Source organism: Trematomus bernacchii, unplaced genomic scaffold, assembly GCF_902827165.1.
Source record: "Trematomus bernacchii unplaced genomic scaffold, fTreBer1.1, whole genome shotgun sequence".
Lineage (NCBI taxonomy): Eukaryota > Metazoa > Chordata > Actinopteri > Perciformes > Nototheniidae > Trematomus > Trematomus bernacchii.
In genome coordinates, this window is record NW_022987429.1 from 1,394 (window position 1) to 285,057 (window position 283,664).

Genomic DNA, 283,664 nt, shown 5'->3' on the forward strand with positions numbered 1-283,664 from the left:
CTCAACGTCATCATGCCAAACACGAGTGAGCCTTGAGTAAAGCGGTGGTGACGCCCAGCCATGTGAATGTAATGTAGTTCGTCTATCACCTATTGTAAGCTTTTTACTTCTGCTCATTGCATTTATGCCTCAAAAATAATAGAAAAAATGATATACATGATGTAAAGATTATCTTGCTGAACAGAACCTTCAAGTATCATAAACAGATCCTATTTTCAAAAATACTCCAAAATCAAATGGAAAAATACAATATATTTTAGTCGAGGGATCCCTTGCCCTGCTACCTTCTGGGTCGGCCCACAAAACTGACATCTCTGCACCACTCTATTCTCCTTTGTATTGAATTCATGTTTCCATCAGTGTAATAATTCTACTTGTGGTAGTTTCCATGGATTTATTATAAAACAGAGCCCTTGCTAGGTTAAACTAGGAGTGTTCATCCAAGTGTATATGGCTTGGCCGAGGCCATAGCTCCTCTTTCTGTTTCATTATCAATGTTAAGCCGTAATGACATCAGCATTGAAAAACAGCTTTTGCTTCTACCTTTTCTCTCTTTCAAATGTCTCTATAAAAAAAGACCCAGATGGCTCAAAGCATAACCTTTTAAAAAATAAAAACATATGTTGAACTTTGATGAAACATTAAACACTTTTGACTTATTTATATGATGTGGTGTTCACCGGAGTAACAGCAATAGCTGCTGGCCTCGCAACGTCTGAAGTAGCCCGATATGGATTAGTGTGAGATGTGTCCACAGTTCAACAGTGTTATGAGTGCAACATTCAGGTACGCATAGCACATACACTTTGGGACGCTATTATGCACTCAAACTGAAAATGCAACTACAGAAGTACGCAAATTGAGATACATCACTTGATTGGGTCATTATTCTGTTATGAAGTATTGGCTCTTCTGCACTCTGCTTGTAGTGGAGCTGTTTACGCTGACTCTCAAAATTAAGCGTAGCACAGGTGAAGGTCGCAGATTACCAAATTCAACTGTGGTCACAGGAACCTATCTGAAAAAAAAGTCTTAATCCATATTGACATCACCATGGAAAAACAGTTTTTATGCAAGCCTTCTGGATTATTGGGTATTTTGTGTGTTACACTTATGTAGGCTATATGATGTTAAAAAAATATGTACACATTTAATGAACTTGTACCTGAGTTTGGCTGACCTCTGTGAGCAAAAGTATAATGCCGAGCTTGTTTAGGTAATAACTAAGGGGGGGGGGGGGGTTAAACATGTGCAGTATGTTCATACATCTGAGCTGTATCTGTATGTGTGAGCAGAGCAGCAGGTTCAATTGCTTATCAGTTTGGTATCTCTTGTGAAAATTCAATTATTTATTAGGAAAAAAGCAACACATTAACAAATTATCTTTGCATAGCATTGACACAGACAGTACACAGATTTGGTAAATGTACATTTAAAGACTTGAAACTTTATGATGCAAGTTGTTGCACACAAGCTTACACTAGCTTTTATATTATTTTTGTGTCATGAAGATTACTTATGTTTGCAAAACATATACATACAGTGCAATCCAATATATTAATTGGATTAATGAAACTATTAGCAAATCCAGTATTTACACCATCAAGCCAACCCAAGAGCCCGGGCATCAGTGTAGATACACTCTTCTTTCATTGCTTTTGCACCCCCAGTCCCTTTGCTTGATATCCTACGGATGAAGGTTGGTGCAGAATAAATCAACGAGTCATCATCTGTCTGTGAAAATATAGAGAGAAATGTTATGAGACAACATTTTTTGAGGAAAAACTATGCTAACAACTTTACAGGCTTGTCTTTTACCCTACCTGCTGACCTCGCTGATTTTTACCCGCTGTTGTTTCATTTGTATGCAGAGTAACAGCAGCTGTATTATATAAAAATAAAAGATTCATGTGAAGCTATTTTTGCCAAATATGATAGATATATTTGTATCAGTGAATGTACTTACTGTTGCAAACACCACAGGATTTCCCCTTCAGTTTCTTGATTGCATAAATGAGAGAGGCATTAACAATCACACATATAGCCAAAGCAGCACCTAACAGAGAGATGATGGTATTGTTCTTCTGCTGATTCAACATGAAGTCTGCTGACACAATGTGGGGAAAAAAGAAGATAATGAACATTAACATTTGTGAAATTAGGAGCAATTTCGAAGTGATTATGTTATGGACCATTACTTGACCTTAATCAATCTCATATGCTACATTACTAATTCAAGTTAAATATGATGCAGTTACCTGTAGTGTTGAGTTCTGATCTATTTCCAGAAATGATGTCCTCACATGTGGCCACATCGCAGTCACATGTCTTGTATAAGCTGTAGACACATTTCTTCTTTGAGGGTCCACCTGGTTCCTTTTCATGTACTTCAACAACGTTTCCTCGAGTATTATTCAAACTTTGATTAAAAGCCTTGAAACAGCACAAATGTTGTTCTTCTGGTCGTGTTTTGTTCCCGGAGTCGGAGAGTATTGAACACTGCAGAGTCACAGAGCCTCCAGGACGGACTGGATCAGTTGGAGAAACTGCAGTGCTTTCAGGTTCTGGGAAATGTAGTTTCAGTTATACAGAAATACGATCATGATTTTTAAAACAAAGCTGCAATCAGTGTTAGGTAAATAAATTGGCATTCAAGTATATGTATTATTACTTCATAATTATACTGACTCAAATAATATTCCTTGAGTGAGATTACAAGTATCTCATTAAAGATACTTCCTTAGTTGCAAAATATTGTTTCACCGGCTCTTATTTATTGCTGTCATTCAATCATTGTCGTCAATTTGAGCTCGAGTTCACATAAAGATTAATTATAGTTAGATAAGTAATAGTAGTTCAAAATGTGTGTCCCAATGTTGCAGTATAGAAGTGCATACATTTATTTGCAAATCTACTTAAGAGTACAAATGATACTGACAAGAAAACGTTACATTCTAGTTGTTTATATGGAAAAAGAAACTCAAGTACATGAAACAGGAATTGTAATGCGTTACTAACTAACTGGCTGTAATGAAATAAGAAGTGTATTTACCTTTAACTCTTAGGTCAGTTTGTGTCAGGAATCTGAGGAACTGTTGGCTTATTTGAATACAGTAGTAGACCGCAGCATCACTTAGCTTTGCTTCTTGAATATGTAGAACAAATAGTTCACGCTCTTCTGTAGCTGTGATGCGATCATTACTCTTAGGGCTAAATGTCTTTCCTAAGACTTCAGGAAAGTCTCCAGAATCAATCCTGATCCAAAACAAGCTTTCCGAAGACTTGCGGGGACATGTCAGCTCCACATAACCTCCAACACCAACAGTCTTTGTCTCAAAGTTGTTGTTTTTTGTGCATCCTGAAAATACATTTTACATTAACCACAGAGAAAAAATGAGCTCTCTCAATTATTGTAAACATGAACACACATATCTGAAAATCAATAGGACATGTTACATGTACTTACGTCCCACTGCTAGCATCAGCAGTAAATAAAATACAATCCTCATTTTCTGTTTATTCCACTTGAGACTGGTGCAATTTTGACACGCATTAAAAAATGATTCACTATAATGTCATCATATCAAGTGGGAGGTTACAGTTCAGAGCAATCTCATTGGTCTCCTAAGTCGCCTTTTAGCACCACAGCGGAAATATAATGAACCATCAACTGCCTTGTGCAGCCTGAACACATGAAACAAAACCAACAGCCCACTTTTCATGTTGGGTTTCTATTGCTGACACAGAGTTAAAACAGTAAATGATCTGATGTTATTGTGAAATACTATTATAAACAAACAGAAAAACCAAAGAGACAATATCACACAATACATTTTCTGTTCCATATATTTAGTTTGTATTTGTTGCGTGGCCTTATCACCAGAAATCCTCAACTAGATAGCAAGCAGTAATATGTTTGTAATTCATGGGCTGTAACATTTTTTAATGCGATATTTTAAGATTTTGCAAATGTTTCCACACACAAATTGAAAAATGTGCATAATAAACAGGTTGACTGAAAGGCACATAGTCCTCAGATACACAGCTGATATTAAAAATGGAATCATAACAATAGGACTTAAATTGATCAGTTTGATTAATCTACATTTAGAAAGTATTTGTTACACTATTACACCAAAAATAGAGAAGCTGTCTTATGCAGAATATAATGGACTCCTAGTGATAACCTGCCCACTCTGCCTGTCAGTCACCTGTAGCAAACATAGCAGACAGAGGAGATCTCTTACCACATTGTATTACCTTTATACAAGGGTGTAACTTTGGTTTGAGAAGTGGGGGTGACACAAAACAGGGGGTCCTCCGCAATGAAACATTTTCTCAATTTAATTCCATTTCCTGCCTTTCTACAAATATATTAGGGACTATAGTGTTAACAAATCCAAGAAAAATGTGTAGTGTATATAATGAGTGTGCACACGTATCTAGTATCCTATCCATGTGAACCTGTTTTATTTGAGATAACCTTACCTCCTGTTGGGGGGTCCGGGGGCATGCACCCCCGGGAAGATTTTTGTCTTTAAATTGAAGTTGAATGCATCAATCTGGTGCACTTTGAGGGCAACATTAAGAGATTTATGGATACAGCTCTCAACAATCAAATGAAACAGAACTGTATATATTTCAATAATCAAAAAACCATTATAATATGCTCACAAGCAATAACACATATTTGATAAACTCCTCTCTATATCTTTATCTTACCTAGTCTGCATTCTTTCTTTTTATTTATGCATATTTGACTAATCACTCCCCTTTCAAACTGTGTTTTTTATTTTTGTACTGACCTATAGTACACATTGGAAGGATTTCTTAACTTATTTTATATACAACTAATATTACATAGATGGAAATATTTGTTTACATAGATGACCAAACCGTTTGAGACCCACTGAGATAACTTAGACCAGGGGTTCCCAACCCCCGGTCCGCGGACCGGTACCGGGCCGCGGAGGTGTTTACTGCCGGGCCGCGAAATAGCTGTGAGTTTATCGTAATATTTGCAGAATTATAAATATATAAAAATATTTTATCATATTTTTTTTTCAAAAGTGTTTAATTTTCGCACCTATGCCACCAGTCATATTATTTTATCCAGTAGCTAGTTAAACTTTCACCAGAAAACAGTTGAAAATGGCCTTTATGGTGTTCCGAGGGATTCGGCGGCTCAGCAGGTCTCAGCCTCTCGTGCGCACAAGAAAGTTACCGGTGCGCCAAGTAGGAAGAGGAGCGCACAGGAGACAACCGTTTCATTGCAGACTGTTATGTTTATGTGGGGGAATGGTGGTGCATACATTATTTGAGATATATTTCAAACTCGGACTTCATTTTAAGGACATGTCGGCCAGGGGTGTAGAGCTATTTGTTTAAGCTGTGCCTTTTTACGCACCGCCTTCGCTGTGTTTAACTTCATCAGAACAGCTTAAGAGTGACTGCAGGCTGCTACGTGTTAACCACACACACCTCTACACACATCTCTACACACATCGAACTGCCCGATTACTCCCCCTTTTATTAGTTTTATGAAGGAGATGTCCAGTCAGTCACCAAGGCGCATGATGTGTGTGTGTATGTGCTCTGCTCAGCTCTGCTCTGTGTGTTCGGTGTGTTTGTGTCTGTCCGACACCGGCATTTGTTTTCAAATGTTTATGAAAAGTAATTTACACACATATGGCTAACTCCATATATGCGGCTGTTCCCAAAATAAATTAGTTTAAACTTAATCTCGATGTAGTGCTAAATGCTGTCGGAGTGCACCGGAACAAACGACACTATCATAATATCTTCTGAAAACAAATGCCAGTGACACACACACACACACACGCACGCACGCACGCACGCACGCACACACACACACACACACACACACACACACACACACACACACACACACACACACACACACACACACACCCTGGCGACCGGACATCTCCTTCATAATGCGCCTTCTCCTCGTTTCCCCAGCATTCACTGGATTATCCGTAAATCATACAAACAAAACTAAAACGTTGATTTATCTGTTTTCCCGTTTTGGTTTAAAAACTGAATAACGTCGGTTTTTTGGTTTTCCGAAAAACCAAAAAACAACACCGGTTCTTTTTTAAACTTTGTTAATATGTTTTGGATGCATATTGTTCTAGTATTTGTTCAGGCTGTTACATACAATTAGCCTCTGTTGCTACCTGCTGGTGGTGAGTAAATATTAAAATCAGTTAAAATTGACAACCGGTCCGCAATTTTTTTTTAATGTATCTGCCGGTCCTTGGCACAATAAAGGTTGGGAACCCCTGATTTAGACTACAGTTTACAACCTAATCCCTCAGAGTCCTTTACCTCACTGAGCGGACGTGATCTCTCTCATGCCCCTTTCACACCGGTGCTTTTCCAGCTCCTGCTGGGAGCTAGAGCCTGAAAAGCGCCGGTTTTTCCTGTTCACACCGCAGCGGCGGCGCGTCATAGCTCCGGAATGCGGTTCACTTCCAGCTCCAAAAAGTTGTCGGTCCAGAGGCAAGAGCTTTGGAGCTATGACGCGGCGTCGTCTCAGTCCCCCAGGAGAGAGCTCTCCCTCTACTCCTCTCCTTACTGTTGAAACAGCTTCTAATCTCCGTTAGCTCCGAGCTAGCACCAGATGCTAACAACAACCCACGTAACTCTCTCAGTCTCTCTCTCTGTCCCTCTGTCTCTCTCTCTATTTCTCTCTCTCAGTCTCTCAAAGTCCGACAGGAAAGAGCTCTCCCTCTCCTTATTGTTGAAACAGCTTCTAATCTCCGTTAGCTCCGAGCTAGCACCAGATGCTAACAACAACCCACGTAACTCTCTCAGTCTCTCTCTCTGTCCCTCTGTCTCTCTCTCTATTTCTCTCTCTCAGTCTCTCAAAGTCCGACAGGAAAGAGCTCTCCCTCTCCTTATTGTTGAAACAGCTTCTAATCTCCGTTAGCTCCGAGCTAGCACCAGATGCTAACAACAACCCACGTAACTCTCTCAGTCTCTCTCTCTGTCCCTCTCTCTATTTCTCTCTCTCAGTCTCTCAAAGTCCGACAGGAAAGAGCTCTCCCTCTCCTTACTGTTGAAACAGCTTCTAATCTCCGTTAGCTCCGAGCTAGCACCAGATGCTAACAACAACCCACGTAACTCTCTCTCTCTCTGTCCCTCTGTCTCTCTCTCTCTCTCTATTTCTCTCTCTCTCTCAGTCTCTCAAAGTCCGACAGGAAAGAGCTCTCCCTCTCCTTATTGTTGAAACAGCTACTAATCTCCGTTAGCTCCGAGCTAGCACCAAATGCTAACAACAACCCCCGTAACTCTCTGTCTCTCTCTCTCTCTGTCTCTCTTTCTATCTCTCTCTCACAAAATGCGCTCGTGCCACACACACACAGACGCTCCTCCGTGACGAGGACCGCTTGCGTAAAAAATAAACACATTTGAAAAGTGGGGGGGACACAAACGGGATTTTGAAAAGTGGGGGGGACATGTCCCCCCTGTCCCCAGTGGAAATTACGCCCATGCCTTTATACATAGTGGCAGTGGCGGCCGGTCCATAGGGGCGCTAGGGGCGCCGCCCCACCTCTTCCCATATTGAAAAAAAAAAAAAAAAAAAAAAAAAAAAAAAAAAAAAATATGTTTAAAAAAATATATATATTTTTATTTTTATTTTTAATGAACAAGGTAAATATTATATAATTGGTATCAGTAAAATGTATAATCTACAATAAAATCTCGTTTAAAATTGTGTTACGATGTCTAAAGTTACTGATAAGTCACATGTTTCCTGCCTGGCCTTGCCCATGCACCTTCTCTCGTCTGGGCGCTAAGAGAGGAGCCTTCAACCAGTGCAGCAGCAGCCACTAGCAGCTGACTGTTGCTATCTGTAACGTGTAAACTATGCCGCGAAAATATAATTTCAGCCAATCAGCGTCGTCAAAGATGACGGTCACCGGGCGCCAATGTCAGCGCCCAGTGCAGTCTGTGAGTAGTTTGGACAGTGACTCGTATCCGGTTGACGCAGTAGTTGATGAGGATGGCTTCGTGTGCAGGTGGAGTCTCCGGACCTCGGTCCCCGCCTAATTCTGTTCAAGAGCTAATCTCCAATCCTTTCGAAAGGAGAAGTTTGGCAGATAAATTGTTGCTTAAAGACCTTGGACCAACCCGATTTGAATATATCGCAGCAATCTCGTGAAAAAGACAAAACGTATACACGAGGCTTCGCAAGTAGCTGGTACACAAAAAAGGCTTGGCTAGCTGGATGCAAACAGGTAAATGCTGTCTTTTGTTTCCCATGCTTGGATATCACTTTATATGTAGAGAGGAGGTTTCCCATGGTTGTTAGAAGTTTATTAATAAGTGGGCATTTATCACAGAAGTGATTGTTCTGTCTCCACGTTTGTTGCATTGTCTGTGATGTATTTTCCAACGGTTATAGCTCCTGTCCTGTCCCAGCAACACTACACGGTTTGCAGCTCCACCACATTTTTGGTTTATCTTCGGTGTCGCTTAAAATCTGCTTCCCATCGGACTAAAACCTCCACGTAATCTGAAGACAGATACTTGAAGTTATTTAAACCTTTTGCAAACTTTATGTTCTTTCTTGCTCTAGCCTTGCCAGTTACATTGTACATAACACATATATTATCATTATGCTAAGTGGTTGTTCGTGTTAGACGATGTAGCTTTTTCATTTCTGAGTTATTGCTATATGTAAATAAGCCTGTTTGTAAATAATCCTCAGAGAAACAAAGAAAAAACACAATTTATGACATTTTGTGCTGTGGTTATTTTTTTTAAATTGCATTTATTCACAGTTCAGTTTGAAATGCTGTAGTGACTTGTATTGAACCACTTAAATATTTATAATTAATGCTACTGAAAAGATGCTATTAATTTTATATCTCACATGCAGTTCACTGTAAAGCTACTTGGTGAAGGTGTTGGTTCATAAAACATGAACAGTTTTAAGAAAGAAAAAAACAGACCAGTTCTGAGAACACAAATTCCTGGTAAAGTAGTAGATGTTCAGGTTGATAAATAATATTTTCCACACTGAAGATTATGGAGGTATTGATCAGTCTTCTCATATTTTTAAGCCTCGATTTCTCCTTTCCCCCCCCCCTCTAACATCACCAGAAGTCATCATTTAAGGGGTCATTTCTCGAAAAAAATTTGCGGGGGGAAACCCCCCGGACCCCCCGGGTAGGTCACTTACGGTACGTCAAGAGCCCCACCAAAAAAAAAGACCACCGGCCGCCACTGCATAGTGGAGAGAAAGGCAAGAACAGCGCACCACTTTATTAAAGATTCTTAAGTGTTTTTAAATGAATAACAGGAACACCGATTTCAGTCAAACTCTGGCATTAAAAGTATTAATAAAACTGAGACCCCCATCATCCCAGCCACAAACTCTTCTGTCTGCTGCCGTCTGACAGGCGGTGACGCAGCATCAGGTCTAATACCCACAGGCCATAAGACTGCTTAATGCCTGAGCTCTGTTAAGTGCCTCCATAACCTAAAGCATGCATCTCTCTGCATCTTACAATTGATTTATCTTAATGTTAATCACAATAAACAGTATTTTATTTTTTCACTATTTAATTGTACATGTTTATAGACTCCTGCATTTACTTGGTCACTTACAACATTCTCTGCACTAGTTTATTGTTTTATTTATTTCTGACATGTTTATAGTTTACGTCAAAAGCATTACTTGCCCATTGGTCTTGCAACATAATCTGCACTATTCTACTGTTTCTTCTTGCACTTCATTCGTTTTTATCGTTTGATGTCCTATATATATATATCTATATATATATATATCTATATATATATATATATATATATATATATATATATATATATTATGTTGCATTGTTGGAGGAGCTTGGGATTTAAGTTTGTCATTGCCATATCTGGAGCATTGTAGGCCTCAAACAACAACAACAAGCCTCAAAGCATACCTTAACTTGGGGTCCTCAGCCTTTTTTTAAGTATTCTAATTTGACAGAGCAATGCTGTTGCTTCTAACAAGTGAAATCATATGCTTTGTACCATCTACATTTTTCTTTGTGTGCACAGCACTGCCTGCATTTGGCAAGCTGACAGAAACAGATTGACATGCATTCACAGTCACTACTGACAGACAAATGATGCATGGAAACTTAGGGACTGTTGTGGTTTGGCTTCAAACTAAGGTATCAAAAGAGAGGGGCTTCTGCCTTTCTCACTCTCTGTTTTAGCCTCAGGAAACTCGGCATGCACTGCTGATTTTAAAAGTGAAAGTGGAATAATAAAACATTTCAGTAAAGGGTAAAGTCATGACATGACCGTCTTTTTGACCGACTTAAGTTTGCCGGATAATCAACATAAATCTGTCTGAAAGCTTTACAAAAATCTGCTCCACTGCGCAATTAATGCTGCACTTATAGCAGAGTACTCAGATGCATAAGAGTAGATGGTTGCCTCTTTCTCTTGGTACTTTTACTGAGCACATTGAAAACTAATTAGCAGTTTCTTTCAACTTCCCCCTCACTACATATCGCTTTGAACCCAATAGTCAGGTCAGGTGTGCTCTGAGTAAACAGTGTTGGGCCTGTCTGTCAGCGTAGCTGTTGCATGTGGCTTTGCTTGTTCTCACACCAGACATGAAAGGCCTTTACAAAGTGATGAGAGGCTAGAAGGACGGATGTTTTCAGTTGGCCCCCACCATTTCTTCATGCTGTACATTTTTAGACATGTTTTAAAGTTGTGGTGGCTAAAACACAGACATGAAATGGGTAAGTTGCAGTTCCTGTTCAGTATATTAGCAGTTGAGCCACTGCCCCTGCCATATATTTCTTTTGTCACCATTTCTTATGTACCACATTTCACTGCTATCCCTCGTGTAGTGATTTCACACAACACAAACATCTTCGACGTACCGATGCACTAGATAAACATTGGGGTATCAAAAAAACTGACTAGGATACATCCTATGGAAACATTTGTCCTTGCCACTATTGTGGCTGAAATACACGTTTCATATATACATAACTAACAGCATGGGTTAATGTTGATGGTCAAATGAGTGACATGTTGTGTATTTTAGGAATGATTTGCGAATAGCTTTACCGTATTTACGCCTCAGACTTTGCGCAAAATCTAATCCAACAGTTACACACATATTTAGGTGTAGAATATCACCATTAAAGCTATAACAATTTGCGTCATGTAACCAATGTACTTTTATTTATAAAAAAAAAAGGTTATACAATGATTTTAAGCAGATTGGACATCATTTCAAAATGATATATATTTTTTGTTTCCAGGTTATAACATTTCTCCAATTTCTGCAAGTGAAGCAACATATTTACAACATTGTAAGTGTGATGGAAACTTCTGAAGCAATGGAGACGAAACTCAGAGAGACACTGGGTGAGCTGGAACTTTGATGGCAAACACTGATGATTTATTATGGAGTTACGGCCGGAGAACTGTCAAGAGTAGACATGTGCTGCCGCCACGAGGTGACACAGCGGTTGCCAAACCAACTCTGAAGATCTCTACCCCAGACCCATGTATTTAGCTGGTTCTGAGAGAATAATCAATATTGTGCATAATAAGATAAAACAGGCAAAGCACTAAAACACCTCTATCAGCTGACGCCTACAGGAAGGAATAGGGAGACAAAACACTGAGAGCAAAGCAGCCCAAGGTTGCAGGCCTGTGCTCAGTGAGGGCAGTACAAACTGACTGGGTCAAAGGTATGGGCCTAGGAACATATTTCCCCAACATTAAGCTTTAATCAGAAAGTCCAGTATATTGTTAGTCCATCACTAAAGACCTGACATCGGTGTAGATCGTCTCTCCCTCTGCTGATTTTTTATTCTTCCTGTCTGCTCTGCCAGTTTTCCTCTTGGTGAAGGTTGATGCTGAATAAGTTATTGAGTCCTCCTCTCCCTGCAAAAATGTATGGAAAAATGTTTGAGGTGGCAAAAGTTGTGATTTACATGTAGAAAATAAAATGAGTCAACCACTTTTTTCAGTCACATCTTCTCTTTTTTACCGTACCTGCTGCCTCTGCTGATCACCGCTGGCTGGTACTGGATTTGTTTGCAGAGAAAGAGAAGCTGTATTATGAAATAAAATTAATTTGATGACATATGATGTAGGTACAATTACACAAATTTGTAATGTAAATCTAACGTAAAAAAGTGAGCTTTTCCCAATAACTGTCTGATTGATTGAGGTATGAGAAACATTATTTACCGTTGCAACTATCACAAGTTTTCATCTTGATAGTATAAAGCAGAAAGGCGATAACAATCAAACTTATAGCCAAAGCAGCAGCTAACAGAAGCAGAACTACGATGGCCTTCTGCTGATCCCCCGTCTTAGGTGCTAAAATCATGGAGAAAAGGAGCAAAAGTGAAAAATCTAACATTTTAGATGCATGTAAATTGGATTTTGGTTTATAAGGGTATCTACCAGATCAAAATTGAATGATTATTAAAGATGTATAAATGCTCTGCAGTTACCTTTAATGTCCAGTTTTGTTCCATGTCCAAATAATATCTCCCCACATGTGGCCACAGCACAGTAATAAGTCCCAGCATCAGAGGAGCTGATGTTTTTAGAGAAGTTGTAGATACATTTCCGTGGAGAGCTAGCCTCAGGACTATTCTCACAATCATCTCCACTGTTTTTATGGCTGTAAATGACACTGGAATGAGATTCATCTGATCCGGCTCTGAACCAGTACACTCTGGTTTCTCCTGGACAAGTTTTGCTCTGAGATTCAGAGAGGACTGTACACTGCAGAGTCACCGAGTCTCCTGGAAGGACTGGATCAGACTGATGGCCTTGAATAATGGCAGTGATATCTGGTTCAGGGCCTGGAAATATAAATATATAGATAAAGGATACATTTTTAAAGAAAGGTGAAATCTACGTTTGCTGTATTTCATTTCAGAAATCAGAAATCATTCATGCATTTACAATTCAAAACCTTTATTGATCCAGGTGCAATCCCATTGAGATCAATGATCTCTTTTTCAAGGTGTTATGTTGCCCCGCAAAGGGTCAGTAAAGATAAAAGACAAAAATAGTAAGCTGTCATATCAAACAAAAGGGGTTTAGTAGATAACACATTAATAAAGTAGTAAAATACAATTATGTTATGTAGCAGAGAGTAATAACAAAGATAAACAGTATAAATGATTTACCTTTAACTCTCAGAAATGTCCCATTCAGAAATGTCATGGCAAGTTTGTTTACTTTTAGGCAGTAGTAAACTCCAGTATCGCTTGGCTCTGTTTTACTTATTTGCAGGAGAAAGGTTCCAGGTCCTTGTTTTGCTGTAATGCGAGGAGTCTTGTCAACACCATTATAATCAAAAGAATATGTTCCTCCCAAGACTTCAGGGACGTTTCCAGGTCCATGCCTGATCCAGAACATGTTTGTTGGATCCAAGGATTGCTGGCGTGAACAAGTCAAAGTCACATCTTTCCCAACACCAACAGTGTTTGTCTCAAAGATCTGATCGTGTGTGCATCCTGAAAAATATAATAAACACAGATGATTGCTTTGTGATACATTAAGAATAATTAGCACCCTGCTGAATCATTATCAGAACATGGCAATTCATATAATGTATCTCAAGTCTAGATACTTACGCCCCACTCCAAGCATCAGCAGTAAATAAACTATGATCAGCATTTTCTGGTCAATCCACTTGTGGCTGCCGGTAAATTAGATCGTATTGGATTAGATTCGCCTTAATGTAATCATATGAAGTGGGAGGTTACAATTTTAGAGCAACCTGATTGGCCTTTCCTTATCTCATTGTACCACCACAGTGGAAATGATATCACCCTTTGTTCCAACCTAAACACATGAAACAAGACCAAAAGCAAGCTTCTGTTTTTATGTTTCATGTTTGTTTTCCTTTAACTGCACAGAGCGTAAACACACACAACAGAACAATCGAAAAGCAATCTTGATTTTCTTTTCATGTCCAGATGGAATTTTTTGATGGGGTGCAATATTGCCACTGTCCAGTATGATATACACATGAGTGACAAACATAGGCTGTCTGAGGAGCTAAGCAAACAAATACTTTTTCAAGCCACTTAAATGTGTGTTTACCTATGCCATAGTGTTTACTTTTGACCATCGAGCAATTGTGTTACCAGGATTAATTTAAGAAGAGAACAACATTAACATAATTATAATAATGTGTGCATAATTCCGCCAATTATAAAAAAGAAAGCTGTTTAAAATATGATTAGCATTTTCTGGTTCATTACATTACATTATTACATGTCACTCTTTTACCCAAAGCAACTTACATACACTCAATACTGTGGGCAATCCCCATTACACATTACAGCACCAGCAGTTAGGTTTTGACATGATTCATTGCTAAAATGAACACGCTTAAAGCCAATTTCCTGGTCACAGAAATGTGAAAGCAATGTTTTGTATGCTGGCTAATAAAGGAAGATACATTTGCAGGTAAAGGTTGCTCCATTCTTTTGTATTATAGTACCAAACAGTTTTGGGAGTTACGGATTTTTTAAAAGAATGTTCAAAGTTTAAGCAACTTCAAAAACACTCCTACATCTCCTACTGTATAACGCAACATTTATTAAATAAGTTTCCTGATATAATATGCCTAGGTCTTTTAAACTTGATCCCTCCCGTTTGTAATGGCTGCTCCTGTAACAAATGTGGATTAGTGAAACAATGCAGAAAAGTCCATTGTGAATGTATCCAAAGTAGACCAGTTTAAGAACTGCCACTTATTTGATAAATGTGTAAGCATACACACTAAAGGAATTGAAACGGAAACTTCCTGTGATCCTGCGCTCTGTAACAAATGATTAACTCATACACTTTCAGAATTGGGATTAGATTAGATTCCAAGGATGTAGCAAAATGTTTAAAGTTTGTCTGGATTCCTGAAAGGGATTCTTGGAAGTGATCAAAACCGTTCTCATTTGCTAACTGCCATATTTTAGTGATAGTAAAATGATTAATCAAAAACATATATTTTTTTTAGAATAGCTGAATACTCATTATAAAAAAAGGTACCAATACCATTAACATTTCAATATAAATGCATAATTTGTAATGCATCCAAAAATGTGTAGGCCTGTGTCTCTAGGTCTTATCCTACCACATTGTTGTTATTTAAACATGCATGTATCTTTTTGATTTGTGTAGACATAGAAAATATAAGCTGCCGTTTGCCACATTGACAAGAACAGAGGAACCATATTAAATACTGTGCAAATCAGCCAATTGGATGCTCCACGTCATAAATGATGAACACCCCCTCTGCCTGTCAGTCACTTCAGCAGGAAGAGCACAGCACAGAGTTGGGCTGTTAAAACATCCGTCCTCTGCAATACACTTCATTTCAGAGAGCTTTAGAGAGCAAGAAGCAGAGCGACACTCTCAGAGTATCAAAGGAACACATTTGTCATGAGACGATTTACAGTTTCTCTCCTGTATATTTTTTCCCCGGGAAGAGAAGACCAATGTCCACCAAGGAAACAAAACAGATAAATTAAACCGACTATTTACAAGGCGCTTAACATAAAACAAATCCTGTGCCGCTATAGTGTCTGTGCACTCTTACACTTTTGACACTTATTAAAGGAACACCTATCAAGATAATGCAGTTCAGTAAAACTCCCCACACTCTGGCAGCATTTTTTTTATTTATTAAGGTTTAGGGTTTCTTGACAACTCAAAAGGTGTATAGAGAATATAATAAGAAATATAAATAGCTTATCTATCTATGGCCAACATTTCCAGAACATTTGTCAGAGCTGCAGGTTGTGGTTTGTGGCTTTCTTCAGGGTCAACAGTTGTTGACATTGACAACAAGCCATAACATGCCATGTACTTTCACACAAACAGTCAGATATAAATGCATTCACACTGACAACCAGATGACGCATGGAAACTTCAGCGCGGCTGTGGTTGGTTGAGGTGTGAATACAAAGGGGCGCTTGTACCTTTCTCATTTTATAAACCTCAGGAAGCTGGGCTTGCACTGCTGATTTACTTATTTTTGTTTCAAATGGCAAGTGGAATACCACTAGTCACACTATGTGATGATCCTTTTTCATTTAACCTTACTGCAAGTTATTGCCTTGTATCTGTAGTTGCAGTTAGTCAGGGGAGGTGCCCATCATTTCCTGGTTCGACCCCCGTCTTTCAGTCGAATTTTAGCCGTGATCTAATTTGGTGATCTAATGGCAGCCTGTCTATTTGAATGTTTAATTAATAAATACAGTTAGATTATAAATTAGATGCTTTTGCATCTTTAGAAATAATCTTGAGATAGACATGTTTTACTTTAAATGAGCATGTGTAAAACTAAAACAATGATGAAGCCTGCTGAAGTCTCATGTAGCTCTCACTTCACATCCTGTTGAAGCCCATAGTTCTGAGTAACAGCCTTGATGCTTGGTCAAAGGGTAGAGAGATGGCCCACCACAACGCATGACTCTCAGTGTAGCTGCTGCATGTGGCTTTGCTCCTTGTTCTGAAGCACAAGGTCTTTACAAAGGATGTGAGATCTGAAAGGTGGAGTGCTTGATTCTATTAACCTGTTAAGCACCAAGCCTATTTTTCATGTTTCAGGCTCGAAAATGACATGCCCAAAACAAATGACTACAACTTAAATTCTAAAAGGGTTATATGAATATTTTTTTTTATCAAAGCAAGGTTACATCTGTGAGTTGGATGTAGAAGTGTCAGAATCAATATAGATGTTTTTTATTTTAAAGAAAATTCAGATTTTACATAGTAAAAAACTGTAAATTATAGTGTCCGTCCAAAAATTCTTTTTTACAGATAGTGAAAACTACCCTTGGATGATGGGTTAGTAGACTAAAAGCTTTAGGAATCCAAAGTACAACATATAATAAGTACCATGTATCAAGATTGATACAAAACAAGTGACATTTGACCTTTTTAGAGAGGTTTAGCCAAAACCACCCCACCTCTGAGGTGATTTGGGTGAAAATGTTTTTTTTTCCATATCTCTGGCCCCCCTTGGTCGATTTTGATGGTTGACACCTCTTTCTGACCGTTAGAGCCAATATAATTGAAGGGGGAGGCCCCCACACACACACGTTGTGAAGAGAAAAGGTGGGGGCTGCGTGCATGTACATTTTCAGCAGAGTGGAAGAATCTCTCCTTCTGGAATTTGGAAACTAAAAAGCAGTTTTATTGCTTATGGATTATCAGAAATAATTTCAAAGAAGGCACAGATACATAGGATGAACCTATGGATTAACTGCAGCATCGTCTTTTTATCGTTTTAATGCCATTGAAGACCAGTTTTGACCAAGGTAAGCCATGTTAGCGTTTCTAGCTACTTAGCTCCACATGTTATGATGTACGCTTTCATTTATAGCGTCGCAAATGTTTATCACTGAGTGTTGAGGAGGGCACCACTAGATTCAGTGTCTCCAGGACACCAAAAACGAGTGGTTGGCTGTGCATCTAGGATAAGTAATAAGGGAGTTATGAGTGAGTTTAAGTGCCGTTTTAGGTTAAATCTTTTCGCTCGTGGCTAATTCAGAGGCTGAGTGCTAGCATTGTGGGTTTTTTTTGGAAAAAAATATTAAAAAGATCAGTTAGCTGAGTTTCTTCCCGTTACATGGATATAAAACATTCATAGTTTTATTCAATATTAAGATTCCTTAGATGTTGTTTCCTGTAAATGACGCGTTTTTCCGCCCGGTACCGGGCGGGCCGTGCGTAACAGGTTAAAACGATAAAAAAACTGTTACGGTTTTGTATTTATGTTTTCATTTTCCACCTTTGTTTTGAAATGTTTTCCTCCTTGTGTCTTCTCTGTTCCTTCTTCCTGTGTTTGCCTTCCTGTCGTTAGTTTCCCTGGGCCCGTTCTCATGTCATCAAATGTCCTTCCTCGACTCCTCGACTCCTCGGTCCTCCGGTAGTGACCCGGAAATGAATTTTAGCGCGCCATGTTGAAGGACATCTCATTTCTCGAAATGCACATCGAGGACCGAGCATCGAGCGTCGAGGAGGCTCTCTGGAGGAGCTATAACCGAGGATACACTGATGGGTCCTCCACGGTCCTCCACGGCTCCTCCGTGGATGCATTTCCGGGAACAGAGATGTTTCAAAGAGTCGTGACGCACGGCCGGACTTATCTCAGCCAATGACAGCTCTGCATGCATCCCCTGGATATTATTTTATTAACTGCTTTCATCGCGACGCGATGTTTACAGAGAGAACAGCTGTGAGGTCCGTGCAGAAAGCAGAGCAGTGTGTATAATATATATCACTCAGTATAACAGGCCTACTCTCTTTATTTGCTTTAGTTTAGTAGATATCTACAAACAAAGAGTCGATATTTTAGTGCTTCACATAATAAAATACACAACGGCTGTAGCCTGATTATTATGCTTTAGGAGCTGTAGGTGCGTGTGTGTGGTGTAGGTGTGTGTGGTACAGTGTGTGCGTAGATGCAGCGGACAGACAGGTCTCAGTTGGTTTGGTGTCCTCTGCTTACTTTTAATACTTGTAAATAAAACTTTTGGCCCGTAATTTATTTTCCTCATTGTAGCGACCAGAGAGGGGAGAGGGGGGGGGGGGGGGGGGGGGGGGGGGGGGGGGGATATATCCAGTCTCTGATAGTGTTACGTTATTATGAGAGTGCTCTGTTTGATTCTGAAATTGTATTCATTTATATAAATATATATATAAATATATATATATGTGTGTGTGTGTGTGTGTGTGTGTGTGTGTGTGTATGTGTGTGTGTGTGTCCGCATCTGTAGCCTGTTATTGTCTCATTATACCGCACTGTGAATGAATGAAAGTAAATATATAAGTCGTCATGAACACATCTGTCCATCAGACAGAGGGCTGCTGTGCCTCCTGTCATCATTAATGGACGTCTCTTTAAAATGACCACTCAGAGGAGAGGAGTTCTCATTTCTCTAACCGCCTGCTGCTTCCCCTCCTCTCTCCTCGGTTCCCCTCCTCGACTCCTCCGCTTGCATCTCCTGTGGGCGGGACTAAGTCTCGAGGATAGGAGTCGAGGAGGGGAGTCGAGGAGGGACATTTGATGACATGAGAACGGGCCATAGTGTGTCTGATTGTCTGATTGTGTTCACCTGTTGCCCTTGTGTTTCTGCCTCCCTTACCCCAGCTGTGTCTTGTCTTGTGATTACCCCTCTCTGTATTTAGTCTTGTCTTCCCCTGTGTGCCTGGTCGGTTCATTGTTTGTTTTTCCTGTCTCCCTCCATGTTGGTCACGATCGTTTTTGGTATTGTATCTTCCTCGTGTTACCTATGTGTTTCATGCCATGTTATTTACGTTCATCAGCTTTTTTATTAAAGCTCACTTTTGTTTTGAAACCCGCTTCCCTTTTAATCTGCATTTGGGTCCTACCTTTTGCCGAACCCTAACAGAATGAACCGACCCAGCGGATTATGATTTTGATTTTGATTTGCTTTCTCTGGATTACTCCCTTCGATGTCTTTATGCTGAGTGGAGTAGAACCTCGACTAGAAGGGAGAAAGAGGCTGTCCTCAAAAAAGCACAAATGGAGGTGGATAACGTGCCATGGCTGAGGAGCTCGTTGCCTGAATTTCTCAGAGTTTTTTTTGGGTAGCCCTGAGTGCCAGTCTCCATTCTCTGACCCTTTTTTGGGATCCCGCCTGGCGTTTGGAGGTCCACGGAGCCTCCAAAAGACCTCAAAGAAACGCAAGGTCAGGAAGCCAGCTCGTAATCCAGTCCCGGCCCACACAGCCATGGATCCGTGCACCAGTACCGGCCCACACAGCCATGCTTCCGTGCTCTATTACCTGGCTCACACAGCCAGGGTCCAGGCTTCTGTTCCGAGCCCAGCAGCCATGGTCACTGCTCCAGAACCGGACCTTACAGTCATGTTTCCGTGCTCCAGTGCCGGCCCACACAGTCATGGTACCGTGCTCCAGTACCATCCCACACAGCCATGGTTCCGTGTTCCGGTTCCGTGCCCAGCAGCCATGGTGCCTGCTCCAGTACCGGCCCACATAGTCATGGTTCCGGCTCCAGAACCGGCCCACACAGCCATGGTTCCGGCCCCAGTTCTGGCCCCAGCAGCCATGGTTCCGGCCCCAGTTCTGGCCCCAGCAGCCATAGTTCCGGCCCCAGTTCCGGCCCCAGCAGCCATGGTTCCGGCTTCAGTTTCGGCTCCAGTACTGGCTCCCCGGCCGACGCCAGCCCCCCGTGTTTTGTCAGTGGTTCGGCCCACTCCAGCCCCTCGTGTCCTGTTGGCTCTCCGGCCGACGCCAGCCCCCCGTGTCCTGTTGGCTCTACGGCCGACGCCTACCCCATGTCCTGTACCGTTGGAGGTCCCCCCGACTACTCTTCTGCCGGGGGTCCTGCCAACCCTATGTCCTGTGCCGTTGGAGGTCCCACCGACTACTCTTCTGCCGGGGTTCTTGCCAACCCTATGTCCTGTCCCGTTGGAGGTCCCGCCGACTACTCTTCTGCCGGGGGTCCTGCCAACCCTATGTCCTGTGCCGTTGGAGGTCCCGCCGACTACTCTCCTGCCGGGGGTCTTGCCAACTCCATGTCCTGTCCCGTTGGGGGTCCCGCCGACTACTCTTCTGCCGGGGGTCCTGCCAACCCTATGTCCTGTGCTGTTGGAGGTCCCGCCGACTACTCTCTTGCCGGGGGTCTTGCCATCTCCATGTCCTGTCCCATTGGGGGTTCCGCCGACTACTCTTCTGCCGGGGGTCTTGCCAATCCTATGTCCTGTCCCGTTGGGGGTCCCGCCGACTACTCTTCTGCCGGGGGTCCTGCCAACCCTATGTCCTGTGCTGTTGGAGGTCCCGCCGACTACTCTCCTGCCGGGGGTCTTGCCAACTCCATGTCCTGTCCCATTGGGGGTCCCGCCGACTACTCTTCTGCCGGGGGTCTTGCCAACCCTATGTCCTGTGCCGTTGGGGGTTCCGCTGAGGGTCCTGCCAACTCCACGTCCAGTATCGTTGGGGGTCCTGCCGACACCTGTTCCGCTGTGGGTCCTGCCAACCCCATGTCCTGTCCCGTTGGGGGTCCCGCCGACTACTGCTCCGCCGGGTTTCCTGCCAACACCAGATCCTGTCCTGTTGGGGGTCCCGCCGACACCTGCTCCGCCAGATTTCCTGCCTACACCATATCCTGTCCTGTTGGGGGTCCCGCCGACACCTGTCCCGCCGGGGGTCCTGCCAGCTCCATGTTCTGTTCTGTTGGGGGTCCCGCCGACACCTGTCCCGCCGGGGGTCCTGCCAACTCTGTGTCCTGTCCTGTTGGAGGTCCCGCCGACACCTGTTCCACCGGGGGTCCTGCCAACTGTGTGTCCTGTTCCGTTGGAGGTCCAGTCGACACCAGCCCTTGCTCCATCCGGGGTCCCATTGGCACCGGCCCATGTCATGTTCGGGGTCCCGTCTGCGCCTGTCCCGTCGGCTCCGGTTCCTGTCCGGCCGATGCTGGCTCCTGCCCGTCCTCCGGAGTTGTCCCGTCAGCGCCTTCCTGCCCGGCCTCCGGAGCTGTCCCGTCGGCGCCTTCCTGCCCGTCCTCCGGGGCTGTCCCGTCGGCGCCTTCCTACCCGGCCTCCGGAGCTGTCCCGTCGGCGCCTTCCTGCCCGTCCTCCGGAGTTGTCCCGTCGGCGCCTTCCTGCCCGGTCTCCGGAGCTGTCCCGTCGGCGCCTTCCTGTCCGTCCTCCGGAGCTGTCCCGTCGCCGCCTTCTTGTTCGCCCTCGAGCCCGGCCCCCTGAGTGCCGCGGTCTTCGCCCTCGAGCCCGGCCTCCTGAGTTCCCCAGCCGCGGTCTTCGCCCTCGAGCCCAGCCCCCTGACTCTTCCAGCCGCTGCCTTCGCCCTCGAGCCCGGCCCCTTGAGTTCCCCAGCTGTGGTCTTCGCCCTCGAGCCCGGCCTCTGGACTCTTCCAGCCGCTGCCTTCGCTCTCATGCCCGGGCCCATGAGTTCGCCCGCTGTGGCCTTCGCCCCTTTTTGGACTCTGCCTTGCCCCCGGGCCGTCCGCCCGGGACCCCTTCCGGGCCCGTCCTCCCGGGACCCCTTCCGGGCCCGTCCTCCCGGGACCCCTTCCGGGCCCGTCCTCCGGACCCCCTCCACCCACCCTTTTGGCCCTGGGTGAAAACATTTTCACCCAAATCACCTCAGAGGTGGGGTGGTTTTGGCTAAACCTCTAGAAAGGTCAAATGTCACTTGTCACTTTGCATCAATCTTGATACAGGGTACTTATTATATGTTGTACTTTGGATTCCTAAAGCTTTTAGTCTACTAACCCATCATCCAAGGGTAGTTTTAACTATCTGTAAAAAATAATCTTTGGACGGACACTATAATTTACAGTTTTTTACTATTTAAAATCTGAATTTTCTTTAAAATAAAAAACATTTATATTGATTCTGACACTTCTACATCCAACTCACAGATGTAACCTTGCTTTGATAAAATAAATTATTCATATAACCCTTTTAGAAGTTAGGTTGTAGTCATTTGTTTTGGGCATGTCATTTTCGAGCCTGAAACATGAAAAACAGGCTTGGTGCTTAACAGGTTAAATGTTCTTGTTTATTTGTGAGATGCAGTGGCACAAAGAAAATGCCTGCTTTGTTTGGTAGTACTAGTTCTTGTTCCAGTCTGTTACTGTCACTTTGTTTTTGACACTTTAAAATACTACTATCCTACAAAAATGCTGTACAAATCAGATTTATTATTTAATAAAGAACATTTTTTCAAGTAAAAAATGGTTAAATTTCAAAATCATTTAAAAAAAAAAATAATCTTTACATCTTTTTTTCAATATCGATATTATCGTACCGTGAGTTTTTGGTATCGTTACATCCCTAGTAAGTACTTAACCACTTCCGGTTCTCTCGTCTTAAAGTCAGTGGTCAATGGCTTTTAGTGAGAGGCCTTAATTAATTAAATAAAATATGTCAGTAAATGCAGCACTTGAGAACGACTGCAATGATAACTGACTAAATGAGACTACTCAACGTCATCATGCCAAACACGAGTGAGCCTTGAGTAAAGCGGTGGTGACGCCCAGCCATGCGAATGTAGTGCAGTTAGTTTATCACCTAATATAAGCTTTTTACTTCTGCTCATTGCATTTATGCCTCAAAAATAATAGAAAAAATGATATACATGATGTAAAGATTATCTTGCTGAACAGAACTTTCAATTATCATAAACAGATCCTATTTTCAAAAATACTCCAAAATCAAATGGAAAAATACAATTATTTTTTTTGTTGAGGGATCCCTTGCCCTGCTACCTTCTGGGTCGGCCCACAAAACTGACATCTCTGCACCACTCTATTCTCCTTTGTAAGAGGGGTTAAACATGTGCAGTATGTTCATAAATCTGAGCTGTATCTGTATGTGTGAGCAGAGCAGCAGGTTCAATTGCTTATCAGTTTGGTATCTCTTGTGAAAATTCAATTATTTATTAGGAAAAAAGCAACACACAATTATCTTTACATAGCATTGACACAGACAGTACACAGATTTGGAAAATGTAAATGTACAGACTTGAAACTGTATGATGCAAGTTGTTGTTCACAACTTTGATAACTCACAATGAAACAAATATGTATCCCTACAGTGTACAGTATGTCTATCTACACAAGCTTACAGTAGCTTTTATATTACTTTTGTGTCATGAAGATTACTTATGTGTGCAAAACATATACATACAGTACAATCCATTATATTAATTGAATTCATGACATTAGGGGCTAGTACCTTTCTTGAACAGAATGAAAATAAATATTGCATCTGCAAAGATTAGCAAATCCAGTATTACACCATCAAGCCAACCCAAGAGCCCGGGCATCAGTGTAGATACATTCTTCTTTCATTGCTTTTGCACCCCCAGTCCCTTTGCTAGATTTCCTTCTGATGAAGGTTGGTGCAGAATAAATCAACGAGTCATCTGTCTGTGAAAATATAGAGAGAAATGTTATGAGACAACATTTTTAGAAGAAAAACTATGCTAACAACTTTACAGGCTTGTCTTTTACTCTACCCGCTGACCTCGCTGATTTTGACCCGCTGTTGTTTCATTTGTATGCAGAGTAACAGCAGCTGTATTATAATGACACATTCAAAAAATCCATTCATGTAGGGCAGCTCTTGCCAAATATGTTTGATATATATTTGTATCAGTGAATGTACTTACTGTTGCAAACACCACAATATTTCCCCTGGAGTTTCTTGATTGCATAAATGAGAAAGCCATTAACAATCACACATATTGCCAAAGCAGCACCTAACAGAGATATGATGGTATTCTTCTGCTGCTGATTCAACATGAAGTCTGCTGACACAATGTGGGGAAAAAAGCAGATAATGAACATTAACATTTGGCGTGATTATGTTCTGGACCATTACTTGACCTTAATCAATCTCATATGCTACATTACTAATTACAGTTAAACATGATGCAGTTACCTGTAGTGTTGAGTTCTGATCCATTTCCAGAAATGATGTCCTCACATGTGGCCACATCGCAGTGACATGTCAAAGCCTTTTATTTTTATTGTCATTGTACACAGAGTACAACGACAATAAATCTTATAGAAGCTGTAGAGACATTTCTTTTTTGAGGGTCCACCTGGTTCCTTTTCATGTACTTCAACAACGTTTCCTTGAGTATTATTAAAACTTTGATTAAAAGCCTTGAAACAGCACATATTTTGTTCTTCTGGTCGTGTTTCGTTCTTTGAGTTGGAGAGTATTGAACACTGCAGAGTCACAGAGTCTCCAGGACGGACTGGATCAGTTGGAGAAACTGCAGCGCTTTCAGGTTCTGGGAAATGTAGTTTCAGTTAGATAGAAATACGATCATGATTTTTAAAATAAAGCTGCAATCAGTATTAGGTAAATAAATTAGCATTCAAGTAAATGTATTATTACTTCATATTTATACTGACTCAAATACAAATTCCTTGAGTGAGATTACAAGTATCTCATTAAAGATACTTCCTTAGATGCAATTTATTGTTTCACTGGCTCTCTTATTTCTTGCTGTCATTCAATCAGTGTCGTCAATTTGAGCTCAAGTTCACATAAAGATTAATTATAGTTAAATAAGTAATAGTAGTTCAAAATGTGTCCCCCAATGTTGCAGAATAGAAGTGCATACATTTCTTTGCAAATCTACTTAAGAGTAAAAATGATACTGACAATAAACAATTTTTACATTTTAGTTGTTTATATGGAAAAAGAAACTAAAGTACATGAAACAGGAATTGTAATGCGTTACTAACTAACTGGCTGTAATGAAATAAGAAGTGTATTTACCTTTAACTCTTAGGTCAGTTTGTGTCAAGAATATGATGTTCTGTTTGCTTATTTGAATACGGTAGTAGACCGCAGCATCACTTAGCTTTGCTTCTTGAATATGTAGAACAAATAGTTCACGCTCTTCTGTAGCTGTGATGCGATCATTACTCTTAAGGCTAAATGTCTTTCCTAAGACTTCAGGAAAGTCTCCAGAATCAATCCTGATCCAAAACAAGCTTCCCGAAGACTTGCGGGGACATGTCAGCTCCACAGAAACTCCAACACCAACAGTCTTTGTCTCAAAGTTGTTGTTTTTTGTGCATCCTGAAAAGACATTTTACATTAACCACAGAGAAAAAATGAGCTCTCTCAATTATTGTAAACATGGACACACATATCTGAAAATCAATAGGACATTTTACATGTACTTACGTCCCACTGCCAGCATCAGCAGTAAATAAAATACGATCCTCATTTTCTGTTTATTCCACTTGAGACTGGTGCAATTTTGACACGCATTAAAAAAAATTCACTATAATGTCATCATATCAAGTGGGAGGTAACAGTTCAGAGCAATCTCATTGGTCTCCTAAGTCGCCTTTTAGCACCACAGCGGAAATATAATGAACCATCAACTGCCTTGTGCAGCCTGAACACATGAAACAAAACCAACAGCCCACTTTTCATGTTGGGTTTCTATTGCTGACACAGAGTTAAAACAGTAAATGATCTGATGTTATTGTGAAATACAATTATAAACAAACAGAAAAACCAAAGAGACAATATCACACAATACATTTTCTGTTCCATATATTTTGTATTTATGTGTTGCGTGGCCTTATTACCAGAAATCCTCAACTAGATAGCAAGCAGTAATATGTTTGTAATTCATGGCCTGTTGTATTTTCTGAACATTGTTTTAAAGTATTCGAGATTTTAAGATTTTGCAAATGTTTCTACACACTAATCGAAAAATGTGCATAATAAACAGGTTGACTGAAAGGCACATAGTCCTCAGATACGCAGTTCATTTAAAAATATGAATCATAACAATAGGACTTAAATTGATCAGTTTGATTAATCTACATTTAGAAAGTATTTGTTAGACTATTACACAAAAATGGAGAAGCTGTCTTATGCAGAATATAATGGACTCCTAGTGATAACCTGCCCACTCTGCCTGTCAGTCACCTGTTGCAAACATAGCAGACAGAGGAGAGCTCTTACCACATGGTATCACCTTTATACATAGTGGAGAGAAAGGCAAGAACAGCGCACCACTTTATTAAAGATCCTTAAGTGTTTTTAAATGAATAACAGGAACACCGATTTCAGTCAAACTCTGGCATTAGAAGTATTAATAAAACTGAGACCCCCATCATCCCAGCCACAAACTGTTCTGTCTGCTGCCGTCTGACAGGCGGTGACGCAGCATCAAGTCTAAAACCAGACTAAGAGACAGTTTCATCCCACAGGCCATAAGACTGCTTAATGCCTGAGCTCTGTTAAGTGCCTCCATAACCTAAAGCATGCATCTCTCTGCATCTTACAATTGATTTATCTTAATGTTAATCACAATAAACAGTATTTTATCTTTTCACTAAAATATTATATCTTACATGTGTATAGACTCCTGCATTTACTTTGTCACTTATAACATTCTCTGCATTATTCATTTATTCATTGTTTATTGCTTTATTTAATTCTGACATGTATATAGTTTACGTCATATGCATTACTTGCCCATTGGTCTTGCAACATAATCTGCACTATTCTACTGTTTCTTGTTGCACTTACTTAGTTTTTATCGTTTAATGTTCTATATATATATATTATGTTGCATTGTTGGTTGAGCTTGGGATTTAAGTTTTTCATTGCCATATCTACAATGGAGCATTGTAGATATGGCAATGAAAAACGTACACTATATCTGTTTTCTTGTCTTTTTTATTACTGCCGATTTTTTATTCATATTTTATTCCTTTTTTCATTCCATTCCATTGCAATAATGACAATGTAAATACTGTTATATTTTACTGTATTTTTATTATATTATTTATTATTTTTAATATTTTTTCTAGTTCCCTACCTGTGTTTTAATTCATGTTTTATTTTTATTTGTATGTACGCACCATGACGTCAAGTCAAATTCCTCGTATCTGTAAACCTACCTGGTAATAAACCTGATTCTGTTTAGAAGAAGCCTCAAAGCATACCTTACCTTGGGATCCTCAGCCTTTTTTGAAATATTCAAATTTTACAGAGCAATGCTGTTGCTTCTAACAAGTGAACTCATATGCTTTGTACCATCTACATTTTTCTTTGTGTGCACAGCACTGCATTTGGCAAGCTGACAGAAACAGATTGACATGCTTTCACAGTCACTACTGACAGACAAATGATGCATGGAAACTTAGGGACTGTTGTGGTTTGGCTTCAAACTAAAGCGTCAACAGAGAGGGGCTTCTGCCTTTCTCACTCTCTGTTTTAGCCTCAGGAAACTCGGCATGCACTTCTGATTTTAAAAGTGAAAGTGGAATAATAAAACCTTTCAGTAAAGGGTAAAGTCATGACATGACCGTCTTTTTGACCGACTTAAGTTTGCCAAATAATCAACAAAAATCTGTCTGAAAGCTTTACAAAAATCTGCTCCACTGCGCAATTAATGCTGCACTTATAGCAGAGTACTCAGATGCATAAGAGTAGATGGTAGCCTCTTTCTCTTGGTACTTTTACTGAACACAGAAAACGAATTAGCATTTCCTTGCAACTTCCCCCTCGCTACATATAGTTTTGAACCCAATAGTCTTGTGTGTTCTGAGTAAACAGCGTTGGGCCTGTCTGTCAGTGTAGCTGTTGCATGTGGCTTTGCTTGTTCTCACACCAGACATGAAAGGGCTTTACAAAGTGATGAGAGGCTAGAAGGACGGGGGTTTTCAGTTGCCTCCCACAATTTCTTCATGCTGTACATTTTTAGACATGTTTTATAAAGTTGTGGTGGCTAAAACACGGACATGCAATGGCTAAGTTGCAGTTCATGTTCAGTATATTAGCAGCTGAACCACTGCCCCTGCCATGTATTTCTTTTATTATCATTTCCTATGTACCACATTTCACTGCAATCCCTAGTGTAGTGATTTCACACAACACAAACATCTTCGACGTACCGATGCACTAGATAAACATTGGGGTATTAAAAAGACTGACTAGGATACATCCTATGGAAACATTTGTCCAGATATTTCACTCTGGATCAATGTGTGGTCTGACCGGCAGACCCTTGCCCAAATTGTGGCTGAAATACACGTTTCATATATACATAACTAACAGCATGGGTTAATGTTGATGGTCAAATGAGTGACATGTTGTGTATTTTAAGAATGATTTGCGAATAGCTTTACCGTATTTATGCCTCAGACTTTGCGCAAAATCTAATCCAACAGTTACACACATATTTAGGTGTAGAATATCACCATTAAAGCTATAACAATTTGTGTCATGTAACCAATGTACTTTTATTTTTAAGAAAAAGGTTATACAATGATTTTAAGCAGATTGGACATCATTTCAAAATGATATATATATACTTTTTCCAAGTTATAACATTTCTCCAATTTCTGAAAGTGAAGCAAGATATTTACAATTGTAAGTGTGATGGAAACTTCTGAAGCAATGGAGACGAAACTCAGAGAGACACTGGGTGAGCTGGATCTTTGATGGCAAACACTGATGGTTTATTATGGAGTTACGGCCGGAGAACTGACAAGACATGTGCTGCCGCCACGAGGTGAAACAGCGGTTGCCAAACCAATTCTGAAGATCTCTACCCCAGACCCATGTATTTAGCTGGTTCTGAGAGAATAATCAATATTGTGCATAATAAGATAAAACAGGCAAAGCACTAAAACACCTCCATCAGCTGACGCCAACAGGCAGGAATAGGGAGACAAAACACTGAGATCACAGCAGCCCAAGGTTGCAGGCCTGTGCTCAGTGAGGGCAGTACAAACTGACTGGGTGAAAGGTATGGGCCTAGGAACATATTTCCCCAACAGTAAGCTTTAATCAGAAAGTCCAGTATATTGTTAGTCCATCACTGAATACATGACATTGGTGTAGATCATCTCTCCCTCTGCTGATTTTTTATTCTTCCTGTCTGCTCTGCCAGTTTTCCTCTTGGTGAAGGTTGGTGCAGAATAAGTTATTGAGTCCTCATCTATCTGCAAAAATATATGGAAAAATGTTTGAGATGGCAATGTGATTTACATGTAGAAAATAAAATGAGTAAATTAATTTTTTCAGTCACATCTTCTCTTTTTTACCGTACCTGCTGCCTCTGCTGATCACCGCTGGCTGGTACGGGATTTGTTTGCAGAGAAAGAGAAGCTGTATTATGAAATAAAATTAATTTTATGACATATGATGTAGGTACAATTACACACATTTGTAATGTAAATCTAACGTAAAAAAGTGAGCTTTTCCCAATAACTGTCTGATTGATTGAGGTATGAGAAACATTATTTACCGTTGCAACTATCACAAGTTTTCATCTTGATAGTATAAAACAGAAAGGCGATAACAATCAAATTTATAGCCAAAGCAGCAGCTAACAGAAGCAGAACTACGATGGCCTTCTGCTGATCCCACAACTTAGGTGCTAAAATCATGGAGAAAAAGGGGCAAATGTGAAAGATGTAACGTTTTTTTGACAGTATTACAATGCATGACAATTGGATTTTGGTTTGTAAGGGTTTCTACCATATTCAAAATGAATGATTATTAAAGATTTGTAAACGCTCTGCAGTTACCTTCAATGTCCAGTTTTGTTCCATGTCCAAATAATATCTCCCCACATGTGGCCACAGCACAGTAATAAGTCCCAGCATCAGAGGAGCTGATGTTTTTAGAGAAGTTGTAGATACATTTCCGTGGAGAGCTAGCCTCAGGACTATTCTCACAATCATCTCCACTGTTTCTATGGGTGTAAATGACACTGGGATGAGATTCATCTGATCCGGCTCTGAACCAGTACACTCTGGTTTCTCCTGGACAAGTTTTGCTCTGAGATTCAGAGAGGACTGTACACTGCAGAGTCACCGAGTCTCCTGGAAGGACTGGATCAGACTGATGGCCTTGAATAATGGCAGTGATATCTGGTTCAGGGCCTGGAAAATATAAATATATAGATAAAGGATACATTTTTAAAGAAAGGTGAAATCTACGTTTGCTGTATTTCATTTCAGAATTCAGAAATCATTCATGCATTTACAATTCAAAACCTTTATTGATCCAGGTGCAATCCCATTGAGATCAATGATCTCTTTTTCAAGGTGTTATGTTGCCCCGCAAAGGGTCAGTAAAGATAAAAGACAAAAATAGTAAGCTATCATATCAAACAAAAGGGGTTTAGTAGATAACACATTAATAAAGTAGTAAAATACAATTATGTTATGTAGCAGAGAGTAATAACAAAGATAAACAGTATAAATGATTTACCTTTAACTCTCAGAAATGTCCCATTCAGAAATGTCATGGCAAGTTTGTTTACTTTTAGGCAGTAGTAAACTCCAGTATCGCTTGGCTCTGTTTTACTTATTTGCAGGAGAAAGGTTCCAGGCCCTTGTTTTGCTGTAATGCGAGTAGTCTTGTTATCACCATTATAATCAAAAGAAAATGTTCCTCCCAAGACTTCAGGGACGTTTCCAGGTCCATGCCTGATCCAGAACATGTGTGTTGGATCCAAGGATTGCTGGCGTGAACAAGTCAAAGTCACATCATCCCCAAGACTAACAGTCTTTTTCTCCAAGATCTGATCGTGTGTGCATCCTGAAAAATATAATAAACACACAGATGATTGCTTTGTGATACATTAAGAATAATTAGCACACAGCTGAATCATTATCAGAACATGGCAATTCATATAATGTATCTCAAGTCTAGATACTTACGCCCCACTCCAAGCATCAGCAGTAAATAAACTATGATCAGCATTTTCTGGTCAATCCACTTGTGGCTGCCGGTAAATTAGATCGTATTGGATTAGATTCGCCTTAATGTAATCATATGAAGTGGGAGGCTACAATTTTAGAGAAACCTGATTGGCCTTTCCTTATTTCATTGTACCACCACAGTGGAAATGATATCACCCTTTGTTCCAACCTAAACACATGAAACAAGACCAAAAGCAAGCTTCTGTTTTTATGTTTCATGTTTGTTTTCCTTTAACTGCACAGAGCGTAAACACACACAACAGAACAATCGAAAAGCAATCTTGATTTTCTTTTCATGTCCAGATGGAATTTTTTGATGGGGTGCAATATTGCCACTGTCCAGTATGATATACACATGAGTGACAAACATAGGCTGTCTGAGGAGCTAAGCAAACAAATACCTTTTCAAGCCACTTAAATGTGTGTTTATCTATACCATAGTGTTTACTTTTGACCATCGAGCAATTGTGTTACCAGGATTAATTTAAGAAGAGAACAACATTAACATAATTATAATAATGTGTGCATAATTCCGCCAATTATAAAAAAGAAAGCTGTTTAAAATATGATTAGCATTTTCTGGTTCATTACATTACATTATTACATGTCACGCTCTTACCCAAAGCAACTTACATACACTCAATACTGTGGGCAATCCCCATTACACATTACAGCACCAGCAGTTAGGTTTTGACATGATTCATTGCTAAAAAGAACACGCTTAAAGCCAATTTCCTGGTCACAGAAATGTGAAAGCAATGTTTTGTATGCTGGCTAATAAAGGAAGATACATTTGCAGGTAAATGTTGCTCCATTATTTTGTATTATAGTACCAAACAGTTTGGGGAGTTACGGATTTTTAAAAAGGATGTTCAAAGTTTAAGCAACTTTGAAAAACACTCCTACATCTCCTACTACGCAACATTTTTTAAATAAGTTTCCTGATATAATATGCCTAGGTATTTTAAACTTGATCTCTCCAGTTTGTAATGGTTGCTCCTGTAACAAATGTGGATTAGTGAAACAATGCAGAAAAGTCCATTATGAATGTATCCAAAGTAGACCAGTTTAAGAACTGCCACTTATTTGATGAATGTGTAAGCATACACACTAAAGGAATGTAAACTGAAACTTCCTGTGATCCTGCGCTCTGTAACAAATGATTAACTCTTACACTTTCAGAATTGGGATTAGATTAGATTCCAAGGACGTAGCAACATGTTTAAAGTGTGTCTGGATTCCTGAAAGGGATTCTTGGAAGTGATCAAAACCGTTCTCATTTGCTAACTGCCATATTTTAGTGATAGTAAAATGATTAATCAAAAACATATATTTTTTTAGAATAGCTGAATACTCATTATAAAAAAAGGTACTAATACCATTAACATTTCAATATAAATGCATAATTTGTAATGCATCCAAAAATGTATAGGCCTGTGTCTCTAGGATTTATCCACCACATTGTTGTTGCCATTTATTTAAACATGCATTTATCTTTTTGATTTGTGTAGACATAGAAAATATAAGCTGCCATTTGCCACATTGAGAAGGACAGAGGAACCATCTTAAATACTGTGCACACCAGCCAATTGGATGCTCCACGTCATAAATGATGAACACCCCCTCTGCCTGTCAGTCACTTCAGCAGGAAGAGCACAGCACAGAGTTGGGCTGTTAAAACATCCGTCCTCTACAATACACTTCCTTTCAGAGAGCTTTAGAGAGCAAGAAGCAGAGCGATACTCTCAGATAACACATTTGTCCTGAGACGATTTAAAGTTTCTCTCCTGTATATTTTTCCCCGGGAAGAGAAAACCAATGTACACCAAGGAAACAAAACAGATAAATTAAACCGACTATTTACAAGGCGCTTAACATAAAACATTCCTGTACCGCTATAGTGTCTGTGCACTCTTACACTTTTTACAGTTATTAAAGGAACACCTATCAAGATAATGCAGTCCAGTAAAACTCCCCACACTCTGGCAGCATTTTTTTTATTTATTAAGATTTAGGGTTTCTTGACAACTCAAAAGGTGTATAGAGAATATAATAAGAAATATAAATAGCTTATCTATCTATATGGCCAACATTTCCAGAACATTTGTCAGAGCAGCAGGTTGTGGTTTGTGGCTTTCTTTAGGGTCAACAGTTGTTGACATTGACAACAAGCCATAACATGCCTTGTACTTTCACACAAACAGTCAGATATAAATGCATTCACACTGACAACCAGATGACGCATGGAAACTTCAGCGTGGCTGTGGTTGGGCTTCACACTGAGGTGTGAATACAAAGGGGCGCTTGTACCTTTCTCTTTCTATAAACCTCAGGAAGCTGGGCTTGCACTGCTGATATACTTATTTTTGTTTCAAATGGCAAGTGGAATACCACTAGTCACACTATATGAGGATCCTTTTTAATTTAACCTTACTGCAAGTTATTGCCTTTTATCTGTAGTTGCAGTTAGTCAGGGGAGGTGCCCATCATTTCCTGGTTCGACCCCCGTCTTTCAGTCAGAGCTGGAATTTGAACCGTGATCTCATTTGGTGATCTAATGGCAGCCTGTCTATTTGAATGTTTAATTAATAAATACAGTTAGATTATAAATTAGATGCTTTTGCATCTTTAGAAATAATCTTGAGATAGACATGTTTTTACTTTAAATGAGCATGTATAAAACTAAAACAATGATGAAGCCTGCTGGAGTCTCATGTAGCTCTCACTTCACTTCACATCCTGTTGAAGCCCATAGTTCTGAGTAACAGCCTTGATGCTTGGTCAAAGGGTAGAGAGATGGCCCACCACAACGCATGACTCTCAGTGTAGCTGTTGCATGTGGCTTTGCTTCTTGTTCTCAAGCAGAAGGTCTTTACAAAGGATGTGAGATCTGAAAGGTGGAGTGCTCAATTCTATTAAGTAGTTGACTTCTGACTTTCTATTTTGTATTTAGAACAACAAACATTGTCTTTTGCAAATACATATCAATTGAGTGTGAATCACAAAATATTCCCCATGTGTTTTGTCAGCCATGTTTCGGTCTCTCCCTCTTAAAAGCACTTTGCAAAAATGAAACATAACATGTATGCTGTGTAAAATATTATACACCACTTCTTTCTCAGTGGAAATGTTCCACAGGTGTAACGATAACATGGTTATTTGCAATAAAAAATGGCATGGCCTAGTTCCTTATGTTACTGGTTTTGCTTGTGCTCATCCTGCTCTAATGGATTGAAATGTCTCTTATTAAAAAGTAATTGTTAGGGTTAAAACCTGATCTATTTGGGAACATTAGAGAATCACAAATGGTCAAGACTGGTTGTAGGACTATAAAGTTTACAGAAATACAGGATGCACAAAATCATATAAGGGCAAAAAAGGAAAAACGTTGAGTACTTAGTCAAATCTAAAATACATGAAGGCATGCTTTGGAGTTCACTGCCAATAAAGCAAGGGAGTTTTTGGTGTTTAAAAACAAAAAATCAGTGATACTCTACAATATTGTTCAACTTGAGAAAATGACAATGCTCTACCTTAGAGAGAGCACTATCTCAACACATACTTTAACCTGTAAGTTCTTCACATCTCTTGGTTTTGGTGATATTTCCTCTCACCTCTCCCCTACAGCTTTCTACCACCTACACTGTGGCTATTGTAATGTTATGGAACAAAACAGCTAGCCCACATAGAGTGAACAATACAGCATTCAGCAACTCCAACAATGTATTTGGTGTGTGGAGCCATCCAACTCACTGCTTTTGCTCAGTAAGTATATCCAGTATGTAAACCAAACATCTTATTAAGCTACAGAATTAGTTTTCTGTGATCATATGGAATCTGCAATGTACTTGATAAAAACAGATGTATTTGCTAGCTAGCAGTCGTCATGTTCCCACGTTGCTTTCCTGGTGTGTTAAACTATTAACCACAGCCATCGGTCTATTGAATAGAGTGACACTGAAGTAATGTCTCTGTGTGTGTTTTTTGGTTCTCATGATGGTATGATTAAAACCACATTCGTAAAATGTGTCAACAGGGTTTTGCTTTTTAAATAGGTCCTGTACTTCTTAGCCAAGCACCAAAAACGGAAACAATATTTTATTGTTTAAATAAAGGGGCTTCTTTGAGAAAAGAAAATCTCAGAACATAGAGATTTCTGATCGAAAGAAAATGGTCCACAGGTTTTAAATGTAGGGGGGAGGTCATTTTATACATTTCAGCCAATCACAACAATTGTTACTTTGTAGACGTTGATCTTCTTGTGAACAAACCTTCATTTGGTTGGAAAGACATCAGTCGTGTGAGACGATTCTGCTTTGATTCTTCTTTGTACGATGTGTAAGTGCAATTCTTTACTCCTGTATGAAAGACAATACCATTTGATGATCTTAAAGATGATCTCCTCCAATAAACCTTTTCTTTGTATTTTTTCTTTAGCTCTGATTGAATCGGCAGAGGATCCTCACCTGATCTCTTTGGCTGTGGTAGAAGTTGGTGGAAATTTTACTTTTCAATGTCCAGTTCTTGTCCAGGCAGGCAAACTACTTTCTCTGTACAAGCAGTCTCTTGGACAAATGGCCCAGCCAGTATTTAACTTGATTCTTGGCAAACTAACAGTTACTGAACCTTTTTTAGACACACGGTTAAAAGCACCAAAAGAGGATACTCATTATCTTTTCACAATCAGAAATGTCAGAAAAGAGGACGAAGCAACATATTCCTGTCTCACTGGATCAACGTATTCACAGAGTTTTGGCATTGGCATCTTCTTGGCTGTGAAAGGTAAATATCTATTACTTTCAGTTTTTGTGTCAAGCCTCATGTCATACAAATAATTTATATTAAATGTTATGTTTTCTTTTACTGAATCACGCAGATCAGCGGAAATCTGTCTACGTGAAGCAAAGTCCAAAGACCAAGTCAGTCCAGCCCGGCCACACAGTGACTCTGGAGTGTTCACTTATCTCCAAAAACAACGAAAGCGCAGATCAGTGTCCAGGTGAACACAATGTTTCCTGGTTCAGATCTGGATCAGGAGAATCCCATCCAAGCATCATTTACACTCACAGTGAGGAACAAAAGGAACGCAGTTGTGTCTTCAGTCTGTCCAAAACTATACACAACTCCTCTGATAACGGGACGTATTACTGTGCTGTGGCTACATGTGGACAGATCCTGTTTGGAGAAGGAACTACAGTGGAGACAAGTACGTTTTAAAGTCTATTTAAATTACATTTGAAATTTGTATTTATATGTATATAAATATTAAGTGGATAAGTTAGAGTGGATAAAGTCATTAACAACAACTACACTTAGCAATTATTTTATTGAGACATGAATTATAACTGATGAACGAACCTCCTTTGAAACTCATCCCTTCGTAAGAATGACTTTTCTCAGATTTCAAATAAAAAATATACTGATATTTTGTTGCAGTGTATGTCTAAAAAGTACAAATTCCTTTGTTTCCTTATTTAGGAGATTCAGAAACAGAACTGAACCCAGTTGTCCTTGTGCTTGGAGTGCTGTTGGCCTGCTGTGTGACTGTGATTGCCTTTCTTATTTCCTATGGATACCAAAGGAAGTCTTGCAAAAATTGCAAAGGTAGGCTCAGCATATTATACTTTAGTTTCAGTTATAATTTTTTAGGTGGAACCATAACGATCTAATAATCTTGAAAAAATTGCTTGGCTGTGAAAACAGACAATGATTGTAAGGATGGGAGTTTTCACAAGACGTTAAATTGGCTCTAATAAATGATGAAATTATGGAAAATCCATCAATATCCAATTTTTGGCTCAACATAGTGTACATGTGTGTTTCTATTCAATAAATGAGATGACGGTTCTAATAGTGAAATACCTTTACTTGTGTAAAACCACCATGGCCACTACTACTGAGTCAATAATATACACTCCAGAGCTCTTTGTTGTTTTTTTGTGTCATAGTGTAACATAATTGTAAACCTGAGGTCACTTCATCTATTGTGTTGAATGCAAAAGGATATATTATTATATTTTATTGTGTGTAATACAGAATATACTATTGCAACATGAATTATTGAACATCTGATCCCAGAAGTACATATTATCCAGGTAGCCTCGAACAAATAACTTTATCCCTTACTGCTTAAATATCTGAAGGAGTTAATCAGATTAATCACAACAACACTGACGGTTAATTGAGCACATTACAAAAAGTCAGTGTGCATAACTATAGAGGAAACAACTGAAAATATGAATATGTTTGTTCCTCAGTTTCCTCCAATGTGAGGGTGACAATAATCATGTGTGTATACTCTGAAACCCTGTTTTACATTCAAACAGGAGCAGTGAGCGCTTCCCATCATCTTGGACCTGACATGTCAACTGGGGGTCAATCAAATGACATGGTAAATATGTGGTGGTGTGCTTTTTATTTGATCAAGACACAGATTATAATCAAAACAACAGTATAATAAACCAACTGATAAGTAGCTAAATGTAATGTAGCCTGATAAAGAGTGACAAAGTTAGGTATAAGGTATAAGGTATAAATATAATTAATGATGGCTGAAAATTAGACAAAAGAAAGTGTGTAAAGATCACTGGAAAGCAGTCTATACTCTAGATATGGTCTATATGTTAATGTCACCTAATCGACAAAAGGTTTGTCATTGACGCACATTTTGTTTTTAATTTTGCAGGATGAAGAAGCGAAGGCAGTGACTTATGCATCAGTGGATTTCTCAACAAGGAAAGTGAAAAGAGGAAGGAGAAAGGAGAGAGAAATGCCAAAAGATTGTATGTACTCTGTTGTTAGATCAGATCACTACAACCAGCCACACCCCTCTCTATAGTCAGAGATTCGTGTTGCTTTCTGAATGTGTTGATACAGGAAGTGTGCCAGCATTACTGTAAGGTGTCATCTAGGTCGACATGTCTGTGGAACTGTTTGCTTCTGTTTTTTTGTTGACATAATAAAACTTGATATTTATAGTGTCCCCTAATATTGATTGACTGTATCTTCACTCAACTACTACAACATACACAGTATGCCTGTGAATTACGGGTTAGCCTCCTTAGATAAACAATGCATGGATTTTGTGCTTCATCCAAGTCTGCGGTGAGGGACTCAGGGCAACAAATCTGTCATCCAGTTGAAGGATAGTTATCTTTTAACTGATGATTGATATATATTTATGGTTAGAATACAAATAAAGATTTGTGTTAAAATCATAACGTGGCAATATAACATAACAGCCAAAACAACGTAATTCGCGCAACTAGCATTAATCAACAGCAACAGCCCGTAGCGGACTTCCTTTTGTAACATTCATAAAGTGAATGTTGGGTTTTGGTTTCACTTAGGAAACAAAAAGAGGTCTCCTACGTCAAAGTCCTGTGCTTATTTTGAGCGATCCAACAACCGTCCCACCCTTATTGGACTTTCTCGTTTGATGTATTTTATATTAAACCACGTAACTTTCAGTAACGATTGCAAGAGACAATCTGCTCTGCGCTTCGTTCATAGCAGGGTTTCCGCTAGGATTTTTTCTCGCCGGTCAAATGTCCGGACAGAATTTATTTTGAATTTGAAACTTACCGGTCATGTTTCAATAATAATAATAAGAATTGTGTAGCAGAGTTTCCGTTAGCAGGTAATTACCAGACTATGACCGGATATGCTGATGTTTAAAACTCAGTTAATGGGATTCATTTTTATATTGCTTCAGTTTATAATCTTAACCAGTGGCGTCGCCTGGCCTGGGCATCCGGGGCTTTCGCCCCGAATCTTTTTTCTGTAGCCCCGGACAATTCTCCCTCAATAATATAATACATTAACCGTGCTTTACGTGAACCTCATCATGACACGAGAGGACGGCAGCACTGTAATTTCCCGTGTTCAGTGAATGCAACCGAGGCATGACACCAGACCAATCAGAGAGTTGCATGGAAATAAACGTGTGCTTGTGTCATTCAAGCTCGGCTCTGTGTGTGTGTGGCAATAGCGCATTTAGTGTGATAGAGAGAGGGGGAGGGAGGGAGGGACCGGTGCCAGCAGGGACCGTGTTGTTAGCATCTGGTTAGCTAGCTGCACTAACGGACATAAGGAGCTGTTTGTTCCACAACAAGCTGGAGGAGAGTCCTCTCCTCTCAGACTGAGAGACTCAGGTGAGCTAAAGGACTCTCTGAGTGTTTAGATAGTTAACTTTAGTCTAAGTTATCTCAGTGGGTCTCAAACGGTTTGGTCACAAATTATTCAAAAGATTATTTCCGCGGCACACCTTCATATGATCATTATAGTTATAAAACAAATAAGAGAATAAAGGAAAAACAGTTATGAAATACTATATGGCAGTAAAACAAGAATAGAGTTTAAAAGGGGAGTGATTAGTAAAATATCCATAAAGAAAAAGTACATCTGTTTACAGTTCCGCTTCATATGGGTGTTGAGAGAGGTATCCATACATCTCTTAATTTTGCTCTCAAAGTGCACCAGATTGATGCATTTAACTTCAATATTAAAAAAAAAATCTTCCCGGGGGAGCATCCCCCCGGACCCCCCTAGAGGAGGTGAGGTCCGCCCCCCACTCATAAAAAAACCACTTTACCCCTGCCTATATGCCGTGAGCTGATTATCGAGCCTTCATTGTAACAGTCGCGGGTGTATTGTGTGTGTGCGTGTGGGGAGTGTTGCAGTAAAAAATGCCACCGTAGTGCCGCCGCCACTGTGGGCTAAGCCCCGAATGTTTTCAGGTCCAGGCGACGCCCCTGATCTTAACAGATCGAAAAGTTCATTTTTCAATAAATGATTCCACAAACAACAAACAACATCATTATTACATTCAAACAAACTACTGTAGTAGATGAAGTACATTATTCAAAAGTTACATTCACTTTTAATAATAACACGGGAGAAACGGATCCTCTCTTTTCCTCTCTCCCTCTCTCTCCTGACACGCTAAACAGTGGGCGGGGCTTCAGGTGATTATGCAGCAGCTGATCTGATCTCTCTCTCGCGTCCGGTTACACTTCACTCGCGTTTATGTCCATATCGATCAGATCCAGCTCTCCTGATCGGCCTTTATAGAGAGCACAGATCAAACTATTAAGAGTGAATATCGGCCGATAATGATCGGCGGCCAATCGATAGGAGCATCCCTAATTATTACCGGACATTTTGACCGGCAGGTTTTGAATTTACCGGTTTTTATTACATTTTACCAGCTAAAAACCGGTAATTACCGGCTAACAGAAACCCTGGTTCATAGTACTAAGTCTCTTACGAGAACATTGAAATTCAATGTTTCCATTGATTACAGACACATACTGTACAATTCAAGTTCTAAATGGCCTTTGATACTGTTAATAACCAAGACAAAGTCATAACAGAAGAGGTTTTCTTCTCCTTTTCATTCACAGACATTTGTTTAAGTCATTAGACCAAAAACCTTTTGTCCGCTGCTTTCCCTACTGCTGCACGGGAGTAGTTTCTTACTCTGTGATAAGAGCAGGTCAAATACATTACAAGTTGCATGAGACATGATCTGGTCCTATACATTCATTGAGTGCTGTTGTGGTTCAAATTCTTTAGTTTTATGAAGTTACTACCCTTAAGTGGCCCTTGTGTGTTTGTTTATAGTCTTTCACATGTACTTTATGTCGATGCCTTTTAGCAATGGACGGGGCCACCAAACAACTTTAACGTCTGCCTTTTGGGAATAAAACATTAACCTGATAAAAAGGCTTTCTGAATGGAGGAGAAAGTCAAAACTCCACAAATGATGAAACTTTGGACTTCATGTTGTAAGGCAACATGTTATTTAATATAAGACTATTGCAAAAGCTTTTAGATGTAGGGTTGGCAAAAAAATACATGTCTGACATTGGATATATATGATATGTATTCCAGAGTCGAATATGAGCACTTCAAACTACTGTACTGTTAAATATGCCGGAGGTGAACATGGGGAAACACATTTCTGTTAAAGGTCCCATGTCATGCTTTTCCGGTTATTACCCGTTCCCCGTAGATTTTTATGCATGTAAACGGTCTGCAAAGCACACACCCTCAAAGTACACCCTGTAGTGAGTAAAACTCTAACACAGAAAAGACGTGTCTATGCTGCCCCAGAACGCCTCGTTGGAGATTTTCTTTTTCCATTTTTTTCTTCCGGGAACCAATTGACGTAACGACGATCCAAATGGACCAATTGGTCCGCGGAGCTCCTCACACACACACACTCAGCCAGCCTTATTTTTCTCAGCTGCAGCTCTGCGGATTTCTCAGCCTGGACTCAGCCTGAGATAGCGGGACACGGCGAGGCCCGACACGGCGAGGCCCGACCCGGGCCCGATCCGAGCACACACACAGACCCACAGCCAGGCTGCGGGTGTGTGTGTGTGCTCCGGCCGAGCTCGAACAATTCAACCCCATCTAACATTATTTAACTTTTTCTGCAGTAGCAACGTGTACCATCCGTAATCCTAAAACCAACGAGGTGGCAGTGGATGAATCAACTGACCTGGTAAATATGTTTGTAACTTTGAAAATAAGCACCGAATATGGAGGCAAAAAGCATCCTTGTACATTTTTCTGACTTTAGACTAAAACATTCAAACACTAGACTTGGTTTGGATGAAGTGTTTTTCATTTTACAGGCCTAATATTTAAGGAATGTATGTTTAATAGACTATATGATTTGCAGGATGGAGACGAAGAGGCGGTAAACTATGCAGCACTGAATTACTCCACAAGAAAAGTGAAAAAAGTGAAGCAAAAGCAAGAGTTACCACAGGAGTGTGTGTACTCCGCTGTGAGAGCAAACCACACACAGCACCACGCGCCCGTATGAGCTTTGGCTTAGCTCAGCTTTGCATGTTTTTAACAAATGTTGTGCTGTTAATTACTTTGCTTTATATTTTGCTTTCAAAGAGCTAGTTGTTGATGTGAAAAGCACGAAAGAACACTGCTTGTTGCAGAGGCATGAGGAGGCGACTGAGAATGGCTCAAGTTGATAGAGCCTTGGTGTTCGGATCAGGGGGTCACAGGTTCAAACCCCACTGCAGTCAGCATGTCGTTGTGTCCCTGGGCAAGACACTTCACTCCAAATTGCTCCTGTGGGGATTGTCCACAGTATTGAGTATGTAAGTCGCTTTGGATAAAAGCGTCTAACAAGTAACAAGTAACATGTAATGTAATAAACTTTTCAAACACCCGGAGAGAATATGTGGGTAACCAATGTTCATCAAAAAACCAAGGCTGCATCTAAGATAAGCCATTAATTGTATTACTGTGCATTGTTCTTGTAGATGGAAATGATTGAAAATGTGTACCCTGAATAATCATCACCCAGCAGCAAATGCAGTGACTGGGAACAGTTTGGAACATTACTGTGTAGAATATATGAAAGTAAAAAGGTTTGCTAATATTGATTTATTGACAAAAATGACTGGTTACTTTTAGTTCTTTGACGGATAAAACGGGTTGAACTTTGCATGAACTACATATCATTTTCAAAAAATGATTGTTGTATGTACATTTAGATATATGGCACACATATTTTAAGAAAAATAAATATGTTTGCTGTAATTGTACTAGTTTTGTAATAACAGAAGAAGAAGAAACATGAAAACAGAAAACAATCCAAATGACTGCTTTTCACCAAAAAAACAGTAATGAAGCTAAATTTGCTTTAAAAGACAAAAAAACAAGACCTTTTAATGCCCCCTGGTGTATGGTACGGAGATGAGCAGAAAATAGATTATAAATAGAGGAAATAGAGTCTTCCTGCTTTGTTCTACCAAGTTGATAAAGCCAAAGGGTGTATGGCGGCATAGAATCAGTGTGACGACAGTATACAGTAGATGGCAAAAAAGTTCAACATACAGAAATGGAACTAAATGTATTTTTTATTTAAACTCATTCAATATCACTTAAGCATAATAAGAAAAAAAAACATCAAACTAACATTGTATGAATAATGCAAGCTAATCCCAACATGTTATAACAGCTTTAAACTTAAACACATTAACATTATATCACATTTGGTACAAAGACATCTAATACAGTTCAGTTAAAAGGTGCCGTCTAAGATTTAAATCCAATATACTACTAGCAAATATCTACTTACACTCCGCTAGCTGACTGCAATATGTGTCTATGCTAAAAGGAGAGCTGGTTTGATCCAGCCAATCAGCATCAGGGCGTTTATGTCTCTGCAGAGGACAGGGGAAAGGAGGGCCATGGATGTGTAAAGAGAAAGGCAGTGGGAGCAAGAGGCAGGGTAAATACGAAGGGGGTATTTGTTTTAAGATCAAATATCAACAATCTTTCTTGAGAATCGCTGACTCCACATTTGACTCAGATCAAAAAGCCTTGGCAGCCGTGTAGCCCCCGGGGCCAGTTTCCATCACGGTAAAGACGACAGCAGAATAAATCCACGGGTCTTCATTTCTCTAAGGAAATATATTACAAATTATTTGTGATGACAAACCTGATCGAGTTGCATCATAAGCCTTTTGCAATGTTGATCTTACCTTTACATTCCTTTTTGCAACATTTTCATGCAGGGACACAGCAGCTACAATATGTAAACAAGATAAAAACAAATAAGGAAGACCTAGTTTGTAAAAACAATGATATTAGTATCATCTAAATAATCTGTTATTCAGTGAGGTAACGTCTATTACCTTTATTATGGCAATAATCACACTTGTTTCTCTTGATGGCGTGAATAAGGATGGCTATAACAATCACACTAATGGCCGAGACCACAGACGGCAGAAGCAGAAATACATCGCCAGTCTGTAAATCACCAAAAGACCGTAAGCCGGTTCCTGAAACATGAAAAGGAAAATGCAGTAACATTTAGTTAGAGTAAAATAAAATGTACCACCACCAAAGAAGATTTTAATTTACTGTCATTATTTTCCTTACAATCGCTCTAGATTTGATTTAAATGTAATTTGAATTTGACGTCTAATCAACACGTTATATGCAAACGTCCCTATCAAACACTGAAACAAACGTGCGTTAAACCACTTGGATTGCTCATAACCTAACCTATGATATATACAGCAATCGATGTTTGAACCCGCACATGTTCATTTTATTCCTACAATCAAATATCAACAGATATTGACTAGAATAATTTTAAAAGATGGGATGGTACATTGACAAAAACAGTCTTGTATCTAATAATTACTCTGTCACTGTTAATTTATTTTTTCCTGACCTCAAAAGCAGCCATAAAAGGGAGAAAACTGGTTAAAACAGATAACGATACTTTCACCTTAAATGTTCATTTTTGTTTCATTTTCAATTAACATTTCTCCACATGTGACCACAGCACAGTAGTAAGCCACAGTAACAGGCAGGAAATAAAACATTCTGAAGTAATTATTATGATTGAATAACTTTCAATGTCACAAACGAGCTGAGGACCAAAATGCAAAACACGGGGAAACCAGGGATAGTCTGTAACCAGCTTTATTGAAGGCAATAACTGGTAGGAGACGAAAAGGCAGGTAGTAGGCAAAGGGCTGGTCGGGGACAGGCGAGGGTTCCAGGAGAAGGCAAGACGGGAGTCGCAGGTACAGACCGGGTCAGGGAGCAGGCGTGGCAGAATAGTCCGGGTACAGGCAGGGTCAGGAATCAGGCGAGGCAGGCAGGTCAGGGACAGGCAGGGTCGGAACCGGGAGAGCAATCTGGGAAGTAATGCTGGAAAGACTGGCATGCTGCAAAGTACGATCTGGCACTGAGGTGAGAGTGAAGTGGGCCTATATCCTACTGGAGCTGATGGGTGTAACAGAGTGAAAGAGAGACAGGGTGTGGCTACCAGGTGACTAAGGAATGTTAATGCAGAAAATAGGTGAGTGAGAAAGCAGACTGTGACAGAACCCCCCCCTTAATGGACGGCTCCCGACGTCCAAGACAAACCTACGGGGAAAAAAACAAATAAATAAAAAATCAACAAAAAACCTACAGACACCGGGTGGAAGGTGGGGGTATGGGAAAGGTTAATACTCATCTGAGAATGCTCTCTCGGCCTCCCCCTCCTGGAAATCCTCGTCCTCCTCGACTGAAGACGCCTCCCCCTCCTCCTCGATGAAGCCCCCGGTCCGTAACCGACGAGTACCCCCCGGCTTAACGCCTGGCTGAGCGTGGGTCCTAGAAGGCTGCTCCGGGTAGCGCAGGTGGAAGTCCCGGATGAGTTGAGGGTTGAGGATGTGACGAGCAGGAATCCACTGCCTCTCCTCAGGACCATAGCCCTCCCAGTCCACCAAATACTGAACCCCTCTTCCTCTGCGTCGGGAACGAAGTATACGACGAAGGGTATAGGTCGGACCCCCATCGATCATCCTAGGGGGTGGTGGTGGGGGAGCGGCGGGAATCATAGGACTCTCCCGGACAGGTTTAATCCTAGACACGTGGAAGGTGGGATGGATCTTCATGTTCCGGGGCAAACTCAGTCGAACTGCTGCAGGGTTAATGACCTTGACGATCTCAAAGGGTCCAATAAATCTGGGCGCTAACTTTTTAGACTCCACCCGAAGGGGAATGTTTTGAGTGGAAAGCCACACCCTCTGGCCTAGCTGGTACACAGGTGCCTTGGTGCGTCGGCGGTTCGCTGATGTGGCGTACCGGTTAGCAGACTGAAGCAGAGTAGTTCGAGCCCGCCTCCAAGTCCTCCGACAACGTCTGATGAAGGCCTGGACAGACGGACAGTCTTTCTCCAATGCAGAGAACAAAGGGGGTTGAAACCCGTATGCACACTGAAAAGGGGAAAGACCAGTAGCGGAACTGATGAGTGTGTTGTGGGCATACTCCACCCACAGGAGTTGTTTAGACCAGGTCGTAGGATGATCGGAAGCCATGCAGCGGAGAGTGGTCTCCATCTCCTGATTCTTCCTTTCAGTCTGACCATTGGCCTGTGGATGGAAACCGGAGGTGAGACTGACCGTCGCCCCGATCAGTTCACAAAACTCCCTCCAAAACACAGAGGTGAACTGGGGCCCCCGGTCGGAAACCACATCAGTCGCCAGTCCGTGAAGGCGAAAAACGTGGAGAAGCATAAGTTCAGCCGTCTCCTTAGCTGACGGGATCTTAGGCAGGGGTACGAAGTGAGCCATTTTACTGAACCGATCCACCACCGTCAAGAAGGCAGTATGTCCGTGGGACGGTGGAAGACCAGTCACAAAGTCCAACGAAATATGTGACCATGGGCGACGTGGAACCGGTAATGGATGAAGGAGGCCAGCTGGCGCTTGGTGAGAGGGTTTGTGCCGATTGCACACAGGACAGGCGTTCACAAACTCCCGGGTGTCAGCCTCCAGCGTAGCCCACCAGAACCGCTGCAAGACCATCCCTCTGGTACGTTGAATCCCAGGGTGGCAGGAAAGTCTGGAGCTGTGAGCCCACTGAAGCACCTCAGCCCTCAAAACCTGAGGCACAAACAAACGGTTAAGAGGACAAGAACTAGGACCGGGTTGGTCCACCAACGCAGTCTTAACCCTCTCCTCAATCTCCCAAGCGAGAACACCGATCACTCGAGGAGCAGGAAGAATAGTGTCCGGGATACCGCAGGTGTCTCCCTCCCTCCCGAACTGCCGGGACAAAGCGTCGGCCTTCACGTTGCGGGAGCCCGGGCGGTAGGAGAGGAAAAAATTAAACCGGGTGAAAAATAACGACCACCTGGCTTGCCGGGAATTCAGTCTTTGTGCCGACCTGATGTATTCCAGGTTCTTATGAAATGGCAGTTCTGTCCCCTCAAGCCAGTGTCGCCACTCCTCCAACGCCAACTTGACTGCTAGAAGCTCCCGGTTCCCCACGTCGTAGTTTCTCTCCGCCGGACTCAATCTCCTCGAAAAGAAAGCACAGGGGTGGAGCTTCTGATTCTCACCAGAGCGTTGTGACAGGATGGCCCCCACCCCTACGTCAGAAGCATCCACCTCCACCACCAACTGACCAGCAGGGTCTGGTACCTGTAGGATAGGAGCCGACGTAAACCGGCGCTTGAGGTCCTGAAAAGCCTCCTCTGCTGCATGGGACCATCTAAACGTTACCTTAGACGAGGTCAGGGCGGTGAGCGGGGCGGCCACGGTACTGTAGCCACGGATGAACCGTCTGTAAAAGTTAGCGAATCCTAGGAAACGCTGCAGCTCCTTCCGGGAATCAGGAACCCGCCACGAGGTAACCGCTGAAACTTTGGAGGGATCCATCTCCACACTTCCTTGACCCACGATGTAGCCAAGAAAGGCGACCGAAGAAGTGTGAAACTCGCACTTCTCCGTCTTGACAAACAGCGAGTTCTCCAGAAGTCTCTGGAGGACTGTCTGGACGTGATGGATGTGTTCCTTGAGGGTCTTTGAAAAAATCAAAATGTCGTCCAAATAAACAAAAACATAACGATCCAACATGTCCCGGAGTACGTCGTTCACCAACGCTTGGAAAACTGCAGGGGCGTTGGTAAGTCCAAATGGCATCACCAGGTACTCGTAGTGTCCTGAAGAGGTGTTGAAGGCGGTCTTCCATTCATCCCCCTCACGGATTCGTACCAGGTGATATGCGTTTCGTAAATCCAGCTTGGTAAAGATTGTTGCTCCCTGTAGTAACTCGAATGCTGACGAGATGAGTGGCAGGGGATAACGATTCTTTACCGTGACGTCATTCAGACCCCGATAGTCAATGCAGGGTCTCAGGGTCTTATCCTTCTTCGCCACAAAAAAAAAAACCCTGCTCCTGCGGGTGACGTGGAAGGACGAATAATTCCCGCAGCCAGAGAGTCATTGACGTACGTCTCCATGGACTTCCTCTCCGGTGCCGAAAGTGAGTACAACCGCCCCTTGGGTGGGACTGCGCCCGGATGTAGCTCAATAGCACAGTCATAGGGCCGATGAGGTGGGAGAGATGTTGCCTTAGTCTTGCTAAAAACCTCCTTAAAGTCCAAATACTCCGCCGGAACCCCTGTGACATCCGGAACCAGGTTAATATCCACAGATAGTTGAGGTGCAGCGGCCTGCTTGAGGCAAACCTGATGACAGGAAGAACTCCACCCTAGGATGGACCCAGTTGACCAGTCAATGTTCGGGTTGTGGCGGAGGAGCCATGGATAACCCAAAATCAGAGGAATCTTGGGGGACCGTAGCACATGAAACTGGATTGTCTCATGGTGGTTCCCCGACATGAGCATATGGACCGGTGTCGTCTGGTGAGTCACCGTTCCCAGCAGGTGACCGTCCAAAGCATTAGCCGGTACCGGCTGGGGCAACTGAATCTGTTGAATGCCCAGCTGTAGTGCGAGCTCCTCATCAATGATGCTGACATCTGATCCGGAGTCGATAAACACAGCCAGAGCCTGAGATGTGCCTCTCAGGAGAAGTCGAGCATGGCACAAAGGTCTTCCATTGGGGATCAGCTCAGAGGTTCGGCCCACCAGTATACTCCCCATTACTGATGGGCTCTGCCTTTTCCCGGACAACGGGAAACAAAATGTCCAGCCTGACCACAGTAAAGGCATAAATTCCCTCTTCGACGTAACTCCCTCTCCTCAGAGCTAAGACTGGTACGACCCACTTGCATGGGCTCGACCTCCCCGTACCGTGAGTCAGAGTAGGGATGGGAATTCTCCGCCGAAACCGGAAGTTGAAATCTCCCGGAAACCGGAAGTTGTTGTCGCGAGCGGCGGCCCGCCGCTCGTGTCTGTTGCTCTTCTCTTCGTGTCTGAATTCGTCTGTCGATCCGAGAGGTGAGCTCGATCAACCCATCCAAGGAAGCAGGGAGATCATAGGAAACCAGCTCATCTCTCATATAATCCGCTAAGCCTCTCAGATATGCGTCACTTTGCGCCGGCTCGTTCCAGCTACTACGGCGGCTGCTGGTGCGGAAGTCAATAGCGTAATTCACCACCGTGCCGGAACCCTGGCTCAAGCTCAGCAGACCTCCGGCAGCATCGGGACCCAGACGAACGGAACCGAACACCTTCCGCATCTCCGCGGAAAAAACAGCAAAAGAGGCGCAGGCTGGAGTCTGCTGCTCCCACTCTGCAGTACCCCATAAGCGGGCTTTCCCCGTCAAATGATTAACGGTGAAAGCTACGCGAGCCGCCTCGGAGGCAAAGGTGTGTGGCTGCAGTGAAAACAATATGGAACAGTTTGTGAGAAAAGGACTGCATCCCTCAGGCTCACCAGCGTAGCGTTCCGGAGTTCCCACACGAGGCTCCGGAGCGTATCCAGTCGATCCAGAGGCTGGAGTGAACATCGGAGCTGCAGGCGGAGGGACGGTAGCAGCCATGCTAGCGGCTAGCTGTTGTACGGTGGCGGCCATCTGTTGCATCTGGGAGGCCAGGTAAGCCAGCGCTTGTTCCTGGGTTGAGGTTGCCTGGTGGGTCTCGGTAGCTAAGGTAGCTATCGTGACCTCCTGTCTTTGGATGGCTTCCTCAACCCTCTCAAAGCGGTCTCTAGGAGACCCGGTGTTTGCTTGGTCCATTTCTGGCCAGATCGTTCTGTCACAAACGAGCTGAGGACCAAAATGCAAAACACGGGGAAACCAGGGATAGTCTGTAACCAGCTTTATTGAAGGCAATAACTGGTAGGAGACGAAAAGGCAGGTAGTAGGCAAAGGGCTGGTCGGGGACAGGCGAGGGTTCCAGGAGAAGGCAAGACGGGAGTCGCAGGTACAGACCGGGTCAGGGAGCAGGCGTGGCAGAATAGTCCGGGTACAGGCAGGGTCAGGAATCAGGCGAGGCAGGCAGGTCAGGGACAGGCAGGGTCGGAACCGGGAGAGCAATCTGGGAAGTAATGCTGGAAAGACTGGCATGCTGCAAAGTACGATCTGGCACTGAGGTGAGAGTGAAGTGGGCCTATATCCTACTGGAGCTGATGGGTGTAACAGAGTGAAAGAGAGACAGGGTGTGGCTACCAGGTGACTAAGGAATGTTAATGCAGAAAATAGGTGAGTGAGAAAGCAGACTGTGACATTCAATATGTTTACATTATACGTTGAAAGGAGTTCGAATCAATGTCTCAATTAAATAATTGTTAAATGTAGTTGTAGCTCCCACTCTTGGTCACCCCCCTGAACAAACAAATGTAAAGACTTAATATTAATATACATTAACATATAAATATAATTGAAACAACACTTCAAAACGTACTTGTCTCCACTGTAGTTCCTTCTCCAAACAGGATCTGTCCACATGTAGCCACAGCACAGTAATACGTCCCGGTATCAGAGGAGTTGTGTATAGTTTTGGACAGACTGAAGACACAACTGCGTTCCTTTTGTTCCTCACTGGGAGTGTAAATGATGCTTGGATGGGATTCTCCTGATCCAGACCTGAACCAGTACACATTGTGTTCGCCTTGACACTGATCCGCGTTTTCTTTGTTTTTGGAGAGGAGTGAACACTGGAGAGTCACTGAGTCGCCGGGCTGGACTGACTCAGTCTCCGGACTTTGCTTCACGTAGATAGATTTCTTCAGGTCTTTATGATCTGTGTGATGGAAAAAATTAAGAATAAAGTAATCGCTTTTAAGGATTTTACAATGTAGCAAATTAAGTCATTGAAATGAATATACTTTACCATTTATCTGAAAACAAATAGAATAATTTAATCTTAATTGTATGTCTAACTGAATTTGTATTTAAATTTGTATTAATATCCAACAGATAATTTAAATGATACTTTACTTAAACATGACCAAAGTGCAGCTTTGGATCCGACATGAAGCATTTAAAAAACGAATTCTAATGAAGTAGATCAAATTTACCTTTTAGTAACAAATATTTCCCACTCCATTCAGGATTGCTATAACGCACTGTGATTAAGCAGTGATACATTCCTTCATCTTCTGGGATTGTCCTCCGAATCGTCAGGGTGCTTAAATTGTTATAGCTTTTTACCTCCAATCTTGAGTAAGAAAACTCTGGTGCAAACTCAGGTTTTGTAGATCCGAGCAGTGTCACAATTAATGTCAGAGTCTCTCCAGCATTTTGCTTGAACCAGTAGATCTGTCTATTGATAAACACAGTATAAGGCAGAGCACACTTGAAGGTCACAGATTCACCAAGAGGAACTGTAGTCACTGGAACCAGCGTATCTGAAATAAATGACAGAATACAACACGTGAAACAGTACATACATCATGCAAGAACACAAAAGTTAACCCCTATAGTGGGCATGCACATTTTTACTGAATACTTGCTCTTACATCCTTGATGAAGAAAAAGCAGTGTTACCCATAACAGCAACATCTTGATATTGTCTCTTGTTAGGAAACTTTGGGGTATTTCAGTGAGTACAAATGTTGAAGTCACATGATCATGATTGTGTGTGTCAGAGTGTACCATGCATCTGATTGGCTGTCATAGAATCAAGATTGAAAAGTGCACTTCCTGTCTCACTTATTGTGAAGCATATGATCTAATTTTTCTCAATTTACTGAGAAAGCTGTTAACAGGATTACATTGTGCTGCCAGAGACAAAGTAAAATAGTAAAGAGTAAAATAGATAAGGTAATTCAAAGTTTCTCTTGAGTGTTGTTTTAGCAAGAGACAGCTTGCTACTATTATTGCTAGCGTGTTTAGCAACAAACTGTAAATCTCACTATTGTAATAGGAAATGGAATTCTCTTACAGTAGATACTTCGCTTTGGTAGCTTTTCTTTTGTCACTGTTTTTTAATCTAAATGTATAAAGGATGTGTAAAGAGACATTTTAGATAGAGGCAAATGGGGCAATATATGGAAATATAATTTAGGTAAGTGCACTTCCTGTCTTGGTGGTCCCATTCTGATCTGTTTGAAGCATATCACTTCATTCTTCTCAAGTTATTTAAGCAAATCTTCCAATAAAAGTTTTCTTTGTAAACTGTAAAGACAGCTTTGGACGACAAAATCAATGACGGTGAGTATGAATGAGTAAATGATGAGGCTCCATAAACAAGTGCTAGACTAGTCTTAGTTATAAGGAAAATGGATTAACAAAAGCCTAGGCTAGCTGTCAAATTAGCTAAACTGTGCTTCCAGTGAAGACACCAGACACAAGTATCACCAGTAAAAGATGTTATAATGGCGCAGTTCCACTGCAGTGCGGAGCTCGCTTTAAGCGTGCCGTCCCCTTTTTTGGTTGTGCTTCCACTAGGCCAATTACCGGCGCGGCACGGCGCGGGGCCACTTTTTCACCTCTTTTCTGGCCCTAGAAAATTGTGGTTCTATCGGGGCCAACAAACAGGGCTGAGTCGGGCTGAGTATGCTAAACTAGAGAGAGGAGCGCTGGCAAGAGGGCTAGAACTACAACAAGATGGACATATTTGACCGTGATTTAATTGTAATACACGTTTCAAAATGATGCCGAAGTAACAACATACTGATACCGGTTAGTAAAAACCATGAATTAATGCTTTGTCAAGTCTGCAGACAGACGGCAGGCGAAAAACCTTTTAAAATTCGTGTTTTTCTAGATGGAGATTGGCTAAGCTAACGCAGTATATGCCCCGACCGTCCACACTCACAACAACGGCCTATACAGACATAAATAAAGCAGCGACTGTATTCACCATGACACAGGCAGTCTGTGGTTTGTACTTGTTTAACTTTTGTCGAGTTTCTGAACATATATAAGGAGCTGTGAGCTCTGAGTGCTAACAGCTAACTGCTGTGTTGTGTTTCTGGATTTCTCATTGAAGATGACGTCACGGCTCCGCCTACACTGCGTTACTATAGTAACTACCCCAGTTCCTAAACTGTAATGGAAGCGCAGCATGAAGTGAGTCGGCCCTGTTAAGGCCCAACGCGGCCAAGCCGTACCGAGCCGTACCGAGTGTGGCCGAGGCCGACCGTGTAGTGGAAATGCGCCATAAGAGTCATTAAAAACTAATCTCATAATGACGCACTCAAGTAAGAAAAGTTTACAGATAATTCTGTTTACTTGAAATGTTGTTTAGGCAAAAGCTAGCTTAGTCCAGATGGGAATCTGGAGCATCCTGGGGCGGAGCAGCCTTTTTTTCCAGAGAACCATACGTGGCTATAGCAGCTCTTTTCATCCGTCATTCCTCATCATAAATGTAAAAGGTTTGTGGAATAATAAATAAATGCAAATGTATAGAGAAGCTAGGGCGGCAAAGGGCGATATATTGCAAACGTTTAAGTGGTATCGATCCTTACGCATTAGAAGGGCTTCTAGCTAATAAATCATTGGCTCACCGTGCAAAACTACTCGTTATTGAAAATGGGAGTGAGGGGTGAAGGGGGATGTCCGGTGCCTTGCTCAAGGGCACCACGGCAGGGCCCAGGAGGTGGACTGGGACCTCTCCAAGTAACAGTCCACACTCCATATTTAGGTCTGATCGGGGACTTGAACCGGCGACCCTACAGCTCCCAGTCCTACTGACTGAGCCATTGCCGGACGTAGCAAAAAAGTTGCCTGTCAATAGAGTGATCCATGGATGATGTGTCTTTGACGGCCAAACCTTGAAGTTAGCATTGTAGTAGTTCCCTTGACCAAAACCAAATGGGATTTTGGATTATAGCAGAAAAAACATCTTTGTGGTAAATAGCAGAAGTTAGATGCTTACATGAGGCCATAAATAGGGCGGCTCAGGATTGTCCACCAATCAGATGATGGTGGTTATAAGCCCAGTGGTCAACATGTCAAAGTGTCAACATTTCTTTAGTCGAGACACTTCTTTGCAAGCTCTTGCGGGCCACATAAAATGAGGTCGCAGGCCGGATTCTAGCCTTGAGTTTGACACCCCAGATCTAGGTTTACCAAATAATCTCCTATTTTGCTCATTTCTTTTGAACATCATAGGTGTAGCAAAGTTGACTAAAACACAAACAACTCAATGAAAGTGGTGATCAGCAAATGTTATATGTTCAAATGTCCACTGTGGAGTATATCATTAGGCTTTGAAGCAATACAATCTAAAACACAATATTTATGAAAGATAAAAGTAGTAAATCGGTCAGATTTTACCCGAACACGACGGGGGGATTAAAATGAAAGGTGACTTCTCTACAACACCATTAAAGTGGTAGGTTTATTTAATAGTTGGGGTAAAAATCATGCATAACTTATATGTGTAGTGCTGTGTTCACCAGAGCAATTACAGCCAAGATGGTGATCAGTGAGGGGGAGTGTTTTACACTTAACTTTATGACCTTCATGAGTGCACCATTTGTGTACTTTATACTGCATCTTGCCATTTTTGGCATTTGGACACTCAAGCACTCAAAATAGCAGATTTAATTACAGAAGTACGCAAATAAAGACATAGCACTTAAGTACTCTCTGCTATTAAATTCTGATCAATGTAGTTTTGAAACTCCAAAAATCACATCATTAACAAGTCCCTTGGTATGAGGTAAAACAGTTATGAAATGTTGAAATGTCGAAATGGGTTAAATATGCCAAAAGAAAGACAAAGACGGATTAGGTTTCTTCAGCTTAGTATTATAAAAAAATCATTTAAAAAAGGAAGCAAGAAATCAACACAACTCCCAATTGCGGTTAGATGTTTTTACAGAGCATTGGCCGAGACAGTAAGTAGATGACGGTCATGGAAGAAGTAAACAGATTTGAACATTCATAATGTATACAAAATGGCAGAGGAGAACATCTTGAAACGGTTATGTCTGATGGCCCTAAATAAATCATAACAAAATCATTCCCCCCATGATTTTTAACATTTTCTTTAATGAAAAACACACTTAGTTAGTATTTTAAGATAAAAGACGACACATACAAACACATGGAATCAAATATTGGTGGAACATCGAATAAAAGAGAATATCTGTTTGCTGCTATTTTGGCTTTTAGCATTAATCCTAATTTAGTGTAAATCTTTGTCAGAGGTCAGTATTATCAACCAATTTACATTTTTAATAGACTCACATTCACATTCAGCATTTAACTTGAGAGTACACACTTTCTTCAGTCTCCATCTCTCTCTTCTTCCCTCCTCTTGTAGCCTTCCTTCCAGAGAAATGCAACGCAGAATAGTTCAGATCATGTCCACCTTCAGTCTGTGCAGCAAATACAATCTCCATTATTAAAAGACAGCTTTGTTGATAATGATTGTTTGATTACAGAATTATAATGGTCTATTATTTATTTGTAGCGGACTGCTGCTAAGAGTAAAAATCTGTTGCCATAGACACAGTCCTGATATCCAAACACAGCAAGTTGACTAGCTTTTTAAAATGATGTTAAACCAATATTAATTGTCAAAGGATTTACCTCTTTAGTAAGAAGCCATGTATGATGAGAATTATGTTAATCAAAATAACCAAAAAAGAAAGAATGTCGTATGATTACTTACAATATCATGCACAGGTTGGCTTGAGTTGTCATGTCTCGAATGCAAAGCGACGTTTTCATTTCCTAAATATGAAAAGAAAACATTAATATTATGAATTTAAACTGAGTTTTCAATAAAGATCCCCATCAAATGGCATAACTTCATATTATCTACATTGCATTATGGGGGTTAAGCATATTTAACATAAATGGAGCAACCAATATGGAGAATCGTGCTGCAGATGTTTGCTGATAAATTCATATAATAATAAAATAATCGGCGTATTAAATTACATTTTTGACTAAATCAACAAAACGTACCTTTACATCGTGAACAACCTGCTCTTGAAGTCCAGCGGCAGAATAAAGTAATGTTTCCAATGATAGAAACGGCCAAGCAGAGTATTGCTATCGCCAGCGCTATAACTTCAGAGCTTGCATTTCGCTCTAGACAGCAAAAACATTAAACACATTAATGATGTGGTTCATTGGTTCATAGACATTAACGTCCATATTAAACAAAATACATCGGAATAACATACCAATTTTCAGTTTTGTTACATCTCCAAATAATATCTCTCCACATGTGGCCACAGCACAGTAGTAAGTCCCGGCATCAGAGGAGCTGAAGTTCTTTGAGAAGCAACTCTTCTGAGTGTCCGGTAACTTCTCACATTCTTCTTGTCCCCTTCCATCAGTGTAGATGATGCTAGGACGAGATTTATCTGAACCAGCTCTGAACCAGAACACACTGAGGTCTCCTGGACATGTTTTATTCTCAGATTTAGAGAGGACCGAACACTGAAGGGTCATCGAGTTTCCTGGAGGAGCTGGATCAGATAATGTCGGCCACTGAACAGAATAGTTTGAAGTCCTCCGAGTGTTTCCTGAAAAATACAAAACTGTTTAAAAAAATGGATCCCATTTCATCTGACATTTGTAAAAGTATTAACATGAATCTGCTGATATTTAGCAAATGTGGAGCTGCTTTATTAGTAGAGATTTCCTCAAAGTGAAATTAGATTGTTTAAATATCGATTAGAGCTTCAATAAAGATAAAGCAGAGCATATAACGTAATTACCAAGTTTTAACCATATATTTAAAGATATAGTGCATGGCAGAATTGGCAGCACTTTTAGTGTTGAGTGGTTAACACTGCAATGTTCTCAAAGATATATAACATAGCTGGTAAATAAATCAACATCCAAAGTAAATACAAATATCTGAAAATAAATAAAATAATTTCATCTTAATTGTATGTCTAACTGAATTTGTATTTAAATGTGTGTTAAAATGCAACAGATCATTGAAATGTTACTTTACTTAAACATTACCAAAGTGTAGCTTTGGATCCGACCTGAAGCATTTACAAAACTCATTCTAATGAAGTAGATCACATTTACCTTTTAGTAACAAATATGTTCCACTCCATTCAGGATTTCCAAAAGACTCTGTGATTAAGCAGTGATACATTCCTTCATCTTCTGGGTTTGTCCTCCGAATTGTCAGGTTGCTTAAATTGTTATCGCTTTTTACCTCCAATCTTGAGTCATTAAACTTTGTTGCAAACTCAGGTTTTGTAGATCCGAGCAGTGTCACAATTAATGTCAGAGTCTCTCCAGCATTTTGCTTGAACCAGTAGAGCTTTCTACTGCTAAACTCAATAGTAGGCAGAGCACACGTGAAGGTCACAGATTCACCAAGAGGAACTGTAGTCACTGGAACCAGCGTATCTGAAATAAATGACAGAATACAACACGTGAAACAGTACATACATCATGCAAGAACACAAAAGTTAACCCCAATAGTAGGCATGCACATTTTTACTGAATACTTGCTCTTACATCCTTGATGAAGAAAAAGCAGTGTTATCCATAACAGCAACATCTTGATATTGTCTCTTGTTAGGAGACTTTTGGGTATTTCAGTGAGTACAAATGTTGAAGTCACATGACCATGATTGTGTGTGTCAGAGTGTACCATGTATCTGATTGGCTATCAGAGAATCAAGATTCAAAAGTGCACTTCCTGTCTCACTTGTGAAGCATATCATCTCATTCTTCTCAACTTACCAAAGTCATTTTAGCACATTTTCCAAACCAGGTTAGCTGTTAACAGGGTTACATTGTGCTGCCAGAGACAAAGTATATCCAGTTAAAGAACATTATGTTCTCAGAGTAAGAAAAACGAACTAATGAATGTAGGATATATGTGTGTACACAACAGTACAAATAGTAAAAAGTAAAATAGATAAGCAACAAACTGTAAATCTCACATTTGTAATAGGAAATGGAATTATCTTAGCCACTTCGCTTTGGTAGCTTTTCTTTTGTCACTGTTATTTTAATCTAAATGTATAAAGGATGTGTAAAGAGACATTTTAGGCAATATATAGAAATGTAACTTAGGTAAGACATTGATCCTTACAAATTACAGGGGCTTTTTGCTATTGTTAAGGTAACTGAATGTTAACATTTTACATTTTCTAAGCATGCATAATTAATCTACCTGTGTCTTGAACAATAAAAAACGTGCAGTAACGTTATCCTACGTTAGTACATTTAAAAAATGTTTTATTAATTGTGAAGAATGTTATGTTACTCAGCAGTTTCTTTGGTCACTTTAATTAAACAGCCAGTGGATGTCACTCTAACCCTTACCCCTCGATTCCACCGGGTCGGTCTGCGTCGCGTCACGGCTGCGCCGCGGTTTTGGTCCGGCGTCCTCCGGCGTCATACCCTACCGGGCTTGTTTCAGAAGCATTTCAGAAGCGGAGCGTCTTGCGTGCCGACATGAATCAAAGATGTGTTGCTGTATTTTAGTGGTAAAAAAATGCATTCATCATCATAATTATTCTATATATATAATTTACACAGTGCCTGTAAACCGGAGGAGAACGCTGGCATTTCTCCTCCTACTTGAAAGACAACGGAGGGATAGGGTCTGCAAAATTAGTTTAATTGGGGGATGGGCCGGATGCTCTGACCGTTCCACTTCCTGCCCGGCACCTCTGCAACGCCTCGTGTCGCGTCGAAAATAGACTTGCATCCTATTTTGAGATACTGCTCCCACTAAGGTACTAGTGAGTACATAAAAGTAGCCCAGCAATTGAATGATTCAGATATGTGTCTTTGTGCGCTGGAAGATAGCAATAGTTGCCTCTACCAGAATCAAATGGGATTTTGAACTATGGCAGAGAAAAAGTTCTCTGGCAAAAAAAAGTATGGAACTTAAGAATTTTGTTCAGCAAGAAAATCTTCAAAAATAATCATAACTTTAAAAATGTATACATATAATAGTCAGCAGTTAAGCGCTAACGCTATAAAGAGGCGGCTGTGGCTCAGGAGGTAGAGTGGTCGTCCTCTGACCAGAGGTTGGTGGTTTTCGTGCCCAGCAGTCAACATGTCTAGAAAGACTAGAAAACCACTATTTACATCTTTACACAAAATACACCAAGCTCATGTAACTGCTAAAGGCAGACTTCAGCATGCTGCCGTTTAATGAGTCTCAGTTAGCGCTTTGTTAGCGACTACCTTTTTTAAGATACGTAACTTCTTAAAAGTTCAGAAGACTTGTATTTACTGATGTATTTTATGCTGTAGACTTTAATAATCATTTAAGCCCTGAGCCTGTTTTTCAGGTCTCAGGCTCGAAAATGACATTCCCAGAACAAATGACCATATCTTCCCTTCTAAAAGGGTTAAATTAATAATCTTTTTTCTCAAAGTAATGATAAACCTGTGAGTTGGATGTAGAAAAGTCAGAATCAATATAAATGTTTTTTATTTTAAAGAAAATTCAGATTTTACATAGTAAAAAACAGTAAATTATAGTGTCCGTCCAAAAATTCTTTTTTACTTATAGTGAAAACCACCCTTGGATGATGGGTTAGTAGACTAAAAGCTTTAGGAATCCAAAGTACAACATATAATAAGTACCCTGCATCAAGATTGATGCAAAACAAGTGACATTTTACCTTTTTAGAGAGATTTAGCAAAAAGAAACCACTTCTGGGGTCATTTGGGTGGATTTTCCATATCTCTGGCCCCCATTGCTCGATTTTGATGGTTGACACCTCTTTCTGACCGTTAGAGCCAATAGAATCGAAGGGGGAGTCCCGCACACACACACGTTGTGAAGAGAAAGGGTGGGGGCTTCGCGCATGTAATTTTGCATCAGAGTGAACCTATAGCTAGCTTTGACATCTGGAAACGGAAAAGCAGTTTTAACCTGTTCCACTCTGAGCCTGTTTTTCAGGTCTCAGACTCGAAAATGACATTCCCAGAACAAATGACCATATCTTCCCTTCTAAAAGGGTTAAATTAATAATCTTTTCTCAAAGTAATGATAAACCTGTGAGTTGGATGTAGAAGTGTCAGAATCAATATAAATGTTTTTTATTTTAAAGAAAATTCAGATTTTACATAGTAAAAAACTGTAAATTATAGTGTCCGTCCAAAAATTATTTTTTACAGATAGTGAAAACTACCCTTGGATGATGGGTTAGTAGACTAAAAGCTTTAGGAATCCAAAGTACAACATATAATAAGTACCCTGTATCAAGATTGATGCAAAACAAGTGAAATTTGACCTTTTTAGAGAGATTTAGCCAAAAACTGGGCCATCTGGGGTCATTTGGGTGGATTTGACCTATCTCTGGCCCCCCTTGCTCGATCTGGTTGGTTGACATACCCTTGTGACCGTTAGAGCCAATAGAATCGAAGGAGGAGACTTACATAGACACACATTGTAAAGAAAAAATGTTGCCGCTTCGCGTGTGGAAAGCGAAACTAAACTGGAGGAATGTCTCCTTCTGGAGTTTGGAAACTAAAACGCAGTTGTATTGCTTATGGATTATCAGAAATAATTTCAAAGAAGGCACAGACACATAGGATGAACCTATGGATTAACTGCAGCATCGTTTTTTTATCGTTTTAATGCCATTGAAGACCACTTTTGACCAAGGTAAGTCATATTTACATGTTTAGCTTCTTGGCTCCACATGTGATGATGTACGCTTTCGTTGATAGCGTCGCGAATGTTTATCACTGAGTGTTGAGGTGGGCACCGTTAGATTCAGTGTCTCCAGGACACCAAAAAATAGTGTTTGGTTGTGCATCTAGGATAAGTAATAAGGGAGTTCTGAGTGAGTTTATGTGCCTTTGTCGGTCCCGTTTTTTCGATCGAGGCTAATTCAGAGGCTGAGTGCTAGCATTGTGGGTTTTTTTTGAAAAAAAAAATTAAAAAGATCAGTTAGCTGAGTTTCTTCCCGTTACATGGATATAACACATTCATAGTTTTATTCAATATTAAGATTCCTTAGACGTTGTTTCCTGCAAATGACGCGTTTATCCGCCCGGTACCGGGGGGAAGGCGTGAAACAGGTTAATGCTTATGGATTATCAGAAATCATTTCAAAGGGACACAGACACATTAGATTTGTGGTGGCTCTACTCTTCAGCCACCTCCCTTGTGAGTGTGTGTTCCCTTTCCCTGTCTGTGTGGGCGTGGTGGCTGTCACTCCTGGCTCCCGGCTCAATCTCCACCTGCTGCAAATCTCCACCTGGTGCAATCAGCTTTACACACCTGATTCCCATTCAGCCATTTACTAATGGTATATCAGCGGAGGCTCCACAACATGTCAGCGCCAGATCGTTGTTTAAACCCCAGTGGTAACTCTCAGCCTTCTTAGCCGATTTAAAACTATTTCTCTGTACACGGAATACTTTTCTCATCTGTTTCTCTTATGCTCCAGGATCACTATCCAGCCGCCTTGTTACCATCACCTGCCGCCACCAGTCATCATTCCAACCGGATTACTCTCCACGCTCCTCCACCTCACAATAAACCTTTTTCCAACACTCTGCCGTGTCCTGCGTTTGGGTCCTATCGGATATCGTAACAGAACGATCTGGCCAGTATGGACTCAGCGGACACAGGCCACCAGTCCAAGACTGCGGACGAACTCAGCCAAGCCCTGGCCAATCAAGGTGCTCTCGTGGGGCATCACGACGTGGTTCTCCGTGAGGTTGTGGAGACTCTCCGGAACCTCTCCACTAACGTGCAAAGGATCGGCACACAAGTGGAACTGCTCACCTCCCAGTTTTCTCCCCCGCAGCCCGCTGCACAGCCGACAGCTCCTCCCCCCGCTCCTGCCGCACCTCTCCATCAGCTACGAGAGGCTGTTATTCCTACACCGGAGCGATACGCTGGAGATTTGGGTATTTGTAGAGCCTTTTTGTTCCAGTGTTCGTTAGTCTTTGAGCAGCAGCCTAGTACTTATCACACAGATGGGGCTAGGGTAGCATATGTAATGAGTCTGTTGAGGGGGAGTGCTCTAGATTGGGCTACAGCCGTTAGGGAGAGCCAGCCACACATTTGCTCATCATTTGATACTTTCATTTCCGAAATGAAAAAAGTTTTTGATCACCCGGTACGGGGGAGGGACGCTTCTAGGCGCCTTCTTTCTCTCCGGCAGGGCTCCCGTAGTGTAGCCGAATTTTCAGTTGAGTTTAGAACAGTTGCTGCTGACTCAGGCTGGAATAACGAGTCATTGCAAGATGTTTTTCTTCAAGGGCTGAACGAAGCAATTAAAGACGAGCTAGCTGCTAGGGATGATCCAGTTAGCTTGGATAATTTAATTGCCACAGCTATCAAGATTGATAATCGCCTCAGAGAGAGACGCAGGGATAGGAATAGCCGTCACCCCAATCCCAGCTACTCCTCACTTGATCCCCGAATTGGCACTGCCACTGCCCCAATCTCCAGATCCTTTCCGACTCCTTTCTCGGTTTCACCCCCCGAAGATGAGCCCATGCAAGTGGGAAGGGCCCACCTCTCACCATCTGAGCGGGCTAGAAGGATCCAGGCTGGGGAATGTGTTTATTGCAGCCAAACCAGTCATCTAGTTTCCTCCTGTCCTAATCTGCCAAAAGGTCAGGCTCGTCAGTAGCTGTGGGGATTCTGGCGAGCCCTTCCTCCTCTCTCAACCCCCGACCCAGAACGCAGCTAGAAGCCGTTCTTTGCTGCAACCAACAGTCACTACCCCTGCTCGCCTTAGTGGACTCGGGGGCAGACGAGAATTTTTTGGACATTGACATCGCAGCTCAGGCAGGAATTCCCTGCGAAGTGTTGGATTCACCTCTTAATGCCAATGCTCTTAATGGACAATTCCTGGCCCAAGTCACTCACCGCACCAAGCCAGTAAACCTCATTCTGTCTGGAAACCATCGTGAGTTTATTCAGTTTCACCTTATTTCCTCACCTCATGCTCCCATAGTGTTGGGTCATCCCTGGTTAAGAACACACAACCCCCAGATTGATTGGATAACTGGCAAAATCATTAGTTGGAGTTGTTTTTGTTTATCCTCATGCCTGCAGTCTGCCCTACCGCCAGCAGAGGCCGCCGCTCCACCACCCAAGATCGAGCCGCCTGACCTGTTATCTGTCCCCATGGAATATCATAGCCTAGGAGAGGTGTTCAGTAAACAGCGAGCTCTTTCTCTTCCTCCTCATCGACCCTACGACTGTCCCATTGACCTCCTTCCCGGGGCCCCTCTGCCTTCCTCACGTCTGTTCAACCTGTCTCGCCCTGAGAGAAAATCCATGGAGAGTTACATCCATGACTCCCTGGCTGCTGGTGTCATCCGCCCATCCTCCTCCCCGGTCGGTGCTGGGTTCTTCTTCGTGTCCAAGAAGGACCGCTCACTGAGGCCCTGCATTGATTACAGGGGTCTCAATGCCATCACTATAAAAAACAAATATCCATTACCCCTCATTAACTCCGCCTTTGAACCCCTCCAGGAAGCCACCATCTTTTCCAAACTGGACCTCCGCAATGCCTACCACCTCGTCAGAATCCGTGAAGGGGACGAGTGCAAGACTGCCTTTAACACACCACTCGGTCACTTTGAGTATCTGGTGATGCCTTTTGGACTGACGAATGCCCCAGCAGTTTTTCAGTCAATGGTGAACGATGTACTCCGTGACCTCCTCAACCGGTCAGTCTTTGTCTACTTGGATGACATTCTCATTTTCTCCCGTAACAAGGAGGAGCACATTATCCATGTCAGGCAGGTGCTGCAGAGACTCCTTGAAAACAGACTCTTTGTGAAGGCGGAGAAATGCGAATTCCATGTCAACACAGTCTCATTCCTGGGCTACATCGTTGAGGAAGGAAAGATTAGGACCGACCCTGAGAAGATCCAAGCGGTGGCGGGGTGGCCCAAACCAACCTCAGTTAAACTGCTTCAACAGTTTCTTGGTTTCGCCAATTTTTATCGGCGCTTCATCAGAGACTACAGCAGAGTGGCGGGCCCTTTAACCAGACTCACTTCCCCTACAACTGGTTTTTTCTGGACTCCAGAGTGCGATGCAGCCTTCTCGGAGCTAAAGAGACTTTTCACCACTGCCCCTGTGCTCATCCACCCTGATTCCTCTCGCCAGTTTGTGGTGGAGGTCGATGCCTCCAACACCGGGGTAGGGGCAGTTCTTTCCCAGCGCTCGGAACGAGACCAAAAATTACATCCATGTGCATTTTTCTCTCGCCGCCTCACTCCAGCTGAGAAGAACTATGACGTGGGTAACAGAGAGCTGCTGGCTGTCAAACTTGCCCTAGAGGAGTGGAGGCACTGGCTGGAGGGAGCCGAGCTCCCTTTTATTGTATGGACAGACCACAAAAACTTGGCGTACATCCAATCTGCCAAGCGCCTTAACTCTCGTCAGGCTCGATGGGCCCTGTATTTCGGCCGCTTCTCATTCACCCTTACCTACCGTCCAGGGTCACGGAACCTCAAGCCGGACGCTCTCTCTCGCCAGTTCGCTTCCGAAGGACCAGCTGCCAATCCAGACACTATCCTGCCTGCCTCCTGCGTGGTGGCGGCTGTTACCTGGGAGATTGAGTCATTGGTTAAGGAGGCTCAGCGGGCGCAACCTAACCCAGGTAACTGCCCAGCTAATAGTCTTTTTGTGCCTACCCCTGTTCGCTCCAAGGTCCTGCAGTGGGCACACGCCTCCCGTCTCTCCTGTCATCCTGGTGTCCATCGCACACTGTTTATTCTAAAACAACGGTTCTGGTGGCCTTCCATGGCTCAAGACACCAGGGCCTTTGTTGCTGCCTGTACAGTATGTGCCCGCGCCAAGTCCTCCCACCAATCTCCCTCTGGCCTGCTTCGGCCGCTGCCGGTACCTAGGCGTCCTTGGTCGCATGTGGCCTTGGATTTTGTCACTGGACTTCCACTGTCACAAGGAAATACCATCATCCTAACTATTGTGGACAGATTTTCCAAGATGGTACACTTTGTTGCTCTTCCCAAGCTTCCCACAGCCCGAGAGACTGCAGATCTTCTGGTCAATCATGTTGTTCGACTCCATGGGATTCCCACCGACATCGTCTCTGACCGGGGTCCCCAGTTCATTTCCCACGTTTGGAAAGCCTTCTGTCAGGCTCTGGGAGCATCAGTGAGCCTGTCATCTGGATATCATCCTCAGACGAACGGGCAAACGGAACGGGCCAACCAGGATCTGGGGGCGGCTCTTCGCTGTGTGGCTTTCAGGAACCCTTCGTCATGGTGCCCACATCTGCCATGGATCGAATATGCCCACAACTCCCTGCCAAATGCAGCCACAGGTATTTCACCCTTTCATTGTGCCATGGGTTTCCAACCACCCCTGTTTCCATCCCAGGAAGAGGAGGTTGCTGTTCCTTCCGTTCAGACCCACCTTCGTCGCTGTCATAAGGTGTGGAGGGATACCCGAGCCGCCCTGCTCCGCTCCGCTGCCCGCAACTGCCTCATCGCAGACCGCCACAGGACCCCGGCTCCCAACTACTTACCAGGTCAGAGTGTTTGGCTTTCCTCCAAAGATCTCCCACTCAAGACAGAGTCGAAGAAACTCACGCCACGTTATGTCGGCCCCTTCATCATCGACTCAGTTATCAACCCATCTGCAGTAAAACTCAAGCTTCCCCCACACATGAAGGTTCATCCGACATTTCATGTTTCTCTGTTAAAACCTGTTGCCAGCAGCCCCTTGTCTCCTCCAGTGAGTGTTCCCCCACCCCCCCGCATCATCAATGATCACCCAACCTACACCGTCAGGCGATTGTTGGACGTTCGTCGCCGTGGAAGGGGATTCCAATATTTTGTGGATTGGGAGGGCTATGGTCCAGAGGAGAGGTCTTGGGTTCCCCGGCGAAACATCGTGGGCGCGTCCCTGGTTCGGGACTTCCACCGGGATAACCCTGGTAGACCTGGTAGACCTGGTAGACCGCCTGGAGGCGTCCCTTAAGAGGGGGGTACTGTGGTGGCTCTACTCTTCAGCCACCTCCCTTGTGAGTGTGTGTTCCCTTTCCCTGTCTGTGTGGGCGTGGTGGCTGTCACTCCTGGCTCCCGGCTCAATCTCCACCTGCTGCAAATCTCCACCTGGTGCAATCAGCTTTACACACCTGATTCCCATTCAGCCATTTACTAATGGTATATCAGCGGAGGCTCCACAACATGTCAGCGCCAGATCGTTGTTTAAACCCCAGTGGTAACTCTCAGCCTTCTTAGCCGATTTAAAACTATTTCTCTGTACACGGAATACTTTTCTCATCTGTTTCTCTTATGCTCCAGGATCACTATCCAGCCGCCTTGTTACCATCACCTGCCGCCACCAGTCATCATTCCAACCGGATTACTCTCCACGCTCCTCCACCTCACAATAAACCTTTTTCCAACACTCTGCCGTGTCCTGCGTTTGGGTCCTATCGGATATCGTAACAAGATTAACCTATGGATTAACTTCAGCAGCGTTTTTATCGTTTTAATGCCATTGAAAACCACTTTGGAGAGACTACAGAGCCAAGGTAAAAATGTTAGCATTTTTAGCTACCTAGCGTCACCTATTTTGATGTCCGTTTTTGCTTATAACGTCGCAAATACGTATAATTCAGTGGTACTGTTGGTGTCGTTAGATTCTGTGTCACCTCACGATGTGAACATTTTATTGCCCTATATTGTGGGTTCATCTATACAGAAGTAATACAAAAATAAACGTCTCAATACCGTCGTGAGACTGACAAAATCTACCGCGATTTTTCATTTTTTTTTTTTAATCTTTTTTTTTTTAACCTTTATTTAACCAGGTGATCCCATTGAGATCATCAATCTCTTTTTCAAGGGAGACCTGTGAGGTGGCGTTAGACTTTTTCCGCTGTCAGTCATTTTTGACAGACAGGATCGTAACATTTCCGTCATAATCCATTATTACCGGTCGGGTCTGAACTGGCCACTAACGTGTCGCGCTGACACGGGGGGGGGGGGAGAGAGAGAGCACGCTCGTGAACTGTCAACGGGGGGGGCGGTGTTATTCCGTGTTATGCATGCCCACCGAGACATGCATGCACCTCGCGGGAGCGCGCACAGCGTAAAGCAAAAACTCCCAGACATTTCAATGATCTGTACGGCAAAGTACAGTTTGGAAACTATATAATTTCCTTTTGGAGGGCATGCATAACAAGGCAAACACCAGAGCCTCGCTGCGGGGAAACTTTGGCGCTGTTCCGAGTTTGTTCTAATCTGTCAAAATGACAGACTGCTTTCAGATCTTTCTGTCATTGTTAAAAAAAAATATTCGGTTAACGCGACCACTGCTGTCCCAGCAACATCAGTACCAAGCGAGAGAGTTTTTTCCACAGCAGGGGATATTGTAAATGCCCAAACATCCCAGCTTCTACCTGGAAATGTGGACATGCTCATATTCCTAAAAAAAAAAAACCTGTCTGATGATGCTGAGTGAGTGAGTTTGAGTTTGAGTTACTTGAAAAACTAAAGTGAAACTTGATTTATTTTATTGCAGGGTCTGATTATTAAATGGTCTTGTTTATTTGTGAGATGCAGTGGCACAAAGAAAATGCCTGCTTTGTTTGGTAGTACTAGTTCTTGTTCCAGTCTGTTACTGTCACTTTGTTTTTGACACTTTAAAATACTACTATCCTACAAAAATGCTGTACAAATCTGATTTATTATTTAATAAAGAAAAAAATGTCAGATAAAAATAGTTTAAATTTAAAAATCATTAAAAAAAATAAAAATCTTTAAATCTTTTTTTTAAAATTTATTTTTCAATATCGATATTATCGCACCGTGAGTTTTTGGTATCGTTACATCCCTAGTAAGTACTTAACCACTTCCGGTTCTCTCGTCTTAAAGTCAGTGGCTTTTAGTGAGAGGCCTTAATTAATTAAATAAAATATGTCAGTAAATGCAGCACTTGAGAACGACTGCAGCTTCTACGTGTCATAAAACCGGCTTTAATGATAACTGACTAAATGAGACTACTCAACGTCATCATGCCAAACACGAGTGAGCCTTGAGTAAAGCGGTGGTGACGCCCAGCCATGTGAATGTAATGTAGTTCGTTTATCACCTATTGTAAGCTTTTTACTTCTGCTCATTGCATTTATGCCTCAAAAATAATAGAAAAAATGATAAACATTATGTAAAGATTATCTTGCTGAACGGAACTTTCAATTGTCATAAACAGATCCTATTTTCAAAAATACTCCAAAATCAAATGGAAAAATACAATTTATTTTTGTCGAGGGATCCCTTGCCCTGCTACCTTCTGGGTCGGCCCACAAAACTGACATCTCTGCACCACTCTATTCTCCTTTCTATTGAATTAATGTTTCCAGCTCAAAGCATAACCTTTTAAAAAATAAAAACATATGTTGAACTTTGATGAAACATTAAAAACTTTTAACTTATTTATATGATGTGGTGTTCACCGGAGCAACAGCAATAGCGTCTGAAGTAAGCCGATAGGGATTAGTTTGTTTGTAGCCTTTATTTAACCAGGTGAAAAATCCCATTGAGATCAACGATCTCTTTTTCAAGGGAGACCTGCGGTACATTGGTTACACATAAAAACAACAGAAAACAAAAAGGACATCACAACATAATTACAGGGGTATAAATTAGCAACCTATTCACAATGACAGGTATCTAATAACATTTCATCCAGCCGTGTTTTAAAATGATGCAAGGGAATCAAAATGCTCAGTTTCAATTTTTTTGGCATAGTGTTCCAGTGAGAGATGTGTCCACAGTTCAACAGTGTTATGAGTGCAAGATTCAGGTACGCATAGCACATACACTTTGGGACGCTGTTATGCACTCAAACTGAAAATTCAACTACAGAAGTACGCAAATTGAGATACATCACTTGATTGGGTCATTATTCTGTTATGAAGTATTGGCTCTTCTGCACTCTGCTTGTAGTGGAGCTGTTTACGCTGACTCTCAAAATTAAGCGTAGCACAGGTGACGGTCGCAGATTACCAAGTTCAACTGTGGTCACTGGAACCAGCGTATCTGAAAAAGAATTACTGCATACAATTTGTAAAGCAGTAAATAGGTATATAAATATATATAATTTACTTTTTAGTCTTAACCCATATTGACATCACTATGGAAAAACAGTTTTTATGCAAGCCTTCTGGATTATTGGGTATTTTGTGTGTTCAATGGATGTAGGCTATATGATGTTAAAAAGATATGTACACATTTAATGAACTTTGACCTGAGTTTGGTTGACCTATGTGAGCAAAAGTATAATGCCGAGCTTGTTTAGGTAATAACTAAGGGGGGGTGGGGGGTGGTTAAACATGTGCAGTATGTTCATAAATCTGAGCTGTATCTGTATGTGTGAGCAGAGCAGCAGGTTCAATTGCTTATCAGTTTGGTATCTCTTGTGAAAATTCAATTATTTATTAGGAAAAAAGCAACACACAATTATCTTTACATAGCATTGACACAGACAGTACACAGATTTGGAAAATGTAAATGTATGACTTGAAACTGTATGATGCAAGTTGTTGTTCACAACTTTGATAACTCACAATGAAACAAATATGTATCCCTACAGTGTACAGTATGTCTATCTACACAAGCTTACAGTAGCTTTTATATTACTTTTGTGTCATGAAGATTACTCATGTGTGCAAAACATATACATACAGTACAATCCAATATATTAATTGGATTAATGACATTAGGGGCTAGTACCTTTCTTGAACAGAATGAAAATAAATATTGCATCTGCAAAGATTAGCAAATCCAGTATTACACCATCAAGCCAACCTAAGAGCCCGGGCATCAGTGTAGATACACTCTTCTTTCATTGCTTTTGCACCCCCAGTCCCTTTGCTAGATTTCCTTCTGATGAAGGTTGGTGCAGAATAAATCAACGAGTCATCATCTGTCTGTGAAAATATATAGGGAAATGTTATGAGACAACATTTTTAGAGGAAAAACTATGCTAACAACTTTACAGGCTTGTCTTTTACTCTACCTGCTGACCTCGCTGATTTTGACCCGCTGTTGTTTCATTTGTATGCAGAGTAACAGCAGCTGTATTATATAAAAATAAAAGATTCATGTGAAGCTACTTTTGCCAAATATGTTTGATATATATTTGTATCAGTGAATGTACTTACTGTTGCAAACACCACAGGATTTCCCCTTCAGTTTCTTGATTGCATAAATGAGAAAGGCATTAACAATCACACATATAGCCAAAGCAGCACCTAACAGAGAGATGATGGTATTGTTCTTCTGCTGCTGATTCAACATGAAGTCTGCTGACACAATGTGGGGAAAAAAGAAGATAATGAACATTAACATTTGTGAAATTAAGAGCAATTTCTAAGTGATTATGTTATGGACCATTACTTGACCTTAAAGGTGGGGTAGGTAAGTTTGAGAAACCGGCTCGAGATACACTTTTTGTTATATTCCATGGAATGCTCTTAACATCCCGATAGCAATGAATATCTTAAGTGCTTTGACAAAAAATCCATAAAAAAATGTCATCTGTGGAAGCCGTAATACTGTAAAAAGTACGACCAATCATTTTCTCCGGTTGTGTATTTTCAAATTCTAGCGATCTCGAGCCGGTTTCTCAAACTTACTCAAACCTACCCCACCTTTAATCAATCTCATATGCTACATTACTAATTCAAGTTAAATATGATGCAGTTACCTGTAGTGTTGAGTTCTGATCTATTTCCAGAAATGATGTCCTCACATGTGGCCACATCGCAGTCACATGTCTTGTATAAGCTGTAGACACATTTCTTCTTTGAGGGTCCACCTGATTCCTTTTCATGTACTTCAACAACGTTTCCTCGAGTATTATTCAAACTTTGATTAAAAGCCTTGAAACAGCACAGATGTTGTTCCTCTGGTCGTGTTTTGTTCCCGGAGTTGGAGAGTATTGAACACTGCAGAGTCACAGAGTCTCCAGGACGGACTGGATCAGTTGGAGAAACTGCAGTGCTTTCAGGTTCTGGGAAATGTCGTTTCAGTTAGATAGAAATACGATCATTTTTAAAACAAAGCTGCAATCAGTATTAGGTAAATAAATTGGCATTCAAGTATATGTATTATTACTTCATAATTATACTGACTCAAATACAAATTCCTTGAGTGAGATTACAAGTATCTCATTAAAGATACTTCCTTAGTTGCAATTTATTGTTTCACTGGCTCTCTTATTTCTTGCTGTCATTCAATCAGTGTCGTCAATTTGAGCTCAAGTTCACATAAAGATTAATTATAGTTAACTAAGTAATAGTAGTTCAAAAAGTGTGTCCCAATGTTGCAGAATAGAAGTGCATACATTTCTTTGCAAATCTACTTAAGAGTAAAAATGATACTGACAATGAACAATTTTTACATTCTTGTTGTTTATATGGAAAAAGAAACTCAAGTACATGAAACAGGAATTGTAATGCGTTACTAACTAACTGGCTGTAATGAAATAAGAAGTGTATTTACCTTTAACTCTTAGGTCAGTTTGTGTGAGGAATTCGAAGTTCTGTTGGCTTATTTGAATACAGTAGTAGACCGCAGCATCACTTAGCTTTGCTTCTTTAATATGTAGAACAAATAGTTCACGCTCTTCTCTAGCTGTGATGCGATCATTACTCTTAAGGCTAAATGTCTTTCTTAAGACTTCAGGAAAGTCTCTAGAATCAATCTTGATCCAAAACAAGCTTCCCGAAGACTTGCGGGGACAAGTCAGCTCCACAGAAACTCCAACACCAACAGTCTTTGTCTCAAAGTTTTTTTTTTTTGTGCATCCTGAAAATACATTTTACATTAACCACAGAGAAAAAATGAGCTCTCTCAATTATTGTAAAAACATGGACACACACATCTGAAAATCAATAGGACATTTTACATGTACTTACGTCCCACTGTTAGCATCAGCAGTAAATAAAATACGATCCTCATTTTCTGTTTATTCCACTTGAGACTGGTGCAATTTTGACACGCATTAAAAATGATTCACTATAATGTCATCATATCAAGTGGGAGGTTACAGTTCAGAGCAATCTCATTGGCCTCCTAAGTCGCCTTTTAGCACCACAGCGGAAATATAATGAACCATCAACTGCCTTGTGCAGCCTGAACACATGAAACAAAACCAACAGCCCACTTTTCATGTTGGGTTTCTATTGCTGACACAGAGTTAAAACAGTAAATGATCTGATGTTATTGTGAAATACTATTATAAACAAACAGAAAAACCAAAGAGACAATATCACACAATACATTTTCTGTTCCATATATTTACATTAGTTTGTATTTGTTGCGTGGCGTTATCACCAGAAATCCTCAACTAGATAGCAAGCAGTAATATGTTTGTGATTCATGGCCTGTTGTATTTTCTTAACATTGTTTTATGCAATATTTTAAGATTTTTCAAATGTTTCCACACACAAATCGAAAGATGTGCATAATAAACAGGTTGACTGAAAGGCACATAGTCCTCAGATACACAGCTGATATTAAAAATTGAATCATAACAATAGGACTTAAATTGATAAGTTTGATTAATCTACATTTAGAAAGTATTTGTTACACTATTACACTAAAATAGAGAAGCTGTCTTATGCAGAATATAATGGACTCCTAGTGATAACCTGCCCACTCTGCCTGTCAGTCACCAGTAGCAAACATAGCAGACAGAGGAGAGCTCTTACCACATTGTATCACCTTTATACATAGTGGAGAGAAAGGCAAGAACAGCGCACCACTTTATTAAAGATCCTTAAGTGTTTTTTAATGAATAATAGGAACACCGATTTCAGTCAAACTCTGGCATTAGAAGTATTACTAAAACTGAGACCCCCATCATCCCAGCCACAAAGTGTTCTGTCTGCTGCCGTCTGACAGGCGGTGACGCAGCATCAGGTCTAAAACCAGACTAAGGGACAGTTTCATCCCACAGGCCATAAGACCGCTTAATGCCTGAGCTCTGTTAAGTGCCTCCATAACCTAAAGCATGCTTCTCTCTGCATCTTACAATTGATTTATCTTAATGTTAATCACAATAAACAGTATTTTATTTTTTCACTATTTAATTTTACATGTTTATAGACTCCTGCATTTACTTGGTCACTTACAACATTCTTTGCACTAGTTTATTGTTTTATTTATTTCTGACATGTTTATAGTTTACGTCAAAAGCATTACTTGCCCATTGGTCTTGCAACATAATCTGCACTATTCTAATGTTTCTTCTTGCACTTCATTAGTTTTTATCGTTTGATGTCCTATATATATATATTATGTTGCATTGTTGGAGGAGCTTGGGATTTAAGTTTGTCATTGCCATATCTGGAGCATTGTAGGCTTAGAAGAAGCCTCAAAGCATACCTTAACTTGGGATCCTCAGCCTTTTTTGAAGTATTCTAATTTGACAGAGCAATGCTGTTGCTTCTAACAAGTGAAATCATATGCTTTGTACCATCTACATTTTTCTTTGTGTGCACAGCACTGCCTGCATTTGGCAAGCTGACAGAAACAGATTGACATGCATTCACAGTCTCTACTGACAGACAAATGATGCATGGAAACTTAGGGACTGTTGTGGTTTGGCTTCAAACTAACGCGTCAACAGAGAGGGGCTTCTGCCTTTCTCACTCTCTGTTTTAGCCTCAGGAAACTCGGCATGCACTGCTGATTTTAAAAGTGAAAGTGGAATAATAAAACATTTCAGTAAAGGGTAAAGTCATGACATGACTGTCTTTTTGACCGACTTAAGTTTGCCGGATAATCAACAAAAATCTGTCTGAAAGATTTACAAAAATCTGCTCCACTGCGCAATGAATGCAGCACTTATAGCAGAGTACTCAGATGCATAAGAGTAGATGGTAGCCTCTTTCTCTTGGTACTTTTATTGAGCACATTGAAAACTAATTAGCATTTCTTTCAACTTCCCCCTCACTACATATAGTTTTGAACCCAATAGTCAGGTGTGTTCTGAGTAAACAGCGTTGGGCCTGTCTGTCAGTGTAGCTGTTGCATGTGGCTTTGCTTGTTCTCACACCAGACATGAAAGGCCTTTACAAAGTGATGAGAGGCTAGAAGGACGGAGGTTTTCAGTTGGCCCCCACCATTTCTTCATGCTGTACATTTTTAGACATGTTTTATAAAGTTGTGGTGGCTAAAACACAGACATGCAATGGGTAAGTTGCGGTTCCTGTTCATTATATTAGCAGCTGAGCCACTGCCCCTGCCATATATTTATTTTGTCACCATTTCCTATGTACCACATTTCACTGCAATCCCTAGTGTAGTGATTTCACACAACACAAACATCTTCGACGTATCGATGCACTAGATAAACATTGGGGTATCAAAAAAACTGACTAGGATACATCCTATGGAAACATTGGTCCAGATATTTCACTCTGGATCAATGTGTGGTCTAACCGGCAGACCCTTGCCACTATTGTGGCTGAAATACACGTTTCATATATACATAACTAACAGCATGGGTTAATGTTGATGGTCAAATGAGTGACATGTTGTGTATTTTAGGAATGATTTGCGAATAGCTTTACCATATTTATGCCTCAGAGTTTGCGCACAATCTAATCCAACAGATACACACATATTTAGGTGTTGAATATCACCATTAAAGCTATAACAATTTGCGTCATGTAACCAATGTACTTTTATTTATAAAAAAAAAAGGTTATACAATGATTTTAAGCAGATTGGACATCATTTCAAAATGATATATATTTTTTGTTTTCAGGTTATAACATTTCTCCAATTTCTGAAAGTGAAGGAACATATTTACAACATTGTAAGTGTGATGGAAACTTCTGAAGCAATGGAGACGAAACTCAGAGAGACACTGGGTGAGCTGGAACTTTGATGGCAAACACTGATGGTTTATTATGGAGTTACGGCCGGAGAACTGACAAGACATGTGCCGCCGCCACGAGGTGACACAGCGGTTGCCAAACCAACTCTGAAGATCTCTACCCCAGACCCATGTATTTAGCTGGTTCTGAGAGAGTAATCAATATTGTGCATAACAAGATAAAACAGGCAAAGCACTAAAACACCTCTATCAGCTGACGCCAACAGGCAGGAATAGGGAGACAAAACACTGATAGCACAGCAGCCCAAGGTTGCAGGCCTGTGCTCAGTGAGGGCAGTACAAACTTACTGGGTCAAAGGTATGGGCCTTGGAACATATTTCCCCAACAGTAAGCTTTAATCAGAAAGTCGGGTATATTGTTAGTCCATCACTGAATACATGACATTGGTGTAGATCATCTCTCCCTCTGCTGCTTTTTTATTCTTCCTGTCTGCTCTGCCAGTTTTCCTCTTCGTGAAGCTGGATGCAGAATACATTATTGAGTCCTCATCTCTCTGGAAAAATGTTTGATATGGCAAAAGTTATGATTTACATGTAGAAAATAAAATGAGTCAACATTTTTTTTAAGTCACATCTTCTTTTTTTGACCGTACCTGCTGCCTCTGCTGATCACCGCTGGCTGGTACGGGATTTGTTTGGATAGAAACAGAAGCTGTATTATGAAATAAAATACTTTTGATGCCACATGATGTAGGTACAATTATACAAATTTGTAATGTAAATCTAACGTAAAAAAGTGAGCTTTTCCCAATAACTGTCTGATTGATTGAGGTATGAGAAACTTTCTTTACCGTTGCAACTATCACAAGTTTTCATCTTGATAGTATAAATCAGGAAGGCGATAACAATCAAACTTATAGCCAAAGCAGCAGCTAACAGAAGCAGAACTACAATGGCCTTCTGCTGATCCCCCATCTTAGGTGCTAAAATCATGGAGAAAAGGAGCAAATGTGAAAAATGTAAAGTTTTTTTGACAGTATTACAATGCATGACAATTGGATTTTGGTTTATAAGATACAAAATGAATGATTATTAAAGATGTATAAACGCTCTGCAGTTACCTTCAATGTCCAGTTTTGTTCCATGTCCAAATAATATCTCCCCACATGTGGCCACAGCACAGTAATAAGTCCCAGCATCAGAGGAGTTGATGTTTTTAGAGAAGTTGTAGATACATTTCCGTGGAGAGCTAGCCTCAGGACTATTCTCACAATCATCTCCACTGTTTTTATGGGTGTAAATGACACTGGGATGAGATTCATCTGATCCGGCTCTGAACCAGTACACTCTGGTTTCTCCTGGACACGTTTTGCTCTGAGATTCAGAGAGGACTGTACACTGCAGAGTCACCGAGTCTCCTGGAAGGACTGGATCAGACTGATGGCCTTGAATAATGGCAGTGATATCTGGTTCAGGGCCTGGAAAATATAAATATATAGATAAAGGATACATTTTTAAAGAAAGGTGAAATCTACGTTTGCTGTATTTCATTTCAGAAATCATAAATCATTCACACATTTCCCTCTGAGGTAATTTATAATGTGTGGGTAAATATAAAAGACAAAAATAGTAAGCTGTCATATCAAACAAAAGGGCTTTAGTACATAACACATTAAGAAAGTAGTCAAATACAATTAAGTTATGTAGCAGACAGTAATAACAAAGATAAACAGTATAAATGATTTACCTTTAACTCTCAGAAATGTCACATTCAGAAATGTCATGTCACGTTTGTTTACTTTTAGGCAGTAGTAAACTCCAGTATCGCTTGGCTCTGTTTTACTTATTTGCAGGAGAAAGGTTCCAGGTCCTTGTTTTGCTGTAATGCGAGGAGTCTTGTCAACACCATTATAATCAAAAGAATATGTTCCTCCCAAGACTTCAGGGACGTTTCCAGGTCCATGCCTGATCCAGAACATGTTTGTTGGATCCAAGGATTGCTGGCGTGAACAAGTCAAAGTCACATCATCCCCAAGACTAACAGTGTTTGTCTCCAAGATCTGATCGTGTGTGCATCCTGAAAAATATAATAAACACACAGATGATTGATTTGTGATACATTAAGAATAATTAGCACACAGCTGAATCATTATCAGAACATGACAATTCATATAATGTATCTCAAGTCTAGATACTTACGCCCCACTCCAAGCATCAGCAGTAAATAAACTATGATCAGCATTTTCTGGTCAATCCACTTGTGGCTGCCGGTAAATTAAATCGTATTTGAGTAGATTCGCCTTAATGTAATCATATGAAGTGGGAGGTTACAATTTTAGAGCAACCTGATTGGCTTCTCCTTATTTCATTGTACCACCACAGTGGAAATGATATCACCCTTTGTTCCAACCTAAACACATGAAACAAGACCAAAAGCAAGCTTCTGTTTTTATGTTTCATGTTTGTTTTCCTTTAACTGGCACAGAGCGTAAACACACAAAACAGAACAATCGAAAAGCAATCTTGATTTTCTTTTCATGCTCAGATGGACTTTTTTGATGTGGTGCAATATTGCCACTGTCCAGTATGATGTACACATGAGTGGCAAACATAGGCTGTCTGAGGAGCTAAGCAAACAAACACCTTTTGAAGGTGATTAAATGTGTTTTACCTACCATAGGGTTTACTTTTGACCATCGAGCAATTGTGTTACAGGATTAATTTAAGAAGAGAACAACATTAACATAATTATAATAATATGTGCATAATTCCGCCAATTGTAAAAAAGAAAGCTGTTTAAAATATGATCAGCATTTTCTGGTTCATTACATTACATTATTACATGTCACGCTTTTACCCAAAGCAACTTACATACACTCAATACTGTGGGCAATCCCCATTACACATTACAGCACCAGCAGTTAGGTTTTGACATGATTCATTGCTAAAAAGAACACGCTTAAAGCCAATTTCCTGGTCACAGAAATGTGAAAGCAATGATTTGTATGCTGGCTAATAAAGGAAGATACATTTGCAGGTAAAGGTTGCTCCATTATTTTGTATTATAGTACCAAACAGTTTGGGGAGTTACGGATTTTTAAAAAGGATGTTCAAAGTTTAAGCAACTTTGAAAAACACTCCTACATCTCCTATAATGCAACATTTATTAAATAAGTTTCCTGATATAATATGCCTAGGTCTTTTAAACTTGATCTCTCCAGTTTGTAATGGTTGCTCCTGTAAAAAATGTGTTTGATGGATGTAGTGAAACAATGCAGAAAAGTCCATTATGAATGTATCCAAAGTAAACCAGTTTAAGAACTGCCACTTATTTAATAAATGTGTAAGCATACACACTAAAGGAATTGAAACTGAAACTTCCTGTGATCCTGCACTCTGTAGCAAATTATTAACTCTTACACTTTCAGAATTGGGATTAGATTAGATTCCAAGGACGTAGCAAATATATTTAAAGTTTGTCTGGATTCCTGAAAGGGATTCTTGGAAGTGATCAAAACCGTTCTCATTTGCTAACTGCCATATTTTAGTGATAGTAAAATGATTAATCAAATACATGTTTTTTTTTAGAATAGCTGAATACTCATTATAAAAAAAGGTACTAATACCATTAACATTTCAATATAAATGCATAATTTGTAATGCATCCAAAAATGTATAGGCCTGTGTCTCTAGGATTTATCCTACCACATTGTTGTTGCCATTTATTTAAACATGCATTTATCTTTTTGATTTGTGTAGACATAGAAAATATAAGCTGCCATTTGCCACATTGAGAAGGACAGAGGAACCATCTTAAATACTGTGCACACCAGCCAATTGGATGCTCCACGTCATAAATGATGAACACCCCCTCTGCCTGTCAGTCACTTCAGCAGGAAGAGCACAGCACAGAGTTGGGCTGTTAAAACATCCGTCCTCTACAATACACTTCATTTCAGAGAGCTTTAGAGAGGAAGAAGCAGAGCGACACTCTCAGAGTATCAAAGGAACACATTTGTCCTGAGACGATTTACAGTTTCTCTCCTGTATATTTTTCCCCGGGAAGAGAAGACCAATGTAAACCAAGGAAACAAAACAGATAAATTAAACCGACTATTTACAAGGCGCTTAACATAAAACAATCCTGTACCGCTATAGTGTCTGTGCACTCTTACACTACTGACACTTATTAAAGGAACACCTATCAAGATAATGCAGTCCAGTAAAACTCCCCACACTCTGGCAGCATTTTTTTTATTTATTAAGATTTAGGGTTTCTTGACAACTCAAAAGGTGTATAGAGAATATAATTAGAAATTTAAATAGCTTATCTATATGGCCAACATTTCCAGAACATTTGTCAGAGCTGCAGGTTGTGGTTTGTGGCTTTCTTTAGGGTCAACAGTTGTTGACATTGACAACAAGCCATAACATGCCTTGTACTTTCACACAAACAGTCAGATATAAATGCTTCACACTGACAACCAGATGACGCATGGAAACTTCAGCGTGGCTGTGGTTGGGCTTCACACTGAGGTGTGAATACAAAGGGGCGCTTGTACCTTTCTCATTCTATAAACCTCAGGAAGCTGGGCTTGCACTGCTGATATTTTTCTATGTTTCAAGTGGAATACCACTAGTCGCACTATGTGATGATCCTTTTTCATTTAACCTTACTGCAAGTTATTGCCTTTTATCTGTAGTTGCAGTTAGTCAGGGGAGGTGCCCATCATTTCCTGGTTCGACCCCCGTCTTTCAGTCGAATTTTAGCCGTGATCTAATTTGGTGATATAATGGCAGCCTGTCTATTTGAATGTTTAATTAATAAATACAGTTAGATTATAAATTAGATGCTTTTGCATCTTTAGAAATAATCTTGAGATAGACATGTTTTTACTTTAAATGAGCATGTGTAAAACTAAAACAATGATGAAGCATGCTGAAGTCTCATGTATCTCTCACTTCACTACACATCCTGTTGAAGCCCATAGTTCTGAGTAACAGCCTTGATGCTTGGTCAAAGGGCGGAGAGATGGCCCACCACAACGCATGACTCTCAGTGTAGCTGTTGCATGTGGCTTTGCTCCTTGTTCTGAAGCCCAAGGTCTTTACAAAGGATGTGAGATCTGAAAGGTGGAGTGCTCAATTCTATTAAGTACTTGACTTCTGACTTTCTATTTTGTATTTAGAACAACAATCATTGTCTTTTGCAAATAAATATCAATTGTGTGTGAATCACAAAATATTCCCCATGTGTTTTGTCGCCATGCTTCGGTCTCTCCCTCTTAAAAGCACTTTGCAAAAATGAAACATTACATGTATGCTGTGTAAAATATTATACACCACTTCTTTCTCAGCGGAAATTGTCCACAGGTGTAACCATAACATGGTTATTTGCAATAAAAAATTGCATGGCCTAGTCCCTTATGTTTCTGGTTTTACTTTATAATGCTATAATGGATTGAAATGTCTCTTGTTAAAAAGTAATTTTTAGGGTTAAAACCTGATCTATTTGGGAACATTAGAGAATCACAAATGGTCAAGACTGGTTGTAGGATTATAAAGTTTACAGAAATACAGGATGCACAAAATCATATAAGGGCAAAAAAGAAAAAACGTTCAGTACTCAAATCTAAAATACATGAAGGCATGCTTTGGAGTTCACTGCCCATAAAGCAAGGGAGTTTTTGGTGTTTAAAAACAAAAAATCAGTGATACTCTACAATATTGTTCAACTTGAGAACATGACAATGATCTAGAGAGCACTATCTCAACACATACTTTAACCTGTAAGTTCTTCACATCTCTTGGTTTTGGTGATATTTCCTCTCACCTCTCCCCTACAGCTTTCTACCACCTACACTGTGGCCATTGTAATGTTATGGAACAAAACAGCTAGCCTACATAGAGTGAACAATACAGCATTCAGCAACTCCAACAATGTCTTTGGTGTGTGGAGCCATCCAACTCACTGCTGTTGCTCAGTAAGTATATCCAGTATGTAAACCAAACATTTTATTAAGCTACAGAATTAGTTTTCTGTGACCATATGGAATCTGCAATGTACTTGATAAAGACAAATGTGTTTGCTAGCTAGCAGTCGTCATGTTCCCACATTGCTTTCCTGGTGTGTTACACTATTAACCACAGCCATCGGTCTGTTGAATAGAGTGACACTGAAGTAATGTGTCTGTGTCTGTTTTTTGGTTCTCATGATGGTATAATTAAAACCCAGTGGCGAGCCGTCAGGGCCCTCTAGGCCCTCTGTGAGGGCCTAAGATATTCTAAAAAATAATATTTAAAAACATTTAAAAAATATATATTTTTTTTAAATATATATTTTTTTAATATTATTTTTGTTATATTTTTCATTAGTTTTACCGAAAAAAAACTTGATTTAATTGTATTTAAAATAACATTTCCAAAGAAATAAATCCTTCGAATCTGCCTGTTCAGTCTCTGTTGAATGTGAAGGGTTACATGAAAGAAGCTCGTCTGGCCCTCTCTGCGATTCACAGAGGGCCCGCTATAGTAACTGAACGAGAGAGTAATGTCAAATGACAGTACAATTGACCAATCATATCTTCCCTCTAAATGGGTGGGTTTTATTATCGCAGACTTAATGACAAGTTCCGCCCGCTGTGAAACTTTTCTTGTTTCCATAGCAACAACAACTTCCTGTCAACAGCGTGAACTCGCCTTCAAAATAAAAGCATGCCAAATTACACTTAGGACATACAACTGCAACGAAAGTAACAAACACAATGCAATATCATTTTCAATGTCAAAGAACACAAATTGGCTTCACAGGTGTTGTTTTGTGTGGTAGAGGGTCGCTGTCATTGATGCGTTTTGCACCCTGGGCCGTTGTTTTGATATTCCGCTGAAGTATACGCTGTGACGTAATAACTCTTTTTTTTTCTTTTTTTCGAGGGAATTGGTGGGGGTCAGAGGGCCTAGGTATAAAGCTCACGGCTCGCCACTGTTAAAACCACATTCGTAAAATGTGTCAATAGGGTTTCGCTGTTTAAATAGGTCCTCTACTTCTTAGCTAAGCACCCAAAACTGAAACAATATTTTATTGTCTAAATAAAGGGGCTTCTTTGAAAAAAGAAAATCTCAGAATATAGAGATTTCTGATCGAAAGAAAATTGTTTTAAATGTAGGGGGGAGGTAATTGTATACATTTCAGCCAATCACTACAATTGCTACTTTGTAGACGTTGATCTTCTTGTGAACAAACCTTCATTTGGATGGAAAGACATCAGTCGTGCGAGACGACAGAGCTGCACCACAATGATCGGTCAACTGGCTGCTTTGATTCTTCTTTGTACGACGTGTAAGTGCAATTATTTACTCCTGTATGAAAGACAATATCATTTGATGATCTTAAAGATGATCTCCTCCAATAAACCTTTTCTTTGTCTTTTTTCTTTAGCTCTGATTGAATCGGCAGAGGATCCTCACCTTATCTCTTTGGCTGTGGTAGAAGTTGGTGGAAATTTTACTTTTCAATGTCCAGTTTACACAGGCAACCTACGTTCTCTGTTCAAGCAGTCTATTGGACAAATGGCCCAGCCAGTCTTTAACTTGATTTTTGGCAAACTAACAGTTACTGAACCTTTTTTAGATACACGGTTCAAAGCAACAAAAGAGGATACTCATTATCTTTTCACAATCAGAAATGCCAGAAAAGAGGACGAAGCTTTCTGTCTCACTGGATCGACGTATTCACAGAGTTTTGGCATTGGCATCTTCTTGGCTGTGAATGGTAAATATATATTACTTTCAGTTATTATGTCAAGTCTCATGTCATACAAATAATTGATATAAAATGTTATGTTTTCTTTTACTGAATCATGGAGATCAGAGGAGATCTGTCTACGTGAAGCAAAGTCCGAAGACCAAGTCAGTCCAGCCCGGCGACACAGTGACTCTGGAGTGTTCACTTATCTCCAAAAACAAAGAAAGCGCAGATTAGTGTCCAGGTGAACACAATGTTTCCTGGTTCAGATCTGGATCAGGAAAATCCCATCCAAGCATCCTTTACACTCACAGTGAGGAACAAAAGGAACGCAGTTGTGTCTTCAGTCTGTCCAAAACTATACACAAGTCCTCTGATACCGGGACGTATTACTGTGCTGTGGCTACATGTGGACAGATCCTGTTTGGAGAAGGAACTACAGTGGAGACAAGTACGTTTTTAAATTCTTATTTAAATTTCATTTGAATGTTTATTAATATTAAGTCTATAAGTGTGTTTATATAGGGGGATGAAGTATGAGCTACAACTACACTGATCAGCCATAACATTATTACCACCTGCCTAATATTGTGTAAGACCCCCTTTTGCGGCCAAAACCGCCCTGACCCGTCGAAGCATGGAGTCCACCAGACCTCTGAAGGTGTGCTGTGGTGTCTGGCACCAAGACGTAGCAGCAGATCCTTTAAGTCCTGTAAGTTGTGAGATTTGGGCCTCCATGGATCGGACTTGTTTATCCAGCACATCCCACAGATGCTCAATCGGATTGAGATCGGGGAAATGTGGAGGCCAAGTTAACACCTTGAACTTGTTGTTGTGTTCCTCAAACCATTCCTGAACCATTTTATTGTTTGTGTGGCAGCTTGTATTATCCTGCTGAAAGAGCCCACTGCCAACAGGGAATGTTCAGTATATTCCCTATTGGCTATATTAGTTACAAAACGTTTTTTGCCAATGTACCATCCCATCTTATAAAATTATTATAGACGTCCAAGTCAATATCTGTTGTTATTTAATTATAGGAAGGAAATGAAGGCGTGCAGGTTCAAACATCGATTGCTGTATATATCATAGGTTAGCTTATGATCAATCCAAGTGGTTTAAGTCACTGTTGTTTAAGTGTTTGATAGGGACGTTTGCATTTTAAGTGTTGATTAGATGTCAAATTCAAATCAAATCTAGAGTGATTGTAAGGAAAATAATGACAGTAAATTCAAATCTTCTTTGGTGGTGGTACATTTTCTTTTATTCTAACTAATTGTTATTATATTTTCCTTTTCATGTTTCAGGAACCGTCTCACAGACAAGCGATGTATTTCTGCTTCTGCCGTCTGTGGTCTCGGATATTAGTGTGATTGTTATAGCCATCCTTATTCACGCCATCAAGAAAAACAAGTGTGATTATTGCCATAATAAAGGTAAAATAAGTTACCTCACTGAATAACACATTATTTAGATGATGCTAATATCATTGTTTTTACAAACTAGGTCATTCTTATCTGTTTTTATCTTGTTTACATATTGTAGCTGCTGTATCCCTGCAAGAAAATGTTGCAAAAAGGAATGTAAAGGTAAGATCAACATTGCAAAAGGCTTATGATGCAACTCGATCAGGTTTGTCATCACAAATAATTTGTAATATATTTTATTAGAGAAATGAAGACCCGTGGATTTATTCTACTGTCGTCTTCACCGTGATGGAAACTGGCCCCGGGGTCTACACGGCTGCCAAGGCTTTTTGATCTGAGTAAAATGTGGAGTCAGCGATTCTCAAGAAAGATTGTTGATATTTGATCTTAAAACAAATACCCCCTTCGTAATAAGAAAATGCATTTTGTTCCATTTTTGTATGTTGAACTTTTTTGTCAAACACACAGATATTAATGAATGCCTGTCAAACATCTATACTTTGTCTTTATCAACTTGGTAGAGGAAAGCAGGAAGAGTCTATTTTCTCTCTCTTTTCTGCTCATCTCCGTACCCTACACCAGGGGGCATTAAAAGGTCTTGTTTTTTTTTCTTTTAAACCCACATTTGCTGCTGGGTGATGATTATTAAGGGGACACATTTTCAATCATTTGCATCCACAAGAACAATGCACAGTAATAAAATGAATAGCTTATCTTAGATGCAGCATCGTTTTTTTTGCTGAACATTGATTACCCGCATATTCTCTCCGGGTGTTTGAAAAGTGTATTATTTTCAACTTGAGCCATTCTCAGTCACATCAACAACTAGCTATTTAAAAGCAAAATATAAAGCAAAGTAATTAACAGCACAACATTTGTTAAAAACATGCAAAGCTGAGCTAAGCCAAAGCTCATACGGGCGCGTGGTGCTGTGTGTGGTTTGCTCTCACAGCAGAGTACACACACTCCTGTGGTAAGTCTTGCTTTTGCTTCACTGTTTTCACTTTTCTTGTGGAGTAATTCAGTGCTGCATAGTTTACCGCCTCTTCGTCTCCATCCTGCAAATCATATAGTCTATTGAACATACATTCCTTAAATATTAGGCCTGTAAAATGAAAAACACTTCATCCAAACCAAGTCTAGTGTTTGAATGTTTTAGTCTAAAGTCAGAAAAAGGATGCTTTTTGCCTCCATATTTGGTGCTTAGTTTCAAAGTTACAAACATATTTACCAGGTCAGTTGATTCATCCACTGCCGCCTCGTTGGTTTTAGGATTACGGATGGTACATGTTGCTACTGCAGAAAAAGTTAAATAATGTTAGATGGGGTTGAATTGTTCAATTGTCAATTGAGTTTTACCCTTTTGTGGGACTTTTACTTTTGAATTTAGTTTAGAAATATAACTACAGGAAACTGTAGTTATGAGTTCACAGAATATGTTTAGTACATGTATGGTGACATGTTCTGGACATAGATAAGTTGCTAAGTTTCTAATTATATTCTCTATACACCTTGTTGTCAAGAAACCCTAACTCTTTCTTTTTGGTAAATGATGATGCCAGAGTGCGGGGAGTTTTACTCGACTGAATTATATTGTTAGGTGATCCTACTAAGTGTCAATAGTGTAAGAATGCACAGTATAATGACCGAGGATTGTTTTATGTTAATCGCTTTGTAAATAGCCATCAGTTTGTTTTTGTTTTTTTTCTTTCCTTGGTTTCTTCCCTCAGATAAAAATATGCAGGTCAGAAATTGTGTCAGGATGAATGTGTTCCTGTGATAATCTGAGGCTGTTGATCTGCTGCTTCCTCTAACAAGCTCTCTGCAAAGTGTGTATGTGTCGAGGATGGGTGGTTTGACAGCCCTCCTTTGCACGCTGTGTTCTTCCTGCTGAAGTGACAGGCAGAGGGGGCGGGTCATCAGAAATTACGTGAAGGTTAGATTCGCTGGCTTGCACAGTATTTAACATGGCTGCTCTGTGTTTTCACTATGGCAAATGGCAGGTTATATGTTCTGTGTACACTAATCAAAAAAGATAAATAAATGCATTTCTAATTCAGCCGCAACAACAATGTGGTAGGATTAAACCTAAGAGACCGATATAGGCTGTTGTTTGTTGTTTGCTTGTTGCATTACAAGCAATGCAGTTATATTGAAATGTTAATGGTGCCAGATTTTCAAGGTAATATTTATTTAATGTAAATTAATTGAAAATCTTCAGTTTATTGAACCATTTGCCTTTTACAAAAGATGGCAGAAAGCACACTTTTTAATCATACATACAGGAATACATTTAAAGCAGAAAAGGGTTGGAAATATTGTTGATGGCGTGAAGAACAAATAAATAAGCTTTGATCGATAAAAATCGTCAGCTTAATGAGATGTAATGTTATGACGTTTACAAATTGGATCGTGTTTCTTAAAATACACAATATGTCTCTTATTTGACCATCAACATTTACTACTGGTATGTTGAAAGGTTTGGTGTTTTGTAAAATGTCAACTAATGGTACATGGGACATGATAAATGATATAAACAAATATGCAGTGCATTCGCTTAGCCTTCAATATGCCGACAAGGAGCGCCAACATTCATTGTTCATGTGAGTAAACTGCTCTGTTTTTGTCAAACACAACTTCCTACACAATCATTTTTTTAATATATAGCATCAGAAAACCTCTTTGTAAATCTTTAGGTCGTTTTTCATTCACAAGCAGAGCAAAAATAAAGCAGCTTCAGTGACAGACAGGGTCATTTCTCCACGCTTTGGCCATCAAGGCTGTCTACTCAGAACTAACCATAGGATTCAAAATGATATGCAGTGAAGGGATAGTTGCAAGGAAATACATTTTGTATTGTTTTTCAACCTGCTTAGTGAATGTAAAAATACTATATGTATGCGCAATCTTAAAATATTGCAGATGAACATGTAGGCAATATCATTAATGTGGAGAGGCTGCCAATCCAATAGTGCTCTAAGTCTAAGTGATGTGAATTGGAGCAGATTTTAGAAAGGTTGTCAGACTGGTCTAGACAGTTTAGAACTGTATTATGGTATCTTGTAATTTCCTCAGTTGTATTTATTATCATTTAATGTGTTGTCCAATACTGTCAGCAAAGGTTTACGATATATTCAAGTATAACTGCATAGGCAATATGCTACCTCTAATCTTTATTGAAAGTGCTCAAATGCCTTTGGTGAATTGAGAAGAATAATGCTTCAAAAAGACTAGGGAGGGACCAGCGTTACAGGAAGGGCAACTTTGAACCTTTATTCCGTGAAAACCAATCAGATGCATTTGACAGTTTGACATACATACTCGTGACCATGTGACTTCTACTTTAAAACCACTCAAATACCAAAGAGTTCTCTAACAAAATACAATATCAAGATGCTGCTTTTATGGGTAACACTGCTTGTTCTTCACCAAGGCTGTAAGTGCAAGTATCCTGTTAAGAATGTCCATGCACACAAGATACATAATGTAACTAAACTTTGTTTGTGCATGATAAATATTGTACACTAATTGTTATTTAATGTTTCACGGTTTGTATTCTGTCATTTATTTCAGATACGCTGGTTCCAGTGACTACAGTTCCTCTTGGTGAATCTGTGACCTTCACATGTGCTCTCCCTACTATTGAGTATGGCATTAAACAGCTCTACTGGTTCAAGCAAAATGCTGGAGAGAATCTGACATTAATTGTGAAACTGATCAAATTTACAAAACCTGAGTTTGCACCAGAGTTTTCTGACACAAGATTGGAGGTAAAAAGCGATAACAATTTAAGCAACCTGACGATTCTGAGGACAATCCCAGAAGATGAAGGAATGTATCACTGCTTAATCACAGAACGTTTTAGCAATCCTGAATGGAGTGGGACATATTTGTTACTAAAAGGTAAATGTGATCTAGTTCATTAGAATGAGTTTTGTAAATGCTTCAGGTCGGATCCAAAGCTGCACTTTGGTAATGTTTAAGTAAAGTAACATTTAAATGATCTGTTGCATTTTAACACAAATAAAAATAAAAATTCAGTTTGACATACAATTAAGATTAAATTATTCTATTTGTTTTCAGATATTTGTATTTACTTTGGATGTTGATTTATTTACCAACAACTATGTTGTATATCTTTGAGAAAGTTACAGTGTTAACCACTCAACACTAAAAGTGTTGCCAATTCTGCCATGCACCATATCTTTAAATATATGGTTAAAACTTGGTAATTACGTTCTATGCTCTGCTTTATCTTTATTGAAGCTCTAATCAATATTTAAATAATCTAATTTCACTTTGAGGGAATCTCTACTAATAAAGCAGCTCCACATTTGCTAAATATCAGCAGATTCATGTTAATACTTTTACAAATGTCATTTTTTAAAACAGTTTTGTATTTTTCAGGAAACACTCAGAGGACTTCAAAATATTCTGTTCAGTGGCCGACATTATCTGATCCAGCTCCTCCAGGAAACTCGATGACCCTTCAGTGTTCGGTCCTCTCTAAATCTGAGAATAAAACATGTCCAGGAGACATCCGTGTGTTCTGGTTCAGAGCCGGTTCAGATAAATCTCGTCCTAGCTTCATCTACACTGATGGAAGGGGACAAGAGGAATGTGAGAAGTTACCGGACACTCAGAAGAGTTGCTTTTCAAAGAACTTCAACTCCGCTGATGCCGGGACTTACTACTGTGCTGTGGCCTCATGTGGAGAGATATTATTTGGAGATGTAACAAAACTGAAAACTGAAGGTAAAAGTATTGCTATATGTTTTAACCTTTTCTCTCACTTTTACTGCTGGGTTAGGTGCTTTTAAGTTTGAAAAATATTTATATTCAAAATTGTTTGATATACAATATATTCCCCAGAAGTTTCCACCTTTATGGTCTCACCTATCATTAAATATAATTATTCAAGATGTTCTGGGCAATATTTTACATTATATTTGGCATCTTCATATCCTACTAATAGGCAGGAAAGGAAATACAATTCTCTAAGGGTTACAGTATTTATGTTTTGCTGTACATCATAAGATAGTCATAAGAAACCCAAGTAAGTGTCATTTTATTAGGACATCTGCATATTTACAAGTTTATAAAAAGTCAAATAAAATCCAGAATGATTGTAAGGAAATATTTGTGGTATTGTAAAGTAAATTCCTCTCGTTTTTTCTTCAGATTCCCTCTGTAATTTACAGACTTACAACATATATCTGCTGTGTGGGATCTCGGCTATAAGTCTGATTGTTATATCCGTCCTTATTCACGCCATCAAGAGAAGCAAGTGTGAATGTGACCATAATAAGGGTAATTAAATGTACCTTATATAACATGATGATAATATCAGTTATTTTATAAACAAGTGCATGCTTATCTATTTTCTAATTATTTTTCCTTTTGAAGATGCTGTGTCCCTGCAAGACTATGTTGCAAACATGAATGCAAAGGTAAGATCAACATACACACAAAATGGACAATTCATCTATTTCAGTTTTTCACATAATCTGCTATATATTTTCGCAGAAAAATGACCAATGGATTTATTCTACTGTCATCTACACCGTGATGAAAACCAGCATTGGTGGAACGAGAGACAAAAAAGCATCAAAGAGAGAGAGGATCTACGCTGCCGCCAAGGCATTCTGAAATGTTAGCTTTTTAAAAGTGGAGTCAGAGATTCCTTTCCCTGTCCTGTGCACATGCATGAGTGCCAGTTGGTGATTTGTTGGACCAGCGTTGTACGGCTAGCCCAGGGCAGTATACCAGATTATTTCTCAGCACACACATAGAGCGGACAGCTAGAGCACCGTAAGGAGATATTAGCTGATATTTGAAATAGAGTATTGTATTAATTTAACGTAATTGAAGTGCAAGTTTTATAGCATGTTGTAATTAGCTTGTGTTTTGCATATCAAGTATATATTGATTTACTTTTTATCTTCTTTTGATGCTTACATGTATAACCTGTTGATTGAATACAAAAAAATGCATTTTGTTCCATTGTTGTATGTGGCTGCAAATAATAAAAATGTGTCCCCTTAATAAATGGGACCCAGCAGCTTGAGTGGCAAATCAGAGGTACAGTAAAGGGTCTTTTTTTCTTGTGAGGCCGGGTTCATATATATCTCCATTAAATCATTAAACACTGTTCTAATTGTCATTTTGAACACATCTCATAAAGAAATCAAAGTTACAAGAGGAACTAAAATAAACAACACAACAGCAAGAGGAAAGCTGAACCTCATATTTAAAAATGCTCCAGGCAGCTTTTCTTTCAGACATAAATGGGGCGAAGCCTGCGAGCTAGTTCAGGCAGTCAACTCGAGCACCAATGATACATTAACACGTGACGCACCTCGTCCCTCTTACAACCAACCAAACACATTCTCCTAAACATGCCGCTCTATTTAAGCTGCCAGGTCTTCCTGTCTCTGCCTCGCTATGCTGCTGCTGCTGCTGCTGCTGTGTTCACTTGCTAATGCTGCGTTCATGTTCCTGCTGCTGTGTTTCATGTTCCTGCTGCTTACCTGACCCACCACCACCCCAGCTTCCACCCCAGCTTCCACCTGTAGGCTCGGGGGATAGTTATCTAATCATCACTCAATGTTCTATGTACATCTGTGGAGTGATGAGGCCCGAGCCTAGACGCCAAACTCAAACTATATGCTGCTTCTAATAAACATATTAAGAAACACGTGAGTTGTCTGACATAAATGTGAGAAAACAGCCAGTGTCCTCTATATGCTGTGACTCAGAAGCAGAGAAGAAAAGTAAATTTTGATCATGTTTAATACCAGCTAGGCAGGTTGTTTGTTAATGTGTTGTAGTTCACAGTATGACAGCAGTGTAGAATAGGGCTGTGTTGAATACTGTTTTAGTTAGTATTCATTTAACAATACCTGTGTTTGCTGATGTGATTCCTTGACAAAAAAAGCTGCTGTCTTTCATCCTTTGAGGGTGGAACTGTGCATGAAATATATCATCTGCATTAAAAATATTAGTGTATGGAAATGTGGTTATATTGTACACATATAAGTGAATAAGCAGAATAAATACATTTGAGGTTATTTTATTAGTTTCCTCTAGCTAACGTTTTATCCTTACTCTTACAAATAAATCAAAATCTACGGCTTTTCACCTTTCAGTGCCCCCTGGTGTTTGGTGTTCATACAGGAGACCACCTGTGTTTCATGCACCAACATGGCTTGCTTAAATTATGAATCATTCTCACAACAAACACCCAAAGTTAAAGTTGTCAAACCTAAAGAGGCTTCTTGCGTAATGATTTCAAAGAGCAATGATTTAATTATGACTGCAGTAACATTTCCTGTCATGCTTCCTGTGAACTAGAAGCATTATTCTGCCTTTCACTGTCAATGAAGAAAACAATTAAAGTCTTCTCTGGAGAGACAATTGACACACTTGCATTCAAATCATATTTAGTATTTCTTATCACATTTGGTGGAATTTTTATGTAGGAAATATTCATATTTGAGTAGGTTTTTTAGGCAATGGACTTAAAAAGACCAAGATGATAAAAACCAAGGGGTGCATGATGGTGAAGAAGCAGTGTACCTGCGGCCTAGATGCACAACAGGCCTTCGCTAATATCGGTTTGTATCACTATTTCACAACATTTGAAATCCAACATACACCAACAAAATGCCCTTTTATTTTTAATCAAGTATTTTTACATGTAAGCATATGAACAACATCATATTCCAGATAAACATCATAGTCTCAATGCAAGCTAAATCACACATGGTATAACAGCTTTTAGCTTTAAAACTCAAACAGGCAAGCTGCAGTCTGCTTATTTAATGCAATACAATTGTCAAATTCAGGATAAATCTCATTATCCGCTTGCTGTCCGATCTGTGAGCAAAAATAATATGTGTCAGCCCTAGCGGAGTCCACTTCTGACAAGCTAATACGTTCATAAAGCTTTGGCAGCAGCGTAGATCCTCTCTCTCTTTGCTGCTCTTCCCTCCCTCGTTACACCAATGCTGGTTTCCATGACGGTAAAGACGACAGTAGAATACATCCATGGGTCTTCATTTCTCTGAGGAAATGTAATACAGACAAGAACGAACTTGGTCAAAACGGATCAAAATGCATGATACATTTTTTGCAATAGTGAACTAACCTTTACATTTATTTTTGCAACATTTTCTTGCAGGGACACGGCAGCTACAATATGAACAAAAGGAATTTAGAAATCGATAAGGATAACCTAGTTTTTATAAATACTGATATTAGCATCAGCTAATGTGAGATATAGAGAGGGACTATACTTACCCTTGTCATGGCAATAATCACACTTGTTTTTCTTGATGGCGTGAATAAGGATGGCTATAACAATCACACTAATAACCGGGACCACAGACGGCAGAAGCAGAAATACATCGTCAGTCTGTAAATCACCAAAAGACCGTAAGCCGGTTCCTGAAACATGAAAGGAAAACACAAAAACATTTAGTTAGAATAAAAAAAATGTACTTTCACCCAAGAATATTTTACTTTGTAGTGCCGAGAGAAGGGAGTCGGAGGCGGTGCATCGGAGGTACAAATCTGGCTTTATTGAGGAGCAGAAATCGACATGCTGTCGGGTCGAGCCGAGAAGAGTAAGAGAAAGTGAAAGGGACACACACACTGTAGGTACCCCGGAGGTACCGTCAACATATATGTCCGGGCGGAAACAATACCCCCAACCTGTAGTTCCATGCGTGAATTATGTACCCTAGTTAAATAGTGGTCACTACAGAAGCCCCCCCAGAATTCAACCATGGACACAATCCTCGCGTCCGGGAGGAAGCACCACAGGGGCCGAGGAGGGCGGGGCCGCAGGCGAGGGCCGGGCCATGGAAAGGGCCGTCGGAAGGGGGCCGCAGGAGAGAGCAGGGGCCCCAACGAGGGCGAGGGCATCCCCACCGGAGGGCGGGCCGGAACGGGCCATCGTCGGGGGGCCGCAGGAGAGGGCAGGGGCCCCAACGAGGGCGAGGGCATCCCCACCGGAGGGTGGGGGGCGGGCCGGAACGGGCCGTCTTCAGGGGGCCGCAGAAGAGGGTAGGGGCCCCAACGAGGGTGAGGGCATCCCCACCGGATGGTGGGGGGCGGGCCGGAACGGGCCGGAACGGGCCGACGTCAGGGGGCCGCAGAAAGCAGGGTCGCCGTGTAGCGACGAGGGGACAGGCGAGAAAAACCCGGTGGTCCCCAGCAGGGAGGAGCGCTGCCCGGCCGCAGGCGAAGGCACAGCGGCGGCGGGCACGAAGTCCTCGGGAGGAAGGAGCCGTGTCCCCGGGACGAAGGAGCCGTGGACAGGGGAGAGGCCAGATGGGGCGCCGTCGAGGCGAACCGTGAGCCGCGGTTAGAGGTGAGGCCAGGCAGGGTCCCGAAGCGCGCCACCCACGGGCCGATGAAGGCATGGGCGACGTCCGGAACCGCCGAGGCGAGGGAAGAGGCGAGACGGGGTCCAGAAGCGCGCCACCCACGGGCCGAAGAAGGCGTGTGTGACGTCCGAAACCGCCGTCGAGGTGGTGAAACAGCGAGAGGGTCCACACGAGGCTGACCAGACATGGTCGAACCTCCTCCCAGGCACCAGAAAAAAACTCAAAAGGTCGTCCTGTCCACGATCAAACAGGTGGGCGAAATTGTGAGAGGATCCACACGAGGCCGACCAGACGTGATCGAACCTCCTCTCCGGCACCACAAAAAACAAAGACAAAAAAAAAGACAGACGGATGTTGATAGCCGCTGGTAGCTGCTAGACATCGTCAGCTGTTGCTAGCAGTCGTCGCTAGCCGTTGGTAGCAGCTAGCCGTCAGCTGTCGTGGCTAGCTGTCGTGGCTAGCTGCCGTTAGCCGTCGAGGCCAGCCGGTCTCGACGGCCGGTAGTCGCTGACGTCGTCGGCGGCCCCGGAGCCTCTGCTAGGCGGCGTGCCCTTACCAGGGAAGGTGCTGCAGCATGCAGTGGCAAGCACCTCAGGGGTAAATCGCCGGGCGGCCAGGAGGAACCGGCCAGCATCTCCGGCCAAAGCGCGGGGCTCAACACTAGCCGAGTCAGCTAGCGCAGCCCGGACATGCAGCATGTCCCGAAGAACCAGCTCCACGAGGCAGAAGACGGGTCCCTCCATACCTAGCAGGTCGTGCATCGTCCCCTCGTAGTAGGAAGGCTTGCTGCCCTCCAGCGCCGAGACGAAGCGGGAATGGTGAGCGACGTTCCCAGCCATTCCGTGGGGCGCACCGAGCCTCAGTCCGAGCGCACGAGGCAGCCACGGACGTCTCCAAGAATCTCCGGCATTTCGAGAAAAGCTGCGCTTTTTGCCGTGTTCGAGGCAGTCTCGGATCCTTCGCGAGACTTATGTCAGGGTCACCAATGTAGTGCCGAGAGAAGGGAGTCGGAGGCGGTGCATCGGAGGTACAAATCTGGCTTTATTGAGGAGCAGAAATCGACATGCTGTCGGGTCGAGCCGAGAAGAGTAAGAGAAAGTGAAAGGGACACACACACTGTAGGTACCCCGGAGGTACCGTCAACATATATGTCCGGGCGGAAACAATACCCCCAACCTGTAGTTCCATGCGTGAATTATGTACCCTAGTTAAATAGTGGTCACTACAACTTAATATATAATATATAAATAAATATTTCTTCACAATCAATATGGATTTTATTTGACTTTGATTTAAATGTAACCTCTTATCAATGCAAATGCAAATGCCCCTATCAAACACTTAAACTCTGGAGGTTAACACTGTCACTTTCTCTATCTAGCTCAAAGGTTTCCGCCTACCACTCTGTCAAGAATAAATGATGCAAGTGTTGTTTTCATTCAGGCGCTGCTACCTAGCAAATGCCTCTAGAAGCACTGGGGGGAGGCAGAGGAACATAATTATATTCATCAGGTGATCTATCTCATGCATGACTTTCAGGATATAGTGACCGTTTCAGCAAATGTGATACCAAGTTAATTCTAGATAGATTTACTAGCTGCAGCTTCCACAGAAGTTATCACCAGCCATATATGAATTGTATTATTCACAAAAATTGCTTTGTATGAATGTAGGCCCCCTCCCCCTCAAACAGCCTCTATACATGACTCATTTGTCGTTTACGTTTAAACAACATTAGCTCCTGTTGATAAGATGGTAAATTACTAAGGACACTTATACTTCAACAAAATATTAAGATTGTTTAGTTAAAAAAGAAACAACTTTAAAGAAATGAATGGGTGTACTAGGAACGTGACACAAGATGTTGCAAGCTTGGCTGATACTTAATGCATCACATCCACACTCTTGGACTTCCTGTCTCTCTGTAATGGATGTTAAAAAGAAAGAAAGGAATTTAACATATATTACAGAATCATATATCTATTGTGTACTGATCTGTACAGTTATATCTCTCACAGGCTCCGCCCTCTACTGGACTCTATGGGTACTACCTTATCCCGGGTGCATTCTTCCACTGAGACTTCTATAGACGTAGCCGGCCCAGGGCGGGCCTACCTGAATGCGCGCGCATCACACCGTATAAAAGGAGGCCTCGCCTCCTGACTATCATCCTATACCTCTCTTCAGCGAGCGGAATAGAACAGACAGTGCCCTGAGTAGAGGGCTCCGCCTGTGTTTATATAACTAGGGTTACAATACGTAACCCCCCGTTTTTGCCAAGGTTAAAATAAATAGGCAATTTACAAGAGAGTCTTTGGTTGATGCTTACACGCATACAACAAAAAGAAAAGATGATAGATGGAAACTTCAGAAAAGTTTGGTCAGAATGGGTTTGAAACCACAGAGGCTATCTTTGTCTTTAGTTTCAGAGGAGTCAACACACACACACACACACACACACCCACACACACACACACGCACACACACACACACACACACACACACACACACACACACACACACACACACACACACACAGACACACACACACACAATGTGGTTTCAAATCTTCGTGCTAACTACTGATCTTAGTTTTCACAGCTTGCAGTCGACATAAAAAAAAGGTTTTTTCCAGAGAAATATACTTATTTCTTGCAGAGTTCAATGTAAAGACTGCTATCAGCCTCATGTGCGTACTGCTAATATGAAGCTACAGTCAGCAGCTTAGCTTAGCACAATGACTAGAAACAGGGGGAAACAGCTATCTCCACTCAGGGAAGTATTGGACTCTAAATCTAGTCATGAAAGGGGGGATATCTTAAGTTTCTTATGATGACCTGGATTAAATGTTGGGCTACGCAACTCACACACGTTTACTTGTGACATTCATCATGGTCATCAAGGTCAGTCAAACCTAATGTCTGGTTTGTTTGGTTTGTAGATTCGTTTTTTAGGGCCCTTCACCCACCACTAGCGGTGAGCAAACCTGATACCGAGTACGATAGTGAATATCATTGTTTGAACAGTAACAGAAATCGAATTGATTTATTTTGAATAGTAACCACAACATAACTTTATCATTTTATAACAAAGGATGTAAATACAACTCAACAATTGTGCTTGCATGGGATTGAGTTGTGTTGTTTACTAGACATTGATTGAACTAAATGAGTGCACATCCAAGAAGGCAAAACCAAAATCTATCACATTAACTGCTTTTGCTAAATTTAGCCTGCGGAGGCTTCTTGTACGCTAGTGACATATCCTGTTGATGCCCAAAGTCATGAGCATTCTGAGTAAACATGCTTTGCGGTCTGTCAAAGCAGAGAAATGGCCAGCCACAGCCTACATCTCACAGATCCGCTCCTGCATGTGGCTTTGCTTGTTGTTTCTTATACATGCAAACACCTCAGTGCAGTGAAATTAAAAGAACCAAACTATGTTTTTTAGAAATAACACATAAAATATCTATTGTTAGCATTTCAGAAACTATTTCGGAAGCTCTATTTTCCTGTCCAAAAATAGATTCTCTCTGCAGTACTTATACGCATCTATAGGAAGCCACTTATCTATCTTGAGCAATAACAATGAATAAGTCACATTTTAGACACAATTACAAACAAGGAAGAACAGGATGAAATGAGCTAAGTTTTACATTTGTACTATTACATTACATTCTTTTTTTGTTAATTTAAATATCTTTCAAATGTACTGTTTTGCTATTTGGTTTGACTTTTAGCACTTGTGGAAAGTTTCTAATATATCTCTCTAGCAGAAATGCTTTGGTACAACTGGATGACATTAATCTAGGCCTAGGTAAGCATTTCATGGATTACTAAAAAATCTCTCCATTATTATTGATCCAGCTAGTCTCATTATTACAGGGTTGTTGAAAATATCAGATAAAACGTTAAATTGTGTTGTATTTGTATCTTAAGAGCAAAGTCAGATTCAACTCGGTTTCTTCAGCCTGGCTGTAGTTATGTCAACTGCAGGCAGTGTCTTTCATCTAGTTCCTGAGATGAGAAGATGATCTGCTCTGAAGTGGTAAAGCCCATCAACAGACACATAAACAGTGAGCGCTATCATCAAAGCACAATGTTCGCTACCTGATGTGCTTTTAGGTGTGAGGAGAAACTTGTATCCTTGTTCTTTGTACATTGCCTGCTGTATTTCAAAAGGAAGCTTTAACAGAAACATGATTTACTGTCGTTGACTGGGGGAATGTGATTGAGACTTTTAAGGTTATATATATATATAGATTTGATTTAACCCAGTGCAGCAGCACTTGAGTTAGTATTAGTAACATACTACCTAACACAGAAAATATTTTAGCAACAGGCATCAAGATAATGGCATAAGCTAAAAAACATATTGAGGTTGCTCAGACCGTGAGAGAAAAAAGCAATTTCCCACTAAAACAGTGACTGTTTTCTGCTGGTAGTGCATGACATTAAGACATTTTTGTGGGTGGGAAGACAGTGAGGGGTTATGTTTTTGTCATTGAAGCTTTAAGGTTGGCAAAAGCAGGCCTGCATGGAGGTCCTTGTGTGTTATGTCAAATGATATCCTTCTAGAGAAGTGACGGATTATGTAGTTAATAGAAAGACAAAGAATGTACAGCCTAGTGGTTACAGTGGTGGTTTGAGCTAAAGGCTATTATACTCACAGTGGCCATGATAACATGCTGATGTTTGGGAGGTATCATTTTACCCATCTTGGTTTGGAATTCAAGCTTTTGAAAAAAATGTGTTAGCAAAGACACAAAATGAAATGATTTGACTCTGGGAACCTTGAATGTCCATACAAAGTTTCCTCTGCAATGTATCCAGTAAATGTTGAGATATTTCCTTTAGGTGAAAACTTGGACATGCAGGTAGAGGAAAAATCCAAAGATGACCAAAGTTGGAAGGGTTCATCCTGCTGGGACCATCAATGTCTGTCCAAAATGTCATAACAATCTGTCAAAAAGTTAATAATAATAATGCCATCCCCAGAGTCTATCCAAGCTAGAAAATACCTGCCTGTTGCCCTTCTGAATAAACACTTTTATTTCAGATCATTTTGACAAATGTTACAAAAATGAATCCTGCCACTGCTACAGTTGTTAACTGGACATTGAGATTTTGAGGACACTTTTTACATGATCTGTAGACTATGAAAAATGACAGCTGTAGATGAGGCAATTAAGGATTTGACATGTATTGCACACTTTTCCGTGGCAGTATGAATCAACACTGCTACGGTAAGTTGCATAATGCTCATGTCTGCAGCTGAAAGCCTCTTTTAAGAAAATCTCTGCATTTGTTGCCTATTTTTTCTCCCCTACCCCTGACCTTTCTCACCTCTCAAAAAGTTGCTTGTGGCTTCTGATTGATGAAAGGTACAGTAAATAAAGTAAATAATCTTAGACAAAACTAGGACTGTTGCACAGACTTTTTGGAAATCTAACTAATAAGGTGTTTTTTAATTGTGTTGGCTTTAGAGATCAGTGTTTCAGATTTCTGCGAAGTTCAAAGAAGGGTGGCGGAAGTTCAAGGTTGCTCAATTTTCCTTGAACTAAGGCTTGAATGTCGTTTGACTTATATGAGCGCCGTCACCTTTACTGGAAGATGGTGGGTGAGAAAATAAGACTCCTTCTTCTTCTACATATAAGCAGTGTGAGAGATTTAGTATCACATCATTGGCGAATTCACACTAGTTTGCTTTTAAAAGGAGTGAAAGATGCATTATCATTAAATGATCACTACAAATCAAATTAAAATAAATACTCCGTTACAAGTAATAGTCCTGCATTAAAAAGTATAATTTACATGTAGTTGCAAAAGTAAAAGGTTGTGTTATACCTATTGGAACAATATTATAGATAAACTAGAGAATGCAATTCCTGAAGAAATTGCTAGTGGGAATGCTTTATGCTGAAAAGCTGACGCTAAACTGCTATGCTGAAATGTAATGTGTAAGAAGAAAGTGAAGAATTTAGATTGAAATGATACATGAACACTGAAAAGAAAGTAAAAAGGCTTGGAAAAGCAGCAGAATATTTGAACTGCAAACTTTTGAACTAACTTGATGGTGAATAATCTGTCGCCATGCCAACGGCATTTGATGACATCCCATAATACGCTTAGATGTGTGGATGGCTGCATCGTTACCAAACCTGTGAAGTTTTGGGCCGTTTGGAGCATTTTCACTGAAGTTATGAGAAAACCGTGTTTCATGGCGAGCCTTGTGTTACCATGGCAATGGCATTTGAAGAAACCCCATCATTGACGTAGAGCTGTACCGGTGATATACAAGCGAAGTTTGGAGGATGATCGGACCGTGTCCATTGGACTTACAGCAACATCGTGCTTCATGGCGAGTGGTGTCGCCATGGCAACGGCATTTGATGACACCCCATAATACGGTTAGGTGCGTTGATGGCTGCATCGTTACCAAACCTGTGAAGTTTTGGGCCGTTTGGAGCATTTTCACTGAAGTTATGAGAAAACCGTGTTTCATGGCGAGCATTGTGTTACCATGGCAACGGCATTTGAAGAAATCTCAAAACTGTCTCGGAGATGTCTTCACGGCTGGACTGTTAGCACACATGTGCATTTTGAGCACTTTTTGAACATTTTCATAGGAGTTAAAGGGACATCGTGTTTTATGGCGAGGGATGCGTTTCCATGGAAACGGCATATGGTGAGATTTCAGATTTGGCGTAGAGCTGTTGAGGCATGGACCGGTGATATATAAGTGAAGATTGGGGGACGATTGGACCATGTCCATTGGACTTACAGCGACATCGTGTTTCATGGCGAGTGGTCTGTCGCCATGGCAACGGCATTTGATGACACCCCATAATATGCTCAGATGCGTTGATGGCTGCATCGTTACCAAACCTGTGAAGTTTTGGGCCATTTGGAGCATTTTCACTGAAGTTATGAGAAAACCGTGTTTCATGGCGTGCATTGTGTTGCCATGGCAACGGCATGTCCCGTAGATGTCTTCACGGCTGGACTGTTAGCACACATGTGAAGTTTGAGCAGTTTTTGAACATTTTCATAGGAGTTATAGCGACATCGTCTTTTATGGCGAGGGATGCGTTTCCATGGAAACGGCATATGGTGAGATCTCAGATATGGCGTAGAGCTGTTGAGGCATGGACCGGTGATATACAAGTGAAGATTGGGGGACGATTGGACTGTGTCCATTGGACTTACAGCGACATTGTGTTTCATGGCGAGTGGTCTGTCACCATGGCAACGGCATTTGATGACACCCCATAATACGCTTAGATGCGTTGATGGCTGCATCGTTACCAAACCTGTGAAGTTTTGGGCCGTTTGGAGCATTTTCACTGAAGTTATGAGAAAACCGTGTTTCATGGCGAGCATTGTGTTGCCATGGCAACGGCATTTGAAGAAACCCCATAATTGACGTAGAGCTGTTGAGGGCTGGACCGGTGATATACAAGCAAAGTTTGGGGGATGATCGGACCGTGTCCATTGGACTTACAGCGACATCATGCTTCATGGCGAGTGGTCTGTCGCAATGGCAACGGCATTTGATGACACCCCATAATACGCTTAGATGCGTTGATGGCTGCATCGTTACCAAACCTGTGAAGTTTTGGGCCGTTTGGAGCATTTTCACTGAAGTTATGAGAAAACCGTGTTTCATGGCGAGCATTGTGTTGCCATGGCAACGGCATTTGAAGAAACCCCATAATTGACGTAGAGCTGTTGAGGGCTGGACCGGTGATATACAAGCGAAGTTTGGGGGATGATCGGACCGTGTCCATTGGACTTACAGCGACATCGTGCTTCATGGCGAGTGGTCTGTCGCCATGGCAACGACATTTGATGACACCCCATAATACGCTTAGATGCGTTGATGGCTGCATCGTTACCAAACCTGTCAATGTGACATCATCGTGTTCCATGACACAGGTGTTTATATTTGAGCTAACGACGACAGCTGTGTGTCACCAATAATGTATAAAATAGGTGGAACATGTTGAAGTCAGTATGAAGTCTCCATCAGACAGAAAAGAATAGGCTCAGACAGTCTGTTAAACTCCAGTGACCACGTCGTTAGCTCAAACACGAACACCTGTGTGTTATGACATCATCGTGTTCCATGACACAGGTGTTTATATTTGAACTAACGAGGTGTGCAGAGATCAAAGGTTTCCATTGTTCTGAATGAGAGATGAACCTCTTACATGTGAACGTTTTGTGGAAGAACGATAACAGATATCTGTGAAATTTCAAAACGAGAAGCATGTCAAGGAAGTTGAGTATCTGAAGTGTAATTTTGTACTTTCGGGTTAATAATGTGTCCTTTTTGGCAGTTTAACTAAAGGTGTGCGGCTGCTGCTGTGAGGAAATATCTGCCTGAAATTACAATGGGCGTTTTTGTCACTTCATGCCCTCAAGAGGCATTTTGTTTAATTATTTTGCTTAATTATTTGTCATTTTTCAAGCTACGAGATGTTTTCCTACGTTTGTCATGACAAATTATATCTCAGGAAGGTAGGGTTTGGGAATTATGGCAGTTTTAAAAAAATATATGAAGGCAAATTTCAAGATTTCCTACCCTCTAGCTGTGACATCACACACTCTGCCTTAATGAGCTGCGCAATGTTAAAGTTCAAATGTTAAAAATGTGATGAATTATGGGATGTATCTCTGGAATTATGAAAATTATGAATGATAAAAGTAATAGCCTGCGATTCCCGACCGAGCTGAACGTTTTGATGTTTGAACGGAGTTTCTGCGATGTTGAATGTGGGAGGAGAAGAGCTCCAAAATAAGTCGGCGGAATAATAAACTTTTTGTCCGTGGAACAACATATAATTGGAATGCTGTATCAGCATTCCCACTAAATAACATGAACAATTATCATGGGTCACTGAGAAGGATTTCATTTGAACTGCTTCATAAAATTATTGATAGTTAAATATAAATCAGTGCACCAGCATTTTTTTGTCATGTAGTCGGATAAATGTATTGGAGTAAAGGTACAACATAATTTAATGACCTCAAAAATAAGTACAGTACTTGAATAAATGCACTACTATAGCCTTTAGTTCTTCCATGATCCTGCATTTCCCAATGATTTAGTGGCATTTGGAGGAAGAGCATAGTGTTTCTCTTATTATCAAACATGCACTCAAAAACACTCAAAGCTAAACTTTAACATTTGAAGAATGTGCAGATGTTCCCAAATTATTATTTATTATACACTATAAATAACCTTTCGTCGACTTTAAATGTACACCTTAGCTGCATTTGCTTTGATACAGTGAAAAAAGCATTCGTTACTTTATTTACCAAAAATGGGTCATAGGTTTGCAAAATGTTACAGGAAGTACATTATGTCTCAGCCAATCGGTTTGATTTCCACTTTGTAAGCCTTGAAAACCATGACATAAAATCTTCCATTTGAGTGTGAAGACATCAGTGGTGCACGAGCAGGGCTCTGTGTCACAATGATTGGAGGACTGGCTGCTTTGATTTTTCTAAGTGCATTGTGTGAGTGCAACTTCCCTTTTCTACTTTAAGATGAATACAACTGTAATATATAGTTTTGTATAAATATAACACAAAACATGTTAGGAATTATTGTATCTAACTGTCTTCTGTTGAGCTTGTAACAGTTTTTGAGACTGTATTTATCTCTTTTCTTCAGCCCTGATTCAAACTGCAGAGGATTCTCACCAGATCTCTTTGACTGTGGTGGAACTTGGCGATGATTTGGGTTTGGCATGTTCAACTGTTGAAAATGTAGCCGGGTTATTTTACTGGTATAAGCTGAAGTTTGGATATATGGTCGAAACAGTTGCAGCAGGAACTTTGGCGAACATAACACTTCAAGGAGAATTTAAAAACTCAAGACTAGCTGTTAAAAAACTGAATGGTCAGTTTGTTCTGAACATCAGAAATGTAACTAAAGAAGATGAAGCAACGTACTTCTGTCAAGCAGGAACAGCATACACCATGGAATTGGTTAATAGCACACTTTTGGTTGTTAATGGTAAAGTATGTTCATTTATTGTTTGCTGCTTTGTCAATTTCTCTCTCCCCTCCCTCCCTCCTCCTCTCTCCCCTTCCCCCACTGGACTATAACTCCCCACACACACTCAGACACTCAAATCCAGCACAAGACCCTTTTTTTTTGCGCTGCTATGGACAATCTGCAATAAATGCACATTCTATGGACAATCTTGCACCAAATATATTGATATTGAAGTGACTGTTATTTAGTATATATTATTTAATATATATTGATTGTTGTGTTTATTATCTTAATCTGTGCATAATGTGTAAATGTGTCTGTTGATTGTGTATATAGGATATACATATTTTATACATATCTGTATATTGTAACATTTCATATTCAGGATTGTTGGAAACGTCATTTCGATCTCTGTCTGTAAACACAAACTGAGTAAGATTGACATTAAAGTTGACTTTTGACTTTGACTACTATCCATTAGTTAAATCCTGCCTTTTTGTCCATCACACAGATCATAAAAACCTGAAGAAATCTATCTACGTGAAACAAAGTCTGAAGACCAAGTCAGTCCAGCCCGGCGACTCAGTGACTCTCCAGTGTTCACTCCTCTCCAAACACAAAGAAAAGGCAGATCAGTGTCCAGGCGAACACAATGTGTACTGGTTCAGGTCTGGATCAGGAGAATCCCATCCAAGCATAATTTACACTCACAGTGAGGAACAAAAGGAAAGCAGTTGTGTCTTCAGTCTGTTCAAAACTATACACAACTCCTCTGATACCGGGACGTATTACTGTGCTGTGGCTACATGTGGACAGATCCTGTTTGGAGAAGGAACTACAGTAGAGACAAGTACGTTACATCTTATTTAATTCACAATGCATCTATGTTGATTATTCTCTTGCTTCCTTAATAGGCTTTAGTGTTAGCTGCCTCCGCTACACTTTCCCTATCTGTTTTTTCAGTGTGTGTGTTTCCTACATTTCCTGCGGTACTCTTTTGTCCATCAAGGCTTTTTTTGCTGTCCATGTACTAGTGCAGCTTATAACATATAGCTCTAAAATTGCACATTAGAGCAATACTACAAAAAGCATTTTTAAAGTACAAGTCACTGCTGCTGTGAAACAATTAGTTTGTTTTCCTTTCAGTTTTTACTGTTATGGAAGGCCAACAAGCCCTCCTACTGACACACAAATTATGTACAGTAGTGGATCATCACTCAAAATTCAGAGCTTTTAGTGATTATACAACTATAATTAATTATAATTATTTACTAATGTAAAAGCAATTAAATTACATTAGAGCTAATAGTTAATTTTCTCTGTAATTGTTTTTCTCATTACAGGACAACAACTGGACCTATTTGTCCCTGTGCTCGGGACGCTGCTGGCCTGCTGTTTGATTGTGATTGCTGTTCTTATAATCTTCAGAAATCAAAAGTCAGTTTGTGAACATTGCAAAGGTAGATTCATGGAGTTTGTGTAAAGTCTTTGAAACATTAACCAAGTTAGGATTCAGCAGTTCAGCATATTTTTACCTAGGTTTTGCAGTAATTGTAATGGTTTGATAATGGTTATCATAACGTCTGTATTGGTACATTAATAGCTTCAGCTTTCAGCTCTTCTACGTGCACTAATGTAAATGAAATGCCGGTAAAGATTCAAATGTGGGGTTGTGCCAGCAGTAAAGTAATTATTCCTGGATCACAAACTTTGATGTGAAATGACAACAATAGCTTAATTGTTTGCCTTTCATTTTTTTCTTTTTTACAGGAGAATCTTCCAACCATGCTCTTGATGAAAGATTGGCTGAGGATGAATCAATTAATGTGGTAAAGATCATTTATATATCATCTTATGCATGACGGCAGTAACTGCTGTTACAATTGGGTTAGAAAAAGACCCAGAAATCTTTGGGTGCTTAACTGCACATTTGACATATAATTTTGATGTTTAATTTGATATTCACTTGGTTGTGGTTTAAATGCTCTAAAAGGTCACCTATTATGCAAAATCCATAAACATGTGTCCTCTGTGTAAAGAGATTCTGAAAGTTTCAGGAAAAAAGATTCGCTCACTTTTTGTCCTGATCCATTTATATAAAAACCTGTCTGAAAATGAGCTGATCAGATTTTTGCCACTTTATTATGTCATAACAATGTTTTGGCTTGTGTGACCATTAGCCAATAACTAACCAAGGTAACCCCCCCCCCCCCACCTTATCACCTGAATCTCCTCCTAGAGCACCATTGTGTTCATTTTAACCAAATATCTCTGAGGGGCGTTGGGAGTGGCTCCTTATTTTTCATCTAAAGCAGGGGTGTCAAACTCAAGGCCCGGGGGCCAAATCCGGCCCGTGACTTCATTTACTGTGGCCCCACAAGACCTTGCAAAGAATATAATATGTTTATTATACGGTTACATGATGATTTACAGAAGCACGTTGCCCATAAACTACATGTCCCACAATGCATCTCAAATTAGACTTTTTTTTCTCAGAATTTGACTTTTTTTCTTCTAAATATGCCTTTTTTCTTAGAATGTGCCCTTTTCTCAGAATTTGACTCTTTTTTTTAAATGTCACTTCCTTTTTTTTTTTTTTAAATGTCACTTCCGATTTTGACTTCTTTTCCAGCTTTTCTTTTTAAATCATTTTGGGACATTCTCACTGAAGATACTTGCAATTATTTGCCCCAGACTTCTGCTTTCAGACATAGTTAATTATGAAGTTATTACCCTATCAGATACATTAATCCAATGCAGAGGCAATAATGTAATATGATACATTATTTTATATATATATTTATATATAAGTTACAACTGGCCCTTTGAGTGCAGCCATAATGCTGATGTGGCCCGCGATTCAATTGAGTTTGACACCCCTGATCTAAAGTAACAGACAGAGAATCAGCACTTTTGAAACAGGGCTGAAACAGAGGGGATTATGGGATGCTACAATGATCTGTTTGGTATTTGGAGCCAAACACTTCAGAGACATGTTTTGTATATAACTGGGAACTATAATATATTGATGAAAAACAGTATAATAGGGGACCTTTAAAGCTCACAATCCTATTTATTTTCTTTTGCAGGGCGGTGGAGCAGCACTGAACTATGTAGCGCTGGATTTCCCCTCAAGAAAAGCCAAAAGATGGAAAAACAGTGAGTTACAGCAGGACTGTCTATACTCTGGCATGACAGATCATCAGTGAACTATACGACAAAATAAGGTCAATTGTGTTTCATGTTAGATTCATCTTGAATAAACACTGAATAATTGACTGATTCATTATTGAAGACTTCTGCCAGAAAATCCATCTTTGTTATTTTTATTCAGAAAATGTCGTGACATGTTTTGTTATAAAGTCACCAGTACAATTCTTGTTTAATTGTTGTTGTTTTAATTAATGTTTGGCTTGAACTTTGAAACACATTTGAGTTTTTATCTAAACACAAGACTGTTTAGGCTTTGTGTTGGGTTAATATGCAAAGACAGTATATTCAGAACAGGCTACAATACAGGAATAGTGAGTGCACAATGAGTCCAGTTTTTACGTGTGATAGGTAATATTAAACACAAAGTAAAGTATCTTATAAAAAGACAAAACTAAGATAAGATAAGATAAAATGACAACACATTCAAACACAGAATGAGCAGATCAAATAATGGACAAACAAGGAATATAAAAAGCATCTGTGTGATATGATTTCAGATTTTAGCATGGAAAAACCTCACTCCAAACAAAAGGGAAGCTAACATATTTACATTATAAGTCATTGTCAGAGGTCAGTATGATCAACCAACCTACAGGTTTTTTTAGACACACATTCACAATTAGCATTTAACATGAGTACACACTTTCTTCAGTCGTCAAATCACTCCTCTTTCTTCCTCTTGTAGCCTTCCTTCCAGAGAAATGAAGGGCAGCATAGTTCAGATCATTTCCCCCTTCAATCTGTGCAGCAAATAAAAAGCTCATGATACATTTACTTTTACACAGTTTTGTTTGAATTTATAAACAGATTAGTTAATTTATTTGGTAAGTAGACATGTAATTAGAAGGACATTGTACAGCTAGTCGGTCATTCTGGACAAAATGAATCCACCAGAGGATTTAAGATTCCTGCTCACCCTGTCAGGGCTCACATCGCACTAATGACCAGCCTGATGTACATCCTCCCTTACATGTTTACTGTTAGTGGCGCTGTTTGATTTCATGTTATTAAAAAAGATGACAACAAATATTGTGTCATTACTTACCATATCATGCACTGGTTGGCTTGAGTTGTCATATCTTGCTTGCCCAGTGGGGTTTTCTATTCCTAAAAATGAAAAACAAAAACCCAAATGTTATTGGTTTAAGCTTCATTTTATATAAGGATCGTAACCTCAATTCATTAATTTTTTTCTTAGTAGCTTAATAAGACAGACATTTGACCTAACAGAAAATTGGACACATTGCTGCCAGTGTTTGCTGATACATTTATTTTATATAATATCTTAAATAAAATATTTCTGTTAAGACCCAACTCCTGCTGTTATTTATTATGTTATCTTAAAGCATGAGGTTGAGGTTCATCCTGTCCTTTATGATGTTACACCTCTTGCACAATATGTAATACAATCAGTATATACCATTTTCAAAATAATTCAACAACACTTACCTTTACATTTTGAAGTTCGGCAACAGAAGAAAACAATGTTTCCAATCACAGAAATGACCAAGCAGACGATCGCTATCACCAGCGCAACAACTTCAGGACTTGCAGTTTTCTCTGGAAAGCAAAGCAAAAACACAAAGCAATCATAATGTTATGAACATTTTTCAAATATCACCTCTAATATTCAACATTATATAACCATACCTAATTGCGGATGTGTAACATCTCCAAATAATATCTCTCCACATGTGGCCACAGCACAGTAGTAAGTCCCGGCATCAGATGAGCTGAAGTTCTTTGAGGAGCGATAAACACAACTCTTCTGAGTGTCCGGTAACTTCTCACATTCCTTTGGTCTTCTTCCATCAGTGTAGATGATGTTTGGACGAAATGTATCTGATCCAGCTCCAAACCAGAACACACTGATGTCTCCTGGACATGTTTTATTTTTAGATTTAGAGAGGACCGAACACTGAAGGGTCATCGAGTTTTCTTGAGGAGCCGGATCAGATAATGTCGGCCACTGAACAACAGAATAGTCTAAAGTCCTCTGAGTGTTTCCTGAAAAATAAAAAAGTGTTAAAAAGCACATTCAACAGCCTAAAATGTGTTTACATCTATCTTAAATGTGGTACATTTTTTATCAAAGAAAAAACACATTGTTGAACATTGATTAGTGCTTCATCAAAAAACCTAAGAAAAACCGGAAAATGTAGTTAATTTGTGGTTTTAACTTAATTTTAAGATTCAGGACATGGTGAAATCAGATTTCTTTTTATCAAGAGCCCAAATCATCACAAATATTTGGAAATAAATTCTTCAAACCATTTTGTAGATGTTAAAATCAGGGTTCGGATACTTAAAGCTATTTTGAAGCTTTTAATCAGATCTACAACATTTGAAAATCTTGTAAAAAATTAGATCACATGTTTACCTTTTAATAACAAATATATCCCACTCCATACACGAATCCTAAGCAAATCCTCGATTAAGCAGTGATACATTCCTTCATCTTCTGGGATTGTCCTCCGAATGGTCAGGGTGCTTAAATTGTTACCAATATGTACCTCCAATTTTGAGTCAGAAAACCCTGGTGCAAGTGTAGGTTTTGAGGATTCGGGCAGTGTCACAATTAATGTCAGAGTCTCTCCAGCACACTGCTTGTACCAGCGGAGTTCTCTGCGCCTTATCTCAGTATTAGGCAGAGCACACGTTAAGGTCGCAGATTCACCAAGTTGAACTGTAGTCACTGGAGCCAGCGCATCTGAAATAATTGACAGAAAACAAACCGTGAAACAGTAAAAAACAATTAGTGTACAAAATGAGTATTCATCATGCAAAAACAAGGTATCGGAACCTTCATATATCTAAATGTAAATATTTAACTTAATACTTGCACCTACATCCTTGATGAAGAAGAAGCAGTGTTACCGATAGCAGTAACATCTTGACAATGTCTCTTGTTTTTTGTTTTCAATGTGTACAAAAGGTCTCATGGCCGCCCATATGCGTGTCACTCTGCATCTGGTTTTCACAGAATAAAGATTTGAAAAAGTGCACTTCCTGTGTCAGTGGTCCCATTCTGATCTTTTTGAAGCATAGCACTTCATTCTTCTCAAGTTATTTAAGCAAATCTTCCAATAAAGGTCTCTTTTTTTTTACTTAATAAAAAAAGTAAAACTGTTAAGACAGCTTTGGACGACAAAATCAATGACAGTGAGTATGAATGAGTAAATTACGAGGCTTAGTTACCAGTCTTAGTTATAAGGAAACTGGATTCACAAAAGCCTAGACTGTAAAATTAGCTACACTGTGTTTCCAGTGAAGTTACCAGACACAAGTATCACCAGTAAAATATGTTATAAGAGTCATTAAATACTAATCTCATAATGACGCACTCAAGTAAGAAAAGTTTACAGATAATTCTGTTTACTTGAAATGTTGTTTATCCACAAGAAATCTAGTTGCAATAATGGCTAGCTTAGTCCAGATGGGAATCTGGAGCATCCTGGGGCGGAGCGGCCTTTTTTTTTTTTCTTCGATAGAACCATACGTGGCTATAGCAGCTCTTTTCATCCGTCATTCCTCATCATAAATGTAAAAGGTTTGTGGAGTAATAAATAAATGCAAATGTAAAGAGAAGCTAGGGCGGAAAAGGGCGATATATTGCAAACGTTTAAGTGGTATCGATCCTTACGAACTAGAAGGGCTTCTAGCTAACATTATGCTAACTAAATGCTAACAAATCATTGGCTCACCATGCAAAACTACTCGTTATTGAAAAATGAACACTAAGTATGAACCTTTTTTGTGTCCCAATGTTAACTCGAGATAGGCTTACATTTTAAATGGTGTATTCACTATTCACAGTTTTTTTCTGATAATTCAGCAATTATTTGTAACACTTACAGTAAACAGCCAGCGGATGTCACTCTTACACGTATTCCCATTACCTGTAAAGGCGTACTTGGATGATAATGCTTGAACTGAGGTATTTGGAGAGTAGGCTACAAAATAGAATAGAATAGAATAGAACCGGAGGGATGAAACCCTCTTTAATGATCACACATGCAGAGCACACAGCACACACAGTGAAATGTGTTCTCTGCTTTTAACCCATCCTAGTACCAGGAGTCTAGTACTAGGAGCAGTGGGCAGCTATTGTACAGCGCCCGGGGAGCAATGGGAGTGAGGGGGGAAGGGGGATGTCCGGTGCCTTGCTCAAGGGCACCATGGCAGGGCCCAGGAGGTGGACTGGGACCTCTCCAAGTAACAGTCCACACTCCATATTTAGGTCTGGTCGGGGACTTGAACCGGCGACCCTACGGCTCCCAGTCCGACTGACTGAGCCACTGCCGGACGTAGCAAAAAAGTTGCCTGTTAATAGAGTGATCCATGGATGATGTGTCTTTGACGGCCAAACCTTGAAGTTAGCATTGTAGTAGTTACATGGGATTTTGGATTATAGCAGAAAAACATCTTTGTGGTAAACAGCAGAAGTTAGACGCTAACATGAGGCCATACATAGGGTGGCTCAGGATTGTCCACCAATCAGATGATGGTGGTTATAAACCCAGTGGTAAACATGTCAACGTGTCAACATGTCTTTAGTCGAGACACTTAGCTAGGTAGCAACATTTTCCTTTGTGGTTGCAAATCATTCGACTGCTCAAATAACCCAATCATTATTAACCCCCCTCTAGTATTTGTGTCTCCCCCCTTACTTCGGTGTTCCTGATTACATTTTATCGGTCTGTTTTAACTCTACTTACATTAACACTAAAATAAACAACCATCACCAAATGTTATTAAACACCATTTTAAGCTGTAAACAATATATCAGACTGCTGGATTACATGAATAAATGCAATGAATATAAACAAATATAGACACTGAAAATGTTTTCCAAAATTAACATGGTTGTCGATTTGTGGGTGTGTACTATCTGATGGATGAACATAATCTAGGTCAGGGGTGTCAAACTCAATTTCATCTTGGGCTACATTAGCATTATGGTTGCACTCAAAGGGCCGGTTGTAACTTTAAGACTATATAAATATACATATATAAATATATAAGTTATATATTCCATAATGTATTATATTACATTATTGGCTCTGCATTGGATTATTGTCAGGTTAAATATGCCAAAAGAAAGACAAAGACTGATTAGGTTTCTTCAGCTTAGTATTATAAAAAAATCATTTAAAAGAGGTAGCAATAAATTAACACAACTCCCAATTGCGGTTAGATGTTTTTACAGAGCATTGACCGAGACAGTAAGTAGATGACGGTCATGGAAGAAGTAAACAGATTTGAACATTCATAATGTATACAAAAGGGCAGAGGAGAACATCTTGAAACGGTTATGTCTGATGGCCCTAAAAAAATAATAACAAAATCATTCCCCCGATGATTTTTTACATTTTCTTTAATGAAAAACACACTTTGGTTAGTATTTTAAGATAAAAGACGACACATACAAACACATGCAATCAAATATTGGTGAAACATCGAACATAAAGAGAATATCTGTTTGCTGCTATTTTGGCTTTTAGCATTAATCCAAATGTAAATCTTTGTCAGAGGTCAGTATGATCAACCAATTTACATTTGTAATAGACTCAAATTCACATTCAGCATTTAACTTGAGAGTACACACTTTCTTCAGTCTCCACCTCTCTCTTCTTCCCTCCTCTTGTAGCCTTCCTTCCAGAGAAATGCACCGCAGCATAGTTCAGATCATGTCCACCTTCAGTCTGTGCAGCAAATACAATCTCCATTATTAAGAGACAGCTTTGTTGATAATGATTGTTTGATTACAGAATTATAATGGTCTATTATTTATTTGTAGCGGACTGCTGCTAAGAGTAACAATCTGTTGCCATAGACACAGTCCTGATATCCAAACACATGAATGATGTTAAACCAATATTAAATGTCAAAGGATTTACCTCTTTAGTAAGAAGCCATGTAATTAACTGGATGATGAGAATTATGTTAATCAAAATAACCAAAAAAGAAAGAATGTCGTATGATTACTTACAATATCCTGCACAGGTTGGCTTGAGTTGTCATGTCTCGAATGCAAAGCGACGTTTTCATTTCCTAAATATGAAAAGAAAACATTAATATTATGAATTTAAACTGAGTTTTCAATAAAGATCCCCGGCAAATGGCATAAGTTCATATTATCTACATTGCATTATGGGGGTTAAGTGTATTTAAAGTGGACCTATCATGCTATATTTGAATAATATAGTGTAGGACCATACCTATATAAGGCATATTTATACTTTTTTTTTTTCAAAATACCAAACAGATCATGCATCTTAGCCATGCCTCATTTCGCTCAATTTGCACTTTTTTAGCTCTGTTTTTGCAAGGGCTTATTCTGTGAGAACAGCACCACCTACAGGCCTGGCATATGTACTACAGCGTCTCCAGCGCTTTCGAACGGCAATGGCCGTGGCTGTCTCCTCCTGATTGGTGGAGTTGGCCCAATAGCCGTAGCGTCACTGTCCTGACGTCAGGACAGTGTTCAAATCTGGATCAGTTTTTATCAGATCCGTTGCAGCCCCTTTTTTAGAGATTTGGGTATGGAGGAAAATAGAGAGGGTTGGGTTTTCTGACACTTGGTGAGTTCCCTGGAACACCGGGGACACATATTCATGTATAAAAGACGTACAAAAGTGCATTTTGCATGATAGGTCCCCTTTAACATAAATGGAGCAACCAATATGGAGAATCATGCTGCAGATGTTTGCTGATAAATTAATATAATAATATTCAGAATAACAGATATCCATGTATAAAAAAATGCATTTGTTATGTATAATAGTATCCAAGAACATGAGGTTAAGGTTAATGGTGTCTCTCATGATGTCATGCTTCTAAAACTATTTAAAGTAAAATAATCGGCGTATTCAACTTTTTGACTAAATCAACAAAACGTACCTTTACATCGTGAACAACCTGCTCTTGAAGTTTGGAGGCAGAATAAAATAATGTTTCCAATGATAGAAACGACCAAGCAGAGTATTGCTATCGCCAGCGCTATAACTTCAGAGCTTGCATTTTGCTCTAGAAAGCAAAGACATTAAACACATTAATGATGTGGTTCATTGGTTCGTAGACATTAACGTCCATATTAAACAAAATACATCGGTATACATACCAATTTTCAGTTTAGTTACATCTCCAAATAATATCTCTCCACATGTGGCCACAGCACAGTAGTAAGTCCCGGCATCAGAGGAGCTGAAGTTCTTTGAGAAGTGATGGAGACAACTCTTCTGAGTGTCCGGCAACTTCTCACATTCATCTTGTCTTCTTCCATCAGTGTAGATGATGCTAGGACGAGATTTATCTGAACCAGCTCTGAACCAGAACACACTGATGTCTCCTTGACATATTTTATTCTCAGATTTAGAGAGGACTGAACACTGAAGGGTCATCAAGTTTCCTGGAGGAGCTGGAACAACAGAATAGTTTGAAGTCCTCTGAGTGTTTCCTACAAAATAAAAATCTGTTTTAAATGTATCCCATTTTATCTGACATTTCTAAAAGTATTAACATGAATCTGCTGATATTTAGCAAATGTGGAGCTGCTTTATTAGTACAGATTTCCTCAAAGTGAAATTAGATTGTTTAAATATCGATTAGAGCTTTAATAAAGATAAAGCAGAGCATATAACGTAATTACCAAGTTTTAACCATATGTTTAAAGATATGGTGCATGGCAGAATTGGCATCACTTTTAGGGTTGAGTGTGTACACTGTAACTTTCTCAAATATATACAACATAGCTGTTGGTAAATAAATCAACATCCAAAGTAAATACAAATATATGAAAACAAATAGAATAATTTAATCTTAATTGTATGTCTAACTGAATTTGTATTTTAATTTGTGTTAAAATAAGCATTTACAAAACTCATTCTAATGAAGTAGATCACATTTACCTTTTAGTAACAAATGTGTCCCACTCCATACAGGATTGCTATAACGCACTGTGATTAAGCAGTAATACATTCCTTCATCTTCTGGGATTGTCCTCTGAATCGTCAGGTTGCTTAAATTGCTATCGCATTTTACCTCCAATCTTGAGTCAGAAAACTCTGGTGCAAAGTCAGGTGTTGTAGATCCGAGCAGTGTCACAATTAATGTCAGAGTCTCTCCAGCATTTTGCTTGAACCAGTAGAACTGTTTACTGCCATACTCAATATTAGAAAGAGCACACGTGAAGGTCACAGATTCACCAAGAGGAACTGTAGTCACTGGAACCAGCGTATCTGAAATAAATGACAGAATACAACACGTGAAACAGTACATGCATAATGCAAGAACACAAAAATGAACCCCAATAGTAGGCATGCACATTTTTACTGAATACTTGCTCTTACATCCTTGATGAAGAAAAAGCAGTGTTATCCATAACAGCAACATCTTGATATTGTCTCTTGTTAGGAACCTTTGGGGTATTTCAGTGAGTACAAATGTTGAAGTCACATGATCATGATTGTGTGTGTCAGAGTGTACCATGCATCTGATTGGCTCTCATAGAATCAAGATTCAAAAGTGCACTTCCTGTCTCACTTGTTGTGAAGCATATCATCTCATTCTTCTCAATTTACCAAAGTCATTTTAGCACATTTTCCAAACCAGGTTAGCTGTTAACCGGGTTACATTGTGCTGCCAGAGACAAAGTATATCCAGTTAAAGAACATTATGTTCTCAGAGTAAGAAAAACGAACTAATGAATGTAGGATATATGTGTGTACACAACAGTACAAATAGTAAAAAGTAAAATAGATAAGCAACAAACTGTAAATCTCACATTTGTAATAGGAAATGGAATTCTCTTAGCTACTTCGCTTTGGTAGCTTTTCTTTTGTCACTGTTATTTTAATCTAAATGTATAAAGGATTTGTAAAGAGACATTGTAGGCAATATATAGAAATGTAACTTAGGTAAGACATTGATCCTTACAAATTACAGGGGCTTTTTGCTAATGTTAACCTGTTTCACGCCTTCCCCCCGGTACCGGGCGGATAAACGCGTCATTTGCAGGAAACAACGTCTAAGGAATCTTAATATTGAATAAAACTATGAATGTGTTATATCCATGTAACGGGAAGAAACTCAGCTAACTGATCTTTTTAATTTTTTTTTTCAAAAAAAACCCACAATGCTAGCACTCAGCCTCTGAATTAGCCTCGATCGAAAAAACGGGACCGACAAAGGCACATAAACTCACTCAGAACTCCCTTATTACTTATCCTAGATGCACAACCAAACACTATTTTTTGGTGTCCTGGAGACACTGAATCTAACGGTGCCCACCTCAACACTCAGTGATAAACATTCGCGACGCTATCAACGAAAGCGTACATCATCACATGTGGAGCCAAGAAGCTAAACATGTAAATATGGCTTACCTTGGTCAAAAGTGGTCTTCAATGGCATTAAAACGATAAAAAAAACGATGCTGCAGTTAATCCATAGGTTCATCCTATGTGTCTGTGCCTTCTTTGAAATTATTTCTGATAATCCATAAGCAATACAACTGCGTTTTAGTTTCCAAACTCCAGAAGGAGACATTCCTCCAGTTTAGTTTCACTTTCCACACGCGAAGCGGCAACATTTTTTCTTTAAAATGTGTGTCTATGTGAGTATCCTCCTTCGATTCTATTGGCTCTAACGGTCACAAGGGTATGTCAACCAACCAGATCGAGCAAGGGGGGCCAGAGATAGGTCAAATCCACCCAAATGACCCCAGATGGCCCAGTTTTTGGCTAAATCTCTCTAAAAAGGTCAAATTTCACTTGTTTTGCATCAATCTTGATACAGGGTACTTATTATATGTTGTACTTTGGATTCCTAAAGCTTTTAGTCTACTAACCCATCATCCAAGGGTAGTTTTCACTATCTGTAAAAAATAATTTTTGGACGGACACTATAATTTACAGTTTTTTACTATGTAAAATCTGAATTTTCTTTAAAATAAAAAACATTTATATTGATTCTGACACTTCTACATCCAACTCACAGGTTTATCATTACTTTGAGAAAAGATTATTAATTTAACCCTTTTAGAAGGGAAGATATGGTCATTTGTTCTGGGAATGTCATTTTCGAGCCTGAGACCTGAAAAACAGGCTCAGAGTGGAACAGGTTAAGGTAACTGAATGTTAACATTTTACGTTTTCTAAGCATGCATAATTAATCTACCTGTTGCGCCGCGGTTTTGGTCCGGCGTCCTCCGGCATCATACCCGACCGGGCGCGTTTCAGAAGAATTTCAGAAGCGGAGCGTCTTGCGTGTCGGCTCGCAGTTTTTGTTGACTTGGGCATATTTCCTTGACAGGCTACTTTGTAAAGACAAAGTTAATAATAATTGTAATATTCCAGTTATAAACGACATGAATCAAAGATGTGTTGCTGTATTTTAGTGGTGAAATGGACCCGGTGGAATCTAGGGGTTAGCCTAAAAAATGGCAGATTTGTTGTTGATGACACATTTATAGTGTCCGTCCAAAAATTCTTTTTTACAGATAGTGAAAACTACCCTTGGATGATGGGTTAGTAGACTAAAAGCTTTAGGAATCCAAAGTACAACATATAATAAGTACCATGTATCAAGATTGATACAAAACAAGTGACATTTGACCTTTTTAGAGAGGTTTAGCCAAAACCACCCCACCTCTGAGGTGATTTGGGTGAAAATGTTTTTTTTTCCATATCTCTGGCCCCCCTTGGTCGATTTTGATGGTTGACACCTCTTTCTGACCGTTAGAGCCAATAGAATTGAAGGGGGAGGCCCCCACACACACACGTTGTGAAGAGAAAAGGTGGGGGCTGCGTGCATGTACATTTGCAGCAGAGTGGAAGAATCTCTCCTTCTGGAATTTGGAAACTAAAAAGCAGTTTTATTGCTTATGGATTATCAGAAATAATTTCAAAGAAGGCACAGATACATAGGATGAACCTATGGATTAACTGCAGCATCGTCTTTTTATCGTTTTAATGCCATTGAAGACCAGTTTTGACCAAGGTAAGCCATGTTAGCGTTTCTAGCTACTTAGCTCCACATGTTATGATGTACGCTTTCATTTATAGCGTCGCAAATGTTTATCACTGAGTGTTGAGGAGGGCACCACTAGATTCAGTGTCTCCAGGACACCAAAAACGAGTGGTTGGCTGTGCATCTAGGATAAGTAATAAGGGAGTTATGAGTGAGTTTAAGTGCCGTTTTAGGTTAAATCTTTTCGCTCGTGGCTAATTCAGAGGCTGAGTGCTAGCATTGTGGGGTTTTTTTGGAAAAAAAAATTAAAAAGATCAGTTAGCTGAGTTTCTTCCCGTTACATGGATATAAAACATTCATAGTTTTATTCAATATTAAGATTCCTTAGACGTTGTTTCCTGTAAATGACGCGTTTTTCCGCCCGGTACCGGGCGGGCCGTGCGTAACAGGTTAAAACGATAAAAAAACTGTTACGGTTTTGTATTTATGTTTTCATTTTCCACCTTTGTTTTGAAATGTTTTCCTCCTTGTGTCTTCTCTGTTCCTTCTTCCTGTGTTTGCCTTCCTGTCGTTAGTTTCCCTGGGCCCGTTCTCATGTCATCAAATGTCCTTCCTCGACTCCTCGACTCCTCGGTCCTCCGGTAGTGACCCGGAAATGAATTTTAGCGCGCCATGTTGAAGGACATCTCATTTCTCGAAATGCACATCGAGGACCGAGCATCGAGCGTCGAGGAGGCTCTCTGGAGGAGCTATAACCGAGGATACACTGATGGGTCCTCCACGGTCCTCCACGGCTCCTCCGTGGATGCATTTCCGGGAACAGAGATGTTTCAAAGAGTCGTGACGCACGGCCGGACTTATCTCAGCCAATGACAGCTCTGCATGCATCCCCTGGATATTATTTTATTAACTGCTTTCATCGCGACGCGATGTTTACAGAGAGAACAGCTGTGAGGTCCGTGCAGAAAGCAGAGCAGTGTGTATAATATATATCACTCAGTATAACAGGCCTACTCTCTTTATTTGCTTTAGTTTAGTAGATATCTACAAACAAAGAGTCGATATTTTTCTAAAACCATTTAGTGCTTCACATAATAAAATACACAACGGCTGTAGCCTGATTATTATGCTTTAGGAGCTGTAGGTGCGTGTGTGTGGTGTAGGTGTGTGTGGTACAGTGTGTGCGTAGATGCAGCGGACAGACAGGTCTCAGTTGGTTTGGTGTCCTCTGTTTACTTTTAATACTTGTAAATAAAACTTTTGGCCCGTAATTTATTTTCCTCATTGTAGCGACCAGAGAGGGGAGAGGGGGGGGGGGGGGGGGGGGGGATATATCCAGTCTCTGATAGTGTTACGTTATTATGAGAGTGCTCTGTTTGATTCTGAAATTGTATTCATTTATATAAATATATATATAAATATATATATATGTGTGTGTGTGTGTGTGTGTGTGTGTGTGTGTATGTGTGTGTGTGTGTCCGCATCTGTAGCCTGTTATTGTCTCATTATACCGCACTGTGAATGAATGAAAGTAAATATATAAGTCGTCATGAACACATCTGTCCATCAGACAGAGGGCTGCTGTGCCTCCTGTCATCATTAATGGACGTCTCTTTAAAATGACCACTCAGAGGAGAGGAGTTCTCATTTCTCTAACCGCCTGCTGCTTCCCCTCCTCTCTCCTCGGTTCCCCTCCTCGACTCCTCCGCTTGCATCTCCTGTGGGCGGGACTAAGTCTCGAGGATAGGAGTCGAGGAGGGGAGTCGAGGAGGGACATTTGATGACATGAGAACGGGCCATAGTGTGTCTGATTGTCTGATTGTGTTCACCTGTTGCCCTTGTGTTTCTGCCTCCCTTACCCCAGCTGTGTCTTGTCTTGTGATTACCCCTCTCTGTATTTAGTCTTGTCTTCCCCTGTGTGCCTGGTCGGTTCATTGTTTGTTTTTCCTGTCTCCCTCCATGTTGGTCACGATCGTTTTTGGTATTGTATCTTCCTCGTGTTACCTATGTGTTTCATGCCATGTTATTTACGTTCATCAGCTTTTTTATTAAAGCTCACTTTTGTTTTGAAACCCGCTTCCCTTTTAATCTGCATTTGGGTCCTACCTTTTGCCGAACCCTAACAGAATGAACCGACCCAGCGGATTATGATTTTGATTTTGATTTGCTTTCTCTGGATTACTCCGTTCGATGTCTTTATGCTGAGTGGAGTAGAACCTCGACTAGAAGGGAGAAAGAGGCTGTCCTCAAAAAAGCACAAATGGAGGTGGATAACGTGCCATGGCTGAGGAGCTCGTTGCCTGAATTTCTCAGAGTTTTTTTGCGTAGCCCTGAGTGCCAGTCTCCATTCTCTGACCCTTTTTTGGGATCCCGCCTGGCGTTTGGAGGTCCACGGAGCCTCCAAAAGACCTCAAAGAAACGCAAGGTCAGGAAGCCAGCTCGTAATCCAGTCCCGGCCCACACAGCCATGGATCCGTGCACCAGTACCGGCCCACACAGCCATGCTTCCGTGCTCTATTACCTGGCTCACACAGCCAGGGTCCAGGCTTCTGTTCCGAGCCCAGCAGCCATGGTCACTGCTCCAGAACCGGACCTTACAGTCATGTTTCCGTGCTCCAGTGCCGGCCCACACAGTCATGGTACCGTGCTCCAGTACCATCCCACACAGCCATGGTTCCGTGTTCCGGTTCCGTGCCCAGCAGCCATGGTGCCTGCTCCAGTACCGGCCCACATAGTCATGGTTCCGGCTCCAGAACCGGCCCACACAGCCATGGTTCCGGCCCCAGTTCTGGCCCCAGCAGCCATGGTTCCGGCCCCAGTTCTGGCCCCAGCAGCCATAGTTCCGGCCCCAGTTCCGGCCCCAGCAGCCATGGTTCCGGCTTCAGTTTCGGCTCCAGTACTGGCTCCCCGGCCGACGCCAGCCCCCCGTGTTTTGTCAGTGGTTCGGCCCACTCCAGCCCCTCGTGTCCTGTTGGCTCTCCGGCCGACGCCAGCCCCCCGTGTCCTGTTGGCTCTACGGCCGACGCCTACCCCATGTCCTGTACCGTTGGAGGTCCCCCCGACTACTCTTCTGCCGGGGGTCCTGCCAACCCTATGTCCTGTGCCGTTGGAGGTCCCACCGACTACTCTTCTGCCGGGGTTCTTGCCAACCCTATGTCCTGTCCCGTTGGAGGTCCCGCCGACTACTCTTCTGCCGGGGGTCCTGCCAACCCTATGTCCTGTGCCGTTGGAGGTCCCGCCGACTACTCTCCTGCCGGGGGTCTTGCCAACTCCATGTCCTGTCCCGTTGGGGGTCCCGCCGACTACTCTTCTGCCGGGGGTCCTGCCAACCCTATGTCCTGTGCTGTTGGAGGTCCCGCCGACTACTCTCTTGCCGGGGGTCTTGCCATCTCCATGTCCTGTCCCATTGGGGGTTCCGCCGACTACTCTTCTGCCGGGGGTCTTGCCAATCCTATGTCCTGTCCCGTTGGGGGTCCCGCCGACTACTCTTCTGCCGGGGGTCCTGCCAACCCTATGTCTTGTGCTGTTGGAGGTCCCGCCGACTACTCTCCTGCCGGGGGTCTTGCCAACTCCATGTCCTGTCCCATTGGGGGTCCCGCCGACTACTCTTCTGCCGGGGGTCTTGCCAATCCTATGTCCTGTGCCGTTGGGGGTTCCGCTGAGGGTCCTGCCAACTCCACGTCCAGTATCGTTGGGGGTCCTGCCGACACCTGTTCCGCTGTGGGTCCTGCCAACCCCATGTCCTGTCCCGTTGGGGGTCCCGCCGACTACTGCTCCGCCGGGTTTCCTGCCAACACCAGATCCTGTCCTGTTGGGGGTCCCGCCGACACCTGCTCCGCCAGATTTCCTGCCTACACCATATCCTGTCCTGTTGGGGGTCCCGCCGACACCTGTCCCGCCGGGGGTCCTGCCAGCTCCATGTTCTGTTCTGTTGGGGGTCCCGCCGACACCTGTCCCGCCGGGGGTCCTGCCAACTCTGTGTCCTGTCCTGTTGGAGGTCCCGCCGACACCTGTTCCACCGGGGGTCCTGCCAACTCTGTGTCCTGTTCCGTTGGAGGTCCAGTCGACACCAGCCCTTGCTCCATCCGGGGTCCCATTGGCACCGGCCCATGTCATGTTCGGGGTCCCGTCTGCGCCTGTCCCGTCGGCTCCGGTTCCTGTCCGGCCGATGCTGGCTCCTGCCCGTCCTCCGGAGTTGTCCCGTCAGCGCCTTCCTGCCCGGCCTCCGGAGCTGTCCCGTCAGCGCCTTCCTGCCCGGCCTCCGGAGCTGTCCCGTCGGCGCCTTCCTACCCGGCCTCCGGAGCTGTCCCGTCGGCGCCTTCCTGCCCGTCCTCCGGAGTTGTCCCGTCGGCGCCTTCCTGCCCGGTCTCCGGAGCTGTCCCGTCGGCGCCTTCCTGTCCGTCCTCCGGAGCTGTCCCGTCGCCGCCTTCTTGTTCGCCCTCGAGCCCGGCCCCCTGAGTGCCGCGGTCTTTGCCCTCGAGCCCGGCCTCCTGAGTTCCCCAGCCGCGGTCTTCGCCCTCGAGCCCGGCCTCTGGACTCTTCCAGCCGCTGCCTTCGCTCTCATGCCCGGGCCCATGAGTTCGCCCGCTGTGGCCTTCGCCCCTTTTTGGACTCTGCCTTGCCCCCGGGCCGTCCGCCCGGGACCCCTTCCGGGCCCGTCCTCCCGGGACCCCTTCCGGGCCCGTCCTCCGGACCCCCTCCACCCACCCTTTTGGCCCTGGGTGAAAACATTTTCACCCAAATCACCTCAGAGGTGGGGTGGTTTTGGCTAAACCTCTCTAGAAAGGTCAAATGTCACTTGTCACTTTGCATCAATCTTGATACAGGGTACTTATTATATGTTGTACTTTGGATTCCTAAAGCTTTTAGTCTACTAACCCATCATCCAAGGGTAGTTTTAACTATCTGTAAAAAATAATCTTTGGACGGACACTATAATTTACAGTTTTTTACTATTTAAAATCTGAATTTTCTTTAAAATAAAAAACATGTATATTGATTCTGACACTTCTACATCCAACTCACAGATGTAACCTTGCTTTGATAAAATAAATTATTCATATAACCCTTTTAGAAGTTAGGTTGTAGTCATTTGTTTTGGGCATGTCATTTTCGAGCCTGAAACATGAAAAACAGGCTTGGTGCTTAACAGGTTAAATGTTCTTGTTTATTTGTGAGATGCAGTGGCACAAAGAAAATGCCTGCTTTGTTTGGTAGTACTAGTTCTTGTTCCAGTCTGTTACTGTCACTTTGTTTTTGACACTTTAAAATACTACTATCCTACAAAAATGCTGTACAAATCAGATTTATTATTTAATAAAGAACATTTTTTCAAGTAAAAAATGGTTAAATTTCAAAATCATTTAAAAAAATAAATAATCTTTACATCTTTTTTTCAATATCGATATTATCGTACCGTGAGTTTTTGGTATCGTTACATCCCTAGTAAGTACTTAACCACTTCCGGTTCTCTCGTCTTAAAGTCAGTGGTCAATGGCTTTTAGTGAGAGGCCTTAATTAATTAAATAAAATATGTCAGTAAATGCAGCACTTGAGAACGACTGCAATGATAACTGACTAAATGAGACTACTCAACGTCATCATGCCAAACACGAGTGAGCCTTGAGTAAAGCGGTGGTGACGCCCAGCCATGCGAATGTAGTGCAGTTAGTTTATCACCTAATATAAGCTTTTTACTTCTGCTCATTGCATTTATGCCTCAAAAATAATAGAAAAAATGATATACATGATGTAAAGATTATCTTGCTGAACAGAACTTTCAATTATCATAAACAGATCCTATTTTCAAAAATACTCCAAAATCAAATGGAAAAATACAATTATTTTTTTTGTTGAGGGATCCCTTGCCCTGCTACCTTCTGGGTCGGCCCACAAAACTGACATCTCTGCACCACTCTATTCTCCTTTGTAAGAGGGGTTAAACATGTGCAGTATGTTCATAAATCTGAGCTGTATCTGTATGTGTGAGCAGAGCAGCAGGTTCAATTGCTTATCAGTTTGGTATCTCTTGTGAAAATTCAATTATTTATTAGGAAAAAAGCAACACACAATTATCTTTACATAGCATTGACACAGACAGTACACAGATTTGGAAAATGTAAATGTACAGACTTGAAACTGTATGATGCAAGTTGTTGTTCACAACTTTGATAACTCACAATGAAACAAATATGTATCCCTACAGTGTACAGTATGTCTATCTACACAAGCTTACAGTAGCTTTTATATTACTTTTGTGTCATGAAGATTACTTATGTGTGCAAAACATATACATACAGTACAATCCATTATATTAATTGAATTCATGACATTAGGGGCTAGTACCTTTCTTGAACAGAATGAAAATAAATATTGCATCTGCAAAGATTAGCAAATCCAGTATTACACCATCAAGCCAACCCAAGAGCCCGGGCATTAGTGTAGATACATTCTTCTTTCATTGCTTTTGCACCCCCAGTCCCTTTGCTAGATTTCCTTCTGATGAAGGTTGGTGCAGAATAAATCAACGAGTCATCTGTCTGTGAAAATATAGAGAGAAATGTTATGAGACAACATTTTTAGAGGAAAAACTATGCTAACAACTTTACAGGCTTGTCTTTTACTCTACCCGCTGACCTCGCTGATTTTGACCCGCTGTTGTTTCATTTGTATGCAGAGTAACAGCAGCTGTATTATAATGACACATTAAAAAAATCCATTCATGTAGGGCAGCTCTTGCCAAATATGTTTGATATATATTTGTATCAGTGAATGTACTTACTGTTGCAAACACCACAATATTTCCCCTGGAGTTTCTTGATTGCATAAATGAGAAAGCCATTAACAATCACACATATTGCCAAAGCAGCACCTAACAGAGATATGATGGTATTCTTCTGCTGCTGATTCAACATGAAGTCTGCTGACACAATGTGGGGAAAAAAGCAGATAATGAACATTAACATTTGGCGTGATTATGTTCTGGACCATTACTTGACCTTAATCAATCTCATATGCTACATTACTAATTACAGTTAAACATGATGCAGTTACCTGTAGTGTTGAGTTCTGATCCATTTCCAGAAATGATGTCCTCACATGTGGCCACATCGCAGTGACATGTGTTAGAAATTAAAATCAATGTTAAACAGCATAATTCAGTCTAAAACATATCGTCAGTTTAAAGCTGTTTTATTGTGGAAAAGCCCGGAAGTTCTCAGGAAATCAATGCCAAGCTTTTATTTTGAAAAATCCTTTATCCGGTTAGCTTGTGACTAATGTTGCGTTTTCTGAATGTAAAGTGAAAATGACTTGGAGTGTTACACACAAACGTACGGACTTTAACACTACATCGATAGACGTTAAGATATTATTACTGCTGAATATTAAATGAAGGTCTAGTTGATCGTAGTGTTTACAGATACGTGAGAAGCTATGACGTCAGAGGGAATTTCCGTAAAATAAGAACTGTGCCGGAGCGGAACCACTAGGACTTCTAAACTAAGTATTACAGCTGTTTATAAGGTATTAAATAGAAAGTCATGACAGAGATAATGAGGAGAAAATGCTTAAGGAAGTAGGCAGAGAATATCAATGTCGAAATCATCTGTGCTCTCGCGATATCGAACCGGCAAATGAGTAGGGGGCCACCCACTATTTGCACAGCGGGGGACAACGAGACGTGGATAAAAAGGCAGGACGAAAGATAACTCACTCTCTTCCCTTCGCTGCAGCCTCCCTCAAGACAACACCGGCTTTGTCTCTCCATTCACCATGCTTGTTCTTTAACCACGTTACTTAATTAAACTACCCATTTGAACCTTTTCAGAGACTCCATTAGTCTCGTTATTTTAAGTTTCTTTCCTGGGAGCGAGAAGATCACAAATTATCAACACATGTCAAAGCCTTTTATTTTTATTGTCATTGTACACAGAGTACAACGACAATAAATCTTATAGAAGCTGTAGAGACATTTCTTTTTTGAGGGTCCACCTGGTTCCTTTTCATGTACTTCAACAACGTTTCCTTGAGTATTATTAAAACTTTGATTAAAAGCCTTGAAACAGCACATATTTTGTTCTTCTGGTCGTGTTTCGTTCTTTGAGTTGGAGAGTATTGAACACTGCAGAGTCACAGAGTCTCCAGGACGGACTGGATCAGTTGGAGAAACTGCAGCGCTTTCAGGTTCTGGGAAATGTAGTTTCAGTTAGATAGAAATACAATCATGATTTTTAAAATAAAGCTGCAATCAGTATTAGGTAAATAAATTAGCATTCAAGTAAATGTATTATTACTTCATATTTATACTGACTCAAATACAAATTCCTTGAGTGAGATTACAAGTATCTCATTAAAGATACTTCCTTAGATGCAATTTATTGTTTCACTGGCTCTCTTATTTCTTGCTGTCATTCAATCAGTGTCGTCAATTTGAGCTCAAGTTCACATAAAGATTAATTATAGTTAAATAAGTAATAGTAGTTCAAAATGTGTCCCCCAATGTTGCAGAATAGAAGTGCATACATTTCTTTGCAAATCTACTTAAGAGTAAAAATGATACTGACAATAAACAATTTTTACATTTTAGTTGTTTATATGGAAAAATAAACTAAAGTACATGAAACAGGAATTGTAATGCGTTACTAACTAACTGGCTGTAATGAAATAAGAAGTGTATTTACCTTTAACTCTTAGGTCAGTTTGTGTCAAGAATATGATGTTCTGTTTGCTTATTTGAATACGGTAGTAGACCGCAGCATCACTTAGCTTTGCTTCTTGAATATGTAGAACAAATAGTTCACGCTCTTCTGTAGCTGTGATGCGATCATTACTCTTAAGGCTAAATGTCTTTCCTAAGACTTCAGGAAAGTTTCCAGAATCAATCCTGATCCAAAACAAGCTTCCCGAAGACTTGCGGGGACATGTCAGCTCCACAGAAACTCCAACACCAACCGTCTTTGTCTCAAAGTTTGGTTTTTTTGTGCATCCTGAAAAGACATTTTACATTAACCACAGAGAAAAAATGAGCTCTCTCAATTATTGTAAACATGAACACACACACCTGAAAATCAATAGGACATTTTACATGTACTTACGTCCCACTGCTAGCATCAGCAGTAAATAAAATACGATCCTCATTTTCTGTTTATTCCACTTGAGACTGGTGCAATTTTGACACGCATTAAAAAAAATTCACTATAATGTCATCATATCAAGTGGGAGGTTACAGTTCAGAGCAATCTCATTGGCCTCCTAAGTCGCCTTTTAGCACCACAGCGGAAATATAATGAACCATCAACTGCCTTGTGCAGCCTAAACACATGAAACAAAACCAACAGCCCACTTTTCATGTTGGGTTTCTATTGCTGACACAGAGTTAAAACAGTAAATGATCTGATGTTATTGTGAAATACTATTATAAACAAACAGAAAAACCAAAGAGACAATATCACACAATACATTTTCTGTTCCATATATTTTGTATTTATGTGTTGCGTGGCCTTATTACCAGAAATCCTCAACTAGATAGCAAGCAGTAATATGTTTGTAATTCATGGCCTGTTGTATTTTCTGAACATTGTTTTAAAGTATTCGAGATTTTAAGATTTTGCAAATGTTTCTACACACTAATCGAAAAATGTGCATAATAAACAGGTTGACTGAAAGGCACATAGTCCTCAGATACGCAGTTCATTTAAAAATATGAATCATAACAATAGGACTTAAATTGATCAGTTTGATTAATCTACATTTGGAAAGTATTTGTTAGACTATTACACAAAAATGGAGAAGCTGTCTTATGCAGAATATAATGGACTCCTAGTGATAACCTGCCCACTCTGCCTGTCAGTCACCTGTTGCAAACATAGCAGACAGAGGAGAGCTCTTACCACATGGTATCACCTTTATACATAGTGGAGAGAAAGGCAAGAACAGCGCACCACTTTATTAAAGATCCTTAAGTGTTTTTAAATGAATAACAGGAACACCGATTTCAGTCAAACTCTGGCATTAGAAGTATTAATAAAACTGAGACCCCCATCATCCCAGCCACAAACTGTTCTGTCTGCTGCCGTCTGACAGGCGGTGACGCAGCATCAGGTCTAAAACCAGACTAAGAGACAGTTTCATCCCACAGGCCATAAGACTGCTTAATGCCTGAGCTCTGTTAAGTGCCTCCATAACCTAAAGCATGCATCTCTCTGCATCTTACAATTGATTTATCTTAATGTTAATCACAATAAACAGTATTTTATCTTTTCACTAAAATATTATATCTTACATGTGTATAGACTCCTGCATTTACTTTGTCACTTATAACATTCTCTGCATTATTCATTTATTCATTGTTTATTGCTTTATTTAATTCTGACATGTATATAGTTTACGTCATATGCATTACTTGCCCATTGGTCTTGCAACATAATCTGCACTATTCTACTGTTTCTTGTTGCACTTACTTAGTTTTTATCGTTTAATGTTCTATATATATATTATGTTGCATTGTTGGTTGAGCTTGGGATTTAAGTTTTTCATTGCCATATCTAGAATGGAGCATTGTAGATATGGCAATGAAAAACGTACACTATATCTGTTTTCTTGTCTTTTTTATTACTGCCGATTTTTTATTCATATTTTATTCCTTTTTTCATTCCATTCCATTGCAATAATGACAATGTAAATACTGTTATATTTTACTGTATTTTTATTATATTATTTATTATTTTTAATATTTTTTCTAGTTCCCTACCTGTGTTTTAATTCATGTTTTATTTTTATTTGTATGTACGCACCATGACGTCAAGTCAAATTCCTCGTATGTGTAAACCTACCTGGTAATAAACCTGATTCTGTTTAGAAGAAGCCTCAAAGCATACCTTACCTTGGGATCCTCAGCCTTTTTTGAAATATTCAAATTTTACAGAGCAATGCTGTTGCTTCTAACAAGTGAACTCATATGCTTTGTACCATCTACATTTTTCTTTGTGTGCACAGCACTGCATTTGGCAAGCTGACAGAAACAGATTGACATGCTTTCACAGTGACTACTGACAGACAAATGATGCATGGAAACTTAGGGACTGTTGTGGTTTGGCTTCAAACTAAAGCGTCAACAGAGAGGGGCTTCTGCCTTTCTCACTCTCTGTTTTAGCCTCAGGAAACTCGGCATGCACTTCTGATTTTAAAAGTGAAAGTGGAATAATAAAACCTTTCAGTAAAGGGTAAAGTCATGACATGACCGTCTTTTTGACCGACTTAAGTTTGCCAAATAATCAACAAAAATCTGTCTGAAAGCTTTACAAAAATCTGCTCCACTGCGCAATTAATGCTGCACTTATAGCAGAGTACTCAGATGCATAAGAGTAGATGGTAGCCTCTTTCTCTTGGTACTTTTACTGAGCACAGAAAACGAATTAGCATTTCCTTGCAACTTCCCCCTCACTACATATCGTTTTGAACCCAATAGTCTTGTGTGTTCTGAGTAAACAGCGTTGGGCCTGTCTGTCAGTGTAGCTGTTGCATGTGGCTTTGCTTGTTCTCACACCAGACATGAAAGGGCTTTACAAAGTGATGAGAGGCTAGAAGGATGGGGGTTTTCAGTTGCCTCCCACAATTTCTTCATGCTGTACATTTTTAGACATGTTTTATAAAGTTGTGGTGGCTAAAACACGGACATGCAATGGCTAAGTTGCAGTTCATGTTCAGTATATTAGCAGCTGAACCACTGCCCCTGCCATGTATTTCTTTTATTATCATTTCCTATGTACCACATTTCACTGCAATCCCTAGTGTAGTGATTTCACACAACACAAACATCTTCGACGTACCGATGCACTAGATAAACATTGGGGTATTAAAAAGACTGACTAGGATACATCCTATGGAAACATTTGTCCAGATATTTCACTCTGGATCAATGTGTGGTCTGACCGGCAGACCCTTGCCCAAATTGTGGCTGAAATACACGTTTCATATATACATAACTAACAGCATGGGTTAATGTTGATGGTCAAATGAGTGACATGTTGTGTATTTTAAGAATGATTTGCGAATAGCTTTACCGTATTTATGCCTCAGACTTTGCGCAAAATCTAATCCAACAGATACACACATATTTAGGTGTAGAATATCACCATTAAAGCTATAACAATTTGTGTCATGTAACCAATGTACTTTTATTTTTAAGAAAAAGGTTATAAAATGATTTTAAGCAGATTGGACATAATTTCAAAATGATATATATTTTTTGTTTCCAGGTTATAACATTTCTCCAATTTCTGAAAGGGAAGCAACATATTTACAACATTGTAAGTGTGATGGAAACTTCTGAAGCAATGGAGACGAAACTCAGAGAGACACTGGGTGAGCTGGAACTTTGATGGCAAACACTGATGGTTTATTATGGAGTTACGGCCGGAGAACTGACAAGACATGTGCTGCCGCCACGAGGTGAAACAGCGGTTGCCAAACCAATTCTGAAGATCTCTACCCCAGACCCATGTATTTAGCTGGTTCTGAGAGAATAATCAATATTGTGCATAATAAGATAAAACAGGCAAAGCACTAAAACACCTCCATCAGCTGACGCCAACAGGCAGGAATAGGGAGACAAAACACTGAGATCACAGCAGCCCAAGGTTGCAGGCCTGTGCTCAGTGAGGGCAGTACAAACTGACTGGGTGAAAGGTATGGGCCTAGGAACATATTTCCCCAACAGTAAGCTTTAATCAGAAAGTCCAGTATATTGTTAGTCCATCACTAAAGACCTGACATCGGTGTAGATCGTCTCTCCCTCTGCTGATTTTGTATTCTTCCTGTCTGCTCTGCCAGTTTTCCTCTTGGTGAAGGTTGGTGCAGAATAAGTTATTGAGTCCTCATCTATCTGCAAAAATATATGGAAAAATGTTTGAGATGGCAATGTGATTTACATGTAGAAAATAAAATGAGTAAATTAATTTTTTCAGTCACATCTTCTCTTTTTTACCGTACCTGCTGCCTCTGCTGATCACCGCTGGCTGGTACGGGATTTGTTTGCAGAGAAAGAGAAGCTGTATTATGAAATAAAATTAATTTTATGACATATGATGTAGGTACAATTACACACATTTGTAATGTAAATCTAACGTAAAAAAGTGAGCTTTTCCCAATAACTGTCTGATTGATTGAGGTATGAGAAACATTATTTACCGTTGCAACTATCACAAGTTTTCATCTTGATAGTATAAAACAGAAAGGCGATAACAATCAAACTTATAGCCAAAGCAGCAGCTAACAGAAGCAGAACTACGATGGCCTTCTGCTGATCCCACAACTTAGGTGCTAAAATCATGGAGAAAAAGGGGCAAATGTGAAAAATGTAACGTTTTTTTGACAGTATTACAATGCATGACAATTGGATTTTGGTTTGTAAGGGTTTCTACCATATTCAAAATGAATGATTATTAAAGATTTGTAAACGCTCTGCAGTTACCTTCAATGTCCAGTTTTGTTCCATGTCCAAATAATATGTCCCCACATGTGGCCACAGCACAGTAATAAGTCCCAGCATCAGAGGAGCTGATGTTTTTAGAGAAGTTGTAGATACATTTCCGTGGAGAGCTAGCCTCAGGACTATTCTCACAATCATCTCCACTGTTTCTATGGGTGTAAATGACACTGGGATGAGATTCATCTGATCCGGCTCTGAACCAGTACACTCTGGTTTCTCCTGGACAAGTTTTGCTCTGAGATTCAGAGAGGACTGTACACTGCAGAGTCACCGAGTCTCCTGGAAGGACTGGATCAGACTGATGGCCTTGAATAAAGGCAGTGATATCTGGTTCAGGGCCTGGAAAATATAAATATATAGATAAAGGATACATTTTTAAAGAAAGGTGAAATCTACGTTTGCTGTATTTCATTTCAGAATTCAGAAATCATTCATGCATTTACAATTCAAAACCTTTATTGATCCAGGTGCAATCCCATTGAGATCAATGATCTCTTTTTCAAGGTGTTATGTTGCCCCCGCAAAGGGTCAGTAAAGATAAAAGACAAAAATAGTAAGCTATCATATCAAACAAAAGGGGTTTAGTAGATAACACATTAATAAAGTAGTAAAATACAATTATGTTATGTAGCAGAGAGTAATAACAAAGATAAACAGTATAAATGATTTACCTTTAACTCTCAGAAATGTCCCATTCAGAAATGTCATGGCAAGTTTGTTTACTTTTAGGCAGTAGTAAACTCCAGTATCGCTTGGCTCTGTTTTACTTATTTGCAGGAGAAAGGTTCCAGGCCCTTGTTTTGCTGTAATGCGAGTAGTCTTGTTATCACCATTATAATCAAAAGAAAATGTTCCTCCCAAGACTTCAGGGACGTTTCCAGGTCCATGCCTGATCCAGAACATGTGTGTTGGATCCAAGGATTGCTGGCGTGAACAAGTCAAAGTCACATCATCCCCAAGACTAACAGTCTTTTTCTCCAAGATCTGATCGTGTGTGCATCCTGAAAAATATAATAAACACACAGATGATTGCTTTGTGATACATTAAGAATAATTAGCACACAGCTGAATCATTATCAGAACATGGCAATTCATATAATGTATCTCAAGTCTAGATACTTACGCCCCACTCCAAGCATCAGCAGTAAATAAACTATGATCAGCATTTTCTGGTCAATCCACTTGTGGCTGCCGGTAAATTAGATCGTATTGGATTAGATTCGCCTTAATGTAATCATATGAAGTGGGAGGTTACAATTTTAGAGCAACCTGATTGGCCTTTCCTTATTTCATTGTACCACCACAGTGGAAATGATATCACCCTTTGTTCCAACCTAAACACATGAAACAAGACCAAAAGCAAGCTTCTGTTTTTATGTTTCATGTTTGTTTTCCTTTAACTGCACAGAGCGTAAACACACACAACAGAACAATCGAAAAGCAATCTTGATTTTCTTTTCATGTCCAGATGGAATTTTTTGATGGGGTGCAATATTGCCACTGTCCAGTATGATATACACATGAGTGACAAACATAGGCTGTCTGAGGAGCTAAGCAAACAAATACCTTTTCAAGCCACTTAAATGTGTGTTTACCTATACCATAGTGTTTACTTTTGACCATCGAGCAATTGTGTTACCAGGATTAATTTAAGAAGAGAACAACATTAACATAATTATAATAATGTGTGCATAATTCCGCCAATTATAAAAAAGAAAGCTGTTTAAAATATGATTAGCTTTTTCTGGTTCATTACATTACATTATTACATGTCACGCTTTTACCCAAAGCAACTTACATACACTCAATACTGTGGGCAATCCCCATTACACATTACAGCACCAGCAGTTAGGTTTTGACATGATTCATTGCTAAAAAGAACACGCTTAAAGCCAATTTCCTGGTCACAGAAATGTGAAAGCAATGTTTTGTATGCTGGCTAATAAAGGAAGATACATTTACAGGTAAAGGTTGCTCCATTCTTTTGTATTATAGTACCAAACAGTTTTGGGAGTTACGGATTTTTTAAAAGAATGTTCAAAGTTTAAGCAACTTCAAAAACACTCCTACATCTCCTACTGTATAACGCAACATTTATTAAATAAGTTTCCTGATATAATATGCCTAGGTCTTTTAAACTTGATCCCTCCTGTTTGTAATGGCTGCTCCTGTAACAAATGTGGATTAGTGAAACAATGCAGAAAAGTCCATTGTGAATGTATCCAAAGTAGACCAGTTTAAGAACTGCCACTTATTTGATAAATGTGTAAGCATACACACTAAAGGAATTGAAACGGAAACTTCCTGTGATCCTGCGCTCTGTAACAAATGATTAACTCATACACTTTCAGAATTGGGATTAGATTAGATTCCAAGGATGTAGCAAAATGTTTAAAGTTTGTCTGGATTCCTGAAAGGGATTCTTGGAAGTGATCAAAACCGTTCTCATTTGCTAACTGCCATATTTTAGTGATAGTAAAATGATTAATCAAAAACATATATTTTTTTTAGAATAGCTGAATACTCATTATAAAAAAAGGTACCAATACCATTAACATTTCAATATAAATGCATAATTTGTAATGCATCCAAAAATGTGTAGGCCTGTGTCTCTAGGACTTATCCTACCACATTGTTGTTATTTAAACATGCATGTATCTTTTTGATTTGTGTAGACATAGAAAATATAAGCTGCCGTTTGCCACATTGAGAAGGACAGAGGAACCATCTTAAATACTGTGCAAATCAGCCAATTGGATGCTCCACGTCATAAATTATGAACACCCCCTCTGCCTGTCAGTCACTTCAGCAGGAAGAGCACAACACAGAGTTGGGCTGTTAAAACATCCGTCCTCTGCAATACACTTCATTTCAGAGAGCTTTAGAGAGCAAGAAGCAGAGCGACACTCTCAGAGTATCAAAGGAACACATTTGTCATGAGACGATTTACAGTTTCTCTCCTGTATATTTTTCCCCGGGAAGAGAAGACCAATGTCCACCAAGGAAACAAAACAGATAAATTAAACCGACTATTTACAAGGCGCTTAACATAAAACAAATCCTGTGCCGCTATAGTGTCTGTGCACTCTTACACTTTTGACACTTATTAAAGGAACACCTATCAAGATAATGCAGTTCAGTAAAACTCCCCACACTCTGGCAGCATTTTTTTTATTTATTAAGATTTAGGGTTTCTTGACAACTCAAAAGGTGTATAGAGAATATAATAAGAAATATAAATAGCTTATCTATCTATGGCCAACATTTCCAGAACATTTGTCAGAGCTGCAGGTTGTGGTTTGTGGCTTTCTTCAGGGTCAACAGTTGACAACAAGCCATAACATGCCTTGTACTTTCACACAAACAGTCAGATATAAATGCATTCACACTGACAACCAGATGACGCATGGAAACTTCAGCGCGGCTGTGGTTGGGCTTCACACTGAGGTGTGAATACAAAGGGGCGCTTGTACCTTTCTCATTCTATAAACCTCAGGAAGCTGGGCTTGCACTGCTGATTTACTTATTTTTGTTTCAAATGGCAAGTGGAATACCACTAGTCACACTATGTGATGATCCTTTTTCATTTAACCTTACTGCAAGTTATTGCCTTTTATCTGTAGTTGCAGTTAGTCAGGGGAGGTGCCCATCATTTCCTGGTTCGACCCCCGTCTTTCAGTCGAATTTTAGCCGTGATCTAATTTGGTGATCTAATGGCAGCCTGTCTATTTGAATGTTTAATTAATAAATACAGTTAGATTATAAATTAGATGCTTTTGCATCTTTAGAAATAATCTTGAGATAGACATGTTTTTACTTTAAATGAGCATGTGTAAAACTAAAACAATGATGAAGCCTGCTGAAGTCTCATGTAGCTCTCACTTCACTTCACATCCTGTTGAAGCCCATAGTTCTGAGTAACAGCCTTGATGCTTGGTCAAAGGGTAGAGAGATGGCCCACCACAACGCATGACTCTCAGTGTAGCTGCTGCATGTGGCTTTGCTCCTTGTTCTGAAGCACAAGGTCTTTACAAAGGATGTGAGATCTGAAAGGTGGAGTGCTTGATTCTATTAAGTAGTTGACTTCTGACTTTCTATTTTGTATTTAGAACAACAATCATTGTCTTTTGCAAATAAATATCAATTGTGTGTGAATCACAAAATATTCCCCATGTGTTTTGTCAGCCATGCTTCGGTCTCTCCCTCTTAAAAGCACTTTGCAAAAATGAAAGATAACATGTATGCTGTGTAAAATATTATACACCACTTATTTTTCAGCGGAAATTGTCCACAGGTGTAACGATAACATGGTTATTTGCAATAAAAAATGGCATGGCCTAGTCCCTTATGTTACTGGTTTTACTTTTGCTTTTCCTGCTATAATGCATTGACATGTCTCTTGTTAAAAAGTAATTGTTAGGGTTAAAACCTGATCTATTTGAGAATGTTAGAGAATCACAAATGGTCAAGACTGGTTGTAGGACTATAAAGTTCACAGAAATACAGGATGAACAAAATCATGTTATGGCAAATAAGGAAAAACGTTCAGTACTCAAATCTAAAATACATGAAGGCATGCTTTGGAGTTCACTGCCAATAAAGCAAGGGAGTTTTTGGTGTTTAAAAACAAAACATCTGTGATACTCTACAATATTGTTCAACTTGAAAAAAGGACAATGCTCTACCTTACAGAGAGCACTATCTCAACACATACTTTAACCTGTAAGTTCTTCACATCTCTTGGTTTTGGTGATATTTCCTCTCACCTCTCCCCTACAGCTTTCTACCACCTACACTGTGGCTATTGTAATGTTATGGAACAAAACAGCTAGCCTACATAGAGTGAACAATACAGCATTGAGCAACACCAACAATGTCTTTGGTGTGTGGAGCCATCGAACTCACTGCTGTTGCTCAGTAAGTATATCCAGTATGTAAACCAAACATCTTATTAAGCTACAAAATTAGTTTTCTGTGACCATATGGAATTTGCAATGTACTTGATAAAAACAGATGTGTTTGCTAGCTAGCAGTCGTCATGTTCCCACATTGCTTTCCTGGTGTGTTAAACTATTAACCACAGCCATCGGTCTGTTGAATAGAGTGACACTGAAATAACGTCTCTGTGTGTGTATTTTTTTGTTTTCATGCTGGTATGATTAAATACACATTCGTAAAATGTGTCAATAGGGTTTTGCTGTTTAAATCGGTCCTGTACTTCTTAGCTAAGCACCCAAAACTGAACAAATATTTTATTGTCTAAATAAAGGGGCTTCTTTGAAAAAGGAAAATCTTAGAATATAGAGATTTCTGATCGAAAGAAAATGTACCACAAGTTTTAAATGTAGGGGGGAGGTCATTTTATACATTTCAGCCAATCACTACAATTGCTACTTTGTAGACGTTGATCTTCTTGTGAACAAACCTTCATTTGGTTGGAAAGACATCAGTCGCGCGAGACGTCAGAGCTGCACCACAATGATCGGTCAACTGGCTGCTTTGATTCTTCTTTGTACGATGTGTAAGTGCAATTATTTACTCCTGTATGAAAGACAATACCATTTGATGATCTTAAAGATCTTAAAGATTCTCCTCCAATAAACCTTTTCTGTATTTTTTCTTTAGCTCTGATTGAATCGGCAGAGGATCCTCATCTAATCTCTTTGGATGTGGTAGAAGTTGGTGGAAATTAAGTCTTTAACTTGATTTTTGGCAAACTAACAGTTACTGAACCTTTTATAGACACACGGTTCACAGCAACAAAAGAGGATACTCATTATCTTTTCACAATCAGAAATGTCAGAAAAGAGGACGAAGCAACATATTTCTGTCTCACTGGATCAACGTATTCACAGAGTTTTGGCATTGGCATCTTCTTGGCTGTGAATGGTAAATATATATATATTACTTTCAGTTATTATGTCAAGTCTCATGCCCTACAAATAATTGATATTAAATGTTATGTTTCCTTTTACTGAATCACGCAGATCAGCGGAAATCTGTCTACGTGAAGCAAATTCCGAAGACCAAGTCAGTCCAGCCCCGCGACTCAGTGACTCTCCAGTGTTCACTCCTCTCCAAAAACAACGAAAGCGCAGATCAGTGTCCAGGTGAACACAATGTTTCCTGGTTCAGATCTGGATCAGGAAAATCCCATCCAAGCATCATTTACACTCACAGTGAGGAACAAAAGGAACGCAGTTGTGTCTTCAGTCTGTCCAAAACTATACACAACTCCTCTGATACCGGGACGTATTACTGTGCTGTGGCTACATGTGGACAGATCCTGTTTGGAGAAGGAACTACAGTGGAGACAAGTAGGTTTTGAAGTTGAATTCTGAAATCTTTAGTACATTTTGAACATTAATGGTAGTCAGATATATTGGATAAATATTGATAAAGTGTATATAGAATATCAATAAATGATAGATGCTAGTTTGCATTTATTTATCTTAGGATACATTTTTTTTTCTAAATATCTATCTGCATAAGTCAAGTTGCATCTTTCAGTCAAACAGATTCACAGCTCTTTGATATTTTCAATCTTAGTCCAGGTAAATATACTGTTTTGTCATGCACTTGAAAAAGTTGGTGCAATAAAAAAATGTGTCCTTAAACAGAAGGCTCTTTTTGACCTTAATGTAAAGTAATGACTGATCGACAAAGCCAAATACATTCTCCAAATATGACAGTATTTTTAACAGACAATATTGACAGAAATGTAAATCTCTTAAAATTGGAATGAGGGGTTAAGTGTCTATTTTTCTAATTCCAGGATCAAAACTGGACGCAGTTGTCCTCGTACTTGGAGCACTGTTGGCCTTCTCTTTGACTTTAATCGTCATCCTTACTTTCTACGTAAATCGAGGAGTTTGTCGACACTGCAAAGGTAGGTTCCTAAATTATACAACGATGTTTTAGGCATTGATTTTTGCTCATGTTCTAAATTGTAGAAATGTAGTTGTATTGTAACTTCGGTTAATTTTACCCAGTAATAACTGGCCCAACATCACAATAGCCGCTTTCACACCAAGTACTTTGCCGTACTTAGTGCCGGCACTTAGTGCCCCGGCACTTATTACCCCAGGGCACTAAGTACCAATCGCGTTCACACCGGAGTACTTTTCCCTGAGGGAAGATTACGCAAATGAGCCGCTGACGTCACTTCGTCTTCTTCTGGTTTGGGTTTACTGGCAGGCCGCAAACAACTTCACGGCGTATACTGCCACCCGAAGTCCCCGGCCGGAAGTCCCCGGAGTTGGGGACTGGCTTCAGTAGAAGCCTTCCGAGTAAATCGCCAGATTGCCGACACCTCCTCATCACTCCACCGCTCCCATGTTTTTTTTTGTGTTGCCATAAGTTATTCTCTCTCCGTTGGTGCACGGGGCTAATGCTAATGCTAATAATGCTAATGCCAGCAAATACAATGGCGGCTTCAAAAAACTTTTCAGCGTTTTTTTTAGAAATTGGTACTTTTTTTGTACTTTTTTGGTACCACCTCTCTAGCAGGCACTGAAAATGGGGGTAAAAGTTCCCGGCACTAAGTACTCTTTTTGGTGTGAACGCGCGTTCACACCGGAGTACTTTTCACCGTACTTTTCGTGTTTAGTTCCGTTAGTACCCCTTATGTCGCGTTCACACCAAAAAGAGCACTTAATCCCGGGAACTTTTACCCCCATTTTTAGTGCCTGCTGAGAGATGGTACTTTCCTGGGGGAAAAAAGTGCCACAGTTCTGATTGGCTGGGCGAATTGCAAACCACGCCCCGTAAAACTCTGAAATGTTTTGTAGAGCCGCCATTTTATTATCCTTACATTAGCATTATTAGCATTAGCATTCGCCCAGCGCACAAACGCAGAGAGACTAACTTATGGCAACAAAAAATAAAACATGGGAGCGGTGGAGATGAGGAGGGTGTCGGCGTTCTAGCGATTTACTCGGAAGGCTTCAGTAGAAGCAGCTGGGAGTCCCAGCAGCTTCTACCAGGCTTCTACTGAAGCCAGTCCCCAACTCCGGGGACTTCCGGCCGGGGACTCCGGGTGGCAGTATACGCCGTGAAGTTGTTTGCGGCCTGCCAGTAAACCCAAAGCAGGAGAAGACGTCAGCGGCTCATTTGCGTAATCTTCCCTCAGGGAATTTATTCCGGTGTGAACGCGATCTGTACTAAATGCCCTGGGGTAAAAAGTGCCGGGGCAATGAGTCCCGGCACTGAGTACGGCAAAGTACTTGGTGTGAATGCGGCTAATCACTTTGTGTCTCCTACAGTGGCCTTTTTTATATTAATTGTTGAATAATTTTCTTCCTAAATTTCCCTCTTTTTAATCCTCATCAAGCAAGTATAAGTATGAATTAATCAGTTTAATCCAAAGGATATACATTTTGAGCTTTCTATAAAATGGTTGCGAGTTCTGGGTTATCTCAACATCCTTTCAAATGTCAAAAGGGGGAATGCAATTTAAATTAACTCTAAAATAATAATCTCTATGCAGACATGTCATGTATGATAATAATAATAATAATGATAATACATTACATTTATAAAGCGCTTTTCCTGGTGCTCAAAGCGCTTACAAGCAAGTAAAACAAAATAACAACAAAAGTAAAAAGGGCTAAGCTAGGTGGAATAAGGGCGAGGGGTTAGTGGATTAGGAGTTGAAGGCAAGAGTGAAAAGGTGAGTTTTGAGGGATTGTTTGAATGATGTGAGAGTGTTGGCAGATCTGACGTGGCTGGGTAGGGAGTTCCAGAGTGTGGGGGAGGCTGCAGCGAAGGTCACCATTCATGTACTAAACATATTTTGTGAACTTAAAACTACTGTTTCATGTAGTTATATTTCTAAATTAAATTCAAAAGTAAAAGTCCCATAAAAGGGTAAAACTCCAGACTCTACTTAAAAATTCAGCGGACAATTGAACCCCATCTAACGTTATTTAACTTTTGCTGCAGTAGCACCGTGTACCACCCGTAATCCTAAAACCAACGAGGCGACAGTGGATGAATCAACTGACCTGGTAAATATGTTTGTAACTTTGAAACTATGCACCAAATATGGAGGAAAAAAGGATCCTTTTTCTGGCTAAAACATTCAAACACTAGACTTGGTTTGGATGAAGTGTTTTTCATTTTACAGGCCTAATATTTAAGGAATGTATGTTTAATAGACTATATGATTTGCAGGATGGAGACGAAGAGGCGGTAAACTATGCAGCACTGAATTACTCCAAAAGAAAAGTGAAAAAAGTGAAGCAAAAGCAAGAGTTACCACAGGAGTGTGTGTACTCCGCTGTGAGAGCAAACCACACACAGCACCACGCCCCCGTATGAGCTTTGGTTTAGCTCAGCTTTGCATGTTTTTAACAAATGTTGTGCTGTTAATTACTTTGCTTTATATTTTGCTTTTAAAAGGCTAGTTGTTGATGTGACAAGCATGAAAGACCACTGCTTGTTGCAGAGGCATGAGGAGGCGACTGAGAATGGCTCAAGTTGAAATCAATAAACTTTTCAAACACCCGGAGAGAATATGTGGGTAATCAATGTTCATCAAAAAACGATGCTGCATCAAAGAGACTACACACATGTAATTGCTGATTCTTCTGCAAATAAATTGACCATAATGCTATTAATTTTATGACTGTGCATTGTTCTTCAATCTGAATTTGAATAGATGTTGGTATACTTGAGCCAGAGTAGCCATGTGTGTTGTACTGTGGCTCATGTGCATTTCTATGATCAGGGCCTTGCAGTGGATACAAATAATTGAACATGTGTCCTCTTAATAATCACCCAGCAGCAAATGCAGTGACTCGGAAACAGAGCAGAGGCTGGTTATTTGTAGTTCTTTGACGGATAAAACGGGTTGAACTTTGCATGAACTACATATCATTTTCAAAAAATGATTGTTGTATGTACTTTTGGTTATAAGGCACAAATATTTTAAGAAAAATAAACATGTCTGCTGTAATTGTACTAGTTTTCTAATAGCAGAAGAAGAAGAAACATGAAAACAGAAAACAATCCAAATGACTGCTTTTCACCAAAAATACAGTAGCCAATGGGGACGCACCCCTGAAAGTCCCGCCCACCTGGGACGTTTGTGTCAAAATTGAAAACAAAAAATGAGGGAGCGCAAACGAGAAGAGCTGCGGCGAGAGCAAAAGTCTGATCATTGAGAAAGAAGGAAAGAGAACTGCAAACAAAAATATATTAAAACAAAGAAAAAAGTATTATAGTTTACATGATTACACAAATGATTTGTTTGCAACTTATAGTTTTATTTTTGAAATTAAATTTATTTAGCTTGACTCAGATTTTTTTTCTCTTAAACTCTTAGTTTTGCTTGATTCTGAGAAAGTGTTGCTTTATCTTTATGAAACAAAACTAATCCCATACTTTTGCTTTAAAAGAAAAGAAAACAAGACCTTTTAATGCCCCCTGGTGTAGGGTACGGAGATGAGCAGAAAAGAGGTATAGAGGAAATAGAGTCTTCCTGCTTTGTTCTACCAAGTTGATAAGACCAAGGGTGTTTGGCGGCATAGAATCAGTGTGACGACAGCATAGATCAGTGGTCGGCAACCCCTCGCACGCGTGCCAGCATTGGCACGCGGCACCGTAACCAGTGGCACACTAGGAATAAGTGGAATAAGTGTGCAAAATATTTAAATTGTATTTTCGGATCCTGAACGAGACCGCCGCCAGAGCGCGTCTCCCCGTTACCTGCAGAAGGAAGCCATGATGCACGCAACGCAGCCCCGCTCTGTTTAACTCCAGGTGACTTTCTGCCGCTTTCCTCCGTGGTGCAGTGCTGATCGTTTCACCAGAGGAAAGCACTTCACAAATTGCAGTACCCATAAGGAGCTGTACAAATGCCGCAGTTTTTGCGTGGCTGTGTCTTTAGTTGAAAGCCCAGTGGCGATCTGCTCATCTCTCATTGAAATAATATGCTACAAAGGGGCGGACTGGCCATCTGTGTGTTGAACTTTCCTGTCGGCTCCCAGACCGTAGTCGAGGAGGGCAGAAGCAACAAGCTTCAGGTTCAATAACCCACTTTATCTTAAATGACTGGAGAGAGGCGAGCTCTTCTTGGGAGGCCGTTGCATTTATTTAGCTGTTCTTCTGTTTCACAAAATACATCACAGACCTCTGTTTTTCTGCTGCCTCGTTTCACTTCCAGAAACATACACACGCTCGCTCACTCTCTCTCTCTCTTAAAGGGACAGCGATCTCATCTCACTCTGCATGACCCTAATATCATAACATGTGTGTTCTGGAGAATCACAGAACGGACGATCGTCCTTATTATTATGCCGTTTAAACCAATCATGTTGGCATCATGTAAGTTGTGCTGACAGGTACACACACTGCTTCCGCGCAGCGAGGCTCCCCCCGCCCTCCTGTTGATAGTTCACCAGCGTCAAGCTCCTCAACCCCCCCCCCCCCCCCCCCCCCGTTGATAATCGTTGGCTCGCCGATAACAATTTTTTTTTTTAATGGCACCACATATCAAAAAGGTTGCCGACCACTGGCATAGATGTTTGACAGGCATTCACTAATATCTGTGTGTTTGACAAAAAAGTTCAACATACAAAAATGCATTTTTTATTTAAATTCATTCAATATCACTTAAGCATTAGAAAAAAAAAACATCAAACAAACATTGTATGAATAATGCAAGCTAATCCCAACATGTTATAACAGCTTTAAACTTAAAGACATTAACATTATATCACATTTGGTACAAAGACATCTGAAACAGTCCAGTTAAAAGGTGCCGTCTAAAATTTAAATCCAATATACTACTAACAAATATCTACTTACACTCCGCTAGCTGACCGCATTATGTGCCTATGCTAAAAGAAAAGCTGGTTGGGATCCAGCCAATCAGCATCAGGGCGTTTATGTCTGTGCAGAGGACAGGGGAGAGGATGTGTAAAGAGAAAGGCAGTGGGAGCAAGAGGCAGGGTAAATACGAAGGGGGACATTTGTTTTAAGATCAAATATCAACAATCTTTCTTGAGAATCGCTGACTCCACATTTGACTCAGATCAAAAAGCCTTGGCAGCCGTGTAGACCCCGGGGCCAGTTTCCATCATGGTAAAGACGGCAGTAGAATAAATCCACGGGTCTTCATTTCTCTAAGGAAATATATTACAAATTATTTGTGATGACAAACCTGATCGAGTTGCATCATAAGCCTTTTGCAATGTTTGTCTTACCTTTACATTCCTGTTTGCAACATTTTCTTGCAGGGACACAGCAGCTACAATATGACCAAAAGGAATTTAGAAATAGATAAGGATGCCCTAGTTTTTATAAATACTGATATTAGCATCAGCTAATAAGAGATATAGAGAGGGACTATACTTACCCTTGTCATGGCAATAATCACACTTGTTTTTCTTGATGGCGTGAATAAGGAAGGCTATAACAATCACACTAATAGCCGAGACCACAGACGGCAGAAGCAGAAATACATCGTCAGTCTGTAAATCACCAAAAGACCGTAAGCCGGTTCCTGAAACATGACAGGAAAACGCAATAACATTTAGTTAGAGTAAAACAATATGTGCTTTCACCCAAGAATATTTTACTTTACTTCAAATATTTCTTCACAATCCATATGGATTTTATTTGACTTTGATTTGAATGTAACCTCTTATCAATGCAAATGCAAATGTCCCTATCAAACACTTAAACCACACTGACTTAAACCACTTGGGTTGCTTATTACAAACATGTGATGTACATCAATGATGTCTAAGACCAGATAAAATAATGCCCAAGACATCTGCAATACTTAAATTAGATTGGCTCGCCATCCATAAAGACAGTTTAAAGAAGCTAATAGATCGGCTCGGTATAACATACCTATTTTCAGTTTTGTTACATCTCCAAATAATATCTCTCCACATGTGGCCACAGCACAGTAGTAAGTCCCGGCATCAGATGAGCTGAAGCGATAAGCACAACTCTTCTGAGTGTCCGGTAACTTCTCACATTCCTCTTGTCTTCTTCCAGAAGTGTAGATGATGCTAGGATGAGATTTATCTGAACCAGCTCTGAACCAGAACACACTGATGTTTCCTGGACATGTTTTATTCTCAGATTTAGAAAGGACCGAACACTGAAGAGTCATCGAGTTTCCTGGAGGAGCTGGATCAGATAATGTCGGACACTGAACAACAGAATAGTCTAAAGTCCTCTGAGTGTTTCCTAGAAAATAAAAAAGTGTTAAAAAGCACATTCGACAGCCTAAAATGTGTTTACATCTATCTTAAATGTGGTACATGTTTTATCAAAGAAAAAATACATTGCTAAACATTGATTAGTGCTTCATCAACAAATCTAAGAAAAAAACGGATAATGTAGTTAATTTGTGGTTTTAACTTAATTTTAAGATTCAGGGCATGGTGACATTTTTCACCACAGGTTTTTAATCAAGAACCCAAATCATCACAAATATTTGGAAATAAATTCTTCAAAAATCTTGTAAAAAATTAGATCACACATTTACCTTTTAGTAACAAATATGTCCCACTCCATACACGATTCCTAAGCAAATCCTCGATTAAGCAGTGATACATTCCTTCATCTTCTGGGATTGTCCTCCGAATGGTCAGGGTGCTCAAATTGTTACCAATATTTACCTCCAATCTTGAGTGAGAAAACCCTGGTGCAAATGTAGGTTTTGAGGATTCGGGCAGTGTCACAATTAATGTCAGAGTCTCTCCAGCACTCGGAGTTCTCTGCGCCTTATCTCAGTATTAGACAGAGCACACGTTAAGGTCGCAGATTCACCAAGTTGAACTGTAGTCACTGGAGCCAGCGCATCTGAAATAATTGACAGAAAACAAACCGTGAAACAGTAAAAATCTATTAGTGAACAAAATTAGTATTCATCATGCAAAAACAAGGTATCGGAACCTTCATATATCTAAATGTAAATATGTAACTTAATACTTGCACCTACATCCTTGATGAAGAAGAAGCAGTGTTACCGATAGCAGTAACATCTTGACAATGTCTCAATGTCTGTTTTGTTTTCAATGTGTACGAAAGGTCACATATGCGTGTCACTCTGCATCTGATTGGTTTTCACAGAATAAAGATTTAAAAAAGTGCACTTCCTGTCTCAGTGGTCCCATTCTGATCTTTTTGAAGCATAGCACTTCATTCTTCTCAAGTTATTTAAGCAAATCTTCCAATAAAGGTATTTTTTGAAATTGTAAAGACAGCTTTGGACGACAAAATCAATGACAGTGAGTATGAATGAGTGATTTAAGAGGCTTAGTTACCAGTCTTAGTTATAAGGAAACTGGATTCACAAAAGCCTAGACTAGCTGTAAAATTAGCTAAACTGTGCTTCCAGTGAAGACACCAGACACAAGTATCACCAGTAAAATATGTTATAAGAGTCATTAAAAACTAATCTCATAATGATGCACTCAAATAAGGAAAGTTTACAGATAATTCTGTTTACTTTAAATGTTGTTTAGGCACAACACATCAATAATGGCTAGCTTAGTCCAGATGGGAATCTGGAGCATTCTGGGGCGGAGCAGCCTTTTTTTTCGAGATAACCATACGTGGATTTCGCAGCTTTTTTCATCCGTCATCTGTCATTCCTCATCATAAATATAAAAGGTTTGTTGAGTAATAAATACATGCAAATGTAAAGAGAAGCTAGGGCGGCAAAGGGCGATATATTGCAAACGTTTAAGTAAGTGGTATCCAGCCTTACGAATTAGAAGGGCTTCTAGCTAACATTATGCTAACTAAATGCTAACAAATCTTTGGCTCACCGTGCAAAACTACTCGTTATTGAAAAATGAACACTAAATATTAACCTTTCTTGTGTCCCAATGTTAACTTGAGATAGGACTACTTACATTTTAAACGGTGTATTCACTATTCACAGTTTTTTTCTGATAATTCAGCAATTATTTTTAACACTTACAGTAAACATTGTTTAATTACATTTTATTAAACACCCTTTTAAGCTGTACACAATTATATCATACTGCTGGATTACATGAATAAGTGCAATGAATATAAACAAATATAGACACTGAAAATGTTTTCCAAAATTAACATCGATTTGTGGGTGTGTACTATCTGATGGATGAACATAATCTAGGTCATTAGCATATGGTTGCACTCAAAGGGCCGGTTGTAACTTTAAGACTATATAAATATTCTTATATAAATATATAATATATATATATTCCATAATGTATTATATTACATTATTGGCTCTGCATTGGATTATTATCAGTTCTGGTACTAACTTCATAAATAACTCTGAAAGCAGAAGTCTAGGGCAAATAATTGAAAGCAAATATTCAACAATTACACCAATTGTATTGCATATTATATTATTTGCAAGCTCTTGCGGGCCACATAAAATTAGGTCGCAGGCCGGATTTGGGCCACGGTCCTTGAGTTTGACACCCCAGATCTAGGTTTACCAAATAATCTCCTATGGCAGTCATTTTGGACCAGGAACATCATAGGTGTAGCAAAGTTGACTAAAACACAAAAAACTCAATGGAAGTGGTGATCAGCAACTGTTATACGTTCAAATGTCCACTGTGGAGCATATAATTAGGCTATGAAGCAATCAAATCTGAAACACAATATTTAAGAGCGATAAAAGTGGTAAATCGGTCAGATTTGACCCGAACACGACGGGGGGATTAAAATGAAAGGTGACTTCTTTACAACACCATTAAAGTGGTAGGTTTATTTAATAGTTGGGGTAAAAATAATCATGCATAACTTATATGTGTAGTGCTGTGTTCACCAGAGCAATGGCAGCCAAGATGGTGATCAGTGAGGGGGAGTGTCCTACACTTAACTTTATGACCTTCATGAGTGCACCATTTGTCTACTCATATTATACTGCATCTTGCCATTTTTGGCATTTGGACACTCAAGCTCTCAAAATAGATAATTTAATTACAGAGGTACACAAATAAATACATAGCACTAAAGTACTCTCTGCTATTAAATTCTGATCAATGTAGTTTTGAAACTCCAAAAATCACATCATTAACAAGTCCCTTGGTATAAGGTAAAACAGTTATGAAATGTCGACATGTCGAAATTGGTTAAATATGCCAAAAGAAAGACAAAGACGGATTAGGTTTCTTCAGCTTAGTATTATAAAAAAATCGTTTAAAAAAGGAAGCAAGAAATCAACACAACTCCCAATTGCGGTTAGATGTTTTTACAGAGCATTGGCCGAGACAGTAACTAGATGACGGTCATGGAAGAAGTAAACAGATTTGAACATTCATAATGTATACAAAAGGGCAGAGGAGAACATCTTGAAACAGTTATGTCTGATGGCCCTAAATAAATCATAACAAAATCATTCCCCCCATGGTTTTTAACATTTTCTTTAATGAAAAACACACTTTGGTTAGTATTTTAAGATAAAAGACGACACATACAAACACATGTAATCAAATATTGGTGAAACATCGAACATAAAGAGAATATCTGTTTGCTGCTATTTTGGCTTTTAGCATTAATCCAAATGTAAATCTTTGTCAGAGGTCAGTATGATCAACCAATTTACATCGACTCACATTCACATTCAGCATTTAACTTGAGAGTACACACTTTCTTCAGTCTCCATCTCTCTCTTCTTCCCTCCTCTTGTAGCCTTCCTTCCAGAGAAATGCACCGCAGCATAGTTCAGATCATGTCCACCTTCAGTCTGTGCAGCAAATAAAATCTCCATTATTAAGAGACAGCTTTGTTGATAATGATTGTTTGATTACAGAATTATAATGGTCTATTATTTATTTGTAGCGGACTGCTGCTAAGAGTAACAATCTGTTGCCATAGACACAGACCTGATATCCAAACACAGCAAGCTGACTAGCTTTTTTAAATGATGTTAAACCAATATTAATTGTCAAAGGATTTACCTCTTTAGTAAGAAGCCATGTAATTAACTGGATGATGAGAATTATGTTAATCAAAATAACCAAAAAAGAAAGAATGTCGTATGATTACTTACAATATCCTGCACCGGTTGGCTTGAGTTGTCATGTCTCAAATGCAAAGCAACGTTTTCATTTCCTAAATATGAAAAGAAAACATTAGTATTATGAATTTAAACTGAGTTTTCAATACAGATCCCCAGCAAATGGCATAACTTCATATTATCTACATTGCATTATGGAGGTTAAGCATATTTAACATAAATGGAGCAACCAATATGGAGAATCGTGCTGCAGATGTTTGCTGATAAATTCATATAATAATATTCAGAATAACAGATTTCCATGTATAAAAAAGCAGATTTGTTAAGTATAATAGTATCCAAGAACATGAGGTTAAGGTTAATCGTTTCTCTCATGATGTCATGCTTCTAAAACTATTTAAAGGAGAGGTATCATGCTTTTCGGGTTATTACCCGTCCCCTTGTGTGTTATGAAAGTTTTTATGCATGTAAACGGTGTGCAGAGTCAAAACCCTCAAAGTACACCCTGTAGCGAGTAAAACTCTAACACAGAAAATACCTCCCTAAAACGCCTCGTTGGAGATACGTCATTGTCCATTGTTTACTTCCTGGGTGCTGTGACGTGTGAATGGCCAGGAACGAAATTGACCAATCCACGGACTTCCTCACACACAGACAGCTCTGCTGATTTCTCCTCCCTGGCTGCAGGCTGATAACAGACAGTTGGGATCGCGGCCAAATTCTCTCTGCAGACCCATTCTCACAGCGTTTACCTTTTTCTTACTCAATATCAAGCCACACTTATTGTTTTTACTTCGGATGTGAGTTTGTGTGTGCTCAGGATGAGTTTGGCTGTGTTTCGCTATGTATCCTAAACAAGGAAACAACACCTCCACGGAGCTCAGCGCGATTCACAACGTCCCGACCAATCAGAGCACACTGTGCTCACAGGGAGGGTGGGGGCTGGAGCTTTGGGAGCTACAACGAGCCGTTAAAGGCAGAGAGTGAAATTCAGTGAATACACGTAGTTTACAGAGATGCTGTATGAGAAACCAATGTGAGTTTGGAAAAATGCACAGTATAAATCTATTTTAGTAGACCTCAACAATGGAATTATGATCAGTGGAAATGGCCATGATACCTCTCCTTTAAAGTAAAATAATTGGCGTATTACACTTTTTGACTAAATCAACAAAACTTACCTTTACATCGTGAACAACCTGCTCTTGAAGTCCGGCGGCAGAATAAAATAATGTTTCCAATGATAGAAACGACCAAGCAGAGTATTGCTATCGCCAGCGCTATAACTTCAGAGCTTGCATTTCGCTCTAGACAGCAAAGACATTAAACACATTAATGATGTGGTTCATTGGTTCGTAGACATTAACGTCCATATTAAACAAAATACATCGGTATAACTTACCAATTTTCAGTTTTGTTACATCTCCAAATAATATCTCTCCACATGTGACCACAGCACAGTAGTAAGTCCCGGCATCAGAGGAGCTGAAGTTCTTTGAGAAGCAACTCTTCTGAGTGTCCGGTAACTTCTCACATTCCTCTTGTCCCCTTCCATCAGTGTAGATGATGCTAGGACGAGATTTATCTGAACCAGCTCTGAACCAGAACACACTGATGTTTCCTGGACATGTTTTATTCTCAGATTTAGAGAGGACTGAACACTGAAGGGTCATCGAGTTTCCTGGAGGAGCTGGATCAGATAATGCCGGCCACTGAACAGAATAGTTTGAAGTCCTCTGAGTGGTTCCTGAAAAATACAAAACTGTTTTAAAAAATGTATCCCATTTCATCTGACATTTCTAAAAGTATTAACATGAATCTGCTAATATTTAGCAAATGTGGAGCTGCTTTATTAGTACAGATTCCCTATACAGATTATATGAAATTATATATTTAAATATCGATTAGAGCTTCAATAAAGATAAAGCAGAGCATAGAACGTAATTACCAAGTTTTAACCATATATTTAAAGATATAGTGCATGGCAGAATTGGCAACACTTTTAGTGTTGAGTGGTTAACACTGTAACATTCTTAAATATATACAACATAGCTGTTGGTAAATAAATCAACATCCAAAGTAAATACAAATATCTGAAAACAAATAGAATAATTTAATCTTAATTGTATGTCTAACTGAATTTGTATTTTAATTAGTGTTAAAATGGAACAGATAATTGAAATGATACTTTACTTAAACATTACCAAAGTGCAGCTTTGGATCCGACCTGAAGCATTTACAAAACTATTTATAATAAACTAGATCACATTTACCTTTAAGTAACAAATATGTCCCACTCCATACAGGATTTCCAAAACGCGCTCTGATTAAGCAGTGATACATTCCTTCATCTTCTGGGTTTGTCCTCAGAATCGTCAGGTTGCTTAAATTGTTATCGCTTTTTACCTCCAATCTTGAGTCAGAAAACTCTGGTGCAAACTCAGGTTTTGTAAATTCAAGCAGTGTCACAATTAATGTCAGAGTCTCTCCAGCATTTTGCTTGAACCAGTAGAGCTGTTTAAAGCTATACTCAATAGTAGGCAGAGCACACGTGAAGGTCACAGATTCACCAAGAGGAACTGTAGTCACTGGAACCAGCGTATCTGAAATAAATGACAGAATACAACACGTGAAACAGTACATACATCATGCAAGAACACAAAAGTTAACCCCTATAGTAGGCATGCACATTTTTACTGAATACTTGCTCTTACATCCTTGATGAAGAAAAAGCAGTGTTACCCATAACAGCAACATCTTGATATTGTCTCTTGTTAGGAAACTTTGGGGTATTTCAGTGAGTACAAATGTTGAAGTCACATGATCATGATTGTGTGTGTCAGAGTGTACCATGCATCTGATTGGCTCTCATAGAATCAAGATTCAAAAGTGCACTTCCTGTCTCACTTGTTGTGAAGCATATCATCTCATTCTTCTCAACTTACCAAAGTAATTTTAGCACATTTTACAAACCAGGTTAGCTGTTAACAGGGTTACATTTTGCTGCCAGAGACAAAGTATATCCAGTTAAAGAACATGATGTTCTCAGAGTAAGACAAACTAAATAATTAATGTAGGATATATGTGTGTACACAACAGTACAAACAGTAAAGAGTAAAATAGATAAGGTAATTCAAAGTGTCTATTGAGTGTTGTTTTAGCAAGAGACAGCTTGCTACTATTATTGCTAGTGTGTTTCGCAACAAACTGTAAATCTCACTATTGTAATAGGAAATGGAATTCTCTTGGCTACTTCGCTTTGGTAGCTTTTCTTTTGTCACTGTTTTTTTTATCTAAATGTATAAAGGATGTGTAAAGAGACATTTTAGATAGAGGCAAATGGGGCAATATATAGAAATGTAACTTAGGTAAGACATTGATCCTTACAAATTACAGGGGCTTTTTGCTAATGTTAAGGTAACTGAATGTTAACATTTGATGTTTTCTAAGCATGCATAATTAATATACCTGTGTCTTGAACAATGAAACACTTACAGTAACTATAGCCTACATATAGGCTTAGTACATTGCCAAAATGGCAGATTTGTTGTTGATGACACATTTCTATTACCTGTCAAGGAGTAAGTAGAGATACTGCTCCCACTAAGGTACTGGTGAGTACATAAAAGTTACCCAGCAATTGAATGATTCAGATATGTGTCTTTGTACGCTGGAAGATAGCAATAGTTGCCTCTACCAAAATCAAATGGGATCTTGAACAGAAAAAAGGTCTCTGGCAAAAGAAAGTATGGAATTTAAAAGTTTTGTTCAGCAAGAAAATCTTCACAAAGGATCACAACTTTACAAATATTTAAGTATACATATAATTGTCAGCAGTTAATCGCTAACGTTAGGCTATAAAAGAGGCGGCTGTGGCTCAGGAGGTAGAGTGGTCATCCTCTAACCAGAGGTTGGTGGTTTTCCTGCCCAGCAGTCAACATGTAGAAAGACTAGAAAACCACTATTTACATCTTTAAATTACATACACCAAGCTCATCTAACTGCTAAAGGCAGACTTCAGCATGCTGCCGTTTAATGAGTCTCAGTTAGCCCTTTGTTAGCGACTACCATTTATACGTCCGTCCGTCCATCCATCCATCCATCTATCTTCTCCCGCTTATCCGTGGTCTGGTCGCGGAGATAGCAGTTCCAGCAGAGAGCCCCAAACTTTCCTTTCCCTGGCCACATCAACCAGCTCTGACTGGGGGATCCCAAGGCGCTCGCAGGCCAGCGAAGAGATATAATCCCTCCACCTGGTCCTAGGTCTACCCCTTGGTCTCTTCCCAGCTGGACGTGCCTGGAACATCTCCCTAGGGAGGCGCCCAGGTGGCATCCTTACTAGGTGCCCGAACCACCTCAACTGGCTCCTTTCGACGCGAAAGGAGCGGTTCAACTCCGAGTCCCTCCCGGATGACTGAACTTCTCACCTTATCCCTAAGGGAGACGTCAGCCACCCTGCAGAGAAAACCCATCTCGGCCGCTTGTATCCGCAATCTCGTTCTTTCGGTCATGACCCATCCTTCATGACCAGAGGTGAGGGTAGGAACGAATATGGCCCGGTAGACAGAGAGCTTTGCCTTCTGGCTCAGCTCTCTCTTCGTCACAACAGTGCGATAAAGCGACTGCAGTACCGCTCCCGCTGCTCCGATTCTCCGGCCCATCTCACGCTCCATTGTTCAAAAAGACCCCGAGATACTTGAACTCCTTCACTTGGGGTAAGGACTCATTCCCTACTTGGAGTGGACAGTCCATCGGTTTCCTGCTGAGAACCATGGCCTCAGATTTGGAGGTGCTGATCCTCATCCCAGCCGCTTCACACTCGGTTGCGAACCGATCCAGTGAGTGCTGAAGGTCGCAAACCGATGAAGCCATTAGAACCACATCATCTGCAAAAAGCAGTGGTGCAATCCTTAGTCCACCGAACTGCAGACCCCCTCCCCCACGACTACGCCTCGAAATCCTATCCATGTATATTACAAACAGGATTGGTGACAAAGCGCAGGCCTGACCCTCCTTTCGAGTACCTTAGAGTAAATGTTCCCAGGGAGGCTGAGTAGTATGATGCCTCTGTAATTGGCACACACCCTCTGATCCCCCTTTTTGAAAAGGGGAACCACCACCCCGGTCTGCCACTCCTTCGGCTTCGGCAATAGAGGCTTTGAACACCGCCCCCTCTGGTTCAATGTCCCCAACCTCCACAGGAATTCCCGAAAAGCTCTGCCGGAGGTGTGAGTTGAAGGCCTCCTGAACTTGGGCCTCCTCCAGACGTTCCCAGTTCATCCGAACTACACGTTTGGGCTTACCAGGTCTGTCCAGAGGCTTCCCCCGCCACTCGACCCAACTCACCACCAAATGGTGATCAGTTGACAACTCCGCCCCTCTCTCTACCCGAGTGTCCATTAATACGTAACTTCTTAAATGTTCACAAGACTTGTATTTACTGATGTATTTTATGCTGTAGACTTTAATAATCTTTTAAGCTTTAGTTAACCAAAGACATATTTCAGGCATCGCACCAAAAACCCTTAAAAAATTGGGCTTACTTTCAGGTGATGCTTCCGGTGTAATAAGCTAACAAATGTACGTGTTCTCCTGCAGCACTATATAGTGAGCAATTAATGGAGATTTTAGAAATCTATCATCATCATTATGCAAAGTGTCTGCTAGTGTTGTCACTTAATTGCAATTTTTATATTGGTAAAAAGCTTTGTCAGATTGTTATCAGAAAGTAGTTCACATGCCATGGACACAAATGTTGGTTCGTTGATGGAATTTGAGTGCCCTATATAATAGTGGATTCATCTATACAGAAGTTACACAAACATAAAATGGCAGACAGGAAATACAGCGCACTAGTAAATACGAAGTGATTCAAGATTCAGCCCGTTTGCTTCAGCACACTTTCCTAACTCTGTTGACGTACAGCGTTGAGCAGGAATCAGTCTTGAAACCCGGAAATGAGTAAGTACTTAACCACTTCCGGTTCTCTCGTCTTGAAGTCAATGGTCAATGGTTTTTAGTGAGAGGCCTTAATTAATTAAATAAAATATGTCAGTAAATGCAGCACTTGTGAACGACTGCAGCTTCTACGTGTCATAAAACTGGCTTTAATGATAACTGACTAAATGAGAATACGCAACGTCATCATGCCAAACACGAGTGAGCCTTGAGTAAAGCGGTGGTGACGCCCAGCAATGCGAATGTAATGTAGTTCGTTTATCACCTATTGTAAGCTTTTTACTTCTGCTCATTGCATTTATGCTTCAAAAGTAATAGAAAAAATGATACACATTATGTAAAGATTATCTTGGAAATTACAATTTATTTGTGTTGAGGGATCCCTTGCCCTGCTACCTTCTGGGTCGGCCCACAAAAGTGACATCTCTGCACCACTCTATTCTCCTTTGTATTGAATTAATGTTTCCATCTGTGTAATAATTCTACTTGTGGTAGTTTCCATGGATTTATTATAAAACAGAGCCCTTGCTAGGTTAAACTAGGAGTGTTCATCCAAGTGTGTATGGCTTGGCCGAGGCCATAGCTCCTCATTCTGTTTCATTATCAATGTTAAGCCGTAATGACATCAGCATTGAAAAACAGCTTTTGCTTCTACCTTTTCTCTCTTTCAAATTTCTCTATAAAAAAAGGCCCAGATGGTTAAAAAAATAACATTAAAAAAAATAAAAGCATATGTTGAACTTTGTTGAAACATTAAACACTTTTGACTTATTTATATGATGTGGTGTTCACCGGAGTAACAGCAATAGCTGCTGGCCTCGCAACGTCTGAAGTAGCCCGATATGGATTAGTGTGAGATGTGTCCACAGTTCCACAGTGTTATGAGTGCAACATTCAGGTACGCATAGCACATACACTTTGGGACGCTATTATGCACTCAAACTGAAAATGTAACTACAGAAGTACGCAAATAGAGATACATCACTTGATTGGGTCATTATTCTGTTATGAAGTATTGGCTCTTCTGCACTCTGCTTGTAGTGGAGCTGTTTACGCTGACTCTCAAAATTAAGCGTAGCACAGGTGAAGGTCGCAGATTACCAAGTTCAACTGTGGTCACTGGAACCAGCCTATCTGAAAAAAAAGTCTTAACCCATATTGACATCACCATGGAAAAACTGTTTTTATGCAAGCCTTCTGGATTATTGGGTATTTTGTGTGTTACACTTATGTAGGCTATATGATGTTAAAAAAATATGTACACGTTTAATGAACTTGTACCTGAGTTTGGCTGACCTATGTGAGCAAAAGTATAATGCCGAGCTTGTTTAGGTAATAACTAAGGGGGGGGTGGGGGGTGGATGGGTTAAACATGTGCAGTATGTTCATAAATCTGAGCTGTATCTGTATGTGTGAGCAGAGCAGCAGGTTCAATTGCTTATCAGTTTGGTATCTCTTGTGAAAATTCAATTATTTATTAGGAAAAAAGCAATACACAATTATCTTTACATAGCATTGACACAGACAGTACACAGATTTGGAAAATGTACATTTAAAGACTTGACATTTTATGATGCAAGTTGTTGTTCACAACTTTGATAACTCACAATGAAACAAATATGTATCCCTACAGTATACAGTATGTCTATCTACACAAGCTTACAGTAGCTTTTATATTACTTTTGTGTCATGAAGATTACTTATGTGTGCAAAATATATACACACAATACAATCCAATATATTAATTGGATTAATGACATTAGGGGCTAGTACCTTTCTTGAACAGAATGAAAATAAATATTGCATCTGCAAAGATTAGCAAATCCAGTATTACACCATCAAGCCAACCTAAGAGCCCGGGCATCAGTGTAGATACACTCTTCTTTCATTGCTTTTGCACCCCCAGTCCCTTTGCTAGATTTCCTTCTGATGAAGGTTGGTGCAGAATAAATCAACGAGTCATCATCTGTCTGTGAAAATATAGAGAGAAATGTTATGAGACAACATTTTTAGAGGAAAAACTATGCTAACAACTTTACAGGCTTGTCTTTTACCCTACCTGCTGACCCTCGCTGATTTTTACCGGCTGTTGTTTCATTTGTATGCAGAGTAACAGCAGCTGTATTATATAAAAATAAAAGATTCATGTGAAGCTATTTTTGCCAAATATGTTTGATATATTTGTATCAGTGAATGTACTTACTGTTGCAAACACCACAGGATTTCCCCTTCAGTTTCTTGATTGCATAAATGAGAAAGGCATTAACAATCACACATATAGCCAAAGCAACACCTAACAGAGAGATGATGGTATTGTTCTTCTGCTGATTCAACATGAAGTCTGCTGACACAATGTGGGGATAAAAGCAGATAATGAACATTAACATTTGTGAAATTAAGAGCAATTTCTAAGTGATTATGTTATGGACCATTACTTGACCTTAATCAATCTCATATGCTACATTACTAATTCAAGTTAAATATGATGCAGTTACCTGTAGTGTTGAGTTCTGATCTATTTCCAGAAATGATGTCCTCACATGTGGCCACATCGCAGTGACATGTCTTGTAGAAGCTGTAGACACATTTCTTTTTTGAGGGTCCACCTGGTTCCTTTTCATGTACTTCAACAACGTTTCCTCCAGTATTATTCAAACTTTGATTAAAAGCCTTGAAACAGCACAAATGTTGTTCTTCTGGTCGTGTTTTGTTCCCGGAGTCGGACAGTATTGAACACTGCAGAGTCACAGAGTCTCCAGGACGGACTGGATCAGTTGGAGAAACTGCAGTGCTTTCAGGTTCTGGGAAATGTAGTTTCAGTTAGATAGAAATACGATCATGACTTTTAAAACAAAGCTGCAATCAGTATTAGGTAAATAAATTGGCAATCAAGTATATGTATTATTACTTCATATTTATACTGACTCAAATACAAATTCCTTGAGTGAGATTACAAGTATCTCATTAAAGATACTTCCTTAGTTGCAATTTATTGTTTCACTGGCTCTCTTATTTCTTGCTGTCATTCAATCAGTGTTGTCAATTTGAGCTCAAGTTCACATAAAGATTAATTATAGTTAAATAAGTAACAGTAGTTCAAAATGTGTCCCCCAATGTTGCAGAATAGAAGTGCATACATTTCTTTGCAAATCTACTTAAGAGTAAAAATGACACTGACAATAAAACGTTACATTCTAGTTGTTTATATGGAAAAATAAACTAAAGTACATGAAACAGGAATTGTAATGCGTTACTAACTAACTGGCTGTAATGAAATAAGAAGTGTATTTACCTTTAACTCTTAGGTCAGTTTGTGTCAGGAATATGATGTTCTGTTTGCTTATTTGAATACAGTAGTAGACCGCAGCATCACTTAGCTTTGCTTCTTGAATATGTAGAACAAATAGTTCACGCTCTTCTGTAGCAGTGATGCGATCATTACTCTTAAGGCTAAATGTCTTTCCTAAAACTTCATGAAAGTCTCCAGAATCAATCCTGATCCAAAACAAGCTTCCCGAAGACTTGCGGGGACATGTCAGCTCCACAGAAACTCCAACACCAACAGTCTTTGTCTCAAAGTTTGGTTTTTTTGTGCATCCTGAAAATACATTTTAAATTAACCACAGAGAAAAAATGTGCTCTCTCAATTATTGTAAACATGAACACACACATCTGAAAATCAATAGGACATTTTACATGTACTTACGTCCCACTGCCAGCATCAGCAGTAAATAAAATACGATCCTCATTTTCTGTTTATTCCACTTGAGACTGGCGCAATTTTGACACGCATTAAAAAAGATTCACTATAATGTCATCATATCAAGTGGGAGGTAACAGTTTCAGAGCAATCTCATTGGCCTCCTAAGTCGCCTTTTAGCACCACAGCGGAAATATAATGAACCATCAACTGCCTTGTGCAGCCTAAACACATGAAACAAAACCAACAGCCCACTTTTCATGTTGGGTTTCTATTGCTGACACAGAGTTAAAACAGTAAATGATCTGATGTTATTGTGAAATACTTTTATAAACAAACAGAAAAACCAAAGAGACAATATCACACAATACATTTTCTGTTCCATATATTTAGTTTTTATTTGTTGCGTGGCCTTATCACCAGAAATCCTCAACTAGATAGCAAGCAGTAATATGTTTATGATTCATGGGCTGTAACATTTTTTAATGCGATATTTTAAGATTTTGCAAATGTTTCCACACACAAATCAAAAGATGTGCATAATAAACAGGTTGACTGAAAGGCACATAGTCCTCAGATACGCAGTTCATTTAAAAATATGAATCATAACAATAGGACTTAAATTGATCAGTTTGATTAATCTACATTTGGAAAGTATTTGTTACACTATTACACAAAAATGGAGAAGCTGTCTTATGCAGAATATAATGGACTCCTAGTGATAACCTGCCCACTCTGCCTGTCAGTCACCTGTTGCAAACATAGCAGACAGTGGAGAGCTCTTACCACATTGTATCACCTTTATACATAGTGGAGAGAAAGGCAAGAACAGCGCACCACTTTATTAAAGATCCTTAAGTGTTTTTTAATGAATAACAGGAACACCGATTGCAGTCAAACTCTGGCATTAGAAATATTACTAAAACTGAGACCCCCATCATCCCAGCCACAAACTGTTCTGTCTGCTGCCGTCTGACAGGCGGTGACGCAGCATCAGGTCTAATACCCACAGGCCATAAGACTGCTTAATGCCTGAGCTCTGTTAAGTGCCTCCATAACCTAAAGCATTCTTCTCTCTGCATCTTACAATTGATTTATCTTAATGTTAATCACAATAAACAGTATTTTATTTTTTCACTACTTAATTGTACATGTTTATACACTCCTGCATTTACTTGGTCACTTACAACATTCTTTGCACTAGTTTATTGTTTTATTTATTTCTGACATGTTTATAGTTTACGTCAAAAGCATTACTTGCCCATTGGTCTTGCAACATAATCTGCACTATTCTAATGTTTCTTCTTGCACTTCATTTGTTTTTATCGTTTGATGTCCTATATATATATATATATATATATATATATATATATATATATATTATGTTGCATTGTTGGAGGAGCTTGGGATTTAAGTTTGTCATTGCCATATCTGGAGCATTGTAGGCCTCAAACAACAACAACAAGCATCAAAGCATACCTTAACTTGGGATCCTCAGCCTTTTTTGAAGTATTCTAATTTTACAGAGCAATGATGTTGCTTCTAACAAGTGAAATCATATGCTTTGTACCATCTACATTTTTCTTTGTGTGCACAGCACTGCCTGCATTTGGCAAGCTGACATAAACAGATTGACATGCATTCACAGTCTCTACTGACAGACAAATGATGCATGGAAACTTAGGGACTGTTGTGGTTTGGCTTCAAACTGAGGTGTCAACAGAGAGGGGCTTCTGCCTTTCTCACTCTCTGTTTTAGCCTCAGGAAACTCGGCATGCACTGCTGATTTTAAAAGTGAAAGTGGAATAATAAAACATTTCAGTAAAGGGTAAAGTCATGACATGAGCGTCTTTTTGACCGACTTAAGTTTGCCGGATAATCAACAAAAATCTGTCTGACAGCTTTACAACAATCTGCTCCACTGCGCAATTAATGCAGCACTTATAGCAGAGTACTCAGACGCATAAGAGTAGATGGTAGCCTCTTTCTCTTGGTACTTTTACTGAGCACATTGAAAACTAATTAGCAGTTTCTTTCAACTTCCCCCTCACTACATATAGTTTTGAACCCAATAGTCAGGTCAGGTGTGACATGTTGTGTATTTTAGGAATGATTTGCGAATAGCTTTACCATATTTATGCCTCATAGTTTGCGCAAAATCTAATCCAACAGTTACCCACATATTTAGGTGTAGAATATCACCATTAAAGCTATAACAATTTGCGTCATGTAACCAATGTACTTTTATTTATAAAAAAAAAGGTTATACAATGATTTTAAGCAGATTGGACATCATTTCAAAATGATATATATTTTTTGTTTCCAGGTTATAACATTTCTCCAATTTCTGAAAGTGAAGCAGCATATTTACAACATTGTAAGTGTGATGGAAACTTCTGAAGCAATGGAGACGAAACTCAGAGAGACACTGGGTGAGCTGGAACTTTGATGGCAAACACTGATGGTTTATTTTGGAGTTACGGCCGGAGAACTGTCAAGACATGTGCTGCCGCCACGAGGTGACACAGCGGTTGCCAAACCAACTCTGAAGATCTCTACCCCAGACCCATGTATTTAGCTGGTTCTGAGAGAATAATCAATATTGTGCATAATAAGATAAAACAGGCAAAGCACTAAAACACCTCTATCAGCTGACGCCAACAGGCAGGAATAGGGAGACAAAAACACTGAGATCACAGCAGCCCAAGGTTGCAGGCCTGTGCTCAGTGAGGGCAGTACAAACTGACTGGGTCAAAGGTATGGGCCTAGGAACATATTTCCCCAACAGTAAGCTTTAATCAGAAAGTCCAGTATATTGTTAGTCCATCACTGAATACATGACATTGGTGTAGATCGTCTCTCCCTCTGCTGATTTTTTATTCTTCCTGTCTGCTCTGCCAGTTTTCCTCTTGGTGAAGGTTGGTGCAGAATAAGTTATTGAGTCCTCATCTATCTGCAAAAATATATGGAAAAATGTTTGAGATGGCAAAAGTTATGATTTACATGGAGAAAATAAAATGAGTCAATTAATTTTTTCAGTCACATCTTCTCTTTTTGACCGTACCTGCTGCCTCTGCTGATCACCGCTGGCTGGTACAGGATTTGTTTGCAGAGAAACAGAAGCTGTATTATGAAATAAAATACATTTGATGACATATGATGTAGGTACAATTATACAAATTTGTAATGTAAATCTAAAGTTAAAAAGTGAGCTTTTCCCAATAACTGTCTGATTGATTGAGGTATGAGAAACATTATTTACCGTTGCAACTATCACAAGTTTTCATCTTGATAGTATAAATCAGAAAGGCGATAACAATCAGACTTATAGCCAAAGCAGCAGCTAACAGAAGCAGAACTACGATGGCCTTCTGCTGATCCCCCATCTTAGGTGCTAAAATCATGGAGAAAGGGAGCAAATGTGAAAAATCTAACATTTTAGATGCATGTAAATTGGATTTTGGTTTATAAGGGTATCTACCAGATAAAAAATGAATGATTATTAAAGATGTGTAAACGCTCAGCAGTTACCTTCAATGTCCAGTTTTGTTCCATTTCCAAATAATATCTCCCCACTTGTGGCCACAGCACAGTAATAAGTCCCAGCATCAGAGGAGCTGATGTTTTTAGAGAAGTTGTAGATACATTTCCATGGAGAGCTAGCCTCAGGACTATTCTCACAATCATCTCCGCTGTTTCTATGGCTGTAAATGACACTGGGATGAGATTCATCTGATCCGGCTCTGAACCAGTACACTCTGGTTTCTCCTGGACAGGTTTTGCTCTGAGATTCAGAGAGGACTGTACACTGCAGAGTCACCGAGTCTCCTGGAAGGACCGGATCAGACTGATGGCCTTGAATAATGGCAGTGATATCTGGTTCAGGGCCTGGAAATATAAATATATAAAGTATACGTTTTTAAAGAAAGGTGAAATCTATGTTTGCTGTATTTCATTTCAGAAATCAGAAATCATTCACGCATGAGGTAATTTATAATGTTACCCCGCAAAGGTTCAGTAAAGATAAAAGACAAAAATAGTAAGCTGTCATATCAAACAAAAGGGGTTTAGTACATAACACATTAAGAAAGTAGTAAAATACAATTATGTTATGTAGCAGAGAGTAATAACAAAGATAAACAGTATAAATGATTTACCTTTAACTCTCAGAAATGTCACATTCAAAAATGTTATGTCAAGTTTGTTTACTTTTATGCAGTAGTAAACTCCAGTATCGCTTTGCTCTGTTTTACTTATTTGCAGGAGAAAGGTTCCAGGCCCTTGTTTTGCTGTAATGCGAGGAGTCTTGTCAACACCATTATAATCAAAAGAATATGTTCCTCCCAAGACTTCAGGGAAGTTTCCAGGTCCATGCCTGATCCAGAACCAGCGTGTTTTCAAGAATTTCTGGTGTGAACAAGTCAAAGTCACATCATCCCCAAGACTAACAGTGTTTGTCTCCAAAATCTGATCAGGTGTGCATCCTGAAAAATATAATAAACACACTGATTGATTTGTGATACATTAAGAATAATTAGCACACAGCTGAATCATTATCAGAACATGACAATTAATATACTATATCTCAAGTCTAGATACTTACCCCCCACTCCAAGCATCAGCAGTAAATACACTATGATCAGCATTTTCTGGTCAATCCACTTATGGCTGCCGGTAAATTAAATCGTATTCGAGTAGATTCGCCTTAATGTAATCATATGAAGTGGGAGGTTACAATTTTAGAGTACCCTGATTGGCCTTTCCTTATGTCATTGTACCACCACAGTGGAAAGAATATCAACCTTTGTTCCAACCTAAACACATGAAACAAGACCAAAAGCAGGCTTCTGTTTTTATGTTTCATGTTTGTTTTCCTTTAACTGCACAGAGCGTAAACACACACAGCATATGAATCGAAAACAATCTTGATTTTCTTTTCATGTCCAGATGGACTTTTTTGATGTGGTGCAATATTGCCACTGTCCAGTATGATATACACAAGTGGAAAGCTTAGGCTGTCTGAGGAGCCAAGCAAACAAATACCTTTTGAAGCCGATTAAATGTGTTTGACCTATACCATAGTGTTTACTTTTGACCATCGAGCAATTGTGTTACCAGGATTAACTTAAGAAGAGAACAACATTAAAGGTGGGGTAGGTAAGTTTGAGAAACCGGCTCGAGATACACTTTTTGTTATATTCCATGGAATGCTCTTAACATCCTGATAGCAATGAATATCTTTTATGAAGTGCTTTGACAAAAAATCCATAAAAAAATGTCATCTGTGGAAGCCGTAGTACTGTAAAAAGCACGACCAATCATTTTAGCCGGCCCGGCTAAAATAACTGGATGGCCTACCTGCCTGTCAGCCTTCCATCTGTGCACAAACTTATCTCGTGCCCTCATTGGTCATGTGCGCGTTCGTGTGTGTTGGAGGAGGGGCTCTATAAGGAAGTGGCAGATTTTCTCCGGTTGTGTATTTCCAAATTCTAGCGCACTCGAGCTGGTTTCTCCGAAATTACATTGCCCACCTTTAACATAATTATAATAATATGTGCATACTTCCGCCAATTGTAAAAAAGAAAGCTGTTTAAAATATGATCAGCGTTTTCTGGTTCATTACATTACATTATTCCATGTCACGCGTTTACCCAAAGCGACTTACATACACTCAATACTGTGGGCAATCCCCATTACACATTACAGCACCAGCAGTTAGGTTTTGACATGATTCATTGCTAAAATGAACACGCTTAAAGCCAATTTCCTGGTCACAGAAATGTGGAAGCAATGTTTTGTATGCTGGCTAATAAAGGAAGATACATTTACAGGTAAAGGTTGCTCCATTATTTTGTATTATAGTACCAAACAGTTTGGGGAGTTACGGATTTTTAAAAAGAATGTTCAAAGTTTAAGCAACTTTGAAAAACACTCCTACATCTCCTACTGTATAATGTAACATTTTTTAAATAAGTTTCCTGATATAATATGCCTAGGTATTTTAAACTTGATCCCTCCCGTTTGTAATGGTTGCTCCTGTAACAAATGTGGATTAGTGAAACAATGCGGAAAAGCCCATGATGAATGTATCCAAAGTAGACCAGTTTAAGAACTGCCACTTATTTGATAAATGTGTAAGCATACACACTAAAGGAATTTAAACTGAAACTTCCTGTGATCCTGCGCTCTGTAACAAATGATTAACTCTTACACTTTCAGAATTGGGATTAGATTAGATTCCAAGGACGTAGCAAAAATGTTTAAAGTTTGTCTGGATTCCTGAAAGGGATTCTTGGAAGGGATCAAAACCTAATTTCTCATTTGCTACAGTAACTGCCATATTTTAGTGATAGTACAATGATTAATCAAAAAGATAATTTTTTTTAGAATAGCTGAATATTCATTATAAAAAAAGGTACTAATACCATTAACATTTCAATATAAATGCATAATTTGTAATGCATCCAAAAATGTATAGGCCTGTGTCTCTAGGACTTATCCTACCACATTGTTGTTGCCATTTATTTAAACTTGCATTTATCTTTTTGATTTGTGTAGACATAGAAAATATAAGCTGCCATTTGCCACATTGAGAAGGACAGAGGAACCATCTTAAATACTTTGCAAACCAGCCAATTGGATGCTCCACGTCATAAATGATGAACACCCCCTCTGCCTGTCAGTCACTTCAGCAGGAAGAGCACAGCACAGAGTTGGGCTGTTAAAACATCCGTCCTCTACAATACACTTCATTTCAGAGAGCTTTAGAGAGCAAGAAGCAGAGCGACACTCTCAGAGTATCAAAGGAACACATTTGTCCTGAGACGATTTACAGTTTCTCTCCTGTATATTTTTTCCCCGGGAAGAGAAGACCAATGTAAACCAAGGAAACAAAACAGATAAATTAAACCGACTATTTACAAGGTGCTTAACATAAAACAATCCTGTACCGCTATAGTGTCTGTGCACTCTTACACTACTGACACTTATTAAAGGAACACCTATCAAGATAATGCAGTTCAGTAAAACTCCCCACACATCATTTTTACAAAAAATAAAGATTTAGGGTTTCTTGACAACTCAAAAGGTGTATAGAGAATATAATTAGAAATGTAAATAGCTTATCTATCTATACAGTATGGTCAACATTTGTCAGAGCTGCAGGTTGTGGTTTGTGGCTTTCTTCAGGGTCAACAGTTGACAACAAGCCATAACATGCCTTGTACTTTCACACAAACAGTCAGATATAAATGCATTCACACTGACAACCAGATGACGCATGGAAACTTCAGCGCGGCTGTGGTTGGGCTTCACACTGAGGTGTGAATACAAAGGGGCACTTGTACCTTTCTCATTCTATAAACCTCAGGAAGCTGGGCTTGCACTGCTGATTTACTTATTTTTGTTTCAAATGGCAAGTGGAATACCACTAGTATGTGATGATCCTTTTTCATTTAACCTTACTGCAAGTTATTGCCTTTTATCTGTAGTTGCAGTTAGTCAGGGGAGGTGCCCATCATTTCCTGGTCCAACCCCCGTCTTTCAGTCAAAGAAGGAATTTTAACCGTGATCTAACATGGTGATATAATTGCAGCCTGTCTAATTGAATGTTTAATTAATAAATACAGTTAGATTGTAGATTAGATAGATGCCTTTGCATTTTTGAAATAATCTTGAGATAGACATGTTTTTACTTTAAATGAGCATGTGTAAAACTAAAACAATGATGAAGCATGCTGAAGTGTCATGTAGCTCTCACTTCACTTCACATCCTGTTGAAGCCCATAGTTCTGAGTAACAGCCTTGATGCTTGGTCAAAGGGTGGAGAGATGGCCAACCACAACGCATGACTCTCAGTGTAGCTGTTGCATGTGGCTTTGCTTCTTGTTCTGAAGCACAAGGTCTTTACAAAGGGATGTGAGATCTGAAAGGTGGAGTGCTCAATTCTATTAAGTAGTTGACTTCTGGCTTTCTATTTTGTATTTAGAACAACAAACATTGTCTTTTGCAAATAAATATCAATTGTGTGTGAATCACAAAATATTCCCATGTGTTTTGTCAGCCATGCTTCGGTCTGTTGTATGTATGCTGTGTAAAATATTATACACCACTTCTTTCTCAGTGGAAATTGTCCACAGGTGTAACGATAACATGGTTATTTGCAATAAAAAATGGCATGGCCTAGTCCCTTATGTTACTGGTTTTACTTGTGCTTATCCTGCTATAATGGATTGAAAAAGTCATTGTTAGGGTTAAAACCTGACACATTTGGTATGATAGAGAATCACAAATGGTCAAGACTGATTGTAGGACTATAAAGTTTACAGAAATACAGGATGCACAAAATCATATAAGGGCAAAAAAGGAGAAACGTTGAGTACTCTAAAATACATGAAGGCATGCTTTGGAGTTCACTGCCAATAAAGCAAGGGAGTTGTTGGTGTTTAAAAACAAAAAATCCGGGATACTCTACAATATTGTTCAACTTGAGAAAATGACAATGCTCTACCTTAGAGAGAGCACTATCTCAACACATACTTTAACCTGTAAGTTATTCACATCTCTTGGTTTTGGTGATATTTCCTCTCACCTCTCCCCTACAGCTTTCTACCACCTACACTGTGGCTATTGTAATGTTATGGAACAAAACAGCTAGCCCACAATAGTGAACAATACAGCATTCAGCAACTCCAACAATGTCTTTGGTGTGTGGAGCCATCCAACTCACTGCTGTTGCTCAGTAAGTATATCCAGTATGTAAACCAAACATCTTATTAAGCTACAGAATTAGTTTTCTGTGACCATATGGAATCTGCAATGTTCTTGATAAAAACAGATGTGTTTGCTAGCTAGCAGTCGTCATGTTCCCACATTGCTTTCCTGGTGTGTTACACTATTAACCACAGCCATTGGTCTGTTGAATAGAGTGACACTGAAATAACGTCTCTGTGTGTGTATTTTTTGGTTCTCATGCTGGTATGACTAAATACAGATTCGTAAAATGTGTCAATAGGGTTTTGCTGTTTAAATAGGTCCTGTACTTCTTAGCTAAGCACGCAAAACTGAACAAATATGTTATTGTCTAAATAAAGGGGCTTCTTTGAGAAAAGAAAATCTCAGAACATAGAGATTTCTGATCGAAAGAAAATGGTCCACAGGTTTTAAATGTAGGGGGGAGGTCATTTTATAGCCAATCACTACAATTGCTACTTTGTAGATGTTGATCTTCTTGTGAACAAACCTTCATTTGGATGGAAAGACATCAGTAGTGCGAGACGACAGAGCTGCACCACAATGATCGTTCAACTGGCTGCTTTGATTCTTCTTTGTACGACGTGTAAGTGCAATTCTTTACTCCTGTATGAAAGACCATTTGATGATCTTAAAGATGATCTCCTCCAATAAACCTTTTCTTTGTCTTTTTTCTTTAGCTCTGATTGAATCGGCAGAGGATCCTCACCTGATCTCTTTGGCTGTGGTAGAAGTTGGTAGAAGTTTTACTTTTCAATGTCCAGTTTTGGAGATCGAAGGCAAACTATATTCCTTGTACAAGCAGTCTATTGGACAAATGGCCCAGCCAGTTTTTTACGTGATTCTTGGCAAACTAACAGTTATTGAACCTTTTTTAGACACACGGTTCACAGCAACAAAAGAGGATACTCATTATCTTTTCACAATCAGAAATGTCAGAAAAGAGGACGAAGCAACATATTTTTGTCTCACTGGATCGACGTATTCACAGAGTTTTGGCATTGGCATCTTCTTGGCTGTGAAAGGTAAATATATATTACTTTCAGTTTTTGTGTCAAGCCTCATGTCATACAAATAATTGATATAAAATGTTATGTTTTCTTTTACTGAATCACGCAGATCAGCGGAAATCTGTCTACGTGAAGCAAAGTCCGAAGACCAAGTCAGTCCAGCCCGGCGACACAGTGACTCTGGAGTGTTCACTTATCTCCAAAAACAACGAAAGCGCAGATCAGTGTCCAGGTGAACACAATGTTTCCTGGTTCAGATCTGGATCAGGAGAATCTCATCCAAGCATCATTTACACTCACAGTGAGGAACAAAAGGAACGCAGTTGTGTCTTCAGTCTGTCCAAAACTATACACAACTCCTCTGATACCGGGACGTATTACTGTGCTGTGGCTACATGTGGACAGATCCTGTTTGGAGAAGGAACTACAGTGGAGACAAGTACGTTTTAAAGTCTATTTAAATTACATTTGAATTTTGTATTTATATGTATATAAATATTAAGTGGATAAGTTAGAGTGGATAAAGTCATTAACAACAACTACACTTAGCAATTATTTTATTGAGACATGAATTATAACTGATGAATGAACCTCCTTTGAAACTCATCCCTTCGTAAGAATGACTTTTCTCAGATTTCAAGTTAAAAATATACTGATATTTTGTTGCGGTGTATGTCTAAAAAGTAAGACTTCATTTGTTTCCTTATTTAGGAGATTCAGAAACAGAACTGAACCCAGTTGTCCTTGTGCTTGGAGTGCTGTTGGCCTGCTGTGTGACTGTGATTGCCTTTCTTATTTCCTATGGATACCGAAGGAAGTCTTGCAAAAATTGCAAAGGTAGGCTCAGCATACTTTAGTTTCAGTTATGGAAAATCCATCAATATCAAATGTTTGGCTCAACATAGTGTACATGTGTGTTTCTATTCAATAAATGAGATGACGGTTCTAATACCTTTACTTGTGTAAAACCACCATGGCCACTACTACTGACTCAATAATATAAACTCCAGAGCTGTTTGTTGGTTTTTTGTGTCATAGTGTTACATAATTGTAAACCTGAGGTCACTTAATCTATTGTGTTGAATGCAAAAGGATATATTATTATATTATATTTTGTGTAATACAGAATATCCTATTGAAACAGGAATTATTGAACATCTGAGACCAGAAGTACACATTATCCAGGTAGCCTCGAACAAATAACATTATCCCTTACGGCCCGTCCACACGGCGGTGTGCGTTGAAGCTTCAACGCTTCTGCCCATTCACTTTGAATGGGGTGACGTCACGCTTTGCTGAAATGCATTGTGGGAGCGTTGCTTCGCTTTGCTCGTGTTGCTCGCTTCAAAAGTTGAGCAATGTTCAACTTTTGAAGCTTCGGCAGAAGCGTCAGCCAATCAAATCATATGCCAGTACAAGCTCTAGCCAATCAAACCGCGTGCTTGTGGGTCCGGGGCGGGAGATTCATGTGATTGGTTGTTGGTCGAGTTTCAGACAAGCTCACCGGCAAGCTTCAACGCACGCCGCCGTGTGGACGCTGCGTTACGGCCCCTACACACGGCGGCGTGCGTTGAAGCTTCAACGCTTCTGCCGATTCACTTTGAATGGGGTGACGTGACGCTTCGCCGAACTGCATTGTGGGAGCAAAGCATGATTGGTTGTTGGTCGAGCGTCAGACATACCCGCCGGCAAGCTTCAACGCACGCCGCCGTGTGTAGGGGCTGTTACTGCTTAAAGCTCTGAAGGAGTTCATCAGATTAATCACAACAACACTGACGGTGAATTGAGCACATTACAAAAAGTCAGTGTGTATAACTATAGAGGAAACAACTGAAAATGTGAATGTGTTTATTCCTCAGTTTCCTCCAATGTGAGGGTGACAATAATCATGTGTGTATACTCTGAAACCCTGTTTTACATTCAAACAGGAGCAGTGAGTGCTTCCCATCATCATCTTAGACCGGACATGTCAACTGGGGGTCAATCAAATGACATGGTAAATATGTGGTGGTGTGTTATAAATATTCTGCCATTCTTACACTTTTTATTTGTTCAAGACACAGATGATAATCAATTGATACAACAACAGTATAATAAAACAACTGTTAAGTAGCTAGAACATAATGCATGTTATGTATGTCTCATAAAGAGTGATTAAGTTAGGTTTAAAGGTATGTATATAGTTACTGATGACTGAAAATTAGACAAAAGAAAGTCTGTAAAGATCACTGGAAAGCAGTCTATACTCTAGACTTGGTCTATATGTTAAAGTCACCTAATCGCCAAAAAGTTTGTCATTGACGCACATTTTGTTTTTAATTTTGCAGGATGAAGAAGCGAAGGCAGTGACTTATGCATCAGTGGATTTTTCAACAAGGAAAGTGAAAAGAGGAAGGAGAAAGGAGAGAGAAATGCCAAAAGATTGTATGTACTCTGTTGTTAGATCAGATCACTACAACCAGCCACACCCCTCTCTATAGTCAGAGATTCGTGTTGCTTTCTGAATGTGTTGATACAGGAAGTGTGCCAACATTACTGTAATGTGTCATCTAGGTCGACACGTCTGTGGAACTGTTTGCTTCTGTTTTTTTGTTGACATGATACAACTTGATATTTATAGTGTCCCCTAATATTGAGTAACTGTATCTTCACTCAACTACTACAACATACACAGTATGCCTGTGAGTTACGGGTTAGCCTCCTTAGATAAACAATGCATGGATTTAGTCCTTCATCCGAGTCTGCGGTGAGGGACTCAAGGCAACAAATCTGTCATCCAGTTGAAGGATAGTTATCTTTTAACTGATGATCGATATATATTTATGGTTAGAATAAAGATAAAGATTTGTGTTAATATCATAACGTGTCATTATAACATAACAGCCAAAACAACGTAATTCAGAGCAACTAGCATAAATCAATAGCAACCGCCCGTAACGGACTTCCTTTTGTAACAGGCGTAAAGTAAATGTTGGGTTTTGGTTTCACTTAGGAAACAAAAAGAGGTCTCCTACGTCAAAGTCCTGTGCTTATTTTGAGCGATCCAACAACCGTCCCACCCTTATTGGACTTTCTCGTTAGCTGTATTTTATATTAAACCACGTAACTTTCAGTAACGATTGCAAGAGATAATCCGCTCTGCGCTTCGTTCATAGTACTAAGTCACTTACGAGAACATTGAAATTCAACATTTCCATTGATTACAGACACATACTATATAATTAAAGCTCTAAATGGCCTTTGATACTGTTAATAACCCAGACAAAGTCATAACAGAAGAGGTTTTATTCTCCTTTTTATTCACAGACAATTGTTTAAGTCAATAGACCAAAAACCTTTTGTCCGCTGCTTTCCCTACTGCTGCACGGGAGTAGTTTCTTACTCCGTGATAAGAGCAGGTCAAATACATTACAAGTTGCATGAGACAATATCTGGTCCTATACATTCATTGAGTGCTGTTGTGGTTCAAATTATTTAGTTTTAGGAAGTTACTACACTGAAAGGTGGGGTATGTAATTTTGGAGAAACCAGCTCGAGTGCGCTAGAATTTGAAAGTAAACAACCCGAAAAAATCTGCCTCTTCCTTCAGACTTCCTTACAGGGCCCCTCCTCCAACACACACGAACGCGCACATGACCAATGAGGGCACGAGATAATTTTGTGCACAGATGGAAGGCTGACAGGCAGGTAGGCCATCCAGTTATTTTAGCCGGGCCGGCTAAAATGATTGGTCGTGCTTTTTACAGCGCTACGGCTTCCACAGATGAATTTTTTTTATGTATGTATTGTCAAAGCATTTAATATATTCATTGCTATCGGGATGTTAAGAGCATTCCATGGAATATAACAAAAAGTGCTTCTGAAATTAATTACATAACCCCACCTTTAAGTGGCCCTTGTGTGTTTTGTTTATAGTCTTTCACATTTACTTTGTGTCGATGCCTTTTAGCAATGGACGGGGCCACCAAACAACTTTAACGTGTGCCTTTTGGGAAAAAAACATTAACCTGATAAAAAGGCTTTCTGAATGGAGGAGAAAGTCAAAACTCCACGAATGATGAAACTTTGGACTTCATGTTGTAAGGCAACATGTTATTTAATATAAGACTATTGCAAAAGCTTTGAAATGTAGGGTTAGCAAAAAAAACACATGTCTGACATTGGATAGATATGATATGTATCGAATATGAGCACTTCAAACTACTGTACGAAATATGCCGGAGGTGAACATGGGGAAACACATTTCTGTTAAATAAAATGTAAAAAAGATTCGTGCTAAACATACATCTGAATGTTGCCTTTTATTTTCCTGTAAATGTGGGTGAACAGAAACCCACTTGACAAACAAATGACGAGTGGAAAGGTGGGCATGGCAGTGGTTGGGCTGCCAACATAGGGTATGCTTTCAAAGTCACATTTCCTTCAATGTCATTCTTAAAAGTTTCATGAGGTTATACAAACTTACCTTTTCAGTAATACAGTATTTTAGTCATGCATTGACAGTGAAGGTTTCTTTAGTGCTGTTTTAAAGTTTGTGTGCTGTTTGACTTTGTACAGCTCAAATAACACATGAAGAGGTGAATAACGTTGGGCACATATGTTCATGAGTCAGACCTAAACAGTATCAACTCAGAATCACTGTGTGTTGGCTCTTTCGTTTTTCTTTGTAATGTGATTTACAGTACAAAAAGCCAACAAATACTGTGTTAAAGTGAACACTATGAGTGACAATGATTAAACTAAAATTAGATTTATGTTTCCTTGTGAAACACTTCCCTTCTTGCAGCTCTAACCTCATTACATATCCTGTAGGGCAGGTCTCTTCAGAGGAAACAGATTCAGTGGTCGGTCAAAGGAAGGGAAATGGCTTTTTCTCTTTCACTTAGCTGTGACATGTGAATTTACTTTTGCTTTGAAGTAAAATGCCTAAATGCTTTGAGACTAGAAATAAAAGTTATGCGTACAAAATGTTTAGTCATTCCTTATTTGGCAAACATTCTGCAACACAAATGCATTTAGACAAAAATAGCTCTATTACTAAGTAATGCATTACTGCCCAACACAGCACCAGACCTAAATCATGTCCTAAAGGTACTGACATGTCAGTGACAAAATGAATGACCATGCACACACATTTACAGTGAGCTTCAATAGCAAAATGCTTTCGACACAGACAAGAATAAAAGTAAATTCCCATTGCAGTGGAAATTCTGTACACTGTTGTGACAGGAAGTTTGTCTGTCAGTTGTTTAGTCGTCTTTTGTGTGTCTGCTGCGTATCAGTATGTCACAAAATGTCACATGGTGTTTGGTCAGACAGCTTTTCAATTTCATTGAAAAGGGGACATGATCGAAGGTTTGGTAAATTGAGGGTCGTGGTCTGCCTTTCAGCCAATCACAATGACTTCTACTTTGTTAACCTTGATGACTTTTGGGTAAATGTTCCATTTGGGTGCGCAGACATCAGCAGTGCAAGGGAAGGGCTCTGTGGCACAATGATGGGAAGACTGGCTGCTCTGTTTCTTCTAAGTACATTGTGTGAGTGCAACTTTACTTACTAAAGACGAGTACTACTATTTTCTAAAGGTCGTATTAAAGTTTAGACAAGTTTAACTATTAGTATTACTGTATTATCTTATCAACTTTCATTGTCTTATCTTATCAATCATTGTTTTTGTCCTATTGTCTCTTTTTTCAGCCCTGATTCAAACTGCAGAGGTTCCTCACCAGATCTCTTTGACTCTGGTGGAACTTGGTAGTAATTTGACTCTGACATGTTCAGTCTTTACAAATAAAGCGGGGATGGTTTACTGGTATAAGCTGAAGTTTGGATATATGTTTCAAACTGTTGCGGCAGGAATTTTTGACAAAATACAACTTCAAGGACAATTTAACAACTCAAGATTCAACATAACAAAACTGCATGCTCAGAACATTTTAAACATCAGAAATGTAACAAAAGAAGATGAAGCAATGTACTTCTGTCAAGCAGGATCGGCATACAAAATGGAAATTATTTACGGCACACTTTTAGTTGTGAATGGTAAAGTATATTCATTTCAATTATTTAATTTGCTACATTGTAAAATCCTTAAAATCAGTTACTTTATTCTTAATGTTTGTCCATCACACAGATCATAACAACCTGAAGAAATCTATCTACGTGAAACAAAGTCCGAAGACCAAGTCAGTCCAGCCTGGTGACTCAGTGACTCTCCAGTGTTCACTCCTCTCCAAAGACAAAGAAAACGTGGATCAGTGTCCAGGCGAACACAATGTGTACTGGTTCAGAACTGGATCAGGAGAATCCCATCCAAGCATCATTTACACTCACAGTGAGGAACAAAAGGAACGCAGTTGTGTCTTCAGTCTGTCCAAAACTATACACAACTCCTCTGATACCGGGACGTATTACTGTGCTGTGGCTACATGTGGACAGATCCTGTTTGGAGAAGGAACTACAGTGGAGACAAGTACGTTTTGAAGTTGAATTCTGAAATCTTTAGTACATTTTGAACATTAATGCTACTCAGATATATTGGATAAATATTGATAAAGTGATACATATTTTTTTCTAAATATCTATCTGCATAAGTCAAGTTGCATCTTTCAGTCAAACAGATTCACAGCTCTTTGATATTTTAAATCTTAGTCCAGGTAAATATACTGTTTTGTCATGCACTTGAAAAAGTTGGTGCAATAAAAAAAACATGTCCTTAAACAGAAGGCTCTTTTTGACCTTAATGTAAAGTAATGATTGATCGACAAAGCCAAATACATTCTCCAAATATGACAATATTTTTAACAGACAATATTGACAGAAATGTAAATCTCTTAAAATTGGAATGAGGGGTTTAGTGTCTATTTTTCTAATTCCAGGATCAAAACTGGACGCAGTTGTCCTCGTACTTGGAGCACTGTTGGCCTTCTCTTTGACTTTAATCGTCATCCTTACTTTCTACGTAAATCGAGGAGTTTGTCGACACTGCAAAGGTAGGTTCCTAAAATACAGAACAATGTCTTAGGCATTGATTTATGCTCATATTTTAAATTGCAGAAATGTACTTTTATTGTAACTTCGGTTAATTTTACCCAGTAATAACAGGCCCAACATCACATTGGGCTTAAACCCAAGCACATAACATTCATACACTTTGTGTCTCCAACAGAGGCCTTTTTATATTAATTGTTGAATTATTTTCTTCACAAGCTTCCCTCTTTTCAATCCTCATCAAGCAAGTATACATATTAATTAATCATTTTAACCCAAAGGATATGCATTTTGAGCTTTCTGTGAAATGGTTGCGAGTTTGAGTCCTGGGTTTTCTCAACATCCTTTCAAATGTCTTCATCTGTCAAAAGGGGAAATGTAACTTAAATGATTAACTCTAAAATAATAATCTCTATGCAGACATGTCATGTATGATGTCACCATACATGTACTCAAAATATTCTGTGAATGTATAACTACAGTTTCATGTAATTATATTTCTAAACTGAATTCAAAAGTACAAGTCACACAAAAGGGTAAAACTCCGGACTCTACTTAAAAATTCAGCGGAAAATTGAACAATTGAACCCCATCTAACATTATTTAACTTTTTCTGCAGTAGCAACGTGTACCATCTGTAATCCTAGAACCAACGAGGCGACAGTGGATGAATCGACTGACCCGGTAAATATGTTTATGAAACTATGCACCGAATATGGAGGCAAAAAGCATCCTTGTACATTTGTCTGACTTTAGGCTAAAACATTCAAAACACTAGACTTGGTTTGGATGAAGTGTTTTTCATTTTACAGGCCTAATATTTAAGGAATGTATGTTTACTAGACTATATGACTTGCAGGATGGAGGCGAAGAGGCGGTAAACTATGCAGCACTGAATTACTCCACAAGAAAAGTGAAAAAAGTGAAGCAAAAGCAAGAGTTACCACAGGAGTGTGTGTACTCCGCTGTGAGAGCAAACCACACACAGCACCACGCGCCCGTATGAGCTTTGGCTTAGCTCAGCTTTGCATGGTTTTAACAAATGTTGTGCTGTTAATTACTTTGCTTTATATTTTGCTTTTAAAAAGCTAGTTGTTGATGTGAAAAGCACGAAAGACCACTGCTTGTTGCAGAGGCATGAGGAGGCGACTGAGAATGGCACAAGTTGAAATCAATAAACTTTTAAAACACCCGGAGAGAATATGTGGGTAATCAATGTTCATCAAAAAACAATGCTGCATCTAAAATAAGTTATTCATTGTATTACTCTGCATTGTTCTTGTGGATGCAAATGATTGAACATGAGTCCCCTGAATAATCATCACCCAGCAGCAAATGCAGTGACTCGGAAACAGAGAAGTTTGGAACATTACTGTGTAGAATATATTAAAGTAAAAAGGTTTGCTAATATTGATTTAATGACTAAAATGGCTGGTTATTTTTAGTACTTTGACGGATACAACGGGTTGAACTTTGCATGAACTATATATCATTTTCAAAAAATGATTGTTGTATGTACTTTTGGTTATATGGCACACATATTTTAAGAAAAATAAATATGTTTGCTGTAATTGTACTAGTTTTCTAATAGCAGAAGAAGAAGAAACATGAAAACAGAAAACAATCCAAATGACTGGTTTTCACCAAAAATACAGTAATGAAGCTAAATTTGCTTTAAAAGAAAAAAAAACAAGACCTTTTAATGCCCCCTGGTGTATGGTACGGAGATGAGCAGAAAATAGATGATATATAGAGGAAATAGACTCTTCCTGCTTTGTTCTACCAAGTTGATAAAGACAAAGGGTGTATGGCGGCATAGAATCAGTGTGACGACAGCATAGATGTTTGACAGGCATTCACTAATATCTGTGGGTTTGACAAAAAAGTTCAACATACCAAAATGGAACAAAATGCATTTTTTTAATATAAAATTCATTCAATATCACTTAAGCATAAGAAAAAAAAAGATCAAACAAACATTGTATGAATAATGCAAGCTAATCCCAACATGTTATAACAGCTTTAAACTTAAACACATTAACATTATATCACATTTGATACAAAGACATCTAATCCAATCCAGTTAAAAGGTGCCGTCTAAGATTTAAATCCAATATACTACTAACAAATATCTACTTACACTCCGCTAGCTGACTGCATTATGTGTCTATGCTAAAAGGAGAGCTGGTTATGATCCAGCCAATCAGCATCAGGGCGTTTATGTCTGTGCAGAGGACAGGGGAAAGGAGGGCCATGGATGTGTAAAGAGAAAGGCAGTGGGAGCAAGAGGCAGGGTAAATACGAAGGGGGTATTTGTTTTAAGATCAAATATCAACAATCTTTCTTGAGAATCGCTGACTCCACATTTGACTCAGATCAAAAAGCCTTGGCAGCCGTGTAGACCCCGGGGCCAGTTTCCATCACGGTAAAGACGGCAGTAGAATAAATCCACGGGTCTTCATTTCTCTAAGGAAATATATTACAAATTATTTGTGATGACAAACCTGATCGAGTTGCATCATAAGCCTTTTGTAATGTTGATCTTACCTTCACATTCCTTTTTGCAACATTTTCTTGCAGGTAAACAGCACCTACAATATGTAAACAAGATAAAAACAGATAAGAATGACCTAGTTTGTAAAAACAATGATATTAGCATCATCTAAATAATCTGTTATTCAGTGAGGTAACTTATTTTACCTTTATTATGGCAATAATTACACTTGTTTTTCTTGATGGCGTGAATAAGGATGGCTATAACAATCACACTAATAGCCGAGACCACAGACGGCAGAAGCAGAAATACATCGTCAGTCTGTAAATCACCAAAAGACCGTAAGCCGGTTCCTGAAACATGAAAAGGAAAATGCAGTAACATTTAGTTAGAGTAAAAGAAAATGTACCTACACCAAAGAAGATTTTAATTTACTGTCATTATTTTCCTTACAATCGCTCTAGATTTGATTTAAATTTAAATTTTAATTTGACGTCTAATCAACACGTTATATGCAAACGTCCCTATCAAACACTTAAACAAACGTGCGTTAAACCACTTGGATTGATCATAACCTAACCTATGATATAAAGCAATCGATATTTGAACCTGCACATGTTCATTTCCTTCCTATAATCAATTAACAACCAAATATTGACTAGGACGTCTATAATAATTGTATAAGATGGGATGGTAAATTGACAAACGTCTTGTATCTAATAAAGCCAATAGGGAATATACTGAACATTACACTCTTCAATTATTTTTTCCTGACCTCAAAAGCAGCCATAAAAGGTAGAAAACTGGTTAAAACAGATAACGATACTTTCACCTTCTATGTTCATTTTTGTTTCATCTTCAATTAATATTTCTCCACATGTGACCACAGCACAGTAGTTAGCCACAGTAACAGGCAGGAAATAAAAAATTCTGAAGTAGTTATTATAAATGAATAACTTTCAATATGTTTACATTATACGTTGAAAGGAGTTAGAATCAATGTCTCAACTAAATAATTGTTAAATGTAGTTGTAGCTCCAACTCTTGGTCACCCCCCTGAACAAACAAATGTTTAGACTTAATATTAATATACATTAACATATAAATATAATTGAAACCACACTTCAAAACGTACTTGTCTCCACTGTAGTTCCTTCTCCAAACAGGATCTGTCCACATGTAGCCACAGCACAGTAATACGTCCCGGTATCAGAGGAGTTGTGTATTGTTTTGGACAGACTGAAGACACAACTGCGTTCCTTTTGTTCCTCACTGTGAGTGTAAATGATGCTTGGATGGGATTCTCCTGATCCAGATCTGAACCAGTACACATTGTGTTCACCTGGACACTGATCTGCGCTTTCGTTGTTTTTGGAGAGGAGTGAACACTGGAGAGTCACTGAGTCGCCGGGCTGGACTGACTTGGTCTCCGGACTTTGTTTCACGTAGATAGATTTCTTCAGGTTTTTATGATCTGTGTGATGGACAAAAAATAAGAATAAAGTAACTGATTTTAAGGATTTTACAATGTAACAAATTAAGTCATTGAAATGAATATACTTTACCATTCACAACTAAAAGTGTGCTATTAACCAATTCCATGGTGTATGCTGTTCCTGCTTGACAGAAGTACGTTGCTTCATCTTCTTTAGTTACATTTCTGATGTTCAGAACAAACTGAGCATTCAGTTTTTTAACAGCTAGTCTTGAGTTTTTAAATTCTCCTTGAAGTGCTATGTTCGCCAAAGTTCCTGCTGCAACTGTTTCGATCATATATCCAAACTTCAGCTTATACCAGTAAAATAACCCGGCTTCATTTTTAACAGTTGAACATGCCAAACCCAAATTATCGCCAAGTTCCACCACAGTCAAAGAGATCTGGTGAGAATCCTCTGCAGTTTGAATCAGGGCTGAAAAAAAGAGACAACAGGACAAAAAACATGAAAAATTGATAACATAGGACAATAATACTAACAGTTGATCTAAACCTAACGACATACAGTTAATAGTAGTACTCGTTTTTCAGTAGTAAGTAAAGTTGCACTCACACAATGTACTAAGAAGAAACAGAGCAGCCAGTCTTCCCATCATTGTGCCACAGAGCCCTTCCCTTGCTCTACTGATGTCTGCGCACCTAAATGGAACATTTATCAAGTCATCAGGGTTAACAAAGTAGAAGTCATTGTGATTGGCTGAAAGGCAGACCACGTGCATGGCTCTAAGTTTTTTCTTTTCCTTTATTAACATCAAAACCGTGTATTGAGACATTGTATTATTATATTTAATGGATGTAATGTGGAGCGATATAATGATTTTGACCATTTTGTTTGTATATCATGTTAGACCAACATATCACAAAAAAAACACATACACAGAAGAGACACATTTTCACTTTGCATCATGCTATTCCACAGGTCGATGGTTAATAGTGGTAGTGTAATGTTGTAATGATGCCTCGTCCCCTTTATGATGTTAACAAGATACAGAGTTTTCCCTTTTGTTGCTGTGAACCATGAGTCTTTAAATTGTTCAGTTACTGTTGCTCTTTCCAAGAATAATGGTAAAGACGGGTTGGGACATATGTTCAAGAGACTGTTTCCAAAAGTACATTTTGCCTTCTGTCTTCAAAACTGGACATTAAAAACGTCGCCCATCTTCAACCACAGCCAAAGAGATCAGGTGAGAACCCTTTTAGCGGTGAGAGGAAATGTGACCAAACTACACATAAAGCAAAGAAATCTAAATATGTGTGTGAAAAAGAGGGATCTCACTAAAAGGTTGAGCATTGCCATTTTATTAAACTAAACAATAAAGAGACTTTTAGTATATTTACATTTAACTTGAGAACATGATATATTTTGTTTCTTCAAGGTGGAGGCCATGCCATACATAATTGTAATAAACCAATGAATAGTTACACCTTTGTTTCAATGTCCACTGAGAAAGAGTTAGTATCATGCATGTTATACATCTCATATCTTATCTTACATTGTTGCCATGTGCACTTTGAGACACAAAGTGAGAAGAAAGACAGAGTGCAAATTTGTGTATCTGTCCACCACAACCTCACTTCTGTTCATAGAAACATGACAATATTTTATGTTAACAATCTTTCTTTGTTAAAATAAATATTTAAAATGTTGTAATGAAAAACTCAGAGGACAACTAGATTCAAGATTCCAAGATTTATTGTCACAACATAATAATAATGCATTACATTTTTTATTAGAGCGCTTTTACAGGTGCTCAAAGCGCTTTACAATTACACATTACACATATTAGATATGTAAGAGTCATTACTGTGGACATTACCCACAGGAGCAAATGCGGGTAAAGTGTCTTGCCCAAGGACACAACATATATACCATATATAACATATACACAACTACGGTCTAATTGTGTAATGTACTACTTAAAAAGAAAAAGCACTCTATCTTTCAGATCTCACACCCCTTTGTAAAGACCTTCTGCGTCAGAACAAGAGGCAAAGCCACATGCAACAGCTACACTGAGAGTCATGCGTTGTGGTGGGCCATCTCTCCACCCTTTGACCACTATCAATTCCTTTACTCAGAACAGACCCGGCTCTGGGCCTCAACAGGATGTGAAGCGAGGAGAGATGCTTCAGGAGCTTCATTCTTTAAGTTTGACTTGTTAATTTGCTCATTCAAAAGGCAAGGCAAGGCAAGGCAAGTTTATTTATATAGCACCGTTCAACACAAGGCAATTCAAAGTGCTTTACAAAAATGGAAGACATTAAAAATGGCATTTAAAATCAGTCATTAAAAAGAAAAGATAATAAAATAAACATTAAAAGAAAAAATACATGGATAAAAGTTAAAAGTTACAGTGCAGTACAGTGCAAAAGAAAAACTTTTTTTTTTTTCAGATGCAACAAAAAGCATCTACAGCCATGTGCAATCACGATATTAACATATCATATATGGATATTTGATATAGTGTGTTTTTCATTCATTCACCACATTCAACAGGCTGTCTGTTCGTCAACAACTGACTTTAGCGGGGCTGTCAAACATTTTGTGGATCATCAGACAAAGTTAACTTAGATAACGGTTCAAACTCCTGCTTTGATTAGACTTGAGTGGGTTCAGTGAATGATTGGCACCTCCCCTCTAGGACTGGGACTACAGATAAAAAGGCATCAACTCGCAGTAAGGTGAAATGAAAAGGGTTATCACATAGTGTGATGAGTGAATTTCACTTGCCAACGAAGAAATACAAAAACAGGTAAATCAGCAGTGTAAGCCCAGCTTTCTGAGGTTTATAGAATGATAAAGGTACAAGCGCCCCTTTGTATTCACACCTCAGTGTGAAGCCCAACCACAGCCGCGCTGAAGTTTCCATGCATCATCTGGTTGTCAGTGTGAAGCATTTATATCTGACTGTTTGTGTGAACAGTCTGGCTATCCAAAGCTCTGGTATGTATGCATATTAGTGGTAGTGTTCATCGTGTTAATGTCTAACCCTGTGTTAATGGCCGTCTGTTTAGTGGTAGTGTTCACGTAAGCTCGGTAGTGATTCCGGCCGTCTGTTTAGTGGTAGCGTTCACGTAAGCCCGGCACTGATTTCGGCCGTCGACCTTCGGGTCAGCATCTTATGATGTACAGTAAGCCCGGCAGTGATTCCAGCCGTCTGTTTAGTGGTAGCGTTCCGGCCGTCCTTTTGAAGAAGAGTGGACTTCGTGTCCGTGTAGACCTCCGTGTCTACATAATAAAGATACCTGCATCGTCAGGCCGTCCGACCATCGTGTCGGCGTAGTCAAGCCCTGCGTAGCCAGGCAGGCGACCGTCGGGTCGTTTTCATATAAGCCCGGCACTGATTTCGGCAGTCAGCGTCTCTGGGTGGACCCGTAAGCCCGGCAGTTGATTCCGGCAAATTGTGCGATCATGTGTTAATCTCTCATTTCCTCCATAGATCACTGCAGTCAGCCCACAAGGTAAGAAACTCATTTCATCTCAGTATATCATACTTCACTTCTTTTGGGGGTTTGATCGGAGCGGATCTTCCCCCTCCTGAATGATTATCCTGCAAACTGGGGCCTAATCGCCAAACACCATTTAATTCTCCTGTTATAATTGTGGCAATCATTATTACATCATATTATGTGTCCCGGTAATAAATATGTATTCCATACATCAACGTTTCTCCTGATTGAACTGGTATGTTGAAAGGTTTGGTGTTTTGTTAAATGTCAACTAATGGTACATGGGAAATGATAAATGATGTGAAAAATATGGTGTGCATTCGCTTAGCCTTCAATATGCCGACAAGGAGCGCCAACATTCATTGTGAGTAAACTACACTGTTTTTGTCAAACACAACTTCCTACACAGTCATTTGTTTAATATATAGCATCAGAAAACCTCTTTGTAAATCCTCAGGTTGTTTTTCATACACAATTAGCAAAATAAAGCAGCTTCACTGACAGACAGGGTCATTTCTCCACCCTTTGGCCATCAAGGCTGTCTACTCAGAACTAACCATAGGATTCAAAATGATATGCAGTGAAGGGACAGTTGCAAGGAATTTGTATTGTTTTTCAACCTGCTTAGTGAATGTAAAAATACTATATGTATGTGCAATCTTAAAATATTGCAGATGAATATGTAGGCAATATCATTAATGTGGAGAGGCTGCCAATCCAATAGTGCTCTAAGTCAGGGGTTCCCAACCTTTATTGTGCCAAGGACCGGCAGATACATTAAAAAAAAATCGCGGACCGGTTGTCAATTTTAACTGATTTTAAAATGTACTCACCACCAGCAGGTAGCAACAGAGGCTAATTGTATGTAACAGCCTGAACAAATACTAGAACAATATGCATCCAAAACATATTAACAAAGTTTAAAAAAGAACCGGTGTTGTTTTTTGTTTTTTCGGAAAACCAAAAAACCGACGTTATTCAGTTTTTAAACCAAAACGGGAAAACAGATAAATCAACGTTTTGGTTTTGTTTGATTGATTTACGGATAATCCAGTGAATGCTGGGAAAACGAGGAGAAGGCACATTATGAAGGATATGTCCGGTCGCCTGTGTGCACTCCCGACAGCATTTAGCACTACATCGAGATTAAGATTAAACTAATTTATTTTGGGAACAGCCGCATATATGCCGGTGTCGGACAGACACAAACACACCGAACACACAGAGCTGAGCTGAGCAGAGCACATACACACACACATCATGCGCCTTGGTGACTGACTGGACATCTCCTTCATAAAACTAATAAAAGGGGGAGTAATCCGGCAGTTCGATGTGTGTAGATGTGTGTGTGGTTAACACGTAGCAGCCTGCAGTCACTCTTAAACTGTTCTGATTAAGTTAAACACAGCGAAGGCGGTGCGTAAAAAGGCACAGCTCTTTACCGAGTATACGTCCCGCTGCCTCCTGATGCTGCAGCCATTTCATGAAGAGAGGGGGGTTTCCTTCTATAAAACAGCTGCGGGCAGCTGATACCGTGAGAGTCCCGGACATTAATTCATAGATCAAGGCAGACTGGTTTACTCTCCTGTTTTGCCAATACGGTGCTTAAACAAATAGCTCTACACCCCTGGCCGACATGTCCTTAAAATGAAGTCCGAGTTTGAAATATATCTCAAATAATGTATGCACCACCATTTCCCCACATATACATAACAGTCTGCAATCAAACGATTGTCTCCTGTGCATTCCTCTTCCTACTTGGCGCACCGGTAACATGCTCGTGCGCACAAGAGGCTGAGACCTTAGGCTGAGCCGCCGAATCCCTCGGAACATCATAAAAGCCATTTTCAACGGTTTTCTGGTGAAAGATTAACTAGCTACTGGATGAAATAATATGACTGGTGGCATAGGTGCAAAAATTAAACACTTTTTGAAAAAAATATTATGATAAAATATTTTTATATATTTATAATTCTGCAAATATTACGATAAACTCACAGCTATTTCGCGGCCCGGCAGTAACACCTCCGCGGCCCGGTACCGGTCCGCGGACCGGGGGTTGGGAACCCCTGCTCTAAGTGATGTGAATTGGAGCAAATTTTAGAAAGGTTGTCAGACTGATCGAGACAGTCTAAACGGTATTATGGTATCTTGTAATTTCCTCAGTTGTATTTATTATCATTTAATGTGTTGTCCAATACTGTCAGCAAAAGTTTACAATATATTCAAGTATAACTGCATAGGCAATATGCTACCTCTAATCTTTATTGAAAGTGCTCAAATGCCTTTGGTGAATTGAGAAGAATAATGCTTCAAAAAGACTAGGGAGGGACCAGCGTTACAGGAAGGCCAACTTTGAACCTTTATTCCGTGAAAACCAATCAGATGCATTTGACAGTTTGCCACACATACTCGTGACTATGTGACTTCTACTTTAAAACCACTGAAATACCAAAGAGTTCTCTAACAAAATACAATATCAAGATGCTGCTTTTATGGGTAACACTGCTTGTTCTTCACCAAGGCTGTAAGTGCAAGTATCCTGTTAAGAATGTCCATGCACATGAGATACATAATGTAACTAAACTTTGTTTTTGCATGATCAATATTGTACACAAATTGTTATTTAATGTTTCACGGTTTGTATTCTTTCATTTATTTCAGATACGCTGGTTCCAGTGAGTACAGTTCCTCTTGGTGAATCTGCGACCTTCAAGTGTGCTCTGCCTAATATTGAGTTTAGCAGTAGAAAGCTCTACTGCTTCAAGCAAAATGCTGGAGAGACTCTGACACTGCATGAATTTACAAAACCTGAGTTTGCACCAGAGTTTTCTGACTCAAGATTGGAGGTAAAAAGCGATAACAATTTAAGCAACCTGACGATTCGGAGGACAAACCCAGAAGATGAAGGAATGTATCACTGCTTAATCACAGAGCCTTATAGCAATCCTGAATGGAGTGGGACATATTTGTTACTTAAAGGTAAATGTGATCTAGTTTATTATAAATAGTTTTGTAAATGCTTCAGGTCGGATCCAAAGCTGCACTTTGGTAATGTTTAAGTAAAGTATCATTTCAATTATCTGTTCCATTTTAACACTAATTAAAATACAAATTCAGTTAGACATACAATTAAGATTAAATTATTCTATTTGTTTTCAGATATTTGTATTTACTTTGAATGTTGATTTATTTACCAACAGCTATGTTGTATATATTTGAGAAAGTTACAGTGTTAACCACTCAACACTAAAAGTGTTGCCAATTCTGCCATGCACCATATCTTTAAATATATGGTTAAAACTTGGTAATTACGTTCTTTGCTCTGGTTCAGAGCTGGTTCAGATAAATCTCGTCCTAGCATCATCTACACTGATGGAAGAAGAAAAGAGGAATGTGAGAAGTTACCGGACACTCAGAAGAGTTGCTTCTCAAAGAACTTCAGCTCCTCTGATGCCGGGACTTACTACTGTGCTGTGGCCACATGTGGAGAGATATTATTTGGAGATGTAACAAAACTGAAAATTGGTAAGTTATACCGATGTATTGTGTTTAATATGGACGTTAATGTCTACGAACCAATGAACCACATCATTAATGTGTTTAATGTCTTTGCTTTCTAGAGCGAAATGCAAGCTCTGAAGTTATAGCGCTGGCGATAGCAATACTCTGCTTGGCCGTTTCTATCATTGGAAACATTACTTTATTCTGCCGCCGGACTTCAAGAGCAGGTTGTTCACGATGTAAAGGTACGTTTCGTTGATTTAGTCAAAAAGTTAAATGTGGTTCGACCTGTTAAATTTATAAGCATGACATAGTGAGAGACACGATTAACCTTAACCTCGTGTTCTTGGATACTATTATACTTAACTAATCTGCTTTTTTTATACATGGAAATCTGTTATTCTGAATATCATTATATGAATTTATCAGCAAACATCTGCAGCACGTTTCTATATATTGGTTGCTCCATTTATGTTAAATATGCTTAACCCCCATAATGCAATGTAGATAATATGAAGTTATGCCATTTGATGGGGATCTGCATTGAAAACTCAGTTTAAATTCATAATATTAATGTTTTCTTTTCATATTTAGGAAATGAAAACGTCGCTTTGCATTCGAGACATGACAACTCAAGCCAACCTGTGCAGGATATTGTAAGTAATCATATGACATTCTTTCTTTTTTGGTTATTTTGATTAACATAATTCTCATCATCCAGTTAATTACATGGCTTCTTACTAAAGAGGTAAATCCTTTGACAATTAATATTGGTTTAACATCATTTTAAAAAGCTAGTCAGCTTGCTGTGTTTGGATATCAGGTCTGTGTCTATGGCAACAGATTGTTAATCTTAGCAGCAGTCCGCTACAAATAAATAATAGACCATTATAATTCTGTAATCAAACAATCATTATCAACAAAGCTGTCTCTTAATAATGGAGATTGTATTTGCTGCACAGACTGAAGGTGGACATGATCTGAACTATGCTGCGTTGCATTTATCTGGAAGGAAGGCTACAAGAGGAGGAAAGAAGAGAGAGATGGAGACTGAAGAAAGTGTGTACTCTCAAGTTAAATGCTGAATGTGAGTCTATGTAAATTGGTTGATCATACTGACCTCTGACAAAGATTTACACTAAATTAGGATTAATGCTAAAAACCAAAATATCAGCAAACAGATATTCTCTTTATGTTCGATGTTTCACCAATATTTGATTACATGTGTTTGTATGTGTCGTCTTTTATCTTAAAATACTAACTAAGTGTGTTTTTCATTAAAGAAAATGTTAAAAATCATGGGGGAATGATTTTGTTAGGATTTATTTAGGGCCATCAGACATAACTGTTTCAAGATTTTCTCCTCTGCCATTTTGTATACATTATGAATGTTCAAATCTGTTTACTTCTTCCATGACTTACTGTCTCGGCCAATGCTCTGTAAAAACATCTAACCGCAATTGGGAGTTGTGTTGATTTATTGCTTCCTTTTTTAAATGAATTTTTTATAATATTGAGCTGAAGAAACCTAATCCGTCTTTGTCTTTCTTTTGGCATATTTAACCCATTTCGACATGTCGACATTTCATAACTGTTTTACCTTATACCAAGGGACTTGTTAATGATGTGATTTTTGGAGTTTCAAAACTACAGAGATCAGAATTTAATTGCAGAGAGTACTGAGAGTACTTCATTGCCATGTCTTTATTTGCGTACTTCTGTAATTACATTTTCTATTTTGAGTGCTTGAGTGTGTCCAAATGCCAAAAATGGCAAGATGCAGTATAAAGTACACAAATGGTGCACTCATGAAGGTCATAAAGTTAAGTGTAAAACACTCCCCCTCACTGATCACCATCTTGGCTGCCATTGCTCTGGTGAACACAGCACTACTCATATAAGTTATGCATGATTATATTTACCACCGCTATTAAATAAACGTACCACTTTAATGGTGTTGTAAATAACTCACCTTTCATTTTAATCCCCCCGTCGTGTTCGGGTCTAATCTGACCGATTTACTACTTTTATCTTTCATAAATATTGTGTTTTAGATTTGATTGCTTCAAAGCCTAATTATATACTCCACAGTGGACATTTGAACATATAACATTTGCTAATCACCACTTTCATTGAGTTTTTTGTGTTTTAGTCAATTTTGCTACACCTATGATGTTCCCGGTTAAAAATGAGCGACATTGGAGATTATTTGGTAAACCTAGATCTGGGGTGTCAAACTCAAGGCCCGTGGGCCAAATCCAGCCTGCGACCTCATTTTATGTGGCACAAATAATTTGTAATATATTTCCTTAGAGAAATGAAGACCCGTGGAATTATTCTACTGTCGTCTTCACCGTGATGGAAACTGGCCCGGGGTCTACACTGCTGCCAAGTCTTTTCGATCTGAGTAAAATGTGGAGTCAGCGATTCTCAAGAAAATTGTTGATATTTGATCTTAAAACAAATGTCCCCCTTCGTATTTACCCTGCCTCTTGCTCCCACTGCCTTTCTCTTTACACATCCATGGCCCTCCTTTCCCCTGTCCTCGCCCTGATGCTGATTGGCTGGATCAAAACCAGCTCTCCTTTTAGCATAGGCACATAATACAGTCAGCTAGCGGAGTGTAAGTAGATATTTGTTAGTAGTATATTGGATTTAAATCTTAGACGGCACCTTTTAACTGGACTGGATTAGATGTCTTTGTACAACATGTGATATAATGTTAATGTATTTCAGTTTAAAGCTGTTATAACATGTTGGGATTAGCTTGCATTATTCATACAATGTTTGTTTGATGTTTCTTTTCTTCTTATGCTTAAGTGATATTGAATGAATTTAAATAAAAAATGCATTTTGTTCAATTTCTGTATGTTGAACCTTTTTGTCAAACACACAGATATTAGTGAATGCCTGTCAAACATTTATACTGTGTCTCACTGATTCTATGCCGCCGTACACCCTTTGTCTTTATCAACTTGGTAGAGCAAAGCAGGAAGAGTCTATTTCCTCTATACCTCTTTTCTGCTCATCTCCGTACCCTACACCAGGGGGCATTAAAAGGTGTTGTTTTTTTTCTATTAAAGCAAATGGAGCTTTAATTTTTGGTGAAAAGCAGTCATTTGGATTGTTTTCTGTTTTCATGTTTCTTCTTCTTCTGCTATTAGAAAAACTAGTACAATTACAGCAAACATATTTATTTTTCTTAAAATATGTGTGCCATATTACCAAAAGTACATATAACTATCATTTTTGGAAAATGATATATGGTTCATACAAAGTTCAACCCGAAAAGTACAGTACAAAGAACTAAAAGTAACCAGCCATTTTTGTCATTAAATCAATATTAGCAAACCTTTTTACTTTGATATATTCTACACAGTAATGTTCCAAACTGCTCTGTTTCCGAGTCACTGCATTTGCTGCTGGGTGATTATTAAGAGGACACATTTTCAATTATTTGCATCCACTGCAAGGCCCTCATCATAGAAATGCACATGAGCCACAGTACAACACACATGGCTACTCTGGCTCAAGTATACCAACATCTATTCAAATTCAGATTGAAGAACAATGCACAGTCATGGAATTAATAGCATTATGGTCAATTTATTTGCAGAAGAATCAGCAATTACATGTGTGTAGTCTCTTTGATGCGGCATTGCTTTTTGATGAACATTGATTACCCACATATTCTCTCCGGGTGTTTGAAAAGTTTATTGATTTCAACTTGAGCCATTCTCAGTCGCCTCCTCATGCCTGTGCAACAAGCAGTGTTCTTTCGTGCTTGTCACATCAACAACTAGCTTTTTAAAAGCAAAATGAATTCAGTGCTGCATAGTTTACCACCTCTTTGTCTCCATCATGCAAATTATGTAGTCTATTAAACATACATTCCTCAAATATTAGGCCTGTAAAATGAAAAACACTTCATCCAAACCAAGTCTAGTGTTTGAATGTTTGAGTCTAAAGTCAGAAAAATTTACAAAGATGATTTTTGCCTCCATATTTGGTGCATAGTTTCGAAGTTCAAAACATATTTACCAGGTCAGTTGATTCATCCACTGTCGCCTCGTTGGTTCTAGGATTACGGATGTTACACGTTGCTACTGCAGAAAAAGTTAAATAATGTTAGATGGGGTTGAATTGTTCAAAGTAGAGTCTGGAGTTTTGCCCTTTTGTGGGAATTTTACTTTTGAATTTAATTTAGAAATATAACTACATGAAACTGTAGTTGTGAGTTCACAGAATATGTTAAGTACATGTAATGTCTAATGTCATGTATGGTGACATCATACATGACATTAGAGATTATTATTTTAGAGTTAATCATTTAAGTTGCATTTCCCCTTTTGACATTTGAAAGGATGTTGAGATAACTCAGGACTCAAAATCGCAACCATTTCACAGAAAGCTCAAAATGTATATCCTTTGGGTTAAACTGATGAATTAATACTTATACTTGCTTTATGAGGATTGAAAAGAGGGAAGCTTGGGAAGAAAATGATTCAACAATTAATATAAAAAAGGCCACTGGAGGAGACACAAAGTGTATGAATGTTATGTGCTTGGGTTTAAGCACAATGTGATGTTGGGCCTGTTATTACTGGGTCAAATTAACCGAAGTTACAATAAAATTACATTTCTACAATTTAGAACATGAGTGTTAGGTAGCGTGGAAAGGGTAGGACCCAAATGCAGACTACAAAAAGAGGTAACAGGTCTAGAAACAAAAATGAGCTTTATTTACAAAGCTGATGAGCAAAAAAGCATGGCATGGAATAACATGGGTAGCACTAGGAATAATCGTGACCAACATGGAGGGAGACAGGAAAAACCAACAATGAACCGACCAGGCACACAGGGGAAGACAAGACTAAATACAGAGAGGGGTAATCACAAGACAAGACACAGCTGGGGTAAGGGAGGCAGAAACACAAGGGCAACAGGTGAACACAATCAGACAATCAGACACACCAGGGAAACTAACGACAGGAAGGCAAACACAGGAAGAAGGATCAGAGAAGACACAAGGAGGAAAACATTTCAAAACAAAGGTGGAAAATGAAAACATAAATTCAAAACCGTAACAATGAGCAAAAATCAATGGCTAAAACATTGCTGTATAATTTAGGAACCTACCTTTGCAGTGTCGACAAACTCCTCGATTTAAGTAGAAAGTAAGGATGACGATTAAAGTCAAAGAGAAGGCCAACAGTGCTCCAAGTACGAGGACAACTGCGTCCAGTTTTGATCCTGGAATTAGAAAAATAGACACTTAACCCCTCATTCCAATTTTAAGAGATTTACATTTCTGTCAATATTGTCTGTTAAAAATACTGTCATATTTGGAGAATGTATTTGGCTTTGTCGATCAGTCATTACTTTACATTAAGGTCAAAAAGAGCCTTCTGTTTAAGGACACGTTTTTGTTATTGCACCAACTTTTTCAAGTGCATGACAAAACAGTATATTTACCTGGACTAAGATTTAAAATATCAAAGAGCTGTGAATCTGTTTGACTGAAAGATGCAACTTGACTTATGCAGATAGATATTTAGAAAAAAATATTTATCCTAAGATAAATAAATGCAAACTAGCATCTATCATTTATTGATATTCTATATACACTTTATCAATATTTATCCAATATATTTGACTACCATTAATGTTCAAAATGTACTAAAGATTTCAGAATTCAACTTTAAATGTACTTGTCTCCACTGTAGTTCCTTCTCCAAACAGGATCTGTCCACATGTAGCCACAGCACAGTAATACGTCCCGGTATCAGAGGAGTTGTGAATAGTTTTGGACAGACTGAAGACACAACTGCGTTCCTTTTGTTCCTCACTGGGAGTGTACAGTAAATTATGCTTGGATGGGATTCTCCTGATCCAGACCTGAACCAGTACACATTGTGTTCGCCTGGACACTGATCCGCGTTTTCTTTGTTTTTGGAGAGGGAGACACTGGAGAGTCACTGAGTCGCCGGGCTGGACTGACTTGGTCTTCGGACTTTGTTTCACGTAGACAGATTTTAAGGATTTTACAATGCAGCAAATTAAGTAATTGAAATTAATATACTTTACCATTCACAACTAAAAGTGTGCCGTAAATCATTTCCATTTTGTATGAAGATCCTGCTTGACAGAAGTCTTCTTTTGTAACATTTCTGATGTTTAAAATATTCTGAGCATGCAGTTTTTTGATGTTGAATCTTGAGTTGTTAAATTGTCCTTGAAGTTGTATGTTGTCAAAAGTTCCTGCCGCAACAGTTTGAACCATATATCCAAACTTCAGCTTATACCAGTAAACCATCCCCGCTTTATTTTCAAAGACTGAAGATGTCAGAGTCAAATGACCACCAAGTTCCACCAGAGTCAAAGAGATCTGGTGAGGAACCTCTGCAGTTTGAATCAGGGCTGAAACAAGAGACAATAGGACAAAAACAAAGATTGATAAGATAAGACAGTAAAAATGTATAAGATAATACAGTAATACTAATTTACTATTGCTATTACTATTACTATTGCTCATGCTCTTATTGTTATTATGTTATGTTATTATGTTGCATTGTTGGAGAAGCCTGTGACATAAGATTTTCAACTGCATAATTACTCTGTAGCTATGTCAGATTGACAATAAAGAACCTTGAACCTTGAACCTAATAGTTAATCTTGTCTAAACTTTAATACGACCTTTAGAAAATAGTAGTACTCGTCTTTAAGTAGTATGTAAAGTTGCACTCACACAATGTACTTAGAAGAAACAGAGCAGCCAGTCTTCCCATCATTGTGCCACAGAGCCCTTCCCTTGCACTGATGATGTCTGCGCACCCAAATGGAACATTTACCCAAACGTCATAAAGGTTAACAAAGTAGAAGTGATTGTGATTGGCTGAAAGGCAGACCATGGCCCTCAATTTACCAAACCTTCGATCAATGAAATGGAAAAACCATCTGACCAAACACCATGTGACATTTTGTGACATACTGATACGCAGCAGACACATAAAAGACTAAACAACTGACAGACAAACTTCCTGTCACAACAGTGTACAGAGTTTCCACTGTAATGGGAATTTATTTGTATTCTTGTCCGTGTCGAAAGCATTTTGCTATTGAAGCTCACTGTAAATGTGTGTGCATGGTCATTCATTTTGTCACTGACATGTCAGTACCTTTAGGACATGATTTACCAGTGATCATGTCCTAAAGCAGTAATGCATTACTTAGTAATAGAGCTATTTTTGTCTGTTGCAGAATGTTTGCCAAATAATGAATTAGTAAACATTTTGTACGCATAACTTTTCTTTCTAGTCTCAAAGCATTTAGGCATTTTACTTCAAAGCAAAAGTAAATTCACATGTCACAGCTAAGTGACAGAGAAAAAGCCATTTCCCTTCCTTTGACCGACCACTGAATCTGTTTCCTCTGAAGAGACCTGCCCTACAGGATATGTAATGAGGTTAGAGCTGCAAGAAGGGAAGTGTTTCACAAGGAAACATACATCTAATGTTAGTTTAATCATTGTCACTCATAGTGTTCACTTTAACACAGTATTTGTTGGCTTTTTGTACTGTAAATCACATTACAAAGAAAAACAAAAGAGCCAACACACAGTGATTCTGAGTTGATACTGTTTAGGTCTGACTCATGAACATATGTGCCCAACGTTATTCACCTCTTCATGTGTTATTTGAGCTGTGCAAAGTCAAACAGCACACAAACTTTAAAACAGCACTAAAGAAACCTTCACTGTCAATGCATGACTAAAATACTGTATTACTGAAAAGGTAAGTTTGTATAACCTCATGAAACTTTTAAGAATGACATTGAAGGAAATGTGACTTTGAAAGCATACCCTATTTTGGCAGCCCAACCACTGCCATGCCCACCTTTCCACTCGTCATTTGTTTGTCAAGTGGGTTTCTGTTCACCCACATTTACAGGGAAATAAAAGGCAGCATTCAGATGTATGTTTTGCAATAATCTTTTTAAAATTATATTTAACAGTAATGTGTTCCCCCATGTTCACCTCCGGCATATTTAACAGTACAGTAGTTTGAAGTGCTCATATTCGACTCTGGAATACATATCATATCTATCCAATGTCAGACATGTTTTTTTTTGCCAACCCTACATTTAAAAGCTTTTGCAATAGTCTTATATATAGTCTTATTTTAATTAACATGTTGCCTTTCAACATGAAGTCCAAAGTTTAATCATTTGTGGAGTTTTGACTCTCTCCTCCATTCAGAAAGCCTTTTTATCAGGTTAATGTTTTTTCCCAAAAGGCACACGTTAAAGTTCTTTGGTGGCCCCGTCCATTGCTAAAAGGCATCGACATAAAGTAAATGTGAAAGACTATAAACAAAACACACAAGGGCAACTTAAGGGTAGTAACTTCCTAAAACTAAATAATTTGAACCACAACAATGAATATATAGGACCAGATCATGTCTCATGCAACTTGTAATGTATTTGACCTGCTCTTATCACGGAGTAAGAAACTACTCCCGTGCAGCAGTAGGGAAAGCAGCGGACAAAAGGTTTTTGGTCTAATGACTTAAACAATTGTCTGTGAATAAAAAGGAGAAGAAAACCTCTTCCGTTATGACTTTGTCTTGGTTATTAACAGTATCAAAGGCCATTTAGAACTTGAATTGTAGTATGTGTCTGTAATCAATGGAAACGTTGAATTTCAATGTTCTCGTAAGTGACTTAGTACTATGAACGAAGCGCAGAGCAGATTATCTCTTGCAATCGTTACTGAAAGTTACGTGGTTTAATATAAAACACAGCAAACGAGAAAGTCCAATAACGGTGGGACGGTTGTTGGATCGTTCAAAATAAGCACAGGACTTTGACGTAGGAGACCTCTTTTTGTTTCCTAAGTGAAACCAAAACCCAACATTCACTTTATGAATGTTACAAAAGGAAGTCCGCTACGGGCTGTTGCTGTTGATTAATGCTAGTTGCTCTGAATTACGTTGTTTTGGCTGTTATGTTATATTGCCACGTTATGATTTTAACACAAATCTTTATTTGTATTCTAACCATAAATATATATCAATCATCAGTTAAAAGATAACTATCCTTCAACTGGATGACAGATTTGTTGCCCTAAATCCCTCACCGCAGACTTGGATGAAGCACAAAATCCATGCATTGTTTATCTAAGGAGGCTAACCCGTAATTCACAGGCATACTGTGTATGTTGTAGTAGTTGAGTGAAGATACAGTTACTCAATATTAGGGGACACTATAAATATCAAGTTTTATTATGTCAACAAAAAAACAGAAGCAAACAGTTCCACAGACATCTCGACCTACATGACACCTTACAGTAATGCTGTCACACTTCCTGTATCAACACATTCAGAAAGCAACACGAATCTCTGACTATAGAGAGGGGTGTGGCTGGTTGTTGTGATCTGATCTAACAACAGAGTACATACAATCTTTTGCCATTTCTTTCTCCTTTCTCCTTCCTCTTTTCACTTTCCTTGTTGAGAAATCCACTGATGCATAAGTCACTGCCTTCGCTTCTTCATCCTGCAAAATTAAAAACAAAATGTTCGTCAATGACAAACCTTTTGTCGATTAGGTGACTTTAACATATAGACCATGTCTAGAGTATAGACTGCTTTCCAGTGATCTTTACACACTTTCTTTTGTCTAATTTTCAGCCATCATTAATTATATTTATACCTTATACCTTATACCTAACGTTGTCACTCTTTATCAGGCATAGCCTACATAACATACATTAAGTTTAGCTACTTATCAGTTGGTTTATTATACTGTTGTTGTATAATTTGATTATAATCTGTGTCTTGAACAAATAAAAAGCACACCACCACATATTTACCATGTCATTTGATGGACCCCCAGTTGACATGTCAGGTCCAAGATGATGGGAAGCACTCACTGCTCCTGTTTGAATGTAAAACAGGTTTCAGAGTATACACACATGATTATTGTCACCCTCACATTGGAGGAAACTGAGGAATAAACACATTCACATTTTCAGTTGTTTCCTCTATAGTTATACACACTGACTTTTTGTAATGTGCTCAATTCACCGTCAGTGTTGTTGTGATTCATCTGAATAACTCCTTCAGAGATTTAAGCAGTAAGGGATAATGTTATTTGTTCGAGGCTACCTGGATAATGTGAACTTCTGGGATCAGATGTTCAATAATTCCTGTTGCAATAGGATATTCTGTATTACACACAATAAAATATAATAATATATCCTTTTGCATTCAACACAATATATTAAGTGACCTCAGGTTTACAATTATGTAACACTATGACACAAAAAAACAACAAACAGCTCTGGAGTTTATATTATTGAGTCAGTAGTAGTAGCCATGGTGGTTTTACTTAGAACCGTCATCTCATTTATTGAATAGAAACACACATGTACACTATGTTGAGCCAAACATTTGATATTGATGGATTTTCCATAATTTCATCATTTATTAGAGAAAACTCCCTTCCTTACAATCATTGTCTGTTTTCACAGCCAAGCAATTTTTTCAAGATTATTAGATCGTTATGGTTCCACCTAAAAAAGCATAACTGAAACTAAAGTACAGTATAATATGCTGAGCCTACCTTTGCAATTTTTGCAAGATTTCCTTCGGTATCCATAGGAAATAAGAAAGGCAATCACAGTCACACAGCAGGCCAACAGCACTCCAAGCACAAGGACAACTGGGTTCGGTTCTGTTTCTGAATCTCCTAAATAAGGAAACAAAGGAATTTGTACTTTTTAGACATACACCGCAACAAAATATCAGTATATTTTTAATTTGAAATCTGAGAAAAGTCATTCTTACGAAGGGATGAGTTTCAAAGGAGGTTCATTCATCAGTTATAATTAATGTCTCAATAAAATAATTGCTAAGTGTAGTTGTAGTTAATGACTTTATCCACTCGAACTTATCCACTTAATATTTATATACATATAAATACAAAATTAAAATGTAATTTAAATAGACTTTAAAACGTACTTGTCTCCACTGTAGTTCCTTCTCCAAACAGGATCTGTCCACATGTAGCCACAGCGCAGTAATACGTCCCGGTATCAGAAGAGTTGTGTATAGTTTTGGACAGACTGAAGACACAACTGCGTTCCTTTTGTTCCTCACTGTGAGTGTAAATGATGCTTGGATGGGATTCTCCTGATCCAGATCTGAACCAGGAAACATTGTGTTCACCTGGACACTGATCTGCGCTTTCGTTGTTTTTGGAGATAAGTGAACACTGGAGAGTCACTGTGTCGCCGGGCTGGACTGACTTGGTCTTCGGACTTTGCTTCACGTAGACAGATTTCCGCTGATCTGCGTGATTCAGTAAAAGAAAACATAAAATGTAATATAAATTATTTGTATGGCATGAGACTTGACATAATAACTGAAAGTAATATATATTTACCATTCACAGCCAAGAAGATGCCAATGCCAAAACTCTGTGAATACGTCGATCCAGTGAGACAGAAATATGTTGCTTCGTCCTCTTTTCTGACATTTCTGATTGTGAAAAGATAATGAGTATCCCCTTTTGTTGCTGTGAACCGTGTGTCTATAAAAGGTTCAGTAACTGTTAGTTTGTCAAACATCACGTTAAAGACTGGCTGGGCCATTTGTCCAAGAGACTGCTTGAACAGAGAAAGTAGTTTGCCTTTGTTATCCAAAACTGGACATTGAAAAGTAAAACGTCCACCAACTTCTACCACAGCCAAAGAGATCAGGTGAGGATCCTCTGCCGATTCAATCAGAGCTAAAGAAAAAAGACAAAGAAAAGGTTTATTGGAGGAGATCATCTTTAAGATCATCAAATGGTACTGTCTTTCATACAGGAGTAAAGAATTGCACTTACACATCGTACAAAGAAGAATCAAAGCAGCCAGTTCACCGATCATTGTGGTGCAGCTCTGTCGTCTCACGCGACTGATGTCTTTCCATCCAAATGAAGGTTTGTTCACAAGAAGATCAACGTCTACAAAGTAGCAATTGTAGTGATTGGCTGAAATGTATAAAATGACCTCCCCCCTACGTTTAAAACCTGTGGATTTTCTTTCGATCAGAAATCTCTATGTTCTAAGATTTTCCTTTTTCAAAGAAGCCCCTTTGATTAGACAATAAAATATTTGTTCAGTTTTTGGTGCTTAGCTAAGAAGTACAGGACCGATTTAAACAGCAAAACCCTATTGACACATTTTACGAATGTCGTTTTAATCATACCAGCATGAGAACAAAAAAATACACACACAGAGACATTATTTCAGTGTCACTGTATTCAACAGACAAAAGGAAAGCAATGTGGGAACATGACGACTGCTAGGTAGCAAATACATCTGTTTTTATCAAGTACATTGCAGATTCCATATGATCACAGAAAACTAATTCTGTAGCTTAATAAGATGTTTGGTTTACATACTGGATATACTTACTGAGCAACAGCAGTGAGTTGGATGGCTCCACACACCAAAGACATTGTTGGAGTTGCTCAATGATGTATTTTGTATTGTTCACTCTATTGGCGCATTTCCACTACAGCGCGGAGCTTGCTTTAAGCGTGCCGAGCCATGCGGGGCCCGTTTTTGGTTGCGTTTCCACTTAGCGTAGTACCGGCTAGCGGGTACTATTTCCAGATTTTCTGGCCCCATAAAATCGAGGTTCTTTCCGGGCCAACAAACAGGGCTGAGTATGCTAAACTAGTGACGTCAACACTCTCGACTGCTGATTGGTCAGAGAGAATCGTCACAATCGTTGCGCGCGAGATAATCCCTAGCGTCGCATATATCTAGCGAAGCTTGCAGCATTTTTATAAACAGCATTTTTGTAAACAGAGGAGCTACAAAAATGGCAAGAAAAAGCACGCCGTGGTCAGTCGAAGAAGTGACGACGTTCCTCCATCTGATTGCGGACGACAAAATCCAGCGGGGGCTCGACGGAACAACTCTCAATTTAAAAGTGTTTCAGGAGGTCTCTGCACTGTTGTCCGAACGCGGATTTTCGAGGACTTTCCTGCAGTGTAGGGAAAAACTAAATGAATGCGAGTGAATATCGTCTAGTCAAGGATAACAACGGCACGAGTGGTGCGGGTAGGAAAAACTGGAAGTGGTTCGACCTGTTGGACGCTATTTACGGCCATAGACCGGCTAAGGTTGGGAGGGAGGGAGGACTCTGCAACTGCGTTACTTGAGTCCCTGCATGGTAAGTTTTTGCTAACGCTCTGTTATTTGCTTGAAAGCGTTGTGTCCCTATCTATTCTAAAGCTCACTTCTAACAAAGAAGTCTATTTTATCCTTACATTTATGTTCGACAACCCATGCTTTTATGGAGCCCCGAAGAGCTACATAGCTAGCTAAGGCAGATAGCATTAGCTAGAGCTATTGTTTACACTGCGTTACTATATAAACTACCCCAGTTCCTAAACTGTAATGGAAATGTGTTCCATAACATTACAATAGGCACAGTGTAGGTGGTAGAAAGCTGTAGGGGAGAGGTGAGAGGAAATATCACCAAAACCAAGAGATGTGAAGAACTTACAGGTTAAAGTACGTGTTGAGATAGTGCTCTCTGTAACGTAGAGCATTGTCATTTTCTCAAGTTGAACAATATTGTAGAGTATCCCAGATTTTTTGTTTTTACACACCTAAAACTCCCTTGCTTTATGGGCAGTGAACTCCAGAGCATGCCTTCATGTATTTTAGATTTGACTCAATCTAATTTAGTACTCAACGTTTTTCCTTTTTTGCCCTTATATGATTTTGTGCATCCTATATTTCTGTAAACTTTATAGTCTTACAACCAGTCTTGACCATTTGTGATTCTCTAATGTTCCCAAATAGATCAGGTTTTAACCCTAACAATTACTTTTTAACAAGAGACATGTCAATCCATTATAGCAGGAAAAGCACAAGTAAAACCAGTAACATAAGGGACTAGGCCATGCCATTTGTATTGCAAATAACCATGTTATCGTTACACCTGTGGACAATTTCCGCTGAGAAATAAGTGGTGTATAATATTTTACACAGCATACATGTAATGTTTCATTTTTGCAAAGTGCTTTTAAGAGGGAGAGACCGAAGCAAGGCTGACAAAACACATGGGGAATATTTCAATCACAATTGATATGTATTTGCAAAAGACAATGTTTGTTTGTTGTCCCCCAGAAAATAAAAGCCTCTGCCTCAATAGAGATTTTTAAGGGGCAGTTAAAGACCCACCTCTTCCGACAGGCCTTTGGGTCGCCGGAGGAGGTGATTTAGTTGCTGTCTTTCATTGGTGTTTTATCGTATCTTTTATCCTATGTATTACCTGCTGTTGTTTTATGCCTTTTACTCTACATTTTATAGTTGTACTGTGAATTGTGTCCTGTGTACTGTACTGTAAAGCACTTTGTACATCCGTGTTGAGAAGGGTGCTATATAAATAAAGTTTTACTTACTTACTTACTTACTTGTTCTAAATACAAAATAGAAAGTCAGAAGGCAACTACTTCATAGAATCGAGCACTCCACCTTTCAGATCTCAAATCCTTTGTGAAGACCTTGTGCTTCAGAACAAGGAGCAAAGCCACATGCAACAGCTACACTGAGAGTCATGCGTTGTGGTGGGCCATCTCTCTACCCTTTAACCAAGCATCAAGGCTGTTACTCAGAACTATGGGCTTCAACAGGATGTGAAGTGAAGTGAGAGCTACATGAGACTTCAGCAGGCTTCATCATTGTTTTAGTTTTACACATGCTCATTTAAAGTAAAAACATGTCTATCTCAGGATTATTTCTAAAGATGCAAAAGCATCTATCTAATTTACAATCTAACTGTATTGATTTATCAAACATTCAATTAGACAGGCTGCAATTATATCACCATGTTAGATCACGGTTCAAATTCCTGCTTTGACTGAAAGACGGAGGTTGGACCAGGAAATGATGGGCACCTCCCCTGACTAACTGCAACTACAGATTAAAGGCAATAACTTGCAGTAAGGTTAAATTAAAAAGGATCATCACATAGTGTGACTAGTGGTATTCCACTTGCCATTTGAAACAAAAATAAGTATATCAGCAGTGCAAGCCCAGCTTCCTGAGGTTTATAGAGTGATAAAGAAATAAACGCCCCTTTGTATTCACACCTCAGTGTGAAGCCCAACCACAGCCGCGCTGAAGTTTCCATGCATCATCTGGTTGTCAGTGTGAATGCATTTATATCTGACTTTTTTTTGTGAAAGTACAAGGCATGTTATGGCTTGTTGTCAATGTTCAACTGTTGACCCTGAAGAAAGCCACAAACCACAACCTGCAGCTCTGACAAATGTTCTGGAAATGTTGGCCATATAGATAGATAAGCTATTTATATTTCTTATTATATTCTCTATACACCTTTTGAGTTGTCAAGAAACCCTAAATCTTTATTTTTTGTAAAAATGCTGCCAGAGTGTGGGGAGTTTTACTGGACTGCATTATCTTGATAGGTGTTCCTTTAATAAGTGTCAGTAGTGTAAGAGTGCACAGACACTATGGCGGCACATTGTTTTATGTTAAGCACCTTGTAAATAGTCGGTTTAAATTATCTGTTTTGTTTCCTTGGTGTACATTGGTCTTCTCTTCCCGGGGAAAAAATATACAGGAGAGAAACTGTAAATCGTCTCAGGACAAATGTGATCCTTTGATACTCTGAGAGTGTCGCTCTGCTTCTTGCTCTCTAAGGCGCCGTTTACACGAGGAGAAAACTGCTTGTATCTGCATAGTTTCGCGTGCGTATAGCCCTATTATTTACACGAGGCCGATAGAAACTGACCCCACAAACAATAACGGGTCCCAAGGTGGATAGATTTGCAAACGAAACGCTCTGGGGGGTCAACCGAGTCCGTGTAATCACCTCTATACAAATATTTCCTGAAAAAATAACGATAGCCCCGCCTCTCCCCACCTCTCCTGCTCACTGCTGTAGCAACTATCAAAAATAGCTGTGTTAATTAAACGCACAAGGGGTTCTTGAATGAAATAATATTATAAAAGGCAAACCAGAATTGTTAACGCCCAATATACTCCTTAAACAAAATAAACAGAGTCAGATTTCATACATTGATCCATTATATTGACAAAGGTGCATCTCACCCGGTGTTTGTAGAGAATATCTCTCTTTCTGAGCCGTCCTCTCCACAGAGACGTGCTTCTTGGTTTCTTTCAGTTAACTTCCCCGTTGCATTTATCCATATGCTGAGAAAATGACTATATCCCGCTGAATACCAGCAATCGCCACACACACTGACTTCCTCCTGTCAGTAGCTACTGCTAGTGCTACTGCTACTGACCATGCTACAGATATTAGTGCAAAAATATACAGCTCCTCTACCACAACCATCAGCAACAAGTGGACATGGAGAATTCCATGAACTACATGTTGCTAAATACACCACGGGGCATGAACAGAAGGGTAGCCATGGCAACATTGCGGCGGGGGCTGCTGAGCTGCTCTTCTTCGCTACTTTTGGTGTATTTTGGCGGAAGTTACAGCGCCACTTACAGTCCCGGCATATGTACTACAGCGTTTCCAGCGGCCTCGTTTGAACAGACACGTTAAATGAAACAAATGCATGTGAACGGAAGACTTTTTTGAATACGCATACTGTGCATAAACGCAAACGGTCCCGTGTGAGCGGGGCCTAAAGCTCTCTGAAATGAAGTGTATTGTAGAGGACGGATGTTTTAACAGCCCAACTCTGTGTTGTGCTCTTCCTGCTGAAGTGACTGACAGGCAGAGGGGGTGTTCATCATTTATGACGTGGAGCATCCAATTGGCTGGTATGCACAGTATTTAAGATGGTTCCTCTGTCCTTCTCAATGTGGCAAACGGCAGCTTATATTTTCTATGTCTACACAAATCAAAAAGATAAATGCATGTTTAAATAAATGGCAACAACAATGTGGTAGGATAAGTCCTAGAGACACAGGCCTATACATTTTTGGATGCATTACAAATTATGCATTTATATTGAAATGTTAATGGTATTAGTACCTTTTTTTATAATGAATATTCAGCTATTCTAAAAAAAATTATCTTTTTGATTAATCATTGTACTATCACTAAAATATGGCAGTTAGCAAATGAGAAATTAGGTTTTGATCACTTCCAAGTATCCCGTTCAGAAATCCAGACAAACTTTAGACATTTTGCTACGTCCTTGGAATCTAATCTAATCCCAATTCTGAAAGTGTCAGGGTTAATCATTTGCTACAGAGCGCAGGATCACAGGAAATTTCAGTTTCCATTTCTGAAGTTTCAATTCCTTTAGTGTGTATGCTTACACATTTATTAAATAAGTAGCAGTTTTTAAACTGGTCTACTTTGGATACATTCATCATGGACTTTTCCACATGGCTTCACTACATCCATCAAACACATTTGTTACAGGAGCAACCATTACAAACGGGAGGGATTAAGTTTAAAATACCTAGGCATATTATATCAGGAAACCTATTTAAAAAATGTTGCGTTATACAGTAGGAGATGTTGTAGTGTTTTTGAAGTTGCTTAAACTTTGAACATTCTTTTTAAAAATCCGTAACTCCCCAAACTGTTTGGTACTATAATACAAAAGAATGGAGCAACCTTTACCTGCAAATGTATCTTCCTTTATTAGCCAGCATACAAAACATTGCTTCCACATTTCTGTGACCTGGAAATTGACTTTAAGCTTGTTAATTTTAGCAATGAATCATGTCAAAACCTAACTGCTGGTGCTGTAATGTGTAATGGGGATTGCCCACAGTATTGAGTGTATGTAAGTCGCTTTGGATAAAAGCGTGACATGTAATAATGTAATGAACCAGAAAACGCTGATCATATTTTAAACAGCTTTCTTTTTTACAATTGGCGGAAGTATGCACATTATTATAATTATGTTAATGTTGTTCTCTTCTTAAATTAATCCTGGTAACACAATTGCTCGAAGGTCAAAAGTACACACTATGGCAGGCATCCTCAAAGTCCGGACTCTGGTCCGGATCCGGACCGAACCACAACTGTCTCTGGACTCTGAGCAAATTATACTTTTCATATGTATTATTTGTATTATCTGTATTTTCTGTGTTATCTGCGAGACATCGCCACAACGCAACAAGTCAAAATTCTCCACTATGTCCACTGCAAACAGCGCTCTGCATGTACGACTGTTCCACTGTCTGTGTGTGTCTGTCAACGCATTGGTCCAATCACATTCAGCATCCCGTCAGCGTTTTTTCCCCCCACCAACAGTCTGCGAATCAGAGGCACAGTAGGGCGGGTCTTCGCGGAATGCGGGTGGGAGAAATGCGTGTGTCGTCTCTTTCAGAGTTAGAGCGAGAGTAAAAAAAAAAAAAAAGTCAGAGCGAGAGTTAACAGCTCATCTAGTTGCATCTGTACTGTAGCTAGTAGCCTAGTTTCACCTACCTACCCAGCTGCCACCACAGTTGGCAGCTTTGTTTTGAAAGAAAAGTTGTGGCTCATCTGACATTTATGAGAGAAAGTCTCTAATGTCCGAGTGCAAGTGAATGCAGCACAAGATGCACGTCTTGTAACCCCTCCCCCGGCCCTGGCGCGAGCGTGGAAATATGATTGACCCAAGTACTGAAGGAATGAGGTATTTGCGGTCTACAATGACAGAGAAGAGACTGTCAAGTTTGGCTGAACTCTGCATTGAATCAAAACGCACTAAAGCTGTTGATCTTACTAATTTTGTGAAGCGTTTTGCTGAACAAAATGGTAATCGCCGCATTCAGCTGTAATAGACATGTCAACTTGATGCTCTGCTCACGGATGAGCATACAAAACTGTTAAGATGATGACCTTACGTGTGTAAATATATGTTTTTCTTTGTGGGGGTCTGCCCCCAAAAAACAGTTTTAAGTCCTGAGAAAGTCAAATAAGACGGTGTGTAAAACTACACTGCCCAGCCAAAAAAAAGTAACCACTTTGATTTAACTAGGCCAGTAGGTAAGGACATTCCACTGGATAATAACTGAAGTATAAAAGAATGCATGACTGAAGTGATGGAGACCATGTTTGAAGGCAAACAAAAAGAGGAAATAACAGGTCAAATCAAGAAAATCCCCCTCTCAGTTGCTGGTGTTTGTGAGTTTTTATGATGAGGCAAAGGGGGAGTTTGTTGAAGATGTGTTGGGCCTGACGAACCTCAGTGGACACACAAGGGGGCAAGACATTTATAAAGCAATAATGGGAATGCTGAATGAAAGAGGGTGCAGCTGCCTTTATTCATAGCTGTGCAGCTCTTACACTGCGACTCTGAGGGATCAAGCACAGACACAATAACAATGAAAACTGCTGCATACAGATTATTTTTGTTTTTGCAACCTCGTGTTAAGAATCTTGTTGCAATTGTTTAAAAGTTTGAATGACCGTAATAAACGGACCTTTGTCTTATTGAAACATTTTTTTTTGACCTTTAAGATTTGTATTTGAGTACCCCTGCACTATGGTATAGGTCAAACACATTTAATCGGCTTCAAAAGGTATTTGTTTGCTTAGCTCCTCAGACAGCCTAAGCGTTCCACTTGTGTATATCATACTGGACAGTGGCAATATTGCACCCCATCAAAAAAGTCCATCTGGACATGAAAAGAAAATCAAGATTGTTTTCGATTGTTCTGTTTTGTGTGTTTACGCTCTGTGCAGTTAAAGGAAAACAAACATGAAACATAAAAACAGAAGCTTGCTTTTGGTCTTGTTTCATGTGTTTAGGTTGGAACAAAGGGTGATATCATTTCCACTGTGGTGGTACAATGAAATAAGGAGAGGCCAATCAGGTTGCTCTAAAATTGTAACCTCCCACTTCTATTGATTACATTAAGGCGAATCTACTCAAATACGATTTAATTTACCGGCAGCCACAAGTGGATTGACCAGAAAATGCTGATCATAGTTTATTTACTGCTGATGCTTGGAGTGGGGCGTAAGTATCTAGACTTGAGATACATTATATGAATTGTCATGTTCTGATAAGGATTCAGTAGGGTGCTAATTATTCTTAATGTATCACAAATCAATCATCTGTGTGTTTATTATATTTTTCAGGATGCACACACGATCAGATCTTGGAGACAAAGACTGTTAGTCTTGGGGATGATGTGACTTTGACTTGTTCACGCCAGAAATCCTTGGATTCAACAAACATGTTCTGGATCAGGCATGGACCTGGAAACGTCCCTGAAGTCTTGGGAGGAACATATTCTTTTGATTATGATGGTGATAACAAGACTCCTCGCATTACAGCAAAACAAGGGCATGGAACCTTTCTCCTGCAAATAAGTAAAACAGAGCCAAGCGATACTGGAGTTTACTACTGCCTAACAGTAAACAAACTTGACATGACATTTCTGAATGTGACATTTCTGAAAGTTAAAGGTAAATCATTTATACTGTTTATCTTTGTTATTACTGTCTGCTACATAAGTTAATTGTATTTGACTACTTTCTTAATGTGTTATGTACTAAACCCCTTTTGTTTGATATGACAGCTTACTATTTTTGTCTTTTATATTTACCCACACATTATAAATTACCTCACAGGGAAATGCGTGAATGATTTCTGATTTCTGAAATGAAATACAGCAAACGTAGATTTCACCTTTCTTTAAAAATGTATCCTTTATCTATATATTTATATTTCCAGGCCCTGAACCAGATATCACTGCCATTATTCAAGGCCATCAGTCTGATCCGGTCCTTCCAGGAGACTCGGTGACTCTGCAGTGTACAGTCCTCTCTGAATCTCAGAGCAAAACTTGTCCAGGAGAAACCAGAGTGTGTCATTTACACCCATAGCCATAACAACAGCGGAGATGATTGTGAGAATAGTCCTGAGGCTAGCTCTCCACGGAAATGTATCTACAACTTCTCTAAAAACATCAGCTCCTCTGATGCTGGGACTTATTACTGTGCTGTGGCCACATGTGGGGAGATATTATTTGGAAATGGAACAAAACTGGACATTGAAGGTAACTGCAATGCATTTACAAATCTTTAATAATCATTCATTTTGTATCTGGTAGATACCCTTATAAACCAAAATCCAATTGTCATGCATTGTAATACTGTCAAAAAAACGTTACATTTTTCACATTTGCTCCTTTTCTCCATGATTTTAGCACCTAAGATGGGGGATCAGCAGAAGGCCATTGTAGTTCTGCTTCTGTTAGCTGCTGCTTTGGCTATAAGTCTGATTGTTATTGCCTTCCTGATTTATACTATCAAGATGAAAACTTGTGATAGTTGCAACGGTAAATAACGTTTCTCATACCTCAATCTATCAGACAGTTATTGGGAAAAGCTCACTTTTTTACATTACAAATTTGTATAATTGTACCTACATCATATGTCATCAAATGTATTTTATTTCATAATACAGCTTCTGTTTTTCTGCAAACAAATCCCGTACCAGCCAGCGGTGATCAGCAGAGGCAGGTACGGTCAAAAAGAGAAGATGTGACTGAAAAAAGTTGTTGACTCATTTTATTTTCTACATGTAAATCATAACTTTTGCCATCTCAAACATTTTTCCATACTTTTTTGCAGAGAGATGAGGACTCAATAACTTATTCTGCACCAACTTTCACCAAGAGGAAAACTGGCAGAGCAGACAGGAAGAATAAAAAATCAGCAGAGGGAGAGACGATCTACACCGATGTCAGGGGCCTCATTTATAACGCCTTGCGTAGGATTGACGTGAGAAGGTTGCTTACGTAGTACAAAGCAAAAAAATAGGTACAGAAATTTTCCGACATTTTCCGATTCACAAAACATTGCGTACCGGCGAGGGAAGTGCGTACCGGCACTTCCTACGCCTGTTTCCCTTTATAAATCACAATCGACTCGAAATGCGGCGCAGCTTTTGCAGGCTTCACGTAACGCCCATATTTGCCTATAAATAGTCAAAGAAACGCCCATTCATTCATTCATTTTGACTGACTGACTGCATCAAGAAGATCGCAGGAAATTACGACCGAACAGCTAAAAAAGACATCTCACACCGTGTCAGATTTTGGTTATTTTGGGGAGGTCGAGATAAATCATATTGTTTGGTGGATGCAGTTTGAACCAGAGTAGCAGCATGGAGGTCGGATCGTCACCAAAATAAATAAATAAGTGGTCCGAAAAAAGTTAATGACAAAAAAAATACACATAACCTTCCTCATGCAGTGTGTTTGTCCCGGGGACAGGAGACACCCCCTTGATGAGAAACTCTAAGAAATGATCGGGGAATCCCTCCGGAGTGGAGTCATGACGACTGGATCTGAATTATTTTGTTGTATTTGGTGGTTTGTGTTCCAGCTGTCGATCAGCAACTATATATCCATAATCCACCAGTTAAAGGAAATACAACTAATGTGTTGTGTTATATTAGCTGTACAATTTACCACATAGGTGTTCTTAGTTTCCATAACTCCTGTGTTTTACGAGCGACTTATCAAGTCTTGGCAAACGGCATAAAACACGATTAAACGTGATAGTATATAAAACCATGCTCGTATCTACAACCTATAGAAATGCAAAACGGCGTCAGTTTAGACGTAATTCTGTCCTCCTGCTTACCGCATCATTTATGAGAAAACATTTCATAACATTAACACAACATATTCGAGGTGGTTTTAAATAACATATCCGTATTTATTTATTTCTCCAAGTTATGTTTTTGTGTGCACTGAGGAGTCGCAAACAGGCGTTTGTTTAATCATTTTAAGATTGGCTTTAATCAATGTTTGAAAATGAATTCTTCATATGATAAATGAGAGGTAACATTTTATTTATTTCCACATATTTCTCTCCATTCTTCCTTCTGCCAACGGTGTCGCAGTTTCTCGTCTCTCCCGTTGTTGTGCTTAGTGCGTACGCATGGGTTAGAGTTTGCGTGGAGGACCGCACATTTTCCCGTCAAGTTAGTATTTTATAAATCGCAAACATTGCGTAGAAACTGGCGTACGCCATTTTTTGAGCGTATATCCCTTTATAAATGAGGCCCCTGGTCTTTAGTGATGGACTAACAATATACTGGACTTTCTGATTAAAGCTTACTGTTGGGGAAATATGTTCCTAGGCCCATACCTTTGACCCAGTCAGTTTGTACTGCCCTCACTGAGCACAGGCCTGCAACCTTGGGCTGCTGTGATCTCAGTGTTTTGTCTCCCTATTCCTGCCTGTCAGCTGATAGAGGTGTTTTAGTGCTTTGCCTGTTTTATCTTGTCATGCACAATATTGATTATTCTCTCAGAACCAGCTAAATACATGGGTCTGGGGTAGAGATCTTCAGAATTGGTTTGGCAACCGCTGTGTCACCTCGTGGCGGCAGCACATGTCTTGACAGTTCTCCGGCCGTAACTCCATAATAAACCATCAGTGTTTGCCATCAAAGTTCCAGCTCACCCAGTGTCTCTCTGAGTTTCGTCTCCATTGCTTCAGAAGTTTCCATCACACTTACAATGGTGTAAATATGTTGCTTCCCTTTCAGAAATTGGAGAAATGTTATAACCTGGAAACAAAAAATGTATATCATTTTGAAATGATGTCCAATCTGCTTAAAATCATTGTATAACATTTTTTTTTTTATAAATAAAAGTACATTGGTTACATGACGCAAATTGTTATAGCTTTAATGGTGATATTCTACACCTAAATATGTGTGTAACTGTTGGATTAGATTTTGCGCAAAGTCTGAGGCATAAATATGGTAAAGCTATTCGCAAATCATTCCTAAAATACACAACATGTCACTCATTTGACCATCAACATTAACCCATGCTGTTAGTTATGTATATATGAAATGTGTATTTCAGCCACAATAGAGGCAAATATAGTGAAATAGAGTGAAATATCTGGACAAATGTTTCCATAGGATGTATCCTAGTCAGTTTTTTTGATACCCCAATGTTTATCTAGTGCATCGGTACGTCGAAGATTTTTGTGTTGTGTGAAATCACTACACTAGGGATTGCAGTGAAATGTGGTACATAGGAAATGGTGACAAAAGAATTACATGGCAGGGCAGTGGCTCAGCTGCTAATATACTGAACAGGAACTGCAACTTACCCATTTCATCTCTGTGTTTTAGCCACCACAACTTTATAAAACATGTCTAAAAATGTACAGCATGAAGAAATGGCGGGGCCAACTGAAAACATCCGTACTTCTAGCCTCTCATCACTTTGTAAAGGCCTTTCATGTCTGGTGTGAGAACAAGCAAAGCCACATGCAACAGCTACACTGACAGACAGGCCCAACGCTGTTTACTCAGAACACACCTGACTATTGGGTTCAAAACTATATGTAGTGAGGGGGAAGTTGAAAGAAACTGCTAATTAGTTTTCAATGTGCTCAGTAAAAGTACCAAGAGAAAGAGGCTACCATCTACTCTTATGCATCTGCCAGAGTACTCTGCTATAAGTGCTGCATTTATTGCGCAGTGGAGCAGATTTTTGTAAAGCTTTCAGACAGATTTTTGTTGATTATCCGGCAAACTTAAGTCGGTCAAAAAGACGTGATGTCATGACTTTACCCTTTACTGAAATGTTTTTTCATTCCACGTTCACTTTTAAAATCAGCAGTGCATGCCGAGTTTCCTGAGGCTAAAACAGAGAGTGAGAAAGGCAGAAGCCCCTCTCTGTTGACACCTCAGTTTGAAGCCAAACCACAACAGTCCCTAAGTTTCCATGCATTTGTCTGTCAGTAGAGACTGTGAATGCATGTCAATCTGTTTCTGTCAGCTTGCCAAATGCAGGCAGTGCTGTGCACACAAAGAAAAAAGTAGACGGTACAAAGCATATGATTTCACTTGTTAGAAGCAACATCATTGCTCTGTAAAATTAGAATACTTCAAAAAAGGCTGAGGATCCCAAGGTAAGGTATGCTTTGAGGCTTCTTCTAAGCCTACAATGCTCCAGATATGGCAATGACAAACTTAAATCCCAAGCTCCTCCAACAATGCAACATTATATATATATATATATATATATATATATATATATATATATATATATATATATATATATATATATATATATATATATATATATATATATATATATATATAAATAGTGCAGAGAATGTTGTAAGTGACCAAGTAAATGCAGGAGTCTATAAACATGTACAATATAGTTAAACAAATTAAATACTGTTTATTGTGATTAACATTAAGATAAATCAATTGTAAGATGCAGACAGAAGAATGCTTTAGGTCAGGGCTTCTCAAACTCCGGACCAAGGTCCGGATCCGGACCGAACTGCAAATCAATCCGGACCGAACCCCGTGTCCCATTATGAAAAAAATAAAAATTATAAAAAAATAAAAATAAAAATAAATTCTGATTCTGATAAATTAATGTACATCATCATGTACGCGCGTCTTGTGTCTGACGCGTTGTGAGAATGAACGTGCATATATATTTACTTGTGTGTGCGAGCGTGACACGCATAGCAGACCGCAAGTTAACCGCAAGTTTACCTTGACTTTCTAATGCTTCTAATGCCTATTTTGCCGAGGTTCAAGGCATTGACTACAGACAAACAGTGCCATTTCTCCCACTAGTTCAAGCCACCATACTGTATGTATGTATTGAATGTGTGTGTGTGTGCATACAGGGGCGCCGTTTACCGACAGGCAAGGCAGGCAAGGCAGGCAAGGCAGGCAAGGCAGGCAAGGCAGGCAAGTGCTTGGACCAGAAGGGGGCAACGACAACATGAAACACCCTTTAATTTACTGCAACGACATGTCGGGAAACCCCCTCAAGGGGGCCCCATGCAAAGAGCGCCAAGAAACTGCGGTTGCATTCGAATAGTCCATTTAGCTTAGGAACCTTCCTAACGGAGTGAAATGACCCGGAAGTCCCTCAGTGGCAGCCATGATAAGTGCCGTTCGAATTCTCTAAATTAAAAGGAAAGGAGGTTTCAAACTTCCTTTATAACCTCCTTTAGCCTAGGAACCACTGGACCTCCCTAACCGAAAGGAGAGGAGAAAATGCTGCCCCACAATGCCTTGCGGCCGCAGCATTTGCCGTCACACAACAGTCGGCCGTTCACGGAAACAACCGATTATGAACGAGAAATGATATCGGTATAAAGTTACGGTGCTTATTAAGCAATTTAAAACGTATGTGGTAAGTTGCCAAAGTGCTTTGTTTTGAACGTTCATCAGTATTATAATCAAAAGAGAAATATGAACGTTAGTTTTTACTGAAATGATCAAATAAAGTCAACATTTCACAGTCTTTACTGAGCTGTGTGGGGTTTGTTCAACTTTTAAAATATGTTTGAATGGTGATATACACAGTGATAGATGTTAAGGACTAACGTTTATAATAAATACATTTGTATTGATTTTAAGATCTTTTCATACAATCATACGTATTGGGATCATTTGTATTAATGTGGACCGGAGGGAGAGGGTGACGAGCATAAGTTTCACTTTCCTTTTTTATTTCAATTCCAACTTTGGTCATGAAGAATATGTTTCTCTGTTGTCCCTGTTCATAAAGCATAAAACAACAGCATCAGAGCACGGTGCAGAGTCTCTAGATGAGTTTACAGTAGTCCCTCGTTCTTATTAAACATCCATGTTGTAGTCCGCTGTATAGAAAACTGTAGTTTCCCCACAGCAGCAGGCGCACATTTATGACCTCCGCTGGCGCATCATAAACACGTCGGATAGTGAAAGTGCAGTCGGATTCTCTAAAGTGCCGCAGTCTCTTCTCCTAAATCCTTTTGAATTCTCCTATCCACTATCCCTTAACCCCATGACGTTTCACTCCGAGGTCAAGGAATAGACGATAGGGTTAGAACTTAGGAGCTGTTTTTTTGGAGTATTCGAACGCAACCTGCTTCTCAATTTCAGTTTTGTTTCTCCGCTCGGGGGGGGGGGGGACTTTACTGGCATTGATCCGGACCAGTGACCTTGTATAAAGTTCACAACTGGACCTTAAATAAAAAAGTTTGAGTACCCCTGCTTTAGGTTATGGAGGCACTTAACAGAGCTCAGGCATTAAGCAGTCTTATGGCCTGTGGGATGAAACTGTCCCTTAGTCTGGTGGTTTTAGACCTGATGCTGCGTCACCGCCTGTCAGACGGCAGCAGACAGAACAGTTTGTGGCTGGGATGATGGGGGTCTTAGTTTTAGTAATACTTCTAATGCCAGAGTTTGACTGCAATCGGTGTTCCTGTTATTCATTTAAAAACACTTAAAGATCTTTAATAAAGTGGTGCGCTGTTCTTGCCTTTCTCTCCACTATGTATAAAGGTGATATAATGTGGTAAGAGCTCTCCTCTGTCTGCTATGTTTGCTACAGGTGACTGAAAGGCAGAGTGGGCAGGTTATCACTAGGAGTCCATTATATTCCGCATAAGACAGCTTCTCTATTTTAGTGTTATAGTGTAACAAATACTTTCCAAATGTTGATTAATCAAACTTATCAATTTAAGTCCTATTGTTATGATTCCATTTTTAATATCAGCGGTGTATCTGAGGACTATGTGCCTTTCAGTCAACCTGTTTATTATGCACATTTTTCGATTTGTGTGTGGAAACAACAACTGTTAGGTGCTGCTTTGGCATATGTGTGATTGTTAATGCCTCTCTCATTTATGCAATCAAGAAACTGAAGGGGAAATCCTGTGGTGTTTGCAAAAGTAAGTACATTCATATGAATGTTTTTATTTTTATATAATACAGCTGCTGTTACTCTGCATACAAATGAAACAACAGCGGGTAAAAATCCTCGAAGTCAGCAGGGAGGGTAAAAAATAAAAGCCTGTAAAGTTTACAGCATGTTTTTTTCTCTGCTTGTAAAAATGTTGTCTCATAACATTTCTCTATATATTTTCACAGACAGATGATGACTCAGTGATTTATTCTGCACCAACCTTCACCAGAAGGAAATCTAGCAAAGGGACTGGGGGTGCAAAAGCAATGAAAGAAGAGTGTATCTACACTGATGCCCGGGCTCTTGGGTTGGCTTGATGGTGTAATACTGGATTTGCTAATCTTTGCAGATGTAATAATTGTTTGCATTCTGTTCAAGAAAGGTACTAGCCCCTAGTTTCATTAATCCAATTAATATATTGGATTGTACTGTATGTATATGTTTTGCAAACATAAGTAATCTTCATGACACAAAAATAATATAAAAGCTACTGTAAGCTTGTGTAGATACATACTGTACACTGTAGGGATACATGTGTTTCATTGTGAGTTATCAAAGTTGTGAACAACAATTTGCATCATAAAGTTTCAAGTCTTTAAATGTACATTTTCCACATCTGTGTACTGTCTGTGTCAATGCTATGTAAAGATGATATGTTAATGTGTTTCTTTTTTCCTAATAAATAATTTAATTTTCAAAAGAGATACCAAACTGATAAAGAATTGAACATGCTGCTCTGTTCACACAGACAGATACAGCTCAGATTTATGAACATACTGCACATCATTAAACCTGTTTTGCCCCATTCCCCCGCGGGCGGGGAGAAACCACAACATCTGCAAGCAACAGTGTCTGAGGGCTTCTTAAGATTTAATAAACTATGAATGTTTCATATCCATGTAACGGGAAGAAACTCAGCTAACTGATGATATGAACCATTTTTTGCAAAAGAAAACACAAGACTAACGCTGAGCCTCTGAATTAGCCCTGAGCGAAAAAAATGCTAACGCCGTTAGCACAGAACTCACGGTATAAAACCCTTATTACTTATCGTAAATGCACATCCAACCCATTGATTAGCATCGTTAGATTACACATATTCGATAGGTATCAGTATCATCACTCCATGATCAAAACTCGCGACATGAGAAACAAAAACAGACATCACAACACGTGGCATTAGGTAGCAAACATGGCACATGTCTTACCTTAGCTGTTATTCTGATCAAAAGTTGTCTTCAATGGCATTAAAACGATAAAAACGCTGCTGAAGGTTAATCCAATGTGTCTGTGTCACTTTGAAATGATTTCTGATAATCACCCAAATGACCCCAGAGGTGGAGTTCTTTTTGCTAAACCTCTCTAAAGAGGTCAAATGTCACTTGTTTTGCATCAATCTTGATACAGGGTACTTATTATATGTTGTACTTTGGATTCCTAAAGCTTTTAGTCTCCAATCCCATCATCCAAGGGTGGTTTTCACTATAAGTAATGTTTTTCTTTTTGACGGACACAATAATTTACATTTTTTTACTATGTTCAATCTGAATTTTCTTTAAAATAAAAAACATCTATATTGATTCTGACTTTTCTACATCCAACTCACAGGTGTATCATTACTTTGAGAAAAAAGATTATTAATTTTCCCCTTTTAGAAGTGAAGTTATGGTCATTTGTTCTGGAAATGTCATTTTCGAGCCTGAGACCTGAAAAAATGGCTTGGGGCTTAACAGGTCTACCGTATACCGGTCCTTTTTGTATATTTTGAAATCTTAGAAAGTTAAACTAAATTAATCTATCTTCTAAGACACACTTTGATTTGTTTAGGAGTGAGAAACCCTCTTTTTGTTTGAACCTTTTATCCTGTTTAAAGGTAAGAGTAGGTAAGAAGCCTGTATTTGATTTGATTTGATTTGTTTTGTTAGGCAAGTTTAAGGAAACTCTGTAAAGACGTTGTTTGTTTGTTATGTTGGGGTTGTTTCACCTCTTTTTGAGTTAATAAATCTCAAAAGCTGATTTCCTGTGTTGTTTACCATTTCTTGGGAGTGGGAAGAGTTGGGAGAGGGCAATTTTATGCTGCGCCTAGGTTCCCCTAGATCTGGGAGTAACAATAGATGTGCCCGACATATATTGCCCTTAAAAATTACACTCAACATCAATTCGTTTTTTTATTGGTTTTTAGTTGTTTTGTTTTTAACACAAGTTTGGGTTGTTGACCAAAGTCAACAAAGTAAACAAAGTCATCTGTACTGATGCTCCATGGCCATAGAGCAGGGGTGTCAAACTCAAATACACAGTGGGCCAAAATTAAAAAAATCGGTACTAGTCGAGGGCCGGACTGGTTCAATGTTTATTCCAAAACTTATTGAAATGAACTTATTCCACATATTAAACCTGGAACTAACAAAGCTTAAATTATTGCCTATAAAAACAACATTAAACATTAAATAATCAGTTGCATTCATTTCTTATAGATAGATAGATAGATAGATCGTACTTTATTGATCCCAAATTGGGAAATTGTTTTTGTTACAGCAGCATAAAAGGCATTTTACAATAAAACAAAACTACAAAATATACAAGAATAGAAATAAAATAAAATATAAAATATACATGTCGAAATAGAAAATATACATGCAGATATTATATATAAATATATACAAATATATATATATATTCAAAATATATGAAATATGGAGTATTAAATATGAAACAGATGATGTATGAGTAAAATGTACAACGTGGTTTTATTCCAAGAGAAACTATGGAGCAGAGAGTTCTCTTCCAGCCAGAGGTGATTTATTGTACAGTGTTATTGCAGTGGGCAGGAATGTTTTCCAGTATCTGTCCTTGTGACAGGGGAGCTGCAGCAGTCTGTTGGAGAAGGAGCTCCGTTGACTGTCCAGCTGCAGGTGGAGAGGATGGGTGGGGTTATCCATGATGGACAACAGCCTGTTCAGTGTCCTCCTCTCCACCACAGCTTCAAAGGGGTCCAGCTTGATGCAGATGACTGACCCAGCTTTCCTGATCAGTTTATTGATCCTGCAGGTGTCACCGGCTCTGATGCTGCCCCCCCAGCAGACCGCAGCAAAGAAGAGTGCACTAGCCACAACAGACTGATAGAAGATCTCCAGCATCTTACTGCACACGTTGAAGGATCTCAGCTTCCTCAGAAAATAGAGTCGGCTCATCCCCTTCTTGTACACAGCGTCAGTGTTGATCCTCCAGTTCAGCCCATTGTCTAAGTGCACTCCCAGGTACTTGTAGACCTCCACAACTGCCACATCCTCTCCTAGAATGCACAGGGGCAGAGGAGGAGATGTCCTCTTCCTCCTGAAATCAATGACCATCTCTCTGGTCTTGGCCACATTCAGAAGCAGATGATTTCTTCCAGTCCACTCAACAAAATCACCCACCAGCGCTCTGTACTCCTCCTCCCGTCCATCCCTTATACACCCTACCACTGCAGAGTCATCCGAAAACTTCTGCAGATGGCATGACTCTGAGTTGTATAGAAAGTCAGAGGTGTATAAGGTGAACAGGAAAGGAGACAGCACAGTCCCCTGTGGGGCTCCAATACTACCAACCACCACATCAGACAGCACACTGCCCAGCCGGACGTATTGTGGTCTGTCCGTGAGGTAGTTGGTAATCCAGGAGATGGTGGACGAGTTTACCCTCATAGCCTGCAGCTTGTCACTCAATAGCCGTGGCTGGATCGTGTTGAATGCACTGGAGAAATCAAAAAAGGTGATTCTCACAGTGCAACCCGATCCATTCAGGTATGAGTGAGCACGCTGCAGCAGGTAAATAATGGCATCGTCCACCCCCAGGTGAGGCTGGTAGGCAAATTGCAGAGGGTCAAGGAATGATCTCACCTGCGGTCTGAGATGGGCCAAGACCAGTGGCTCTATCTGCAACCAAAACACATCATCTAAGCAACTCTCTATTGACAGGGAACTTTCTTGTACTCTCCATATAGTTGGAGAATTATTTAAACTTTATTAAAGGTACAGTAAAGGGCATTTGTCGTCAGTAAGTCTGTCATTTTCAGAGTTTAATGGTAAGAGTAACATTTACTTTTAAGTGACAAAAGAACTGCAGTATCAATATTGACATATAATGTTTTGCTTCATATATATATACCTATATGAAGCAAAGCAGTAGTAAACAGTCAGATACAGGGTAGGCTAACATTTGGAAATCCCCCCACCTATTTTGGTCTTGTGTGAGGTGGAGCTATTCTCAAATTGGTCTATCGCTTTTGTATAAAGCCTCATAAGTTTCAGATTTGTATTCACTGTCGTTGCATTTGTTGACCAATTTTGCCTTCACAGATCCACCATTTCTTTCAGTAAAAACATCAAAGGCGATACGCTATCTTTACCTTAATTGGGATTGAGAAGAATGAGGTGATATGCTTTACAAAGACCAGGATGGCCCTTGGTTAACTCAAGATTAAAAGATTATTAAAGTCTACAGCATAAAATACATCAGTGAATACACGTCTTGTGAACTTTTAAGAAGTTACGTATCTTAAAAAAGGTAGTCGCTAACAAAGCGCTAACTGAGACTCATTAAATGGCAGCATGCTGAAGTCTGCCTTTAGCAGTTAGATGAGCTTGGTGTATTTTGTTTAAAGATGTAAATAGTGGTTTTCTAGTCTTTCTATACATGTTGACTGCTGGGCAGGAAAACCACCAACCTCTGGACAGAGGACGACCACTCTACCTCCTGAGCCACAGCCGCCTCTTTTATAGCCCTAATGTTAGCGCTTAACTGCTGATAATTATATGTATACTTAACCTCTTAAGCCCTGAGCCTGTTTTTCAGGTCTCAGGCTCGAAAATGACATTCCCAGAACAAATGACCATATCTTCCCTTCTAAAAGGGTTAAATTAATAATCTTTTTTCTCAAAGTAATGATAAACCTGTTAGTTGGATGTAGAAAAGTCAGAATCAATATAGATGTTTTTTATTTTAAAGAAAATTCAGATTTTACATAGTAAAAAACTGTAAATGATAGTGTCCGTCCAACAATTCTTTTTTACTTATAGTGAAAACTACCCTTGGATGATGGTGAGGTAGACTAAAAGCTTTAGGAATCCAAAGTACAACATATAAGTACCCTGTATCAAGATTGATGCAAAACAAGTGACATTTGACCTTTTTAGAGAGATTTAGCAAAAAGAAACCACTTCTGGGGTCATTTGGGTGGATTTTCCATATCTCTGGCTTCCCTTGCTCGATTTTGATGGTTGACACCTCTTTCTGACCGTTAGAGCCAATAGAATCGAAGGGGGAGTCCCCCACACACACTCATTGTGAAAAGAAAAGGTGGGGGCTTCGCGCATACAGTTTTGCATCAGAGCGAACCTATCTCTAGCTCTGACATCTGGAAACGGAAAAGCAGTTTTATTGCTTATGGATTATCAGAAATCATTTCAAAGGGACACAGACACATTGGATTAACCTATGGATTAACTTCAGCAGCGTTTTTATCGTTTTAATGCCATTGAAGACCACTTTGGAGAGACTACAGAGCCAAGGTAAAAATGTTAGCATTTTAGCTACCTAACGTCACCTGTTTTGATGCCTGTTTTTGTTTATAACGTCGCAAATTCGTATAATTCAGTGATAATGTGGGTACCCATAGATTCTGTGTCACCTCACGATGTGAATCGATGTCATGGAAGAAGAGATAAATAATAAGGTTTTGTGAGTGATTTTCGGTGCAGTAATCTGTTAGCATTTTTCGCTCGTTGCTAATTCAGAGGCTCAGTGTTAGCATTGTGGGTTTTCTTTTGAAAAAAAAAAAAAAAGATCAGTTAGATGAGTTTCTTCCCGTTACATGGATATAAAACATTCATAGTTTTATTAAATGAACATGCCCTCAGACACTGTTTCCTGCAAGATGTTGCGGCAGTGCCCCGGTACCGGGGTCTCTCGGGCTTAACAGGTTAAACATTTTTAAAGTTGTGATCCTTTGTGAAGATTTTCTTGCTGAACAAAATGTTCAGTTGCATACTTTTTTTTGCCAGAGACCTTTTTTTCTGCCATAGTTCAGGCAACTATTTCTATCTTCCAGCGTACAACGACACATATCTGAATCATTCAATTGCTGGGCAACTTTTGTGTACTCACCAGTACCTTAGTGGGAGCAGTATCTCTACTTACTCCTTGACAGGTAATAGAAATGTGTCATCAACAACAAATCTGCCATTTTGGAGGCTAAGGGTTGAGTGACATCCACTGGCTGTTTAATTAAAGTGACCAAAGAAACTGCTGAGTAACACAAAATTCTTCACAATTGATTTTTTATGTAGTACACCTATATGTAGGCTTATGTTACTGTACGTTTTTCATTGTTCAAGACACAGGTAGATTAATTATGCATGCTTAGAAAACGTAAAATGTTAACATTCAGTTACCTTAACATAAGCAAAAAGCCCCTGTAATTTGTAAGGATCAATGTCTTACCTAAGTTACATTTCCATATATTGCCCCAAATTCCATTTCCTATTACAATAGTGAGATGTACAGTTTGTTGCTAAACATGCTAGCAATAATAGTAGCAAGCTGCCTCTTGCTAAAACAACACTCAAGAGACACTTTGAATTACCTTGTCTATTTTACTTTTTACTATTTGTACTGTTGTGTACACACATATATCCTACATTAATTATTTAGTTGTTCTTACTCTGAGAACATCATGTTCTTTAACTGGATATACTTTGTCTCTGGCAGCACAATGTAACCCTGTTAACAGCTAACCTGGTTTGTAAAATGTGCTAAAATGACTTTGGTATGTTGAGAAGAATGAGATGATATGCTTCACAACAAGTGAGACAGGAAGTGCACTTTTGAATCTTGATTCTATGAGAGCCAATCAGATGCATGGTACACTCTGACACACACAATCATGATCATGTGACTTCAACATTTGTACTCACTGAAATACCCAAAAGTTTCCCAACAAGAAACAATATCAAGATGTTGCTGTTATGGGTAACACTGCTTTTTCTTCATCAAGGATGTAAGAGCAAGTATTCAGTAAAAATGTGCATGCCTACTTGGGGTTTTGGGGTTAACTTTTGTGTTCTTGCATGATGTATGTACTGTTTCACGTGTTGTATTCTGTCATTTATTTCAGATACGCTGGTTCCAGTGACTACAGTTCCTCTTGGTGAATCTGTGACCTTCACGTGTGCTCTGCCTACTATTGAAATTGGCAGTAAAGAGCTCTACTGGTTCAAGCAAAATGCTGGAGAGACTCTGACATTAATTGTGAAACTGCTCCAATCTACAAAACCTGAGTCTGCAACACATTTTTCTCACTCAAGATTGGAGCTAAAACGCGATAACAATTTAATCACCCTGACGATTCGGAGTACAATCCCAGAAGATGAAGGAATGTATCACTGCTCAATCACAGAGCGTTATGGACATCCTGAATGGAGTGGGACATATTTGTTACTGAAAGGTAAATGTGATCTACTTCATTAGAATGAGTTTTGTAAATGCTTCAGGTCGGATCCAAAGCTGCACTTTGGTAATGTTTAAGTAAAGTATCATTTCAATTATCTGTTGCATTTTTAACACAAATTAAAATACAAATTCAGTTAGACATACAATTAAGATTAAATTATTCTATTTATTTTCAGATATTTGTATTTACTTTGGATGTTGATTTCTTTACCAGCTATGTTGTATATATTTGAGAAAGTTACAGTGTTAACCACTCAACCCTAAAAGTGTTGCCAATTCTGACATGCACCATATCTTTAAATATATGGTTAAAACTTGGTAATTACATTCTATGCTCTGCTTTATCTTTATTAAAGCTCTAATCGATATTTAAACAATCTAATTTCACTTTGAGGAAATCTCTAATAATAAAGCATCTCCACATTTGCTAAATATCAGCAGATTCATGTTAATACTTTTACAAATGTCAGATGAAATGGGACACATTTTTTTAAACAGTTTTGTATTTTTCAGGAAACACTCGGAGGACTTCAAACTATTCTGTTCAGTGGCCGACATTATCTGATCCAGCTCCTCCAGGAAACTCGATGACCCTTCAGTGTTCGGTCCTCTCTAAATCTGAGAATAAAACATGTCCAAGAGACCTCAATGTGTTCTGGTTCAGAGCCGGTTCAGATAAATCTCGTCCTAGCATCATCTACACTGATGGAAGAAGACAAGATGAATGTGAGAAGTTACCGGACACTCAGAAGAGTTGCTTCTCAAAGAACTTCAGCTCCTCTGATGCCGGGACTTACTACTGTGCTGTGGCCTCATGTGGAGAGATATTATTTGGAGATGTAACAAAACTGAAAATTGGTATGTTATACCGATGTATTTTGTTTAATATGGACGTTAATGTCTACGAACCAATGAACCACATCATTAATGTGTCAAATGTCTTTTTGCTTTCTAGGGGCGAAATGCAAGCTCTGAAGTTATAGCGCTGGCGATAGCAATACTCTGCTTGGTCGTTTCTATCATTGGAAACATTACTTTATTCTGCCGCCGGATTTCAAGAGCAGGTTGTTCACGATGTAAAGGTACGTTTTGTTGATTTAGTCAAAAAGTTTAATACGCCGATTATTTTACTTTAAATAGTTTTAGAAGCATGACATCATGAGAGACACGATAAACCTTAACCTCGTGTTCTTGGATACTATTATACTTAACTAATCTGCTTTTTTATACATGGAAATCTGTTATTCTTAATGTTATTATATGAATTTATCAGCAAACATCTGCAGCACAATTCTCCATATTGGTTGCTCCATTTATGTTAAAGGTAGGGTAGGTAAGTTTGAGAAACCGGCTCGAGATACACTTTTTGTTATATTCCATGGAATGCTCTTAACATCCCGATAGCAATGAATATCTTAAGTGCTTTGACAACAAATCCATAAAAAAAATGTCATCTGTGGAAGCCGTAGTACTGTAAAAAGCACGACCAATCATTTTAGCCGGCCCGGCTAAAATAACTGGATGGCCTACCTGCCTGTCAGCCTTCCATCTGTGCACAAACTTATCTCGTGCCCTCATTGGTCATGTGCGCGTCCGTGTGTGTTGGAGGAGGGGCTCTATAAGGAAGTGGCAGATTTTCTCCGGTTGTGTATTTTCAAATTCTAGCGATCTCGAGCCGGTTTCTCAAACTTACCTACCCTACCCTAAGTATGCTTAACCCCCATAATGCAATGTAGATAATATGACGTTATGCCATTTGCCGGGGATCTGTATTGAAAACTCAGTTTAAATTCATAATATTAATGTTTTCTTTTCATATTTAGGAAATGAAAACGTTGCTTTGCATTCGAGACATGACAACTCAAGCCAACCTGTGCATGATATTGTAAGTAATCATACAACATTCTTTCTTTTTTGGTTATTTTGATTAACATAATTCTCATCATCCAGTTAATTACATGGCTTCTTACTAAAGAGGTAAATCCTTTGACAATTAATATTGGTTTAACATCATTTAAAAAAGCTAGTCAGCTTGCTGTGTTTGGATATCAGAGGCCTGTACTACGAAGCTGGATTTTCACTTAGCCGGCTAACTTCAGGGAAATCTCGGGCTTTCCGGTCCTACGACGCTGGTTCTCTTTTTAGCAGGCTAGATTTCCATGGTAACTTATGCTGAGCGGCAAACCTGCTCCGGAGCGGGTTAGGTGGCAGGCTAAGAGATCAACTCAGTGAAAGCACCGCCTGCTGACCAATCAGAGCTCCGTGTGCGGAGTTTAAAGCGATCAATTCATATTACAGGATAGAGGAAATACAGAAAAACTGCCGTTGCAGGAAAGACGGCCAGCCAAAATCAACTGACTGTGTGAACGTGAAAATTAATAGAATATCCCCTCCCATCTTCAGAGCAATCTGACTATTATAATATTAGCGTTAAGAAAGCTTACTTAAATATCTGCCACGATATAAGTAACCGGACATTAAGTACAGTCCGCGGCACTGTGAGTGCAGACCGCGATGTGTCCCATTATCATTCATATCACATGATATCACATCATAATGTATCATATATTTCCTTATTTGAGTCAGCTTCTTGAGCCGTATCTGGCCGTGCAACACTCACAGTGTCACATACTGTATGCAGAAGTATTATTTTAAGCAACACATTAAGTTGACGAAACACTCGAGTCAAATTCTCCTAATTAAAGTCAGATCCACTCGTGTCTTGGACGGGGCAGTGATTTCATATACCTGTTAATGTACGCATTCAAACACTTTTTCTGTTACCAGCTGTATTCACCTTGCAGGTGCAGCTATGTGGCTTTTATCCTGGATAAAGTGTTTAAGTCATGGATGTTTAAAGTTTAACTTCTTCATATTTGACTAATATTAAAGTTCACTTTTCATTCAGGAAGTATGACGCTGCGCTGTCAGTTCCCTTGTCCGTGTTTGAGATTGGGCGAATGCTCCAAATACCACCCCTTTCATGTGAACGCGCACCTAACTAGATAGGACACGGCTGGCTTCAGCGATCCACTTGATAACCAGCGTCGTAGTACAGTTTAGCCAGAGCGCGTATGTTTTGGATTGGGCCAACCGGCTAACTCAAACATATCCAGGTTAGGTTGAACCAGCTTCGTAGTACAGGCCTCAGGACTGTGTCTATGGCAACAGATTGTTACTCTTAGCAGCAGTCCGTCACAAATAAATAATAGACCATTATAATTCTGTAATCAAACAATCATTATCAACAAAGCTGTCTCTTAATAATGGAGATTGTATTTGCTGCACAGACTGAAGGTGGACATAATCTGAACTATGCTGCGGTGCATTTCTCTGGAAGGAAGGCTACAAGAGGAGGAAAGAAGAGAGAGATGGAGACTGAAGAAAGTGTGTACTCTCAAGTTAAATGCTGAATGTGAATGTGAGTCTATTAAAAATGTAAATTGGTTGATCATACTGACCTCTGACAAAGATTTACACTAAATTAGGATTAATGCTAAAAACCAAAATAGCAGCAAACAGATATTCTCTTTATCTTCGATGTTTCACCAATATTTGATTACATGTGTTTGTATGTGTCATCTTTTATCTTAAAATACTAACCAAAGTGTGTTTTCATTAAAGAAAATGTAAAAAATCAGGGGGGGAATGATTTTGTTATGATTTATTTAGGGCCATCAGACATAACTGTTTCAAGATGTTCTCCTCTGCCCTTTTGTATACATTATGAATGTTCAAATCTGTTTACTTCTTCCATGACCGTCATCTACTTACTGTCTCGGCCAATGCTCTGTAAAAACATCTAACCGCAATTGGGAGTTGTGTTGATTTCTTGCTTCCTTTTTTAAATGATTTTTTTATAATACTTAGCTGAAGAAACCTAATCAGTCTTTGTCTTTCTTTTGGCATATTTAACCCATTTCGACATGTCGACATTTCATAACTGTTTTACCTTATACCAAGGGACTTGTTAATGATGTGGTTTTTGGAGTTTCAAAACTACATTGATCAGAATTTAATAGCAGAGAATACTTAAAGGGGACCTATCATGCAAAATGCACTTTTGTACGTCTTTTATACATGAATATGTGTCCCCGGTGTTACAGGGAACTCACCAAGTGTCAAAAAACACAACCCTCTCTATTTTCCTCCATACCCAAATCTCTAAAAAAGGGGCTGCAACGGATCTGATAAAAACTGTCCTGACGTCAGGACAGTGGCGCTACGGCTATTGGGCCAACTCCACCAATCAGGAGGAGACAGCCACGGCCATTGCCGTTCGAAAGCGCTGGAGACGCTGTAGTACATATGCCAGGCCAGTAGATGGTGCTGTTCTCACTGAATCTGCCCTTGCAGAGCAGAGCTAAAAAAAAGTGCAAATTGAGCTAAATGAGGCATGGCTAAAATGCATGATCTGTTTGGTATTTTGAAAAGAAAAAAGTATAAATATGCCTTATATAGGTATGGTCCTACACTATATTATTCAAATATAGCATGATAGGTCCACTTTAAGTGCTATGTCTTTATTTGCGTACTTCTGTAATTAAATGTGCTATTTTGAGTGCTTGAGTGTGTCCAAATGCCAAAAATGGCAAGATGCAGTATAAAGTACAAAAATGGTGCACTCATAAAGGTCATGAAGTTAAATGTAGAACACTGGACATTCCCCCTCACTGATCACCATCTTGGCTGCCATTGCTCTGGTGAACACAGCACTACTCATACTGTATAAGTTATGCATGATTTTTACCCCAACTATTAAATAAACCTTCCACTTTAATGGTGTTGTAAAGAAGTCACAGTTCATTTTAATCCGCCTGTCGTGTTCGGGTCAAATCTGACCGATTTACTACTTTTATCTTTCATAAATATTGTGTTTTAGATTTGATTGCTTCAAAGCCTAATGATATACTCCACAGTGGACATTAGAACATATACATTTGCTGATCACCACTTTCATTGAGTTTTTAGTGTTTTAGTCAACTTTGCTACACCTATGATGTTCCCGGTAAAAAATAACCGCCATAGCAAATGATTGGGTAAACCTAGATTATGTTCATCCATCAGATAGTACGCACCCACAAATCGACAACCATGTTCATTTTGGAAAACATTTTCAGTGTCTATATTTGTTTATATTCATTGCACTTATTCATGTAATCCAGCAGTCTGATATATTGTGTACAGCTCAAAAGGTTGTTTAATCAGATGTGGTGATGACTATTTGTTTTTGTGTTAATCAGAATCAGAATCAGAAACAGGTTTATTACCAGGTAGGTTTACACGTACGAGGAATTTGACTTGGTGTCGTGGTGCATAAAAAAAAAAATTAAAAACACAGGTGGAGAACTAGAAAAATATAAAAAATAATAAAAAATATAGTAAAATATAACAGTATTTACATTGCAATGGTAGTAGAGTTAAAACAGACCGATCAAATTTAATCAGGAACACCGAAGTAAGGGGGGAGAAACAAACACTAGAGGGGGGTTAATAATTATTGGGTTATTTGAGCAGTGGAATGATTTGCAACCACACAGGAAAATGTTGCGAGCTAAGTGTCTCGACTAAAGACATGTTGACACTTTGACATGTTGACTGAGCCACCCTATTTATGGCCTCATGTTAGCGTCTAACTTCTGCTGTTTACCACAAATATGTTTTTTCTGCTATAATCCAAAATCCCATTTGGTTTTGGTCAAGGGAACTACTACAATGCTAACTTCAAGGTTTGGCCGTCAAAGACACATCATCCATGTATCACTCTATTGACAGGCAACCTTTTTGCTATGTCCAGCAGTGGCTCAGTCAGTAGGACTGGGAGCCGTAGGGTCGCCGATTCAAGTCCCCGACCAGACCTAAATATGGAGTGTGGACTGTTACTTGGAGAGGTCCCAGTTCACCTCCTGCCCTGCCGTGGTGCCCTTGAGCAAGGCACCGGACATCCCCCTTCCCCCCTCACTCCCATTGCTCCCCGGGCGCTGTACAATAGCTGCCCACTGCTCCTAGTACTAGACTCCTGGTACTAGGATGGGTTAAAAGCAGAGAACACATTTCACTGTGTGTGCTGTGTGCTCTGCATGTGTGACCATTAAAGAGGGTTTCATCCCTCCGGTTCTATTCTATTCTATTCTATTTTGTAGCCTACTCTCCAAATACCTCAGTTCAAGCATTATCATCCAAGTACGCCTTTACAGGTAATGGGAATACGTGTAAGAGTGACATTCGCTGGCTGTTTACTGGAAGCGTTAACAATAATTGCTGAATTATCAGAAAAAAACTGTGAATAGTGAATACACCGTTTAAAATGTACTGTAAGTAGGCCTATCTCGAGTTAACATTGGGACACAAGAAAGGTCAATATTTAGTGTTCATTTTTCAATAACGAGTAGTTTTGCATGGTGAGCTAATGATTTATTAGCATTTAGTTAGTATAATGTTAGCTAGATAATGTTAGGGAACCTTTTTCCTCTCAAGGGCCATTTAAATTTTATCAACATCCTCCGAGGGCCGTACAAATGATTGACCTCTGCTTAAAAATACTACTGCACGGTTGTGGCATGACCACCAAAACAGAAAGGTATTGGACACAAGATGTGTGCAAATGTATTTAGTTTCCTATCCATGTGGACATGGTTTAAGGTGGGGGGGGACCTAACCTCCTCTAGGGGGGTCCAGGGGCATGCTCTCCCAGGAAGATTTTTTTTTAAATGTTGAAGTTAAAAGCATCAATCTGGTGCACTTTGAGAGCAACATTAGGAGATCTATGGATACATCTCTCAACATCCATATGAAACAGAACTGTAAGCAGATTTCTTTTTCTTTATGGATATTTTACAAATCACTCTCCTTTCAAACTGTATTCTTCTTTATTCAACAACTTTGTTCTACTGTCATATAGTATTTTATACCTGTTTACTTTATTCTCTTATTTTTTTATAACTATAATGATCATATAAAGATGTGCCTTTACCTCACTGGTTGTAGAAAAAGCTTCTTATATTCGTTAGCATAGCTAGCTAACCAGATGCTAATAACAACAAAGTTATTGACTGTATGATCAGTATGACAGATGAACAGATCGCCACTGGGCTTTCAACTAAAGACACAGCCACGCAAAAACTGCAGCATGTGTACGGCTCCTTATGGGTACTGCAATTTGTGAAGTGCCAGAGAGTGACGTTCTGGTGCTCTCCGTCAGAACTGCACCCCTGTCAGACGAGACATATACCACGTGATGACACGTTAGGCTCGTGTTGTGTTCAAGGACCCTGACCTTGGCCAGGAAAAACAGGCACCCGCTTGTTTAATTTTTTTGCGGTCTAGATTTCTTTAATTTTTTTCTTTCTTGCGTGTGTTTATAAATTACCTCGAGGGCCGTACCAAATGGTCTCGCGGGCCGTATACGACCCGGGGGCCGGAGGTTCACTACCCGACTTAAACGTTTGCAATATATCGCCCTTTGCCGCCCCAGCTTCTCTTTACACAGGGTTGCTAACTCTCACGCATCTGGCGTGTGACACACGCTTTCACTCTCAATCTCTCACGCTGCCCAAACTATTCTCACGCCAAAAACAAGATGAACCGGCGATCGTTTTTGGTTGGTTATTTACAATGTTGAGTTGACAGCTGCTCAAGCTGTCGATCCGCTCCCTCCCCGCCCCCACCACTCTTAACAACGTTAACAGACAGCAGAGCAGTGGGAGCCGGGACCCGTATTGCGCATGCGCAGATCTAAGATCCAGTAGAAATGATAAAAAGTCAAAGTCTGCTGCTTATTGTTCTACTAGGCCAAAATAGAGTCAAAGAGTATATGAGAGTGAGAGTGCGTTAATTAATATATTTGGCAGTTTGGAGTAAGTCTGTAGATTTGTTTGTGTCTGTGTGTTTCATGTATCGGCCTCACGATAATTAATTTTGTTGGATACATTTTCCCGGAAATTATTGTTATATTAAACGATAATATTGTCGGCCCCGTTGTATGACCATTTTAGACCACTGACATAATGATAATATATAATAATAATTCAAGTACATACTTTCAAACTGCTAGTCACATCTTCATGTAAATGACAATTTATCGAGGTCAGAAAAGTTATGGACTTCATTTTTATTTATCGCACGATAAGTCAATGAATTGCTTATCGCGACAGGCCTATGCACACAATAAAACAGTGGAAACAAACATGTGTTTGACTTTCATTAGTGAATGAAACTGTGTGCCCTTCATAGTCTGTGTCCAATATTGTGTATTTGTATATATTGTATACTGTATATATCCTATATATATGCTAAGGTCCCGCTACTGACACAATAGCAGTCATTTAGTGCGCATATGTGTAATTAAACCCATGATATCAAAATCTCACTCCAGCCAGGTACCCAAAGTTGGCAACCCTGCTTTACATTTGCATGTATTTATTACTCCACAACCCTTTTACATTTATGATGAGGAATGACAGATGACGGATGAAAAGAGCTGCTATAGCCACGTATGGTTCTCTTGGAAAAAAGGCTGCTCCGCCCCAGGATGCTCCAGATTCCCATCTTGACTAAGCTAGCCATTATTGCAACTAGATGTCTTGTGCTTAAACAGCATTTCAAGTAAACTTTTCTTACTTGAGTGCGTCATTATGAGATTAGTTTTTAATGACTCTTATAACATATTTTACTGGTGATACTTGTGTCTGGTGTCTTCACTGGAAGCACAGTGTAGCTAATTTGACAGCTGGTCTAGGCTTTTGTGAATCCAGTTTCCTTATAACTAAGACTGGTAACTAAGCCTCGTAATGTACTAATTCATACTCACTGTCATTGATTTTGTCGTCCAAAGCTGTCTTAACAGTTTCACTTTTTTTATTAAAGGGGACCTATCATGTAAAATGCACTTTGTGATGTCTTTTATACATACATATGTGCCCCCGGTGCGTCGGGGAACTCACGCAGCGTCAGAACATAAAACCCTCTCTCTTTTCCTCCGTACCCAAATCTTTTAAAAACGGGTGTACAACGAGCGGATACAGATTCAATCCGAACTGACGTCAAATCGGCAGCGGACCCACAGAAAGTTGCTATCAGAAACAATGCCTGACGTGTTTTGGACGTAATCTCGTATTTGTTTACATTAGCAAGCCTCGCTAACACTCAGAGCTAACCTGTACTGTAGAGCAGGGGTTCCCAACCCCCGGTCCGCGGACCGGTACCGGGCCCCGGAGGTGTTACTGCCGGGCTGCGAAATAGCTGTGAGTTTATCGTAATATTTGCAGAATTATAAATATATAAAAATATTTTTCGCACCTATGCCACCAGTCATATTATTTCATCCAGTAGCTAGTTAATCTTTCACCAGAAAACCGTTGAAAATGGCTTTTATGATGTTCAGAGGGATTCGGCGGCTCAGCCTATGGTCTCAGCCTCTTGTGCGCACAAGCATGTTACCGGTGCGCCAAGTAGAAAGAGGAGCGCACAGGAGACAACCGTTTGATTACAGACTGTTATGTTTATGTGGGGAAATGGTGGTGCATACATTATTTGAGATATATTTCAAACTCGGACTTCATTTTAAGGACATGTCGGCCAGGGGTGTAGAGCTATTTGTTTAAGCACCGTATTGGCAAAACAGGAGAGTAAACCAGTCTGCCTTGATCTAATTAATGTCCGGGACTCTCACGGTATCTGCTGCCCGCAGCTGTTTTATAGAAGGAAACCCTCCTTCACTTCATGAAATGGCTGCAGCATCAGGAGGCAGCGGGACGTATACTCGGTAAAGAGCTGTGCCTTTTTACGCACCGCCTTCGCTGTGTTTAACTTAATCAGAACAGTTAAAGAGTGACTGCAGGCTGCTACGTGTTAACCACACACACATCTACACACATCGAACTGCCCGATTACTCCCCCTTTTATTAGTTTTATGAAGGAGATGTCCAGTCAGTCACCAAGGCGCATGATGTGTGTGTGCAGTGGCGGCCGGTCCATAGGGGCGCTAGGGGCGCCGCCCCACCTCTTCCCATATTGAAAAAAAAAAAAAATAATAATAATTAAAATTAAAATTAAAAAAAAAAAATATGTTTAAAAAAAAATATATGTTTTTATTTTTATTTTTAATGAACAAGGTAAATATTATATAATTGGTATCAGTAAAATGTATAATCTACAATAAAATCTCGTTTAAAATTGTGTTACGATGTCTAAAGTTACTGATAAGTCACATGTTTCCTGCCTGGCCTTGCCCATGCACCTTCTCTCGTCTGGGCGCTAAGAGAGGAGCCTTCAACCAGTGCAGCATCAGCCACTAGCAGCTGACTGTTGCTATCTGTAACGTGTAAACTATGCCGCGAAAATATAATTTCAGCCAATCAGCGTCGTCAAAGATGACGGTCACCAGGCGCCAATGTCAGCGCCCAGTGCAGTCTGTGAGTAGTTTGGACAGTGACTCGTATCCGGTTGACGCAGTAGTTGATGAGGATGGCTTCGTGTGCAGGTGGAGTCTCCGGACCTCGGTCCCCGGCTAATTCTGTTCAAGAGCTAATCTCCAATCCTTTCGAAAGGAGAAGTTTGGCAGATAAATTGTTGCTTAAAGACCTTGCACCGGACCAACCCGATTTGAATATATCGCAGCAATCTCGTGAAAAAGACAACATTTATACACGAGGCTTCACAAGTAGCTGGTACACAAGAAAGGCTTGGCTAGCTGGATGCAAACAGGTAAATGCTGTCTTTTGTTTCCCATGCTTGGATATCACTTTATATGTAGAGAGGAGGTTTCCCATGGTTGTTAGAAGTTTATTAATAAGTGGGCATTTATCACAGAAGGGATTGTTCTGTCTCCACGTTTGTTGCATTGTCTGTGATGTATTTTCCAACGGTTATAGCTCCTGTTCTGTCCCAGCAACACTACACGGTTTGCAGCTCCACCACATTTTTGGTTTATCTTCGGTGTCGCTTAAAATCTGCTTCCCATCGGACTAAAACCTCCACGTAATCTGAAGACAGATACTTGAAGTTATTTAAACCTTTTGCAAACTTTATGTTCTTTCTTGCTCTAGCCTTGCCAGTTACATTGTACATAACACATATATTATCATTATGCTAACTGGTTGTTCGTGTTAGACGATGTAGCTTTTTCATTTCTGAGTTATTGCTATATGTAAATAAGCCTGTTTGTAAATAATCCTCAGAGAAACAAAGAAAAAACACAATTTATGACATTTTGTGCTGTGGTTATTTTTTTTAAATTGCATTTATTCACAGTTCAGTTTGAAATGCTGTAGTGACTTGTATTGAACCACTTAAATATTTATAATTAATGCTACTGAAAAGATGCTATTAATTTTATATCTCACATGCAGTTCACTGTAAAGCTACTTGGTGAAGGTGTTGGTTCATAAAACATGAACAGTTTTAAGAAAGAAAAAAACAGACCAGTTCTGAGAACACAAATTCCTGGTAAAGTAGTAGATGTTGAGGTTGATAAATAATATTTTCCACACTGAAAATTATGGAGGTATTGATCAGTCTTCTCATATTTTTAAGCCTCGATTTCTCCTTTCCCCCCCCCTCTAACATCACCAGAAGTCATCATTTAAGGGGTCATTTCTCGAAAACAATTTCCGGGGGGAAACCCCCCGGACCCCCCGGGTAGGTCACTTACGGTACGTCAAGAGCCCCACCAAAAAAAAAGACCACCGGCCGCCACTGTGTGTGTGTATGTGCTCTGCTCAGCTCTGTGTGTTCGGTGTGTTTGTGTCTGTCCGACACCGGCATATATGCGGCTGTTCCCAAAATAAATAAATAGTTTCATCTTAATCTCGATGTAGTGCTAAATGCTGTCGGAGTGCACCGGAACGAACGACACTATCATAATATCTTCTGAAAACAAATGCCAGTGTCACACACACACACACACACACACACACACACACACACACACACACACACACACCCGTTTTGGTTTAAAAACAGAATAACGTCGGTTTTTTGGTTTTCCGAAAAACCAAAAAACAACACCGGTTCTTTTTTAAACTTTGTTAATATGTTTTGGATGCATATTGTTCTAGTATTTGTTCAGGCTGTTACATACAATTAGCCTCTGTTGCTACCTGCTGGTGGTGAGTAAATATTAAAATCAGTTAGAATTGACAACCGGTCCGCGATTTTTTTTTTAATGTATCTACCGGTCCTTGGCACAATAAAGGTTGGGAACCCCTGCTGTAGAGCACATGTGTTTAAAAAGCAGGAAATAAAAAAAGAACTCACCTTGTGATAAACCTGCAAGAGAAAAAGCATTTGAGCTCCATACTATTTCAGGAATAATCCTTGACGTGGTTTAAACAGGATGGCGTTTTATCATAGCAGAATTTCACTTTATCTCCGGTAGAATTCTAATCAGGCATTAGCTCCGCCTCCTCTTCTTTCTTTTTTTTCAAGCTAAGGACCCAAGATCCGCGTTTCTCTAACAGGGCTTCAAAAGAGGGGTTTGAGCAGTATGAGGCATGGCTACAATGAACTGTTTGGTATTTTGAAAAAAAAACTTCACATACATATATGTTTCAAATATAGCATGATAGGTCCACTTTAAGTAAAAAAAAAAAGAGACCTTTATTGGAAGATTTGCTTAAATAACTTGAGAAGAATGAAGTGATATACTTCAAACAGATCAGAATAGGACCACTGAGACAGGAAGTGCACTTTTTTAAATCTTTATTCTCTGAAAACCAATCAGATGCAGAGTGACACGCATATGGGCGGCCATGAGACCTTTTGTACACATTGAAAACAAAAAACAAGAGACATTGTCAAGATGTTACTGCTATCGGTAACACTGCTTCTTCTTCACCAAGGATGTAGGTGCAAGTATTAAGTTAAATATTTACATTTAGATATATGAAGGTTCCAATACCTTGTTTTTGCATGATGAATACTCATTTTGTTCACTAATAGTTTTTTACTGTTTCACGTATTGTATTCTGTCATTTATTTCAGATACGCTGGCTCCAGTGACTACAGTTCAACTTGGTGAATCTGCAACCTTAACGTGTGCTCTGCCTAATACTGAGTTAAAACGCAATGACCTCCGCTGGTACAAGCAGAGTGCTGGAGAGACTCTGACATTAATTGTGACACTGCTCGAATCCTCCAAACCTAAGTTTGCACCAGGGTTTTCTGACTCAAAATTGGAGGTAAATACTGGAAACAATTTAAGCACCCTGACCATTCGGAGGACAATCCCAGAAGATGAAGGAATGTATCACTGCTTAATCGAGGACTGGATTAGGAATCCGGGATGGAGTGGGACATATTTGTTACTAAAAGGTAAACGTGATCTACTTTTTATTAAGATTTTCAGATGTTTTAGATCTGATCTATCTATTTATCTTCAAAATAGCTTTAAGTATCCGAACCCTGATTTGAACATCTACAAAATGGTTTGAAGAATTTATTTCCAAATATTTGTGATGATTTGGGTTCTTGATTAAAAAAAAATCTAATTTCACCATGTCCTGAATCTTAAAATTACGTTAAAACCTCAAATTAACTACATTTTCCGGTTTTTCTTGTTTTTTTTTATGAAGCACTAATCAATGTTCAACAATGTGTTTTTTCTTTGATAAAAAATGTACCACATTTAAGATAGATGTAAACACCTTTTAGGCTGTCGAATGTGGTTTTTAACACTTTTTTATTTTTCAGGAAACACTCAGAGGACTTTAGACTATTCTGTTCAGTGGCCGACATTATCTGATCCGGCTCCTCAAGAAAACTCGATGACCCTTCAGTGTTCGGTCCTCTCTAAATCTAAAAATAAAACATGTCCAGGAGACATCAGTGTGTTCTGGTTTAGAGCGGGATCAAATAAATCTCATCCTAGCATCATCTACAGTGATGGAAGAAGACAAGAGGAATGTGAGAAGTTGCCGGACACTCAGAAGAGTTGTGTTTATCGCTCCTCAAAGAACTTCAGCTCATCTGATGCCGGGACTTACTACTGTGCTGTGGCCACATGTGGAGAGATATTATTTGGAGATGTTACACATCCGCAATTAGGTATGGTTATACAATGTTGAATATTATAGGTGATATTCGAAACATTTTCGTAACATTATGATTGCCAGAGAAAACTGCAAGTCCTGAAGTTGTTGCACTGGTGATAGCGATCGTCTGCTTGGTCATTTCTGTGATTGGAAACATTGTTTTCTTCTGTTGCCGAACTTCAAAATGTAAAGGTAAGTGTTGTTGAATTCTTTTGAAAATGGTATACACTGATTTTATTACATTGTGCAAGAGGTGTAACATCATAAAGGACAGGATGAACCTCAACCTAATGCTTTTAGATACAATTAAATAACAGCAGGAGTTGGGTCTTAACGGAAATATTTTATTTAAGATATTATATCAAATAAATCTATCAGCAAACACTGGCAGCATGATGTGTCCAATTTTCTGTTAGGTCAAATGTCTGTCTTATTAAGCTACAAAGAAAAAAAGTAATACATTGGGGTTACGATCCTTATATAAAATGAAGCTTAAACTAATTACATTGGTTTTTCTTTTTCATTTTTAGGAATAGAAAACCCCACTGGGCAAGCAAGATATGACAACTCAAGCCTACCAGTGCATGATATGGTAAGTAATGACACAATATTTGTTGTCATCTTTTTTAATAACATGAAATCAAACAGCACCACTAACAGTAAACATGTAAGGGAGGATGTACATCAGGCTGGTCATTAGTGCGATGTGAGCCCTGACAGGGTGAGCAGGAATCTTAAATCCTCTGGTGGATTCATTTTGTCCAGAATGACCGACTAGCTGTACGATGTCCTTCTAATTACATGACTACTTACCAAATCAATTAATCAATCTGTTTATAAATTAAAACGAAACTGTGTAAAAGTAAATGTATAATGAGCTTTTTATTTGCTGCACAGATTGAAGGGGGAAATGATCTGAACTATGCTGCCCTTCATTTCTCTGGAAGGAAGGCTACAAGAGGAAGAAATAGGAGTGATTTGACGACTGAAGAAAGTGTGTACTCTCATGTTAAATGCTAATAGTGAATGGGTGTCTAAAAAAACCTGTAGGTTGGTTGATCATACTGACCTCTGACAATGACTTATAATGTAAATATGTTAGGTTCCCTTTTGTTTAGAGTGAGGTTTTTCCATGCTGAAATCATATCATACAGATGGTTTTTATATTCCTTGTTTGACCATTATTTGATCTGCTCATCCTGCGTTTGAATGTGTCGTCATTTTATCTTAGAAATACTAACCCTAATTGGTTATATTAAACATATTGAAACTAATAATTGAGAAAGAGGTTTTTCTTAAGATTTATTTAGGGCCATTAAGCATAACTTTACAACTTTTTTGTAAAAGGAAATATCACATCTGTACTTAAGTAAAAGAGCTAACACCAAAAAATAATGTTACGCTAATATAATAAATAATTTGATTCTTATAAATCATGTATTAATGCAGTGGTCACCAGTATCTGATCAATCATAAGGACCCATCATAATTGAAAAGTCCTTTTTCACCTTCTGTATTTATTTCAATGGGGGTGGAAATATAATTATTATGTGATATGATAATTATCTGCTTGGTCCTTTTGGGGTTGTTGTAAAAGTTATCTTCATCTGGCACTTTGAGTACAGAAACAATGTGAGAGGAAAACATTGTTTCAAAAACAAAAATGATCATGTTTGGGTTTAACAAGTGATGAACAGTGGCAGAAACATAGTAAATGTTACATTACTAATAGATCTCTATCACTCATATGAATATACCTATCATTTTCCAGGAAGTGTAATTATTTTTGCCATGCTGGTACCAATTTAGTTTTGTCTTTTTATTAGATACTTTACTTTGTGTTTAATATTACCTATCACACGTAAAAACTGGACTCATTGTGTGCTCACTATTCCTGTATTGTAGCCTGTTCTGAATATACTGTCTTTGCATATTAACCCAACATAAAGCCTAAACAGTCTTGTGTTTAGATAAAAACTCAAATGTGTTTCAAAGTTCAAGCCAAACATTAATTAAAACAACAACAATTAAATAGAATTGTACAACAGGTGACTTTATCAAACAAAACATGACTCAATGTCAGTGACGTGCGGTGAGGTTCATGGCTGGTGAGGCACTGACTCTTTCAGAGTCAGATTTACAAATATTATAGCCTATTTTGACCTTAATCGAAATATTCTGTTATTTTCAAAAGCTTTTTTAGTCTGATGCTATGATTAATTTTAAACAGACCGATCAACAAAAGGATACCCAAAATCTAAATATTGGATTGTTCTTTCTAAGTAAGATCCCATTTTCATTACAGTTGTGGTCTTACCTTGACTTGAAGATGAATATAAGTCCATGCTATCCTTCTGGACAACAATCTCTATTACTGTTTTGTAAAAGTCCTCATTATCTTCCTGTAGTTTCAAAAGTCTAGTTTGTTGTTTGCGGTAGAATAACAGTAGCAACAAGAACCTGTGGGCTCACGTGCGCCCCCTTCAGTGCGGCAGAGGTTATGGCTGCCTCTCCTGGTGCTTTTTTTCATTGCCGTTGTACGATGAGACCAGCGAGCCAAAATATCATATATACGTGAAATAAGTTATTTAGAGACTATGGATGGCGAGGATAAATGTAATAAAGGGATCTACAAACATTACATTGGTGACCTACAGTGAGATGGGAACAGGCATGCGCTTAGGGCCCGCTTTCCAGCCAATTTCTGTGGGGTGACGCATTCTGAAGTGAGGCAGAGCTGATCTGTGCCTCACCTCACCCCACAGTAAATGGCTTGAGCGCGCTCACAAAATAAGTGGCCGCGCTAAATGAGTGCCCGCGCTCCAGCAAGTTACTGTGGGCTTACGTGAGGCAGTCCCTGCCTCACTTCTCATCGCTCCCGTAGCGGAGCTCGGCAAATTTGCTGATTTTGACTATAAAATGCGATTGGAATCATACAGAAATCACATTTACACAAGATCAGTGGAGACATTTTATTATTATTATTATTTAGTTTTTCTTTAATTGTTTTTCCGTTACATTGGAGTATGACAGGTGAGGCTCTGCCTCCCCTGCCTCCACTGACTGCACGTCGCTGCTCAATGTTTTCTGAATAAAAATAACAAAGATGGATTTTCTGGCAGAACTCTTCAATAATAAATCAGTAAATTATTCAGTGTTTATTCAAGATCAATCTAACATGAAACACAATAGACCATATTTTGTCATGTAGTTCACTGATGATCTGTCATGCCAGAGTACAGACAGTCCTGCGGTAACTCATTGTTTTTCCATCTTTTGGCTTTTCTTGTGGGGAAATCCAGCGCTACATAGTTCAGTGCTGCTCCACCGCCCTGCAAAAGAAAATAAATAGGATTGTGAGCTTTAAAGGTCCCCTATTATACTGTTTTTCATCAATATATTATAGGTCTCAGATATATACAAAACATGTCTCTGAAGTGTTTGGCTCCAAATACCAAACAGATCATTGCAGCATCCCATAATCCCCTCTGTTTCAGCCCTGTTTCAAAAGTGCTGATTCTGTCTGTTACGCCCCTCTGAGAGATATTTGGTTAAAAAGAACACAATGGTGCTCTAGGAGGAGATTCAGGTGATAAGGTGGGGGGGGGGGGGGTCACCTTGGTTGGTTATTGGCTAATGGTTACACAAGCCAAAAAATCGTTATGACATCATAAAGTGGCCAAAATCTGATCAGCTCATTTTCAGACAGGTTTTTATATAAATGGATCAGAACAAAAAGAGAGAATCTTTTTTCCTGAAACTTTCAGAATCCCTTTACACAGAGGGGACACATGTTGATGTAGAAAAGACAGGAACAAGTGGGTTTTGCATAATAGGTCCCCTTTTAGAGCATTTAAACCACAACCAAGTGAATATCAAATTAAACATCAAAATGATATGTCAAATGTGCAGTTAACCCTTAGATGCATAAGTGGGTCTTCTTTGTAATTACATTTTTTTATCATTTCATATTCCAGCTATTCCTCAAAAAACATGTTTGGATATGCCATTCAAATTTTAAATTTAAATAGTATACATTTTAAGTAATTGTAGTTTTTGTATTACTACCCCAAGCTTTCATAAGTGGGTCAAAAATGACCCGCATGCATTTTCTATGGAATTTCGTTTTTTTCAAAATGTAAAAAAAATGTCTAATATTATAAATAGTGAAAAATTAAATATAAAATATTTCTAGTGTGAACCAAAATATAATACTAAATATTATACAAGTGATTTGTCTTAACCAAAATGACAAAAATGGCATAAAAACACATATTATTCTAATACGGAACCCACTTATGGAAGAGTGTAGGGTCCAGTCACTCGTGCATCTACTGTAAGGGTTAAGGACCCAAAGATTTCTGGGTCTTTTTCTAACCAAAATGTAACTGCAGTTACTGCAGTCATGCATAAGATGATATTTAAATGATCTTTACCACATTCATTGATTCATCCTCAGCCAATCTTTCATCAAGAGCATGGTTGGAAGATTCTCCTGTAAAAAAAAAGAAAAATTAAAGGCAAACAATGAAGCTATTGTTGTCATTTCACATCGAAGTTTGTGATCCAGGAATAATTACTTTACAGCTGGTCACAACCCCACATTGTAATCTTTACTGGCATTTCATTTACATTAGTGCACGTAGAAGAGCTGAAAGCTGAAGCTATTACTGTAGCAATACAGACGTTATGATAACCATTATCAAACCATTACAATTACTGCAAAACCTAGGTAAAAATATGCTGAACTGCTGAATCCTAACTTGGTTAATGTATCAAAGACTTTACACAAACTCCATGAATCTACCTTTGCAATGTTCACAAACTGACTTTTGATTTCTGAAGATTATAAGAACAGCAATCACAATCAAACAGCAGGCCAGCAGCGTCCCGAGCACAGGGACAAATAGGTCCAGTTGTTGTCCTGTAATGAGAAAAACAATTACAGAGAAAATTAACTATTAGCTCAAATGTAATTTAATTGCTTTTACATTAGTAAATAATTATAATTAATTATAGTTGTATAATCACTAAAAGCTCTGAATTTTGAGTGATGATCCACTACTGTACATATTTCGTGTGTCAGATAGGAGGGCTTGTTGGCCTTCCATAACAGTAAAAACTGAAAGGAAAACAAACCAATTGTTTCACAGCAGCAGTGACTTGTACTTTAAAAACGCTTTTTGTAGTATTGCTCTAATGTGCAATTTTAGAGCCATATATTATAAGCTGCACAAGTACATGAACAGCAAAAGAGGCCTTGATGTACAAAAGAGTACAGCAGGAAATGTATATGTATACATTTACTGGATACATTGCAGAGTGAACTTTGTATGGACATTCAAGGTTCCCAGAGTCCCGAATCCTAATTATTTGGGATACCTCCTGTCTTTCTCTAGCACCAACCATGTGGTTAAACTTTTTTGCTCTGAATGAAATATCATTGAAAACTGATGCAGACATTCAAGTCCTTCTCAGCTTGTAATCATTTGGGGGATTTGATGAATTCACATTAGTGCCACCATTAGGTTGAAATAATGAGAATCCCGATTGCTTACATGTCATTTTGTGTTTTTGCTAACAGGTTTGTTTTCAAATGCTTGAATTCCAAACCAAGATGGGTAAAATGATACTTCCCAAACATCAGCATGTTATCATGGCCACTGTGAGTATAATAGCCTTTAGCTCAAACCACCACTGTAACCACTAGAATGGCTGTAAATTCTTTGTCTTTCTATTAACTACATAATCCGTCACATCTCTAAAAGGATATCATTTGGACCTCCATGCAGGCCTGCTTTTACCAACCTTAAAGCTTCAATGACAAAAACATAACCCCTCACTGTCTTCCCACCCACAAAAATGTCTTTATGACATGCACTACCAGCAGAAATCAGTCACTGTTTTAGTGGGGAATTGCTTTTTTCTCTCACGGTCTGAGCAACCTCAATAGGTTTTTTGCCTATGCCATTATCTTGATGCCTGTTGGTAGAATATCTTCTGTGTTAGGTAGTATGTGACTAATATGACCTCAAATGCTGCTGCACTGGGTTAAATCAAGTCCAAATATATATATAACCTTAAAAGTCTCAATCACATTCCCCCTGTCAGTAAATCATGTTTCTGATAAAGCTTCCTTTTGAAATAGAGCATGCAATGTACAAAGAACAAGGATACAAGTTTCTCCTCACACCTAAAATCTCATCAGGTAGCGAACATTGTGCTTTGATGATAGCGCTCACTGTTTATGTGTCTGTTGATGGGCTTTACCACTTCAGAGCAGATCATCTTCTCATCTCAGGAACTAGATGAAAGACACTGCCTGCATGTGACATAACTACAGCCAGGCTGAAGAAACCGAGTTGAATCTGACTTTGCTCTTAAGATACAAATACAACACAATTTAACGTTTTATCTGATATTTTCAACAACCCTGTAATAATGAGACTAGCTGGATCAATAATAATGGAGGGATTTTTTTCTAATCCATGAAATGCTTACCTAGGCCTAGATTAATGTCATCCAGTTGTACCAACGCATTTCTGCTAGAGAGATATATTAGAAACCTTCCACAAGTGCTAAAAGTCAAACCAAATAGCAAAACAGTACATTTGAAAGATATTTACATTTACAACAAAAAATATATATAATAATAATAGTAATGTAATAGTACAAATGTAAAACTTACTACTGTAAAATTAGCTAATTTCATCCTGTTCTTCCTTGTTTGTAATAGTGTCTAAAATGTGACTTATTCATTGTTATTGCTCAAGATAGATAAGTGGCTTCCTATAGGTGCGTATAAGTACTGCAGAGAGAATCTATTTTTGGACAGGAAAATAGAGCTTCCGAAATAGTTTCTGAAATGCTAACAATAGATATATTATGTGTTATTTCTAAAAAACATAGTTTGGTTCTTTTAATTTCACTGCACTGAGGTGTTTGCATGTATGATAAACAACAAGCAAAGCCACATGCAGGAGCGGATCTGTGAGATGTAGGCTATGGCTGGCCATTTCTCTGCTTTGACAGACCGCAAAGCATGTTTACTCAGAATGCTCATGACTTTGGGCATCAACAGGATATGTCACTAGCGTACAAGAAGCCTCCGCAGGCTAAATTTAGCAAAAGCAGTTAATGTGATAGATGTTGGTTTTGCCTTCTTGGATGTGCACTCATTTAGTTCAATCAATGTCTAGTAAACAACACAACTCAATCCCATGCAAGCACAATTGTTGAGTGTTAATTACATCCTTTGTTATAAAATGATAAAGTTATGTTGTGGTTACTATTCAAAATAGATCAATTTGATTTCTGTTACTGTTCAAACGATGATATTCACTATCGTACTCGGTATCAGGTTTGCTCACCGCTAGTGGTGGGTGAAGGGCCCTAAAAAACTAATCTACAAACCAAACAAACCAGACATTAGGTTTGACTGACCTTGATGACCATGATGAATGTCACAAGTAAACGTGTGTGAGTTGCGTAGCCCAACATTTAATCCAGGTCATCATAAGAAACGTAAAATATCCCCCCTTTCATGACTAGATTTAGAGTCCAGTACTTCCCTGAGCGGAGATAGCTGTTTCCCCCTGTTTCCACTCATTGTGCTAAGCTAAGCTGCCAACTGTAGCTTCATATTAGCAGCACGCACCTGAGGCTGATATCAGTCTTTACGTTGAACTCTGCAAGAAATAAGTATATTTCTCTGGAAAAAACTTTTTTTTTTATGTCGACTGCAAGCTACAGGTGTGAACACAAAGATCAGTAGTGTGTGTGTGTGTGTGTGTGTGTGTGTGTGTGTGTGTGTGTGTGTGTGTGTGTGTGTGTGTGTGTGTGTGTGTGTGTGTGTGTGTGTGTGTGTGTGTGTGTGTGTGTGTGTGTGTGTGTGTGTGTGTGTGCGACAATGCTTTAACAGTGTTGACTCCTCTGAAACTAAAGACAAAGATAGCCTCTGTGGTTTCAAACCCATTCTGACCAAACTTTTCTCAAGTTTCCATCTATCATCTTGTCTTTTTTTTGTATGCGTGTAAGCATCAACCAAAGAATCTCTTGTAAATGTATTTTAACCGTGGCAAAAACTGTACTGATCAGTAAACAATAGATATATGATTCTGTAATATATGGTAAATTCCTTTCTTTCTTTTTAACATCCATTACAGAGAGACAGGAAGTCCAAGAGTGTGGATGTGATGCTTTAAGTATCAGCCAAGCTTGTGTCACGTTTCTACGCCCATTCATTTCTTTAAAGTTGTTTATTTTTTAACTAAACAATATTAATATTTTGTTTAAGTATAAGTGTCCTTAGCAATTTACTTATCAACAGGAGCTAATGTTGTTTAAACGTTAACGACAAATTAGTCATAGAGGCTGTTTGAGGGGGAGGGGGCCTACATTCATACAAAGCAATTTTTGTGAATAATACAATTAATATATGACTGGAGTAATAACTTCTGTGGAAGCTGCAGCTAGTACATCTATCTAAAATGAACTTGGTATCACATTTGCTGAAACGATCACTATATCCTGAAAGTCATGCATGAGATAGATCATCTGATGAATATAATTATGTTCCTCTGCCTCCCCCCAGTGCTTCTAGAGGCATTTGCAAGGTAGCAGCACCAGAATGAAAACAACATTTGCATCATTTATTCTTGACAGAGTGGTAGGCGGAAACCTTTGAGCTAGATAGAGAAAGTGACAGTGTTAACCTCCAGAGTTTAAGTGTTTGATGGGAACATTTGCATTTGCATTGATAAGAGGTTACATTCAAATCAAAGTCAAATTAAATCCATATTGATTGTGAAGAAATATTTGAAGTAAAGTAAAATATTCTTGGGTGAAAGTACATTTTGTTTAACTCTAACTAAATGTTTTTGTGTTTTCCTTTCATGTTTCAAGAACCGGCTTACGGTCTTTTGGTGATTTACAGACTGACGATGTATTTCTGCTTCTGCCGTCTGTGGTCTCGGCCATTAGTGTGATTGTTATAGCCATCCTTATTCACGCCATCAAGGAAAAACAAGTGTGATTATTGCCATGACAAGGGTAAGTATAGTCCCTCTCTATATCTCTTATTAGCTGATGCTAATATCAGTATTTATAAAAACTAGGTTATCGTTATCGATTTCTAAATTCCTTTTGTTCATATTGTAGCTGCCGTGTCCCTGCAAGAAAATGTTGCAAAAATAAATGTAAAGGTAAGTTCACTATTGCAAAAAACGTATCATGCATTTTGATCAGTTTTGACCAAGTTCGTTCTTGTCTGTATTACATTTCCTCAGAGAAATGAAGACCCATGGATGTATTCTACTGTCGTCTTTACCGTCATGGAAACCAGCATTGGTGTAACTAGGGAGGGAAGAGCAGCAAAGAGAGGATCTACGCTGCTGCCAAAGCTTTTGGAACGGATTAGCTTGTTAGAAGTGGACTCCGCTAGGGCTGACACATATTTGTTTTGCTCACAGATCGGACAGCAAGCGGATAATGAGATTTATCCTGAATTTGACAATTGTATTGCATTAAATAAGCAGACTGCAGCTTGCCTGTTTGAGTTTTAAAGCTAAAAGCTGTTATACTATGTGTGATTTAGATTGCATTGAGCCTATGATGTTTATCTGGAATATTCTTTTGTTCATATGCTTACATGTAAAAATACTTGATTAAAATAAAAGGACATTTTTTTCCATTTGTGTTTGTTGGATTTCACATTGTGTGAAATAGTGATACAAACAGATATTAGCGAAGGCCTGTTTTGCATCTAGGCCGCAGGTACACTGCTTCTTCACCATCATGCACCCCTTGGTTTTTATCAACAATTCCATTCCCTAAAAAACCTACTCAAACATGAACATTTCCCACATAAAAATTCCACCAAATGTGGTAAGAAATACTAAATATGATTTGAATGCAAGTGTGTCAATTGTCTCTCCAGAAAATAGTTTAATTGTTTTCTTCATTGACAGTGAAAGGCAGAATAATGCTTCTAGTTCAAAGGAAGGATGACGGGAAATGTTACTGCAGTCATAATTAAATTATTGCTCTGTTTAATCATTATACAGGAAGCCTCTTTACGTTTGACAACTTACATTTTGGGTGGTTGTTGTGAGAATGATTAATAATTTAAAGGTCCCATGTCATGGCCATTTCTACTGATCATAATTCCATTGTTGATGTATACTAAAATACATGTATATTGTGCAATTTTCCAAACTCACATTGGTTTCTCATACAGCATCTCTGTATAGTGTGTATTCACTCTCTGTCCTAAACGGCTTGTTGGAGCATCAGTGATTATGTGTTACAATGGCGTTAGCAACCAGAAATGACACCAGTAATGACAAACAGATGAGAATGCTGCATGGGGTCTGGGTGCCGTGTTGGCGGGACGTTGCGGGGCTCGCTGCTGGAGCGGACAGTGTGAGCTGGGTTACTGGTGTCGTTTCCAGGTTGCTGCGGGGGATCTGCGAGACAGCGAGACACAGCGAAACCCAGCCTGAACCCAGCCCGGCAAGCACACACACACACACCTGCAGCCTGGCTGTGAGTCTGCGTGTGTGCTCAGAACGAGCCCGAGCCCCGCCGCGTTTCGCCGTCTCAGGCTGAGTTCAGGCTGAGAAATCTGCGGAGCTGCAGCTGAGAAAAGATTGAGTGTGTGTGTGTGTGAGGAAGTTACGTTACGTCACTATACCCAATACGTCACTGTACTTACTACACTATAAGAAGAAAACAATGGAAAAAGAAAACTCTCCAACGAGGCGTTCTGGTGCAGCATAGACAGATCTTTTGTGTGTTAGAGTTTTACTCGCTACAGGGTGTACTTTGAGGGTTTGTGACTCTGCAGACCGTTTACATGCATAAAAAGCTACATAACACACAAGGGGACGGGTAATAACCGGAAAAGCATGACATGGGACCTTTAAGCAAGCCATGTTGGTGCATGAAACACACCTGGTCTCCTGTATGAACACCAAACACCAGGGGGCACTGAAAGGTGAAAAGCCGTAGATTTTGATTTATTTTAAGCATTAAACGTTAGCTAGAGGAATCTAATAAAATAACAGCAAATGTATTTATTCAGCTTATTCATTTATATGTGCAGAATATAACCACATTTCCATACACTAATATGTTTTTAATGCAGATGATATAGTTCATGCACAGTTCAACCCCCAAAGGATAGACAGCAGCTTTTCTTTTAGTTCCGTTTTATATATCTAAGATATCATAGCCAGCTTTTTTTGTCAAGGAATCACATCAGCAAACACAGGTATTGTTAAATTAATACTAACTAAAACAGTATTCAACACAGCCCTATTCTACACTGCTGTCATACTGTGAACGACAACACATTAACAAACAACCTGCCTAGCTGGTATTAAACATGATCAAATATTTACTTTTCTTCTCTGCTTCTTAGTCGCGGCATATAGAGGACACTGGCTGTTTTCTCACGTCTGAAAGAAAAGCTGCCTGGAGCATTTTTAAACATGAGGTTCAGCTTTCCTCTTGCTGTTGTGTTGTTTATTTTAGTTCCTCTTGTAACTTTGATTTCTTTATAAGATGTGTTCAAAATGATATTTAGAACAGTGTTTAATGATTTAATGGAGATATATATGAACCCGGCCTCACAAGAAAAAAATACCCTTTACCTCTGATTTACCTCTGCTGGGTCCCATTTATTAAGGGGACACATTTTTATTATTTGCAGCCACATACAACAATGGAACAAAATGCATTTTTTTGTATTCAATCAACAGGGTATACATGTAAGCATTAAAAGAAGATACAAAGTAAATCAATATATACTTGATATGCAAAACACAAGCTAATTACAACATGCTATAAAACTTGCGCTTCAACTACATTAATACAATACTCTGTCAAATATCAGCTAATATCTCCTTACGGTGCTCTAGATGTCCGCTCTATGTGTGTGCTGAGAAATAATCTGGTATACTGCCCTGGGCTAGCCCAGCGCCATATAGATAGAAGAGTTACGACAGCGGAAGTCCAAAATGCTTGATCGTCACGTGGTTCAGGGAGAGACAATAGTTCCCCGGAAGTTCGTGGCGGGACATATGAATGCATGATTACCGGAGATAGAACTACGATTTTTGGTAATAAGCAGTGAATAAAGGTCTTGATTTGCAATATTTATACAACATACCGATATGTGTATGTATTTACATCAATATGTTTTAAAAAATAAATAGAATCTGCTAATATTTATGGATAATATTAGGAATAGTGTGAACAGCTAGTTTACTTGTTAACATATACATGTTAGGCTGTTGCCTTGGTTAAAGAGCCTGTTGCTGTTGTGTATTGCTTTGAATTATTTAAAACAAATATTATCTTCTTAAACAGGTATGGTAGTCAGGAGCAGGGGCGGACTGGGACTAAAATTCAGCCCTGGAATCTGACCCAGTCCGGCCACATGTCATGTCAACGGGGGGGGGGGGGCGGAGATCAGATAAAATAATACAGTACTATTAGTTATTGGAAATCAGCTGTTTATTATGCGGTTCAAGGGATAAATTCTCCCCTAAAGAGAAGAGGGAGGACACTCCTCAGATGTCTTAACACATGGGACATCATAAAGCAGTACACACACCAAAATCAGATGTTTATTAGGCTGCAGTTTAAGGGATAATTGTCACCTAAAACAAATAAACAAGATTGTCTGAGGCGGTTTGTAAACCTAATATTGGGGGATCAGCAGTTTCTTTAGTAGGTTGCTTTTTTCTGCAACTCTGTCGATGACCAAGTCATTGTCGAGGGACATGAGGATGTCTTTTTCTGTTGACATAAGCATGAATGCTTCCAGGTGTTCTTGTGACTGTGTGCTCCTTATTCGGCTTTTGATGTGCTTGAGTACAGAGAAACTTCTCTCACAAGCTACCTGTGTCACAGGCAGAGTGAGAAGAAACTTGTATCCTAAACCAAGGAGCTGATAGGCTTCTGTGAAGAGGTTGTAGCGTTTCAGAAGTTGGTAGCAACATATTGAGCATTCTTTACAAGAGTTGCACTGTTTGTTTAAAACCTCTGTCTCTTCTTCCTCACAACCAGAGCAAATTCTTACTCTGTACTCTTCAAGTACAGACATTTGAAGCCGTGGCCACTGGGCTGCCAGACACTTCAACTCAGACTGCAAATTTGCAGCAGTTGCCCTGCTGTCAAATTTAAGCAAGCATTTGCTTAGATCTTGAAAAGTCGAGTCAGGCAGAGCTTCTGCTGAACACACTTGGGGAAAGTTTCTTGGATCAAGGACAGCCAAGTCAGCATACAGAGTGCCGTGGGTCATGAAGCGTCGTTTGATACTGTCTGTGACAGTATCCAGTGCCTGGTTATAGACCTCTACTTCATAGGCCCTGTTTGCATCTGTCAATCTCTCATCACTTGCCATTTCGCCAGCCATCATCTTCCTTTTCCTGTTCCTCTTCAGTGGAAGGGTTGTTTCCAACTCAAGCTCACAGTCCTCTTCTGCCTCCAGTTTTGCATTTGCCCACTCAACAAAAGTATCAGCAGCTGTCTTCACTGTCATGAAATCTCTTGTCATGTTCATCAGTGCATGTTGAGTGTCCAGAACCATCCTGTGGGCAGACAGGATATCTAGTCCACATGTCTGCAAGTATTTTGAAAGAGGTGTTGTCACTTCAAAAATCCGAAGGAAAAGCTGGGCAGTCAACACCGTCTCGTACCTCAGGAGCGCCTCTAAGAATCCTCTTGCTCTGACACGCACTGCAGTTTTCAAATTGGCCTGACTTTGAAATTCACTTAGTGTCATGACGACATCAATGTACAGAGCCTGGTCTGGCTTTCCAAATGAGCCAAAGATCTTCTTCAAGGCTACATCTTTAGCCCACCACCGTGTCTCTCCAATTGGGGAGAGGCGTCTGTGTCGAGTGTCCTGGCTTTTATGCTCCCACACATTCATTCTTTTATATGACTCACGAATGAACACAGCAATGTCATTCATGAGGGAGAAAAGGGACCCACTAGCTATGGACACTTCAGTTGTATCAGACAGAACGAGGTTTAGCACATGTGCATAGCACCAAACATGTACATGGTTTGGGACTTTGGATGACAGGAGTGCGGAGAAGCCTCGATATTGACCCTGCATGTTGGACGCACCATCTGTAGCATTACTGATGCAGTTGCTGATATCCAAATCAAAACGATCCATTACATCTGTCAGCATCTGGACAAAATATTGGCCAGTGGATGCTTCACATTTGACCACTGCCAGAAGCCTTTCCTGGACAGTGTCTGTGACGTATCTCAGAATCACAGAACACTGCTCATGGGACGTAATGTCCTGGGTTGTATCTATTTGTACAGAAAACATACCGCTTTCAGCAACCTCTTTTGCAATGGTCTCCTGAATTAGCCTCTGCACTGTGGAAAGGACGTTGTTTACAGTTGTTTTGGACAAGAATGTTACAGCAGAACCCCGACCTCTAGCCTGTGAGTGTGACTGGTGCATCTTCTTACTTTTTTCTGTGCACTCAGTGAGATGTTCTTTCAGACACACATCATATTTTCCAAGAAGAATGATGAGCTCTAGAAAATTCCCATGGTCAATGTTGTCATCATCTAGAGCAGGGGTGGGCATTTTACGGCCCGCGGGCCATATCCGGCCCGTTGGCCGGCCTTGGCCGGCCCGTGTGAGGTTGATCATAAATTATAACATAATGAAAAAAAACAGCAACCTTTTCAAAATAAAAGCAACACAGCTGTATTGCTTGCATGGCGTAAATACTTTTCTAACTGTGTTGCTTTTATTTTGAAAAGGAAGCTGCTGTTTTTTTTTATTTATTTACGTAAACGCGCATGCCGTGAACAGCTACGAGTGATGCTGGCCGGCTAGTCCTCGAAATGTCCGCTAAGGGCAAAAAAAGAAAGATCGATACTGAATGCCGCGTTTTCAACAAGACATGGACCGCTAAGTATTTATTTACAGAAGTGAAAGGTAAAGCTGTGTGTTTAGTTTGTGGTGCGCAGGTCGCTGTGTTCAAGGAGTACAATTTGAGTCGCCACTATGCTACCAAACACGCAGATAAATACAAGAACCTGTCTGAGGAAGAGCAGGCAAAGGGGTCGGATGCTTTGCTAGCTAAACTGCAAAGCCAACAACACATTTTCACAAAACATTCCACATCCAGAGATGCAGCTGTCAAGACGAGTTATGTCTTAAAAGTTAACCGTTTTCGGACGGAGAGTTCATTAAGGAGTGTTTGAAAGTGCCGCTCTCCCGACGCACTGTTACGAGGAGAATTGAGGACATCGCGGGAAATCTGGAGCTTCAGCTGCAGAACAGAGCGGTCAACTTTGACTTTTTTTCCTTGGCTTTGGATGAGAGCTGCGATGTACGTGACACTGCCCAGCTACTCATCTTCCTACGTGGGATAACTACAGACTTCAAAATCACGGAGGAGCTGGCAGCCATGCAGTCAATGAAAGGTACAACAACAGGGAGTGATTTGTTCACGGAGGTAAATGCATGTGTGGAAAAGTTGGGACTGAAATGGGACAGGCTGGCAGGCGTGACAAGTTGACAACGGAAGGTTGTCCAAATCTGACAGGGAAAAATGTTGGACTATTGAAGAGAATGCAGGATAAAGTGACAGAAATTAACCCTGAGCAGAAATAGGTATTTTTGCATTGTATTATACATCAGGAAGTGTTGTGTAAGTCAGTGTTAAAAATTAACCATGTTGTTGATGTTGTAACTAAAATAGTTAACTTCATCAGGGCAAGAGCATTGAATCACAGACAGTTTGTTGCACTTTTGGAGGAAAGTGAGACTGAACATCGTGACATACCCTACCATGCAGCTGTCAGGTGGCTCAGCCTGGGCAAAGTGCTGAAAAGAGTATGGGACCTGAGAGAAGAGATTCAAGACTTCTGTGTGAAGAAAGGAAACGACATCCCACAGCTTTCAGATGCAGACTGGATGGCAGACCTTGGTTTTGCTGTAGATGTGACTGCACTAATGAGTGAACTAAATGTCAAACTGCAAGGCAAGGGCCTTTTTGTGCATGACATGTACAGTGCAGTGAAGGCTTTCATGAGAAAGCTGCAGCTTCTCTCAAGCCAAATGGAGGACAACATTCTCACGCACTTGCCAACACTGAAGGAAGCCACACCATCAGCTGATCACCTCCAGAGGTACTCATCCATGTTAGAAGCACTGCATGGTGAGTTTTCAAGGCGATTTAAAGACTTCAAAACAGTTGAGAATGAAATGAACATGATATTTTCCCCATTTACATGCCATGTGGATGATGCACCCAGTGATGTTCAGCTTGTACTCATTGACCTGCAGTCTGACACACTTCTGTCAGAGCACTTTAGGTCAGTCTCACTGCCTGAGTTTTACTCTTCCCTGAAAGAGGAGAACTTTCCACACATCAGGAGACGTGCTCAGAAGATGAGGGTCCTCTTTGGATCTACCTACATATGTGAACAGACATTCTCAGTGATGAAGTTCAACAAATCCAGATACAGATCCTCTATCACTGATGATCACCTCTCAGCTGTCCTTCGCATATCCACCTCAGACATTGAACCAGATTTCCGTGCACTTGTTCAAGCCCAAGACAGACTGGATTTTTCTCACTGAACAAGTCAAATTAACTGAAAAACAAAAGTCAAAAGCACTCATTTCTTTTTGTATAAAGCTGATTCATTTCTTATCTTTAACATACTGTAAAACACCTTTTCAGTATTGGTATATTGAGCAGAATTAAGTTAAACTTATTTTTGATTCGGCCCCCCAACACAGCTCGAGTTTCTGAAGTGGCCCCTTGTAAAAAATAATTGCCCACCCCTGATCTAGAGTGTATGCTGCCTCATATTCCTTCCCTCTGTAGAGAGGACCTCTTTCCTACGCACTTGACTACATCTACCACACGTTCCAACACCTGCCGTTTCTTCTTCACTTGATCTCTGTGGGCCACTACTTGTGATCCATGTAGTAGGCTGGCTATGTCTGATTTGGATGCCCTCAAAAAGTAGGCCTCCGCACACATTCTATGCATGATGGTCCTTTCGTGTTCCTCTACTCTCTGACTGATATGGTTCCAGTCCTGCATGCCACTTACAAAGGGATTGTTTTCAGATGGCTTGGCAAATGCTAAACATACTGCACAATACAATGTGTGGTTCTCTTCACAGTATGTGAGCCATTTTCTATCTGTGCCGTTCATGCGTTTAAACAGTCTTTGTACTGTCAAATATTTTGTTTTGGTCTGAGGGTGATAGGAAAAAAAACTATTGAGACTGTGATTGTCAGAATTTGGGCGTTGAAAATACCTCAGGCTTGAGCTGCCGTGTGAGTGGCTGTCATCCTCAGCCCTTGTTCCATCCTCAACCTAGACAATTATAAATTAATGTTAAAAATAATGTTAATTATTTTTATAATACTATACTACTTGAATTAATACTTAATAAATGTTGACAAGTAATACACTTTTGTTTAATCTATACTTTTTTTAAATATTAGTCTATTACACCTACTCTCAGTTTTATTTATTGAATTGCTTACATGAGCAACACACTAACTGGAAAAACTAGGTTGAATATACTTGTCTTCTCTATAGTACTTACCACCTCTTGCTCTTGCCCTGCACTTGCATGTGCCAGTTGAGCTGGTTCTTCCACCAGCTCAACTCTCTGTCCCTCATGAACGCAGGAGGCTGGCTGTATATATGACATCGCGCCCTCATCATTCTCGTCTTCATCATGCACTTGTTCTAAGCTGCTGGTGATGATAGTGCTTGTAGTTGTAGCACCACTGCTGCCAAAAAGGTCTGTCAATTTGCGACATTTATTAGCATTACCTGCGAGTAACTTCACCTTTTTTTCTCTTGCCTTCTCGGCGCCACCTTTTTCTTTCCTTTTTCTTAGATTTTTATCCATGTTTTGTCATTCTCCCTGTCTGCTGCGGCGTCTGTGTGGCCGGTCTTTTTTCTTCTTCGTGTGTGATTATTTGACAGATAAGAACCACACAACTGCATTAGCGGCCGCTGTCGCCCTCTGTCGGCCGGAAGCGCAACTTAAATGATGAAGTTAAACCAAAAACAATTAAAGGGCCGGCCGGCCGTCAACTGCCCTTGACCACCGGCCGTTCTGTGGTTCTCCAGATTCTACAGATGGCCAGTCCGCCCCTGGTCAGGAGCATCACTTCCTAATGTTTATTGATATATTTAGAGGGAGGGGATGGCAAGGAATGCTTCAAAATTTAGATTAGATTAATTTCTACCATTTTTTTAATTCATGGAGGTTTCAGTAAAGATTTAATAAAGGAAATCTTGCTGTTGGCTACACCAAGTGATACTGATTAATAATCAACATGAAAAACATATTTATTCATATCTACAAAATATATTGAAAATATATTGAAGATATATAGAATAATATATTGTGTTAATATATTACAATATATATATATTGAATAATATATTGTGATAATATATTGTAATATATGGGATAATACATCAGTAATTGCCGCTTTCCATATATTGAGTAATATATGTAAATATATATAATATATTGGTTGTGTATATATGTGAACATACATTTTACTATATATTAACATTTATATGGGGACATGTACTATATATATATTCACAAATATATGGGGACATGTATGCTCTATATATTCAGATTTATATGGGGACATGTATGCAGAATATATTCACAATTATATGGGGACATGTACTATATATATATGCACAAATATATGGGGACATGTATGTACTATATATTCAGATTTATATGGGGACATGTATGTAGAATATATTCACAATTATATGGGGACATGTACTATATATATTCACAAATATATGGGGACATGTATGCTCTATATATTCAGATTTATATGGGGACATGTATGCAGAATATATTCACAATTATATGGGGACATGTACTATATATATTCACAATTATATGGGGATATGTATGCGCTATATATATTCACAATTATATGGGGACATGTATGCACTATATATATTCAGATTTATAAAAGACCATGTACGTACCATATATTCTGAACATGAGTGCAATATATGTTCACAATGAGGAGAAATGCATGTTCTGATAAAAAAAATCTTTCATTTCATTTCAAACCTTTATTTATGCAGGTGAATCCCATTGAGATCATTGATCTCTTTTTCAAGGGTGACCTACTGCAAGTAGGTTCCACATGAATACATATAAACATAACAGAAAAACAAAAAAGGACATCATACAGCATATTTACAGTGACTACAATTTACATAGCTAGTAACATTTACAGGTTCCAACAGTTTCCGATTGGATAGTATCTATCCTTGCTTTAAAAACATTTAGCGGAACCAAATTGCTCAGACTGTTCCAAGTTAGCGGAGCTGCGCATCTAAATGCTATCTTCCCTAAGATAGTCCTAGCAGTTGGCACATTTAATAAAACCACAGCATTCGATCTCAGGCAGTAGCCACTTACAATTCGCCGTGAGATCAGGGAGCAGATGTAGGAAGGAAGTTTCCCTAACATGGCTTTGTATATAAAAATGTACCAGTGACTGAGCCTCCGTACAGTTAGTGAAGGCAAACCTGCCCTTGCATACAGGGTACAGTGATGGGTTAATACTTTACAGTTTGTCACAAATCTCAGTGCACTGTGATAGGCGGCATCTAACTTGACCAGGCAATTGGCAGGTGCATTCATATAGATCAGATCACCATAGTCCAGTACAGGTAAAAAGGTCACAGTGACTAGCCTTTTCCTGGCCTCAAGTGAGAAACAGGACTTGTTCCTGGAAAAGAAACCTAGCCTAACCCTCAGTTTTTTTAAGCAGGTTATTGACATGAAGTTTAAAAGTGAGACAATCATCAAGCCAGATACCAAGGTATTTGTAACAGGTAACCACTTCAAGTTTTATTCCTTGTGTAATTAAAATATCTAAAACAGGCTCTGGTGTCTTTTTAGCTTTTGAAAAGAGCATTACCTTGGTTTTATCAACATTTAAAAGAAGCTTAAGCGCTGAGAGCTGAGTCTGAATAATGAGAAGCTTAATTTGTTTTTTTCTATCAATGTGTAACAGTTATCAAAATACTCATTAAAAGAAGGACAAGGAACGAATAAAAGAAAAGGCCTATAAACAACACATTATGTCATGACTCAAGAACATTTTTATGTAATTATGTAATAAAACCCACATTTTGTAATAATCTGCTGCATTCTGTAACAGCCTGAACGCAATATAAAATAAATGTCCCTGCATTTTGTAATAAATTATTACATTTTACAATGGTTATTACAAAATGCGTGAGTTGCCCTTTTAAAAAAACTGTAATATTCATTATGTAACCATAACCAAACTGTAAATATATCCCAAAATTGATGTTGATATACATGTTGGCTAATGAATATGGTAACACTTGATCTAGTTTTGGCCAATGAAAGATATTCTACTGAAGTATTTTTAAATTATGAGTAAGGATGATTCATGGTTGAATAAATAAATAAACAGTTGTAATGTTATTGTTTGCAACTCATTTTGTAATAACCACAGCAATATGTAATAATATATTTCAAAATGTGGCGACATGTATTACATATTTGCATTGAACTTGTTTACTACATAATGGGCAAATTATTACAAAAGGAGGTGTTATTACATAATGAAGGGAAAATGTATTACATTTTGTATAGGTATAGTTAATAAATGATGCATTGTTATTTCATACAGGGCCAAAAAGAGCAGTCTGTTATCCTATTTAACAATCTTGTTTTTTGTTTCACCTGGTGACAACTTTAAACATGAGCTGATCACTCATTAAAACAATGTCCGGAACAGGGCCAAAAAAACAGTCTTGTACCCTATTTGATCGTCAATCTTGTTTTTTTCGTGCCTTTACTCACAAATTCTTGTGTTAATGGATGTTCTTATATCTGATGTCTTGGTCCCTGGATGGTGGTTTACTACAGCATCTGTGGAACAGAACAATTACAAATAATTAGAAGTTCACAAAAGACAGCAGGAATTATAACAATATCCATAATATCTATATTAAAGCATGGGCTGGCTTGGTGAATAATGTGGGAATACAAATAGTGGAAGAATAGGCTTTGTACATTTTCGTCTGAGTGTGGCGCTACTGGTTGGTATATTTTATGGAATTTGGACCAAGCATCTGCATCTGTAACAGTTCTGTTTAAAACTTTTTTAAATGTAATTGCATTCATCTTTAAAGGTGGGGTAGGTAAGTTTGAGAAACCGGCTCGAGATACACTTTGTGTTATATTCCATGGAATGCTCTTAACATCCCGATAGCAATGAATATCTGAAGTGCTTTGACAAAAAATCCATAAAAAAATATCATCTGTGGAAGCCGTGGTACTGTAAAAAGCACATCCAATCATTTTAGCCGGCCCGGCTGAAATGACTGGATGGCCTACCTGCCTGTCAGCCTTCCATCTGTGCACAAACTTATCTCGTGCCCTCATTGGTCATGTGCGCGTTCGTGTGTGTTGGAGGAGGGGCTCTGTGAGGAAGTGGCAGATTTTTTCCGGCTGTGTATTTTCAAATTCTAGCGCACTCGAGCTGGTTTCTCCAAAATTACCTACCCCACCTTTAAAAGACTACTTTTATTGAATGAGAGTTTTACCTAGCACAATGAGCCTGGGGTGGTGGGAAGGGAGAACTGGGCCTCGGCATCGGCATCGGCAGGAGTGGTAGTCGCCTATGAGTATTAGAATTTAGATGAACAAAGGCATAGAAAAACCCTGAAATATGTACTGACACAAAGCTACAACCCTCGATTTTGTAAGTAGTAGTAGTAAATACATACGTATATACAATATACAACAATACGCATAATGCAATTAGCAGTACCAGTAATAAAATAACTGAATAAATAGTAGTAGAACCTTTATTTAGCCAGGAAAATCAATTAAGAACAAATTCTTATTACAATGATGACCTGACAGGAGGCAAAATGCGTCCTGAGGGGATGGGGTTTGGGAGGAAAAAAATAAAAAGACAGACTCCGGGCACTACAGAACCCAGGAGACAACACAATGACACAGAGCAGAGATGACAGGCATAGCAGTTAAACATATAAAATCTCTAAAACAATATTGCTGTGGTTCAATCTGTCATTAAAATAATATAGAACATTCATCCATTCAATCCTTCATGGCAAGGATAACTAAGCTGAATAGTGAATAAAGTGATATGTGAAAAGTAAAATGACAGTGCGTTCCTTACCACTGCGATCTGGCTCCTCTGTCCTCGTATATTTTGGGTCTGATTCCTCACTACTGATGTCTGCCTCTGCATGGGCCCTCTCTCCTTATTTATTCTGTCTCAGTCACCACTGCTATCTGGCTCCTCTGTCCTCTTGACTTGTGGTTCTGCAGGCTTAGTTCGACCTATGAATTTCAACAATGCTCCTGTAAAATATATAGATATATAGTATTATGGGTCAACATTAAAATAACATACACTGGAGAGCAAAATGTGAAATGCCATTGACTGTAGGCTACATATTATCCACACAATTGTCAGCAGGGGCAATAACAACTAAAATGTGAACTAACTTGAATGCATTAGTCCACAACACATAGCCTAACGTAGAGTAGAGAATGAATGAATGGTTTCTGCAAAATACACAGAAATAGAAATAAGGTTCAAATTACAATAACTAACCAGACGATGGTTATTAATAATAAGCAACAGCAATACTAATTGTTGCTAAAACACATTAGACACGTTGCAAACACACGGCTAATACAGGGTTGCCAACTTTGGGTACCTGGCTGGAGTGAGATTTTGATATCATGGGTTTCATTCGGTTTAATTACACATATGCGCACAAAATGACTGCTATCGTGTCAGCAGCGGGACCTTAGCATATATATAGGATATATATACAATATATACAAATACACAATAATGGACACAGACTATAAAGGGCACACAGTTTCATTCACTAATGAAAGTCAAACATGTTTGTTTCCACTGTTTTATTGTGTGCCTGCCGCGATAAGCAATTAATTGACTTATCATACGATAAATAAAAATGAACTCGATAACTTTTCTGACCTCGATAAATTGCCATTTACATGAGGATGTGACTAGCAGTTTGAAAGGATGTACTTGAATTATTATTATATATTATCATTATGTCAGTGGTAAAATGGTCATACAACGGTGCCGACAATATTATCGTTTATCGCAATAATTTCCGGGAAAATGTATCTAACAAAATGAATTATCGTGAGAGGCCTATACATGAAACACACACACACAAATCTACAGACTTACTCCAAACTGCCAAATATATTAATTAACACACTCTCACTCTCATATACTCTTTGACTCTATTTTGGCCTAGTAGAACAATAAGCAGCAGACTTTTACTTTTTTATCATTTCTACTGGATCTTAGATCTGCGCATGCGCAATACGGGTCGGCAGTTGCGGCTCCAGAGTATTTTTGTTGGGTAATCTATGGTAGGGCTAACCCTTGTGGTGGGGCTCAGTATTTGCAATGTAATTACATACACGCTCCCCCCGACAGTGAAACGCCACGCGTGAGGTTTAGATTATTTCCCTGTCTCAATCCAAATTGAACTGTATGAAATAAAAAGGCACATTTGTCTTGTAGTAAATAAAAAGGGTGACCTGGAGCCAATCCTGCAATTTCCCCACAGGTGAAAGAGTTGACATGCTGAAAACCCAACCCCTGCAGGGGGGTCTGGGGGGATTCTCTCCCAGGAGATTTTTTGAAATACTAACATAAAATACACATTCTGGTACTCTGGTAAATAAATCTATTACTACACATTAAAAAAAAATGAATGCCATATTAGTTTTTTGTGACTTTGTTCTGAAAGCTGAACTTGCTGCTCCTCACAGAGAGAGGAGGGAAGAGGCTGTGTGAATTACTTTACATTGTGGATAAGGGTGGATAGCCCCCATTGTTCTGTGTGTCAAAATGAAAGACAGCCCACACACCTATCAATCATCAAACCGTGGGGTCTTATTTCATTACGTGTTGATTTATATCAACACGTAATGTTGTATCGATGTATAGAGATGTACTACCGCAAAAGTATTCTCCGTCGAGACTTCCTGCAACAACACGACGCCGTTATCGTGATTCTGATTGGCCAGAAGACATTATCAAAGATGTTCTATTGAGAAGACGATCACTACGTGACAAAAGTTTTCAAAACCGTTTCTAGTCTTCGGTATTCTTGTTTTTGGCGTGAGAATAGTTTGGGCAGCGTGAGAGCGTGAGATTGAGAGTGAAAGCGTGTGTCACACGCCAGATGCGTGAGAGTTGGCAACCCTGGCTAATAAAAGCTAAGTTAGCATCTCATCCACACACTATCATAGCTTAACTTAGCTAACTAGCTAGCATTAGCTCAATTCCTGAACAACATAGAAACTAAAAACGGGACATCAAGACTCATTAACACACTGACTGAGCAGGACACTATGCATACAATCTTATAACATTACCAACACTAAAGATCTGCATATATGCTCACATTCTTCACGAACGCATTCTCTCTGTGACGATGGTAATTATGCATGTGACGATGCGCAATAATGTCCTGAACGCACATGTGTAACCAGCTCGAAGACCCGTAGCTGAACTACTTTAGCTGTCCCTAAATGTGCCTGACTAAAACACGAACGATATAATGCAGATCAAGGAGAACAAGGGGAATTTACAAGACATAGACTAACTGTGGTTACATTACTTAACTAGCTCATCGTCGTCACCAGTCAGAAAATGTCCGTTAGCCGTGGGGCTAGTTTTCGCTATGTTAAACTCCATTGACTTATGCTAAAATGTTAGCGATCTAAAGGTCCGCTATTTTTGGCTGTTTTGGGTCGACTTCAGTTGACTGTAAAATCGAAAATCTTCGAAATTGAATGTTCACAAAGCTGCGGACCGGTTATACACTCATACACGAGGGAACTAACATAGCTAATTTAACTAACGTTAGCTAATGTAGCTGGTGTAGTGCCGAGAGACGGGACATACGGATTAAGCAACTAGACTACTTATAGTGTACATGCAGAATTATTTCAATTTAAAATAGTTTTAAATGCTCACACACATACCTGACTCTGGTGCTGTATTTTCCTCTCGTTTCTTTTTAATTTTCCGTTTCGAAGCACCTGATGAATGCTTTCTCTTTGACACTCAGCGACAGAATCAACAGACAGAGGCAGCAACGCAGATTTGAATCTGCCAATCAGATCAATCTATTGCTGGAGAGGGGGGGGGGCTCCCCGAAATCAGCCGGAAGTGGCGCATTCGAATACTGTTTGGGCTGTCTGCCGTGGATGGGCTGCGTTCCACTCCAAATAGCCGGTCGGCCGTAATATATGCATAGATATATATGCGTGCATATATTCATATATATATATTTATATATATATATATATATATATATGAATATATATATGCGTGCATATATGTGTGTGTCTATATATATTTATAAACTGTATATTATTTTCCATCATTCAATGGACAATTTGTACTTTTTTTATATGTAGGCTACCATCAAACATATGTTCATATATAAAGTGGGTAACTATACAAAACGAAGTGAGATAACTGTTTATGAATATCTGTTCAATTTTATGTAAACTCATGAAAGATAAATGAGTGTTTCAATAAAACTATTACATATAAATGTATAGTGCAGTTTTTGTTTTCATTGCAATATATTTTTTATATATGTATCAATATATAGCCATACATGGTCCATGCATATATTGCAATATATTTAAAAATATAAGGACTACTTTCCCATATATGGAAATGTATGATCCAATATATTGTATTATATTTACCAATATATTACAATATATTTTTGTTTCATAAGGGATTGACACAGTGCTATCTGTGCTAACTAAGTTGCTAGAGTTTCCATATATCAACTCTAATATCAGCAGATGGCCTTGCATACATGTATCTCATAGCAGGAGAATGTCTGCATTCACACACAAAATACCTATTGACAGTATACTCCGGGTGATTTGCCGTGCGGTCAGTCGCGAAACGTAATTACATTATAGCTGGCGTAGCGTGTATGCAACCGATCTAACACACGGAGCTAGAGCTAGAGCTAGGTTTGCTCAGAAAAACATTTTTGTGATGCTACGTTGCTAGCGTTTAAATATATCAACTACAATGTCAGCAGATGGCCTTACATGTTTGTCATGGCAGGAGAATGTCTGCAGTCACACACACGGAATACTCATACAGTATACTCCGGGTGATTTACCGTACATTGTGACAGTACATATACTGCATGTATAGCTCGAGGCTAGCTGTATGCTAGCGCAAAACAATGTATTCATGACCGTTACAATGTATGACCGAACGTAGCAGACTACCCGTATAACATTGCAATTATAAACACGTTATTGCTAGCCTAATATGAACCACTAGCTTTTGTTCATAGTAGTTTTATTACTCTACATTATAGTTGCCGTTCCTCCGAGCTAACGTTAGCTACCAAGGTAAACAAAGCTAGGTTAGCATATTAGCTGGCAAGCTGTTCATTAGATTGATTAGATAGATCCACACTCCTACCACAACTACTACTAACGAATCTAAAACAACTAAGTTTCTCTAATATTTTGTGATTTGCATTTGTCCAGCCAGATCCTGCCGGACAATACATGACGGGGACCGGACTACCACACTGAGGCCTCGTCCTAAAAAGCCCCGGCTGCTATAGGCAAGATGCCGACAACGGGGAGTGATTGACGATATACCGTGTATATATGTATATTTACGTTCATTTTGTACATTTCTAAAAATAAAGTTTAATGGAAATACTATATATAGCAAACCATAATTTGATTTCTCATCAAACAGTAGTAGTTTATAACGGGTAAAAATAACTTACTCTTTTTTACTACCGGCTCGTAGGCCACAACGGAAAGACAAGGAGACATACACGAGTTTACAAAACCACGGCACATTTATTGTGGTAAATGCAGAGATACGTGGTCAGGGAAGAGGATTGCTGTGCTGCTTGGAGGGAGAGAGGCTGCCGTGTGACTCCCGGCAGCTGGCTAGCACCTCGGCTCCGGCCAGGTGTCCGTGATCGCGCTGATTAGCCTCTTCAGCTCCACCCCATCGTAAGACAAAGGCCCTGGGGCCGTCACACTCTTCTATAACAACAGTTAAAAATATATATATGTATATAAAATATACGGCTGTACCAACGCCATGATAAGACTGATGTTCGGCTGAGAGCAGCCGTTTAGACATGGGCGCAGCCTCTCTGGTGGTTGACTAATCAGAACAGAGTGGCCGAGCTGACCAATCGGAGCACACTAGGCTCACAGGGAGGGGGGGGCAAGAGCTCCAACGAGTCGTTTAGTGGAGAAAGTGAATACTGCTGAATACACATGCTTGACAGAGATGCTGTATGCGAAACCAATGTGAGTTTGGAAAATTGCACAGTATAAATCTATTTTAGTATACCTCAACAATGTAATTATGATCAGTGGAAATGGCCATGACATGGGCCCTTTAAATCGTCCTACTTAGTTTATAAGGAAATTATGAAGAGGAACAAATTAAATGATTTGAAAATTATATCTATGTAGGTGCTGACGCTGTTGGCGGTTCTAGTGTCAACAGAAATTTAAATTAAATATGTGTAATGGCAAATGCCATATATGATTTTCTTACCTGGAATTCTGCCTTTTTGAACAGACTTTTTGATTGAGTCCTAGCTATATTGTCTGCAGTTCTAGGGTTAATATTGATCTAATATGATTGTCATCGGTCTAAATTAGATTTCAAATTATTAACTGTGTATGTAATGAAGATCATAGTGTGGGTTAAATCCATTTTCATAACCACTGTAAATGCGGAAACTGGGCTTATTCATCAGAATTTCGTATGACTTGACTTGACTTGCTTGATCTGAGCAATGACTTGACTTGACTTGCTTGACTCTCACCACAGTGACTTGGGACTTGCTTGATACTTGTAGGTCAAGACTTGAGACTTGCTCATGACTTGCACATGTAGGACTTACTCCCACCTCTGCTAAGCAGTGATACATTCCTTCATCTTCTGGGTTTGTCCTCCGAATCGTCAGGTTGCTTAAATTGTTATCGCTTTTTACCTCCAATCTTGAGTCAGAAAACTCTGGTGCAAACTCAGGTTTTGTAGATCTGAGCAGTGTCACAATTAATGTCAGAGTCTCTCCAGCATTTTGCTTGAACCAGTAGAGCTTTCTACTGCCAAACTCAATATTAGGCAGAGCACACGTGAAGGTCACAGATTCACCAAGAGGAACTGTAGTCACTGGAACCAGCGTATCTGAAATAAATGACAGAATACAAACCGTGAAACATTAAATAACAATTAGTGTACAATATTTATCATGCACAAACAAAGTTTAGGTACATTATGAATCTAGTGTGCATGGACATTCTTAACAGGATACTTGCACTTACAGCCTTGGTGAAGAACAAGCAGTGTTACCCATAAAAGCAGCATCTTGATATTGTATTTTGTTAGAGAACTCTTTGGTATTTGAGTGGTTTTAAAGTAGAAGTCACATGGTCACGAGTATGTGTGGCAAACTGTCAAATGCATCTGATTGGTTTTCACGGAATAAAGGTTCAAAGTTGCCCTTCCTGTAACGCTGGTCCCTCCCTAGTCTTTTTGAAGCATTATTCTTCTCAATTCACCAAAGGCATTTGAGCACTTTCAATAAAGATTAGAGGTAGCATATTGCCTATGCAGTTATACTTGAATATATTGTAAACTTTTGCTGACAGTATTGGACAACACATTAAATGATAATAAATACAACTGAGGAAATTACAAGATACCATAATACAGTTCTAAACTGTCTAGACCAGTCTGACAACCTTTTCTAAAAATCTGCTCCAATTCACATCACTTAGACTTAGAGCACTATTGGATTGGCAGCCTCTCCACATTAATGATATTGCCTACATGTTCATCTGCAATATTTTAAAATTGCACATACATATAGTATTTTTACATTCACTAAGCAGGTTGAAAAACAATACAAAATGTATTTCCTTGCAACTATCCCTTCACTGCATATCATTTTGAATCCTATGGTTAGTTCTGAGTAGACAGCCTTGATGGCCAAAGGGTGGAGAAATGACCCTGTCTGTCAGTGAAGCTGCTTTATTTTTCTGCTTGTGTATGAAAAACAACCTAAAGATTTACAAAGAGGTTTTCTGATGCTATATATTAAAAAAACGATTGTGTAGGAAGTTGTGTTTGACAAAAACAGAGCAGTTTACTCACATGAACAATGAATGTTGGCGCTCCTTGTCGGCATATTGAAGGCTAAGCGAATGCACTGCATATTTTTCACATAATTTATCCTTTCCCATGGACCATTAGTTGACATTTTACAAAACACCAAACATTTCAACATTCCAGTAGTAAATGTTGATGGTCAGATCAGAGACATATTGCGTATTTTAAGAAACATGGTCCAATTTGTAAACGTCATAACATTACATTTCATTTAGCTGACGATTTTTATCGATCAAAGTTTATTTATGTGTTATTCACACCATCAACAATTTTCGCCCCCCTTTACTGCATTACATGTATTCCTCTGTGGGATATGATTAAAAAGTAGGGATGCTCCGATCGATCGGTCACCGATCGAGATCTGCCGATACTCACTCTCTACCGATCGATCGGTGCTCTCTAAACATGCCGATCGCGAGGGCCGATCGCATGACGTAAAATACATGACACTTTTCTCTGTACGCGGCAAAACAAGCTCGCCAAAATGGCTTCACCGGTCTGGCATTATTTTAAGGTGTCCGAAAAAGACAGTAAAATAGCGGTATGCAACGTGTGTGTGAAGCAGATATCCTGCAGCTCCACCCGCTGTGACGGACCGGTGAGCGGAGCGAAACACACACTAAGAGTTAGACCTAACAAACTTAGCTATTTTATCTACCTCTGGAACAAGCTAAACTAGTTATAAATATGTTTATTCTTCTCTGTCGGCCTCACACATTACTGGATCAGCGAGCTGCATGAGACGATACTGACGGGCTGTCAGAAGAGGGAGAGAGGGGGAGAGAGAGGGGGAGAGAGGGGGAGAGAGAGAGGGAGAGAGAGGAAAAGAGAGCGCTTCCGCTCATTTCTCCCGTGGTATTATCCAAAGTGAATGTAAACTTGAATAATATACATAATTTGAATGTAATAATTAAGTTTATTGTTGTTTGTGGAAGCTCCAGTGAATGAGCCCCATTAACTGAGTTTTAAACATCACTTTAAATGGAAGATTTAAAGTGATGTTTTAATCTTCCATTTAGGCCCCGCCCACTCGATCGGATCGGCGATCGGTATCGGCCGATACTGATTCCGGCGATCGGTGATCGGCCCCAAAATTGGCGATCGGAGCATCCCTATTAAAAAGTGTGCTTTCTGCCATCGTTTGTAAAAGGCAAATGGTTCAACAAACTGAAGATTTTCAATTAATTTACATCAAATAAATATTAGCTTGAAAATCTGGCACCATTAACATTTCAATATAAATGCATTGCTTGTAATGCAACAAGCAAACAACAAACAACAGCCTATATACGTCTCTTAGGTCTAATCCTACCACATTGTTGTTGCAGCTGAATTAGAAATGCATTTATTTATATTTTTTGATTTGTGTACACAGAAAATATAACCTGCCATTTGCCATAGTGAAAACACAGAGCAGCCATGTTAAACACTGTGCAAGCCAGCCAATCTAACCTCCACGTAATTTCTGATGACCCGCCCCCTCTGCCTGTCACTTCAGCAGGAAGAGCACAGCGTGCAGAGGAGGGCTGTCAAACCACCCATCCTTGACACATACACACTTTGCAGAGAGCTTGTTAGAGGAAGCAGCAGATCAACAGCCTCAGATTATCACAGGAACACATTCATCCTGACACAATTTCTGACCTGCATATTTTTATCTGAGGGAAGAAACCAAGGAAACAAAAAACTGATGGCTATTTACAAAGCGATTAACATAAAACAATCCTGGGTCATTATTATACGTGCACTCTTATACTATTGACCCGTTGTTAGTAGGAACACCTAACAATATAATGCAGTCCAGTAAAACTCCCCGCACTCTGGCATCATTGTTTACCAAGAAGAAAGAGTTAGAGTTTCGTGACAACAAGGTGTATAGAGAATACAATTAGAAACTTAGCAACTTATCTATGTCCAGAACATCTGTCCGAGCAGCATGTTGTGGTTTGTGGCTTTCTTCAGGGTCAACAATTGTTGATTGTGAAGCATTTATATCTGACTGTTTGTGTGAAAGTGCAAGGCATGTTATCAGATATAAATGTTTCACACTGACAACCAGATGATGCATGGAAACTTCAGCACGGCTGTGGTTGGGCTTCACACTGAGGTGTGAATACAAAGGGGCGCGTGTACCTTTATCATTCTATAAACCTCAGGAAGCTGGCCTTACACTGCTGATTTAACTTTTTTTTTTTTTTTTTTGTTGGCACATGGGGTGATACACTCATCACCCCATGTGATAACCCTTTTCATTTCACCTTACTGCGAGTTGATGCCTTTTATCTGTAGTCCCAGTCAGAGAGGGGAGGTGCCAATCATTCACTGAACCCACTCAGGTCTAATCAAAGCAGGAGTTTGAACTGTTATCTAAGTTAACTTTGTCTGATTATCCCCAAAATGTCTCTGTTTGGCAACAGCCTTGCTAAAGTCAGTTGTTGACGAACAGACAGCCTGTTGAATGTGGTGAATTAATGAAATATCCATATACGATATGTTAATATTGTAATTGCAAATGGTTGTAGATGCTTTTTGTTGCATCTGAAACATATACTTTTTTATTTTGAATGAGCAAATGAACAAGTCAAACTTAAAGAATAAAGCTTCTGAAGCGTCTCTTCTCGCTTCACATCCTGTTGAGGCCCAGAGTCGGGTCTGTTCTGAGTAAAGGAATTGATGCTTGGTCAAAGGGTGGAGAGATGGCCCACCACAACGCATGACTCTCAGTGTAGCTGCTGCATGTGGCTTTGCTTCGTGTTCTGACGCAGAAGGTCTTTACAAAGGGGTGTGAGATCTGAAAGATTGAAAGAAAGATTGTGTCCATAACATATTGTCATAAGTGTCTCAAAGTGCACATATACAAAATATAAGATAATATATGTGATGTATAAAATGCATGATACTACCTCTTTGTCAGTGGACAATTCAACTTGGTTAACAAAGGTGTAACTATTTATTGGATTTTTAAATAATATCTGGCATGGCCTTGTCCTAGAAGAGTCAAAATGTCTGTTGTAGAAACAAATCTTTAGACCTGATCCATTGCACAATAATGCAGGATTGACAGAATCATGTTTTTTTTTTTGTGTAGTTTCGTCACATTTCCTCTCAATGCACAGGATTCACACCTGATCTCTTTGGCTGTGGTTGAAGATGGTCGACGTTCTCCTTTTTAATGTCCAGTTTTGGAGACCGAAGGCTAAATATTTTACTAGAAGTCTCTTGTCTTCACTGTCATTCTTGGAAAAATAACAGTTACTGAATAATTTAAAGAGTCATGGTTCACAGCAACAAAAAGAAAAACTCAGTATCTTTTTAACATCATAAATGTCAGCGATTACAACCAAGCACAATTACAGCATAACACTACCGTTACCAACCATTGACCTGTGGAATAGCATCATACAAACAGGAAATATGTTTCTTCTGTGTATGTGTTTTAATGTGCATAATGCTTAAATAACACAATATACAAACAAATTAGTCATAATCTTTATATTGTTCACATCACTTCCATTACATATACTAACAGTGTCTCAATAGATGGTTTTGCTGTTGTTAATTAACCATATAAGACAAAGAACTAGGGATCAAAGAATCAATACATATCAATCCCGTAGTCTGAATAAAGGTGCATTTTTGAAAATACAACCACCTATCCTATCAGAGGATGATAGCTTAAATTGGACAGGCATGAGGAGGCGACTGAGAAAGGCTCAAGTTGAAAATAATACACTTTTCAAACACCCGGAGAGAATATGCGGGTAATCAATGTTCAGCAAAAAAAACGATGCTGCATCTAATATAAGCTATTCATTTTATTATTGTGCATTGTTCTTGTGGATGCAAATGATTGAAAATGTGTCCCCTTAATAATCATCACCCAGCAGCAAATGTGGGTTTAAAACAAAAACAAAAAAATACCTTTTAATGCCCCCTGGTGTAGGGTACGGAGATGAGCAGAAAAGAGAGAGAAAATAGACTTTTCCTGCTTTCCTCTACCAAGTTGATAAAGACAAAGGGTGTATGGCGGCATTGAATCAGTGTGACGACAGCATAGATGTTTGACAGGCATTCACTAATATCTGTGTGTTTGACAAAAAAGTTCAATTTACAAAAATGGAACAAAATGCATTTTCTTATCACTTAAACATTAGAAAAACAAACATCAAACAAACATTGTATGAATAATGCAAGCTAATTCCAACATGTTATAACAGCTTTAAACTTAAACACATTAACATTATATCACATTTGGTACAAAGACATCTAATACAGTCCAGTTAAAAGGTGCCGTCTAAGATTTAAATCCAATGTACTATTAGCAAATGCTAGCTGACCGCATTATGTGCCTATGCTAAAAGAAGAGGTGGTTGTGATCCAGCCAATCAGCATCAGGGCGTTTTATGTGCAGAGGACAGGGGAGAGGAGGGCCATGGATGTGTAAAGAGAAAGGCAGTGGGAGCAAGAGGCAGGGTAAATACGAAGGGGGACATTTGTTTTAAGATCAAATATCAACAATCTTTCTTGAGAATCGCTGACTCCACATTTTCCTCAGATAAAAAAGCCTTGGCAGCAGTATAGACCCCGGGGCCAGTTTCCATCACGGTGAAGACGACAGTAGAATAAATCCACGGGTCTTCATTTCTCTAATAAAATATATTACAAATTATTTGTGATGACAAAACTGATCGAGTTGCATCATAAGCCTTTTGTAATGTTGATCTTACCTTTACATTCCTTTTTGCAACATTTTCTTGCAGGGACACAGCAGCTACAATATGTAAACAAGTAAAAAATAGATAAGGATGACCTAGTTTGAAAAACAATTATATTGGCATCATCTAAATAATCTGTTATTTAGTGAGGTAACTTATTTTACCTTTATTATGGCAATAATCACACTTGTTTTTCTTGATGGCGTGAATAAGGATGGCTATAACAATCACACTAATAGCCGAGACCACAGATGGCAGAAGCAGAAATACATCGCTTGTCTGTGAGACGGTTCCTGAAAAATGAAAAGGAAAATGCAATAACAATTAGTTAGAATAAAAGAAAATGTACCACCACCAAAGAAGATTTTAATTTAGTGTCATTATTTTCCTTATAATCACTCTAGATTTTATTTGAATTTGATTTGAATTTGACGTCTAATCAACACTTAATATGCAAACGTCCCTATCAAACACTTAAACAACAGTGACTTAAACCACTTGGATTGATCATAAGCTAACCTATGATATATACAGCAATCGATGTTTGAACCTGCACGCCTTCATTTCCTTCCTATAATCAAATAACAACAGATATTGACTTGGACGTCTATAATAATTTCATAAGATGGGATGGTACATTGGCAAAAAACGTTTTGTAACTAATATAGCCAATAGGGAATATACTGAACATTCCCTGTTGGCAGTGGCCTCTTTCAGCAGGATAATACGTGCTGCCACACAAACAATAAAATGGTTCAGGAATGGTTTGAGGAACACAACAACAAGTTCAAGGTGTTAACTTGGCCTCTACATTTCCCAGATCTCAATCCGATTGAGCATCTGTGGGATGTGCTGGATAAACAAGTCCGATCCATGGACGCCCAAACCTCACAACTTACAGGACTTAAAGGATCTGCTGCTACGTCTTGGTGCCAGACACCACAGCACACCTTCAGAGGTCTAGTGGAGTCCATGCTTCGACGGGTCAGGGCGGTTTTGGCCGCAAAAGGGGGTCTTACACAATATTAGGCAGGTAGTAATAATGTTATGGCTGATCAGTGTAGTTGTAGCTCGTACTTCATCCCCCTATATAAACACACTTATAGACTTAATATTAATAAACATTAAAATGACATTTAAATAAGAATTTAAAAACGTACTTGTCTCCACTGTAGTTCCTTCTCCAAACAGGATCTGTCCACATGTAGCCACAGCACAGTAATACGTCCCGGTATCAGAGGAGTTGTGTATAGTTTTGGACAGACTGAAGACACAACTGCGTTCCTTTTGTTCCTCACTGTGAGTGTAAAGGATGCTTGGATGGGATTTTCCTGATCCAGACCTGAACCAGGAAACATGGTGTTTACCTGGACACTGATCTGCGCTTTCGTTGTTTTTGGAGATAAGTGAACACTGGAGAGTCACTGAGTCGCCGTTCTGGACTGACTTGGTCTCCGGACTTTGTTTCACGTAGACAGATTTCTGCTGATCTGTGTCATTGAGTAAAAAAAAACATCAAATTATATAAATTATTTGTATGACATGAGACTTGACACAATAACTGAAAGTAATAGATATTTACCATTCTCAGCCAAGAAGATGCCAATGCCAAAACTCTGTGAATACGTCGATCCAGTGAGACAGAAATATGTTGCTTCGTCCTCTTTTCTGACATTTCTGATTGTGAAAAGATAATGAGTATCCTCTTTTGTTGCTGTGAACCGTGTGTCTAAAAAAGGTTCAATAACTGTTAGTTTGCCAAAAATCACGTTAAAAACTGGCTGGGCCATTTGTCCAAGAGACTGCTTGTACAAGGAATATAGTTTGCCTACGATCTCCAAAACTGGACATTGAAAAGTAAAACTTCTACCAACTTCTACCACATCCAAAGAGATCAGGTGAGGATCCTCTGCCGATTCAATCAGAGCTAAAGAAAAAAGACAAAGAAAAGGTTTATTGGAGGAGATCATCTTTAAGATCATCAAATGGTCTTTCATACAGGAGTAAAGAATTGCACTTACACATCGTACAAAGAAGAATCAAAGCAGCCAGTTGACCGATCATTGTGGTGCAGCTCTGTCCTCTCACGCGACTGATGTCTTTCCAACCAAATTAAGGTTTGTTCACAAGAACGTCAACATCTACAAAGTAGCAATTGTAGTGATTGGCTGAAATGTATAAAATGACCTTCCCCCTACATTTAAAACCTGTGGACCATTTTCTTTCGATCAGAAATCTCTATGTTCTGAGATTTTCTTTTTTCAAAGAAGCCCCTTTATTTAGACAATGAAATATTGTTTCAGTTTTTGGTGCTTAGCTAAGAAGTACAGGACCGATTTAAAAAGCAAAACCCTGTTGACACATTTTACGAATATGGTTTTAATCATACCATCATGAGAACCAAACAACACACACAGAGACATTATTTCAGTGTCACTCTATTCAACAGACTGATGGCTGTGGTTAATAGTGTAACACACCAGGAAAGCAATGTGGGAACATGACGACTGCTAGCTAGCAAACTCATCTGTTTTTATCAAGTACATTGCAGATTCCATATGGTCACAGAAAACGCAATGCTGTATTGTTCACTCTATGTAGGCTAGCTGTTTTGTTCCATAACATTACAATAGCCACAGTGTAGGTGGTAGAAAGCTGTAGGGGAGAGGTGAGAGGAAATATCACCAAAACCAAGAGATGTGAAGAACTTACAGGTTAAAGTATGTGTTGAGATAGTGCTCTCTGTAAGGTAGAGCATTGTCATTTTCTCAAGTTGAACAATATTGTAGAGTATCACTGATTTTTTGTTTTTAAACACCAAAAACTTGCTTTATTGGCAGTGAACTCCAAAGCATGCCTTCATGTATTTTAGATTTGACTGAGAACTCAACGTTTTTCCTTTTTTGCCCTTATATGATTTTGTGCATCCTGTATTTCTGTAAACGTTATAGTCCTACAACCAGTCTTGACCATTTGTGATTCTCTATCATACCAAATGTGTCAGGTTTTAACCCTAACAATTACTTTTTCAATCCATTATAGCAGGATAAGCACAAGTAAAACCAGTGACATAAGGGACTAGGCCATGCCCTTTTTTATTGCAAATAACCATGTTATCGTTACACCTGTGGACAATTTCCACTGAGAAAGAAGTGGTGTATAATATTTTACACAGCATACATACAACAGACCGAAGCATGGCTGACATGGGACATATTTTGTGATTGACACACAATTGATCTTTATTTGCAAAAGACAATGTTTGTTGTTCTAAATACAAAATAGAAAGTCAGAAGGCAACTACTTAATAGAATCAAGCACTCCACCTTTCATATCTCACATCCCTTTGTAAAGACCTTGTGCTTCAGAACAAGAAGCAAAGCCACATGCAGCAGCTACACTGAGAGTCATGCGTTGTGGTGGGCCATCTCTCCGCCCTTTGACCAAGCATCAAGGCTGTTACTCAGAACTATGGGCTTCAACAGGATGTGAAGTGAAGTGAGAGCTACATGACACTTCAGCATGCTTCATCATTGTTTTAGTTTTACACATGCTCATTTAAAGTAAAAACATGTCTATCAAGATTATTTCTAAAGATGCAAAAGCATCTATCTAATTTACAATCTAACTGTATTTATTAATTAAACATTCAATTAGACAGGCTGCAATTATATCACCATGTTAGATCACGGTTGAAATTCCTTCTTTGACTGAAAGACGGGGGTCGAACCAGGAAATTATGGGCACCTCCCCTGACTAACTGCAACTACAGATAAAAGGCAATAACTTGCAGTAAGGTTACATTAAAAAGGATCATCACAGTGTGTGACTAGTGGTATTCCACTTGCCATTTGAAACAAAAATAAGTAAAACAGCAGTGCAAGCCCAGCTTCCTGAGGTTTATAGAATGAGAAAGGTACAAGCGCCCCTTTGTATTCACACCTGTATTCACACAAGTGTGAAGCCCAACCACAGCCGCGCTGAAGTTTCCATGCATCATCTGGTTGTCAGTGTGAATGCATTTATATCTGACTGTTTGTGTGAAAGTACAAGGCATGTTATGGCTTGTTGTCAACAACTGTTGACCCTGAAGAAAGCCACAAACCACAACCTGCAGCTCTGACAAATGTTCTGGAAATGTTGGCCATATAGATAGATAAGCTATTTATATTTCTTATTATATTCTCTATACACCTTTTGAGTTGTCAAGAAACCCTAAATCTTTATTTTTTGTAAAAATGATGTGTGGGGAGTTTTACTGGACTGCATTATCTTGATAGGTGTTCCTTTAATAAGTGTCACAAGTGTAAGAGTGCACAGACACTATAGCGGTACAGGATTGTTTTATGTTAAGCGCCTTGTAAATAGTCGGTTTAATTTATCTGTTTTGTTTCCTTGGTGTACGTTAGTTTTCTCTTCCCAGGGAAAAAATATACAGGAGAGAAACTTTAAATCGTCTCAGGACAAATGTGTTCCTTTGATACTCTGAGAGTGTCGCTCTGCTTCTTGCTCTCTAAAGCTCTCTGAAATGAAGTGTATTGTCGAGGACGAATGGTTTAACAGCCCAACTCTGTGCTGTGCTCTTCCTGCTGAAGTGACTGACAGGCAGAGGGGGTGTTCATCATTTATGACGTGGAGCATCCAATTGGCTGGTATGCACAGTATTTAAGATGGTTCCTCTGTCCTTCTCAATGTGGCAAATGGCAGCTTATATTTTCTATGTCTACACAAATCAAAAAGATACATGCCTGTTTAAATAAATGGCAACAACAATGTGGTTATAAGTCCTAGAGACACAGGCCTATACATTTTACAAATTATGCATTTATATTGAAATGTTAATGGTATTAGTACCTTTTTTTTATAATGAATATTCAGCTATTCTAAAAAAATATATATTTTTAATTAATCATTTTACTTTCACGAAAATATGGCAGTTAGCAAATGAGAAAGGTTTTGATCACTTCCAAGAATCCCGTTCAGAAATCCAGACAAACTTTAAACATGTTGCTACATCCTTGGAATCTAATCCAATCCCAATTCTGAAAGTGTAAGAGTTAATAATTTGCTAGAGAGCGCAGGATCACAGGAAGTTTCAGTTTCAATTCCTTTAGTGTGTATGCTTACACATTTATCAAATAAGTGGCGGTTCTTAAACTGGTCTACTTTGGATACATTCATAATGGACTTTTCTGCATTATTTCACTACATCCATCAAACACATTTGTTAAAGGAGCAACCATTACAAACTGGAGGGATCAAGTTTAAAATACCTAGGCATATTATATCAGGAAACGTATTTAAAAATGTTGCGTTATGGGAGTTATACCAGGAAATTGGCTTTAAGCATGTTCTTTTTAGCAATGAATCATGTCAAAAACCTAACTGCTGGTGCTGTAATGTCTAATGGGGATTGCCCACAGTATTGAGTGTATGTAAGTCGCTTTGGGTAAAAGCGTGACATGTAATAATGTAATGTAATGAACCAGAAAATGCTGATCATATTTTAAACAGCTTTCTTTTTTACAATTGGCGGAAGTATGCACATATTATTATAATTATGTTAATGTTGTTCTCTTAAGTTAATCCTGGTAACACAATTGCTCGATGGTCAAAAGTAAACACTATGGTATAGGTAAACACACATTTAAGTGGCTTCAAAAGGTATTTGTTTGCTTAGCTCCTCAGACAGCCTGTTTGCCACTCATGTGTATATCATACTGGACAGTGGCAATATTGCACCCCATCAAAAAAGTCCATCTGGACATGAAAAGAAAATCAAGAGGTTTTTTTCGATTGTTCTGTTGTGTGTGTTTACGCTCTGTGCAGTTAAAGGAAAACAAACATGAAACATAAAAACAGAAGCTTGCTTTTGGTCTTGTTTCATGTGTTTAGGTTGGAACAAAGAGTGATATCATTTCCACTGTGGTGGTAATGAAATAAGGAGAAGCCAATCAGGTTGCTCTAAAATTGTAACCTCCCACTTCATATGATTACATTAAGGCGAATCTACTCTAATACAATTTCATTTACCGGCAGCCACAAGTGGATTGACCAGAAAATGCTGATCATAGTTTATTTACTGCTGATGCTTGGAGTGGGGCGTAAGTATCTAGACTTGAGATATAGTATATGAATTGTCATGTTCTGATAATGATTCAGCTGTGTGCTAATTATTCTTAATGTATCACAAATCAATCATCTGTGTGTTTATTATATTTTTCAGGATGCACACACAAACAGATCTTGGAGACAAACACTGTTAGTCTTGGGGATGATGTGACTTTGACTTGTTCACGCCAGAAATCCTTGGATCCAACAAACATGTTCTGGATCAGGCATGGTCCTGGAAACGTCCCTGAAGTCTTGGGAGGAACATTTTCTTTTGATTATAAAGGTGTTGACAAGACTCCTCGCATTACAGCAAAACAAGGGAATGGAACCTTTCTCCTGCAAATAAGTAAAACAGAGCCAAGCGATACTGGAGTTTACTACTGCCTAACAGTATACAAACTTGACATGACATTTTTGAATGTGACATTTCTGAGAGTTAAAGGTAAATCATGTATACTGTTTATCTTTGTTATTACTGTTTGCTACATAACATAATTGTATTTTACTACTTTCTTACTGTGTTATCTACTAAACCCCTTTTGTTTAATATGGTAGCTTACTATTTTTGTCTTTTATCTTTACTGAACCTTTGCGGGGTAACATTGTAAATTACCTCAGAGGGAAATGCGTGAATGATTTCTGATTTCTGAAATGAAATACAGCAAACATAGATTTCACCTTTCTTTAAAAATGTATCCTTTATCTATATATTTATATTTCCAGGCCCTGAACCAGATATCACTGCCATTATTCAAGGCCATCAGTCTGATCCGGTCCTTCCAGGAGACTTGGTGACTCTGCAGTGTACAGTCCTCTCTGAATCTCAGAGCAAAACTTGTCCAGGAGAAACCAGAGTGTACTGGTTCAGAGCCGGATCAGATGAATCTCATCCCAGTGTCATTTACAGCCATAAAAACAGTGGAGATGATTGTGAGAATAGTCCTGAGACTAGCTCTCCACGGAAATGTATCTACAACTTCTCTAAAAACATCAACTCCTCTGATGCTGGGACTTATTACTGTGCTGTGGCCACATGTGGGGAGATATTATTTGGACATGGAACAAAACTGGACATTGAAGGTAACTGCAATGCATTTACACATCTTGAATAATCATTCATTTGGATCCGGTGGAAACCCTTATAAACCAAAATCCAATTTACATGCATTGTGATTTTTCACATTTGCTCCTTTTCTCCATGATTTTAGCACCTAAGATGGGGGATCAGCAGAAGGCCATCGTAGTTCTGCTTCTGTTAGCTGCTGCTTTGGCTATAAGTCTGATTGTTATCGCCTTCCTGATTTATGCTATCATGATGAAAACTTGTGATTGTTGCAACGGTAAATAAAGTTTCTCATAAGTCAATCTATCAGACAGTTATTTGGCAAAGCTCACTGTTTTACATTATATTTACATTACAAAGGAATAATTGTACCAACATCATGTGTCATCACATTTATTTTATTTCAAAATACAGCTTCTCTTTCTCTCCAAACAAATCCCGTACCAGCCAGCAGTGATCAGCAGAGGCAGCAGGTACGGTCAAAAAGAGAAGATGTGACTGAAAAAAGTTGTTGACTCATTTTATTTTCTACATGTTAATCCCATCTCAAACATTTTTCCATATATTTTTGCAGAGAGAGGAGGACTCAATAACTTATTCTGCACCAACCTTCACCAAGAGGAAAACTGGCAGAGCAGACAGGAAGAATACAAAATCAGCAGAGGGAGAGACGATCTACACCGATGTCAGGTCTTTAGTGATGGACTAACAATATACTGGACTTTCTGATTAAAGCTTACTGTTGGGGAAATATGTTCCTAGGCTCATACCTTTGACCCAGTCAGTTTGTACTGCCCTCACTGAGCACAGGCCTGCAACCTTGGGCTGCTGTGCTCTCAGTGTTTTTGTCTCCCTATTCCAGCTGATAGAGGTGTTTTAGTGCTTTGCCTGTTTTATCTTATTATGCACAATATTGGTTATTCTCTCAGAACCAGCTAAATACATGGGTCTGGGGTAGAGATCTTCAGAGTTGGTTTGGCAACCGCTGTGTCACTTCGTGGCGGCAGCACATGTCTTGTCAGTTCTCCGGCCGTAACTCCATAATAAACCATCAGTGTTTGCCATCAAAGTTCCAGCTCACCCAGTGTCTCTCTGAGTTTCGTCTCCATTGCTTCGGAAGTTTCCATCACACTTACAATGTTGTAAATATGTTGCTTCACTTTCAGAAATTGGAGAAATGTTATAACCTGTAACAAACATATATATATATATCATTTTGAAATTATGTCCAATCTGCTTAAAATCATTGTATAACCTTTTTTTTTTTTAAATAAAAGTACTTTGGTTACATGACTCAAATTGTTATATGTGTGTAACTGTTAGATGTTGCGCAAAGTCTGAGGCATAAATATGGTAAAGCTATTCGCAAATAATTCTTAAAATACACAACATGTCACTCATTTGACCATCAACATTAACCCATGCTGTTAGTTATGTATATATGAAACTTGTATTTCAGCCACAATTGGGGCAAGGGTCTGCCGGTTAGCTCTCATTTACGGTAACTCCTTCTGACGTCATAGCTACCCACGTATGTGAAAACACTTTACGATCAACGGTACCTTCATTTAATATTCATCAGTAATAATATCTCGACGTCTATAGATGTAGTTAAAGTCAGTAGGTTTTGGTGTGCAACATTCCGTGTCATTTTTACTTCACATTCAGAAAACGTAATATTAGCCACATGCTTGTCAATACTAACTGGATATGAAGGATTTTCAGAATAAAAGCTTGGCATTGAGATTTTATGAGAACTTCCGGGTTTTTCACAATAAAACAGCTTTTAAACTGACGGTATGTTTTAGACTAAATAATGCTATTAAACATTGATTTTAATTTCTAACATTTTGCATTTCAGACTTCTGGAATATATTGCGATATGAACAGGGTTGGGAGGGTTACTTTGTAAATGTAATCAGTTACTGATTACTGAATACATGGCTCTGAAAGTAATCCGAATACAGTTACAGATACAGAATATAGATTACTTTTGGATTACTTTCTTTATCCATCACAGATGAGAAAATTATAAAACAAATACAAAGAGGAAACAATTTGATATGTCTACCATTTATTTTAGGAGTATTAATATCTGCATTTTCTCTTTTGGTTTGAATAGGAGAAGAACAATGGTTATCAATGGTGCTTTTAAAGCCTATTGTATACTAACTGTGTGATTTATATTGCTTTTCAAATGCATATAGGCCCCCCATTTACACTGCACTTCCCGTCAAGAATATGAATAGAACTTAGTTAGATCACTTTACAGATCAGGTTGGACCAGCCCTTCTCTGTCGCTACTCTCTGCAGGTCCGCTCCATTTCCTACTGCAGATCAAAAAAAGCTAAAAATATGTATTTCTTAATAAACTAAATAGGCCACCATTGGTAGCAGTTCTCATTATATACTTCTCAGTAACTGCTCCCCTTAAATTAAATGTATTCTGTAGATTTTGGGGATTCATTAATGCATTTATTGCCATCACCATGCTTTTTCAAGACTCTTTTCAATTCTATCATTTTATAGGCCTATTTAAGTTTCACTTTTCTGAAAATAACAAAGCAGGGTTGAGGAAATATTCCCAACTGCATCTTCAAAAGTAATCCAAATAGCTACATCAGCATTTAGCAAATGAAAAGCTTTCTTTGTAGACACACAGATCAACTGTAGTTGCACAGTGTATATATATATGCTATATTTAGGGTTGATATGTGTTGAATTTACTTTAAAATAGCAGATCACTGTGACCGGATATAGTTTTTTCGGCTTAGTGAACGTGTGTCTCTTCCTCCGCGGCTCCTCCGTGCAGAGAGTTTGCAGCGGTGTGTGTCAGCAGTGTGCAGTCAGGGGAGGCACGGACTGGCCGTCGGGAGAGTCGGGACTTATCCCTGGCCAGCTATGAGTTCTGGAGAATCACAGAACGGCCGGACGCCAACGGCCCGGTTCGCTTACAAATCCCAATTTAACCCCTGGCCTCTGGAGCAGAAAAGAGTTTTAAAAATGTTTACGTTTGGTAAGGTTTTAGGGAAACGTTGTAATATTGCAACGTTGGCCTTAGGTAGGAGCAGAATTTCTGTATTTCTACTCACATTGTCTGAATAAATATATTGAACAACTAAGGGTTCATTTGCAGGATTGATTGCTTACTTAGCCCTATATCAGTATATAGCATGAATAATAATCACACATCACTCATATTTGTTATGAATAATCATTTATCATTTATTAAATAGTAAGTCGCTTTGGATAAAAGCATCAGCTAAATGCAATTTATGAAAGCCTCACTCAGGATCTTTTTACCAAGTGTTTTTATTGCTCTTGGGGCATTAAAAACAAGATTTTAACTTTAGTTTTTTTATATAATATCTGCATTTTCTCTTGTGAAAAACTAAGTCTTAGTTTGGCCATAGTTATTTAATATATAAAGACTATATATTATTACAAGATTAGATATACTTCATTTGATCTAAAATATTGATGTGTTCAAATGCTCTTCTAAACAAAACTGAAAGTCCATGAAAGTTGTCTTCCTGTTTTTGTGAAGGAAGCGCCATCTCCTGGTTAAATCCTGAAATTGAAAATCTGGCAACGCCCTCTTGGAAAATAGTGGGAGGGCTTAACATTCCCAGATACTGGTCTTTGGCAGGTCTTAGGCAGGTAACTGGCAGGTAGTAGGCAGGAAGCAGTAAGCTGGAGTCTGAAATAAGATGCTCCATCTGTAAAAGTTGAAGGTAAATACACTTCTTATTTCATTACAGCCAGTTAGTTAGTAACGCATTACAATTCCTGTTTCATGTACAGTACTTGAGTTTATTTTTCCATATAAACAAATAGAACGTAATCATAGTTTATTTTCAGTATCATTTTTACTCTTAAGTAGATTTGCAAAGAAATGTATGCTCTTCTATTCTGCAACATTGGGACACACATTTTGAACTACTGTTACTTATTTAACTATAATTAATCTTTATGTTAAAGGAGAGGTGTCATGCTTTTCCGGTTATTACCCGTCCCCTTGTGTGTTATGAAGGTTTTTATGCATGTAAACAGTGTGCAGAGTCAAAACCCTCAAAGTACACCCTATAGCGAGTAAAACTCTAACAAACTCCCCAAAACGCCTCGTTGGAGATACGTCATTGTCCATTTGATTCTTCCGGAACGGCATGATGTCAAGCCGTACCCGGAACGAAATGGACCAATCCGTGGAGCCGTTACGTTATGTCCGCGGAGCAGTTACGTTAAGCCCCCGCTGATTGGTCCAAATTGACCAATCCACAGACTTCCTCACACACACATCTGTGTGCAGGGAGCAGGCAGCTCAGCTGATTTCTCCTCTCTGGCTGCAGGCTGATAACAGACAGTTGGGATCGCGGCGAAATTCTCTCTGCAGACCCATTCTCACAGCGTTTATCAACCTTTTTCTTACTCAATATCAAGCCACACTTATTGTTTTTACTTCGGATGTGAGTTTGTGTGTGCTCAGGATTAGTTTGGCTGTGTTTCGCTATGTATCCTAAACAAGGAAACAACACCTCCACGGAGCTCAGCGCAATTCACAACGTCCCGACCAATCAGAGCACACTGTGCTCACAGGGAGGGTGGGGGCTGGAGCTATTGGAGCTACAACGAGCCGTTAAAGGCAGAGAGTGAAATTCAGTGAAGTAGTTTACAGAGATGCTGTATGCGAAACCAATGTGAGTTTGGAAAAATGCACAGTTTAAATCTATTTTAGTATACCTGAACAATGGAATTATGATCAGTGGAAATGGCCATGACACCTCTCCTTTAAAATATTGCAGATGAACATGTAGACAATATCATTAATGTGGAGAGGCTGCCAATCCAATAGTGCTCTAAGTGATGTGAATTGGAGCAGATTTTAGAAAGGTTGTCAGACTGATCGAGACAGTTTAAAACTGTATTATGGTATCTTGTAATTTCCTCAGTTGTATTTATTATCATTTCATGTGTTGTCCAATACTGTCAGCAAAGGTTTACGATATATTCAAGTATAACTGCATAGGCAATATGCTACCTCTAATCTTTATTGAAAGTGCTCAAATGCGTTTGGTGAATTGAGAAGAATAATGCTTCAAAAAGACTAGGGAGGGACCAGCGTTACAGGAAGGGCAACTTTGAACCTTTATTCCGTGAAAACCAATCAGATGCATTTGACAGTTTGACATACATACTAGTGACCATGTGACTTATACTTTAAAACCACTCAAATACCAAAGGGTTCTCTAACAAAATACAATATCAAGATGCTGCTTTTATGGGTAACACTGCTTGTTCTTCACGAAGGCTGTAAGTGCAAGTATCCTGTTAAGAATGTCCATGCACACTAGATACATAATGTAACTAAACTTTGTTTGTGCATGATAAATATTGTACACTAATTGTTATTTAATGTTTCACGGTTTGTATTCTGTCATTTATTTCAGATACGCTGGTTCCAGTGACTACAGTTCCTCTTGGTGAATCTGTGACCTTCACGTGTGCTCTGCCTAATATTGAGTATGGCAGTAGAGAGCTCTACTGGTTCAAGCAAAATGCTGGAGAGACTCTGACATTAATTGTGACACTGGTCGAATTGACAAAACCTTAGTTTGCACCAGAGTTTTCTGACTCAACATTGGAGCTAAAACGCGATAACAATTTAATCCCCCTCACGATTCGGAGGACAAACCCAGAAGATGAAGGATTGTATCACTGCTTAATCAGAGAGCGTTATAGCAATCCTGTATGGAGTGGGACATATTTGTTACTAAAAGGTAAATGTGATCTACTTCATTAGAATGAGTTTTGTAAATGTTTCAGGTCAGATCCAAAGCTGCACTTTGGTAATGTTTAAGTAAAGTAACATTTCAATGATCTGTTCCATTGTAACACCAATTAAAATACAAATTCAGTTAGACATACAATCAAGATTAAATTATTCTATTTGTTTTCAGATATTTGTATTTACTTTGGATGTTGATTTATTTACCAACAGCTATGTTGTATATATTTGAGAAAATGACAGTGTTAACCACTCAACACTAAAAGTGTTGCCAATTCTGCCATGCACTATATCTTTAAATATATGGTTAAAACTTGGTAGTTACGTTCTATGCTCTGCTTTATCTTTATTGAAACTCGAATCGATATTTAAATATCTAATTTCATTTAATCTGTATAGGGAATCTGTACTAATAAAGCAGCTCCACATTTGCTAAATATCAGCAGATTCATGTTAATACTTTTACAAAAGTCAGATAAAATAGGATACATTTTTTAAAACAGTTTTGTATTTTTCTAGGAACCACTCAGAGGACTTCAAACTATTCTGTTCAGTGGCCGACATTATCTGATCCAGCTCCTCCAGGAAACTCGATGACCCTTCAGTGTTCGGTCCTCTCTAAATCTGAGAATAAAAAATGTCCAGGAGACATCAGTGTGTTCTGGTTCAGAGCTGGTTCAGATAAATCTCGTCCTAGCATCATCTACACCAGTAGTTCCCAAACTTTTTGGGCCCAAGGCACACCAAAGGACAAAAAAAAATCTCAAGGCACACCTATTGTGCAAAATAGCCCGTATAACACGTGTTATCACTCATATCATGTAAAATATCTGTAAATGTGCATAATTATTTACTAATGCCAAATAAAATGTGACAATGACAACTATATTACTCATGAAATATTTATTAACGAAATATTTCAATTAATTTGAAACTTTATGAAATTAGGCTTCATCAAAGCAGCAACACACTCATTTAAACCAGACAGGTCACACAATAAAAAAAGGAAACTCAGCAGAAATTCAGCACAGAGAACTGTCAATGCAAGGAAGCTGCACTGTCCATGGTCCTGAACTACAAATTATAAATATAACATTTCAGCAATCAGCATAGAAACATGTGCTATTGTAAATATTTTTGCCGACTTACAAATTAGTGAGATACATGTGCCTGTCGGGGCGCGCAGATTTTTTTAATCCTTGGTGGCACTGAGGAGAGGGCCACTCGCAAGTCCTGTTCAACAGAGAGCCGTGACCTCCTGTTGTTCTTCATGCCGCTCGCCTGCAGTTTCTCTGTCAATTGTTGCTCAATGTCTTCTGACAGGTCGTTGATTCTTCTTTTGATGGTATTATCAGACAACGGCACTTTGGATAGCTCATTTGCGGCATCTGGACCCAGCATGATACCTACAATTTTTTTGCAAGCGGGGAGGATGAGTGTCTCCGCTATTGTGTGAGGTTTCTTCTGCTTTGCAATGAGCTCCGCTAGCATGTAACTAGCCTCCATTGCCTTTTCAGACACTTTCACACAATCCAACAAACGGTCTTGCTGCCTCTGGTTCAGATCCCGCGCTCTTATGAAGTAGGCCAAGTTTCTCTGAACATGGAAGGGATGTTTGGTTTCCAAGTGCCTCTTCAGCTTGCTTGGAACCATGTTCGCATTAGCTAACTTCTCCCGACAGACGACGCACTCGGGTTGAGGATTGTTGCCATCCCCGGTCCAACTGAAGCCATAAGACAGGTAACTGTCATGATACTGTCTGCTGACAGTTTTTTTCCTCTTTTCTTTCGGTTGTGGGTTTTCGGCAATCTCTGCACTGGTGGTTGGTGGTTTGCTCCGCACAAGAAAGCGCTACATTTTCCCTCTTGCGTGTTTCTTTGTTTTAATGTTGTCCTTCAGCCTTCGGTGTGTCACGGTCGTATAATTCCCACCTGCAACTGCGTTACCTGCGAAATATGGGGTTCCGTGAGGATTTTTATTAAAAGAATTGTTTTTAGGTATAGAGTTTGCCTCTGTATTATGAAATGAGTGCATACAAAGTACTGATATAGTAAATTAAA

At 39.4% G+C, this 283,664-nt stretch overlaps 22 protein-coding genes, 8 long non-coding RNA genes, 2 pseudogenes and 1 gene segment (V, D, J or C); 11 read left to right on the plus strand and 22 right to left on the minus strand.

Moving 5' to 3' along the window:
• Positions 1-1,035: 1,035 nt before the first annotated feature.
• LOC117491552 lies at positions 1,036-3,534 on the minus strand. The gene is made up of 6 exons (XM_034141604.1): positions 3,467-3,534; positions 3,053-3,358; positions 2,259-2,564; positions 1,967-2,104; positions 1,824-1,882; positions 1,036-1,734 (listed from the first exon to the last, which is right to left on the minus strand). Exons 1-6 carry the CDS (start codon positions 3,507-3,509, stop codon positions 1,603-1,605), a joined length of 984 nt encoding a protein of 327 aa, XP_033997495.1. The 5' UTR covers positions 3,510-3,534; the 3' UTR covers positions 1,036-1,602.
• Positions 3,535-11,207: 7,673 nt separating this feature from the next.
• On the minus strand, positions 11,208-13,715 carry LOC117491149 (signal-regulatory protein beta-2-like). Of its 2 annotated transcripts, none has more exons than XM_034141023.1 (6): positions 13,656-13,715; positions 13,206-13,535; positions 12,519-12,875; positions 12,250-12,381; positions 12,052-12,083; positions 11,208-11,940 (listed from the first exon to the last, which is right to left on the minus strand). In XM_034141023.1, the coding sequence occupies exons 1-6, from the start codon at positions 13,696-13,698 to the stop codon at positions 11,806-11,808; spliced, it is 1,029 nt and encodes a 342-aa protein (XP_033996914.1). In that variant the 5' UTR covers positions 13,699-13,715; the 3' UTR covers positions 11,208-11,805. The 2 variants fall into 2 exon arrangements, with proteins under 2 accessions (XP_033996914.1, XP_033996906.1); XM_034141015.1 differs by having other exon boundaries at positions 12,052-12,110.
• Positions 13,716-23,467: 9,752 nt separating this feature from the next.
• On the minus strand, positions 23,468-24,516 carry LOC117491355. Its single transcript, XR_004556766.1, has 3 exons — positions 24,213-24,516; positions 24,068-24,118; positions 23,468-23,970 (listed from the first exon to the last, which is right to left on the minus strand). It is a non-coding gene; the product is annotated as an uncharacterized LOC117491355 (long non-coding RNA).
• Positions 24,517-28,865: 4,349 nt separating this feature from the next.
• LOC117491163 lies at positions 28,866-31,325 on the minus strand. The gene is made up of 6 exons (XM_034141032.1): positions 31,267-31,325; positions 30,815-31,144; positions 30,127-30,483; positions 29,844-29,975; positions 29,646-29,704; positions 28,866-29,538 (listed from the first exon to the last, which is right to left on the minus strand). Exons 1-6 carry the CDS (start codon positions 31,307-31,309, stop codon positions 29,404-29,406), a joined length of 1,056 nt encoding a protein of 351 aa, XP_033996923.1. The 5' UTR covers positions 31,310-31,325; the 3' UTR covers positions 28,866-29,403.
• Positions 31,326-35,751: 4,426 nt separating this feature from the next.
• Positions 35,752-38,283, plus strand: LOC117491290. The gene is made up of 5 exons (XM_034141196.1): positions 35,752-36,090; positions 36,185-36,514; positions 36,787-36,912; positions 37,635-37,699; positions 37,994-38,283. The coding sequence occupies exons 1-5, from the start codon at positions 35,883-35,885 to the stop codon at positions 38,144-38,146; spliced, it is 882 nt and encodes a 293-aa protein (XP_033997087.1). The 5' UTR covers positions 35,752-35,882; the 3' UTR covers positions 38,147-38,283.
• A 5,664-nt stretch (positions 38,284-43,947) lies between these two features.
• Positions 43,948-51,018, minus strand: LOC117490907. The segment is given in 3 exon segments: positions 43,948-44,129; positions 50,447-50,785; positions 50,994-51,018. Coding segments are annotated over 3 exon segments (537 nt in total).
• Positions 51,019-54,757: 3,739 nt separating this feature from the next.
• LOC117491224 lies at positions 54,758-57,478 on the minus strand. Its single transcript, XM_034141106.1, has 6 exons — positions 57,436-57,478; positions 56,995-57,324; positions 56,133-56,477; positions 55,912-56,037; positions 55,613-55,674; positions 54,758-55,316 (listed from the first exon to the last, which is right to left on the minus strand). Exons 1-6 carry the CDS (start codon positions 57,476-57,478, stop codon positions 55,194-55,196), a joined length of 1,029 nt encoding a protein of 342 aa, XP_033996997.1. The 3' UTR covers positions 54,758-55,193.
• An 11,098-nt stretch (positions 57,479-68,576) lies between these two features.
• On the minus strand, positions 68,577-71,890 carry LOC117491268. 2 transcript variants are annotated; one of them, XM_034141172.1, is made up of 6 exons: positions 71,829-71,890; positions 71,413-71,718; positions 70,616-70,921; positions 70,071-70,211; positions 69,934-69,984; positions 68,577-69,836 (listed from the first exon to the last, which is right to left on the minus strand). In XM_034141172.1, the coding sequence occupies exons 1-6, from the start codon at positions 71,869-71,871 to the stop codon at positions 69,829-69,831; spliced, it is 855 nt and encodes a 284-aa protein (XP_033997063.1). In that variant the 5' UTR covers positions 71,872-71,890; the 3' UTR covers positions 68,577-69,828. The 2 variants fall into 2 exon arrangements, with proteins under 2 accessions (XP_033997063.1, XP_033997056.1); XM_034141165.1 differs by having other exon boundaries at positions 69,926-69,984.
• Positions 71,891-74,584: 2,694 nt separating this feature from the next.
• LOC117491174 lies at positions 74,585-77,051 on the minus strand. 2 transcript variants are annotated; one of them, XM_034141047.1, is made up of 6 exons: positions 76,958-77,051; positions 76,506-76,835; positions 75,880-76,236; positions 75,610-75,741; positions 75,412-75,437; positions 74,585-75,312 (listed from the first exon to the last, which is right to left on the minus strand). In XM_034141047.1, the coding sequence occupies exons 1-6, from the start codon at positions 76,998-77,000 to the stop codon at positions 75,178-75,180; spliced, it is 1,023 nt and encodes a 340-aa protein (XP_033996938.1). In that variant the 5' UTR covers positions 77,001-77,051; the 3' UTR covers positions 74,585-75,177. The 2 variants fall into 2 exon arrangements, with proteins under 2 accessions (XP_033996938.1, XP_033996932.1); XM_034141041.1 differs by having other exon boundaries at positions 75,412-75,470.
• A 4,696-nt stretch (positions 77,052-81,747) lies between these two features.
• On the plus strand, positions 81,748-86,503 carry LOC117491371. The gene is made up of 6 exons (XR_004556769.1): positions 81,748-82,097; positions 82,197-82,529; positions 82,629-82,953; positions 83,810-83,938; positions 84,048-84,091; positions 84,173-86,503. It is a non-coding gene; the product is annotated as an uncharacterized LOC117491371 (long non-coding RNA).
• A 561-nt stretch (positions 86,504-87,064) lies between these two features.
• Positions 87,065-106,605, plus strand: LOC117491067. The gene is made up of 12 exons (XM_034140912.1): positions 87,065-87,365; positions 87,503-87,832; positions 88,337-88,684; positions 89,111-89,239; positions 89,336-89,379; positions 89,456-89,572; positions 102,761-102,845; positions 103,003-103,347; positions 103,841-104,179; positions 104,673-104,789; positions 105,100-105,158; positions 106,419-106,605. Exons 1-12 carry the CDS (start codon positions 87,323-87,325, stop codon positions 106,536-106,538), a joined length of 2,076 nt encoding a protein of 691 aa, XP_033996803.1. The 5' UTR covers positions 87,065-87,322; the 3' UTR covers positions 106,539-106,605.
• LOC117491374 lies at positions 91,603-92,500 on the minus strand. Its single transcript, XR_004556770.1, has 3 exons — positions 92,231-92,500; positions 92,079-92,122; positions 91,603-91,994 (listed from the first exon to the last, which is right to left on the minus strand). It is a non-coding gene; the product is annotated as an uncharacterized LOC117491374 (long non-coding RNA).
• Positions 106,606-106,692: 87 nt separating the features above from the next.
• Positions 106,693-109,505, minus strand: LOC117491259. Its single transcript, XM_034141151.1, has 6 exons — positions 109,392-109,505; positions 108,923-109,252; positions 108,193-108,549; positions 107,992-108,102; positions 107,588-107,649; positions 106,693-107,282 (listed from the first exon to the last, which is right to left on the minus strand). The coding sequence occupies exons 1-6, from the start codon at positions 109,432-109,434 to the stop codon at positions 107,169-107,171; spliced, it is 1,017 nt and encodes a 338-aa protein (XP_033997042.1). The 5' UTR covers positions 109,435-109,505; the 3' UTR covers positions 106,693-107,168.
• A 2,396-nt stretch (positions 109,506-111,901) lies between these two features.
• LOC117491244 lies at positions 111,902-114,936 on the minus strand. Its single transcript, XM_034141128.1, has 6 exons — positions 114,894-114,936; positions 114,453-114,782; positions 113,666-114,001; positions 113,446-113,571; positions 112,535-112,596; positions 111,902-112,247 (listed from the first exon to the last, which is right to left on the minus strand). The coding sequence occupies exons 1-6, from the start codon at positions 114,934-114,936 to the stop codon at positions 112,125-112,127; spliced, it is 1,020 nt and encodes a 339-aa protein (XP_033997019.1). The 3' UTR covers positions 111,902-112,124.
• Positions 114,937-123,549: 8,613 nt separating this feature from the next.
• On the minus strand, positions 123,550-124,702 carry LOC117491350. The gene is made up of 4 exons (XR_004556765.1): positions 124,567-124,702; positions 124,295-124,432; positions 124,150-124,200; positions 123,550-124,052 (listed from the first exon to the last, which is right to left on the minus strand). It is a non-coding gene; the product is annotated as an uncharacterized LOC117491350 (long non-coding RNA).
• A 673-nt stretch (positions 124,703-125,375) lies between these two features.
• LOC117491367 lies at positions 125,376-126,683 on the minus strand. Its single transcript, XR_004556768.1, has 3 exons — positions 126,609-126,683; positions 126,195-126,500; positions 125,376-125,700 (listed from the first exon to the last, which is right to left on the minus strand). It is a non-coding gene; the product is annotated as an uncharacterized LOC117491367 (long non-coding RNA).
• Positions 126,684-129,751: 3,068 nt separating this feature from the next.
• LOC117491192 lies at positions 129,752-132,184 on the minus strand. 2 transcript variants are annotated; one of them, XM_034141053.1, is made up of 6 exons: positions 132,126-132,184; positions 131,674-132,003; positions 130,985-131,341; positions 130,702-130,833; positions 130,504-130,562; positions 129,752-130,396 (listed from the first exon to the last, which is right to left on the minus strand). In XM_034141053.1, exons 1-6 carry the CDS (start codon positions 132,166-132,168, stop codon positions 130,262-130,264), a joined length of 1,056 nt encoding a protein of 351 aa, XP_033996944.1. In that variant the 5' UTR covers positions 132,169-132,184; the 3' UTR covers positions 129,752-130,261. The 2 variants fall into 2 exon arrangements, with proteins under 2 accessions (XP_033996944.1, XP_033996949.1); XM_034141058.1 differs by lacking the exon at positions 130,702-130,833.
• A 4,254-nt stretch (positions 132,185-136,438) lies between these two features.
• LOC117491361 lies at positions 136,439-140,627 on the plus strand. Its single transcript, XR_004556767.1, has 6 exons — positions 136,439-136,523; positions 136,628-136,891; positions 136,990-137,319; positions 137,778-137,891; positions 139,946-140,010; positions 140,177-140,627. It is a non-coding gene; the product is annotated as an uncharacterized LOC117491361 (long non-coding RNA).
• Positions 140,628-142,613: 1,986 nt separating this feature from the next.
• Positions 142,614-145,154, minus strand: LOC117491279 (annotated as a pseudogene).
• Positions 145,155-147,168: 2,014 nt separating this feature from the next.
• On the minus strand, positions 147,169-150,749 carry LOC117491235. Its single transcript, XM_034141116.1, has 6 exons — positions 150,707-150,749; positions 150,266-150,595; positions 149,395-149,739; positions 149,174-149,299; positions 148,026-148,087; positions 147,169-147,719 (listed from the first exon to the last, which is right to left on the minus strand). Exons 1-6 carry the CDS (start codon positions 150,747-150,749, stop codon positions 147,597-147,599), a joined length of 1,029 nt encoding a protein of 342 aa, XP_033997007.1. The 3' UTR covers positions 147,169-147,596.
• A 4,662-nt stretch (positions 150,750-155,411) lies between these two features.
• LOC117491327 lies at positions 155,412-157,729 on the minus strand. Its single transcript, XM_034141242.1, has 5 exons — positions 157,657-157,729; positions 157,243-157,548; positions 156,446-156,751; positions 156,154-156,187; positions 155,412-155,920 (listed from the first exon to the last, which is right to left on the minus strand). Exons 1-5 carry the CDS (start codon positions 157,697-157,699, stop codon positions 155,902-155,904), a joined length of 708 nt encoding a protein of 235 aa, XP_033997133.1. The 5' UTR covers positions 157,700-157,729; the 3' UTR covers positions 155,412-155,901.
• A 2,182-nt stretch (positions 157,730-159,911) lies between these two features.
• On the minus strand, positions 159,912-162,328 carry LOC117491208. 2 transcript variants are annotated; one of them, XM_034141080.1, is made up of 6 exons: positions 162,254-162,328; positions 161,808-162,134; positions 161,182-161,538; positions 160,913-161,044; positions 160,715-160,740; positions 159,912-160,603 (listed from the first exon to the last, which is right to left on the minus strand). In XM_034141080.1, exons 1-6 carry the CDS (start codon positions 162,294-162,296, stop codon positions 160,469-160,471), a joined length of 1,020 nt encoding a protein of 339 aa, XP_033996971.1. In that variant the 5' UTR covers positions 162,297-162,328; the 3' UTR covers positions 159,912-160,468. The 2 variants fall into 2 exon arrangements, with proteins under 2 accessions (XP_033996971.1, XP_033996962.1); XM_034141071.1 differs by having other exon boundaries at positions 160,715-160,773.
• A 4,559-nt stretch (positions 162,329-166,887) lies between these two features.
• Positions 166,888-170,972, plus strand: LOC117491140. The gene is made up of 6 exons (XM_034141005.1): positions 166,888-166,987; positions 167,082-167,426; positions 167,521-167,850; positions 168,123-168,248; positions 169,340-169,407; positions 169,739-170,972. Exons 1-6 carry the CDS (start codon positions 166,945-166,947, stop codon positions 169,889-169,891), a joined length of 1,065 nt encoding a protein of 354 aa, XP_033996896.1. The 5' UTR covers positions 166,888-166,944; the 3' UTR covers positions 169,892-170,972.
• A 1,420-nt stretch (positions 170,973-172,392) lies between these two features.
• Positions 172,393-175,781, plus strand: LOC117491114. The gene is made up of 6 exons (XM_034140966.1): positions 172,393-172,948; positions 173,109-173,453; positions 173,545-173,883; positions 174,290-174,403; positions 175,021-175,085; positions 175,261-175,781. Exons 1-6 carry the CDS (start codon positions 172,525-172,527, stop codon positions 175,405-175,407), a joined length of 1,434 nt encoding a protein of 477 aa, XP_033996857.1. The 5' UTR covers positions 172,393-172,524; the 3' UTR covers positions 175,408-175,781.
• Positions 175,782-176,341: 560 nt separating this feature from the next.
• LOC117491319 lies at positions 176,342-178,799 on the minus strand. Its single transcript, XM_034141231.1, has 4 exons — positions 178,031-178,799; positions 177,102-177,248; positions 176,949-176,992; positions 176,342-176,867 (listed from the first exon to the last, which is right to left on the minus strand). Exons 1-4 carry the CDS (start codon positions 178,461-178,463, stop codon positions 176,778-176,780), a joined length of 714 nt encoding a protein of 237 aa, XP_033997122.1. The 5' UTR covers positions 178,464-178,799; the 3' UTR covers positions 176,342-176,777.
• Positions 178,800-194,662: 15,863 nt separating this feature from the next.
• LOC117491299 lies at positions 194,663-197,021 on the minus strand. Its single transcript, XM_034141208.1, has 5 exons — positions 196,790-197,021; positions 196,366-196,695; positions 195,968-196,093; positions 195,216-195,280; positions 194,663-194,899 (listed from the first exon to the last, which is right to left on the minus strand). Exons 1-5 carry the CDS (start codon positions 196,995-196,997, stop codon positions 194,747-194,749), a joined length of 882 nt encoding a protein of 293 aa, XP_033997099.1. The 5' UTR covers positions 196,998-197,021; the 3' UTR covers positions 194,663-194,746.
• Positions 197,022-206,200: 9,179 nt separating this feature from the next.
• LOC117491380 lies at positions 206,201-206,832 on the plus strand. Of its 2 annotated transcripts, none has more exons than XR_004556771.1 (3): positions 206,201-206,366; positions 206,517-206,648; positions 206,810-206,832. It is a non-coding gene; the product is annotated as an uncharacterized LOC117491380 (long non-coding RNA). The 2 variants fall into 2 exon arrangements; XR_004556772.1 differs by having other exon boundaries at positions 206,777-206,813.
• Positions 206,833-219,961: 13,129 nt separating this feature from the next.
• On the plus strand, positions 219,962-224,036 carry LOC117491343. Its single transcript, XM_034141267.1, has 6 exons — positions 219,962-220,089; positions 220,207-220,536; positions 221,055-221,399; positions 221,495-221,623; positions 222,365-222,426; positions 223,832-224,036. Exons 1-6 carry the CDS (start codon positions 220,047-220,049, stop codon positions 223,952-223,954), a joined length of 1,032 nt encoding a protein of 343 aa, XP_033997158.1. The 5' UTR covers positions 219,962-220,046; the 3' UTR covers positions 223,955-224,036.
• Positions 224,037-233,261: 9,225 nt separating this feature from the next.
• On the plus strand, positions 233,262-244,245 carry LOC117491124. 4 transcript variants are annotated; one of them, XR_004556737.1, is made up of 8 exons: positions 233,262-233,383; positions 233,523-233,852; positions 234,231-234,584; positions 234,653-234,763; positions 235,102-235,163; positions 235,469-235,565; positions 243,476-243,622; positions 243,731-244,245. XR_004556737.1 is itself a non-coding variant. In XM_034140978.1 (7 exons), the coding sequence occupies exons 1-7, from the start codon at positions 233,341-233,343 to the stop codon at positions 243,556-243,558; spliced, it is 1,080 nt and encodes a 359-aa protein (XP_033996869.1). In that variant the 5' UTR covers positions 233,262-233,340; the 3' UTR covers positions 243,559-244,245. The 4 variants fall into 4 exon arrangements, 2 of the variants coding, with proteins under 2 accessions (XP_033996869.1, XP_033996883.1); XR_004556738.1 differs by lacking the exon at positions 243,731-244,245 and adding an exon at positions 240,156-240,236 and having other exon boundaries at positions 243,476-243,564; XM_034140978.1 differs by having other exon boundaries at positions 243,476-244,245.
• A 7,181-nt stretch (positions 244,246-251,426) lies between these two features.
• LOC117491309 lies at positions 251,427-252,741 on the minus strand. Its single transcript, XM_034141219.1, has 2 exons — positions 252,191-252,741; positions 251,427-251,955 (listed from the first exon to the last, which is right to left on the minus strand). The coding sequence occupies exons 1-2, from the start codon at positions 252,500-252,502 to the stop codon at positions 251,434-251,436; spliced, it is 834 nt and encodes a 277-aa protein (XP_033997110.1). The 5' UTR covers positions 252,503-252,741; the 3' UTR covers positions 251,427-251,433.
• A 15,785-nt stretch (positions 252,742-268,526) lies between these two features.
• On the minus strand, positions 268,527-270,032 carry LOC117491383. Its single transcript, XR_004556773.1, has 4 exons — positions 269,803-270,032; positions 268,807-268,935; positions 268,655-268,698; positions 268,527-268,573 (listed from the first exon to the last, which is right to left on the minus strand). It is a non-coding gene; the product is annotated as an uncharacterized LOC117491383 (long non-coding RNA).
• Positions 270,033-274,893: 4,861 nt separating this feature from the next.
• Positions 274,894-276,528, plus strand: LOC117491081. The gene is made up of 5 exons (XM_034140935.1): positions 274,894-275,198; positions 275,480-275,836; positions 275,965-276,096; positions 276,234-276,292; positions 276,394-276,528. Exons 1-5 carry the CDS (start codon positions 274,967-274,969, stop codon positions 276,526-276,528), a joined length of 915 nt encoding a protein of 304 aa, XP_033996826.1. The 5' UTR covers positions 274,894-274,966.
• A 4,558-nt stretch (positions 276,529-281,086) lies between these two features.
• LOC117491091 overlaps positions 281,087-283,664 on the plus strand; it is a 3,448-nt pseudogene continuing 870 nt past the window's right edge.

What these genes read in the sequence shown, in the direction of transcription:
- LOC117491343 (XM_034141267.1), top strand. Translation starts at nt 220,047, where the DNA reads ATGTTGCTGTTATGGGTAACACTGCTTTTTCTTCATCAAGGAT. An exon ending in TGTAACAAAACTGAAAATTG is followed by an intron (nt 221,400 to 221,494) that starts GTATGTTATACC and finishes TTTTTGCTTTCT; the next exon opens with AGGGGCGAAATGCAAGCTCT. An exon ending in GCCAACCTGTGCATGATATT is followed by an intron (nt 222,427 to 223,831) that starts GTAAGTAATCAT and finishes TTTGCTGCACAG; the next exon opens with ACTGAAGGTGGACATAATCT.
- LOC117491224 (XM_034141106.1), bottom strand. Translation starts at nt 57,478, where the DNA reads ATGTTGCTGTTATGGATAACACTGCTTTTTCTTCATCAAGGAT. An exon ending in TGTAACAAAACTGAAAATTG is followed by an intron (nt 56,038 to 56,132) that starts GTATGTTATTCC and finishes TTTGCTGTCTAG; the next exon opens with AGCGAAATGCAAGCTCTGAA. An exon ending in GCCAACCTGTGCATGATATT is followed by an intron (nt 55,317 to 55,612) that starts GTAAGTAATCAT and finishes TTTGCTGCACAG; the next exon opens with ACTGAAGGTGGACATGATCT.
- LOC117491244 (XM_034141128.1), bottom strand. Translation starts at nt 114,936, where the DNA reads ATGTTGCTGTTATGGATAACACTGCTTTTTCTTCATCAAGGAT. An exon ending in GACACATTTGTTACTAAAAG is followed by an intron (nt 114,002 to 114,452) that starts GTAAATGTGATC and finishes TTTATTTTGTAG; the next exon opens with GAAACACTCAGAGGACTTCA. An exon ending in TGTAACTAAACTGAAAATTG is followed by an intron (nt 113,572 to 113,665) that starts GTATGTATACCG and finishes TTTGCTTTCTAG; the next exon opens with AGCAAAATGCAAGCTCTGAA.
- LOC117491149 (XM_034141015.1), bottom strand. Translation starts at nt 13,698, where the DNA reads ATGCTGATCATAGTTTATTTACTGCTGATGCTTGGAGTGGGGC. An exon ending in GCTGATGCTTGGAGTGGGGC is followed by an intron (nt 13,536 to 13,655) that starts GTAAGTATCTAG and finishes TATATTTTTCAG; the next exon opens with GATGCACACACGATCAGATC. An exon ending in GACATTTCTGAGAGTTAAAG is followed by an intron (nt 12,876 to 13,205) that starts GTAAATCATTTA and finishes TTATATTTCCAG; the next exon opens with GCCCTGAACCAGATATCACT.
- LOC117491114 (XM_034140966.1), top strand. Translation starts at nt 172,525, where the DNA reads ATGAATGACCATGCACACACATTTACAGTGAGCTTCAATAGCAAAATG. An exon ending in GTTTCTTCTAAGTACATTGT is followed by an intron (nt 172,949 to 173,108) that starts GTGAGTGCAACT and finishes CTCTTTTTTCAG; the next exon opens with CCCTGATTCAAACTGCAGAG. An exon ending in AGTTTGTCGACACTGCAAAG is followed by an intron (nt 174,404 to 175,020) that starts GTAGGTTCCTAA and finishes CTTTTTCTGCAG; the next exon opens with TAGCAACGTGTACCATCTGT.
- LOC117491192 (XM_034141053.1), bottom strand. Translation starts at nt 132,168, where the DNA reads ATGCTGATCATAGTTTATTTACTGCTGATGCTTGGAGTGGGGC. An exon ending in GCTGATGCTTGGAGTGGGGC is followed by an intron (nt 132,004 to 132,125) that starts GTAAGTATCTAG and finishes TATATTTTTCAG; the next exon opens with GATGCACACACGATCAGATC. An exon ending in GACATTTCTGAGAGTTAAAG is followed by an intron (nt 131,342 to 131,673) that starts GTAAATCATTTA and finishes TATATTTTCCAG; the next exon opens with GCCCTGAACCAGATATCACT.
- LOC117491067 (XM_034140912.1), top strand. Translation starts at nt 87,323, where the DNA reads ATGCTGCTTTTATGGGTAACACTGCTTGTTCTTCACCAAGGCT. An exon ending in GCTTGTTCTTCACCAAGGCT is followed by an intron (nt 87,366 to 87,502) that starts GTAAGTGCAAGT and finishes CATTTATTTCAG; the next exon opens with ATACGCTGGTTCCAGTGACT. An exon ending in AGGATGAATCAATTAATGTG is followed by an intron (nt 105,159 to 106,418) that starts GTAAAGATCATT and finishes TTTCTTTTGCAG; the next exon opens with GGCGGTGGAGCAGCACTGAA.
- LOC117491299 (XM_034141208.1), bottom strand. Translation starts at nt 196,997, where the DNA reads ATGGCCCAGCCAGTCTTTAACGTGATGTTTGACAAACTAACAGTTACT. An exon ending in CATCTTCTTGGCTGTGAATG is followed by an intron (nt 196,696 to 196,789) that starts GTAAATATATAT and finishes TGAATCACGCAG; the next exon opens with ATCAGCGGAAATCTGTCTAC. An exon ending in ATCTTGCAAAAATTGCAAAG is followed by an intron (nt 195,281 to 195,967) that starts GTAGGCTCAGCA and finishes ACATTCAAACAG; the next exon opens with GAGCAGTGAGTGCTTCCCAT.
- LOC117491552 (XM_034141604.1), bottom strand. Translation starts at nt 3,509, where the DNA reads ATGAGGATTGTATTTTATTTACTGCTGATGCTAGCAGTGGGAC. An exon ending in ATCAGAACTCAACACTACAG is followed by an intron (nt 2,105 to 2,258) that starts GTAACTGCATCA and finishes TTGTGTCAGCAG; the next exon opens with ACTTCATGTTGAATCAGCAG. An exon ending in ATCCTGTGGTGTTTGCAACA is followed by an intron (nt 1,883 to 1,966) that starts GTAAGTACATTC and finishes TATATAATACAG; the next exon opens with CTGCTGTTACTCTGCATACA.
- LOC117491124 (XM_034140978.1), top strand. Translation starts at nt 233,341, where the DNA reads ATGTTACTGCTATCGGTAACACTGCTTCTTCTTCACCAAGGAT. An exon ending in GCTTCTTCTTCACCAAGGAT is followed by an intron (nt 233,384 to 233,522) that starts GTAGGTGCAAGT and finishes CATTTATTTCAG; the next exon opens with ATACGCTGGCTCCAGTGACT. An exon ending in CCGAACTTCAAAATGTAAAG is followed by an intron (nt 234,764 to 235,101) that starts GTAAGTGTTGTT and finishes TTTCATTTTTAG; the next exon opens with GAATAGAAAACCCCACTGGG.
- LOC117491268 (XM_034141165.1), bottom strand. Translation starts at nt 71,871, where the DNA reads ATGAGGATCGTATTTTATTTACTGCTGATGCTAACAGTGGGAC. An exon ending in ATCAGAACTCAACACTACAG is followed by an intron (nt 70,212 to 70,615) that starts GTAACTGCATCA and finishes TTGTGTCAGCAG; the next exon opens with ACTTCATGTTGAATCAGCAG. An exon ending in AAAATCAGCGAGGTCAGCAG is followed by an intron (nt 69,837 to 69,925) that starts GTAGAGTAAAAG and finishes ATATTTTCACAG; the next exon opens with ACAGATGATGACTCGTTGAT.
- LOC117491081 (XM_034140935.1), top strand. Translation starts at nt 274,967, where the DNA reads ATGTTCTGGATCAGGCATGGTCCTGGAAACGTCCCTGAAGTCTTGGGA. An exon ending in GACATTTCTGAGAGTTAAAG is followed by an intron (nt 275,199 to 275,479) that starts GTAAATCATGTA and finishes TTATATTTCCAG; the next exon opens with GCCCTGAACCAGATATCACT. An exon ending in AACTTGTGATTGTTGCAACG is followed by an intron (nt 276,097 to 276,233) that starts GTAAATAAAGTT and finishes TTCAAAATACAG; the next exon opens with CTTCTCTTTCTCTCCAAACA.
- LOC117491259 (XM_034141151.1), bottom strand. Translation starts at nt 109,434, where the DNA reads ATGTTACTGCTATCGGTAACACTGCTTCTTCTTCATCAAGGAT. An exon ending in GATATATTTGTTATTAAAAG is followed by an intron (nt 108,550 to 108,922) that starts GTAAACATGTGA and finishes TTTATTTTTCAG; the next exon opens with GAAACACTCAGAGGACTTTA. An exon ending in CCGAACTTCAAAATGTAAAG is followed by an intron (nt 107,650 to 107,991) that starts GTAAGTGTTGTT and finishes TTTCATTTTTAG; the next exon opens with GAATAGAAAACCCCACTGGG.
- LOC117491235 (XM_034141116.1), bottom strand. Translation starts at nt 150,749, where the DNA reads ATGTTGCTGTTATGGGTAACACTGCTTTTTCTTCATCAAGGAT. An exon ending in AGGTTGTTCACGATGTAAAG is followed by an intron (nt 148,088 to 149,173) that starts GTAAGTTTTGTT and finishes TTTCATATTTAG; the next exon opens with GAAATGAAAACGTTGCTTTG. An exon ending in GCCAACCGGTGCAGGATATT is followed by an intron (nt 147,720 to 148,025) that starts GTAAGTAATCAT and finishes TTTGCTGCACAG; the next exon opens with ACTGAAGGTGGACATGATCT.
- LOC117491140 (XM_034141005.1), top strand. Translation starts at nt 166,945, where the DNA reads ATGATCGTTCAACTGGCTGCTTTGATTCTTCTTTGTACGACGT. An exon ending in GTCTTGCAAAAATTGCAAAG is followed by an intron (nt 168,249 to 169,339) that starts GTAGGCTCAGCA and finishes ACATTCAAACAG; the next exon opens with GAGCAGTGAGTGCTTCCCAT. An exon ending in GGGGTCAATCAAATGACATG is followed by an intron (nt 169,408 to 169,738) that starts GTAAATATGTGG and finishes TTAATTTTGCAG; the next exon opens with GATGAAGAAGCGAAGGCAGT.
- LOC117491163 (XM_034141032.1), bottom strand. Translation starts at nt 31,309, where the DNA reads ATGCTGATCATAGTTTATTTACTGCTGATGCTTGGAGTGGGGC. An exon ending in GACATTTCTGAGAGTTAAAG is followed by an intron (nt 30,484 to 30,814) that starts GTAAATCATTTA and finishes TATATTTTCCAG; the next exon opens with GCCCTGAACCAGATATCACT. An exon ending in GTGATCAGCAGAGGCAGCAG is followed by an intron (nt 29,539 to 29,645) that starts GTACGGTAAAAA and finishes ATATTTTTGCAG; the next exon opens with ATAGATGAGGACTCAATAAC.
- LOC117491290 (XM_034141196.1), top strand. Translation starts at nt 35,883, where the DNA reads ATGGCCCAGCCAGTATTTAACTTGATTCTTGGCAAACTAACAGTTACT. An exon ending in CATCTTCTTGGCTGTGAAAG is followed by an intron (nt 36,091 to 36,184) that starts GTAAATATCTAT and finishes TGAATCACGCAG; the next exon opens with ATCAGCGGAAATCTGTCTAC. An exon ending in GTCTTGCAAAAATTGCAAAG is followed by an intron (nt 36,913 to 37,634) that starts GTAGGCTCAGCA and finishes ACATTCAAACAG; the next exon opens with GAGCAGTGAGCGCTTCCCAT.
- LOC117491174 (XM_034141041.1), bottom strand. Translation starts at nt 77,000, where the DNA reads ATGCTGATCATAGTTTATTTACTGCTGATGCTTGGAGTGGGGC. An exon ending in GCTGATGCTTGGAGTGGGGC is followed by an intron (nt 76,836 to 76,957) that starts GTAAGTATCTAG and finishes TATATTTTTCAG; the next exon opens with GATGCACACACGATCAGATC. An exon ending in GACATTTCTGAGAGTTAAAG is followed by an intron (nt 76,237 to 76,505) that starts GTAAATCATTTA and finishes TATATTTTCCAG; the next exon opens with GCCCTGAACCAGATATCACT.
- LOC117491208 (XM_034141071.1), bottom strand. Translation starts at nt 162,296, where the DNA reads ATGCTGATCATAGTGTATTTACTGCTGATGCTTGGAGTGGGGG. An exon ending in AACAAAACTGGACATTGAAG is followed by an intron (nt 161,045 to 161,181) that starts GTAACTGCTGAG and finishes CCATGATTTTAG; the next exon opens with CACCTAAGATGGGGGATCAG. An exon ending in AACTTGTGATAGTTGCAACG is followed by an intron (nt 160,774 to 160,912) that starts GTAAATAATGTT and finishes TTCATAATACAG; the next exon opens with CTTCTGTTTCTCTGCAAACA.
- LOC117491319 (XM_034141231.1), bottom strand. Translation starts at nt 178,463, where the DNA reads ATGGTAAAGTATATTCATTTCAATGACTTAATTTGTTACATTGTAAAA. An exon ending in AGGAACTACAGTGGAGACAA is followed by an intron (nt 177,249 to 178,030) that starts GTACGTTTTGAA and finishes TTCATGTTTCAG; the next exon opens with GAACCGGCTTACGGTCTTTT. An exon ending in TAATTATTGCCATAATAAAG is followed by an intron (nt 176,993 to 177,101) that starts GTAAAATAAGTT and finishes TACATATTGTAG; the next exon opens with GTGCTGTTTACCTGCAAGAA.
- LOC117491309 (XM_034141219.1), bottom strand. Translation starts at nt 252,502, where the DNA reads ATGGATAAAAATCTAAGAAAAAGGAAAGAAAAAGGTGGCGCCGAGAAG. An exon ending in CAGGGCAAGAGCAAGAGGTG is followed by an intron (nt 251,956 to 252,190) that starts GTAAGTACTATA and finishes ATAATTGTCTAG; the next exon opens with GTTGAGGATGGAACAAGGGC.
- LOC117491327 (XM_034141242.1), bottom strand. Translation starts at nt 157,699, where the DNA reads ATGAGGATCGTATTTTATTTACTGCTGATGCTGGCAGTGGGAC. An exon ending in GCTGATGCTGGCAGTGGGAC is followed by an intron (nt 157,549 to 157,656) that starts GTAAGTACATGT and finishes ATGTATTTTCAG; the next exon opens with GATGCACAAAAAAACCAAAC. An exon ending in AACTGACCTAAGAGTTAAAG is followed by an intron (nt 156,752 to 157,242) that starts GTAAATACACTT and finishes TACATTTCCCAG; the next exon opens with AACCTGAAAGCACTGCAGTT.